At 44.9% G+C, this 288,358-nt stretch overlaps 2 protein-coding genes and 2 long non-coding RNA genes across 11 annotated transcripts; 2 read left to right on the top strand and 2 right to left on the bottom strand.

The window, feature by feature from the left end:
• Positions 1–40,878: 40,878 nt before the first annotated feature.
• Positions 40,879–43,705, top strand: LOC143773839 (uncharacterized). The gene is made up of 4 exons (XM_077261172.1): positions 40,879–40,990; positions 41,828–41,866; positions 42,547–42,654; positions 43,243–43,705. The coding sequence occupies exons 1-4, from the start codon at positions 40,904–40,906 to the stop codon at positions 43,345–43,347; spliced, it is 339 nt and encodes a 112-aa protein (XP_077117287.1). The 5' UTR covers positions 40,879–40,903; the 3' UTR covers positions 43,348–43,705.
• A 5,574-nt stretch (positions 43,706–49,279) lies between these two features.
• LOC143773838 (uncharacterized) lies at positions 49,280–78,397 on the bottom strand. The gene is made up of 3 exons (XR_013215391.1): positions 78,185–78,397; positions 50,210–50,339; positions 49,280–49,489 (listed from the first exon to the last, which is right to left on the bottom strand). It is a non-coding gene; the product is annotated as an uncharacterized LOC143773838 (long non-coding RNA).
• Positions 78,398–95,608: 17,211 nt separating this feature from the next.
• NSD1 (nuclear receptor binding SET domain protein 1) lies at positions 95,609–254,846 on the top strand. Of its 4 annotated transcripts, none has more exons than XM_077265941.1 (23): positions 95,609–95,692; positions 96,523–97,400; positions 112,094–112,217; positions 120,324–120,493; positions 128,158–130,258; positions 170,531–170,655; positions 171,455–171,668; positions 174,155–174,273; positions 179,916–179,973; positions 181,333–181,439; positions 198,708–198,848; positions 200,727–200,850; positions 201,234–201,434; positions 202,229–202,408; positions 202,564–202,720; positions 202,801–203,006; positions 203,088–203,200; positions 214,522–214,791; positions 215,223–215,339; positions 224,178–224,319; positions 227,870–227,976; positions 228,788–228,977; positions 248,762–254,846. In XM_077265941.1, exons 2-23 carry the CDS (start codon positions 96,540–96,542, stop codon positions 250,138–250,140), a joined length of 7,206 nt encoding a protein of 2,401 aa, XP_077122056.1. In that variant the 5' UTR covers positions 95,609–95,692; positions 96,523–96,539; the 3' UTR covers positions 250,141–254,846. The 4 variants fall into 4 exon arrangements, with proteins under 4 accessions (XP_077122056.1, XP_077122055.1, XP_077122058.1 ...); XM_077265940.1 differs by lacking the exon at positions 95,609–95,692 and adding an exon at positions 95,815–96,043; XM_077265943.1 differs by lacking the exon at positions 95,609–95,692 and adding an exon at positions 96,066–96,180.
• LOC143776501 (uncharacterized) lies at positions 128,541–183,488 on the bottom strand. Of its 5 annotated transcripts, none has more exons than XR_013215845.1 (8): positions 183,351–183,488; positions 181,756–182,255; positions 181,616–181,656; positions 180,349–180,379; positions 179,071–179,135; positions 163,583–163,773; positions 149,425–149,577; positions 128,541–128,668 (listed from the first exon to the last, which is right to left on the bottom strand). It is a non-coding gene; the product is annotated as an uncharacterized LOC143776501 (long non-coding RNA). The 5 variants fall into 5 exon arrangements; XR_013215847.1 differs by having other exon boundaries at positions 163,610–163,773; XR_013215846.1 differs by lacking the exon at positions 128,541–128,668 and adding an exon at positions 140,724–140,956.
• Positions 254,847–288,358: the final 33,512 nt, after the last annotated feature.

The raw sequence follows: 288,358 nt of genomic DNA, 5'->3' as shown, positions 1-288,358 counted from the left end.
AGCCTCAGTGGGCTCATATGTTGTGGCATGGTCGTGGTGGGTGACCTGTCAGGGTCTGGCTGCACTGTGTCAGAGTCCATAGTGCTCGTAGAGCGTGCAGCCATGCCAGAGTCCATAGTGCTCGTAGAGCGTGCAGCCATGCCAGAGTCCATAGCGCTTGTAAAGCGGAAGGCCATGCCAGGGTCCTGCTGCATCGTGGTGGTGGCGGTACGGAAGGCCATGCCTGGGTCCTGCTGCATCGTGGTGGTGGCGGTACGGAAGGCCATGCCTGGATCCTGCTGCATCGTGGTGGTGGAGGTACAGAAGTCCATGCCTGGGTCCTGCTGCATCGTGGTGGTGGCGGTACAGAAGGCCATGCCTGGGTCCTGCTGCATCGTGGTGGTGGCGGTACGGAAGACCATGCCTGGGTCCTGCCGCATCGTGGTGTCAGTGGAGGAGGTCCAAGCAGGAGCAGCGGTTGTCATGGTGGTGAGGGTGGGCTGTCCAACAGCACTCAGCATGGTGGTGGTGCTATACTGGTGTCCGGCAGTGCTAGGAATAGAGGTGGCATTGCAGTGGTATGCAGCAGAGGTTGGCATTGAGGTTAATCGTGACAGTGAAGGCACAGGTGGATATGCCACCACTGTCTGCTGAAAATACTGACTCTGCTGCATAGCCTGCACGTAAGCAGCATTGCAGGCCTGCATGACACTAAGCTGGAGATCAGGAGTAAGGTGTTCCGACATGCCCTGATCAATTTCGTTAAAAAAATTATGTGCTGGCCTCTGGAGGTCGGCTTTTACTTGGTCAAGGCTTTTGGTGACCTCCTGGATACGTGTATTCATGTGGCTAAGGGAAATATCCATTCGGTCACCCAAAGCCTTGAGTACTTCGTGAAAAACTGAGCTCAAGTGCAAAAACTCGGGCATGAGGGACCTGTCCGATGCCCTCTGCCGGGAGGAGCCCCCAAAAAAAGGGGCAGTGGCAGAGGACTGGGAAAGGGGAAGACCTGATGGACCAGCTTCCTCGTCTCCAGTTTGTGTGGCAGGCCCACTTGCTGCAGCGCTGCTGGATGGCTGGGACGGGTCCGTGGCTGTCTGATGAAGGACCGCTCCAGAACCTGGGCCAACAGTGGTGCTCCATGTGCTGTGAAAAAAGGAAAAAAATTAATACCAAAAATTAACCAGACACCAACTCCTGTGGAATAGAAACATACAGATTATGGCAATACAACTGTTATGATCCGGTGGTAGGATCACAAAACTGACCTGATAGGTAAACCTGAATTGTAGGACAAGCTCCGGGAATGTGGAAACTATACCGACCGCAATCCTGATCCTATCCACACACACTAAAGGCAGCCGTGGAGCGTTACCTAAAAACCTAGACGCCTCTTCACAGCCTAAGAAACTGGCTACCCCTAGAGAGAAAGCAAAGCCTCACTTGCCTCAGAGAAATAACCCCAAAGTTTAGACAGCCCCCCACAAATAATAACGGTGAGTTAAGGGGAAAATACAAATGTAGGAATGAAAAACAGGTTTAAGCAAATGAGGCCCGCTAACACTAAATAGTCAGAAGAAAGCAAGGGATCTGTGCGGTTGGTACAAAAACTATCCACGCAGAAAGTACAAGAACCCCCACACCGACTCACGATGTGAGGGGCGCACTCTGCACCCCAGAGCTACCAGCAAGCGAAAAATCACATATAAGCAAGCTGGACTGAACACATCATATACTGAGAAACATATTCCAGGAAACAATGAGCAAAAAGAACTAGCAAGACTTAGCTTCTCAGAAAGAGACAGGTCACCAGGGAGATCCAGGAGAGGTCAGAACCAGTACTGAATACAACGACAGCAGGCAACAAGTAAAGGTCCAGGTGGAGTTAAATAGGAACCAGCATAGCAGGAAATGAGGCAGCTGAGCCCAGCTCCAGACCCGCAGTATCGCTAAAGGCCACCAGAGGGAGCCCAGACGGAATTCACAACATACAACACAACCTAATGCACTGAAGAAATACTTACGTTCTCTGGGCAAGGACCGGTCTTAAAAATGCCAGAACGCGATGGTATTTGTACTTTCTGATCCTTGCTCCTGAACCATTGGGAACACGGCTCTCTTGACGCAGGTCCTTTTTGAAGCGGTCCTTCATCGAACGCCAACGTGTTTTGACTCTGGCCACTGTTGAAAAAACAAAACATAATAGTCAGACAATGGACTTTTGGCCGTGCTCACACAACTGTGTATAGGCACCGGATCGTCACATTGTCCAAGTGCTGTGGAACCCGGGTGTCCCACAACGGGACTCGCTCCTGGACCAGAGAGATGAGGAGGTCATTTTCTATGAGGTCTTCATCCTGTTCTGGAACCTAAAAGTTAAATAAAGACATTAATGTTGGATACATTAACATAAGGAAAAGAAAGAAACAGAGGTTGAGAAATGGCATGAATAAGGAAAGTCAAGATACAAAAGGATTCCAGAAGAAAAATGTAAAGAAATAGGAATGTAAAGAAAGGAAGATTCAAGAATACTACAGTGAGGATACAGTAAACAGTCAGCCTTGTATACACGTTGCCGCCTTGCCACCCGACCGTGACTCCGCTGCTCCTGCCCAGTCTCTGCCGCAGTAGAAGAAGTGCTCTAAAAAAATGAAAAACAAAAATTGTCATATGTGTAGATGTGACAGTGAATACTTACCAATCTGAGGAGGTGAGTACTCACTTCACTGACATGTTCTACTTCAGAAGGCCCAGGACGTTGCTCCTCATCAGAAGAAGACATTCTGATGCATGCAGAAAGAAAGAAATGGCAGAAATTAGGACATGTAGAGACAGAAAATAGAAAATAAAGGCATTGGCTAGGATATACTCACATTGTTCAGAGGCTTGTTTTCTCCAAGGTGCTGTGGTCTGTCTGCTCTGCTTGGCTGTCTGCTGAGTAGTGACCTGCAAATGTCCACTCCCTCCCTTTATCACCTTGTATGTGGGGGGTGGCTTATCAGTGTCTAGACATGTTTTTCTCTGGTGCAACGCATGCTTTCACGAACGCAAGCAAACGCATGTGCTGGTAAACGCAGGCGTTCACATAGACAGCAATGCGTTTTTTTGGCGCATTCCTTACGAAATCGACCGCATACGTTTCTAGGCGGCAAATTGACACCTCTAAAAATTACTACATGTAGCATTTCCGCGACAAACCGCAGACGACGAAACGATGCATGCATCATCAAACGCAGCAAAAAGCAACCGATCGCAGATGCATGCGTCCCTAATGTTAAATATAGGAATACACAACGCATACGGATATTTGCGTAAGAAACGCTGCGGACACAACCGCAAATGTGAAATCGGCCTTAGATGGTAACAAACTGCAAGCTTTCAAGACTACTCAGGTCTCTTAATCAGGCACACATGTGACTCTTCAGATTTTGTGTTAGGCTATGTGCACACTTTGCAGATTTTGCTGCGGATCCGCAGCGGATTTGACCGCTGCGGATCCGCGGCAGTTTCCATTGAGTTTACAGTACAATGTAAACCTATGGGAAACCAAAAACGCTGTGCACATGCTGCGGAAAAAAACGCGCAGAAACGCAGCGGATTACATTCTGCAGCATTTCACTTCTTTTCTGCGGATTTTCACCTGCTCCAATAGGAAAATGCAGATGAAAAACCGCATAGAATCCGCAGTAAAAACCGCGATAAATCCGCAGTAAAAACCGCAACAGGTTTTCACTGCGGATTTTGGAATTCCGCTGTGGAAAAATCCGCAGTGGAATCCGCAAAGTGTGCACATAGCCTTATTCTCAGCCTGATGAAGAGACCTAAGTAGCCTTGAAAGGTCATTATTTGTTACAATCTTTTCAGTTAGCCATTAAAAGGTATCAACCACTGAGGACTCTCAAATTATAATATTTTTCTATCTATTGGTTAACAGGACAAAGTTATATATTTTTCCTATATAATCATATAGGCCTACATGTTCCTTCTAGCTAATTCAATGATGTGATCATTACTGACATCCTTGATCTCTGAAGGCACCTCTATTCATATAACTCTTCAAACACTTACAGCTCTACTGACTACTGAGATTCTATATCAATTCAACATATTTGCTATTCACTATCATAAATGACCACTTATCAACTACCACGCTCCAAAGCACCTATTCCAATTAGCCTTTTTAGACTCCTATACTTACAAATGACACTTATGTGATTTATGTCTCCACTTCTTGAAGAGCTCCAGAATCTGCATCGCATTAACTGCAAAGTTACTTTGCTAGAGTTTGCCCAAGATGGCTTCTAGGCACAACACAGCTATTCAGCATATTATGGCTGACTATTGTCTTACAACTCCCCCTTTTAAACTAGGGCTTGGGGGCTACTCGGTACCGGGTTCAAGGGTCGTTATTAAAGGGGTGGTCATGGTGGCAGGGACCCGGGCTGTGGCCCTGGGCATCCAAATTAAAGGGAAGGTCTTAAAGGGGTTATTTAAATAAAGAGTGTTCGTGACGCCACCTGTGGTATTCGGTCAGGGACGACCAATGCTGCTTAAAGGAGTCCACTAGGGATGATGGTACTGCAGCAGGGATGGTATTGCAGCGCCCCAGAGTCCTGGTCGTTGCAGTACTGACGCTCCACCACTAAGGGGAGTGATGGTACGACTGATGGCACTTAAGGAGTTCACCTGACCAGGTATCACAGTCACACATTACACGTCACATTCTGGCCACCAGGGGGAGCAAAGGGTTCTATGTATTAGGCCACTCCTCACAATCTGGTAAAACTGGGGGCCGGATAGGAAGTTAGTCAGAAGCTGACTGGGTTGGAACCAGGCAACATCCTGTGGCAAGGGGTGTAGCAGGGGAAGATTCAGGGGGGTCTCTGTCAGGGGTGGGATCCTGACAGTAGCTTAGCGAACAGAACAGAACGTTACGGAGCCGCGCCTGCACTCGAATGCGGAGGCATCCTAAGAAAGGAAAAGAAGCGAGGTTTACTGTGGAGAAGTGAGAAACGAGATCGCAGCAAAAAGGAGATAAAGCCAGTAGGAGTCATACTGTAAGATCGAGGCAACATCCTACTGAGGCGCGTAGCCGGTGGCCGGAACGCCGAGGAAGTATTAGGCTCCAAGCAATATTTCAAACAGCGGCAGGACAGTTAATTTTAGGTTGGCTGTCTCACCTAAATCACCTAAGCAGACATAGGGGGCAATTGTGGGAGAGGGGCGACGCTAGGGTCCCGGAAGAACTCCAGGCCTACCCGTCATAGGGGTGCGTCCTATCCATATCACCTGGGGGACGGAGAAGAACATCAGAATAGATACGAGTTGTGAGAGAAGAACATCAGAAACAGACACAACAGTTGTGAGGACTATCCCGTGGTGCTCAGCAGGGAGGTACTACAACACACAGGCGCTAGAAGGTAGGCACTGATTTCCACCTGCAAAGGGAACTCTGGATGTGCCTTCGGACCGGCCGGTCTCAGCCAGCCCTGTTAGCAGTACTCTGGATTGAGGATCCTGAAGCCTTCAGTAAAGAGGTAAAGAGACTGCAACCCTGTTTCCTCGTTATTCATCGCGATCTGCACCACGCACCATCCTCTCATCTTTCATTGGACCCCCTTAGCAGGGTCTCTCCGCACTGACTGTTCAGGCAGAGGGCGGTGCACAGATTAGTACGTCATCGCGCCCTCTGACCTGAACAGTCAGAGCAAGAGGACGGGAAGACCGAGCGGCGCCCGGCGTGTGGAATGCGGACAGGTAACTATGACATACTTACCTGCTCCCGGCGTCCCTGGCTCCTTATCCCGGACAGCTGGTCTCCGGGTGCCGCAGCCTCTTCCTCTGTCAGCAGTCACCGTTACCACTGATTAGAGAAATGAATATGCGGCTCCACCCCTATGGGAGTGGAGTCCATATTCATAACTTTATTGAGCGGTCCCACGTGACCGCTGAACAGGGGAAGAGCTGCGGGCACCGAAGACCATGGGACGGGCAGGGGGAGCACCTGGAGCGCCGGGACTAGGTGAGTATGCGACAATTCTCTCTCCCCCTCACCCGCCGACCCCACCGCCGACCGTGACTCGAGTATAAGCCGAGAGGGGCACTTTCAGCCCAAAAGTTTGGGCTGAAAATCTCGGCTTATAATCGAGTATATACGGTAATAGTCTACTGTACTGTGGAAAGGGGAAAAATCCCTAAAAAAAGCACAAAAACATAATAAAATGACATTAAAGTATTAGTCCTAAATAATTAGTCCCATAAAATTTATGTCTTTTGATTCATGTCTTCTTGTTTTCTTCTTCTTTCTTCTATGGATTTTTGGGGTCTTCTCGCCCTCTCACATCAGATTAACACAGTATGGTGTGAAACACCATATCCCAATTTGTAAGTTGATTGTCACTTGAGTTGAATATGAAAATCTTCGGTTGGTGGAGTATCAATTCTTACCAGAAATCTCAATAACATATTTAAAAAGTTTTATCTCTTGGCTTATTAACTCAATGTATTCACAGAACTGTGGGGCCAATCACTTTTGACATTTGAAAGGCCTCATCACCAACAATAACAAATGGCATAGGCGGTCCTTCAGTTTTAGGAAGAGGTTGTGGCGGGGAAAATTAAAATCATTCCCATACAATTGTTGTCCCATGTCAGTGTTTTTGAAAGTCTGTGTCACTTCCTTGTCTAAGTGAGCCAACGTTAATGGTGACAAATCAACATTCAGCATTCGCAATTGCCATCAGAACAATGGAAAAGTATTTTTTATAACTGAAATACTCAGATCCACTTCCTGCAGGTTTCAGAATCCGAATATGTTTGCTGTCCACAGCCCCCACACAGTTAGGAAAATTACACACTTCATTGAATTTTGCTGCATTTTTCATCCAGAGTTCAGCTGTGGGTTGAGGGAGGAAGTTGGCATGCAGAACATCACAAAATGCACGGCAGGTGTCTCCAACAATCCCAGAAAGGGTGGACAGTCTAATTCGAAACTGAAAATGTAGAGATCTTAAAGGTCTCTACAGTAACCAGGAATCTGCGGAACAGACAAAGGAACAAATAAATCAGTACATGGCTTTTCTAACAATAATAGTAACGACAGGTGTTTGTTGTTCAAAATTACGTACCTTAGGCTGCCGTCACACTAGCAGTATTTGGCCAGTATTTTACATCAGTATTTGTAAGCCAAAACCAGGAGTGGGTGATAAATACAGAAGTTGTGCATATGTTTCTATTAAACATTTCCTCTAATTTTTCAACTCCTGGTTTTGGCTTACAAATACTGATGTAAAATACTGACCAAATACTGCTAGTGTGACAGCAGCCTTATGGTCACCAACAGAGGTTCGTCAGCAGGAATTGCTCTACGTAGTTGGGTGTCCTGCCTGCTGATCTATCCTCGGACACGTTGCAGCAAATCATCGAAGCTGTGTTGCGACATCCTGGTGTAGTCCAAAAACTTTGCCGGGTTTTCACAAAGCTCTGTGTACAATGAGTGGTAGGCTCCACGACTCTGTCAGAGTTCAACAATTGGGTGTTGACAAAAGCAACGACGACGTCTTCTCCATCTTTCTTTTCTCCTTTCTTCCTCACAAGGCACAGCAAAAGTGTGGCGCCCCAGGGTCCTGGTCGTCGCAGTAGCATTGCTTTCCTCACGGGGAGAGTGATATTACGCTTGATGGCAAGAAGGGATAACTGTTACCAGGCACCACAAACATGCAACACATTCACACTCCAGGCCACCAGGGGTAGCTTTTGATCCTACTTACTAGGTGACTCCCCATATATATAACTGGTAGTCTGTAGGGAAAGTCAGTGAGTTCTTGCCAGGAACCAGACTAGATCAGACTGAGGCAGCAGAGGGTTTACGGAGCTGTGTAGCCGCAGTGCAGCAGCTCCTGGAGAGAGAGATTAAGAAAGCCGAATACATTGCAGAGAGCGTGCAGGAGACCAAAACACAGGAGAAAATACCAGGGGGAGACCAGCCCCGAGCAGGCTGCCTTATTCTGAGGCGCAGAGACCGGTAGCCGGAACACCGAGGATCGTAAGGCTCTCCACGACTTACATCAGAGACCGGCAGGACAGCTGAACTCCAAGTTACCTGTCCGACCTAACACCTAGGAGGCACGGTGGCACCATTCTGAGGCCGGGGCGTGCTAAAGTCCCTATAAACAGCCTCAAGCCACCAGTCATATGGGTTATGTCCTATCCTATCCGGGGGACAGTGAGAGAGAGACAACATCTGTGAGGACCTTATGTGAAGCCCTAGGCAGTAAGGGACTACAACACCACGGCGCTAGAGGAAGGCTTTTGATTTCCACCTGGATAAGGGGACTCCTAACTTGCCTCCAAGCTGGCCGGACTCTGCCTGCCCTGTGATCTGGTGCCCTGGACTGTAGCTGCCTGAAGTCTTCAGTAAACAAGGCAAAGAGACTGCAAAACTGCGTCCTCGTTCTTTACTGCGCCATTCACCATCTTCCATCTACACACTGGGAGCCCTGGGGACATACTTCACCTGTGGGAAGTTATACCATCTAGCTGCCATAACATCACTCCAGAGGACCCCTTAAAGCAGTGTCGGTCCACACTGACCGAATACCACAAGTGGCGTCACGAACATAAACTTTATTCCCTTGAAAGGGAATAGAACTTTACTTCCCCTTTTACATGGGTGCCCAGGGCCAACTCCGGACCCGGTACCGAGTACCCCACGGCCCTGGCGGGCGACTCAAGAGCAAAAGCTAATTTCAAAGATAAATCCACATTCATACTGAAGCTCTCCCCGCTCTCCATCTTGCAGCAGCTTCCAGCATCCAAAGGAGTGAATTTCTGCTGTGCAGTGTCTCTATATATAGAAAACCCATAAGCCACGCCCATTGGGATATACCGTATGCATTTGCTTAAACAATGCAAATGCATGCAAAAACGCATACAAACGCATGCAATCGCAGCATTTTTTTTACGTCATGTGTAAGAGCATGCGCATAAAAAATGCTGCGTACACATGCGTTTGCATGTATTTTTGCATGTGTTTGTGCATGCAGACGATACGCTGTAGACACATACGCAAATGTGAACTTACCCTAAGCTCTATGATATTGGTTGGTATGGGAATAGCTTGAATAGCTTTAACCCTATCTTGCAAAGGTGTTTTCCTTCTGCTGAAATTAACAAACCCAGAAATGTAACCTCTGAATTTAATTGCACCTTGTCTAGGCTCATTTTGAGTTCTGCTTCATACAATGCTTGACACAGCCTTTGTGGACTCTCTCTCTCTGCTGGCACCTGCGCAGAAGAACAATGAAGCCAAAGCCCATAGAAGGGCGGAAAAGGTAAGTATAATCAAGCTATTGCAGGGTGCAGGATTCTGGGGCCACCATAAGGCGTCAGAGAGGGCACTGTGATGCTGATGGGAGGGGGGTGACATGCGAATGGACACCGGAGGCAGAGTTTTCTTCAAGGCACCGCAAGCCCAGAGCCTGAAAGAGCTAATTAACATACAGGATTAAAAGATGATTTCTCAACAAAACCACAGATATGGGCATGCAGGTATGACTATTTGAACAACTCTATCACCTGTATTCCTATATTCATAACTTAGAAATGTCCTAGGGGGGGGACAGATTCCCTTTAAGCAAAATTTAGATACATCTGTCTGTATGGAAGACACTTGCCATCTTGAGTCGACCAAAAGTGGTGTGGTTGCACTCCAGCCTCTTTCACTATTCTTGCCAGGCATCTGCCCTTCTTCTTTTAAAGCCTCTTTCTACCTTGACACAAAACGTTTCTCATATCCTTGTAGGTAACTTATGAGGAGGTTTCTTTTTAGTTGCACATATACTGTATTTTTATAGTCCTTAGATTTTGTAGAATTTTTTTGTATAAAGAGATTTCTCCTTGCGACTAGTTTCCATTGAGTAACTTCCATGTAACACCACGCTTTTTCCTTTCTAGTCTGTAGTTCTCATCTACAGAGTGCTCTGACGTTCTTAATATGCTGAATAGCCATGTTGGAGAAACTTAATATCTTGTAGTACAGTACATACATATAATATGGAGATATAATTCTGCATCATATAGTATAGAGATTAGGGTAATTACTAGTGATGAGCGAGAGTGCTCGGATAAGGTGTTATCCGAGCATGCTGGTGTGCTAATAGAGTATCTTTGACATGCTCGAATACTATCTTTGATTTGCCATGGCTGTATGTCTCGCAGTTATTCAACAGTCGCAACACAAGCAGGGATTGCCTAACAAACCAGCAATCCCTGCATGTGTTGTGGCTGTTGAACAGCAGCGAGACATGCAGCCGTAGGGACTCGAACATATTCTTCGAGCATGCCCAAGATACTGATAACACCTGAGCATGCTCGGATAACACCTTATCCGAGCACGCTCGCTCGTCACTAGTATTTACCTATTGTGACAAAACACTCCGGGATCGCCTTTGCTGGGGTCAAAGGTCACGTGGTTTGTGCATTGAACTCTGAGGCGACAGCAGGTTTCCAAGTTAACTGACCTCAGGTCAGGTTTATTAAAGTGAAAGCAAATACAGAAAACAAAACATAAAAATAAATCCTAGCCTGTCCGGCGCTAACTAAACAAATACGTTGCTATCTAACAACTGGGGGGGCTTCTCCCTCCCAGCTAACATTACACAGATCATGAGCAGAGCTCTCACTCACGTTTGTCTCACACAGACAGGCATTCTGTGTGCCCCAGGCTGACACCTGAAACCTCCAGCTGGTCAGCCTTTATTTCTGCACTTATTAACCCCTCGGTATCCTGAAGATACTGAGCAGCCTAATTCACATAGGACAAATACCTGGGCGAGATATACCTGCCCCCGACTACCAGACCGACATGACTCTTACATATCCTCCCCCCCTGCTCAGACCACTCAGGTCGAGCAAGAATACTCTCCAAACAGTGTACTCGGGACAGGGCATCAGCGTTCCCCATCTGCACCCCGGGGCGGTGCTCCACCGTGAAAGAGTAAGCCTGCAGGGCAAGGAACCACCGGGTTACCCGACTATTACGGTCCTTGTGGAGATGCATCCACTTGAGAGGGGCATGGTCCGTGACCAGCCTAAACTTCCTACCTGCCAGGTAATATTTGAGGGAGTCGAGAGCCCATTTGATGGCTAGGCACTCTTTTTCAATCACGGCATACCTCTGCTCATGCACATTCAGTTTCCGACTGAGGTAGAGGACCGGATGTTCGACTCCGTCCCTTACCTGGGAAAGTACAGCTCCGACACCAGTATCAGAAGCATCAGTTTGCACCACAAACTCGCTGCTGAAATCAGGAGTCACTAGTACGGGCTGAGAGCACAAAGCCCGTTTCAGACTGTGGAAGGCCTCTTCAGCCGCTGAGGACCATTTTACCATGACGGAATCCTTTCCTTTGGTAAGATCCGTCAAGGGGGTAGCCATGGCCGCAAAGTTGGGTATGAACCGGCGATAATAGCCGGCAATGCCCAGGAAAGCTTGAACTTGTTTCTTGTTCACTGGTTGCGGCCAGCCCTGAATTGCCTGTATTTTGTCGATCTGGGGTTTAACCACTCCTCTGCCAATCACGTAGCCCAAGTATCGGGCTTCTTCGAGGCCGATGTGACATTTCTTGGGATTCGCCGTTAAGCCTGCGTCTCTCAGGTCATCAATCACCGCCTGTACCTTCCAGAGGTGAGCTTCCCAGTCCACGCTGTAAATTATGATGTCGTCTAGGTAGGCAGAAGCGTACTGCCTGTGGGGCCTCAAGACTCGATCCATCAATCTCTGGAACGTTGCTGGGGCTCTGTGAAGTCCAAACGGCATGTAGATATACTGGAACAGCCCTTCCGGTGTAGCAAATGCCGTCTTCTCTCTGGCCGCCTCGGCCAGAGGGATCTGCTAGTACCCCTTTGTTAGGTCCAGGGTCGTAATGTATCGGGCTTTACCCAGCCGATCGATCAACTCATCGACCCGGGGTATAGGGTAGGCATCAAATTTAGAAACCGCATTCAGTTTCCTAAAGTCATTGCAAAACCGTATAGAGCCATCCGGCTTAGGTATCAACACAATTGGACTGGACCAGGCGCTGTGCGACTCTTCAATGACTCCTAAGTCCAACATTGCCTTCACCTCCCGGGAGACGGCTTCACGGCGTGCCTCCGGAATCCGGTATGGCTTCACATGAACTGTGACACCAGGCTCTGTGACAATCTCATGTTTCACTAGCCTAGTCTGGCCAGGTTTTTCCGAGAAAAACTGTTGGTTCTGTAACAAAAACTGCTTAACCTCAGATTTTTGTCGTTCAGAGAGAGTCTCGGCAATCTGCACCTCCGGTACGGTAGGTGAGCAAACCGGACGGGGCAGATCCGCTGTTAGGGCAGCGCGGTCTTTCCAGGGTTTTATCAGATTCACATGATAAATCTGTTCTGGCTTTCTCTTACCAGGCTGGTGCACTTTATAGTTCACTTCTCCAACTCGTTCCATGACCTCAAAGGGGCCCTGCCATTTCGCCAGAAATTTACTATCCACCGTAGGGATTAGGATCAACACCCTATCCCTGGGTGCAAACGTACGGACCTTGGCACCTCTATCATAACTTAGCCTCTGGGCTCCCTGGGCCTGTAACATATGTTCCCTAACAACGGGCATGACAGCAGCAATACGGTCCTGCATTTGCGTTACATGGTCTATCACCGTTTTAAAGGGAGTGACTTGACCTTCCCAGGTTTCTTTTGCGACGTCCAACAGTCCACGGGGACGACGGGCGTATAATAGCTCGAAAGGCGAGAACCCTGTGGAAGACTGGGGAACTTCCCTAATGGCAAATAGCAAATAGGGTAACAAGTAATCCCAGTTCTTCCCATCTTTGTCTATCGCCTTCCGGAGCATCTGTTTTAAGGTTTTATTGAACCGCTCAACCAACCCATCTGTTTGAGGGTGATAGACAGACGTACGCAACTGGTCTATTTGTAAGAGCCTGAAGAGCTCCTTCATCACCCTTGACATAAAGGGAGTCCCCTGGTCGGTGAGTATCTGTTTTGGAATTCCCACCCGACTAAACACTTGTACCAACTCTTTGGCGATCGTTTTGGTAGCAGTGTTACGCAAAGGGATGGCTTCTGGGTAACGAGTGGCATAGTCCATGATGACGAGGATATGTTGGTGCCCACGTGCGGACTGGGGAAGGGGCCCAACCAGATCCATCCCAATTCTCTCAAAAGGGACCCCAATGATAGGGAGGGGTACCAAAGGGCTACAGAACAGAGTTTTAGGCGCAGAGATTTGGCACTCTGGACAGGACTCACAATAGTTACGCACATCATTATGTATTCCGGGCCACACAAAACAATGCGATATCCTTTCTGTGGTTTTCTGTACCCCCAGATGTCCCCCCATTATATGTCCGTGGGCCAGGTCCAGTACCTTCCGCCGATAAGGTTTGGGTACCACTAACTGTTGCACAATATCTTCCCCTTTTTTCTCTACCTGGTAGAGTAAATCATTTTCAAGAACCATGTACGGGTACGCTAGCCTAGTGTCAGGTTCTACGGGTACCCCATCTATCATTTTTACATTTTTCCTAGCCGGAGTCAGGGTAGGATCTCTCATTTGCTCGCTGTGGAAGTCATCCAACTGGACTCCCAAATCGGGTAGGCAGGGTGCTGGATGGCTGTCTGCCTCCGCCTCTCGCTGAGTTTCCTCAGTTTCCTCAGTTTCCCCCGCCATAACTGAGAAGGGGAACTGAAGGTTAGATTCAATAACCTCCCCAGCAAAATCTTCCTGTGGGGTCCCGTCTAGGAACTCGGGACCTCCAGATGGCATGGGGGAAGGTTCACAGCTACCGTGAAGGAGCAACTGATTCTCCCATAACTGCCAGAAATGGGGAAAATCCCTACCCAGGATTATATCATGTAACAATGCGGGAACGAGTCCCACTTTGTGTTGCACAGACCCATAGGGAGTGGAAATCGGTATGACCGCTGTTAGGTACGAGCAGGTGTCACCATGCACACACGTTACAGAGAATTTGTCAGACGAACCAGACGGAAGTGCCACCAGACTAGCTTTCACCAGAGTCACCACACTTCCAGAGTCTAGTAACGCCACAACACTTTTCCCATCAACAGATAATTCACACAGGTGTTTTGCTATATCATTTTGGCCCGCATTCACATTCACCAGCCGTGTAACCAAAGACATGCGTTTCTTAGAGTCTATAACATCGCACTGCATGGGTTCAGTGGTAACAGGACAGTTCGCAGAAACATGGCCCTTCTCACGGCAACGGAAACACCTAACAGGCCCCCTACTGAGACCACCGTCCCATACTCTCGGTCTCGGAGTGCGAGCAGTCCCGGGTTCCTCCCCCACAGTTTTTGGCGATTTTCCTTCACCCGCAGTCGCTGGAATAGTCTTACCGGTTCCACGAGGAGAAGGCACAGACCGGGTGCTAGCGGTTTCGTCGGGAAGTCCTTCTGCCACGGAATAACGCTCGACCAACTCCACAAGTTGATCCGCTGTCGTGGGATTTCCTTGGCTTACCCACCTTTTCAGCGCTGGAGGTAGCACTCTCAGGTACTTGTCCAGGACAACCCGCTGGATTATTTCTGGGGTTGTCAGTACCTCGGGTTGCAGCCATTCAAGTAGATCAGGTCGAACATCTGAGACCGCAGCGGTTTATCAGGCTGGTATGTCCACTGGTGTACCCTCTGCGCACGGACAGCCGTCGTCACACCTAGCCGGGCCAGGATCTCAACTTTCAGCTTCTCAAGGTCCTGAGCGACTTAAGGGTCCAAATCATGGTAAGCTTTTTGGGTCTCGCCGGAGAGAAACGGAGCAATCAAATCGGCCCATCGTGCCTTCGGCCACTTCTCCCTCAGCGCCATCCGCTCAAACGTTGTCAGGTATGCTTCAACGTCATCTTCTGCAGTCAACTTTTGCCAGTACCGACTCACATGGATCCTTCTGGACTCTGCTTCCGGGTCTACTTCAGGCATGCTCACCAGGCGCTGCGCCACCTGTTGGAGAAGCTGTCGGTCTGCAACCGTCATGTCCAATAACTCCTTCAGCTGTGCGGCCATCAAGCGATTAGCTTCATGCTGTGCGGCAGTGGCCTGCTGCTGTACGGCAGTGGACTGTACTAGGGCTTTCACCACGTATTCCATACTGTCACCTGTGCCACGCGATGCCCGCGTTCTCCACCACAATGTGACAAAACACTCCGGGATCGCCTTTGCTGGGGTCAAAGGTCACGTGGTTTGTGCATTGAACTCTGAGGCGACAGCAGGTTTCCAAGTTAACTGACCTCAGGTCAGGTTTATTAAAGTGAAAGCAAATACAGAAAACAAAACATAAAAATAAATCCTAGCCTGTCCGGCGCTAACTAAACAAATACGTTGCTATCTAACAACTGGGGGGGCTTCTCCCTCCCAGCTAACATTACACAGATCATGAGCAGAGCTCTCACTCACGTTTGTCTCACACAGACAGGCATTCTGTGTGCCCCAGGCTGACACCTGAAACCTCCAGCTGGTCAGCCTTTATTCCTGCACTTATTAACCCCTCGGTATCCTGAAGATACTGAGCGGCCTAATTCACATAGGACAAATACCTGGGCGAGATATACCTGCCCCCGACTACCAGACCGACATGACTCTTACACTATGCACAGTGGAATCCCTATCTACCACAAAGATGATATGACAGGCAATGCATCCCTCACACAGATAATATGACACACCAGGAAGAAGCAAAGTGAAACGCACATCAGGGTGAGGACATGGTGCATTGAGTTTCTTTCATTAGCTAACAGGAACCATTTCTACTTTATGCGCCTTATATTATGAAACTACTTTTCTTAGACATTTACCGGCGCTGACCTTTTCTTTGAGGCACTTCTGTTTTAATATTTTTAACTATTCATATTTGCATTGAGCATTTATTTAATAAAAGTGCAGTATATATTGTTTTGGGAATTTGTATTCACTTGTTTGGTTCTGAGATTATGTGGTGCCCCTGAGGGTCCAGTCACCACAGAGTACTGCACCTCATTCAGAGGTGTGGTATTCCTCTCTTAGGTAAGGAAGGGGGCACTGCACAGAACCCTAACACCTACATCCAACACTAGACACTTCAGTCGGGGCACCTGGGCGTACCCTTAGGGAAAATGGCCTCATCCCAGTCTGGATAGGAAACGGTGTTGGAGGAGTGGGTGGGGTAGATAGAGTAGGGGAGGAGCTTAGTAAGCAAGAGTCAGGCAGATTGTGAGAGAAGTGGAGCTGAGCAGATGTGTGGGTCTGCAGCTCCTGACAGACAGTGAGTCTGCTGGGAGAAGGAGAGGAGAGCAGATGTGAGAGGAAGCAGAAAGATCAAGACAGACAGAAAGGAGCTCCCAGAGAGAGGGAGCTGAAGGAAAGTGAAACCACGGAAGGAAGAGAAGGAAGGGGTCTTAGAGGCACGGATAGTGAGAGATCCATCTGTGGGGCCCGTACCCACCGGCGTGGTCGGTGGAAGGATGAGGTCGCAGTCAGGGAACCGGCCCCATTCTAGTGGAGAAACTAAGGACTCAGCTAGATAACTGGAGGCCGTGGCTTTTGCAAGAAGCGCAGCTGGAGCGCCCCCAGACGCAGGGCCGCGGGGTACTCGGTACCGGGCTTCTCTGTCTCAGTTCTGGGGTTGTCACGGTGGCTAGACCCGATCCGTGACCCTGCTAAGGGGCGTCCAATGAAAGGTGTAGGTGATGGTGCGTGGTGCAATTCGCGGTGAATAACGAGGACACAGGGTTGCAGTCTCTTTACCTCTTTACTGAAGGCTTCAAGATCCTCAATCCAGAGTACGGTTAACAGGGCTGGCTGAGACCGGCCGGTCCGATGGCACTTCCAGAGTTCCCTTTGCAGGTGGAAATCTGTGCCTACCTTCTAGCGCCTGTGTGTTGTAGTACTTCCCTGCTGAGCACCACGGGATAGTCCTCACAACTGTTGTGTCTGCTTCTGATGTTCTTTCCCACAACTTATGTCTATTCTGATGTTCTTCTCCGTCACCCAGATGATATGGATAGGACGCACCCATATGACGGGTAGGCCTGGAGTTTTTCCGGGACCCTAGTGACGCCCCTCTCCCACAGTTGCCCCCTATGTCTGCTTAGGTGATTTAGGTGAGACAGCCAACCTATAATTAACTGTCCTGCCGTTGGTTTGAAGTAATGCTTGGAGCCCAATACTTCCTCGGCGTTCCGGCCACCGGCTACGCGCCTCAGTAGGATGTTGCCTCGATCTTACAGCACGACTCCTACTGGTGTTATCTCCTTTTTTGCTTCGATCTCGTTTCTCACTCTCCACAATAAACCTCGCTTCTTGTCCTTTCTTGAGATACCGCCGCGATGTAGTGCAGGGGCAGTTCCTTAACGTTCTTTCCTGTTCGCTAGGCCTCCGTCAGGATCCCACCCCTGACAGGGACCCCCCTGAATCTTCCCCTGCAACACCCTCTGCCACAGGATGTTGCCTGGTTTCAACCCAGTCAGCTTCTGTTCTTACTTTCTAACCCCCAGTTTTACCAGATTGTGAGGAGTGGCCTAATACATAGCGCCCTTTGCTCCCCCTGGAGGCCAGACTATGAAGTGCATTGGTGTCTGTGATACCTGGTCAAATGAACTCCTTCAGTGCCATCAGACGTACCATCACTCCCCTTAGCGGCGGAGCATCAGTACTGCAACGACCAGGACTCTGGGGCGCTGCACAGCCACATCTGCACACATTCTCTAAAAAGGCAGCCATATAGGATCCAGGGGGACTTAGAGCTTGCCGCCCGACAAGATCCATGGCTGCCAGCTTGGGACACTGTATGGCAGGCCCAGGGCAGGAGAGGCGAAGCCAGCGCAGAGACGGCCAGGAAAGGGGAAAGAACATATGAAAGAGGGTTCTGAACCCAAGTTGCTTGAGAGCTGGTTACACCACAAACCTGGAGGACACAGCACCCCGGCTGGGGTAACTAAGAACTGTGAGTAAAGCATTGGACACTGCACCTTGCCGTGTCCTCACACTTATTTACTGCGCCATCCACCATGCATTACAGCTACCACAACTGCCATCACCACCATCTACAACCTAAGTGCCCTGGGACTAAAGGTACCGTCACATTAGGCGACGCTGCAGCGATATCGACAACGATGCCGATCGCTGCAGCGTCGCTGTGTGGTCACTGGAGAGCTGTCACACAGACAGCTCTCCAGCGACCAACGATGCCGAAGTCCCTGGGTAACCAGGGTAAACATCGGGTTACTAAGCGCAGGGCCGCGCTTAGTAACCCGATGTTTACCCTGGTTACCAGTGTAAATGTAAAAAAAAAAAACACTACATACTTACATTGCCGTGTCTGTCGCGTCCCTCGCCTTCAGCTTCCCTACACAGTGTAAGCGCCGGCCCTAAAGCACAGCGGTGATGTCACCGCTGTGCTTTGCTTTAAGGCCGGCACTGACACATCCAGTGCAGGAAGCTCTGAGCAGCAGCGCGGACGCCGGGGGACGTGACAGACATCAGAGGGTGAGTATGTAGTGTTTTTTTTTTTACTTTACAATGGTAACCAGGGTAAATATCGGGTTACTAAGCGCGGCCCTGCGCTTAGTAACCCGATATTTACCCTGGTTACCATTGTAAAACATTGCTGGCATCGTTGCTTTTGCTGTCAAACACGACGATACACGCCGATCTGACGACCAAATAAAGTTCTGGAATTTCAGCAACGACCAGCGATATCACAGCGGGATCCAGATCGCTGCTGCGTGTCAAACACAACGAGATCGCTATTCAGGATGCTGCAACGTCACGGATCGTTGTCGTTCTCGTTGCAAAGTCGTTTAGTGTGAAGGTACCTTTAAGCTCTGCCTGTGGAGAGCCGTATCAACTCTGCTGCATCAACATCAGCCCCAACGGTCTCTTTAAGCAGCGTCAGCTAACACCTTTATTGCCGAATATCACAGGTGGCATCACGAACAATATTTTTCATAAACTTTATTCCCGTTTACTTCATCCCCTTTTATTTGATGCCCAGGGCCATGGACAGGGTCACTGCTGCCGTGACACGTTCCATTTAAGAACCAGCCCGGTACCGAGTACCCCACAGCCCTGGTGGGCGCTCCATCTATATCATCTTTCCTGATACATGTGGATATATATTATGGAGGAAGTGTTATCCACTACAGCATAGCTATTTTCTTAAGGATATTTTTGTGTGTATTGAACTATATGACCAGAGTATTGGGACACACCTATTTATCATTGAAGTCCCCTTGTCACAAGCATACAAAATCGAAAAAATCCAGCCTACAGTCCTCCTTTACAAACATTTGTGAAGATTTGGATTGTTCAATAGAGCTCACTGAATAGAGCTCACTGCATAGTGCTGCGATAACAAGTCAGTTTATGAAATGACTTCCGTCTTAAATATTCCACACTCAGCTGTGACTAGTATTATTGAATAGGAAATAATATGCTATACCAAGCAGTGACAAGAGATCAGCAAACCTTTCAAGGTTCGGTTCGGATTCAGCGAACGGACTAATGTTCACAATTCGTCTAAAGTATCCACACCTCATTAAATTCAATGGAAAGCAAAACCAAACAAATAGACAACACCTTCGGGGGGGGGGTAAAAAGCTGCCCAAAAAGCTCCAATCAGGGGAATACACCGTGAAAAGTGGCATCAATAGATCTACAGTAGAAATTTTATAATGTCGCAGCAGTCAGGCGTGAGACAGGCTCTGAGCCAGCAGTAGCAGCTTGGAATTGAAGTTTCATTGAGGACCTGGAGGTAAAGGCAGCTGTGTAAGCCTTCTTAGCTGGGAGACCTTATACCTCATGCAACACCTCCATTTTTTTTTCTTTTTACATTCCAGCCACACTCAGATGGCACAAATATCAGTTTCACACTTTACTTACATTTTTCTACCAATAATACTGTAACACAGGTAGTTGACTGGAAGAAAGTGCAGGCCTGCCTGTCTCGGAGCCCTACTTACACAGGCAACCCAGCAGATGGAGACCCAACTTGGAGTCTCCACATTTCAAAAAAATAATTGTCACACACCACTAAAGTGGCATAAAATTCCACATAGTAGAAATAATAGAACAGGCCTCTAACACACTTTCTAATACAGGCAACCCACCTGTTGGACACCCAACTTGGAGCCTCCACATTTAAAAAAAAATTAACATCAGCAGCAGTAGCAACAGCAGGCACAGAAGACATCACAAAGATGGCACAGACTGCAATAACGCAAGATCAATGCATGACACTAAAAACAACACCATCGCCTAGTCTGCCCAGTCTGTGACTGGGGTGCAAAAGTAATTGGAGATCCATGACTTGTTCATTTTGAAGAAAATTGGGCAATCTACACTTTCAGGGCACAGCCGGATGTGCTTATCCATCAGGACACCACCAGCCGCACTGAAGACATGTTCTGGGAAAACGCTGGCTGCCGGTCATGACAAAACCTCCAAGGCGTGACAGGCGTGCTCAGGCCACTCTTCCATATTTGAAGATCAAAATTAAAAAAGGTCCAACCCCCCCAATGGCATTGATATTGAGCTCCAGATATTCCTGCACCATCCACTCAAGTCGTTTATGATGTGTCAGACTTGTCCTCTCTTTTGTTGGTGCATGGTCAAAAAATTGTGTGAAACGTCTCACGGAAATTGCTTATGCCACTTACACTGCTGCTGCTGCAGCAAATGTTTTAGCGATGACGCTTTGACGTTCTCCGGTTTGGATGACTAGAACTAGGATGCACACTGTCTGCCTCACTGTTGTTTTGGGGAAAACCACTCTTAAGATTGTCTGCAAGCGTGTTTCGATGCTCCAACATGCGCGCATTTCTTTCCATGGGGGGAAGCTTCTGGCTAAATTTAATATTGTAGCGTGGAAGTGCAGCACCCCAGAGACCTGGTCGTTGTAGTAACATCGCTCCGCCGCTAAGGGGAGTGATGGTACGTCTGATGGCACTGAAGGAGTTCACCTGACCAGGTATCACAGACACCAATACACTTCATAGTCTGGCCTCCAGGGGGAGCTAAGGGCGCTATGTATTAGGCCACTCCTCACAATCTGGTAAAACTGGGGGTTAGATAGAAAGTTAGAGAGAAGCTGACTGGGTTGGAACCAGGCAACATCCTGTGGCAGAGGGTGTTGCAGGGGAAGATTCAGGGGGGTCCCTGTCAGAGGTGGGATCCTGACAGAGGCCTAGCGAACAGGAAAGAACGTTAAGAAACCGCGCCTGCACTACATCGCAGCGGTATCTCAAGAAAGGACAAGAAGCGAGGTTTATTGTGGAGAGTGAGAAACGAGATCAAAGCAAAAAGGAGATAACACCAGTAGGAGTCGTGCTGTAAGATCGAGGCAACATCCTATTGAGGCGCGTAGCCGGTGGCCAGAACGCCGAGGAAGTATTAGGCTCCAAGCAATACTTCAAACAGAGGCAGGACAGTTGATTTTAGGTTGGCTGTCTCACCAAAATCACCTAAGAAGACATAGGGGGCAACTGTGGGAGAGGGGCGACGCTAGGGTCCCGGAAGAACTCCAGGCCTTCCCGTCATATGGGTGCATCCTATCCATATCATCTGGGGGACGGAGAAGAACATCAGAATCAGTTGTGAGGGAACATCAGAAACAGACACAACAGTTGTGAGGACTATCCCGTGGTGCTCAGCAGGGAAGGACTACAACACACAAGCGCTAGTTGGTAGGCACCGATTTCCACCTGCAAAGGGAACTCTGGATGTGCCTTCGGACCGGCCGGACTCAGCCAGCCCGGTTAACAGTGCTCTGGATTGAGGATCCTGAAGCCTTCAGTAAAGAGGTAAAGAGACTGCAACCCTGTGTCCTCGTTATTCATCGCAACCTGCACCGCGCACCACCACTTACAACTTTCATTGGAATCCCCTTAGCAGGGTCACGGATCGGGTCTAGCCACCGTGACAACCCCAGAACTGAGACAGAGAGGCCCGGTGCCAAGTGCCCCGCGGCCCTGCGTCTGGGGGCGCTCCAAACTTGGCGTCACAAACAGGATCTACTTAAGCCTGAAGAAGCAGGTCATGTGTGCCTTGGAACTGTGATTTATTGTGCTTGAACTGTGACTTATTGCAAAGACTGTGTATTGCCGCCAAAAGTTCCCACCAAAAAAACGCCGCGATTACAGCGCCACGAGGAGCGCAGGAGAAGAAGAAGGGCGTGGAAGTGGGCGTGAACAAGCTGAAGAGCGCGAAAGACAATGGCCGCCCAGTCTAAATATTTCGGTCCCTTATGGACGTGTCCGTCAGCAGCCGAGATCCGCCTCCTGATCCTCAATGGTGGGCAGAGACAAAGAAAGCGAAACCGCCCACGAAGGAGAGAGCGGGAAAAGGACGAAGAAGAAGTCAGCCACGTGGAGGACGCCATGGCCAGCCACCCAGAGCCAGAGTGTGGGGTCGGAGCAGAGGCCTCCCCCAGCTTCCCGGAGGGGCACCGTAACCAGGCCTCCACCGCTGATGCTGATTTCCTGCAGGCCGGCATGGAAGAGCTCAGCGACCAACTCCTGCAGACGCCGCTGAGCACGGAGGCCGGGTGGAAGGAGACCTTCATCGGGAGCCTCACCAGATGTCTGTCGGCAGCCTCGTCTGGTCCGGAGCAGGAAAGAAGTTCCAGCGCTCCGAAGCCAGAAAGCAAGGTCCTGCTGGAAAGCGAGATGCTGCAAGCAGAGATGACAACGTCGCAGCACAAGGCCCCGCAGCCAGCGTTCCAGACCCCAGCGGAGACGGAGCAGACCAACACTGGAGGGACCGCATCTGAAGCAGGTATGAAGGACGACCCTGCCCTGACGACCGACATCACTCCAGTGACTGCTAGTGCCACAGCTGCTGACTCCGTTCCAGTGACTGATCTTGCAGCAGCCGCTACCTCTGCTGCAGCAGATGCCCATACTCAAGCTGCGCAGACCCCCATCGCTGCGCATGATTTAACCGTACATGAAAGACGGATTAACGGCATTTGACCAGCACTGGGTGTAACCCTGGACCTCACTTTTCCCAGGCCAAGAAGGGTTAAGTGCCAGGTGCAGCCCTGGAAGCTGTCCAACTAAACCTTGGAAACCTGAAACTGTAAATAGTTAACCGCTTGTTTTCCTGCTTTTTGTTGCTAACACCCGACCAGGGTTATTCTTAAAGGGATCCCTTTGTTTACCCGGGATGCCTATTGTTTTTTATTTTTGCTTTTATTTTCCTTTTTGCTCCTTGTTCACCCATGTTATAAAGACTACGGAATCATGGACGGTGAATGATTCACAAACTGTTTTGTAAATAGTTCGCACCTTATTAAAGGTGCCCCCTGTTATGACCCCAATGGCAGAGGGTCTCAAAAGTAAATACCAAGTCTGCAAACACAAAAAAACAGCTCATAGGGCAGTGGTAACTGGGCTGACCGTATATCTAATCCTAGCACCACAAATAGCAGCAGCCGGGGAACGTGCCTACGTTGGTTCTAGACGTCTCGCGCCAGCCAGAGAACTAACTAACCCTAGAAGGGAAAAGATAGACCTTTCTTGCCTCCAGAGAAAAGACCCCAAAAGTTGGATACAAGCCCCCAACAAATAATAACGGTGAGGTAAGAAGAAAAGACAAACGTAAGAATGAACTAGATATTTAGCAAAGAGAGGCCCACTGACTAATAGCAGAATATAGTAAGATGACTTATATGGTCAGCAAAAACCCTATCAAAATTTCTACGCTGGATATTCAAGAACCCCTGAACCGTCTAACGGCCCGGGGGGAGAATACCAGCCCCCTAGAGCTTCCAGCAAAATCAGGAATCACATTTAGTACAAGCTGGACAAAAAATAAGAGCAAAGCAAAAACCAAAAAACAAAGAAGCAGGACTTAGCTTAATTTTGCAAGTTCCAGGACCAGCAGACAGGAGCAAACAGAAAGGAACTGATTACAACAATGCCAGGCACCAGACTGAGAATTCAGGAAGTTTATATAGCAACACCCCTGGACTAACGACCCAGGTGGGTGCCAAACTGAGGAAAGACAATTCCAGAGTCATATCACTAGTGACCACAAGAGGGAGCCAAAAAAGTCTAATTCACAACAGTACCCCCCCTTTAAGGAGGGGTCACCGAACCCTCACCAAGACCACCAGGGCGATCAGGATGAGCAGCGTGAAAGGCACGAACTAAATCGGCCGCATGCACATCAGAGGCAACCACCCAGGAATTATCCTCCTGACCATAGCCCTTCCACTTGACCAGATACTGAAGCCTCCGCCTGGAGAGACGAGAATCCAAGATCTTCTCCACCACATACTCCAACTCGCCCTCAACCAAGACTGGAGCAGGAGGCTCAACAGAAGGAACCACAGGTACAACGTACCGCCGCAACAAAGACCTATGGAACACGTTGTGAATGGCAAACGACACCGGAAGATCCAAGCGAAAGGACACAGGATTAAGGATTTCCAATATCTTGTAAGGACCGATGAAGCGAGGCTTAAATTTAGGAGAGGAGACCTTCATAGGAACAAATTGAGAAGACAGCCATACCAAATCCCCAAAAACGAAGTCGGGGACCCACACCGCGGCGGCGGTTGGCAAAACGCTGAGCCTTCTCCTGTGACAACTTTAAGTTGTCCACCACATGATTCCAAATCTGCTGCAACCTATCCACCACGGAATCTACCCCAGGACAGTCAGAAGGCTCCAAATGTCCCGAGGAAAAACGAGGATGGAAACCAGAGTTGCAGAAAAATGGCGAAACCAAAGTAGCGGAACTAGCCCGATTATTAAGGGCAAACTCAGCCAACGGCAAGAAGGTCACCCAATCATCCTGATCAGCAGAAACAAAACACCTCAAATAAGCCTCCAGAGTCTGATTAGTTCGCTCCGATTGTCCATTAGTCTGAGGATGAAAGGCAGACGAAAACGACAAATCAATGCCCATCTTAGCACAAAAGGATCGCCAGAACCTGGAAACAAACTGGGATCCTCTGTCAGACACAATATTCTCAGGAATGCCGTGTAAACGAACCACATTCTGAAAGAACAAAGGAACCAGATCGGAAGAGGAAGGCAGCTTAGGCAAAGATACCAAATGGACCATCTTGGAAAAGCGATCACATACCACCCAGATGACAGACATGCCCTGAGACACCGGAAGATCTGAAATGAAATCCATGGAAATGTGTGTCCAAGGCCTCTTCGGGACAGGCAAGGGCAAGAGCAACCCGCTGGCACGAGAACAGCAAGGCTTAGCTCGAGCACAAGTCCCACAGGACTGCACAAAAGACCGCACATCCCGTGACAAGGAAGGCCACCAAAAGGACCTAGCCACCAAATCTCTGGTGCCAAAAATTCCCGGATGCCCTGCCAACACCGAGGAATGAACCTCGGAAATGACTCTGCTGGTCCACTTATCAGGAACAAACAGTCTGTCAGGTGGACAAGAGTCAGATCTACCAGCCTGAAATCTCTGCAACACACGTCGCAAATCTGGAGAAATGGCTGACAAAATAACTCCCTCTTTAAGAATACCAACTGGTTCTGCGACTCCAGGAGAGTCAGGCACAAAGCTCCTTGAAAGAGCATCAGCCTTCACATTCTTTGAACCTGGTAAATACGAGACCACAAAGTCAAAACGGGAGAAAAACAATGACCAACGGGCCTGTCTAGGATTCAGGCGTTTAGCAGACTCGAGATACATCAGATTTTTGTGATCAGTCGACTCAAGACCACCACACGATGCTTAGCACCCTCGAGCCAATGACGCCACTCCTCAAATGCCCACTTCATGGCCAACAACTCCCGATTGCCAACATCATAATTCCGCTCAGCAGGCGAAAACTTCCTAGAGAAAAAAGCACATGGTCTCATTACAGAGCAACCAGGGCCTCTCTGCGACAAAACGGCCCCTGCCCCAATCTCAGAAGCATCCACTTCAACCTGAAAGGGAAGTGAGACATCAGGCTGGCACAAAACAGGCGCCGAAGTAAACCGGCGCTTCAACTCTTGGAAAAGATAGACCTTTCTTGCCTCCAGAGAAAAGACCCCAAAAGTTGGATACAAGCCCCCAACAAATAATAACGGTGAGGTAAGAAGAAAAGACAAACGTAAGAATGAACTAGATATTTAGCAAAGAGAGGCCCACTGACTAATAGCAGAATATAGTAAGATGACTTATACGGTCAGCAAAAACCCTATCAAAATTTCTACGCTGGATATTCAAGAACCCCCGAACCGTCTAACGGCCCGGGGGGAGAATACCAGCCCCCTAGAGCTTCCAGCAAAATCAGGAATCACATTTAGTACAAGCTGGACAAAAAATAAGAGCAAAGCAAAAACCAAAAAACAAAGAAGCAGGACTTAGCTTAATTTTGCAAGATCCAGGACCAGCAGACAGGAGCAAACAGAAAGGAACTGATTACAACGATGCCAGGCACCAGACTGAGAATTCAGGAAGTTTATATAGCAACACCCCTGGACTAACGACCCAGGTGGGTGCCAAACTAAGGAAAGACAATCCCAGAGTCATATCACTAGTGACCACAAGAGGGAGCCAAAAAAGTCTAATTCACAACAGCCCCCTACTGGTTTTACAAGAAAAAGAACTCTTTGCGAAGAAACTGTTCCTGGAAACTGTACAGGAGTTCCTGCCTTACACAAACTTGCAGCTTGAGAAGTTGCGCTACCTCCAAGAGACTTGGTTCCCTCTTAAAGGGAACGTTCACCAATAGCACTTAAAGTATAATGTTGCATTAAGAGAAGTAGCAATAATGTTTACATGTAGAAGTAATATGTAGTTAGTTAGTTATAAGAAAATGTTTGATAATGTTGCTAGAGATTGAGGACAGGGAAGTGAATCCGTACGGGGTTAGATGGAGAGTCCTCCTAGGAGCCATAGAGAGATGGTTCAGTGTTCCTGTGCTAAGAAAAGAGGCAGTAGGCCTGGGCAGATAGACAGGCGGTCCTGCATAAGACAAATCAAGAAGAAAGTGTTGCACTTAGAAGAGAGAAGTGATAAAAGTTAATTTATATTTTAGGAGTTTTATAGTAAGCCTTTAGTGGATTCAGCTTATACGTCCTTAGAGGCAAAGTTAAATTATTGTTGAGAATTTGCACTAAGTAGAATACCCAGCTGGGTAAGAAAAGTTATTTATAAGATGTTATTTAACATATTTAACCATGTTCTGTTTGTAACGTTCAAGTGTCCTCACCTCCCATAAAGGGAAGCTCTGTTCAAATTTACTTGTTTCCGCATTTCAAAAATTGTATGTCTTTTTGCTGACATGTATTGTTGTTTTCTTCCCAGTCCAGGAGTACTGGATTTAACCGGGGGGGAGTGCAGCGCCCCAGAGACCTGGTCGTTGTAGTAACATTTCTCCGCCGCTAAGGGGAGTGATGGTACGTCTGATGGCACTGAAGGAGTTCACCTGACCAGGTATCACAGACACCAATACACTTCATAGTCTGGCCTCCAGGGGGAGCTAAGGGCGCTATGTATTAGGCCACTCCCCACAATCTGGTAAAACTGGGGGTTAGATAGAAAGTTAGAGAGAAGCTGACTGGGTTGGAACCAGGCAACATCCTGTGGCAGAGGGTGTTGCAGGGGAAGATTCAGGGGGGTCCCTGTCAGGGGTGGGATCCTGACAGAGGCCTAGCGAACAGGAAAGAACATTAAGGAACTGCGCCTGCACTACATCGCGGCGGTATCTCAAGAAAGGACAAGAAGCGAGGTTTATACTGGAGAGTGAGAAACGAGATCAAAGCAAAAAGGAGATAACACCAGTAGGAGTCGTGCTGTAAGATCGAGGCAACATCCTATTGAGGCGCGTAGCCGGTGGCCAGAACGCCGAGGAAGTATTAGGCTCCAAGCAATACTTCAAACAGAGGCAGGACAGTTGATTTTAGGTTGGCTGTCTCACCAAAATCACCTAAGAAGATGTAGGGGGCAACTGTGGGAGAGGTGCGATTCTAGGGTCCCGGAAGAACTCCAGGCCTTCCCGTCATACGGGTGCATCCTATCCATATCATCTGGGGGACGGAGAAGAACATCAGAATCAGTTGTGAGGGAACATCAGAAACAGACACAACAGTTGTGAGGACTATCCCGTGGTGCTCAGCAGGGAAGGACTACAACACACAAGCGCTAGTTGGTAGGCACCGATTTCCACCTGCAAAGGGAACTCTGGATGTGCCTTTGGACCGGCCGGACTCAGCCAGCCCAGTTAACAGTGCTCTGGATTGAGGATCCTGAAGCCTTCAGTAAAGAGGTAAAGAGACTGCAACCCTGTGTCCTCGTTATTCATCGCGACCTGCACCGCGCACCACCACTTACAACTTTCATTGGACGCCCCTTAGCAGGATCACGGACCGGGTCTAGCTACCGTGACAACCCCAGAACTGAGACAGAGAGGCCCGGTGCCGAGTGCCCCACGGCCCTGCGTCTGGGGGCACTCCAGATATAACAGAATGGCAACCCAGTAGTCAACACTATTTCTAACCCCAAAAATATGGGCATCATGTTGAAGATAGTGTAGCAAGAAGGCTCTCATATGTCGGGTGCTTCCATGAGATCCAAGTCTATGGTATGTTGGTGGTGGGGTAACACTCAAGGTTGCTTCCTACATCACCTCCCGCCAACCATTGACAATAGAGAGGGGATCATTATCCTCTTCATCTCCTGATTGTTGCCCATCCATCACCTCATCCTCATACTGGACATACTGCACTAGGGCTCATCACTGATGCCACAGTCGCTGCAACATGTGCAGAGTGGAATTCCACTGTGTTTGAACATCACCGGTAGGCTGAAAGACCTCTGTAGCTATGCAAGCCAATGACCTGCGTGGTGCGGAAGGGAGCACACAGAACGTGCTTTCTGCAGCAGGGCATCCAGGCTGGGATAGTGGTGGAAAAATTGCTGTACCACCAGGATGGGGAAATGAGTCATGCAAGGCACATGTGTGAGGTTGCCCCAGCGTAGGGCCGCCACCAGGATTGCACCATTATGGCACACAGCCTTCCTTGGCTCCAGATTCAATGGAGACAGCCATTGCTCTAATTAGGCCTGGATAGCTGTCCACAACTCTTGAGCTGTATGACTGCAAACTCCAAGGCATGTAAATTTGAACACTGCCTGATTGCGTTGAGCCATTGTAAGATGCTAGCAGGTGCGTAGAATGCAGTGACACACAGTAGGCAGAACAAGGGTTAACAGGTTCTTTAAGTATAAGTACAGTAATGGTACAAGCAGGAGGGTAAGGAATGTGATTGGAGGATAGTGGGAAAGTCAAATGCAATAGAATATAACATGTTAACTTATCAGTCTCTGTGCGCTGGAGGAAGGTGGCAGGAAGATCCCACGGCGGCGCCTCAGGCGGCGCGAGATGTCTCCGATCCGCTCCCGCAGATGAGCGATGTACTTTCTCCTTGTGACGATGAATACTCAGGGTTCTTCGGCACGCGATCTCCTGACCAGTGCACACAGTGAGGTGATGGTCAACTGCACAGAAGAGGAACCAGAAAGTTCAGGGAGCAAGGCCGCAGTAGGAGCACACAGTCCAGCGGACACAGCCACAGGCATGGGCTGGTCCTCAGCAGGCACCACAAGGATGGAACTAAGTGGTGCCTCCGCAGTGGTGAGAGGAGCGAAGGTCTGTACTTTATCCTGGTCACTACCGAGTGAGGAAGTCTCTCTGGGCTGAGGGTAGGAAGCATCGGCAGTCTGGTTAGCTGGGGGTATAGTGTTTTGTTAGGGATTCAAGGAATTGCGATGAATAAATAAATGCTCACACGAGAATTGAATAAACAAAAAATGAATTTACTTAATAAAAGATAATAAATAAACAGTCACTGAAAAGCAGTAAAATAACATTACATACATTACATCATTATGGTAGAAGTCAGTCAGGCTTGTCTCTCTGTCTCTGTATCTCTCATCTCTTTTTCATCAGTGTGTCTCTCCCTGTATGTCCCTGTGCTCTTTTTATATGTTAAACAACTGTACATTGAATCTTCTCTAAAGGCTTTGATGTCCTAAGGTATGTGAACTGGAGACTGAAACTGCCTCCAATTAGGATAAACCTCTCCTGGGAAAAGCCTAATCAGTTGACTCTCATCTTTGAATGCCAACAATCCTTTGTTAGTAGATAAGTGTAAATAACTAGTCATTAACTGACAACAAATAGCCAGTCATTTAACTGGTTCGTTTACATTCCTTTGTTAGGTGGGTCATCTGGTTGGACATTTAAACTTCAATGACCTTCTGCAAACTCCATACAGTAAGGATACACTGAATGTTATATAATAAACTGATTGAAACCATATCAATATCTCAATAATTAGTATTAATTATAATTAATTGGAGTGTTTGAAACTATTAAAAGTTTACTTATTACACATTTAGGCACAGCTAGAGGGCGTGGGTCTGTGAAGAGGGAGTTAACTGTCTTATTACTCACAAGCTCGGTCCCCGCCAAGTGTCCTGTCTTCCCACTCAAACTGCTATTTAAGTCCAACCTGCCACCATCAGTCAGGTGCCCTGTATTGCTCCTGTCAGTAATCTCTTCCCCCTGCAACACTGGTGACAGCCCCAACGGTTTCAGCCCAGATACGCAGGAGAGACCATCAACTTGGTTCTCCTCCCTACACCATGGCTGCACAGTACGGAGTGGGGGGATTCTATCTGCACTGTTGTAACGGATGTCGGGTTAAGGGAGAGGTTGAGGGCCCTGGTGGAAGCTCTAAAGGAGGGGGAGGAGCCAGAAGCAGTGGATGTATTGTTAGATAAAGAGGTTTGTCCCACAATCTTTAGAGATTTAAAGACCTGTGGTGCAGCCCCTTAACTGCCTGCCCCACAGCCACCAGCGTCACCCAGTCAGTGAGATGTAACGCCCCTGCCCATGTTTTCTCTTCCCGGTGTCTGTGGTGAAATGCACCATGGCAGACAGATTTTTTCAGGGAATGGGTGATGTTGTTGGCGACATGCTGGTGTAGCGTAAGCACAGCTTTCTGAGTGGGAAAAAATGTGGTCATGGTGGAAAGGTGAATAGGCTTGGTATTTGACATGTATGTGAATTAAGTGTTAATGTTAATGAAAGCTCAACTGAACAAACACTGTCTAGTCCTATCCAAAGACCACTGACAACATCTGTTACTGGACGGGTTACTTGACTCCCTTTCTTTAGCAGCCGCACAGTGGTACGCCTTGTAGATGAGGCTCAGAAAGAGCATGTGGAGCGCCAGCCAGGGCCTAGGGGTACTTGGTACCGGGTCCAGTACTTAAATGGGATGTCACAGTGGCTGTGACCCGGTCCGTGGCCCTGGTCGCCCAAGTAAATGGGACAGTTTTTAAAGGTATTGTAAAGTAATAAGAGTTTGTGACGCCAATTGTGGTTCTTGCTCAGAGGTGACCGACGCTGCTTAAAGGGGTCCTCTGGGGTGATGGTGCTGCAGCAAAGATGGTGTCGCTTCCCACAGGTGAAGCATGGTCCCCTGGGCTCCCAGTGTGGTTGGTAGGGATGGTGTGGTGCCAGAATAAACAGAGTACACAGGATTGCAGTCTATTTACCTGGTTTACTGGTTGTTGTCGGCCACAGTCCAGGGTACCAGCAACATGTGACAGTGGAGTCCAGGCAGCCTGAAAACGAGTAGAATCCCCTTTGCTAGGTCTGGTTTGGAGCCTTCCACTATGCGCTGATTTATAGTCCCTTGCTGCCTGCGGCTTTCTGGCAAGGTCCTCTTTTACTCTCTGTTCTGGGACCGTTCCTGCATGGTAGGCAACTTGAGCCGTTCCTGGGGGTCTCTATACACTGTGAATCCAGGCTCTAGATGTTGCTGTACCTCAGGTGGACAAGTCACTTAAAATTTCCTGTCCTCCGGTTCTGCCGTGGGACTTGTAGTTCCACACAGCTTCGGGCTCCGGATGCCCAGTTTCTGTGCTCTAGCTTAGAGGGAGCCCACTCGCAGCTCTCCTCTAGCTCCTGATTTCACCTGTGCTCCTTCACTGTTCCTTCTCTGCACCAGACTAACTCCTCCTCCAGACCAGAATGTATATATCTGGGGGAAGCTCCCCTGAATACGGGTTCAGAGCTCCCCCTTCTGACCTGGATTCAGAATGTGTTGAATGTACAGCTTACCTGCCAAAGGGACTCTCCTCGTTTCCAGTCATGGCATCACTCTTCCTGAGAGGAAGGCAATACCACTGTGGTACCTGAACTCCTGGGGTGACACACATGTGCTCCAGTAGATGGAAAGCACTGCATCAAGTGGCCGCTCTCCTCTTCCTCCACCTTAACATCACACACAGTACAATTGTAGAATTTGCAGGAACGCGGGATGTCACCACGGACAGGATACAGATCAAGAGTTAAAGTATTTATTAAACAGAGAATATACTCCATGCAGTGAGTGAGGGATTGTAAGGTAATGGAGGGGTAGTAATAGGACAAAGGATGGGAAAGGGAGTTTGGACAGGGTAGAACTGGGACAAACGAAAGTTCAGTAATAAATAGGTGAAACTTATCAGTCTGTAGCCTTCTTGGGTGCAGCTCTTCGGGGGTTCCAATGGTGGCACCAACAACAGCGGCACGTGATGCCTCAGTGAGGTCTGGAACAGGCGGGGATCCAATGGTGGCACCAACAACAGCGGCATGGGACATCTCGGCGAATTCTCTGAGAGGCAGGAAGATTTCCCGTGCTTAAACGTGTCTAGCACGGTACTGAGTTCAGTGTGAAGGACCGCCGGAATAGGACATAGCATCGCGGTGTACACAAGTCCTTGGCTACGGGGCTTTGGCCTAGCCACCTTCTCCTCGCTGTGCTGTGCGCGCATTACAATCTCTCTCTTCTAAGTTGAGTCACCTCCTGGCATGACGGGTGGCGGAACGCTGTCAGTCTGTTGTCCACCTCCAGTGGACCTATATGTAAGAGGTCTGTCAAGTATGCGGTCACTCTTGGGCAGCGCGTGTGCGGTACTCACCGTCTCATAGTGTATGGCACCTGGCTTAGCTCCGCACGGCTCCGCTCAGCACTCTCAGGTGGGGAAGCAGAGTACGCTCTTCTCTGCTCTGCTTGCTGCACTTACTTGGCACCAACTTCCCCTGCAGAGCGCGCTTTTCCTTCTTATACTCCTGTGGCTGCGTGCTCTTTCTAGGCTCTCCCCACCCCCTCCTGTTAGCAGGAAGCTCCATCTCTCTCCTCCTTTCCTCCTGCAGCAGGAGAAGGTCCACCTTTATCAGGCTTCCCCCCGGAAACAGAGGATTAAGCCTTTTTAGTTCCATACCCGGCATGCAGGTACCCGCGGTCCAGTCAACCTCCTTACACAATCCTCAGAGGTGGCACCCCAATCACCCTGCTTACCCCTGCGTCACCCTGCGTACAAATTTCCAAACACCCAACTGACAGAGTGGAACCGCAGACAGGCCATTCTGCAGAGCAGTTCACACATTCTATTCTATGGGCATCAGAGGTCTGCTCCAAAGAATCACAGAATCCAGAGGAGGAAAGCATCTGCTTTGATGCCCCAAATTTTTTCATGTTGGATCCGGGGCCGGACGAAGCAGGGTTCATGCAGAATCCAGAACCTCGTCACCAGATGTTAACCACCAAGGGTGGAGGTGATCCTGATGAGAATCAGATACCAAAGGCGCATGCGAACTGTACTGTGGTGTCAGGGAAGGAAGAGGAGGATGGTGACTTTCAGAGTGAGGAGTCTGAGAACAGAGAGGATGACAATGAGGTTGTAGATCCCACCTGCTGTCAACCCGGAGGTACGCAGCTGATTAGCTCAGCAGATGAGGTCTAAGAGGAGGAAGACAAGGTTACGTTGCAGCTTCCTACAAAGACACGAAGTGATGCAACCAAGACAAGCACTGCATCCTCAGCTCCAACTTTGGCTGTGGCCAGCACCGAGTATGCAGTTTGTAGGGGTGGAAAGGGTTGTCTAACCTCTAAGGATGACCTAACACAAGTTGTTTGTCAAATTCGCAAAAAAAAAACTCAGTAGAGGGGAAAATTGCAATAATTTGACAACTATATGCATGAACGTGGACATACACAATCAACATGCTTTTAGTGTGGGAATCTCACTGCGCTAAAATGCGGATTCGCGGGCCTCGGCAACCACCGGCCGTCCCATCAACTCCATCTGCTGCTGCTTCTTCCTCCTCCGTCACCATGCCAAGTCTTCTCAAACAGGTCTCCAGCCACAGAAACTACACTTGTTTACCCTATACAGTCGGGGTGAGTGAGATCCCATCAGCTATCAGCTATTATGGAAGTGGACATGACTGCTGCTTTTGTTTCACTTAGTACAACACATCTTTCTCAATCCACCATAACATTTCCATCTGCACCTCACTCACATTCCAGCAGTTTATCCTGTTCTCCGTACTCCACCCTCTCTCAGCACAGCAGCCAGACCTTGGCCCTGCAGTTGTGGTCACATCACAGAATGTTTCCTCCTACACGTGCCAAAGCTAAGAGCTTGAGCTCCACAATCTCACCGGAAATGCTGCCTTTCCATCCGGTGAACACAGATGGTTTCAGAAAGTTGATGGCAGTCGCAGTCCCCCAGAGCCAGTTGCCCAGTCATCATTACTTCTCTAAGAAAGCTGTGCCTATGCTACACCAGCATGTCGTTAACATCACCAGTTCCCTGAAAAAATCTTTGTCTGCCAGGGTGCATTTCACCTCTGATACCTGGGTGAGTAAATATTGGTAGGGGCGCTACATCTCACTGACTGGGCACTGGGTGACTCTGGTGGCTGTGGGGGCAAGCGGTCAAGGGGCTGCTCCACAAGTCTTGAAATCCCCAAACTTGCTGGACAAACCTCTTTATCTAATACTTCTTCCACTGCTTCTGACTCCTCCACCTCCTCTAGAGCCTCCACCAGTGACCTCAGCCTCTCCGTTAATCCGACACACGTTCCAACAATGAAAATGGAATCCCCCCACCTCCATACTGTGCAGCTATGGATCAGGCAGCGTTCAAATTATTATGCCTTGGGGATCACAGTCACATAGCTCAAGAGTTGTGGAGAACTATGCAGGCCGAGTTATAGCAATGGCTGTCTCCACTGAACCTGGAGCCAGAGAAGGCTGTGTGTGATAACGGTGCAAACCTGGTGGCGGCCCTACGCTGGGGCAACCTCACACATGTGCCTTGCATGGCTGACATCTGCAGCCAGGTGGTACAGCAATTTCTGCCACTATCCCGGCCTGGATGCCATGCTGCAGAAAGCATGGTCGATGTGTGCTCACTTCTGACCATTGCACCCCGCAGGTCATCGCCTTGCATAGGTACAGAGGCCTTTCAGTCCACCAGTTAACCATTTGATTTGCAATGTTCTGACACGGTGGACTTCCACTCTGCACATGTTGCAACGACTGTGGCAGCAGCGATGAGCCCTGGTGCAGTATGTCCGATTGCATAGCCTGAGCCAACGTAGTACGGAAATGGTGCAAATCACGCTTGCAGAGTCGACACAGATGAATGACCTATGCACCCTTATGCACAGTTTTGAAATGACTACTAAGATGGTCAGCGCTGGCGATGCCTTCATCAGCATCACTATTCCAGTCATCTGCATGCTGGAGCACACTTTGAATAGTCTACGTTTGGAGGTGGTGTTCTTAGAGGAAGAGGTGGAAGCAGAGGAGGACGCGGAAGGGATAACAAAATCTCAAATTTCCCGACTGTCATCGCACAGGTTGGTGCCATGGGAGGGTGGCTTTCAGCGATCGAGGGGTGCTCATGGTACCAGACAAACTGAATGAGGACAAGGAGGAAGAGGTAACAGGTGCGCAACAGACACGAGATGAAGAGGATAATGATCTGTTGTACGAGGTTGGTGGGAGGGGATGAAAGAAGCAAGCTTGAGAGTTACCCGCCACCAACACATCATGGACCAGTTAGTGAAGGTGCAGAAGCCAAAGAACAAATGGAGGAGGACGAGGTGACGGATGTGCAAAAGTCAGGAGAGGAAGCGGATAATGGTCCCCTCTCTGCTGTACATGGTTGGCGGGAGGGGATGAAGGAAGCAACCTTGAGTGTTACCCCGCCACCAACACATCATGGACTTGGACCTCATGGAAGCGTGCGACACATGAGCTCCTTCTTGCTGCACTATCTTCAACATGATGCAGCAGCAAAAAGGGAAAATACAATTCTGGGATGTATTAACAGAAGCATACAGTCAAGATCACGTGAAGTCATTATTGCCCTCTACTCCTCTTTGGTCAGACCTCATCTGCATTACCATGTCCAGTTTTGGGCACCACATTTTAAAAAAAGACATCAACAAACTGGAGCAAGTTCAGAGACGAGCGACCAGAATGGTGACCGGTCTGCAAACTATGTCCTATGAGGAACGTTACGGGATCTGGGAATGTTTAGCTGGCAAATAAGAAGACTGAGAAGAGATTTAATAGCTGTCTACAAATATCTCAAGGGCTGTCACATTGTAGAAGGATCATCTTTATTCTCATTTGCACAAGGAAAGACTAGAAGCAATGGGATGAAGCTGAATGGGAGGAGACACAGATTAGATATTAGAAAAAACTTTTTGACAGTTAGGGTGATCAATGAGTTGACCAGGCTGCCACGAGAGGTGGTGAGTTCTCCTTCCATGGAAGTTTTCAAAGAGAGGCTAGACAGACATCTGTCTGGGATGATTTAGTGAATCCTGCTTTGAGCAGGGGGTTGGACCAGATGACCCAGGAAGTAACCAACTCTACCATTCTATGATTCTATTGTTAGGATTAGAAATAGTGCTAACTTCTGGGTTGCCAATCTGTTAGATTCACGGTGCAAGAGTAAATTTAGCCAAAAGCTTCTTCCCCTGGAAAGGGATGCGTGCATGCTGGAGTATCGAAACACGCTTGTAGACAATCTTAAAAGTGGTTTCCCCCAAGACAGCAGTGAGCCACACAGAGTGCATCCCAGCTCTAGATGTCCAACTCCAGGAACGTCAAGGCGTCATCGCCAAAACATTTGCAACAGCAGCAGTGTAAGTGGTATAAGCAATTTCTGTGAGTCATTTTACACATTTTTTAGACCAGCCCGTGCACCAGCAAACAGAGTACAAGTCTGACACATTGTAAACAACTAGACAGGATGGTGCAGAAGTATCTTGAGCTCAATATCAATGCCAGAAGTGGGGGTTGGACCCTTTTGCATTTTGATCTTCAAAAGTTGAAGAGTGGCCTCTCATCACATGTCTTTGAGTTTCTGTCATGCCAGGCAGCCAGCGTTCTCTCAGAACATGTCCTCAGTGCTGCTGGTGGTGTCTGTCCCCAGAAAATGTAGACCACCTAACTTTCATCAAAATAAACAAGTCATGGATCTCCAATGACTTTTGCACCCCAGTGGCAGACTAGGCGATGGTGTAGTTTTTAGTGTCATGCATTGATCTCGCATTATTGCAGTCTGTACTATGTTTGTGGTGCCTTCTGTTCCTGCTACAGCTCCTGATGTTACAATATTTTTTGATTGTGGAGACTCCAAGTTGGGTCTCCATCTGGTGGGTTGCCCATATTAGAAGGTGTGTCAGAGGCATATTATACTGTGTCTATTTTGTGGAAATTGATGCCACTTTAGTGGTGTGTGACAATTATTTTTTGAAATGTGGAGACTCCAAGTTGGGTCTCCATCTGTTGGGTTGTCTGTGGTGGTAGGTATTGTCAGAGGCCTATCATAATATTTCTACTCTGTGAAAATTGATGCCACTTTAGTGGTATGCGACAATTATTTTTTGAAATGTGGAGACTCCAAGTTGGGTCTCCATCTGGTGTGTTGCCTGTGTAAATAGGGCTCCCAGACAGGTAGGACTGCCCTTACTTTCAGTCAACTACCTGTGTTACCTTCCTTACATTTTTCTACCAGTATTGCTGCATGAAACTGATGCTTGTGCCATCTGAGTGTGGCTGGAATTAAAAACAAAAATTAGAGGTGTTGCCTGAGGTATCAGGGCTTCCAGCAAACAAGGCTTACACTGCTCCCTTAACCACCATGACCTCATTGAAACTTCAATTCCGAGCTGTAAATGCTGGGCCAGACTCTGATACCTCATTCATGGCCCATGCCTGACTGCTGCGCCATTATAAAATTTCTACTGTGTGTCAATTGATGCCACTTTTCATTGTGTCTGCCCCTAATTTGAGCCCTTTAGACAGCTTTTTGCCCACGCCTCCCTCGAACGTGTTGTCTATATGTTTGGTTTTGCCTCCCATTGAATTTAATGAAGTTCAGATACGCAGCATGCAGCTTGTTGAAGCGTGGAACTTGTGAGATCACATGTACAATAATGGTGAAGAAAAAGGTTTTGTTCCAGCTTCTTTAAATGCAAATGTTTATTAGAAAAACTTTAAAACCATGGCAAAAAACAGGTTCACATGGTGAGGAATACAGTAAAGCGTTTCAAACTCTCAAGGCGTCCTTTCTCAAACTACACATGAAAAGGTCCTATACAACTTTTATACAAAATGTGACCAATAGAAAATCCGATTCCATATCACATGACTAACATCTAAATCATATTAAAATTACATATGCAAACAAGAATGCTAAGAAAATAAGAAAAATGAATAAAATCATGCAAATATTTATAAGTATTCAACACACAAATAAAAAGAAGTATTAATAATGAAACATGAGCTCCTTGCGACCATTCAATCCCGCAGTATGGCAACTTCCGAGGTAGAATATCCAGAAACCCTCTCTGGTCATAAGCAATCTCTTGATGTCTCCTCCCCTCGGTGGATTTATAATGCGTTCTATTCCAAAAATCTTGAACAAAGTGGGGCATCTTTGATGACAATTCATGCCTTAGATGCAAATAAAATAGCTCGATTAGAACTAGAAAGAGAAATGATATCACTTTTGTGCTCAGAAAATCTAACCTTTAAATTCCGAGTCATACAACCTTTATAAATTAGATTATATTCAGTCTGTTGATGGCTGGTAACAACAGCTCCCAGCATCTCTTTACCATTGTTAAGGATACACTGGGGATTGCAGGTTCATGTAATACAAGTGTATATGGGGATAATCTGACACTGCAAGTGATGGCTGTACTAAGCTAGGTACTGTATTCCTATACTGATGGTGGTTCTCTCGCTGCATTCATGTACTGGCCATGGTTCTGATCTTGTACATACAGTATGTAGTAATACATAACTTGCTTCATGGCTATGTTAAAACTAAACAATCCTCAAAACTTAGAGTTTTGAGATTATGAGGAGGATTTGGTGAGTTTCAGCTCAGTTTCTGATCCAAAAACTCAGTGTAAGTTGGGGTGTATTCAAATACTCAAATAGTCAAACCTTGGTTCTGGTGATAGATTAATATACTGACAGTGGCTCAGGTGATGTATTCATGTCAGCTGCCCTTTAAAAATGTATGCAGCTTTTGGAATTAGTTCTGTATGACAATATGGCCCTAGGACCGAAAAATGTTGTGCTCCTCTCATCTATATATTTAGCTCAATAAACTCATGTCTGTAAATACTTTATGATCCTAAATGTAATCATTTGAATGAATCAAGTATATTGGTTCACATTCCATTAAAGGGAACCTGTCACCTGAATTTGGCGGGACCAGTTTTGGGTCATATGGGCGGGGTTTTCGGGTGTTTGATTCACCCTTTCCTTACCCGCTGGCTGCATGCTGGCCGCAATATTGGATTGAAGTTCATTCTCTGTCCTCCGGAGTACACGTGTCACGGGGAGACTAGGTGAGCAAGAGCTAATAACCTGGGCCCCTGCAATTTCCCTCAGACTAGGGAAATCCTGACTGACCCTCTACCTAGAGTTTACACTGATGGTGTGCATGTCTAGGCCTCGACCCTCACCCTGTCTCCTGTTTCAACCCTAGGCTGACACCAACCGCCCACCACCCAGTGAAGAGGTAATACACCAATACCCACAGATAGCACAGAGCACAGACAAGGATAAAGGAAAATATACACCACGCCGCAGTCACTCAGGAATACACTATAAATGTGCAGGGCAAAATAAATACAAATATAGGAAGGAGTAAATAAGACTAAGGAAAATACACCACCAGCAACGAATCTCCAACAACCAGCTCTCCACTCCGGACCGAGATAACAACGCACAAGACAGAAGCTATAATCGGCGACGCCCAATGATCCGGAGAACTATTTAAAGGCCATGGGCATGGCCCAGCTTCCAATCCGAGGATCAGGTAAATTAACCCTGGAACAGCTGGACAAAACCTAGCCGATGCCAATGAGCAAATAGTGGTCAAAAGCAGAATTACCGCTGTCTGTCGAACGACCTGGTCTGAACAGCGTCCGACATGACAACACGCCTGCGCAAGGCAATATTGCCTTGTGCTGGCGTGTACTCCGGAGGACAGAGAATGAACTTCAATCCAATATTGCGGCCAGCATGCAGCCAGCGGGTAAGGAAAGGGTGAATCAAACACCCGAAAACCCCGCCCATATGACCCAAAACTGGTCCCGCCAAATTCAGGTGACAGGTTCCCTTTAAGATGAGATTCCATCCCAAAAAAATTCAGATTTTATTTTTAAATTTGGATTTTTTGTACTATATTTTTTCCTTTTGATATATATTTATCTATGTACGTGTCTGATGCAGTGCTCCATTCACACATTTATCTCCATTCCTAGAAGTTATTTTAGGTATATATTTCCCTTTGTATTTATGTATTCAGCATTCTGTTATCACACCTTCTGAAATGATCAGAAATCTGATATGCTGCTAAAAACCTCTGAATCTTTACGTAATAAGTCACATCCTTTTGAGGTTTGTTATTTGTATATAAACTCTGCCATTGATGGATTTAGCTTTATGCTAAGGAGTATCCTCTAACCATTTACTAACTGACCATGAATAACTTGATGAAGATTCTCAGCATTGCACTTATAATGTTTTATTTTAGTGCAGCGTGCCAACATGGAAAATACAACCATCTGCTGAATGCCATTCGCAACTTGACATCTACCAATCAAACGGTAAGAACTCGTACTATGGCTGTCATCAGCCCCACATTGGCATCTTTTCACCATTGACAGAGCAAATTCTTATATCCTTCCTTAATTCTGGCATTGAAATCCAAGGAAATACATAGGCTACATAACACTGAGCAATATCTTAGGGTTTCTACTATTGATTGTTATATTTACAATGGAATAGGATTTAGTGGTTAATGACTATATTTCCAATGGATTATTGGTGTATTAGAGATTGGTGCAATTACTGTTCATCACTTACCTGCTTTGCTAGTACTATAGATTGACCAAACTTCTCATGAATCATGTTTTTCCCTCCTAAACTGTACTGCAGCCACCTGTGAAAAGTTTGGCTACAGATAGGAAAATGATTTTTTTAACCACTTGAAGCCTGTACTATGCAGATGTTTTCCTGCTGATTCTCTGTGGCACTGCTTTCATGTCTGATTAGCTTAGGCACTTTGCAGTACCAATTGGAGGTATATATTTTTAAATAAAATACCTACTTATACCAATATGAAATTGGAGCTGTCTGTAATTCAGAAAGCCTATATATCTACAGTAACATTCGAACTGTAACATAATGGGTGGTTACACTAGCTGTATAGGTGCAATGTCCCTTTGTCCTTTTGTAAATATTGAAAATAATCAGTAATAATCAAATAGTTGAAAATTGACACCAATAATCTAACTTCTCATACATATCCTTATCTGTAATTCAGGCAGATGGTTACTAATTAGCCCAATCCCAGCTAAAATGAGTGCTTTCCAATTTCTGTGTATACCATAAAGCTTGCATGTATCAACATTGGTAACTAATCTATATCCCTTCTCTTACAGCTGAATTGTACATACGTACACACAGTTGATTTTACAAAGGTAATACATTTTCTAGTATATTGCATTTTACAAGATTATAGTCTTTTTAATGCATAACCTTATACAGATTTCAGAACAAAGGGGTTGTCCAGGATTGAATTATTGATGACCTATAATTAATGAATGTCATCAATATGTGATCGGTGGGATTCCAACACCTGTCCCTCAAACCAATAATCTGAAAAATTATTGTGTTCCGCCCCATACATTGATTAGCTCCAACTATTAGCTTCCAGCTGATCGGTGGGGGTCCCAAGTGATGGACCCCCACCAATCTGATAATATGACCTATCCTGTGGATGGTATGTTCCTTGAACTAGAGCTAAATTCATCAATGGCAGAGTCCTAGACAACCTCTTTAATAATTACTATTTATAGTAAATAAGTAGAAATAATAAAGATAATGCAATAACAAAAAGACATGGATAAATTGTTTACAATATAGAAGTAAAAGAAAACTTTCCAGATGTTTCACAAGTATTTTTTACTTTTAAATTACCGGTATATTGTTTTTTTAAACTGTATTTTTATTAAATATTTTAAAAAAATTAAAGTCATTGACAAGAATATAATCAGTTGTCTTTGCATTCAGATTCAAAGCAGTTCTTACGTATCGATCAGTGACTTTATTTATATTTTCTCTACATTGTGTTTAACCACATGATATGTGTTTCTTTCAGAATTGTTCAGCTGTTTCCTGCAGCGCTCTAAAATCACTGCACTTTTGTAACAGTACAAACAAGAACCTATTGATCCTTAAAAAATATCTGACCTGTTTTAAAAAAAATGTAAGTATGAATCTTTGAAAAGAAGTCACATTTCAGTGTAGTTTATTGTTGTTATTATTATTAGGATGAATTATATTTTTAAATTACTTCCAATATCAATTTTAGGGCACATCAAGACCATCATTTGTTTGGCAGTATGAACTGATATCACAGATCAGTCTATGGACTACATTTATTTCTCTAGGTCAAAATAATGCCAAATAATATAAATTCACAGTAATCAAAATACAAAGTGCACAAACAAAATGCATACATTTCAATACTGCTCCACAATGTACAGTATGTCCACTGTTTCTATTAAATGCTGGGTACACACATTTCTTGTTGTTGGACTGAAATAAAATTAAAAAAAATTACAAAAATATATAGCCAGTATCATACCATGACATATTCCGCTACTGCAATAGCATAAGAAATAATATTAAAAATAATAGGAATATCAATACTGGCCATGTCTGCCATCATGGAAAATTAATACAATTTTAATTTTCTAAAAATGTAAAATAAAAAAAGATCTCTTTTATGAATGGTATTCTATGTACATCACCAAAGAATTATTGTTAATATTCTCTTTTCATTTATTGGTAGGTGACATGTGATATCCATGAAGATGGACAAGAAGAAGATATATATTCTTTCCTAAAGTCTCTTTATGACTATTTTCGAAAACTAAACTTCAGCATGAAGCGTTAATAGTTTTTTTATCATGATAAATTCTACAGAGATTTTTATTTTTCAAAAGAAAAGATTTCTACATATTTATTGCTGAAGTTCGTGTCTAATTTAATTTATTTATCTTTTATTTGGAATAACATTACGTTTGCAACATAATTACGGTATTTCAAGGTCTATTTTTTTCACCTGGTACATTTTTAGATTGTAGATATTTCATGGTTGATGGGGCTAGCGTTCCAGTTTGTCACTGACAAAAATAGCAGAAAGAATATATAGAAAATTGTGTGCCTAAAAGCAAAAATAAAAAACATTAGCACTCTACCTTAATTTATTCATTCATATATTTCTAGCTGTGTTTATTTATAACCAAGCATATATAATTATGTAACACATTTTGCTTGTCATTATTGAGATCTGCGTGTATATCTATATACACATATATATATATATATATATATATATATATATATATATATATTTAGATCATTTTCTGTGTGTTATATATGTGTGTGTACGTGAATATATGTGTGTATATATATATATATATATATATATATATATATATATATATATATATATATATATATATATACACCGTATATGCAATCTGATCACAGCAAAGCAAAAATAACAAATAATTGCAATATATTTCAACCCTTAATATTTTTTATATAACATATAAAGACTTCTGACAGATGACTCTTTAACATGTAACTAAATTTGCAAGAAAGTCTTATTTTTATATACTGGTAGTTTAAGTTCACAAGATGTATTTTATTTGTTTTTGTATTTATAAACTTTATATTAGATGCATTTTTATAATGTCCTTTTAATTCAGAATTATTCTATACAGCCAATTATTATACTGTAATGTAATGGAACAATATCAAAATTATAAATAAAATGTAAACTGAATTTTAGCTAAGATAATGGTAGTGCTTACTTCAGTAGTTTATTGTCTGGATTTTGCATTTTTCTTCCTTAAGTGTCGCGGTATTTATAATATTTGGAATGTTTTCTTTTTAATTTTCAAGTGTGAAAAGATGCAAAATAGTCAATGGTAGTATCTTTTCAGTAAAATTTGTATTTGTGGCTCAAAATCTAAATTTTATGGTACCAAATAGTGATGGGCGAGCACTAAAATGCTTGGGCATTCGTTGCTCGGGTCCAGCAAATTGGAATACTCGGGTGCTCGACCCTAGAAACGAGCCCAATGTAAATCTATGGGAAAATCAAGCATTTTAGAAACTGCGGAAATCAAAGGGAACAGCGCTCAAATGACATGGGAACAGCATGGAGAAGACCCCTGGAAGCATTTCTGACTCCCAGGTCACAGTTGTGAATAATGTTGTCAGAGTCTTATGCCATTTTTACAGACTCACAATAAAAGAAAACCAAAATGGATTTTCCTGGGAAATATGTTAAGGAACATCCTTTCCAGGGTAATGACTTGTATATAAGGCAAAATAAATAACCAAAAACAAAAGTGCTCCTCCACACCTTGGGCTATGCTCACACATAGCGTTTTTGATGGCTTTTAACCAAGACAAATGCATTCACTGGGAAATGTCATTTTAACATTTTACAACCTTATCTGGACATGTGGGGTGTGACACATCATCAGACACATCCTTTTTCATTTATGAAGGAGGGACTCTGAAAGTCTAAAAGCCTATTTTTTTAGGGCCATCAGGTGGCATTTACTATTCTTAAAGGGCCAACAGTCACTATTCTTAGAGAGCCATCAGCCGGCAATGCTTTGTTGTTCCCATTATTAAACAGTGGGTCTCCTATACTGTTATTGAACTGGCAGTGAGTGGCAGGGCTGGCCAAAATTTGGACGCACCCAATACCCCTTTGAAGAGATATACAGGAGGGCCGCCTGAAAACAATGTTCCCATTATTAGGAAGTGGGTCTCCAATACTGTTTGCCTATGCAGTGAATGCCAGAGCTGCCAAAAATTTGGAGGAACTCCAAATGCCCCTTGGAAGAGTACAGGATGGCCTCCTGAAAACAATGTTCCCATTATTAGGAAGTGGGTCTCCCATAGCGTTTTCCTATGCAGTGAATACAAGGGCTGCCAAAAATTTGGAGGCACTCCAATGACCCTTTGAAGAGACGTACAAGAGGGCCTCATGAAAAAATGTTCCCATTATTAGGAAGTGGGTCTCCCATACTGTTTGCCTATGCAGTGATTACAAGGGCTGCCAAAAATTTGTAGGCACTCCAATGCCCCTTCGAAGAGACGAGGAGGAGGGCCTCATAAAAAATGTTCCCATTAGAAAGGAGCGGGTCTCCTATACTTGTAATGCCCATGAACTAAGTGTATGGGCTGACAAACATTTACCCTTGGGGGGTATACATGAATATACTGCATAACATTTTTTTATGGGCATCATAAACACCCTCTAAAAAAAATTATGTGGGTGTTGCATCACGGATCACAGTCACCCTGGTGATATGGTGGAGGGGGAGGAGGATGAGGAGAAGGAGGACAACAGCAAATAGCCAAAATCAGGAAGAGTATACCCATGTGTGGGTGAGAAGAGGTGCATGAGAATAGACCTCCCAAAAAAGGACACTGGGTTTGAGTTTATGTTGGGCTGCTATCATTTGGTGGTGCTGAGAAGTCTGGTCTCAATCCAGCCCTTGTTCATTTCTAAGAGTCAGCCTGTCAGCATTTTCAGTTACCAGGTGGATGCACTTATCAGTTATAATTCCACCAACGGCACTAAAAACCCGCTCTCACAAAACGCTGGTGGCAGGGCAGGCCAGGACCTCCAAGGCGTAGAGAGCCAGTTCATGCCACGTGTCCAGCTTGGATACCCAATAATTATAAGGCACTGAGGAATCACAGAGGACGTTGGTATGGTCAGCAAGGTACTCTCTCTCAGCATCTTCCCAAACTTTGCACTCCTTGTGAGAGTACCCCGCGCCTCAGGGCCTGTGCGCTGGGAGAGTCTGAGAAAACTCTCCCAGAACTTTGACAGTGTTCCCCTGCCTCTGCTGGATTGGAGTTGTCTCTCTTGCCTGTACTCCTTGGTTGTCCAGGGAACTGTGACCTCTGCCGCCAGAGTTTTCAGATGGGAATTTTTTTAATACTTCCGCAACAAAGGCCTTCTGGTACTGCCCCATTTAAGTAGACCTGTCTGTCTCAGGAATAAGAGATAGAAAGTTCTCCTTGTATCATGGGTCTAGAAGAGTCACCAACCAGTAATGACTGTCACCCAAAATTTTGAGAACGCGAGGGTCACGGGAAAGGCAGTGTAACATAAACTCTGTTATGCATGCCAGATTGCTAACAGGCAAGACTTCCGTGTCCTCACCAAGAGGAGGACTGACCATGCTCTCCTCCTCCCTGTCCTCAGGCCATCCACGCTGAACAGATGGTATGACAGTTGTGCAGGTAGCACCATCTATAACGCATGAAACTTCCTCCTTCTCCTTCTGTCACCCAATCCACGTTGGGATGAGATGAGGCTGGGCTGTGTGTAATCACCCTGTATGGTTTCTTGCTCCATCTCATTGTGCTCCGCCTGCAATGCATCCTCTTTGATTGTGAGCAGAGAGTGTTTCAGAACACAGAGAAGTGGAATGGTGAAGCAATTTATGGCGTCATCGCCATTCACCATGTTGATGGAGTCCTCAAAGTTTTGGAGGATAGTACATATGTCTGACATCCATGTCCACTCCTGAGGTCTTATGTGTGGAGTCTGAACTGAATACCGACGGCCTTGTTGATAGTCAACAACTGCCCTCTTTTGCTCACAAATCCTTCCCAACATCTGAAGTGTAGAGTTCCAACGTGTGGGGACATCACACACCAGTCAGTGAGCTGGAAGCTGCAAACGCTGCTGAAGCACGGCAAGGGCGGTGGAAGCTGTAGCTGACTTGCTAAAATGAGCACACAGGCAGCGTACTTTGACAAGCAGATCCGGTAGCTCCGGATAGGTTTTGAGAAACCACTGAACCACGAGGCTAAGCACATGTGCCAGGCATGGTATGTGTGTGAGCTCGCCTCACCTCAGAGCCGCCACCAGGTTTTGGCCATTTTCACACACGACCATGCCTGGCTGTAGGTTTAGCAGTGTCAGCCATAGATCTGCCTGCTCTTTCAGAGCTGTTCACAACTCTTCAGCATTGTGCGGTTTGTCACCTAAGCATATTAGCTTCAGCACAGCCTGTTGCCGCTTGGCTGAGGCAGTGCTGCAGTGCTTCCAGCTTGTGACTGATGTGGTCATTTCAGAGATGGAGGCTGAAGAGGAGGAGGATGAGGTGCAGGAACTCTACTAGACTGTGTACTGTCAGCGAGATGTACAATCCCTGCCCACAAGCAATTGTCCACATGTCCGTGGTTAGGTAGACTTTCCCAGTAACTGCATTGTTGAGGGCATGGCTACTGTTGTGGGACATGTGCTTGTGTAATGCGGGGACGGCACACCGAGAGAAATAGTGGCAGCTGGGGAGCGAGTACCAAGGGATGGCCGCCGTCATCAGGTTGTGGAAAGCTTCCGTCTCCATGAGCCTAAAAGGCAATATTTCGAGTGCAAGCAGTAGTGAAATGTGGGAATTTTGTAGTGTGGTCTGTGGGGCGTTGACTGCGTATTTGCACTTGCGTTTCAAGGACTGGGGTATGGACAACTGAACGCTGCGCAGGGACAAGGACGTAGACGTGCTTGTTGATGGTGCTAGTTGACTGTGGGCAACAACAGGTGCAGGGCAAGAGGCATCTTCGCATGCACATGGACAGGAGATTGGCTTGCATGCACAACAGCGAAATAAGCAGTGCTGTCACCCGCAGACACTGTTCTTGGACCCTGGGGTTCGGCCCACAAAGTCAGGTGCTTGCTACCATGTGCCTGATCATGCTGGTTGTGGTGGTCAGGCTGGAATGAGGCAGCAGCTCTGGCGGTTGGTGACGCGGCAGCTCCGGCTGTTGGTGACGCGGCAGCTCCGGCAGTTGGTGATGCGGCAGCTTTTGCTACCCCTGCTGATGCTGGCCTGGCAGGTGGTGCAAATGGCTTTTTTGGGGTTATCAGCAGAGTCTTTAAAAAACAACCAGACTCAGGAAGACCTAACAGTTGCACTGTCAACGTCCGTCGTGTTGGTGTTACGCCTCCCTCCCCCTGTGTGCTGCTGTCCTTGCTCTGCATGTCCACCTGCCAGGTTGGGTCAGTTACTATATCATCCACCACGTCGTCTTCCACTTTCGCACCCTGGTCCTTCTCCTGACTTTCTGGCAATTGTGTCTCATCATTGTCCACCTCTTGTGACACTTTCCCACCATCGCCTTCGTGTGACCGTGGCTGCTCAAATATTTGGGGATCGCTACATGCAATCTCTTCTTGCCCCGCTTCAGGTGGACTGAGCGAGAGGCTTGAATCTGTAAATGGAAAAGTGAACAGCTCTTCGGAGTGTCCAAGTGTGGGATCAGTTGTCTTCAGGCACTCGGCATGGTGGAAGTTTTGAGGGAGGATCTAAAGTGATCCTTCACGGTTGACTCAGTGATTTTCAAATTGATCTACAGAGCGTTGCCGGCAACTGAAAATGACCAGGCGGAGTCTCTGTCTCTGTTTGGGAGGATCGAGCAGATCTCTTGCCCCGGTTTATTGTGTATCACTTTTCATAATCATAGAAGTTATACGTCAAGCAATCAGCATAAGAACACGCTCACAGTTCTTAACCTATAAGAATGCAGGAACAGTCTGTACATCAAAGTCTCGTAGAACAATACACCCTCAGTCTCATGTCCTGTCCAGGTTGAAACAATCAAGGTCTAGTAACAGCTGTGAACTTTACCTAGTCGAAAAGAACAAAATGAAGCCTGCTTTCATTTTGATCTTAGTTTAACCCTTCACATTCCCCCCTAGATAAATTTTGTTAACTAATATGCAGCATCAGAGGTACTATCCCGATTATATTATAAGCTCGAGGGGTACGGTCTTCACATGACTGGTGCCGTGTTACCAGCCATGGCTGTTGCGGCACACCCGTCCCCCCTGTATAACAATTTTTGATAACGGTGGAGGAGGTCTTTTGAAGGTAGCCATGTGCTTGGCTTCAACATCTTCATTAGATAACTTTGTGAAATCGGTGTAGAGAAGAGCAGGGGTGGCAATGCTTTTGGTATCATCATTAGTTGTCCTAGTGCAGAATTTCCTAATACATACAGAAATACACCAAAGAACACGTTTTAGTATTACATACATGACAAGGATAACGGCAGCGATGTGTAACAAACTTTGCAAGATTCCAGCTATCCAGCCCCCAAATCCCTTAAACCAATTGGCTGGATTGAGAAAGGAGAAGGTGTCTGCCCACCAACTGTCCTTATTATGGTCATTGTGTTTATCATATTGATCTCTGAGTCTTTGAATGTTTTCTAACTTTAACTTTGACTTCATAGTGCTATTGTGATCTATATAATGACAGCAAGCGGGTCCAATAACCTGACACATACCACCCTGTGCTGCTGTTAAGTAATCCAGTACTACAGTATGTTGATTAGTGACTATGATAAGGTGGTTTTGGACAGCAACAACAGTATTAAGTATATTCAATATGTCCCAAATTTGATCATCTAGATAGTCTGTGGCCCTAACCAATTTATCCCACATTTATATAACCATAGGGTAAATGAAAATAGAACTGACAATTTTATTGGCTATACCCATCTGTGCTACTAATCTTTCATGATATTGTACAAACTTATTATTCAAGGATGTTGGGGAATTTAGGCTGTCCCATGCGGTTATCAATGTTTATATGGAAAATGCGAAAAACCAAAACATTATGTCCCCTTATTTGCTACTAGTCTGTTTGTCCAGCTTGCAGTGCGATGCGTGGATCCACGTCGGCCCTCCTTTCAGCTTTACTTACATAGGAGTGATAAGGAGGACCTGATAGGGACTGTCATACAAGGGTTCTAGTCCGTATTTTCTGACATGCCTTTTCACGACCACAAAATCACCAGGCTTCAAGTTATAACAAATATCGGTGTCTGCTGAATCTGGAAGGGAAGAAGAAACTAGAGCATGGGTGTTAGCAAGATTTTTACTAAGCTGAATAACATATTGAACAGCACGGTCAGTTTCTTCTGATAACTACTGAGGCTGGAAATTTTCAACTGGGGGCCTAGCACCAAACAATATCTCATATGGGAACAGGCCATGTTTTGCAATAGGGGTAGTACGAATGTGGTACAGTACAATGGGTTGGAGCTCTGGCCATGGAGCTGTAGTCTCCTGCATCATTTTGGTCAATTGTCCCTTCAGTGTACCGTTCAGCCTCTCATCTTTCCCACTAGATTGTGGATGGTACGGAGTATGGAGGGCTACAGTGGATCCAAGCATTGTCAGAACCTCCTGATACACATGAGAAGAAAAGGCCGGGCCTTGCTCACTTTCAACGAATTCTGGAACACCATATCTGCATATGACTTCCATCATCAGTTTCTTTGCTGTAGTTTTTGCAGTCATGTTGGTAACGGGGAATGCTTCCAGCCAACTGGAGAACATGTTGACAACCACCAGACAATATTCATACCTTCCAGACTTAGGCAACGTGATATGGTCCACCTGGAGCCTTTGGAAAGGATAGTCGGGCTTAGCAAGGTGCTTCGGGGTACACGTTGAAGTTGACCGGGATTTCAGGTCTGACAGATGTTACATGCACGTTTGAGTGCTGTCAGGACTGTAGAAATACCTGGAGCCCAGCAGAATTTTTGTACCAGGGCTAGGGCCTGGTTTTTTTCCTCGATGTATGGGTCCATGTGCCCACGCGTCAATAGCAGGGTACATCCGCTTAGGGAGACACAAAAGTTGGTCCTTTTTCCAGAGACCATTGTCCATACATGCTCCATCAGCCTTCCACTGCTTCAATTCTTCCTTTGGGGACATTCTCTGCATCGTCATTAAGCGGTCTCGCGGGGTCCGACAGAAAACCTCAGTCTGGCGCAGATCATCGGGTTCCTGTAGAGTCAGTGTTTCTTGTAACTGTTTACGCTGAAAGCATGTGGTCACCATAGGCTTTACCAACAGTCTTTAGACTGTTCCTAGGACCGTGCGCCTTAACTTTGATAATGGCCACCTGGGTAGGTAATTTGATTGAGTCCATAAGGGTTTTAACAGCTTCAGCATTCTTCACTGGAGTCCCGACGGTAGTAATAAACCCTCGATTGGCCCATAACAGTTGAGTATAGTCCGGGATGCCCAAGGCAGGGGCGGAAGCAATAAGCCGCTTTAATTCAGAGAAGTCACGATAAAGGTTTTCCACACAAACCGGTGATCTTTCCTTATAGTTCATTATACCGTCTTTCAAGGCATTGTAGAGAGGTTGCATTATACGGGATGCGTCCGGTATCCACTGATGACAATAGGTACATAGTCCAAGAAAATGCTGGAGTTCAGTCTCATCTTTCGGAAAAGGAATGGAGCTGACGGTTATTTTTCGTTCTTTTGTGAGGTGTCTGACACCCTGAAGGAGACAGTGACCCAAAAATGTCACTTGACCAAGGCAGAACTGAAGTCTCGAGGCCGAAACCCGACAGTTCAGATCTGCCAGATACTTGAGGAGGCTAACAGTGGCAGCAATGGCTTCCCGCTCTGTTCGTGCACACAACAAAAGATCATCCACATACTGAAGCAGCATGACATAGGGGTGATTTAACTGCCACGGTAAAAGACACTGGCCCATATTTTTTGCAAACTGATTGGGACTGTTTTGGGCCCCTTGTGGCATAACTGTCCATGTCAATTGTCATCCCTGATAAGTGAATGCAAACAGAAACTGGCAATCTGGGTGTAATGGAATGCTGAAGAAGGCATTGGCAAGGTCGATGACTGTGAACCAAGCAGCATCCTGAGGTATTTGGGACAAAAGAGTATGTGGATTAGGCACCACCAGAGTTTCCAGAACAGTAGCTGCATTAACTGCCCGTAGATCTTGTACCAGCTGGTACACAGGGGGTTGGCCGGGTGGGACTTTCTCAGTCTTTGTCATAGAAGTAGACAGCTTTCCTTTTTCAACGTAACGGTAACAAAAACAATCAGATCTCACTTCCTCTGTTGATCCTCAATTTGCTATATACAGTTAGGTCCATATATATTTGGACAGAGACAACATTTTTCTAATTTTGGTTATGGACATTACCACAATGAATTTTAAACAAAACAATTCAGATGCAGTTGAAGTTCAGACTTTCAGCTTTCATTTGAGGGTATCCACATTAAAATTGGATGAAGGGTTAAGGAGTTTCAGCTACTTAACATGTGCCACCCTGTTTTTAAAGGGACCAAAAGTAATTGGACAATTGACTCCAAGGCTATTTCATGGACAGGTGTGGGCAATCCCTTCATTATGTCATTCTTAATTAAGCAGATAAAAGGCCTGGAGCTGATTTGAGGTGTGGTGCTTGCATTTGGAAGGTTTTGCTGTGAAGTAAACATGCGGTCAAAGGAGCTCTCCATGCAGGTGAAGCAAACCATCCTTAAGCTGCGAAAACAGAAAAAACCCATCCGAGAAATTGCTACAATATTAGGAGTGGCAAAATCTACAGTTTGGTACATCCTGAGAAAGAAAGAAAGCACTGGTGAACTCAACAATGCAAAAAGACCTGGGCGCCCACGGAAGACAACAGTGGTGGATGATCGCAGAATAATCTCCATGGTGAAGAGAAACCCCTTCACAACAGCCAACCAAGTGACCAACACTCTCCAGGAGGTAGGCGCATCAATATCCAAATCTACCATAAAGAGAAGACTGCATGAAAGTAAATACAGAGGGTTCACTGCACGGTGCAAGCCACTCATAAGCATCAAGAATAAAAAGGCTAGACTGGACTTTGCTAAAAAACATCTAAAAAAGCCAGCACAGTTCTGGAATAACATTCTTTGGACAGATGAAACAAAGATCAACCTCTACCAGAATGATGGCAAGAGAAAAGTATGGCAAAGGCGTGGTACAGCTCATGATCCAAAGCATACCACATCATCTGTAAAACATAGTGGAGGCAGTGTGATGGCTTGGGCATGCATGGCTGCCAGTGGCACTGGGTCACTAGTGTTTATTGATGATGTGACACAGGACAGAAGCAGCCGAATGAATTCTGAGGTATTCAGAGACTTATTGTGTGCTCAGATCCAGCCAAATGCAGCCAAACTGATTGGTCGTCGTTTCATACTACAGATGGACAATGACCCAAAACATAAAGCCAAAGCAACCCAGGAGTTAATTAAAGCAAAGAAGTGGAATATTCTTGAATGGCCAAGTCAGTCACCTGATCTCAACCCAATTGAGCAGCATTTCACTTGTTAAAGACTAAACTTCAGACAGAAAGGCCCACAAACAAACAGCAACTGAAAACCACCGCAGTGAAGACCTGACAGAGCATCAAAAAGGAGCAAACACAGCATCTGGTGATGTCCATGAGTTCAAGACTTCAGGCAGTCATTGCCAACAAAGGGTTTTCAACCAAGTATTAAAAATGAACATTTCATTTAAAATTATTGAATCTGTCCAATTACTTTTGGTCCCTTTAAAAACAGGGTGGCACATGTTAAGTAGCTGAAACTCCTTAACCCTTCATCCAATTTTAATGTGGATACCCTCAAATGAAAGCTGAAAGTCTGAACTTCAACTGCATCTGAATTGTTTTGGTTAAAATTCATTGTGGTAATGTCTATAACAAAAATTAGAAAAATGTTGTCTCTGTCCAAATATATATGGACCTAACTGTATCAATCACTCAACTTTAAACAGGTGAGTCTATTACCAATCTTTCAATCACACTGATAACCAAACAATCACTTACAAGTTTCCTTCTAAAACTAGGCACCATATTTCACTTTCAACTTCCAACTTCAACTTACAATATTTCTTTCTACTTCAATATAGTACTGTTGCTTTAAACAAAGCACAGATCTCCCAGCGCGTGTTACACCAAGGACAGAATATACAGAGAATCTTGAGCGCAGCTACATGCCCCCTCCCATCCGAGACTTCAGCGGAGATAAGAATTCACAGCATTCCTCAACACAGAACGGAGAAAGTAATCGCGCAGCTGTTTGATTCACCCCTCCCATCAGGTATTTAGAAATTTCGCACAGAAATAGAATACAGCAGTTCTCAGACTTAATTAATTTCTACAAAACCTTCATCACACAAATTCTTTTTCTTCCACGGAAACTGATTCTCCTTTAGAGCTAAATATCCTTACTTTAGTTGTGCACAGTACTAGAGCGGCTGTATGGTCTGTTCCACCGGGTCTACCTGTTCCCCACTGGGACAACCCAAAAAACATGGTACTCAGTGAAAGGAGGAGGGTGTCTCAGACTAACCCTCCGGACACCTCTGGACATATATATATCTATATATTCCAGCGTAACGCATCCTACCCATCTTCGATCACTTGCCACGCACCTTGCCCATTTTAAATGGAGGACAATATTTTCCACGTTCACTACAAATGGCTGAATTTAGAGCAAACTTATATGTGATCCATGTGACGGACAAATCACAGTTTTAAATAGCTGGCCTGTAGGTAACTATTTTTACCAGCAAATTAGTGTCAATAACTTTGCTAACACACTGCAACAAAATTTAAATGGAGGCCAGAAATGGCAGAATTTTGAGTGCAACTATATGTGATCTGTGTGATGGACAAACCACAATTTTAAATAACTGGCCTGTAGGTAACTATTTTTACCAGCAAACTGGTGTTAATAACTTCGCTAACACACTGCAACAAAATTTAAATGGAGGCCAGAAATGGCAGAATTTTGAACGCAATTATTTGTGATCCAAGTCCTCCCTCCTTCTGTACCTGTTAGTGCCTTGTTTTTTGCTCATGTTTATTGTATTTGTCTATATTTTCCCCCTTTTCACATGTAAAGCGCCATGGAATAAATGGCGCTATAAAAATGTATAATAATAATAATCCATGTGACGGACAAACCACAGTTTTAAATAGATGGATTTTTAGCGCTGTAATATGGAAAGGATCTGGCTGTATTCTGCAATGCAAACAAGCAAATGGAGCTTTTTAAGCAAATAATCAGGATTAAGATCCCCAAAAAATTATTCCTGGCCCCTGATACCTGGGTCTATGTCTAGAAATATCTGTCAAAGCAGAAGCAGCAGACAGAACTGGAATGGACCCTCTTGCTATATGCACTGCAGTCTGCCACATACACTGCATGCCTGCCTAGCACTGACATCTATGCAGCTGGATTAGTCCTCAGAAGGACTGTTAGTTGAGATGGATAAGTGTCTATTGTGGTATACCTACACTAAGACACAAGCAAATCTCTCCCGAGCTCAGCAGCAACTCTCCCTACACTGCCTGATTCAGGAGTAGACTGTGATGGGCATGGTGGTGCCAGATCTGATATAGACCTGATGACGCTGTGCGGCCAGCCAATCACTGTAATACCACAACTACCCTGGCTGCGGCATTACAGTGTGTGGCAGACAATCCCTGCATGTTCATTGGTACTCTAAAGAGCGTCCAACATGCAGGACGGGGACCCGAGCTCCCGTTGAGCAACCACGGAAAAACTCGGCAAGCTCCAAGCATTTCGAGCAGTGAGATGCTCGGGCGAGTATCGAGTAGTGGAGAACATGCTCGCTCATCACTACTCAAAAGATATCTTACTTGGGCTCTGAAATGCAACTGTTCCTGAATTTGTCTCGCCTGCTCCTGAAATGTGGCTCGCCGACGGTCACCGGAAAGAAGACTGTGTTAAGTCCCCAGGGAGCCACCCCACCGCCTGTAATACCCGCCCCGCTAATGGTAATATGCTGCCCCTCCTGTGTCAATCACTGACTGCATTCACTCCTGCGCAGTAGTCACTGTGCTCTATTGAAGCCGCACAAAGTCTCGCAAGACCTCACAAATTTCGCAAAACTTAGGTTACTGCGGTCTCAATAGAGCACAGTGACCCGCACCACCAGGGCTGCCATCAGGGCATTACTGCCCTGACTGGCGTATGGGGCCTGATCAGCAGAGGAGGCCCACATCGGGCCACGTCTCTTCTGCTGATCGAGCCTCAGCGGCAGGCTTCTGCTCCGTGCAGTAACTGAATCTGCGTCCGAGATGCAGGTTCAGTTACTCTATTTCAGTGTGGGCCCAGGCCCGCATGGCAATAGTTAAAGCCGCCAGCCAATCGGAGGCTGGCAGCTGACGTCAGCGCGCACTTCACCGGCGTATGACGTTATTGTCATTCTCTGGCAAGTACGCGCTTGAGACGTCTGGAGGGATCATCATCGCCGCAGGAGCCCAGCAAGGTACGAAGAAAGTTGTTTTTTGTTTTTTTATTTATTTATTTAAAGCAATATGTTTCACTGGCAGGATGGAGACACATGGACCATGTGTCTCCATCCATGTGTCTCCATCCTGCCCGGGGCAGAATAGAGACACGGGTGCAGGATGGGAGACAAGGGGGCAGAATGGGAGACACAGGGGCAGGATGGGAGACACGGGGGCAGAATGGAGACAAGTGGCAGAATGGAGACACAGAGGCAGGATGGAGACACGGGGCTAGAATGGAGACACGGGGAAGAATGGAGACAAGGGGCAGGATTGGAGACACGGGTGAGAACGAAGACACGGAGGCAGGATGGGAGACACAGGGCAGGATGGGAGACATGGGGCAGGATTGTAGACATGGGGCAGAATGGAGACACGGGGGCAGAATGGAGATACGAAGGGCAGAATGAAGAAAAGGGGCAGAATGGAGACATGGCAGAATTGAGACAAGGGGGCAGAATGGAGACAAGGGGCAGAATGGAGACAAGGGGGCAGAATGGAGACAAGGAGCAGAATGGAGATAAGTGGACAGAATGGAGACAAGGGGCAGAATGGAGACACGGCGGCGGGATGGGAGAAACGGGCAGAATGGACACAGGGGGCAGGATTGGAGACACAGGGCAAGATGGAGACATGGTGCAGGATGAAGACAGATGGGGCAGGAATATGGGGCAGGATGGAGACAGATGGTGCAGGATCATGGGGCAGGATGGAGACAGATGGGGCATCATCATGGGGCAGGATGGAGACACATGGTGCAGGATCATGGGGCAGGATGGAGACAGATGGTGCAGAATCATGAGGCAGGATGGATACGATGGAGACAGATGGGGCAGGATCATGGGGCAGGATGGAGACAGATGGGGCAGGATCATGGGGCAGGATGGAGACAGATGGGGTAGGATCATGGGGCAGGATGGAGACACATGGTGCAGGATCATGGGGCAGGATGGATATAATGGAGACATATGGGGCAGGATCATGGGGTAGATGGGGCAGAATCATGAGACAGATGGGGCAGGATCATGGAACAGGTGGGGCAAGATCATCTGACAGATGGGGCAGGATGGGATATCACATGGAGGCAGGATGGGAGAACATATGGCTGGAGCAAGGAATGAGACACACGGGGGCCAGGATGGGGGATATTATTACTGCAGTGAAGTATTTATTTTATTTTTTGAGGATAGTGTTTTAAATGGGGGAGGCGGTCCTGTTACTGTGCAGACCAACACTGTCGCCTTTTTTTCTTCATCTGGTGTAGTTTAGAATTTGGGGGAAAAAAGTAATGTGTTCTGCAAGCGGAGCTCTAGATAACTGTGTTATTTCCTGCAGAGACAAGCCCTGGCTGGAAGAAGTAACGGTTGTCTGTGCTGGATGAAGATGAAAAGCAAAGATGAAGGACTTCACTTACAGATGTCACTGGTGACTCAGTGTGTTACCTGTACACTGACACTATACACTGTACTACAATGTGGCTCTCGACCAACTTTCATAGCAGAATGTGGCTCTCAAGGTAAGAAAGGTTGGGGACCCCTGCCCTATAGAAACGAAGACTCCAAATCTCCTACAGGTGTGGTTTTCCTTTTGCCCTAACAGCCCGTTGTGAAGGAATCTCAGTGACATTGTGTTCCTTGGAAGATCTATCAGCGCTTTACAAAGCCTTGAATTTACAGCCTCCCAAAATTGTCGACTGGGAGGCTCATTTGCCTTTGAGGTCAGCCCAGCTGGTCTGTAACCAAAAAAGAAGAAAGGATTGGAGGGGACATGGGTGATAAGGGCAATGGAGGAAGAGGGTTTCAGGTGAAGGATAGGTGAGGGATATTGTTGTTTTTTATTTTTATTTTATTAGAGGAGACGAGGGATTCAGTAGAATTAGACATTGGGTGAGTATAATTGTGTTTGTTATTTTTACACAAAAATGGAAAAGTGTGTTTTGTTTTGTTTTATTTCAAATAAAATACTTTATTCTGGATGTGTCTTTATTTACCATATAGCTATAGGATTAGTAATAAATAGGTGTCTTATAGCTGTCTCCATCACTAAGCCATGGGCTTGATGTCACCTGACAATACAAAGGTGACATCAACCCCACAAATATGAACCCCACTTGCCATCACTACAGGGCAAGTGGTGATGATTTTAAAACCGATCAGAATCAGTGTCTGCTGCTCTGTCATGGACATAATAACGTGGCAAACACTGGATGTTTGGCACCCCCATTTAAGTGAATGGGGTCCAGGTTTGGATCCGAGTACTATTCTGGTACCCGAAATTGAAGTTTTTGTAACTGCTCGTTCAAATCCGCTGGACCCGAATATCCAGGTGTAAGAGGGTGAACTGTGATAACATCAGGAGAGCATTAGGACCCTGCTGCTGCTGCATGTCTGAGCTGAGAGCAAAAGCCCAGGAAAGTGTGTGTGCTGGGGGGTGGGGCCTATTGTCTGTTTAGGATGCTGAGAGGTGATGCAGAGAGACTGCCATGTGAGACTCACTGTGAGGCAGCTGAAGAAGTGAGGAGTTTGGACTCTGTAAGCACTGTTTGCCGCCAGTGTGTTTGTGAGGGTGTTAACCATGAGAGCTGTGTGACTTTGGAGCTCTGTGGTATCCCTGCTGTGCTGAGCTGAAAAGCAACAGAAGACTCTTATTCTGTGCAGACCCAGGCAGGTTGCTTTCAGGGAAGTTGTGACTGACTGCTGGAGGAGAGACGGTATCCTGTACCATCCATATTGAGAGGGACCAACACAAGCCCCGTTGAAGTGCTATCCTGTACCATATCCTGAGGCTACAGAACTGTAAGTCCCCGGCGTGTGGGCTCGGCATTGGCCGACAAGACGCGGAGCCTTGTTTTGCAGTAGCTGTTTTGGCGCCGAAGATTTTTGGACTGGCTGCAGCCGATGCAAGCTATATGCCTGAGAAGAGACTCACCTCAGTTAACGGTACTGTAATAATAGATACCCGGGTAAGCTCAGATTAAGTGTTTAATAGCTTCTGTTATATCTATATGTATTGTTATTGTGGGTTTTCATCAATTTATACTCAGTGTGCCATCCCAGGGGGTCCCATAATACCACCTCATCTGATTTACACCTGTTTTCTTAGTACCTTGTTTGACCTTTTTGTTAGGTAAATTTCTTCTGAAAACCCCAGTGTAGTACACTTAAATGGGAACTTTGGGATTGGCACATTGATTTCAGCCCTGGCTGAATGATTGTAAATAATAGGGGAATCTCAGGCTGTTTCATACAATATTTAATTTCACTTCAACTCCTATTCCAGTAAAGGAAGTGTTGTTATTTCTGTCTCTGTCTCAGTTTGTAACTCACTGGATCTTATTCGGAACTCTGGTCATTAGACAGGTGTCATCCCATCTCTAATCCCAGGGCTCCTTCACTGTCCCTAGTGCTAGGGGCAACTGTTGTGAATCTGCTTTTGGGCTCCTTCTGGTGGTGGCTAGTGGTACTGGTGACTCGGGTGTGTTTTCTTTCTCAGTTCACCTGTTTTCATCAGTAGTGGGGAGTTCCTATTTATTCCTGCTCTTCAGTCATTGCCTTGCCGGCCATCAATGTAACCAGAGCCTTTCTGTTGCATGTTCCTGCTCCTAGACTACTGATCAGCTAAGTTGGACTCTTAGTCCTAAGTTTGTTTGCATTTTTTGTTCCAGTTTACAGTTATATCATTCTCTGTAGCTGGAAGCTCTTGTGGGCTGAAATTACCACTCCGGTGTCATGAGTTGACACATGAGTCTTAAAGTAATTTCAGGATGGTATTTTAAAAGGGTTTTCAGCTGACCGTGCAGTTCCCTTTTGTATCTTTCTACTATCTAGTAAGCGGACCTCGCTTTGCTGAACCTACCTTCATACTGCGTATGTCTTTTCCTCTGAACTCACCGTCAATATATGTGGGGGGCTTCTGTCTCCTTTTCGGGGGAATTTCCCTAGAGGTAAGCCAGGTCTGTTTTTTCCTCTACTAGGGTTAGTTAGTCCTCCGGCTGGCGAGAGACGTCTAGGGATAAAACTTAGGCACGCCCCCCGGCCACTATTAGTTGTGTGGTAGGTTTAGCTCACGGTCAGCTCGAGATTCCATCACCCAAGAGCTCGTCCGTTATTTATGTGTCCTGACGTTCCCCTGCCATTGGGAACCATGACAGTATGGCCGGCCAAGTGTTAAAACTGTTGGCAGAAGAAAGGAGAGAAAAAGAAGTCTGCACATTTTTTTTTTTTTTTTCCTTGGTGCTTGCTCTATAGTTGAATCAGTTGCATTTCAGCTCTAATTGCAGTCTTTGTCTCCCTCTCCTTCTAACCCTTGAATGGCTCTGATCTCACCTGCTTAAGATGGATCCTCAGAGTTTGGCTACAGGGTTGAATAATCTTGCCACAAAAGTTCAAGATTTACAGGATTTTGTTATACATGCTCCTATATCTGAACCTAGAATTCCTATACCAGAATTTTTCTCCGGAGATAGATCTCGTTTTTTGAATTTCAAATATAATTGTAAATTATTTTTTTCTCTGAGACCTCGCTCCGCTGGAGATCCCACACAGCAGGTTAAGATTGTAATTTCCTTGCTGCGAGGTAACCCTCAAGATTGGGCATTTGCATTGGCACCAGGGGATCCTGCGTTGCTCAATGTGGATGCGTTTTTTCTGGCTTTGGGGTTGCTTTATGAGGAACCTAATTTAGAGATTCAGGCTGAAAAAGCCTTGATGGCCCTGTCTCAAGGGCAAGATGAAGCTGAAATATACTGCCAAAAATTTCGTAAATGGTCTGTGCTTACTCAGTGGAATGAGTGCGCTTTGGCGGCGAATTTCAGAGAGGGTCTCTCTGATGCCATTAAGGATGTTATGGTGGGGTTCCCTGCGCCTACAGGTCTGAATGAGTCCATGACAATGGCTATTCAGATTGAGCGGCGTTTGCGGGAGCGTAAACCTGTGCACCATTTGGCGGTGTCTTCTGAGAAGGCGCCAGAGAATATGCAATGTGATAGAATTCTGTCCAGAAGCGAACGGCAGAATTTTAGGCGAAAAAATGGATTGTGCTTCTATTGTGGTGATTCAACTCATGTTATATCAGCATGCTCTAGACGCACAAAGAAGGTTGATAAGTCTGTTTCAATTGGCACTTTACAGTCTAAGTTTATTCTATCTGTGACCTTGATTTGTTCATTATCGTCAATTACCGCGGACGCCTATGTCGACTCTGGCGCCGCTTTGAGTCTTATGGATTGGTCCTTTGCCAGGCGCTGTGGGTTTAATCTAGAGCCTCTGGAAGTCCCTATACCTCTGAAGGGTATTGATTCTACGCCATTGGCTAGTAATAAACCACAATACTGGACACAAGTGACTATGCGTATGACTCCAGACCATCAGGAGGTGATTCGCTTCCTTGTGTTGTACAATCTACATGATGTTTTGGTGCTCGGATTGCCATGGTTACAATCTCATAATCCAGTCCTTGACTGGAAAGCAATGTCTGTGTTAAGCTGGGGATGTCAGGGGGCTCATGGGGACGTACCTTTGGTTTCCATTTCATCATCTATTCCCTCTGAGATTCCGGCATTTTTGTCTGATTATCGTGATGTTTTTGAGGAGCCTAAGCTTGGTTCACTCCCTCCTCACAGAGATTGCGATTGTACCATAGATCTGATTCCAGGCAGTAAATTTCCAAAGGGTCGTTTGTTTAATTTATCCGTACCTGAACATGTTGCTATGCGAGAGTATATTAAGGAGTCCCTGGAAAAGGGACATATTCGTCCTTCTTCATCTCCCTTAGGAGCCGGTTTTTTCTTTGTGTCTAAAAAAGATGGCTCTTTGAGGCCGTGTATTGATTATCGACTCTTGAATAAAATTACAGTCAAATATCAGTATCCTTTGCCACTGCTGACTGATTTGTTTGCTCGAATAAAGGGGGCTAAGTGGTTCTCTAAGATTGATCTTCGTGGGGCGTATAATTTGGTGCGAATTAAGCAGGGGGATGAGTGGAAAACCGCATTTAATACGCCCGAGGGCCATTTTGAGTATTTAGTAATGCCTTTTGGTCTTTCAAATGCCCCTTCAGTCTTTCAGTCCTTTATGCATAACGTTTTCCGTGAATATTTGGATAAATTTATGATTGTGTATCTGGATGATATTTTGATTTTTTCGGATGACTGGGACTCTCATGTCCAACAGGTCAGGAGGGTTTTTCAGGTTTTGCGGGCTAATTCCTTGTGTGTGAAGGGTTCTAAGTGTATTTTTGGGGTTCAAAAGATTTCTTTTTTGGGGTACATTTTTTCCCCTTCTTCCATTGAGATGGATCCTGTCAAGGTTCGGGCTATTTGTGATTGGACGCAGCCTACTTCTCTTAAGAGCCTTCAGAAATTCTTGGGCTTTGCTAATTTTTATCGTCGATTTATAACTGGTTTTTCGGATGTTGCTAAACCTTTGACTGATTTGACTAAAAAGGGTGCTGATGTTGCTGATTGGTCCCCTGCTGCTGTGGAGGCCTTTCGGGAGCTTAAGCGTCGCTTTTCTTCTGCCCCTGTGTTGCGTCAGCCTGATGTTGCTCTTCCTTTTCAGGTTGAGGTCGACGCTTCCGAGATCGGAGCTGGGGCGGTTTTGTCGCAGAAAAGTTCCGACTGCTCCGTGATGAGACCTTGTGCGTTCTTTTCTCGAAAATTTTCGCCCGCCGAGCGAAACTATGATATTGGTAATCGGGAGCTTTTGGCTATGAAGTGGGCTTTTGAGGAGTGGCGTCATTGGCTTGAGGGGGCTAGACATCAGGTGGTGGTATTGACCGATCACAAGAATCTGATTTATCTTGAGTCTGCCAAGCGCCTGAATCCTAGACAGGCGCGCTGGTCGTTGTTTTTCTCTCGGTTTAATTTTGTGGTCTCATACCTACCAGGTTCTAAAAATGTGAAGGCAGATGCCCTTTCTAGGAGTTTTGAGCCTGATTCCCCTGGTGATTCTGAACCTACAGGTATCCTTAAGGATGGGGTGATTTTATCTGCTGTTTCCCCAGACCTGCGACGGGCTTTGCAGGAGTTTCAGGCGGATAGACCTGATCGTTGCCCGCCTGGTAGACTGTTTGTTCCTGATGATTGGACCAGTAGAGTCATCTCGGAGGTTCATTCTTCTGCGTTGGCAGGTCATCCTGGAATCTTTGGTACTAGGGATTTGGTGGCTAGGTCCTTCTGGTGGCCTTCCCTGTCTCGAGACGTACGAGTTTTTGTGCAGTCTTGTGATGTTTGTGCTCGGGCCAAGCCTTGTTGTTCTCGGGCTAGCGGATTGTTGTTATCTTTGCCTATTCCGAAGAGGCCTTGGACTCACATCTCTATGGATTTTATTTCTGATCTCCCTGCTTCTCAGAAAATGTCTGTCATCTGGGTGGTGTGTGACCGTTTTTCAAAGATGGTTCATTTGGTACCTTTGCCTAAGTTGCCTTCCTCATCCGAATTGTTTCCTCTGTTTTTTCAAAATGTGGTTCGCTTGCATGGTATTCCGGAAAATATCGTTTCTGACAGGGGGACCCAGTTCGTGTCTAGATTTTGGCGGGCATTCTGTGCTAGGATGGGCATTGATTTGTCTTTTTCATCTGCGTTCCATCCTCAGACTAATGGCCAGACGGAGCGAACTAATCAGACCTTGGAGACTTATTTGAGGTGTTTTGTGTCTGCGGATCAGGATGACTGGGTTGCCTTTTTGCCGTTGGCAGAGTTTGCCCTCAATAATCGGGCTAGTTCTGCCACTTTGGTTTCTCCTTTCTTTTGCAATTCGGGGTTTCACCCTCGTTTTTCTTCCGGTCAGGTGGAGTCTTCGGATTGTCCTGGAGTGGATACTATGGTGGATAGGTTGCATCGGATTTGGGGACAGGTGGTGGACAATTTGAAGTTGTCCCAGGAGAAGACTCAGCATTTTGCCAACCGCCGTCGTCGTGTTGGTCCTCGTCTTCGTGTTGGGGACTTGGTGTGGTTGTCTTCCAGTTTTGTCCCTATGAGGGTTTCTTCTCCTAAGTTTAAGCCTCGGTTCATCGGTCCTTATAGGATTTTGGAGATTCTTAACCCTGTATCCTTTCGTTTAGACCTTCCGGCATCTTTCGCTATCCATAATGTCTTCCATCGGTCGTTGTTGCGGAGGTATGAGGTGCCGGTTGTTCCTTCTACCGATCCTCCTGCTCCTGTGCTGGTTGAGGGTGAATTGGAGTATGTTGTGGAGAAAATCTTGGACTCCCGTATTTCCAGACGGAGACTACAATATCTGGTTAAGTGGAAGGGTTATGGTCAAGAAGATAATTCTTGGGTAACTGCTTCTGATGTTCACGCCTCTGATTTGGTTCGTGCCTTTCATAGGGCTCATCCGGATCGTCCTGGTGGTTCTTGTGAGGGTTCGGTGCCCCCTCCTTGAGGGGGGGTACTGTTGTGAATCTGCTTTTGGGCTCCTTCTGGTGGTGGCTAGTGGTACTGGTGACTCGGGTGTGTTTTCTTTCTCAGTTCACCTGTTTTCATCAGTAGTGGGGAGTTCCTATTTATTCCTGCTCTTCAGTCATTGCCTTGCCGGCCATCAATGTAACCAGAGCCTTTCTGTTGCATGTTCCTGCTCCTAGACTACTGATCAGCTAAGTTGGACTCTTAGTCCTAAGTTTGTTTGCATTTTTTGTTCCAGTTTACAGTTATATCATTCTCTGTAGCTGGAAGCTCTTGTGGGCTGAAATTACCACTCCGGTGTCATGAGTTGACACATGAGTCTTAAAGTAATTTCAGGATGGTATTTTAAAAGGGTTTTCAGCTGACCGTGCAGTTCCCTTTTGTATCTTTCTACTATCTAGTAAGCGGACCTCGCTTTGCTGAACCTACCTTCATACTGCGTATGTCTTTTCCTCTGAACTCACCGTCAATATATGTGGGGGGCTTCTGTCTCCTTTTCGGGGGAATTTCCCTAGAGGTAAGCCAGGTCTGTTTTTTCCTCTACTAGGGTTAGTTAGTCCTCTGGCTGGCGAGAGACGTCTAGGGATAAAACTTAGGCACGCCCCCCGGCCACTATTAGTTGTGTGGTAGGTTTAGCTCACGGTCAGCTCGAGATTCCATCACCCAAGAGCTCGTCCGTTATTTATGTGTCCTGACGTTCACCTGCCATTGGGAACCATGACAGGCAACCTAGCTATCCTGCTATCTGGATTACTTATAATGCTGAAGGTGCTGCAGCCACAAAACTTACTTAGCTCATGAATCCCCCCCAAGTCTGTTTCCTTCCCCCACCCAGGGAAGAAGGTGTTACGCCCAACTGGCATATATGAATTTGTGGACCCACTGTGCCATAGGGCCGGTCCTACCCAGGAAGGGGCATAACTAAGCAGCTACCTGGGTATTCACTGGAGCTTCTAGTGGTGAGGTCAGGCTTGTGCGGCAGGTAGCTGCCAGGTACCACTCCTGGGCAGAACCTGGTACTGCAGCTGATGACCCCAGAGGTCAGGTATGCTGACAATGATTTAGGCTTAGTTCAGACACACAGGTTTAGGATACTGGATCAGGGTTTGGTGACTCATGGACCAGGGGAAAATGTTAATGCATTGGCCGCACTGGGACCAGGGGACTTTGGGCACAGGACTGGCCACACCAGGACCAGGAGGCAATGTTCAGGCTCTGGCAGCTCACAGCCCAGGGAATGAGGTTCAGGCACTGGCCACTCCAGAACCAGGGGATGAGGTTCTGGCACTGCCCACTCCGGGACCAGAGGACAATGCTCAGGAACTGGCTGTCTCTGGACCAGGAAACAAGGTTCAGGCACTGGTGGCTCCAGGACCAGGGGACAAGGTTCAGGCCCTGGCTTCTTCCAGAGCAGGTTCTGGCCATTCTGGGACCAGGGGACTTGGACTAGGTTCTGGCACTGGCCGCTCCTGGACCGGGGGACAAAGTTCAGGCACTGGCTGCTCCACGACCAGGGGACAAGGTTCAGGAACTGGCCACTTCGGGACCAGCGGTCTACGGATACAGGACTGCCCACACCGGGACCAGGGAATAAGGTTAGGGCTCTGGCCGCATCGGGTCCATGGGGCCTCACAACTCATTAGTAGTACACCTTACTAACTAATGATATACTACGTTGCTTGGTGATTCCCTAGGGGAGAGGGAGTCTTTTATACAAAATGCCTCTTAGCTATTGGCTGGGAGCCATCTTGCAGGTGTACTACTTATGCTAAATGTCTCTCAGCTACAAGCTAAGGGCATTTAGCAAAATGTGTGCTGCCCCTTGAAGAACGGGGATGCGAGGGCACGCTTGTACTAGGTGCACCGCTGGGACAGCGGCATGCTCACATGAATCAGGAGAACACTGTTGACCACACCGCGGGGATGGGGTGGAGAAGGGGACAGCTGAGAGCATCAAGCAGGTAAGCTTCCAGAAGCTCTCAACTAAACAGATGAATCCCTGCATTGCTAGAAGAAACCTGCATTGTTTCATATGAAGGTGAAGTGCTTCTAATCAGTTCAGGAGAAGACAACGCGGTCTTCTGGCCCCTCTCTGTCACGGTAAACCTGTGACAGGAATAATATACTGCAAATACAATCCTACAAAGAAGCTTTTTCAGAAATATAAATAAACGAGTACAATCACACATATGTGACAATATTTATTTTATTCAATAAGACATACAGGAAATCAAAATCAAACTAAAAATTAAGAGGAAGGAGGCTGATGTACAGCAATAACATGGTGTAAAAATAGATATCAAAAATAGCCACAAGGTGGCATGATAGGACCAGTAAATGGTATATTTAATGCATAAGCACATGGAATGTATAAAAAAATAATTCTACAAGTATTCATGTTTTAATTTAAAAAAATGAAAGTTTTTTATAGTTGTGCAAAATATGAAAAATAATGTAAAACATTTTAATAGTTTGAACTTTTATATACTTGGGGCAGCTGCTGAAATTTGCAATCAAAATCTAATGTACTCCTAGCTTGCATTAAGACTGCAGTATTATGTGGGCGGGATCTAATGTCACTCCTCTTTTCCCCTTGAAGGCCCCCTTCCAAGGGTCTGCAAAAGGGTAAGTGGGAATGAAGTTTAGGATCACAGTGCAGGGTCATAATATTGGTGACTGCAATGTGATACCGAGATGTGGACACTGACAGGACAGCTGGCAGTGCTGATTCTGGTAGTTGGCACTGCAATGCTCCCCAAGTCACCCATTATAAGATTAGATACACAGATTGTCACACATGATCGGGTTAAATACTCAAACTGAATCACACATGACAGAATTAGATACATGGCTCAGGGGACCACACCATGGGATTAGATATACAGCTCAGCAAACTGTATCACACATGATGGTCTAGATAGTTTGCTCTGTTCAGTCAGTGTAAAGCCTCATTCAGAATATCTGTAGTGCTGGAACACCTAAATGAGGCTTTGTACTGACATCTGGTCCCTTATATTATCGGTTTACACAGCCTCAATGTACTTAATAGCACAGTATATCTGTACTTATTCAGATACTGGCTCATGCAGCGTTATGTGAATACCCTACTTATTATATTGATGACTGAACATACAAGCACTTTTTAACATTTACCTTTCGTGTCTCCCCTGTTGTGAATTAGACTTTTTTGGCTCCCTCTTGTGGTCACTGGTGATTTGACTCTGGGATTGTCTTTCCTCAGTTTGGCACCCACCTGGGTCGTTAGTCCAGGGGGTTGCTATATAAGCTTCCTGGATTCTCAGTCCAGTGCCTGGCATCGTTGTTATCAGATCCTTTCTGTTTGCTCCTGTCTGCTGGTCTTGGTTCTTGCAAAATTAAGCTAAGTCCTGCTTCCTTGTTTTTTGGTTATTTGTATTGCTATTATTTTCTGTCCAGCTTGTACTAAATGTGATTCCTGATTTTGCTGGAAGCTCTAGGGGGCTGGTATTCTCCCCCCGGGCCGTTAGACGGTTCGGGGGTTCTTGAATATCCAGCGTGGAAATTTTGATAGGGTTTTTGCTGACCGTATAAGTCATCTTACTATATTCTGCTATTAGTCAGTGGGCCTCTCTTTGCTAAATATCTAGTTCATTCTTACGTTTGTCTTTTCTCCTTACCTCACCGTTATTATTTGTGGGGGGCTTGTATCCAACTTTTGGGGTCTTTTCTCTGGAGGCAAGAAAGGTCTATCTTTTCCCTTCTAGGGTTAGTTAGTTCTCCGGCTGGCGCGAGACGTCTAGAACCAACGTAGGCACGTTCCCCGGCTGCTGCTATTTGTGGTGCTAGGATTAGATATACGGTTAGCCCAGTTACCACTGCCCTATGAGCTGGTTTTTTATGTTTGCAGACTTGGTATGTACTTTTGAGACCCTCTGCCATTGGGGTCATAACAGTATGCCAGGCCTAAGTTGAATGTTTAATACATTGCAGAAGTGGGATAATAAGAAAGGAAATTCTGAGTTTTTTTTTTTTTTTCCTCTCTTTGTTCCTCCCCTTTACCTCTGAGTGGCTTGTGCTTGCTGCAGACATGAATGTCCAGACCTTGATTACAAGTGTGGATCAGCTTGCTGCTCGTGTGCAGGGCATACAAGATTTTGTTACCTGTAGTCCAATGTCTGAACCTAAAATACCTATTCCTGAACTGTTCTCTGGAGACCGATTCAAGTTTAGGAATTTCAGGAATAATTGTAAATTGTTTCTATCTCTGAGACCCCGTTCATCTGGAGACTCAGCTCAGCAAGTTAAAATTGTTATCTCTTTCTTACGGGGCGACCCTCAGGATTGGGCCTTCTCGCTAGCGCCAGGAGATCCGGCATTGGCAAATATTGATGCGTTTTTTCTGGCGCTCGGATTGCTTTACGAGGAACCCAATCTTGAAATTCAGGCAGAAAAAGCCTTGCTGGCTATTTCTCAGGGCCAGGATGAAGCTGAAGTGTATTGCCAAAAATTTCGGAAATGGTCCGTGCTTACTCAGTGGAATGAGTGTGCTCTGGCCACAAATTTCAGAAATGGCCTCTCTGAAGCCGTTAAGAATGTGATGGTGGGTTTCTCCATTCCTACAAGTCTGAATGATTCCATGGCGCTGGCTATTCAAATTGACCGGCGTTTGCGGGAGCGCAAAACTGCTAATCCTCTGGTGGTGTTGTCTGAACAAACACCTGATTTAATGCAATGTGATAGAATTCGGACTAGAAATGAACGGAAAAATCATAGACGTCAGAATGGGTTGTGTTTTTACTGTGGTGATTCTACACATGTTATATCAGCATGCTCTAAACGCCTAACAAGGGTTGTTAGCCCTGTCGCCATTGGTAATTTGCAACCTAAATTTATTTTGTCTGTGACTTTAATTTGCTCATTGTCTTCCTACCCTGTTATGGCGTTTGTGGATTCAGGTGCTGCCCTGAGTCTTATGGATCTGTCATTTGCCAAGCGCTGTGGTTTGGTCTTGAGCCTTTGGTAAATCCTATCCCTCTTAGAGGTATTGATGCTACGCCATTGGCGGAAAATAAACCGCAGTTTTGGACACAGGTAACCATGTGCATGACTCCTGAACATCGGGAGGTGATTCGTTTTCTTGTTCTGCATAAAATGCATGATTTGGTCGTTTTGGGTCTGCCATGGTTACAGACCCATAATCCAGTCTTGGATTGGAAGGCAATGTCTGTGTCTAGTTGGGGCTGTCAGGGAATTCATGGTGATTCCCCGCCGGTGTCTATTGCTTCCTCTACTCCTTCGGAAGTTCCTGAGTATTTGTCTGATTATCAGGAGGTATTCAGCGAGTCCAGGTCCAGTGCTCTGCCTCCTCATAGGGACTGTGACTGCGCCATAGATTTGATTCCAGGTAGTAAATTTCCTAAGGGAAGACTATTTAATCTGTCTGTACCTGAGCATACCACAATGCGTTCGTATATCAAGGAGTCTCTGGAGAAGGGGCATATCCGTCCATCCTCTTCCCCTCTTGGTGCGGGATTCTTTTTTGTGGCCAAGAAGGACGGATCTTTGAGCCCTTGTATTGACTATCGGCTTCTGAATAAAATCACTGTTAAATTTCAGTATCCTTTGCCTCTGTTGTCGGACTTGTTTGCCCGGATTAAAGGTGCCAAGTGGTTCACCAAGATAGATCTTCGTGGTACGCACAACCTTGTGCGCATTAAGCAGGGAGATGAATGGAAAACTGCATTTAATACGCCCGAAGGTCATTTTGAGTACTTGGTGATGCCTTTTGGGCTCTCTAATGCTCCTTCAGTGTTTCAGTCCTTTATGCATGATATTTTCCGGAAGTATCTGGATAAATTTATGATTGTTTATCTGGATGATATTCTGTTTTTTTCTGATGATTGGGACTCGCATGTAGAGCAGGTCAGGATGGTGTTTCAGGTTTTGCGTGAGCATGCTTTGTTTGTTAAGGGCTCAAAGTGTCTCTTTGGAGTACAGAAGGTTCCCTTTTTGGGGTTTATTTTTTCCCCTTCTGCGGTGGAGATGGACCCAGTCAAGGTCCGAGCTATTCATGATTGGACTCAGCCCACGTCAGTTAAAAGTCTTCAGAAGTTCTTGGGTTTTGCTAACTTCTACCGTCGTTTTATCGCTAATTTTTCTAGCGTTGTTAAACCTTTGACGGATATGACCAAGAAAGGTTCTGATGTTGCTAACTGGGCTCCTGCAGCCGTGGAAGCTTTCCAAGAGTTGAAGCGCCGGTTTACTTCGGCGCCTGTTTTGTGCCAGCCTGATGTCTCACTGCCCTTTCAGGTTGAAGTGGATGCTTCTGAGATTGGGGCAGGGGCCGTTTTGTCGCAGAGAGGCCCTGGTTGCTCTGTAATGAGACCATGTGCCTTTTTCTCTAGGAAGTTTTCGCCTGCTGAGCGGAATTATGATGTTGGCAATCGGGAGTTGTTGGCCATGAAGTGGGCATTTGAGGAGTGGCGTCATTGGCTCGAGGGTGCTAAGCATCGTGTGGTGGTCTTGACTGATCACAAAAATCTGATGTATCTCGAGTCTGCTAAACGCCTGAATCCTAGACAGGCCCGCTGGTCATTGTTTTTCTCCCGTTTTGACTTTGTGGTCTCATATTTACCAGGTTCAAAGAATGTGAAGGCTGATGCTCTTTCAAGGAGCTTTGTGCCTGACTCTCCTGGAGTCGTAGAACCAGTTGGTATTCTTAAAGAGGGAGTTATCTTGTCAGCCATTTCTCCGGATTTGCGACGTGTGTTGCAGAGATTTCAGGCTGGTAGACCTGACTCTTGTCCACCTGACAGACTGTTTGTTCCTGATAAGTGGACCAGCAGAGTCATTTCCGAGGTTCATTCCTCGGTGTTGGCAGGGCATCCGGGAATTTTTGGCACCAGAGATCTGGTGGCTAGGTCCTTTTGGTGGCCTTCCTTGTCACGGGATGTGCGGTCATTTGTGCAGTCCTGTGGGACTTGTGCTCGAGCTAAGCCTTGCTGTTCTCGTGCCAGCGGGTTGCTCTTGCCCTTGCCTGTCCCGAAGAGGCCTTGGACACACATTTCCATGGATTTCATTTCAGATCTTCCAGTGTCTCAGGGCATGTCTGTCATCTGGGTGGTATGTGATCGCTTTTCCAAGATGGTCCATTTGGTATCTTTGCCTAAGCTGCCTTCCTCTTCCGATCTGGTTCCTTTGTTCTTTCAGAATGTGGTTCGTTTACACGGCATTCCTGAGAATATTGTGTCTGACAGAGGATCCCAGTTTGTTTCCAGGTTCTGGCGATCCTTTTGTGCTAAGATGGGCATTGATTTGTCGTTTTCGTCTGCCTTTCATCCTCAGACTAATGGACAAACGGAGCGAACTAATCAGACTCTGGAGGCTTATTTGAGGTGTTTTGTTTCTGCAGATCAGGATGATTGGGTGACCTTCTTGCCGTTGGCTGAGTTTGCCCTTAATAATCGGGCTAGTTCCGCTACTTTGGTTTCGCCTTTTTTTTGCAACTCTGGTTTCCATCCCCGTTTTTCCTCGGGACATGTGGAGCCTTCTGACTGTCCTGGGTTAGATTCCGTGGTGGATAGGTTGCAGCAGATTTGGAATCATGTGGTGGACAACTTAAAGTTGTCACAGGAGAAGGCTCAGCGTTTTGCCAACCGCCGCCGCGGTGTGGGTCCCCGACTTCGTGTTGGGGATTTGGTATGGCTGTCTTCTCGATTTGTTCCTATGAAGGTCTCCTCTCCTAAATTTAAGCCTCGCTTCATCGGTCCTTACAAGATATTGGAAATCCTTAATCCTGTGTCCTTTCGCTTGGATCTTCCGGTGTCGTTTGCCATTCACAACGTGTTCCATAGGTCTTTGTTGCGGCGGTACGTTGTACCTGTGGTTCCTTCTGTTGAGCCTCCTGCTCCGGTGTTGGTTGAGGGCGAGTTGGAGTACATGGTGGAGAAGATCTTGGATTCTCGTCTCTCCAGGCGGAGGCTTCAGTATCTGGTCAAGTGGAAGGGCTATGGTCAGGAGGATAATTCCTTGGTGGTTGCCTCTGATGTGCATGCGGCCGACTTAGTTCGTGCCTTTCACGCTGCTCATCCTGATCGCCCTGGTGGTCCTGGTGAGGATTCGGTGACCCCTCCTTAAAGGGGGGTACTGTTGTGAATTAGACTTTTTTGGCTGCCTCTTGTGGTCACTGGTGATTTGACTCTGGGATTGTCTTTCCTCAGTTTGGCACCCACCTGGGTCGTTAGTCCAGGGGGTTGCTATATAAGCTTCCTGGATTCTCAGTCCAGTGCCTGGCATCGTTGTTATCAGATCCTTTCTGTTTGCTCCTGTCTGCTGGTCTTGGTTCTTGCAAAATTAAGCTAAGTCCTGCTTCCTTGTTTTTTGGTTATTTGTATTGTTATTATTTTCTGTCCAGCTTGTACTAAATGTGATTCCTGATTTTGCTGGAAGCTCTAGGGGGCTGGTATTCTCCCCCCGGGCCGTTAGACGGTTCGGGGGTTCTTGAATATCCAGCGTGGAAATTTTGATAGGGTTTTTGCTGACCGCATAAGTCATCTTACTATATTCTGCTATTAGTCAGTGGGCCTCTCTTTGCTAAATATCTAGTTCATTCTTACGTTTGTCTTTTCTCCTTACCTCACCGTTATTATTTGTGGGGGGCTTGTATCCAACTTTTGGGGTCTTTTCTCTGGAGGCAAGAAAGGTCTATCTTTTCCCTTCTAGGGTTAGTTAGTTCTCCGGCTGGCGCGAGACGTCTAGAACCAACGTAGGCACGTTCCCCGGCTGCTGCTATTTGTGGTGCTAGGATTAGATATACGGTTAGCCCAGTTACCACTGCCCTATGAGCTGGTTTTTTATGTTTGCAGACTTGGTATGTACTTTTGAGACCCTCTGCCATTGGGGTCATAACACTCCCCTATTTCCTCATAGATTGTAAGCTTGTGATCAGAGCCCTCACTCCTGGGGTTATCTGTTGAACACTAACTTTGAACATTGCAGCGGTGGAAACATGTCAGCAGCCTGTCATTGTACTAATAATTATACCTCAGCTGCTCTCACCATTGGAATAAGCCACCACCACAGGCCTGACTTCACTGCTCAGAGCAGACAGCGGCAGTAACTTCTTCCAAGGCCGGGGTCACAGTTGCGAGTGCAATGCAAAAAACTCGCGCGAGTCTCTCGCATCAATACCCGGCACTGCCGCCGGCACTCGGGATCGGAATGTGCGGCTCATGTATTTCTATGCAGCTGAACGAACTCGGTCCCGAGTGCCGGTGGCAGTGCCGGGTATTGATGCGAGTTTCTCACATTGCACTTGCAAGTGTGACCCTGGCCCAACAGTGAGAACCCCCTGTCCCAAACCTCCTGTCCCCGCTGCAGGAATTTGTAGATCAGGACACAGCTCCAGACCACAATGAGAAGTCGCTGGGCTCTCCCTACAGCTATGAACTGGACGGCCAAAAGGCAGCCACAGTATAGGAGATGCAGTCGGACACCAACCGCAGTCTCCTATACCAAGGAGCTGCCATATTTGCCATACTCAGACACTTACACACCAGTAAATAATAATGGCGGCCCCCAGCAGCTGCATTAAAAATGAATTACATTTTTTTTAAACAGTGCACTTTTTTCAATACTAAATGATTATGTTATCAGTAATTATTACTCTAAAAATGACAACACATTTCCTTTGCAGGGGTTGTCCAAAAACCTAAGTGAATTCAATATGACTCTCTATTTAATACAAAAAAAAAACTAAGCATATTTTTTATATACTTCAATAAAAAAAATCCCTACCCTTCCAGTTTTTTTTCTCTTAATTCTGGTGATTCTCCGTTTTCAGTCTCTCAGCATGCACTGGGACATCATTAGTGGCCTGATGCTCCCTGCCCACCAAGAAATGAATCTCCGTCATGGATGGCCCTGTCAGGGGCTGGGTTATTCTCTGCTGTACTGAGCCAGTGCCTGGTGTAAATACTGATGTACGCTCAGTATTCTGGCAATGCTCGCCAATGTGTTTCATTTTCTTTCAGTTACTTTCATTGCACACTGATGGTGTGCTCTGGTGGCTCTAAAGAGAAGTGACAAGCCAGCTAGAAAGTAGTGCCCAAATCTTGTCACTTCTCTTCAGAGGAGGCAAAGGAGAACACTGTCAGTGACGAGCCAGCATTATTAAATAGATATTCATAGTAAAAGAGATTGGCCACTACCCTACATGTCCCTTTCATGCAAACTAACTGCCATAGAAAAGCACTTTACTACCTTCTGTATCCTGAACTGCTCTTTTGGTCACATGATGACTGGCTCAGAGTCTCCTGGCTTCATGTGACATCAGGTCAAAATTGCCGGTGGTTCCTGGCTGGTGGCATGGGTGGGGCTCCATTCAGCAGAGCTCACAGTTTTCTTGTGCTCTCTCTGCAGACCCTGCCTCCCCTTGTAGCTGTATGCAGACAGCAGAGTGTATATACCTTGTGCAAGGTATATATACACTTGTCACAATCCACTTTTGGATTTGTGCCAGCTCTGGTTCCACTCAGTTTAAAACTTTCTTCCTTTTGGACTATTGGGGGGGGGGGGGGGGGGGGTGTTAATGTCAGTTTTTTCCCCGCTGGCAATCTGGTGTCACTGCAGCAGTCTTGCTGGGTCAGTTGATGCAGGTGGTGACCACTCCCACCATCCTTTAAAAGGTCACCTGATGCATCAGCTGACTGTTGGTGATACAGTTTCTTTCTGGAGACCAGCCTAGCAAGAGCAGCTCTCTGGTGTTAGCCAAGTTAGACACTCTTGTGTATTCCCTCTATCATATGAATACATTCATATCTCTCGCCTTGTCCAGTCTATCCATTACATCTATTCCATCCATCTAATCTCTCTCAATCGATGCCGACTACCAGCTCATCCGCTTATCTGTCAGTGAGGAGCAGGGGATAATCTTTATCAGTTCTGGTGCTTTATGAATTACTTCTATTCCCTTTAACAGTGTTCAATACAGGAGATCATGCTGATTTTGGGGGAGGAGTAGAAGAGGTTAAGATGGAGTTACAGGGGTTGTGCTCACTGCTGGCTTGCAGCCCACACAAGGAACTACTGGAGATGTAGGGAGAAGGAAGCAAAGGATTCTGAAGAGGAAGTGATGACTGTGACAGCAGAGGGGATGTCTGGGTGGAGCATCGGACTGGGGTGTCTGGGACCCACACGAGAAATTGACTCTAGGGGCCCACCCATAGGTTATATGCAAATATCTGTTATCCCCGTTATAGTGGTGCATCGACTGTAAAACACAGGAGGCTCTTGTACATCTACTGTGTGTCACCTTTAACTGGGATGTACAATTATGGTTGTTTTGTATTAAAGGGGTTCTTTTGGTTAAAACACACAGATCCATGGGCTCCACAGCATAGGTGATAACTTATTGAACGTTTGGGTCCGACCATTGGAAACCGCACAGATCGGAAGAATTGGGAAGTTTTATTCCTGACAGGACACTTTTATTGCCATATTAAAATGGAGCAGTGGATTGTTTTCACCAGATAACCCTTATAAGTGCATCTTTTTCCAAGTATTTAATCACTAATGGAAATTGAGAATCTTCTCCTAATATCAGAGAGAACAAATGATCGCCATACACAACACAATCCACTATGACTGGACCACATATTACCACCACTTAGTGACAGAATAATACCACATACAAGAGACAAATACTAGAACACTATGACTGGACTACATATTACCACCACATAGTGACAGAATAGTACTACATACTGTACAAGGGAGAAATACCACCACACCGTGACCAGACCACATAATACCAGCATATAGCAATCAAATAATTCCACATATAAGGGAGAAATACTGCCACACAAAGACCAGACCACATAGTGACTGAATAATACCACATACAGGGATAAATACTGCCACACCATGACCAGGCCACATATTACGACACTGTTATTACCACTTGTTACATTATACACAGGAGCTCTGTATATAGTATACACTCCCTGACAGAAGTTATGTCGCTTATCCATGTTATGTAAGTAAAAGCTATTCCTGATGACTTCATTAATAAATTGTATGAATCATTGTTGAACCACATGGATGCGGTCCTTCAAGCTCATGGAAGTCACACAAAATATTAAATAAGGCTCTAATAGTACCACAACTTCATTCACCAATGTTATGCAACATATATTTGTATTTTAAGTTAATTATTTGTTTGAATATCACATTACTTTCTGTGGGTGACAAAACTTTTGTCTTGCCAAAATCTGACCATTCTGTGTCCATTAACTGATCAATATTTCTGCATTGATGCCAATTTATTTTCTTAACCTAAACCACATTTCGGAGGGTTTCAGCTTTCAAAAGAATAATTTATACAACCAATGGATGAATTTAATGTCAGGTTATAAGCTTTTATTTACATAACATGGATAAGCGACATGACTTCTGTCAGGGAGTGTACAGTGTATAGTGTAATTGTACAGGTAAAACAGTGACTCACCAATGACAATATATACAGGAGCTATGTACATAGTGTCAGTGTAATGCAGTGATCACCGGTGACATTATACACAGGAGCTCTGTACATAGTGTCCGTGTACAGATAATACAGAGATCAACAGTGACATTATACACAGGAGCTCTGTATGTAGTATATAGTATAGTGTGCGTGTATATATGTAATACACAAACTCACCAGTGACATTACACACAGGAGCTCTGCATATAGTGTATAGTGTGCGTGTACATTTAATACACAGGAGCTCTGTATATAGTGTCAGTGTACAGATAATACAGTTATCACCGGTGACATTATACACAGGAGCGCTATATACAGTGTCAGTGTACAGGTAATACAGGGACTCACCAGTGACATTATACAAAAGATCTCTGTATATAGTGTCAGTATAGAGGTAATACAGGGACTTACCAGTGACATTATACACAGGAGCTCTGTATATAGTATATTATTATAGCACCATTTTTCCATGGCGCTTTACATGTGAGAAGGGGTATACATAATAAAAAACAAGTACAATAATCTTAATACAAGTCATGACTGGTACAGGAGGAGAGGGGACCCTGCCCGCGAGGGCTCACAATCTACAAGTATATAGTATATACTGTATAGTGTAAGTGTACAGGTAACACACTAACTTACCAGTGATTTCTCTATTTGAAGTCCTTCATCTTCGCTTTTCTTCTTCATCTGGTACAGACCACCATCACTTCTTCCAGGCAGGACTTGTCTCTGCAGAATATAACACACAATTATCAATAGCTGATCGTTTCTAGAGCACATACCCAAGTTAAACACTACGCCAGATGAGAAAAAAGGCGACATAGTGCCGCCCTGCACAGTAACAGGACCTCCCTTTTGTTTGGAAAACAGTAAATTATATTACAGCAGTAATGTTCTCTAATTGGCCCCTACAGCAATTATGTCCGTCAACTTGCCACCATAAACTAATAATGTATGTTCCTCATTCTGGCCTCCATACAGTAATTAAGGCCCTCAACCTGGCCCCTTTAATTAACACTGTCCCTCACAACTTGGGGCCCTATGTCCCTGGTGCTGGCCCCTATGTCCCTTGTGCAAGCCACTTATGTCCTTGGTGCTAGCTCTATATGTCCCTGGTGATGGTGTAAGGTTCTAGCAGGTACGCGGGATGCAGTGATGCGCAGGAGGCAGAAAAAGAGTTAGGCTGGTTTCACACTTGCGTTTTGATCTGCAGCGTTTTAGCGCTAAAAAACGCATGCGTTTTTTTCCTATACTTAACATTAAAAAACGCATGCGTTTTTTAGCGTGCGTTTTGACGCGTTTTCGGCAACGCATGCGTTTTTTGACGCGTGCGTTCATTTGCAGAAATGCAACATGTAGTAATTTCTAGCGGCGTTTTTTTGCCACAAAAAAACGCATGCGTTTATTCGCGGCAAAAAAATGCATTGCTGTCTATGTAAACGCATGCGTTTTTAAGCACATGCGTTTGCTTGCGTTAAAAACGCATGCGTTTTTACCGAAAAACACAAGAAAACACAAGAAAAATCAAGAAAACCCTAACCCTAAACACAAGAAAAAACAAGAAAACCCTAACCCTAAACACAAGAAAAAACAAGAAAACCCTAACCCTAAGGTTACTAGGGATCCTAACCCTAAACCTAACCCTAAGGTTAGGATCCCTAGTAACCCTAGGGATCCTAACCCTTAGGGTTAGGGTTAGGATCCCTAGGGTTAGGGTTAGGATCCCAAGGGTTATGGTTAGGGGTAGGGTTAGGATCCCTAGGGTTAGGGTTTGGATCCCTAGGGTTAGGGGTAGGGTTAGGATCCCTAGGGTTAGGGTTTGGATCCCTAGGGTTAGGGTTAGGGTTTGGATCCCTAGGGTTAGGGTTTGGATCCCTTTATCACCTTGATGGTGGGGGGTGGCTTATCAGTGACCTGGTGACCAGGACATTCTAATAAAAAGCTACCCCTAACCCTAGGGATCCTAACCCTATCCCTAACCCTAGCTAATTCTATTAATAGTGTGTTTTCTAGTTGATTTTGATGATTGGCAGCTGTCACACACTTCTCAGCATGTGTTTCAAAAACGCAAACGCGGGAAAAAACGCATGTAAACGCAGGAAAACACCGCGTTTTCCCGCGTTTTTTTTTGGCGCAAAAACGCATGCGTCTAAATAATGCAGCAGTTGCATGCGTTTACATGCGTTTTTTCACCACATGCGTTTTTTTTTAAAACGCTGCAGATCAAAACGCAAGTGTGAAACCAGCCTTAACGGGTTTTTTTCTGCAAAGTTGATACTCCACACAGGGAGAGAGATGTTAAAGTAATATGGATGAACAAAGAGTATACAATTAAATAGGAAAAACATAGATTCAAATAATGGGTTAACTTATCAGCCTGTGGTTCCCGGATGGAGGAGGCTGGAAAATCCCACGATGGCGCTGTAGATGATGGGAAAAATCTCTGAACTGATTCTAGAAAAAGGTGAAGCACTGTCTCTTTACGGCGGTGAAGTATCCTAGTCTTTCCACGTATAGTCTTGAGGTCCTGGAATGAGGAACTGTTCGGGTGACTGCCTGTGGTATTGCATAGGAGGAATGAAGTCCCGTGCACTGTTTGGGAAATACTGTGTCGTGCACTGGTGGCAGTCAGTGGTACAGTCCATTTTGTGCTACTAGAGTCGGAAGCCATAAAGGTATTGGTCTCTGCAGGTACACAGTCTCCATGTGCGGGGAATAAGGGAGTAAAACACGGCCCTGCTTGATGGTGTCGTACTGTGGAGAAGGAGTCAACCTTCTCCTGTCTCACACGCTGTCTTCCAGCCAAAGCCCGCGTCCTGGCACGCACCCTCCCTTTTATCTAAGGCCCGCCCTCTACAGTCAGGTGCAAAGGTCTCTTCCAGTCAGAAAATGCCTCCCCCGGCAATACTGATGACAGCCCCGACAGTTCCGACCCTGATAAGTAATAGATATCACTAGCCTGGTCTATCTCCCTACAATGGCTCTATGTTCCTAGTGCTGGCCCTTATGTCCCTGGTTCTGGCCCATATTCTTGGCCCCTATGCCCCTTGTGCTGGACCCTATGTCCCTTGTGCTGGACCCTATGTCCCTTGTCCTGGACCCATGTTCCTTGTCTTGGCCCCATGTCCCTTGTGCTGGCCCCGTGTTTCTGTTCCTGACTCCATGTCCCTGGTATCGGTCCCATGTCCCTGGTGCTGATTCCATATCCTTAGTCTTGGCCCTGCATCATGCCGCATCCACAGAAGGAAAAAAAAGATTCTTACCTGCCACAGATCCTGGCGCCTTCTCCCTTCAGATTTGGCACCTTCGTGTTAAAATAACCACCGACCTATCAGAGGCCAATGGCTGACATCAAGGTGCCCATCGCGGTCACTTTCATGCACCGCCAGCAACGGGCGCACTGACGTCAGCTGCCAGCCTCTGACAGATCGGCGGCCATGTTAACTATTGCAGTGTAGACTTCCTGCATTGCAATACATTTCAACTGAATGTGCATCCAAGGACGCACATTCAGTTGAAACCAACGGACACCCTCTACGTTCTGCTCAGGAGCCCATCAAGGACCTGGGTCCACCGGAGAATAGTCCAGTCTCTCGATGCTCCAGTCCGACCTTGACTGGGTACAGGAAACTTGGGAGAAAATGTATCTGGAGAACTTTAAGTGCATTATCCTTGAGCATTTAAGGCAAAACCATTAACAAAGTCAGGGTATTGGATAACCTCTGTGAATTTAGTTAGGTTTTGGACAACCCCATTAACCCCTTAATGACCTCGGATGTATAGGTATGTCCAAAGTCGTCTCCCTGCATTTGATCTGGGCTTCGGCACTGAGCTCACATCTTTTTCTGCACATGATAGCTGATCATTTAAAAAAATGTAAAAAATAAAAAAGTTCAAATCACCCTCCTTTTGCCCTATTCAAAATAAAACAATAATAATAATTTTATAAAAATACACATTTGGTATCGTTGCATTCAGAAATGTAAAGTCTATAAAAATATAAATTAAATTATTCCGATCGGTAAACGGCGTAATGGGAAAAAATTGCCAGAATTACATTTTTTTGGCCACCACAACATTGCAATAAAACAGGAGATCAAAAATTGTATCTACCCCAAAATTGTATCAATAAAAACATATGAGCTCAAGGCACAAAACATAAGCGATCAACCAGCCACAGATCGCAAAGAATGGAGACACTACAAGTCTCGGAAAATGACAACTTTTTTTTTTCAAATCTATACATCTTTGGTGCTTATACTGACCTGGAAAATCATATTGCTAGGTCAGTTTTAGCATTTAGTAACCATGGTAAATAAAAAAAAAAATAAAACAGTTTTTGAATTGCAATTTTATTTGCAATTTCATCTCACTTGGAATTATTTTCTCGTTTCCTGTACACTATTTGGTTGGCTCAATAGTGTAATTCAAAAGTACAACTCGTCCAGCAAAAACAAGCCGTCATACAGCTGTATTGATGGAAAATAAGGAAAAGTCATGGCTCTGGGAAGAAGGGGAGCAAAAAACGGAAATGCAAAAATGGAAAGTCACGAGGTGGTGAAAGGATTAATATACAGTGGGTAAGGAAACTATTCATACCCTTTTACATTTTTCACTTTTTGTTTCATTGCAGCCATTTGGTAAATTCAAAAAAGTTAATTTTTTTTCTCATTAATGTAACCTGCACCCCATCTTGATTGAGAAAAACAGAAATGTAGTAATTTTTGCAAACTTATTAAAAAAGAAAAAATGAAATATCACATGGTCATAAGTATTCAGACCGTTTGCTCAGTATTGAGAAGAAGCCATTGAGCTAGTACAGCCATGAGTCTTCTTGGGAATTATGCAACAAATTTTTCACACCTGGATTTGGGGATCCTCTGCCATTCTTCCTTGCAGATCCTCTCCATTTCTGTCAGGTTGGATGGTGAACGTTGGTGGACAGCCATTTTCATTTTTATCGTACAAAAGCGGCAAAACATAAAAAAATTATGTAAATGAAGTATCGCTGTAATCGTACTGACCCGAAGAATAAAACTGCTTTATCCATTTTACCAAACGTGGAACGGTATAAATGCCCCCTCCAAAAGAAATTCATGAATAGCTGGTTTTTGGTCATTCTGCCTCACAAAAATCGGAATAAAAAGCAATCAAAAAATGTCACATGCCCAAAAATGGTACCAATAAAAATGTCAACTCGTCCCGCAAAAAACAAGACCTCATATGACTCTGTGGACCAAAATATGGAAAAATTATAGGTCTCAAAATGTGGTAACGCAAAAAATATTTTTTGCAATAAAAAGCGTCTTTTAGTGTGTGACAGCTGCCATTCATAAAAATCCGCTAAAAAACCCGCTATAAAAGTAAATCAAACCCCCCTTCATCACCCCCTTAGTTAGGGAAACATTAAAAAAAATTTATTTATTTCCATTTTCCCATTAGGGCTAGGGTTAGGGTTAACGTTAGGGTTGAGGCTAGGGTTGGGGTTAGGGGTGGGGCTAGGGTTAGGGTTGGGGCTAGGGTTGGGGCTAGGGTTAGGGCTACAGTTAGGGTTAGGGCAACAGTTAGGGTTGGGGCTAAAGTTAGGGTTAGGGCTAAAGTTAGGGTTAGGGCTGAGGCTAAAGTTAGGGTTAGGGTTGAGGCTAAAGTTAAGGTTAGGGCTACAGTTAGGGTTGGGGCTAAAGTTAGGGTTAGGGTTGGGGCTAAAGTTAGAGTTAGGGCTAAAGTTAGGGTTAGGGTTGGGGCTAAAGTTAGGGTTGGGGCTAAAGTTAGGGTTTGGATTACATTTATCGTTGGGATTAGGGTTAGGGGTGTGTCAGGGTTAGGGGTGTGGTTAGGGTTATGGTTGGGATTAGGGTTAGGGGTGGGTTTGGGATAGGGTTTCAGTTAGAATTGGGGGTTTCCACTGTTTAGGCACTTCAGGGCTCTCGAAACGCGACATGGTGTCCGATCTCAATTCCAGCCAATTCTGCGTTGAAAAAGTAAAACGGTGCTCCTTCCCTTCTGAGCTCTCCCGTGCGCCAAAACAGGGGTTTACCCAAACATATGGGGTATCAGCATACTCAGGACAAATTGGACAACAACAATTGGGGTCCAATTTCTCTTGTTACCCTTGGGAAAATAAAAATTTGGGGGGCTAAAAAAAAATTTTGTGGGAAAAAAAATAATTTTTATTTTCACGACTCTGCGTTATAAACTATAGTGAAACACTTGGGGTTCAAAGTTCTCACAACACATCTATATAAGTTCCTTGGGGGGTCTAGTCTCTAACATGGGGTCACTTGTGGGGGATTTCTACTGTTTAGGTGCATCAGGGGCTCTGCAAATGCAATGTGATGCCTGCAGACCAATCGATCTAAGTCTGCATTCCAAATGGCGCTCCTTCCCTTCCGAGCTCTGCCATGCCCCCAAATGGTGGATCCCCCCACATATGGGGTATCAGCGTACTCAGGACAAATTGGACAACAACTTTTGGGGTCAAATTTCTCCTTTTACCCTTGGGAAAATACAAAACTGGGGGCTAAAAAATAATTTATGTGGAAAAAAAAAGACTTTTTACTTTCATGGCTCTGCGTTATAAACTGTAGTGAAACACTTGGGGGTTCAAAGCTGTCAAAACACATCTAGATAAGTTCCTTAGGGGGTCTACTTTCCAAAATGGTGTCACTTGTGGGGAGTTTCAATGTTTAGGCACATCAGGGGCTCTCCAAACGTGACATGGTGTCCCATCTCAATTCCAGTCAATTTTGCATTGAAAAGTCAAATGGCGCTCCTTCCCTTCCGAGCTCTGCCATGTACCCAAACATATGGGGTATCGGCGTACTCAGGACAAATGGCACAACAACTTTTGGAGTCCAATTTCTTCTCTTACCCTTGGGAAAATAAATTGGGGGCGAAGAAAACATATTTGTGAAAAAAATATGATTTTTTATTTTTAACGGCTCTGCAAACTTATGTGAAGCACTTGGTGGGTTAAAGTGCTCACCACACATATAGATAAGTTCCTTAGGGGGACTACTTTCCAAAATGGTGTCGCTTGTGGGGAGTTTCAATGTTTAGGCACATCAGGGGCTCTCCAAACGCAACATGGCGTCCCATCTCAATTCCAGTCAATTTTGCATTGAAAAGTCAAACGGCGCTCCTTCCCTTCCGAGCAAACCCCCACATATGGGGTATCTACGTACTCAGAACAAATTGTACAACAACATTTGGGGTCCATTTTCTCCTGTTACCCTTGGTAAAATAAAACAAATTGGAGCTGAAGTAAATTTTTTGCGAAAAAAAGTTAAATGTTCATTTTTTTTAAAACATTCCAAAAATTCCTGTAAAACATCTGAAGGGTTAATAAACTTGTTGAATGTGGTTTTGAGCACCTTGAGGGGTGCAGTTTTTAGAATGGCATCACATTTGGTTATTTTCTATCATATAGACCCCTCAAAATGACTTCAAATGTGATGTGGTCCCTAAAAAATATTGGTGTTGTAAAAATGAGAAATTGCTGGTCAACTTTTAACCCTTATAACTCCCTAACAAAAAAAAATTTTGGTTCCAAAATTGTGCTGATGTAAAGTAGACATGTGGGAAATGTTACTTATTAATTATTTTGTGTGACATATCTCTGTGATTTAAGGACATTCAAGTCAGAAAAAATAGTACATAGTAAATATAGGAAAACTGACTGAACAGCAATCTAGTCTGAACTGGTGCATAACCAAAAAAAGTCATATAGCAAATAGATCAATGGCTGCACTCAAAATTTACTGTGCTAGACTAGATTGCTGTTCAGTCAGTTTTCCTATATTTACTATGTACTATTTTTTCTGACTTGAACGCCCCACCCTTCACCATGCTGTGATTTTAATTACATCCAAACACAGTTGGTTCTGAGCTTCCTATAAAAGCAGGCTTTACCATGTTATTAGCCAGAGGTAAGTGTTCACACTAGGCAGTCAGCTCAGGTACCCATCCGTTCTGAGATTACCTTGACGTTTGGTGGATGGGCCCACAACTTTTGGCCAAATCTTGTGCTAAGAATCTCATGTGTTTTTTCATAAATTTCACCAGCCATTATGCTATTCACATTTCATGTATCGCACATTTCCTTGCTTTAGCACAGTAAATTTTGAGTGCAGCCATTGATCTATTTGCTATATGACTTTTTTTGGTTATGCACCAGTTCAGACTAGATTGCTGTTCAGTCAGTTTTCCTATATTTACTATGAAAATTATACATTCACACTGAAGGCATCAAACTATGAATTAACACATGTGGAATTATATGCTTAACTTATTTTCTAGGTACTTCAAAGTAGCCATCTTTTGCTTTGATGACTGCTGTGCACACTCTTGGCATTCTCTTGATGAGCTTCAAGAGGTAGTCACCGGGAATGGTCTTCCAACAATCTTGAAGGAGTTCCCAGAGATGCTTAGCACTTGTTAGGCCTTTTGCCTTCACTCTGCGGTCCAGCTCACCCCAAACCATCTCGATTGGGTCCAGGTCTGGTGACTGTGGAGGCCAGGTCATCTGGCGTAGCACCCCATCACTCTCCTTCTTGGTCAAATAGCCCTTACACAGCCTGGAGGTGTGTTTGGGGTCATTGTCCTGTTGAAAAATAAATGATGGTCCAACTAAACGCAAACCGGCTGGAATAGCGTGCCGATGCAAGATGCTGTTGTAGCCATGCTGGTTCAGTATGCCTTCAATTTTGAAAAAATCCCCAATAGTTTCACCAGCAAAGCACCCCCACACCATCACACCTCCTCCTCCATGCTTCACGGTGGGAACCAGGCATGTAGAGTCCATCCGTTCACCTTTTCTGTGTCACACAAAGACACGGTGGTTGGAACCAAAGATCTCAAATTTGGACTCATCAGACCAAAGCACAGATTTCCACTGGTCTAATGTCCATTCCTTGTGTTCTTTAGCCCAAACAAGTCTCTTCTGCTTGTTGCCTGTCCTTAGCAGTGGTTTCCTAGCAGCTATTTTACCATGAAGGCCTGCTGCACAAACTCGCCTCTTACCAGTTGTTGTAGAGATGTGTCTGCTGCTAGAACTCTGTGTGGCATTTACCTGGTCTCTAATCTGAGCTGCTGTTAACCTGCAATTTCTGAGGCTGGTGACTCAGATAAACTTATCCTTAGAAGCAGAGGTGACTCTTGGTCTTCCTTTCCTGGGGCGGTCCTCATGTGAGCCAGTTTCTTTGTAGCGCTTGATGTTTTTTGCCACTGCATTTGGGGACACTTTCAAAGTTTTCCCAATTTTTCGCACTCACTGACCATCATTTCTTAAAGTAATGATGGCCACTGGTTTTTCTTTACTTAGCTGCTTTTTTCTTGCCATAATACAAATTCTAACAGTCTATTCAGTAGGACTATCAGCTGTGTATCCACCACACTTCTGCACAACACAACTAATGGTCCCAACATCATTTATAAGGCAAGAAATCACACTTATTAAACTTGACAGGGCACACCTGTGAAGTGAAAACCATTCCCGGTGACTACCTCTTGAAGCTCATCAAGAGAATGCCAAGAGTGTGCAAAGCAGTCATCAAAGCAAAAGGTGGCTACTTTGAAGAACCTAGAATATAAGACATATTTTCAGCTGTTTCACACTTTTTTAAGTATATAATTCCACATGTGTTAATTCATAGTTTTGATGCCTTCAGTGTGAATGTACAATTTTCATAATCATGAAAATACAGAAAAAAAATTTAAATGAGGTGTGTCCAATCTTTTGGTCTGTACTCTATATAACTTATACAATTTCATTTTCTTGATTTTATTTTCGATATTCCATCTCTCAATGTTAAAATTAACCTACCCTTAAAATTATAGACTGTTCACGTCTTTGTTAGTGGGCAAACTTACAAAATCAGCAAGGGATGAAATACTTATTTCTCCCACTGTATAAAGCCCATCCATTTTACGCAGCATCAACGGTCATCATGGGAATGTAGTGTCAGGACTCTGAACATTTTTTACCTTTTGTGCATTAGTGCCTTTTTCCAAGATGGCGTCTTTGGTCTCATGTGCACTGTGTCTTCCTGCTATAAAACTCCACCCCAGCCTTCAGTCTGTGCTAGAGTATTCTGCCTTGCATCCAGCTCCTGACCTCTGATTACTCCCTGGCTATACACCTGCTCCTGTGAACCTGTGTGGTGATCCTGCTACTCAGCTCTGAGTTCCTGCTGCATACACAAGTTTCCAGTAATCCTCCTTCTTCTGCTGTTCGTGTTTACTTCCATCTGCATTTGCTGGACAAGTAAGCTGTTTCTGCTTTGCAATAACCTGAGACTATTAACCAGGCCTCCCTGGTTGAGCTAAGATATGATTTGAACTGCCTAATAAGAATATATCTATCTGTGCCTGGACTAAGACAAGGATTTATTCGTGTCAAGTATCCTCAAGAATAACTGTGCTTCATAGACTTTCAGCTTGATTGCTGAAGTTTCCTATAGACTGCTAAGCTGCGTTTATTATTTGCACCAAGTGTTGTGGACTTGAGTTTCTCTCTGCACCTGTTTGAATCACCGTGTGATAATATAGACTTTACCACTTATAAAACTGTGTCCTGTAGTTGTCTTGTTCCATGCAAAGAGTCTCCTGAGTTATCCCCTATAATTATTTCACGTAGTTTTACAGAGCACACCAATCAGGATTCTCCAGTTGTAGCATCAGGCAGTCATATGATCGCAAGTATTCGGTTTTAATACTTCCGACAACTTTCCGACTAGAGGTGTCCGGCCTCGCTCAATTTGCCTGTATTGGCTCACCTAGTTGGCACATGGATGCATGTATGGAAATTTCTTACTAACAGTTGCGCACCCACCTAGCCGTGGCATCGGAGAATCCTGACAGCTCAGAGGCGTAATCAGTGCCAGCAGGACACCCGAGTATAAGCGTTTACTCCTTTGAAACCCCTTCCCGGCCCTCTAGTCATTTTGTTTTGGGGTCAGCAGAGACCTCCGAGCATAATAAACATCATCTGATTCACGCATACACACGTGGTCAAAATTGTTGGTACCACTCGTTTAATGACAGAAAAACCCACAATGGTCACAAAAATAACTTGAAACTCATGAAATAGGCCTGGACAGAAATGATGGTACCCCTGAAAATAATGTGACAAATGGTCATGTTAAATCAAGGTGTGTCCACTAACTAGCATCACAGGTGTCTACAATCTTGGAATCAGTGAGTGGGCCTGTATATAGGGCTACAGATATTCACTGTGTTGTTTGGTGACATGGTGTATATCACACTCAACATGGACCAGAGGAAGCGAAGGAAAGTTGTCTCATTAGATTAGAAAGAAAATTATAGACAAACATGTTAAAGGTATAAGTTAGAAGACCATCTCCAAGCAGCTTGATGTTCCTATGACTACAGTTGCACATATTATTCAGAAATGTAAGATCCATGGGACTGTAGCCAACCTCCATGGATGTGGCTGCAGGAGGAAAATTGATGACAAATCAAAGAGACGGATAATACGAATGGTAACAAAAGAGCCCAGAAAAACTTCTAAACAGATTAAAGGTGAACTTCAAGCTGAAGGAATATCACTGTCAGATCTCACCCTCGATCGTTGTATGAGCCAAAGTGGACTTCATGGGAGACGAAAAAAGGAGGACACTATTGTTGAAAAAAATCATAAAAAGGTCAGACTGGAATTTGCCAAACTACATGTTGACAAGCCACAAAGCTTCTGGGAGAATGTCCTATGGACAGATGAGACAAAAATGGAACTTTTTGGCAAGGCACATCAGCTCCATGTTCACAGATGGAAAAATTAAGCATATCAAGAAAATAACAATGTCCTTACTGTGAAACATGGAGGAGGCTCTGTTATGTTCTGGGGCTGCTTTGCTGCATCTGGAACAGGGTGTCTAGAATCTGTGCAGGGTACAATGAAATCTCAAGACTATCAAGGGATTCTAGAGAGAAATGTGCAGCCCAGTGTCAGAAAGCATGATCTCAGTCGCAGGTCATGGGTCTTGCATCAGGATAATGACCCAAAACACACAGCTAAAAGCACCCAAGAATGGCTAAGAGGAAACCATTGGACTATTCTGAAGTGGCCTTCTATGAGCCCTGACCTAAATCCTATTGAGCATCTTTGGAAAGAGTTGAAACATGCCGTCTGGAAAAACAACCTTCAAACATGAGACAACTGGAGCAGTTTGCTCTTGAGGAGTGGGTCAAAATACCTGTTGAGAGGTGCAGAAGTCTCATTGATAGTTACAGGAAATGTTTGATTGCAGTGATTGCCTCAAAAGGTTGTGCAACAAAATATTAAGTTAAGAGTACCATTATTTCTGTCCAGGCCTATTTCATGAGTTTTATTATTTTAAAAAATTTCTGGAAGTATGGTTGAAAAGCAATGTCTGACTTTCATTTGTTCATTCTCATAGATCTTTTATTTATTATTACTTTTGTCACCTTCAAGTTATTTCTGTGACCATTGTGGGTTTTTCTGTCATTAAACGAGGGCTACCAAAAATTTTGACCACGTGCGTACTTTAGCCAGACCAAACCAAATTTGGGGAATGTGCCTATCTCTCCCAAAAACCTGCTTCTTTGACGCGCTCATCCACCAGTAAACCACCAATGGACAATTGTAACATCCCTACCGGCATCACTGCATGGCTTCCCATCTCCCATCTTACTCACCACTCCAGGCCAGGCTGTGAGTTCTGTCCTCTGCCGGCTCCATGCTCAGGGCCTCCTGTCCTTGCTTGCTGCACGCTTCCTGGCTGTATGCTTAGGGCAGCAGCCCTGGCACTTCCTGATTCTTATAGAGACTGTGTGCACTCTCCTAATATGTCCCCAGCCTATTGCTAGGAGGCATCAGGTACTTAAGGCATCTCCACCCACTGGGAGATGCCTGAGTAACGTACTTTCTCAGTGTCTTGCTTCTGAGTTGCCAGGTCCTGTCTCTGGCACCCTGGGGACTGCATACCCAGGCCCGTGTCTGTATTCCCGTGTCTCGTTTCTGCCACCCTGGGGGCTGTATACCCAGGCCTGAAACCTTGTCCTGTACTTGTTCCCGTATCTGTCCTTGTCTGAACTCTGCTCTGTACCTGTTTGTATCCTTGTTGGTTGCCTTCTCTCCTCAGCTGTGTGTATCCTAGTGTCTACTCCTTCTGCTGTCTGCGCAACCTACAGCTCTGCTCTGCTCCCCGCGTCCTGCGGCTCTGCATCCAGCGGCTGTGTTCTGCTCTCCGCGTCCTGAGGTTCTGCAATGCTTGCCACATCCTGCGGCTTTGCTCTGCTCCTGCTCCGCACCCTGTGTGTCTTTGTTCCTCCAGTCTGAACTGGTTCCTATCTGTTCCTTTTTCCTACTCGTACCTGCCTGTGTTCCTGCCCTACCCGTTACAGTCCCGACTCCTCCAGTCTGTTCCGTGCCCGCCTGCCAGAGTGCCAGCCATGCCTACCAGAGTGCCAGCCTTTCCCACCTGCCTGAGTGCCAACCATGCCCACCAGCCAGAGTGCCAGCCGTGCCTGCCTGAGAGCCAGCCGTGCCCGCCATACCCGCCTGTCTGCCAGCCATACCCGCCTGTCTGCCAGCCGTGCCCGCCTGAGTACCAGTCGTGCCCACCCATACTTGCCCGCACCTGACCCTTGTGTTCCGTTCCCCAGTGGGATCAGATGCTACAGCCAGACACCGTCCTGGCGTGGTACCTGGTAGCTACCTGCCGCACAAGTCTGACCTCACCACTAGAGGTTCCAGTGAACACCAAGGTAGCTGCTTAGTCACGCCCCTCCAGGGTAGTCCAGTTTGTGGCACAGTGGGGCCACAATCCTCACTCGTGCCACCCAGTCAGGGAGCGAGCATTACAACAATGCTTCAGCTGCTGAGAGGAGACCACCTTTGCACTGCAATGTGGCCACATATTGGGATCTGTGGCACCTCAGACACAAGGTATGGGCTCTGTGGCACCTCAGAAACAAGGTATGGGTTCTGTGGCACCACAGACACAAAGTATGGGATCTGTGGCACCTCAGACACAAGGTATGGGATCTGTGGCATCTCAGACACAGGTATGGGATCTGTGGCACCTTAGACACAAGGTATGGGATCTGTGGCACCTCAGACACAAGGTATGGGCTCTGTGGCACCTCAGACACGAGGTATGGGCTCTGTGGCACCTCACACAAGGTATGGGCTCTGTGGCACCTCAGACACTAGTTATGAGATCTGTGGCACCTCAGACACAAGGTATGGGATGTGTGGCACTTGACACAAGGTATCGGTTCAGTGGCACCTCAGACACTAGGTATGGGCTCTGTGGCACCTCAGACACAAGGTATGGGCTCTGTGGCATCTCAGGCATGGGGTATGGGCTCTGTGGCACCTCAGACACAAGGTATGGGCTCTGTGGCACCTCAGACACAAGGTATGAGATCTGTGGCACCTCAGACACAAGGTATGGGATGTGTGGCACTTGACACAAGGTATGGGTTCAGTGGCACCTCAGACACAAGGTATGGGCTCTGTGGCACCTCAGACACAAGGTATGGGATCTGTGGCACCTCAGACACAAGGTATGGGATTTGTGGCACCTCAGAAACAAGGTATGGGCTATGTGGCACCTCAGACACAAAGTATGGGCTCTGTGGCATCTCCGGCACAAGGTATGGGATCTGTGGAATTTCAGACACGAGGTATGGGCTCTGTGGCACCTTAGACACAAGGTATGGGATCTGTGGCACCTCAGACACAAGGTATGAGTTCTGTGGCACCTCAGACACGAGGTATGGGCTCTGTGATACCTCAGACAGGAGGTATGGGCTGTGTGGCACCTCAGACACAAGGTATGGGCTCTGTGGCACCTGATGCAAGGTATGGGATGTGTGGTACTTGACACAAGGTATGGGTTCAGTGGCACCTCAGACACTAGGTATGGGCTCTGTGGCACCTCAGACACAAGGTATGGGCTCTGTGGCACCTCAGACACAAGGTATGGGCTCTGTGGCACCTCAGACACAAGGTATGGGCTCTGTGGCACCTCAGGCACAAGGTATGGGCTCTGTGGCATCTCAGGCACGGGGTATGGGCTCTGTGGCACCTCAGACACAAGGTATGGGATCTGTGGCACCTCAGACACAAGGTATGAGTTCTGTGGCACCTCAGACACGAGGTATGGGCTCTGTGATACCTCAGACAGGAGGTATGGGCTGTGTGGCACCTCAGACACAAGGTATGGGCTCTGTGGCACCTGATACAAGGTATAGGATCTGTGGCATCTCAGACACAAGGTATGGGATCTGTGGCACCTCAGACACGGGGTATGGGCTCTGTGGCACCTCAGACACGGGGTATGGGCTCTGTGGCACCTCACACAAGGTATGGGCTCTGTGGCACCTCAGACACTAGGTATGGGCTCTGTGGCACCTCAGACACAAGGTATGAGTTCTGTGGCACCTCAGACACGAGGTATGGGCTCTGTGATACCTCAGACAGGAGGTATGGGCTGTGTGGCACCTCAGACACAAGGTATGGGCTCTGTGGCACCTGATGCAAGGTATGGGATCTGTGGCACCTCAGACACAAGGTATGGGCTCTGTGGCACCTGATACAAGGTATGGGCACTGTGACACCTCAGACACAAGGTATGGGCTCTGTGGCACTTGATACAAGGTATGGGCTCTGTGGCATCTCAGACACAAGGTATGGGCTCTGTGACACCTCAGACAGGAGGTATGGGCTGTGTGGCACCTCAAACACAAGGTATGGGCTCTGTGGCACCTGATACAAGGTATGGGCACTGTGACACCTCAGACACAAGGTATGGGCTCTGTGGCACTTGATACAAGGTATGGGCTCTGTGGCATCTCAGACACAAGGTATGGGCTCTGTGGCACCTCAGACAGGAGGTATGGGCTGTGTGGCACCTCAAACACAAGGTATGGGCTCTGTGGCATCTCAGACACAAGGTATGGGCTCGGTGACACCTCAGACAGGAGGTATGGGCTCTGTGGCATCTCAGACACAAGGTATGGGCTGTGTGGCACCTCAGACACAAGGTATGGGCTGTGTGGCACCTCAGACACAAGGTATGGGCTGTGTGGCACCTCAGACACAAGGTATGGGCTCTGTGGCATCTCAGACACAAGGTATGGGCTCTGTGGCACCTCAGACACGGGGTATGGGCTCTGTGGCACCTCACACAAGGTATGGGCTCTGTGGCACCTCAGACACTAGGTATGGGCTCTGTGGCACCTCAGACACAAGGTATGAGTTCTGTGGCACCTCAGACACGAGGTATGGGCTCTGTGATACCTCAGACAGGAGGTATGGGCTGTGTGGCACCTCAGACACAAGGTATGGGCTCTGTGGCACCTAATACAAGGTATAGGATCTGTGGCATCTCAGACACAAGGTATGGGATCTGTGGCACCTCAGACACAGGGTATGGGCTCTGTGGCACCTCAGACACGGGGTATGGGCTCTGTGGCACCTCACACAAGGTATGGGCTCTGTGGCACCTCAGACACTAGGTATGGGCTCTGTGGCACCTCAGACACAAGGTATGAGTTCTGTGGCACCTCAGACACGAGGTATGGGCTCTGTGATACCTCAGACAGGAGGTATGGGCTGTGTGGCACCTCAGACACAAGGTATGGGCTCTGTGGCACCTGATGCAAGGTATGGGATCTGTGGCACCTCAGACACAAGGTATGGGCTCTGTGGCACCTGATACAAGGTATGGGCTCTGTGGCATCTCAGACACAAGGTATGGGCTCTGTGACACCTCAGACAGGAGGTATGGGCTGTGTGGCACCTCAAACACAAGGTATGGGCTCTGTGGCACCTGATACAAGGTATGGGCACTGTGACACCTCAGACACAAGGTATGGGCTCTGTGGCACTTGATACAAGGTATGGGCTCTGTGGCATCTCAGACACAAGGTATGGGCTCTGTGGCACCTCAGACAGGAGGTATGGGCTGTGTGGCACCTCAAACACAAGGTATGGGCTCTGTGGCATCTCAGACACAAGGTATGGGCTCTGTGGCACCTGATACAAGGTATGGGCTCTGTGGCACCTCAGACACAAGGTATGGGCTCTGTGGCATCTCAGACACAAGGTATGGGCTCGGTGACACCTCAGACAGGAGGTATGGGCTCTGTGGCATATTAGACACAAGGTATGGGCTGTGTGGCACCTCAGACACAAGGTATGGGCTGTGTGGCACCTCAGACACAAGGTATGGGCTGTGTGGCACCTCAGACACAAGGTATGGGCTCTGTGGCATCTCAGACACAAGGTATGGGCTCTGTGGCACATGATACAAGGTATGGGCACTGTAACACTTCGGACACAAGGTATGGGCTCTGTGGCATCTCAGACACAAGGTATGGGCTCTGTGGCACCTCAGACAGGCGGTATGGGCTGTGTGTCACCTCAAACACAAGGTATGGGCTCTGTGGTATCTCAGACACAAGGTATGGGCTCTGTGGGACCTGATACAAGGTATGGGCACTGTAACACCTCAGACACAAGGTATGGGCTCTGAGGCATCTCAGACACAAGGTATGGGCTCTGTGGCACCTCAGACAGGAGGTATGGGCTGTGTGGCACCTCAAACACAAGGTATGGGCTCTGTGGCATCTCAGACACAAGGTATGGGATCTGTGGCATCTCAGACACAAGGTATGGGCTCTGTGGCACCTCAGACAGGAGGTATGGGCTGTGTGGCACCTCAAACACAAGGTATGGGCTCTGTGGCATCTCAGACACAAGGTATGGGCTCTGTTGCACCTGATACAAGGTATGGGCACTGTAACACCTCAGACACAAGGTATGGGCTCTGTGGCATCTCAGACACAAGGTATGGGCTGTGTGGCACCTCAAACACAATGTATGGGCTCTGTGGCACCTCAGACACAAGGGAAGCCTAATAACCCAGGGAGTTGCTACTTGTGCAGTTCTCCCATGTCAGCCCCAGCCAGGACCCGAGAGCTGTGCTCACAGAGGCCTAGTGCTGTACAAGGCACTGGCGACCTCTAGGTGGCTGCCTCCATGACAGGAAACTGCTCATGTTTATTAATTAGGCCATGCTCAGCTCAGAGGAATGGACGGCACTAGTCAGCCATGCACACAGTACTGCATGACAAGCCGGACATAATGGAGACAAGGTGTGAGAGTGGCGGCCACCAGTCAGCAATGCAGGAGAGGGGACAGGCCGCGCCCGGCCCGCCATTTTGATATTGTGTGAGCCCTTCCCAGAAGCTAACTACCCCTGCCCGTGTGTGTGCTGCCCCCAGTGCCAGGCGAGCAGTGTCACCCCTCCCCCACAGCAGTGCAGCCTCCCGACGACTACCTCGGCTGCCTCCTGACTGCAGCCTCCCCTCCCCCACGCAGGCTCCGTACGCCCTCCGTTCTGAGGCAAGAAAGCAGCCAGCAGTGGCCGCTGCGTGCAGTGCGGCCGGGGGAGGTAGTGCAGACGGCTGCGGGCCTAGCGCTATGTGATGAGGGGCAGGCGCACGGTAAGGCCGGGGGGCACACTTCTCCATCCTCCATTCCGGCAGCACACCGCAGAGGTGCAGGGCCACCGTGCAGACGCGTGCCGGTGCCGTGTGGCTGTGCTTGGCGCTGCCTGTGTACACCGTGCAGGACAAAGCCGGTACTCGGGCTTCTCCCGGCCGGCGCTCGTATGACCTGTGCTCACATGGCGGCGCAGCGTACCGTGCGGCCCCCTCCTTCCCGCTAGGCACAGGCTGTACCGTGCGGCCCCCTCCTTCCCGCTAGGCACAGGCTGGGCGCTCTCCGGCGGGCCAGCCACTGCTCATGTAGGCCTCTGCTGCTGAGGGTGGCTGCCATTTTGGCTAGAGGACGGGGTTGCACTTAGTGGGTATGTGCTCCGTGCAGTGTGGAGCTCGGGATGGGGCAGCCTTTGTATGTGAATGTCTAGCATCCTCCATTGTTTGGCTCCTGCCTGCTGCTCATGTGTCTTTTCTATGCCTAGGTTCATGTCTGCACAGGATGGATGAAGCCTGTGACCTAGGCAGGCTCAGCAGTGCTCCCGGCTACTACATTGATCCAGATGCCCCATATAAGAGGGGCCGAGACCCCGAGCCACGGAACGGCTGCAGCGTGCCACTGACTTCACCGCTGCAGAGCCATCCACCAGGTTATGGGCAGGATCCCTCGTCCCATTACATTCCTCTACGAAGGCTTCAAGACATTGCCTCCATGATGGATCTAGAAAGCATGAATGGATCTCACGATATGAAAAGACCAGAACCAACGTCTCAGCCGTACTTCTATAATAATAGTGAGCCAGCAATTGTACCCGCCAGACCTGATCCCAACCACTGCTATCCAGATGGACCGTTAAAGATCGTTAAATCGTTAAAAAACGGCATGCGCCCTCCTGATTCATATCACATGGAGCCCCGATATAGCCTGGAGCCTCTGAATTACAACCTAGATGGACATGAATTTGGCATGGCGTTGCCTGTGTATGGACAACAGCCTTCAGTGGTGGAAAATATTGGGGAAACTACTTCCAAAATTGGCACCCCTCCAGGTTTTGATACAGAGTTAGAGGATTTAGTTCCCTTAGATTGGGGGGATGAGCCTGAGAATCCAATGAATAGTAAAGATGGGGAGCAGAAAACCTCTTTTTTAGCTATGATTCAAGATCCCGAAATTCCAAATGGATCTCATGCCAGTCCAATGTCTGACAATCTGATATCTCCCGCTCAGCTTGATGGTGAACTCAGTTGCCAAGGTCCACGTGGTCAGATGTGTGCTGGAGATGAATCAGTTTCTCCAGATGAAGATCTAGAAGACTTTGAAGGAAACCATGAATTGTCTTCTGGGAACTTGGAATTACAAGATGTAAGCAAAATCTGGGATTTTGGGAGGGTTTTACAGGTTGTTGCTTGGCAGTGGAATCTCACATGTTCAAAGTGTTTCAGACTTTGCTGCGCGTCAAAGGGTGGTCTTCCCAATATGTGCCAGGGTCATGGAGACCTCCAAGGCGGCTGATCTTCAAAATAGGTAATCAATTTTATATTGTTGGTGGTCTGATTATTGACACTGCCTCAGTCAGCTATTTGTAGGGGTCACAGTGCTTTTCGAGTGATGCACCACCTTCATTGTTTACACTGTGCTGTACACCAGCTTTTGTTTTTAGTAGTAGCTTTGCTTGGTATAGCCTTGTGCCATTAAAATATCTGAGCCTGAGGTGCTCTACCAAGCATTACTGTTACTAAAAATGGGAAGCTGTGCTGTACAGAGCAGTGGAAACAATGGAGAGGACGTGTCGCTCTGCGGAGCACTGCACCGTACAAACGCTGATTACTGGGGGTCCCAATAGTCAGACCCCTATCAATTTAAAATCGATGACCCTGCCTAGCGTCTTATTGAAGCTCAGTATATATGTGGTGATTGTATGATCATGCATTGGCTGTCTGAGCTTGTGCTTATAGGAAACATTCATGGGGCAGATTGGTGGTAACATTTGCTGCATCTGAGTACATTTCTGGAGCATGCGCATGGATTTGAACAAATTTGCCATGTGTGATTATACCTTAAAGGTACGGCCAGAGGATGTGGCGGGCACATGGCCAATGCTCTGCCCACTCCCTGAGGATCAGCGGCTGCACAGTTGTGAAACTAAAGCGGTGTGGCAATGGGCCTGTGTGGCTGGCAGAGTTGCGGCTGCATATGAGCAGGTGCGCGTTCTGGCTGCCCCCTTATACATAACCTTTTGAAGAAGGCCTTGTCCGTGATTCGTGTAGATGTTCTGTTCTCGATTTTTCACTGATAGAGTAGCTGTAAGTCTGGTGCTATTCACGTGTTTTGTTTTTTTTGCGAACCATGTGTCCACAAGTGTTATGTAGAGGCATAATATAAATGAGACTAAAGGTACCGTCACACTAAGCGACGCTGCAGCGATAGCGACAGCAATGCCGATCGCTGCAGCGTCGCTGTGTGGTCGCTGGAGAGCTGTCACACAGACCGCTCTCCAGCGACCAGCGATGCCGAGGTCCCCGGGTAACCAGGGTAAACATCGGGTTGCTAAGCGCAGGGCCGCGCTTAGTAACCCGATGTTTACCCTGGTTACCAGCGTAAAAGTTAAAAAAACAAACAGTACATGCTCACCTGCGCGTCCCCCAGCCTCTGCATCCTGACGCTGACTGAGCTCCGGCCCTAACAGCACAGCGGTGACGTCACCGCTGTTGCTTTCACTTTCAGTTTAGGGCCGGCGCTTTAGTGTCAGGAAGCAGAGGCTGGGGGACGCGCAGGTGAGTATGTACTGTTTGTTTTTTTAACTTTTACGCTGGTAACCAGGGTAAACATCGGGTTACTAAGCGCGGCCCTGCGCTTAGTAACCCGATGTTTACCCTGGTTACCAGTGTAAAATATCGCTGGTATCGTCGCTTTTGCTGTCAAACACGGCGATACACGGCGACCTAGCGACCAAATAATGTGCAGACCTTCTAGCAGCGACCAGCAATTTCACAGCGGGATCCAGATCGCTGCTGCGTGTCAAATACAGCGATATCGCCATCCAGGTCGCTGCAACGTCACGGATTGCTGGCGATATCGCCTAGTGTGACGGTACCTTTACATACCTGTAACTGATTAATTCTGTAGAGAACTGCCACAACTGATGTGGACTAAATCTCTCCTGATTTCTAATATCTTTTGAAAAAGAAACCTATTCAGAAGTAGCATTGTTGTTGGGAAAAAAGCTATTCGCTTGCTGCAAAAATTGTGTGGATTGTCAAGTCTGCAGGTACCTTAGAATCTGCAGATACAATCATTTCTATGCAGAGGGTAAACCTATAACACATGCAAGTTTAGTTCCAGGTTACTTCGGATATATGGTGCCGATCAGTGCAGCGTGTGTCCGGCACTGGCTGTATGATGTCAGCCAGGTATAAACATACTCAGAATTGCTATGGTGTTTCAGAGAAAAGCATTCTTCATACCTTCCGGTGACTGAGCCATGCAGCATACTAGTCTGAAAGGCGGGTACCCTGTGGCTTCCACCCTCTAACGGCGACTGACTGGTCTCTACCTATACAAGCATGTAGGCAGCGATCCGTCAGTCACTATCAGCAGGCAGGGAGAAGCCACCAGGGACTCGCCTGTCCGACTAGTCTGTGCACAGATCGGTCCCCAGGGGCTATTAAGGCTACTTTCAGGCTATGTGCACACGTTCAGGAATTTTTGCATTTTTTTTTTCGTGTTTTTTCACTATAAAAGCGCAATAAAACCGTGAAATTACATTAAGCATCCTATTAATAGAATGCATTCTGCATTTTTTGTGCACATGCCGCGTTTTTTCCGCAGCGGAATCGCATTCCAGGAAAAAGGAGCATGTTCATTCTTTGTGCGGAATCGCGGGGATTCCGCACACATAGGAATGCATTGATCCGCTTACTCTCCGCATGTGGCTATGCCCACCATACGGGAAGTAAGCGGATCATGTGTGGTTTATACCCAGGGTGGAGGAGGAGTGATATTCTCACCTTCCAGTGACCCCGGCAATCTTCCCGCCCCTCGCATTGCTCCCGTTCCCAGTAATGCTTTGCGGCAATGACCTGTGATGACGTGCGGTCTCGCGTGATGCTACGTCATCTGGGGTCATTGCCGCTAGGCATTACTTGGAACGCAAGCAATGCGAGGAGCGGGAAGGCTGCCCGGGACGCCGGAAGGTGAGAATATCACGATTTTTTTAAAATTATTTTTAACATGAGATCTTTTTACTATTGATGCTGCATAGGCAGCATCAATAGTAAGGCTATGTGCACACGATGCAGATTTGGTGCAGAATTTTCTGCACAAAATCTGCACAAAATCTGCATCTTCTGGCAGAAAACGCACCTGCGTTTTTTATGCGTTTTTTTATGCGTTTTAGTGCGTTTTTTGCAGTGCAGTTTTGGTGCAGTTTTTTAGTGCGTTTTTTGTGCGTTTTTTATGCTGATTTGTCAGCTTAAAATAAAGCTAAATAAAGAGATTAAAAAAAAATAAAAAATTACGTGATGTCATTTCCTAGTCCAACCTCTTCTCAATCTCCATTTTGGAAAGCCATAACCACTTTCTGACAGGCCTTACCATGAGTGCTGGTAATGAAGAACACAGGGAAGAAAGTAGCCCACCGCATACTGAACAGCATGTTACTTCTGTGCGGATACGCAGGCCATAACGCCTCCAGATGATTGGGGTTTTACTGGAGTATCTGAACCAGCAAAGATTGCAGGTAAGGCTAGGTTCACATTAGCGTTGTGCGGCGCAGCGTCGGGCGCTGCAGTGGTGACGCATGCGTCATGCGCCCCTATATTTAACATGGGGGCACATGGACATGTGTTGCGTTGCGTTTTGTGACGCTTGCGTCTTTTTTGGCATTTTTTCGCATGCGTTTTGACGCGTTTTCGGCAACGCATGTGTTTTAGGACGCGTGCGTTCATTTGCAGTAATGCAACCTGTAGTAATTTCTAGCGGCGTTTTTTTGCCGCAAAAAAACGCATGTGTTTATTTGCGGCAAAAAAATGCATTGCTGTCTATGTAAACGCATGCGTTTTTAAGCACATGCGTTTGTTTGCGTTAAAAACACATGCGTTTTTATAGAAAAAAAAAACAGAAAACAAACTGAAAAGCCACCCACCACCATCAAGGTGATAAAGGGATCCTAACCCTACCCCTAACCTCACCCCTAACCGTTTAATGAACATTTTCTGACATAGTGCCACGTATTTCAGTCACGTTTAATGAATATTTTCTGAGTCATAGTGCCACGATATTTAAGTGCCACGTATTTAAGTGCCACGATATTTAAGTGCCACGATATTTAAGTGCCACGATATTTAAGTGCCACGATATTTAAGTGCCACGATATTTAAGTGCCACGATATTTAAGTGCCACGATATTTAAGTGCCACGATATTTAAGTGCCACGATATTTAAGTGCCACGATATTTAAGTGCCACGATATTTAAGTGCCACGATATTTAAGTGCCACGATATTTAAGTGCCACGATATTTAAGTGCCACGATATTTAAGTGCCACGATATTTAAGTGCCACGATATTTAAGTGCCACGATATTTAAGTGCCACGATATTTAAGTGCCACGATATTTAAGTGCCACGATATTTAAGTGCCACGATATTTAAGTGCCACGATATTTAAGTGCCACGATATTTAAGTGCCACGATATTTAAGTGCCACGATATTTAAGTGCCACGATATTTAAGTGCCACGATATTTAAGTGCCACGATATTTAAGTGCCACGATATTTAAGTGCCACGATATTTAAGTGCCACGATATTTAAGTGCCACGATATTTAAGTGCCACGATATTTAAGTGCCACGATATTTAAGTGCCACGATATTTAAGTGCCACGATATTTAAGTGCCACGATATTTAAGTGCCACGATATTTAAGTGCCACGATATTTAAGTGCCACGATATTTAAGTGCCACGATATTTAAGTGCCACGATATTTAAGTGCCACGATATTTAAGTGCCACGATATTTAAGTGCCACGATATTTAAGTGCCACGATATTTAAGTGCCACGATATTTAAGTGCCACGATATTTAAGTGCCACGATATTTAAGTGCCACGATATTTAAGTGCCACGATATTTAAGTGCCACGATATTTAAGTGCCACGATATTTAAGTGCCACGATATTTAAGTGCCACGATATTTAAGTGCCACGATATTTAAGTGCCACGATATTTAAGTGCCACGATATTTAAGTGCCACGATATTTAAGTGCCACGATATTTAAGTGCCACGATATTTAAGTGCCACGATATTTAAGTGCCACGATATTTAAGTGCCACGATATTTAAGTGCCACGATATTTAAGTGCCACGATATTTAAGTGCCACGATATTTAAGTGCCACGATATTTAAGTGCCACGATATTTAAGTGCCACGATATTTAAGTGCCACGATATTTAAGTGCCACGATATTTAAGTGCCACGATATTTAAGTGCCACGATATTTAAGTGCCACGATATTTAAGTGCCACGATATTTAAGTGCCACGTATTTAAGTGCCACGTATTTAAGTGCCACGATATTTCGGTGCCACGTATTTCAGTCACGTTTAGGATTAGGGTTGATATTCATAGCCTAGAGAGGGGCCATGGATATTGCCCCCCCTCCAGCTACAACTACCAGCCCGCAGCCGCCCCAGAAATGGCGCATCTCTAAGATGCGCCAAATCTGGCGCTTAGCCTCTCTCTTCCCACTCCCGTGTAGCGGTGGGATATGGGGTAATAAGGGGTTAATGTCACCGTGACATTGTAAGGTGACGTTAAACCCAGTTAATAATGGAGAGGTGTCTATAAGACGCCTATCCATTATTAACCCCTAAAAAAAATTGGCGTAGGCTCCCGCCCAATTTTCATGTCCAGAAAGGGAAAGCCAGCGACTGCAGGCTGCTAATTTGTAGCCAGGGAAGGGGTTAATCTTCCCAGGCTATGAATATCATCCCACAGCTGTCTGCGTGGCCTTACTGGCTATTAAAATAGGAGGACCCCAGAAAAAAAATGACATAGGGTCCCCCTATATTTTATAGCCAGAAAGGCTACGCAGACAGCTGCGGGATGATATTCATAGCCTAGAGAGGGGCCATGGATCTGTAAGACGCCTATCCATTATTAACCCCAAATTACTGAACACAAAAAAAAGAGACAGGAAAAAGTATTTTAATATTCTAAATTTTACCATACTTACAAATCCCTTGATGATCTGTAGTCTTTTCCGACGTAGTCCATTAATATCGAGTGTCCCACGACGATCTGCCATGGAGAACAGCCACACCAGGAGATGTGACTGCTCTCCATGGCTGCCAAAACACACTGACAGGAGCAAAAGCTCCTGCAGTGTGCCTGCGCATGCGCTCGAGTTTACCGGAGTTCAATGAACTCCGGGACTCTCGCTTTACGACACTGCTGAAAAATTTTACAGCAGTTCAATTGCCGTAAAGTGAGCTCCCGGAGTTCATTTAGCTCCAGGAAAAGAACGGGCAGCTCCGATACACTGCAGGAGCGATTAACTCCTGCAGTGTATCACCGGAGGACGTCGTGGGACAACCTATTAATGGATTACGACGGAAAAGTTTTTTTTTTGGGGGGGAGAAGAATGATCGAGGAAGGTGGCCTTCGGGGACGTATGTGGTGAGTATGTACTACATGTTATATGTGTGTTTGTGTTTTTAACCCATTGTAGTCAGTCGCCTGACGATGGGACAACTCTCCCATCATCACATTTCGATGGGAGCAGTAGTCCCACCCGACGAATGACTACAATGAGTCACTACTGACAGACTGACTGACAGACAGACACACACACACACACACACAGAGACACTATACATACCATTTCTACCATACGCCTCACATCGATCCCCATCCGACTGTACGACTCCATTTTCGCTACACTCCGCCCACTCACTTCCTCCTCTGACGTCACTTCCGTCTGCTGCGGTTTTGACACCCAAATCCGCATAAAATCTGCAGATGGTATATACATCTGCAGTTTTTATGCGGATTTGACCCACAGAATGGGAGTCAATGGGTGCAGAAACGCTGCAGTTCTGCACAAAAGAAGTGACATGCACTTCTTTGAAATCTGCAGCGTTTCTGCACGGATTTTTCTGCACCATGTGCACAGCTTTTTTTTTTTCACATTGATTTACATTGTTCTGTAAATCACAGTGCAGTTCTGCAGCGTTTCTGCTGCAGAAAAAAACGCTGCAGAACTGCACTAAATCTGCATGGTGTGCACATACCCTTAAAGCTGGTTTGTCAAACACTATGTTTGACAAGTGTGACCAACCTGTCAATCAGTTTTCCAAGTGATGCTACAGATCGCTTGGAAAACGCTAGCATTCTGCAAGCTAATTACGCTTGTAAAACACTAGTGTTTAGAGGGAAAATGCATGCCAATTCCACATGCGTATTTCCCGCGGCAGGGAGTTCCGGAATTGCCGTGGATTTTTCGTTTTTTTTTTCTGGAGCTTCACAATGCATTAAATAGCGTGAAATCTGCAAAAAATCCTTAAAATTAATGAACATGCTGCTTTTTTTTTTTTTTTTACTACGATGCGTTTTTTCTGGGAAAAAAACGCAACATGTGCACAAAAATTGCGGATTGCATTCTATTAATAGGATGCTTAATGGATGCGTTTTTTTTTCGCAGTTTTATCGCGTTTTTATAGCGAAACAACGCAAAAATTCTGGAAGGGGTGCACACAGCCTTAGGCTATGTGCACACGTTGCGGATTGGGGTGCAGAATTTTCTGCACAAAATCCACATCTGGCAGAAAACGCAGGTGCAGATTTGACGCGGTTTTTTTTATGCGGATTTTGTGCTTTTTGTTGCAGATTTGATGCGGATTTTGTGCGGATTTCATGCGTTTTTTTACCACTGTGGATATCTATAATGGAATGGTTCAGAAACGCTGCAGATCCGCACAAAAGTGACATGCTACTTCTTTTGATCCGCAGCGTTTTTAATGCGGAATTTTCTGCACCATTAGCACAGCATTTTTTTTTCTTTATTGATTTACATTGTACTGTAAATCACTTTGCGGATCTGCGGCGTTTCTGCGTGGAAAAAAAAAGCTGCGGATCCGCACTAAATCCGCATCGTGTGCACGTAGCCTTACAGTACCAGCTATGTCTGAGATTTCTGAAATGTCATGCACACAGCTTGTTTTTTTTTGTCATCAGTATTTTGTGCTTTACTGCGTTTTTTGGACATAAAGCATGTTGCTTCTTTCAGCGTTTATTCAGCGTTTTTCACCCATTGACTGGAAAAAATACTGCAAAAAAAAAAGCACCTGCGTTTTTGCCACAGCTTTTTTTCCTGCCAAGCACTCAGGTTTTGCTGCAGGAAAAAAACACAACAAAAACATCCAGTGTGAACTTAGCCTTAGTGTGTGTTCCTCTGAAATACCACAGCGTTTGAGCGTAAACATACCTTGCTGTGAAAACACAATTTATCGTTTTTCTCCCACTGACTTGAATGGGTGTTGAAAAAACGCAGCAAAAACGCAGGTATCATTATTTGCTGCTGAAAATTTGAGGACATTAGCATGCTTTTTTGACACAGCTTCTTTCCTGCCAAGATGATCAGGTTTTGCTACAGAAACCCCCCAGCAAAATCGCCCTGTGTGAACTTACCCTTGTAATGTACTTGCAGATTTGGTGCAGAATTTAATCTGCAGCATGTCAATTCTCTGGTTTTGCCTGTGTTTTTCACCATTGATCTCACTCAAATCGGGGCAAAAACACATCAAAAACATGCATTTTTGCAACTGCGTTTTCATGCCAAGAGGTGCAGGAATTTCTGCATCTATTTATTCAAAGTGTGCACATAGCCTAATAGACGACTATTTGCAGCAGTTATTTCTGTTGTAAAACCCAGAATGTTACAAGGAAAAACGCATTAAATATGCATGTTCCTGCTGCATTATTTTTTCATACATTTTTTTTTTACTTACACTTTTTTCCCCATATATTTGAATGGATCAAAGCGCTGAAAGAATTGACATGCTGCAGATTTGTGAAACCACTTTGAAGGCTCAAATCTGCAAGAAAAAAATAAGCAGCATGAGATTTCACATATCGAATTCACTTTGCTGGCACTGTAAAATGTTGCATTTGTCCACAGCAAAACGAGTGAAGGAGCCCTAACCCAGCTGCTCTTATCTTTTGGTATGACAGTCATAAAAATGAATAGGAGTAATGGAAACAAGTAGCAAAGCAAGCTACACTTTTGGCGCAACTCCCGAGTTACTTATTCCTTTCTATGAGATTTCCCAAACAGCATAGCGCAGCGCTGATTTCCTCTTATTTTGGTCAGAATTGTAAGTAAAACGCCAACAAATGAAAAAATGATTTGCACATATTTATTTGTTTGGTTCCCAAACCCATTTAAGGGGTTTGTTCATGATTAAAAAAATATAGCTCCATTCTTCCACACATAGTGCCACAATGGGCTAGGCAACTTTGTGGCCTCTCTACACCGAGCTGCAAAGCTACATCCAACATGTAGACTGTTGTATTATTTTCTGGAAAAAAACAGCCATGTTTTTCACATTTACAATAAACACTTTAAAGGGGTATTGCCACATTTGGAAGTATCCCCTATATAATTGGGGTAGGAGATAACTTCCCAATCACTACGGGTCTAACTGCTGTGGCCTGCACTGATCCCAAGGAACAGGGCTCTGAATAGCCTACAGTGAATCGTTAATAATGCGCGCTGCCACAACATTAATTTTTACTTGGGACCAATGGAGATAGCTAAGCGCAATGCTTGGCTGTTTTTTTGGCATTATTTAAGAATGTATAGAGCAGCAATGCATATTATCGACCACTGCTCCTCCACACTGGGCTCGAGCCCTCTGGGTCCATGGGGTTCCAGCAGTCAGACCCTTAGCCATCAGGAAGCTACTATCTTAAGGATAGGGTATAACTTCCAAAGTTGAGAATAGAGCTTTAAGGGCTTGTTCGCACGTGATTTGCTGTCCAAGTTTGGGAGGATGAAAAAATCTGCAGCATGTTGAGAGTTCAAAAATCTCCTTGTGCTGTGGCTAATTTCTGTGCCGCAGTGGACCTTTGCTGGAGAGTCTAAGGCTATGTGCACACGTTGCGGATTGGCTGCTGCGGGTTTGCAGCAGTTTTCCTTGCGGTTTACAGTACCATGTAAACCTATGGAAAACTATATCTCCAGTGCCCATGGTGCGGAAAATTCCGCACGGAAACGCTGCAGATTATTTTCCGCAGCATGTCCGTTCTTTGTGCTCCTCAATAGGAATCTGCAGGTTTAAAAACGCAGGTGAAATCCACACAAAAAATGCAGTAAATCTGCAGGTAAAACGCAGATTTTGCAAAAACTGAGCTGAAAAATCCGCATAGAAATCCGCAACGTGGGGGCATAGCCTTACATCTGCAGCCTGTCCATTCTTTTTGCAACTTTGGCTTTTTCCAATGCCGAGAGAGTTCTGCCATGGGGTGACTTTTCATCCATACAGTTATACACTGATTGTTATTTTTTGTAATGACATGTGAACATACCCTTAGGGTAAGTGCACACGTCGCAGAATTGCTGCGGAAATTTCCACGGAAATTCTGCAACTCCTGCCGCGGGTATATCGCATGCTGAATTGGCATGCATATTCCCGTTAAACACTAGCGTTTTACAAGCGTAATTAGACTGCAGAATGCTAATGTTCTCCAAGCGATCTGTAGCATCGCTTGGATAACTGACAGGTTGGTCACACTTGTCAAACATAGTATAGTGTTTGACAAGTGTGACCAACTTTTTACTATTGATGCTGCCTATGCAGCATCAATAGTAAAAGATCTAATGTTAAAAAAAATGGTTATTCTCACCTTCCGAAGGCCCCCGATCTCCTCAGCAATGCACGCGGCGGCTTCCGTTCCTATAGATGCTTTGTGTGCAGGACCTGCAATGACGTCACGTGACCGCGACGACATTGCAGGTCCTTCACACAAAGCATCCATGGGAACGGAAGCGGCCGCGTGCACCGCTGAGAGGCGGGAGGACTCTAGGGGCCATCAGAAGGTGAGTATATCACTTTTTTATTTTAATTCTTTTTTTTTTTTTTACCAATTATATGGTGGCCAGTCCGTGGAGGAAAGTCTCCTCTCCTCCACCCTGGGTACCAACGGCACATGATCCGCTTACTTCCCGCATGGTAGGCAGCTAGGCATAGCCCCATGCAGAAAGTAAGCGGATCAATGCATTCCTATGTGTGCAGAATCCACCGCGATTACGCAAATTAATGAACATGCTGCGTTTTTTTCTGGAATGCGTTTCCGCTCAGGAAAACATCGCAGCATGTGCACAAAAAATGCGGATTGCGTTCTATTAAATAGAATGCGTAATGTGAGCGTTTTTTTCGCGGTTTTATAGCGGTTTTATAGCGAAAAAAACGCGACGTGTGCACACAGCCTAAAATTCTTATTCCTATACTGACAAATGCGTGTATATAATGTAGTGGGGGGATTACCCTCAGCACATGTCTTATTCCACTTTAGTACCTGCAGTGATGGCGTAATGTGCCTGTAGCTACTGATCACTGGTCTGGGCATGAACCTATCATGGCTGCATTATTAAACCTGCAGTTTTGGTTGTCCATCTAAGTGTGTGCCATGTTCAGTATTTGCCACAGACTTTTCTGCTGCAAATACTGGGATGTTGGCAGGAAAAGCGCTGCGTGACATGCGTGCATATAGTTTTTTTTTGTTTGTTTTTTTTTCCCCGTCATTTAAATGGGTGAAAGAAATGACGTACTGCAGATCCGAATCTTCTTCAAATCTTCCAGAAAAAAATAAGCCGCTTGTACATGAGCTTTCACAAATCTCACTTACTGTACTTCTGTGTTGTGTTTTTTTTCTGTAAGTAAACCACGTGGAAAAACACAGCGTGTGCATGTAAACGCAGCACATGAATGTGGGAAATCCTTATGTAATGTGGATTTTGTTGTGGATTGGTTGCTGAAAATCTAAAGCAAATCGGTTACTTTTGTATTTGCCCTAAACGGTTTGCTGCACTGGTAGTTGTTAGGAATGTCCTGGGCAACATAACTTGCTAAAATCCAAGTAACTTACTACAGAAGTGGGTTGTGGTGGAGTATGTGTATTTCGGTACTACAGATTACATGCACAGAAGTGTTTTGGGGATCCCTCCTGTTTTTAATTATTCTGTAAGGTTTCGGTTCCCATTGTGTGTGGTTATTTCGCTATAGTCTTCCTATACAATTTAGGGAAGATGCGTTTTGCCATGTGCACACAGTGAGTATTTGACTTTATCTCAGTATTTGTACGCTAAACAAAGAGTGGGTAAAAAAATCCAGAAGTGGTGATGTGTTTCTATTATACTTTTCCTCTGATTGCTCCACTCCTGGTTTTGGCCAAATACTGAGGTAAAATACTGAATGTGTGCAAATGGCTTTATAGAGCAACTAGCTATTGAACCCGTTCTACACCCGGGTGGCGAGCATTTATATTGGTACTAGATTCTAACGCATCGGGTATTCTAGAATATGTATGTATATACTGTCCACGTAGTATTATATAGCAGCCATGTAGTATATAGTACTGGCCACGTAGTATATAGCAGCCATGTAGTATATAACACAGCCCACGCAGTATTTAGCAGTGTGGGCACCATATCCCTGTTAAAAAAAAAAAAAAAAAAGAATTAAAATAGAAAAGTTACATACTCACCTCCTGGGATCCAACGGCGCTGTGTCGATGCGCGCGCGGCTGCCGCCATCTTCCGTTCCCAGGATGCATTGCGAAATTACCCAGATGACTTAGCGGTCTCGCGAGACCGCTAAGTCTTCTGGGTAATTTCGCAATGCATCGCCGGGAACGGAAGATGGCGGCCGGCGTGAGCGGCTCGGCGGACTACGGAGGGTGACTATAGCAGGTTTTTTGTTTCTTTTTTTAAAATTTTGAACATTACATTTTTTACTATTGATGTTGCATAGGCAGCGTCAATAGTAAAAAGTTGGGGACACACAGGGTTAATAGCAGCGGTATTGGAGTGCGTTACCCGCGGCATAACGCGGTCCATTACCGCCGGCATTAACGCTGTGTGAGCGGTGACTAGAGGGGAGTATGCGGGCGCCGGGCACTGACTGCGGGGAGGAAGGAGCGGCCATTTTCTTCCGGACTGTGCGCGTCGCTGATTGGTCGCGGCAAAACAGCCACGACCAATCAGCGACTTGGATTTCCATGACAGACAGAGGCCGCGACCAATGAATATCCGGGACGGACAGACAGACAGACGGAAGTACCCCTTAGACAATTATATAGTAGATATGGTCTCCATCCTGGTATGTGCTGCTTCCATCCTGTGCCCTAATCTTGTCTTGTGCTGCTACCATCTTGCGCCCCCATCCTGCACCCTCATCCTGTTTTATGCGCCCCCACCCTGTCATGTGCTACACTCTTCCTGAGCCCTCATCTTGTCATGTGGTGCTCCCATCTTGTCATGTGGTGCTCCCATCTTGTCATGTGGTGCTCCCATCCTGCGCCCCCATCCTGTCATGTGCTGCTCCCATCCATATGCCCTGTACGCTGCTCCATAAAGGTTGATGACCTCATAAGATGCTCCATAGTATAATATTCCCTGTATGCTGCTCCATAAAGGTTGATGGCCCCCATAAGATGCTCCATAGTATAATATGCCCCGTATGCTGCTGCGATTTAAAAAAAAAAAAAAAAAATTACATACTCGCCTATCGTCGCTGGGTGCCGAGTGCTGGGGGCCTGAGCAGGCAGAGACACCGGCGCGCTATGGGGGTCAGGTGCCGAAGTCACCGCTGGCTAAGGCCCCCGACACTTGCTATATTCACCTGTCCCCGTTCGTGTCGCTCCGTCTTCCGGGTCCTCTGGCTGTGACTGTTCAGTCAGAGGGCTCGTATTTACCATGTCATCGCGCCCTCTGACCTGAATGTCACAGGCAGAGGACGCGGAAGACAGAGCGGCGCGCAGCGGTGAAACGGGGACTGGTGAATATAGCATACTCCCCATCCTGGCACGTCCCTGCTTCTCCGTGGAAGATCATGGTATGCGTTGAGTGCTTATGCACACCGCGATCTCCTGCTCTACGTCACTCTGTGGGGTTCAGACTGCAAAGGCGCTTGTGCAGTCTATAAAGGGGACGGACAGAGTGACGCTCCCAGCGTTAGATTATAGAGATGTAACAACCGGACACATCTGAACAATATGTGTATGTGACATTCATTAGGCAGTAAAAATAACCTGGCACTGTTCTTCTCCAGGTCTGTATGACTACATTGATACTACAGAGGTTTGTGTGCTGAGCTGGTGGTGTTAATACTGTTTTGGGGTACATACAATGGTTTCATTTACATTGTATTTTTGGGTTGTGGGAGTGCGACAACTGTAAAAACTGCGATTCTGGAGTTTCAATCTCTTTTCATTCCCATTTTTTTTTATACTGTGCTCTATTTTACTATAGTTTTTCTCTATGGTTTTATACTCTTTAGGCTATAGTCACACGGCTGTTTTTTTTTTTTTGTTTTTTTTCTTTCTCATTATTATGCTAATCACACTCTGAAATTTTCAATCGTCTCTATTCATTCTGTCCATGAAAATCGGACCACTCTGTCATCCGAGCATGGGGTCCGATTTTTAAAAGTGTTACACAGACCCATAAGCATGAATGGCGCAGGGCAATACGATAATCGGATGCAACTCGTTCATACTGCAATTTTTCTTCTCTCCTTGGACCGACTCGATCTGAGGACAAAATTGGAGGTGTGCACAGCCCCAAAGAATAACATGGGTATGAGTGCTATTCATTAAAACGACCGATCGCACTCATCTGATTTTTTTACAGTTGTGTGCACGAGACCTTACTGTGATTTCACATGTCGATTTTCACTGTCCTTGTTTAACCTGACCTAAGATTGCCTCTAGAGGAGGTTTTGGGCTTTGCTGGAGAACTTGTTTTTCATTTTAAATGCATTTTATTCCTTCTCTATCCAGAGACAACCAAGGGGAAAATTACCTGTCCACATTTTTGAAGAAGGGGCTGTTGTGTGGGCAAAATTGGGTCAACGCCCCTGGTGGCCATGCAGGATTTGTGCCGATCCTCAGCAGGATGTCAACGGTAAAGATTATTTATTGCCTTCATGGTTGTATACTTGTGTCCAAAACCTTTGTACCATTAGAAAGTTCCATTGTTTTGTATACTCATCATGTCTTCAACTTATCACACACATTGCATCACTTGATATGTGTCGGCGGGGTGATGGGTCTTCTTCTCAAGTCAGGCTTTTTTTTTGTGTGTGTATGTGTTGCAGAAAATCTGGTCCTTTTTTGATTAGTGACTTTCATCTCAACGTGGCTTTTTTTTCTTTTTTTTTTTTTTTTCTTCTTTTGTCTTTGACTATCTACTATCAATGTGGCATCCATTTTTCTCATTCATAAAACCAAAATGACTTTTTCCACGATTCTCCTTATCTGTAAAAACAAATTGTACTGAGGTGCAACATAGATGGCATAGATTTCTGGTTTCTCAAATTATTTTTTTTTACGGACCCATTGACTTGAAAGGGAGATTTATTTGGACACACCTTCTCATTTAAAGATTTTTCTGTATTTTCATGACTATGAAAATTGTACATTCACACTGAAGGCATCAAAACTATGAACTGGCACATGTGGAATTATATACTTGGCAAAAAAGTGTGAAACAACTGAAATTATATCTTATATTCTAGGTTCTTCAAAGTAGCCACTTTTTGCTTTGATGACTGCTTGGCACACTCTTGGCATTCTCTTGATGAGCTTCAAGAGCTAGTCACCGGTAATTGTTTTCAATTCACAGGTGTGCCCTGTCAGGTTTAATAAGTGGGATTTCTCGCCTTATAAATGGGGTTGGGACCATCAGTTGTGTTGTGCAGAAGTCTGGTGGATACACAGCAGATAGTCCTACTGAATAGACTGTTAGAATTTGTATTATGGCAAGAAAAAAGCAGCTAAGTAAAGAAAAACGAGTGGCCATCATTACTTTAAGAAATGAAGGTCAGTCAGTCCGAAAAATTGGGAAAACTTTGAAAGTGTCCCCAGTGCAGTGGCAAAAATCATCAAGCGCTACAAAGAAACTGGCTCACACGAGGACCGCCCCAGGAAAGGAAGACCAAGAGTCACCTCTGCTTCTGAGCAGGGCTGTGGAGTCGGAGTTAGTTTTGGTCGGAGTCGGTAGAAATGTACCGACTCCGAACTCCAGCTTTACAAAAAAAGTATTAATTTTTCATAATTGAACTTTCATATGAATTTTATAAATGTTACTCAAATATATATGTTCTATCAAACTATGAACAACAGTGATAAGCAGTTCTGCTGGAGATAGAGACATTTCTTACTTCTTGTGTGTCACTGTTCTCCACTGCCCTTATCTAATCTTATACTTGGTTAACCTCATGGTGCCCCAACCCCCCTACTTAGGGTACCGTCTCACAGTGGCACTTTTGTCGCTACAACGGTACGATCCGTGACGTTCCAGCGATATCCATACGATATCGCTGTGTCTGACACGCAGCAGCGATCAGGGACCCTGCTGAGAATCGTACGTCGTAGCAGATCGTTTGGAACTTTCTTTCGTCGCTGGATCTCCCGCTGTCATCGTTGGATCGGTGTGTGTGACACCGATCCAACGATGCGTTCGCTTGTAACCAGGGTAAACATCGGGTTACTAAGCGCAGGGCCGCGCTTAGTAACCCGATGTTTACCCTGGTTACCGTCGGTGACGTCACCGCTGTGATCTGCTTTCACTTTACGGCCGGGAGTCAGTGCGGGAAGCAGACGGCAAGGGACCTGACGGACACCAGAATGTGAGTATGTACTGTTTTTTTTTTTTTTTACATTTACGACGGTAACCAGGGTAAACATCGGGTTACTAAGTGCGGCCCTGCGCTTAGTAACCCGATGTTTACCCTGGTTACCCGGGGACCTCGGCATCGTTGGTCGCTGGAGAGCTGTCTGTGTGACAGCTCCCCAGCGATCACACAACGACTTACCAACGATCACGGCCAGGTCGTATCGCTGGTCGTGATCGTTGGTAAATCGTTTTGTGAGACGGTACCCTTACAATGTATGAAACTGAAAGTGAAAATGTGTTGCAAATTCTTAGTAGTAAAGCTCCTCCTTTTAGACTAGATGTTTACTAGGTTTGCGTCTTCCAAGTATCTCACAGCTGCTACTCAGAAGAGGAAGACTGTAAGAAGTATTATCCTTTCATCAAACTTTGCATCAGTTAACTGTGAGTACATGAGGAATAGCAGTATTACTGACCACTATATCAGTTGTACGACCTGGTAATTTGTACATTTGTTTTTAGGAAAAACAATTGTCATTTGGATTGTGAATGCAGAATTAAAAACCTGAGTGTCAAAGAAGCGTCACATTAAATCAGCTGTATTTGAACATTTCACCATCACTCAAGATAGAAACTATTATGTCTGTCAGTGTATGACAAATGATCCAGACGAAAACAAATGCTGTGAAGCCAAGATCAGTGCATATTCAGGCAAAGATAAAAATGCTCCTACCAGAGCTTCTAATCTAAAGAGACATTTACAGTGCTTTCATCCAGAAGTACTGAAAGCAGTGGATGAGAAAGACTGCATCCAAACCAATGAACCAGTGCCCAGCTCTCCCAGCCAAACAAAGGAGCAGAGAACTTTGCAGCCATCAGTTGCAAGATATTTTGTCAGTGACAAAGGTACTGTGACAATGACAGTAGATACAATTAAAAAACAGATCATAGAGCTTGTTGTAAAGGATAGTGTGCCTATTTCATTATTTTCACGACCAGCTTTTATGTGTCTGAATGGGGAAATGGCCCGCAAGCTTGGTGTTTCTCTGGAGAGAGAGAGTATTAGAAAATTAGTAATCGAAGAAGCTTTTAAACAAGAGGAAGAACTTAAACAAAACTCTCAAGGGACGCTTTCTGTTTCTTAAAATGGATGCCTGCACACGTCACAGAGTGAACTATTTTGCCATCAATGTCCGATTTATTTGTGACAAAAATGAAATAGTTACCAAGACATTGGCAGGAAAAGACACCAAAGCTCATCACACCAGTGAGTTTCTCCAGATCTTGGTGGAAAAGGTTCTGCAAGACTATGAACTTAAAGGGAACCCGTCACCCCCCCCCAGTCGTTTCAAACTAAAAGAGCCACCTTGTGCAGCAGTAATGCTGCATTCTGACAAGGTGGCTCTTTTAGTTCTGGGTGCTGTAACTACCGAAATAATCAGTTTTATTATTTGTCCGAAATACCTGCTCCTCAGTCAAGTGGGCCGGCATTTCCCCCCTGCTTCAGACAGCACACAGCTGTCACTCACATCTTCTTGGCGCCGCCTCCTCCTCACCGCTGTTTTCAAAAGTAACCGACGCCTGCGCTCTTATCCCCTGCCTGGTGCAGGCGCAGTGAGCGCTGGCCGTCTGTCCTCATATGCAGCCCAGCTGACTGCCTGCGCGGCCGCCCTGCTTGTAATTCCCAGCCCCGCAATGTGAATAAATCATAAGTCACTGCGGGGCTGGAAATCACAGGCAGGGCGGCCGCGCAGGCGCAGTCAGCTGGGCTGCATATGAGGACAGACGGCCAGCGCTCACTGCGCCTGCACCAGGCAGGGGATAAGCGCGCAGGCGCCGGCTACTTTTGAAAACAGCGGGGAGGAGGAGGCAGCGCCCGGCGCCAAGATGTGAGGGACAGCTGTGTGCTGTCTGAAGCAGGGGGGAAACGCCGGCCCACTTGACTGAGGAGCAGGTTTTTCGGACAAATAATAAAACTGATTATTTCGGTAGTTACAGAACCCAGAACTAAAAGAGCCACCTTGTCAGAATGCAGCATTACTGCTGCACAAGGTGGCTCTTTTAGTTTGAAACGACTGGGGGGGGGTGACAGGTTCCCTTTAAAAAAGAGCAAGTTCTTTCTGTCGTAACTGACAGTGCTTCAAATATGATAAGTACTATTAAGCTAATGAATGATAGTAATGATGGTGACCAGCAGCTAGAGGAATATTCTGGGTCCACAGACACAGAAATGTTTGAAATAGAGGAATACCGTATTGTAACTGAGGAGCAAACTGAAGTTGCTTCAGATGAACAGCAACATTGTAGTTTAGATGATCTTGTTGAAACTGTGTCAATACGTTCTTTCATCACATGTGCTGTGTTGTGCATACGCTACAGCTGGCTATAAGAGACAGTCTGCAAGAAGGACATGCTGCTGCACTGATTGGCAAGGTGAGAAAATTGGCTACTGTTGCCAGAACCCCTAAAGTTGACTCAATTTTGAAGACGTGCTGGAAAAGGGGCAATTATTGATCAAGCCACACAATGGGGCAGTACTTACTTAATGATTCGGCGCTTGGTTGAACTGAAAACCTTTCTTGTAGACATGGCTAACCCTCAACTGACGCTAAATGAAAGTCAGTGGAATCAGGTGACTGAGCTGGAAAAAGTGCTAGAGCACCCATTTACAGTGACTAAAAAATTACAAGCAGAGGACTTAACTCCAGGTATTTTCTTAAAGGAGTGGAAGTACCTGATGTTTCGCCTGTCCCAAAGAGGAGGGTTAATTGCAAGTGGCATTGCTACATCAATGAAACGGAGAGAGGAGCTACTATTACAAAATAACATTCTTTTGGCAGCTGTTTATTCCTCTGTATCCTGACATTGTCAGAGATGTTGCCCGAGTGGTTACTGCTTTGCCACCAACCCAAGTTAGTGTAGAGAGGTTGTTCTCTGCTCTCAAAATAATTAGATCAGATTTGAGGGCATCCATGAAGGAGGATCTGACAGAGGCAATACTTTTTCTGAGGACAAATTTATAGATTTCTTCTTATTAACTGCATAACAGTGTTTATTGCATATTTACTTACAAGAGTTTAGAAAAGTTTAGAAAAGTTATTTGCTGTATTCTAATTGTATTCTAATAAATATAGTTTTTGCTGTAAGTGGTCTGATTACTTATATGATGGGGAGAAACTGAATAAGCACGATGTTAATATTTTACAACAGTAAATTTATTGTTACGAATTGGCCATTTATGAAGGAGTCGGAGCCGGAGTCGGAACCTGATAAAATCCCGGAGTCGGAGTCGCAACTGTGGCTTACCGACTCCACAGCTCTGCTTCTGAGGATAAGTTGAATCGAGTCACCGGCCTCAGAAATCGCAGGTTAACAGCAGCTCAGATTAGAGACCAGGTCAATGTCACACAGAGTTGTAGCAGCAGACGCATCTCTACAACAGCTGTTAAGAGGAGACTTTGTGCAGCAGGCCTTCATGGTAAAATACCAGAAGAGACTTGTTTGGGCTAAAGAACACAAGGAATGGACATTAGACCAGTGGAAATCTGTACTTTGGTCTGATGAGTCCAAATTTGAGATCTTTGGTTCCAACCACCGTGTCTTTGTGCGACGCAGAAAAGGTGAACGGATGGACTCTACATGCCTGGTTCCCACCGTGAAGCATGGAGGAGGAGGTGTGATGGTGTGGGGGTGCTTTGCTGGTGACACTGTTGGGGATTTATTCAAAATTGAAGGCATACTGAACCAGCATGGCTACCACAGCATCTTGCAGCGGCATGCTATTCCATCTGGTTTGCGTTTAGTTGGACCATCATTTATTTTTCAACAGGACAATGACCCCAAACACACCTCTAGGCTGTGTAAGGGCTATTTGACCAAGAAGGAGAGTGATGGGGTGCTGCGCCAGATGACCTGGCCTCCAGTCACCAGACTTGAACCCAATCAAGATGGTTTGGGGTGAGCTGGACCGCAGAGTGAAGGCAAAAGGGCCAACAAGTGGTAAGCATCTCTGGGAACTCCTTCAAAATTGTTTGAAGACCATTCCTGGTGACTACCTCTTGAAGCTCATCAACAGAATGCCAAGAGTGTGCAAAGCAGTCATCAAAGCAAAAGGTGGCTACTTTGAAGAACCTAGAATATAAGACATTTCAGTTGTTTCACACTTTTTTGTTAAGTATATAATTCCACATGTGTTAATTTATAGTTTTGATGCCTTCAGTGTGAAATTACAATTTTCATAGTCATGAAAATACAGAAAAATCTTTAAATGAGAAGGTGTCCAAACTTTTGGTCTGTACTGTATATTATAATATTTTTATTTCTGCAAACTGATTGACATTGGACCTGTCTGTAATGTAAATCCATTTATACCTATATACTATAATGGTTTGTACTCTAAATGTAGGAGAGTTTTCCCATTACCAAAGTAAGTTGCTGCTCTCCTTTGCAAAATTGGCTCTATGCTCCCACTATCACGCTTTTCTATTTTGATTGCAAGCTCTTGTTCCCTTTACTGTTATCTGATTCATTTTAATAAGTTTAAGTAATGAAAATAATCATTTTAGCCTTTCCTTGGAAATATATGTTTGGTTGGATAGGTTTACAGTTGCAAACGGCACCAATCTGTTCTGCTGAAAGGAAAAAAAACAAAACAAAAAACGTACCATGTGTAAATTATTACCTGGCAGTTTCCTTGTAGACACTGTTCACATCTTCATTGGAGTGTACTCGATAATATAAAGGGAAGTTCAAGTGAGATACAGTCTATGAAACGGTGTGATATATTGCCCATACGGATAGTATTGGAGCGATTAGTACAGTGGGGGTATTGAAAACTACTCTGCAGTATCGTCCCTAAAAATGATGCCGGTTGTCGTTTAGTGCTGCCAATAACTGCCCGCTAAGTTGATCCCTTATATTTAAGGGGGTTTCGGGAGGGACATCAGCCAGTATATTGAATGTTGTGTTTGAGGGATAAGCTCAAAGGCCAATGCTTACATATGATGTGATGAGTTTGAGTGCCGATGTGTCATCGTGCTAGCGCAGATAGAGCTAGCAAGTGCTCTATCTGCGCTAGCAGTGACGGACCCGGAAACGCTGCAGCCCGCGTCCCAGGGTCCGTCACTCAATGACAGCACATCGCTAAGCAACGCCCATTGTGGGCGTGCGCTAGCAATGCGTCCGGCATTGGACTCAATGGCGGCGTTAACGGACTGCGTTACACCGCGTTATGCCGCGGTGTAACGGACGCCAGTAATGTAATGTGAACCCACGGCCGGCTGGCGCTGACACTGTGCAGGGAAGCGGACGCCGGGGGACGCGACAGACACCGGAATGTGAGTATGTAGTGTTTTTTTTTTTTTTTTTTACATTTACAATGGTAACCAGGGTAAATATCGGGTTACTAAGCGCGGCCCTGCGCTTAGTAACCCGATGTTTACCCTGGTTACCAGTGAAGACATCGCTGAATCAGCGTCACACACGCCGACTCAGCGATGTTAGCGGGTGATCCAGCGACGAAATAAGGTGCTGGCCTTCTAGCTCCGACCAACGATGTCACAGCAGGATCCTGATCGCTGCTGCGTGTCAAACACAACGATATCGCTATCCAGGACGCTGCAACGTCACGGATCGTTATCGTTGTTAAGTTGTTCAGTGTGAAGGTACCTTTAAGCTTCTTTTACATTTGCCTTGATTTTGTGGCCCCAATAGATTTCTATGGGGACGCAAAAATGGGCCACACAAATTTGTCGGAGCGCCGTACGCCGTAAGGCCGCGAGGGACGTATTTACGGCCATGAAAAAATATTGAGCCTGCTCGATATTTTTCATGGCTTACGGACACGACCCCCATTGAAAATCAGTGGGGCCACAAAAACGGAAGCTTGTGTTTGCGGTGCACCATCAAGAACGTATTTGCGGATCGCCTTTTTTTTTTTTTTCCCCCCACTATTCCAAACCAGAAAAACGGGCTGCAAAAATCACGGCTAGTGTGAAAGAAGCCTTAGATCCTCTTATGTATTGGGACCTAGGGAGAAAACCTTTAGTGGAGATGAGTGACAGCCAGTTTAGAATAATAGATTATTCCTGTCTGTAGGATTGGAATAAAAATGTGAACCCAGATACCCTCCATGTTTTTCTGTATAAATGTATCGAGCGATAAAATCTGGTGAGTTTTAGTATAGAGCTCATATTGTTAAGGTGGGAAAGAAATGCTGGAGTATCAGCTGGGTGTCCTTTTTATGAAGGTATCCTTTATGTAATAGACACTTTAGGCAACAGCGATGTCTGTCACTCCCTGTTGACATATAATGGGGATTTTTATTTTGGCAAGATTAATTTATGTAGTATTCTTTGAGTTACTTACACTTCCCCATGAATATTCTCTATTTTCCAGAAGCGGGCACTAAAAAGCCACCGTGGCAGTATTATGTTGAAACTTTGGGAGACCTAACTGAGAAGGTTTGGGTCCCTGCTAAGGCAGTTGTTTCTTTCAAAGGAATTTATCAGTTTGAACGATTACCAGACCCACGACATCCTCAAAAACTAAAGGAAGGGCCACTCAAGGTAAGAAATGTTCTTCCCACTAAGGAGCACATCAATCTGAGATCATCCAAAAACTGCCAATTTACATAAAATTCTTCTCTTGGAACTTTTTTCTTTTTTCTTGCCTGTTGACTCCCATTTAAACCCCATACTTATTTGACCCTTAATTATGTTCTTTTATGTATCTATAGAGTCCCCAATCTCCCAATGAAAAGTTTTTTTAGTGAGATGTCTTTGGCTCAGAGACAATGGTCTTAGTGTGTATTACGGTTAAAATTTCAATTCTGAGTAAAATAAGGTCTTACCCAGAACATATTAGTAAGCTAAATCTTTTATCAGTTTCTATGATACACTGTAGAAGACCCTGAAGAAGCTCCTATCCTCAAATGAACAGGCGATCTACAGCTTTTGGCAGCTACTTCTTGTTGGTTTATTTAGGGATTTTATCTGTATAAGTGATGTGCCTTTTTGTCTTTAAAGGATTTGTCCTGCACTGGTCATTTCCGCATCAGAGATTAGTACCAATGATATGATTCTACATACCTGCCGAGATGCATGCACATGGCCTATTCTTATGTACAAAACGTGTACCTGTCTTGTGTAGGTCGTAACATCAGCGGCACCGTTCACCTCTGCTGTGGAAGTGAGCGGCACTCAAAAACCCTTTTATAATTTTCCTCCTGTGGGCTTACATGGGAGAGTGGGGGGCGTTCGAATCAATTTCTAGCTTCCCATAGATTTCGTCTCAAGTTAACAATATGTTAAATGTATAAATAGTTCAAAATTATATTTTCCCTTCTAACACTACAAACCAGTATCTACCGAAAAAGAATAGATCAAGCTACTAATTGCAAATCAATGTCTTCAGTTACCGTATTTTTCAGACCATAAGGCGCACTTTTTTTTTACTCCAAATTTGGGAGTAACGTTTGGGGCGCGTCTTATGGTCCAAATGTAACGTGGGTAGGGGGCAGCAGCGGAGTGGGATCGCACTCGCAGGAGGCATGAAAATGTCGCTGTTAAAGCAATCCGGTTCTGGGGAAACCACGTGGTCCCGAGGCTTAAAGTGAAGGAATATTCATTAGTCGCTTCCCCGCCCACCTGTTGGCAGTGGATGGGGAGCAGCAAATGAATATTCCTTCACTTAAACAGCGGACCCACATGGTTTCTCCAGCACCGTTCGGACTCCGCAGCGGCTAGGGAGATCATGTGTCCAGTGGAGGAGGGGGCAGAAGCAGGGTGCCACAGGAGAGATCGCCGCATACCTGACAGCACAGCCCGGGATGTGCTAATGCTGAGTGCTCCTGTATAGGACCTGTGGTGAGGTCATGAAGGGGGCTGGCTGGAGCATCACATGACAGCACAGAGCCCTCCCTCTTCATTATGTCACCACAGGTCCTGCAGACAAGGCACTAGAATCTGCAAGCTTCTTATGACCTGTGGAGAGGTAATAAGAGTGAGGGCTCTGTACGGTCATAGCATGCTCCAGCTCTTCTTTACCTCCCCACAGCGTGGCTGGCTGGCTGCAGGACCTGCACAACCTGTACATGGAAGAACTAATTAAAAGGTTAGTCATTACAGCACATAAAAAAGTACTATGCCACTCCTGTGGTGAACTATAACTCCTAGCATGCCATAGGATCTGTAGGACATGCTGGGAGTTATAGTTCTCCCTTGGGATCTTAAAGCAGCACTCCAGTGTTATTTTTCAGTGCTGGAGTGGTGCTTAAATTATAATCCCTGTGCCCCCATTCTTATTCTCACCTTCCACCCTCTTCATATAGTACTTTACAGACACCACACTGGTCCCGCAGCAACATCTCCTACTCGTAGCTTCCAACATAACATACTATTATATAGAATAACACCACATATAATAGTATGTTACTTATGTTATTAAATATTTTACCACTTTTTTGCTTCAAATTTATTTTCCCCCTATTTTCCACCTCTAAAACCTGGCTGCGTCTTTTATAGTCCGAAAAATACGGTGATTTCTTTTGTCACAGATAAAACCTTACAGATTCACATTAAAAGTATGCCGTTTTCCTATCGGAATACATGGTATAAATTCAAAAAAGAACTTGTATGTAAATTTAGACCTATTAGTAATCATTCAATACCATGTGTATCCCAAGATAATGTCAATGAACGCTCGTCTCAGAGCAAAAACAGGACCATGTATTTCTTTTATGAAAAAAATAAATTAGCTATTACACTCAGAATGATTCCATAAAACTGTAAAGCGCTGCGTAATAGGTTAGCGCTATATAAAAAATAAAGATTATTATTATTATTATGTGCCCAAAAAAATAGTTGATCAATTACTGTATTTTTCGGACTATAAGATGCTCCGGACTATAAGGGTATGTGCACACGCTGCGGAAAACGCTGCGAATCCACAGCGTTTCTGCAGCTGCGGGTCCGCAGCAGTTTCCCATAAGTTTACAGTTCAATGTAAACCTATGGGAAACAAAAAACACTGTGCACATGCTGCGGGAAAAAACGCGCAGAAACGCAGCGGTTTACATTCCACAGCATGTCACTTCTTCTTTCTGCGGATTCCACAGCGGTTTTACAGCTGCCCCTATGGAAAACCGCAGTTGTAAAACCGCAGAAAAACTGCGGTAAATCCGCGATAAATCTGCAGCAAAAACGCAGCGTTTTTGCCCTGCAGATTTATCAAATCCGCTGCAGAAAAATCCGCAGTGGACAAGAATACGTGTGCACATAGCCTAAGACATTACTCAGGTTTTAGAGGTGGAAAATAGGGGAAAAAATATTTGAAGCAAAAAAAAGTGGTAAAATATTTAACAACATAAATAACATACTATTATATGTGGTGTTATTATATATAATAGTATGTTATTATGTTGAAAGCTGCGGGACCAGTGTGGTGTCTGTAAAATACTATAGGAAGATGCTGGAGGGTGAGTATAAGAATGGGGGCACAGGGCTTATATTTAAAGCACCACTCCAGCACTGAAAAATAACACTGGAGTGCTGCTTTAAGAACCCGTGGGAGAACTATAACTCCCCAGCCTGTCCTGCAGATCCTACGACATGCTGGGAGTTATAGTTCACCACAGGGGTGGCAGAGTGCTTTGATGTGTGTTGTAAAGACTAACCTTTTAATTGTGCCAGCCAGCCACTGTGGTGAGGTAAAAAGCTGGAGCATCCCATGACTGCACACAGTCCTCCCTCTTGTTGCCTCTCCACAGCACAGGTCATAAGAGGAAGCCAGCAGATTCTAGGGCGGTGTCTGAAGGACCTGTGATGACGTCAAGAAGAGGAAGGGCTCTGTGCTGCCATGTGATGCTCCAGCCCGCCCACTTCATGACATCACACAGGTCCTTATGCCTCAGCATCCAGCACAGCCCAGACAGGTATGCAGCGATCTTGTCTCCCCTGGCCCCTTGCTGCTGCCCCCTCCTCTACCGGACACAGATCTCCCCAGCTGCTGCAGGAATCCAGCACTGGGGAAACCATGTGTGTCCCTGTTTTAAGTTAATGAGTATTCATTTGCTGCTCACTGCTCAGCACTGACAGGTGGGCGGGGAAGCAGCTAATGAATATTCACTGCACTTTAATCATAGGGACCATGTGGTTTCCCCAGCATTGCAGCCAGGCAGTGGGGACATTTTTCTGCCTCCTGTGAGTGGGATCACAGTGGATCCCACTGGCTGCTGCCACCCCCTCCCCACATGTTACATCTGGACCATAAGACGCACCCACACATTCCTCCCAAATTTGGAGGGAAAAAAGTGCGTCTTATGGTCCGAAAAATACGGTAATTGTATATAACAAAGTGTTAGGGCTTCAGTTCATCCCATAATAAGCAATTCACCATAAAGCTTTACAAGAAGAAACCTAAAACATTATGGCTTTAGGAATGCGTTGATTGGAGAGTGGAAAAAAAAACACTTAAACGCTGATTCATTGTAGTGTTTTCACCAGAAATCTGGTTTAAAACACTGATAAGTTGTAAAACGGGGCGTAAAAATGTAGACTTTGGCCATGTTCACACAGTGCGTTTTTTACCGCGGAACCGCAGCGGTTTTGCCGCTGCGGTTCCGCAGCTGTTTTCCATGCAGGGTACAGTACACTGTACCCTATGGAAAACAGGACACACTGTGCACATGGTCCGGAAATTTAAAAAAAAAAGCCGTGCGGAATAGCTCCCGGAAAAAAGAAGGAGCATGTCAATTCTTCGTCCTGAACCGCAGCGGTTCTGCACCCATAGACCTCCATTGTGAGGTCAAAATCGCAGTAAAACACGCAGATCAAAAATATATCTGCGTGTTTTACTGCGGTTTGATGTGCAGAACCGCTGCTGCAGGAAGTGCGGGGGAGCGGGCGGAAGTGCGTGGGCGGAAGTCCGTGGGCGGCGTGTGTGGTCCCGACTGTGTCACGAAGAGACTGTCATCATGGAGTTATACCGTCGCATGGGGATCGATGTCGGGCGTCTGATTGATTTGGTAAGTCTGTGTGTCCGTCCCCATGCGACGATATGCCTCTATTGTGCTAAGTCGCCGTATCGGACTACTACTCCCATCCGGTATTTAGGATGGGAGAGTTGTCCCTGTGTCCGGCGACTTAGCACAATACTAAAGTTCACACCAAACACCTACACACAATACACATACATGACACACAGTACAGTACATACAACACATAACACAGAGTATATACTCACCCACAGCACACTGGTAGGCGAAGCCCTCGATCCTCAATGAAAAAATCCCAAAATAATAAAGCAAATCCATACTCCCTGTCCGCAGAATCCATAACCGAGTGTCCCACGCCGATCGGCTGCTCTCCGGCGATACACTGCCAGGAGCGAAGCTCCTAGCAGTGTATCGCGTACTGTCCCTGAGCTCAATGGCGCCGGCGTCTCGGTTAACGGCAGTACAGCTGCGTTGAACTTTCCCACGCAGCACTGCCGTTAAGCGAGAGAGCCGGGGTCAATGACCGCCGGTAAACTCGCTCGCGCATGCGCAGTGACACACCGACAGGAACTATGGCTCCTGTCAGTGTGTTGCTGCAGCCGTGGAGAGCAGACATATCTCTGGATGTGTCTGTTCTCCATGGAAGAGCTTCGTGGGACCCTCGATGGATTTCTGCGGACAGGGCCAGGGAGTATGAATTTGTTTTTTTATTTTGCGTCTTTTTCAGGTCGAGGGTCTTCAGGACGGATTGAGCGTACAATAAAATATGGTCAAAAAGTGTGTGTCTTTATTTCATTAAAATATTTTTTTTCTAGTGTTTGTGGGTTTTTTTTTAACCCTTTCATTGGATTAATAATGGATAGGCGTCTTATTGACGCCTCTCCATTATTAACCGGGCTTAATGCCACCTTACAATAGCAAGGTGGCATTAACCCCTCATTACCCCATATCCCACCGCTACACGGGAGTGGGAAGAGAGTGGCCAAGTGCCAGAATAGGCGCATCTTCCAGATGTGCCTTTTCTGGGGTGGCTGGGGGCAGATGTTTGTAGCCAGGGGGGGCCAATAACCATGGTCCCTCTTCTGGCTATTAATATCTGCCCTCAGTCACTGGCTTTACCATTCTGGCGGAGAAAATTGCGCGGGAGCCCACGCCAATTTTTTCCGCCATTTAACCCTTTAATAGGATTAATAATGGATAGGCGTCTTATTAACGCCTCTCCATTATTAACCGGGATTAATGCCACCTTACAATAGGAAAAATACGTGCAAATGAAAGACGTGGCACTTAAATACGGGATACGTGGCACTTAAATACGTGGCACGTGGCACTTGTACGTGATACGTGGCACTTAAATACGTGATACGTGGCACTTAAATACGTGATACGTGTCACTTATACGTGATACGTGGCACATGGCACTTATACGTGGTACTTAAATACGTGGCACTTAAATACGTGGCACTTAAATACGTGGTACTTAAATACGTGGCACGTGGCACTTAAATACGTGGCACGTGGCACTTATACGTGGCACTTAAATACGTGGCACGTGGCACTTAAATACGTGGCACTTAAATACGTGGCACGTGGCACTTAAATACGTGGCACGTGGCACTTAAATACGTGGCACGTGGCACTTAAATACGTGGCACTTAAATACGTGGCACGTGGCACTTAAATACGTGGCACGTGGCACTTAAATACGTGGCACGTGGCACTTAAATACGTGGCACTTAAATACGTGGCACGTGGCACTTAACTACGTGGCACGTGGCACTTAAATACGTGGCACGTGGCACTTAAATACGTGGCACGTGGCACTTATACGTGGCACTTAAATACGTGGTACTTAAATACGTGGCACTTAAATACGTGGCACGTGGCACTTAAATACGTGGCACGTGGCACTTATACGTGGCACTTAAATACGTGGCACGGGGCACTTAAATACGTGGCACGTGGCACTTAAATACGTGGCACGTGGCACTTATACGTGGCACTTAAATGGATGGAAGAAGAAAAGGGTTGGACAAGGAAATGACATCATTTTTTTTTTTTTTCCCTCCCCACTGCAGTAAACTTTATTTCTGTCAAACACAGACAATCTGCAGACAAAACTGCATCAAAAAACGCACTAAAAAACGCACCAAAAAACGCACCAAAAACGCACCAAAAACGCACCTGCGTTTTCTGCAGAGACCTGCAGTTTCAGTCAGGAAAAAAAAAGGATGGAAATCCTGAACGTGTGAACATAGCCTTTTGGTGCTTTCAGACTTAATTTTGCCTGACTCCGCCAAAATAGACTGAGCCAGAACGAGGGCCTGACCCCACAGCTTGTCTACTTCATGATTTGCTGTGGTGTTCCTTTCACCATAAATCTTGCTTTGGTCCCTTACTGGAGTAAGATTTGTGATGAGGTACACCCCACTTTTCATACGTTCCCCAGTCATTAACAGGCATGCACATTTAATGAATCAAGAGCATCTCACCCCCAGACACCCCCTCATAAAGACCGTTGACCATTGTTGTTCAAACCACTCTTTATGAATCGGGACCTTAAAGGCGTTGTCTGGCCTTAGGGTACAAGTCTGCAGTCATTCTATGTGACTACAGACCTGCGAATCCTAACAGCGCATGCACTACACAATGTGAGGATTCTCCAGTGCTGAAAGCAGGCAGACATGTGACCACAAATATGTGATTTGTATACTTTCAGCCACATTCCGACTAGACTCATCCAGTCTCTCTCAATGCACTTGCATTGAGCAAGGCCGCACCATCTATTCAGCATGTGACCACATTTATGCAAATCACAAACTTGCTGTTATGTGCCCGGCATTGGAGAATCCTCCCAGCGTGTACCCTGACGCTACCCCTTTCATTTTAAATGCCAACAATTGACTGGTCTTTTTAAGGGATAATGGAAGCAACAAGAATTGCAATGTCCAATGGTAAACCCCTTTACTTAAAAGGATTGTCCAGGCTTCTGATTAAAAAAAAAAAAAAAAAAAAAAAGTGCGCACGCTGTCATTAATCACTGTTGACTGCAAGTATGTGACTTGCATACTTTTCTAGTGTTATTTCGATTAAACGTGTGTGTTAACAGCACGCGGTCAAGTTTCAAGAGTCTGCAGTCAGTGCCTGCAGACTATTAGATCGGCAATCCCATTTAAAATCGACTAAATATGGATGTTTCTTTACACTTACATTTTTTCTTTATTTTTTTCTTTTAAGATTCCTTCGAAACTTCTAAAATTATGGCAGTCAAGTATTGCGCATGCCTTGGATTGTCTTTCCAAAACAGACTATGGAGAACTTGCACATCTTGGAAGTGATGATGACCAACAAGTGGATTGCATTGGGAAGGAGTTCAATGGCACAATGAATAGTGGACTAAATGGCTTTTTAAAATCCTCTCTGCATCACTCACTCCCACCACCTTGTGATAACGTAAACTCTGTTAATAAAAATGAAGGCGCTAGCCCTAAGCCTGTAAATAAGACTGCTGTCAAGACCAAACTGTTGTATGAAGAATCCGTTGTTAATTCTATAAAACCAATGTCTCCTGATCATTTGTATAGCAAAATCAATGATACAAAGTTTACAATGGCGCCCTACCAGAAAGACAATGCCAGGCAAGGATTTAAAGAGGCTTTCAGCCTTAACCAGGTTGATGGCTCCAGTGCAACTAGTTGTGACGTGACGTCCTGCATTTCCTCAAAGTTGTTTGAGTTGAGTGCTGGTCCTGTGGAGAAAGAAACATCATGCAATGACAATGTGTCCCTCCCAGAAGACACCTTTAAACCACAAACTGTTCTTGCCAGTCCTCATTCTAAGCACTACGTTCAATCAGAAGACAAATTGTGTGTAGGAATGAATAAAAACAAGAAACGTGTGAGGGAAGACCCTGTGTCTAGTCCTTTAAACTCAAACAAGAAGCCTGCCACATCTAAAGATTCGAAAGACTGTGACAAAGACGCTCAATTGTCTGGTAAAGAGTATTCTGCAATGACCAAACTGGACAGTCCAGATACACATATTAAAGCCTCTTCATCTTGTACTACACTTGCATCCTCATCAGATTCTTCCCCAAACTCTCCAAATCCGGTGTTGAGTAACAGTTTTACCAGTGAAGGTACCCATTTAACGAAAGATGAAAACATGCCTTTAACCGAAGATGGCAAATCATATTTAGATGAGAAACGCCAATCATCATATCCCAAACATGAAAATGTCAAGGTGGACTTAAAATCCATCTCTACATCTCCTAGTAAAATTGGGAATGTACCTACCGTCGGCATTGATTTACATGGACGATCTTGTGGTCGTTTACAGGCTGGGGAGGTGAAGAAGTTAATGTCTGGACTAAAAGAGCCATCCGGCAAGGTAATAATAAAAGAGGAAAATTGTGAAAGTTCAGACTCTAACATATCTCTGCAGAATAAAATACCTATGGAACCAGGTTATGAATACAGCACTCTGTTAATGATGATCAAAGATATGCATGATACCAAAGCAAAGGAGAGGCAGCTTATGACAGGACAGAAAACAGCTTCCTTGCATAGTCGTACAGACGTTTCTCCTGAAAACCAATCCTTAGTGGTATGTGACCAGTCAGTGACTGGAATAAAATCTGAATATAAGCTTAATGACAATGCCAGTTCTGATGTTGCTTGTTCTTCTGTGGTACCGTCCGGTGTACCACCTCTGCCTCTATCCACAGGCCATATGGAAGATTCTAGAAGCCCTAATTATAAAGTGCCATGCTCAAACAAAAGATTTATAAAACCATGCATCCTGCAGAAAAGAAGAACCCAGGCATCAGAAAACCTAACTGCTGGAAAATTAATGAACTTTAAGTCTGAAGACAAATTGTTTTCAGATCTTGCACAACACTCAGCGGCACCTGGTCGGACAGAGCTGGATTCTTCCTTCCATCGTAAGCCATCTCCTAAAAGAGACACACTACCGAAAGAAAGTGTAGGCGATTTTGTACAGTCGACTGTAGAAACCACTGATGCAATTCTAGAAAAGCCTCACCAAAGCCGTAAATCACTTTTATGTTGCAAGGAGCTGGGTGAACCAGACTCTGAGCTGAGTAATGAGTGCCTAGGATGGGATGAGTCTGATGAGTCTAACTATGTGGCACCAAAAAAGCGTTGGCAAAGGTTTAAGCAAGAAGAACAAACGGGTCCAAGCAGTAGGTCTTGTAGCCTTCCTATTGCCATTCACTGTATTAAAGAGGAGGCAGCACCTCAGCAGCAGGATTCTGATGCCATACCTTCAGCAACTGGGCTTTCTGATGATGCAGCTCAAGCAGAGTCACCAAAACAAGGTAATAAAACCTATTCTAGAACTTACCTGTGTATTATGTATTTGTGATTTTGCAGGCCACCTATAGGAGATATTCACACATTGTGTATTTTTGCCTCAAAGATCCACATAAAAATTCAGTTATTTTACATGTAAAAAATAATTTAAATGTTTCATCAGCAATTACATAGATTTTTTTTTTTTTAAAGCCCTATGCTGTATAATAAAACTATTGCCCCAATTTTGTGAACTTACGTTAATTCTTTTTTTCTTTTTCCTCCTTGGCTCACAGCTTAGAGGCAACAGTGCCATGTGGCACATTTGACAAAAATGCCCATATGTGGCCAAAGTACAGGGCACGCCCAAAAATCCTTACACATACTTTTATGGGCATATGCTTATATTAACACAATGAATAGCCCAAACCAGATACCAAATGCACAACGCTATACAACTACACCAAGACAATTGGGGCCAAGTGGCCTAAAACAATTGGTAGAGCCAAATGTTGCTTTGCAGCACTGGGATCCTGGGTTCAAATCCCAACAATAGCAACGTGTGCAAGGAACTTGTATGTTCTCCCCATGTTTGTGTGTATTTTTGTGGGGTACTTCAGTTTCCTCCCACACTCCAAAGATCTACTGATGATGAATTTAGATTGTGAGCACCTATGTAAGTGAGTAAAATAATATACTCCAACAGTGACTCAAATGATGGCTGGGAATAGTTGGAAAATCCCCAGTGGAATTAGACTAACCTTATGTGTTTCACATTCGCTTCTCCCAGGGGATGTGTGTAGTGGGTGGCAGAGATAATTTTTATATGGTTACTTGCCAATGAAGATGTGAAGTGATTCAAATCTGTGCATGCACCAACTGAATAGTGCACCAAAAATCAGTCTTCATCCAATGTAATCAGTCCTTGACCAGTCCTACACCACTGATAATGGGATGCGGGGGTGATTCATAGAGTAAGCTGGCTAGCTGAACCAACAAAATATAGATAACACCAAAGATGAGGCATTGTAAAAGGAGAAGAAATATTGTAACGTCTGGAACATCATTATTTACAATGTGGACATAAAGGTAATGTATGTAAAATAGGACCATAATCCATATGCAGTGCAAGGTGCCAAAAGCGTAGGGGTAGTGAATGAATAGAAGCAAAACCAGACACCCTATAAACAACCCCTTTCTGACAACGGACGTACTATCCCGTCGAGGTGGGGTGGGCCCGTATGACCACCGACGGGATAGTACGTCCAGCGCGATCGGCCGCGCTCTCGGGGGGAGCGCGGCCGGGTGTCAGCTGACTATCACAGCTGACATCCGGCACTATGTGCCAGGAGCGGTCACGGACCGCCCCCGGCACATTAACCCCCGGCACACCGCGATCAAACATGATCGCGGTGTGCCGGCGGTACAGGGAAGCATCGCGCAGGGAGGGGGCTCCCTGCGGGCTTCCCTGAGACCCCCGAAGCAACGTGATGTGATCGCGTTGCTCCGAGGGTCTCCTACCTCCTTCCTCGCTGCAGGTCTCGGATCCAAGATGGCCGCGGCATCCGGGTCCTGCAGGGAGGGAGGTGGCTTACCGAGTGCCTGCTCAGAGCAGGCGCTGATAAGCCTGCAGTGCTGTAAGTCAGATCGGTGATCTGACAGAGTGCTCTGCAAACTCAGATCACCGATCTGTGATGTCTTCCCCTGGGACAAAGTAAAAAAGTTAAAAAAAAAAATTTCCACATGTGTAAAAAAAAAAATAAAAATTTTTTTTTCTAAATAAAGAAATATATATATTATTCCCATAAATTTCTTTATCTAAATAAAAAAAAAACAACAATAAAAGTACACATATTTAGTATCGCCGCGTCCGTAACGACCCCTTCCTATAAAACTATATCACTAGTTAACCCCTTCAGTGAACACCGTAGGGGGAAAAAAAAAAACGAGGCAAAAAACAACGCTTTATTATCATACCGCCGAACAAAAAGTGGAATAACGCGATCAAAAAGACGGATATAAATAACCATGGTACCGCTGAAAACGTCATCTTGTCCCGCAAAAAACGAGCCGCCATACAGCGTCATCAAAGAAAAAATAAAAAAGTTATAGTCCTCAGAATAAAGCGATGCCAAAATAATTATTTATTCTATAAAATAGTTTTTATCGTATAAAAGCGCCAAAACATAAAAAAATGATATAAATGAGGTATCGCTGTAATCGTACTGACCCGAAGAATAAAACTACTTTATCAATTTTACCAAACGTGGAACGGTATAAACGCCTCCCCCAAAAGAAATTCATGAATAGCTGTTTTTTTGTCATTCTGCCTCACAAAAATCGGAATAAAAAGCGATCAAAAACTGTCACGTGTCCGAAAATGTTACCAATAAAAACGTCAACTCGTCCCGCAAAAAAACAAGACCTCACATGACTCTGGACCAAAATATGGAAAAATTATAGGTCTCAAAATGTGGAGACGCAAAAACTTTTTTGCTATAAAAAGCGTCTTTTAGTGTGTGACCGCTGCCAATCATAAAAGTCCGCTATAAAAAAATGCTATAAAAGTAAATCAAACCCCCCTTCATCACCCCCTTAGTTAGGGAAAAATAATAAAATTAAAAAAAATGTATTTATTTCCATTTTCCCATTAGGGTTAGGGCTAGGGTTAGGGTTGGGGCTAGGGTTGGAGCTAAAGTTAGGGTTAGGGTTGGGGCTAAAGATAGGGTTAGGGTTGGGGCTAAAGTTAGGGTTAGGGTTTGGATTACGGTACATTTACAGTTGGGATTAGGGTTGGGATTAGAGTTAGGGTGTGTCAAGGTTAGGGGTGTGGTTAGGGTTACCGTTGGGATTAGGGCTAGGGGTGTGTTTGGATTAGGGTTTCAGTTAGAATTGGGGAGTTTCCACTGTTTAGGCACATCGGGGGTGCTCCAAACGCGACATGGCGTCCGATCTCAATTCCAGCCAATTCTCATTGAAAAAGTAAACCAGTGCTCCTTCCCTTCTGAGCTCTCCCGTGCGCCCAAACAGGGGTTTACCCCAACATATGGGGCATCAGCGTACTCGGGACAAATTGGACAACAACTTTTGGGGTCCAAGTTCTCTTGTTACCCTTGGGAAAATATAAATTTGGGGGGCTAAAAATCATTTTTGTGGGAAAAAAAAGGATTTTTTATTTTCACGGTTCTGCGTTGTAAACTGTAGTGAAACACTTGGGAGTTCAAAGTTCTCACAACACATCTAGATAAGTTCCTTGGGAGGTCTAGTTTCCAATATGGGGTCACTTGTGGGGGGTTTCTACTGTTTGGGTACATCAGGGGCTCTGCAAATGCAACGTGACGCCTGCAAACCAATCCATCTAAGTCTGCATTCCAAATGGCGCTCCTTCCCTCCCGAGCTCTGCCATGCGCCCAAACAGTGGTTCCCCCCCCCCCACATATGGGGTATCCACGTACTCAGGACAAATTGGACAACAACTTTTGTGGTCCAATTTATCCTGTTACCCTTGTGAAAATACAAAACTGAGGGCTAAAAAATCATTTTTGCGAAAAAAAGAAAAAATAATTTTTATTTTCACGGCTCTGCGTTATAAACTGTAGTGAAACACTTGGGGGATCAAACCTCTCAAAACACATCTAGATAAGTTCCTTAGGGGGTCTACTTTCCAAAATGGTGTCACTTGTGGGGGGGTTTAATGTTTAGGCACATCAGGGGCTCTCCAAACGCGACATGGCATCCCATCTTAATTCCAGTCAATTTTGCATTGAAAAGTCAAATGGCACTCCTTCCCTTCCGAGCTCTGTTATGCGCCCAAACAGTGGTTTACCCCCACATATGGGGTATCGGCGTACTCAGGACAAATTGCACAACAACTTTTGGAGTCCAATTTCTTCTCTTACCCTTGGGAAAATAAAAAATTAAAGGCGAAAAGATAATTTTTGTGAAAAAATACGATTTTTTATTTTTACGGCTCTGCATTATAAACTTCTGTGAAGCACTTGGTGGGTCAAAGTGCTCACCACACATCTAGATGAGTTCCTTAGGCGGTTTAATTTCCAAAATGGTGTCACTTGTGGGGGGTTTCAATGTTTAGGCACATCAGGGGCTCTCCAAACGCAACATGGCGTTCCATCTCAATTCCAGTCAATTTTGCATTGAAAAGTCAAATGGTGCTCCTTCCCTTCCGAGCTCTGCGGTGTGCCCAAACAGTGGTTTACCCCCACATATGGGGTATCAGCGTACTCAGCACAAATTGTACAACAACTTTTGGGGGTCCATTTTCTCCTGTTACCCTTGGTAAAATAAAACAAATTGGAGCTGAAATAAATTTTGTGTAAAACTAAAAAAAGTTAAATGTTCGTTTTTATTTAAACATTCCAAAAATTCCTGTGAAACACCTAAAGGGTTAATAAACTTGTTGAATGTGGTTTTGAGCACCTTGAGGGGTGCAGTTTTTAGAATGGTGTCACACTTGGGTATTTTCTGTCATACAGACCCCTCAAAATGACTTCAAATGAGATGTGGTCCCTAAAAAAAAAAAAATGGTGTTGTAAAAATGAGAAATTGCTGGTCAACTTTTAACCCTTATAACTCCCTAACAAAAAAAAATTTTGGTTCCTAAATTGTGCTGATGTAAAGTAGACCTGTGGGAAATGTTACCTATTAAGTATTTTGTGTGACACATCTCTGTGATTTAAGGGCATAAAAATTCAAAGTTTGAAAATTGCGAAATTTTCAAAATTTTTGCCAAATTTCCATTTTTTTTTCACAAATAAACGCAAGTTATATTGAAGAAATTTTACCACTATCATGAAGTACAATGTCACGAGAAAACAGTGTCAGAATCGCCAAGATCCGTTGAAGCGTTCCAGAGTTATAACCTCATAAAGGGACAGTGGTTAGAATTGCAAAAATTGGCACGGTCATTAACGTGCAAACCACCCTTGGGGGTGAAGGGGTTAAAGCAAAGGGGCAAAACGTAGAACCTTCATAATCCAGTTGAGCTAGATTCTTCCTCCCAATTTCCGCCATGCTTGTCAAAACGGACCCGGTCAATGTTCTCAAAAGGCCAGCATCACAGCCATGAGCAATTTAGAAGCGTGCTTGTATAGGTTTTGATTGTGACGTGTCCATGGTATTAGACGCATTTCTTTTAATGTCCCTGATGTGCTTTAGGCCATGTTCACACGTTGCGTTTTGCAGTGTTTTTTTATGCAAATTTTCAATTGCCTTTCACAGTACCAAAGTCAATAAGATTTCCGAAATCTCATGCACAAACCTTGTTTTTTTTTTTTTCCTTACTGTTTTGTAAAAAGAGCTTGTTTTTTTTACAAAATGCAACTTGTCACTTTTCAGCGTTTTTTACCCACTGAAAGCAATAGTTCAGAAACGTATCAGGTTTTGCTACATTTATTCTGCCAAAACCTGATGAAGTTGAATCCATTTTATTTATTTTAATTTTGTATACACTAAACTTTATCAGCATGCACAAGAGACACATGTACCCTGACCAAAACGCAGGGTACATGTGGCGTAAAGTACTGTTTCCTCAGTGTGACAAGTAATATGTCGTGAAGTCCGAAACTCTTACAGTCCATTTCCCAGCATGAATGGGCACGCACGTTGCAAATTAGGACAAGTGGCACAGTTTCTGGGGTAAAAATTAGTGATGAGCGAACGTGCTCGCCACTAAGCGTTACTCGCCCGAGTATCGCTATGCTCGGCGTACTCGGTGAGCAGCGAGCATTTCCGGGATTATCCGACGGTAACTGCAGCCTCCACCCCGTGTTTATGGCAGACTTTAGAGACCCAATTACTGTGCAGGGATTGTATATATATATATACTGTGCAGGGATTGTCTGCCAGGCCATGAAACGCCGCAGCCATCTTTGTTGTGGTCGTGCAGTGATTATACAGCATCATCCCGAGTATAAGAGACCTGGCGCCGCCCTGCTCGCCGCATTCTGTTCCTGTTTCAGCGAGAGTAGGGAGAGCTGGTGCCGAAATAAGGCCAGAATCGTGGTTTTTAGAGGTAGTGTAGGTCCGCAACTGTTAAATCCACAACTCCTGAGAAACCAACAGTCCTTTTTAGGGCTAATTCGTGGGTCTTGATATTGCAGTGCTAGATAGGCAGAGCACAGAATATCCACATCCGTGCAAGGCCTGCAGGCACTGTATGTGCATCCATTGCTCCCACTGCATCCCTCCCAAAGCTCCATAACTGCCTGTTGCTGCTGCTTCTTTACTATATACCTAGTTGGATTTTTTTTTTTCAAAAAATTCACCCCAAAAAAACAAAAATATACAGTCTGTTCTATCAGACTGAGGCCTGTTGAAAAATCATAGTTTGTCAGGCATACGTAGCATAGTTGTGCGTGCTAGCCTTGTGCCACTCTTTTTTTGTGTTTTTAAATTTACCGAAAAAGGCCTCATATCTGCGTGCTCCAACTTTGGGCATTGTAGGCCAGTGGACCCCTTTTTTTGCTGCCTGATACTCTAATTCTATACAGCACTATTTAGCCTCCAAAATTATAAAAAGGCCACATTTGCCAGTGTGGTATTTCCGTGACAGCCCTCATATATCTGTGTGCTCCAAGTTTAGTCATTGTAGGCCAGTGGACCCCTTTTTTTGCTTTCTGATACTCGAATTCTATACAGCACTATTTAGCTTAAAAAAATATAAAAAGGCCACATATTTGCCAGTGTTATCGCTGTCAGATGTATTTGTGGCCTACAAAATGTGGAAATTCAGGCCTACATTCAGCTTTATTTGCTGTCTGTTACCCTAGTTCGGTACACTACACTGTATTTTAGTTTACAAAAATTAACAAATACAGGCCACATATCGAACAGTGTGGTATCTCGTTAAAAATACTTCTGTTTCAAGTTGTTATGGCTGCTTCAAGACTGTGTTAAATGCTCCAACTACTTCTACCACCATCATCATCTTCTGCCTAGAGGCAGTCACTGAAGTCTGAGGAGCAGAGTGTGAACGCTTTTACTTGTTGTACTCTGTGTCTGTATTACGAAGGTGTTTTCTCCCGCCAATAAAAGCTGTACTGCCAGAAAGCGAAGAGCCATGTTCACAGTGACCGCCAGAGAGCGAGGCGCCGTGCGCTCCATGACCGTGAGTACAGCGCACGTTCGCAGTAGAGACACAGTTCATGCTCCGTGTTCAGCTTTGCAAAACAATAATGAAAGGGCACAGAGGAATGACAGAGGACGTTGGTACGGTCAGCAAGGTACTCTCTCAGCATTTTCCAAAACAAAGCACTCCTTGTGAGAGTCCCCCACGCCTCAGGGCCAGAGCAATAGGAGGGTGTGAGAAAACTCTCCCCGAACTTTGTCAGTGTTCCACTGCCTCTGCTGGATTGGAGTTGTGATTCTCTCACCTGTACTCCTTGCTTTGCCAACGAACTCTGACCTCTTCTGCCAGCGTTTTCAGATGGGAATTTTTTTAATAATTCAGCAAGAAGGGCCCTATGGTCCTCCAACATTGTAGTACACCTGTCTGCCTCTGGAATAAGACAAATAAAGTTCTCCTTGTAGCGTGGGTCTGGAAGTGTCACCAATCAGTGTTCCTTGTCACCCAAAATTTTGAGAACGTGATGGTCACGGGAAAGGCAGTGGAACATAACCTCAGCGATGCGTGCAAGACTGCAAACAGTCAGTACTTCCGTGTCCTCACCAAGAGGACTACTGACCATGCTCTCCTCCTCCTCCTTATCCTCAGGCCTCCACAAGTTTCAGCAAACCTCAGTAATATCATTGTAAATACATTCCCCTGTAGTTATCCCCCCACCTCATTGTAGATTGTAAGTTGTCACGAGCAGGATGGTTTATTTGGGGTTTCATTATTGTTGTGATTGTTACTGAGTGTAGATTGTAAGCTGTCACGATCAGGGTTGTGTTTTTTTCTGTTTAATTACTGTATTATTGTTATCGTTAATACTTAGGACTGTTGTGTTTCAAACTGTAAATATGTTGACGCTATATAAATAACTATAAATATTTATATTAGAACACAGAGAATCAGGATGGAGATGTTAATTGTGGCGTCATTGCCACTCACCATCTTGGTGAATTCCTCTAAGTTTTGGAGAACGGTACATAGTTTGACATCCATGTCCACTCCTGAGATCTTGTGTGAAGTCAGAACTGCATACCAACAGCCTTGATGCTGGTGGTCAACAACTGCCCTCTACTGCTCACAAATCCTTTTCCAAATATGCAGTGTAGAGTTCCAATGCATGGGGAGGACATCACACACCAGTCGGTGAGCCCAAATCTGCAAGCGCTGCAGAAGCACTGCAAGGGCAGATGAAGCTCTAGCTGACTTTCTAAAATGGGTACGCAGAGCCTCGTACTTATCCTAGCAGATCTGGCATTTCCTTGTCGCTTTTCAGGAAACGTTTAACAATGAGTTTAAGCACATGGGGGGGGGGATGGCACGTGTGTGAGCTCGCCTCGACACAGAGCAGCCACCAGGTTCCAGCCATTGTCACACACAACCATGCCTGGCTGTAGGTTCAGTGGTGTCAGCCACAGATCGGCCTGCTCTTTCAGAGCTGTCCAGCGTCCACAACTCTTCATCATTGTACGGTTTGTCACCTAATCATATTAGCTTCAGCACAGCCTGTTGCCGCTTGATTGAGGCAGTGCTGCAGTGCATCAAGCTTGTGACTGATGTGTTACTTTCGGAGATGGAGGCCGAAGAGGATGCGAAGGAGGAGGAGGTGCAGGAGCTGTAGACTGTGGTGGCAACCCAGATTGAGGTAGGGCCAGCAATACTCTGCGTTGGGAGGACGTGCACCATCCCAAGGTTGGACTCTGTCCCGGTTTCCACTATGTTAACCCAGTGTGCCGTTGGTGAGATGTACCGTCCCTGACAACAAGCACTTTTCCACGTGTCTGTGGTTTGGTGGACTTTCTCAATAACCGCATTGTGGAGAGCATGGGTAATGTTGTTGGACACGTGCCTGTGTAATGCCGGGACGGCACACCGGTACAAATAGTCCCGCATGTTCGGGGCCTCAGGGTGATCCTCGACTCTGCCCTCTCTTTCAAGATATATATCCAAGCCCTTGCCTCCTCCTGCCCACTGCAACTCAAAAACATTTCCAGGACTCGCACATTCCAAGAAACTGCAAAAATGTTTGCGCACGCCCTCATGATCTCCCGCCTACACTATTGCAACCTTCTACTCTGGCCTCCCCTCTAGCACTCTTGCACCACTCCAATCTATCCTAAAGTCTGATGCCCGAGTAATCCAACTGTCCCTGTAATTCCCCAGCCTCTCCTCTCTGCCAGGCCCTTCAGTGCCTTCCAATTGCCCAGAAGCTACAGTTCAAAACCCTAACTATGACAGACAAAGCCTTCCACAACCTGTCTCCATACATCGGCAACATGGTCTCCAAATGTCTGACTGGATCATGGCTTCCTCTACGCTAACCCAGTGTGCCGTCAGCGAGATGTACCGTCCCTGTCCACATGCACTTGTCCAAGTGTCCGTGTTTAGGTGCACTCTCCCTGTAACAGCATTGTAGAGGGCCCGAGTAATGTTGTGGGACACGTGCTTGCTTGTGTAATGTCTTGACGGCAGACAGGTAAAAATTGTGGCTGCTGGGTAACGAGTACCTTATGATGGTCACCGGCATCAGGTTGCGGAGAGCTTACGTTTCCCGTGGGCCTAAAATGCACATTTCGAGCGCAAGCAGACGAGAAATGTGTGAATTTAGTATTGTGGCATTGGCTGCTTATTTCCCCTTGCGTTCCAAGGACTGGGGTATGGACAACTGAACGCTGCGCTGGGACAAGGACGTGGACGTTCTTGCTGATGGTGCTAGTTGAGTTTGTGTGCAACTGCAGATGCAGGGCGTGAGGCATCTTTGCATACACCATGGACAGGGGGTTGGCTTGCACGCACAACATCGGAAGAAGCAGTGGTATCACCCACAGACACTGTTCATGGAGCCTTGTGTGCAACCAACAAAGTCGGGTGCTTTGCTGCCATGTGCATGATCATGCTTGTGGTGGTTAGGATGGGAGTTTTGCTACCCCTGCTGATGCGGACATGGCCGTTGGTGCAAATGGCCTTTTGAGGGTTGTCGGCAGAGTCCTTAAAAAACAACCAGGGTGTTACGGGGACATTCTGTGTCTCCCTCTCCCACACCACCACCTCACCTCGACCCCGGTCTTTGATGTTCCCCAAGGCACAGTTCTAGGACCCCTACTCTTCTCCATCTACACCTTCGCCCTGGGACAGCTGATGTAATGGCACAGTTTGCAATATCATCAGTACACCGATGACATGCAGATCTACCTATCTGTACCTGACATTACCTCCTAACTGACCAAAATCACACATCTTGCCACTATTTTAGCCTTATTATGCTCCCTTTCAAAAAGTGGACATGGACAAAACAGAATACATCATCTTTCAACCATCTCACGCTAAATAGACATGAGAGCTGTGTATGCATCATTCGGTACCACTTTAGTAAGAGGTAAAGTTTGCACAAGAGAAAATGATTTTCCAGACATTCACGGCCTTTTTTGCACATTTTTTGCAGCTGTGATCTTCATTTTCTTGGTGTTGATGTGGTAAATTTCAGTCGTCATCAATACCATCGTCGTCCATATCTTGTAAAGAGGAGGAAATCTGGTGTTTCCCAGGGTTGTGGTTATCTACGTTTAGTGGCATTCCGTTAACAATGTTCGTTACACTAGAATAAATAATTTTCGACTGTGACATTTGTATATTATTGGTAATATGTATGGCTGAAGATGAAGAAGCTTGTGCCACGGGTGTGTTTATAGTTATGAACGGTGCATATATATATTTTTTTTTTTAAATCAAATAATAATTATTAAAGCATATGACACGCAGTAACACAGTCTGACACATTCTCCAGACAGGTACCACTAATACAAAACCTATTAATACATTTTCACTTTACGAAAACAGGACCCTTACCCCAATATTGAAAGAACATTTTCTGGGACAAAGGAAACTCAGTCCTAAGTGTCTCTTATGTTTTAATAACATCCCCATCAAGCAACTGAGACATGAGCCAAATGCCAATGCGCCTCCACTGACCAAACCCCCACAATCTCATGAGCTCTGCCAACCTAGGCTCAAACCAAATCGGCGTATATTCTGCTAATATCCTCCAATACTTAATTTTCTGCCAGACTTTCCCCATCATAGCTATTGTTGGGAATTGTTTGGGATTAATTCTGAATCTACCTGCTTCCAGACTGGCTAGCAATGGGCCTTTCCCTAACGCGTGTTCAATGATTATACACGCTGAAGCCCTCTGTTCTGGTTCTCCCCAACCTACCATATGCTGGCATTGAGATGCTATATAGTAAATCCATGGATTGGGGACCGCCAGACCACCCTCCTCCTTTGCTCTTTGCAGATGTTCCAATTTGATGGGCACCAGGCCACCCTTCCAAATTAAGGCCCTAATTAGAGTATTGATCCTATAAAATTTGCTCTGAGGCAGCAACACTGGAGCATTATGCAATATGTAGAGGAGCTGAGGCATAAGTATCATTTTGATCAAATTTACGCTTCCTGCAACCCACAGAAATAGCTTCTTCCAGGCCCCAATCTTCTGCTGGAACTTCCCAAGCAAAGGAGTCAGGTTGAGCCGCACATAGTCCTCTATTTTGCACGAAACCAACGATGCCCAGATATTTACACTCATGTACCACCCTTAAAGGGAAGGTACCGCATTTGTAGATCATTAATAAATCACTGTAATGTAGCATAACATGCTGCTATAACCAAGTTTTAAATGCATGTGAAACAGATTTCGTGTGTTATATGTGTTTAAAGAAGGAACTGGGGGCTGACATCTTGGTTTTGCAGCAGTAGCAGGGCACTAACAGTGTCATTTTACAGCACCCCATGGACATAGGAGATAATAGACCGGCGCTGACCCTATCTTTAACATTGGAGAGGTGTTAGCAGTGAGCTGGGCACGCCTCTGTGGGCTGCACAACTCACTGCTGTAGGTGTGACTAGCAGCCATTTTATTATAGCCCAGTGCTCTCTGCTGAGCTCCGCTTACTCTCTATCACAGGAGCTCCATTCACTCCATTAAGCTGCATTCCCAGCCTGCAGAGAGAGGTGACACCTGACACCTCTCTCAGCCATACAATGTATCTCTCCCCTCCCTCCACAATGCCTGGCCATTCACTGCAGACCTGGAGCTCCTTCTTATCTTACTGAGGGATGAGTCACAGACAGCTCTGCACAGACAATGCTGCTCCATACATAAACACCACATAAACTTAGGGTACCGTCACACATTGAAATTTTCATCGCTGCGACGGCACGATTCGTGACGTCGCAGCGTCGTATAAGCATCGCTCCAGCGTCGTAGACTGCGGTCACACGTTGCAATCACGGCGCTGGAGCGATGCCGAAGTCCCCGGGTAACCAGGGTAAACATCGGGTAACTAAGCGCAGGGCCGCGCTTAGTAACCCGATGTTTACCCTGGTTACCAGCGTAAACGTAAAAAAACAAACAGTACATACTCACCCGTCGGTGTCCTTCAGGTCCCTTGCCGTCTGCTTCCTGCTCTGAGTGCAGCCGTACAGTGAGAGCAGATCGCAGCACCGCTGCGCTCTGCTCTCACTTTCCGGCCGGCACTCAGAGCAGGAAGCAGACGGCAAGGGACCTGAAGGACACCGACGGGTGAGTATGTACGGTTTGTTTTTTTACGTTTACGCTTGTAACCAGGGTAAACATCGGGTTACTAAGCGCGGCCCTCGCTTAGTTACCCGATGTTTACCCTGGTTACAAGCGAAGACATCGCTGGATCGCTGTCACACACAACGATCCAGCGATGTCAGCGGGTGATCAAGCGACGAAAGAAAGTTCCAAACGATCTGCTACGACGTACGATTCTCAGCAGGGTGTCTGATCGCAGTAGCGTGTCAGACACTGCGATATCGTAACGATATCGCTAGAACATCACGAATCGTAACGTCGTAGCGATGGAAATTTCAATGTGTGACGGTACCCTTAGGGTACTGTCTCACATAACGATTTACCAACGATCACGACCTGCGATACGACCTGGCCGTGATCGTTGGTAAGTCGTTGTGTGGTCGCTGGGGAGCTGTCACACAGACCGCTCTCCAGCGACCAACGATGCCGAAGGCCCCGGGTAACCAGGGTAAACATCGGGTTACTAAGTGCAGGGCCGCGCTTAGTAACCCGATGTTTACCGTGGTTACCAGCGTAAAAGTAAAAAAAAAAAAAAACGTACATACTCACCATCTGATGTCCGTCAGGTCCCTTGCCGTCTGCTTCCCGCTCTGACTGAGTGCCGCCGTAAAGTGAAAGCAGATCACAGCGGCGACGTCACTGCTGTGATCTGCTCTCACTTTCCAGCCGGCAGACAGTCAGAGCGGGAAGCAGACGGCAAGGGACTTGACGGACATCAGATGGTGAGTATGTACAGTTTGTGTTTTTTTTTACTTTTACGCTGGTAACCACGGTAAACATCGGGTTACTAAGCGCGGCCCTGCGCTTAGTAACCCGATGTTTACCCTGGTTACAAGCAAACGCATCGCTGGATCGCTGTCACACACAACGATCCAGCGATGACAGTGGGAGATCCAGCGACGAAAGAAAGTTTCAAACGATCTGCTACGACGTACGATTCTCAGCAGGGTCCCTGATCGCAGTAGCGTGTCAGACACTGCGAGATCGTAACGATATCGCTAGAACGTCCCGAATCGTACCGTCGTAGCGATGAAAATGCCACTGTGTGACGGTACCCTAACTGTGCTTCTGATGCACTAACTGCTGGTGATAGCAGATCACAGGGCAGTCACACACAAAATGGCTCTGCCCTGTGATGCTGCTCTTCATTCTGCCCCAGGGATGTTAGACCACCCAAAAGGGGAGGGAAATGCTGATGTCAGCAGTTACTGCCCAGATTTTCCAGCTAACAGTAAAGCTGGTAAGTCTCACTATAGCTGCTTGAGGTCTAAAACGGAAAATGCTCCCCCTAGTGGTCAATATATATATTTGTAAGAAAATATATAATATTTTTCATATAGAAATGTTTGCAAACAGTGCAAACATTGCATTAATACATTTTATTTACTATTTTAAGCTTAATTTCACAAAAAAACAAACTACAAGAAAACTGGTGGCACCTTCCCTTTAAGGGAACCCCAGGATCTAGTGTCAGAGGAGCCGCCGCGTCCATGGGCAACAACACAGACATCCCAATTAATAGATAATCTGTAAGGAGCCCCAAATTTTTTAATGCTGTTCATAACAGCCCCCAAAGACTCCTGCGCCTCTTGCAAGAACAGTAACATGTCAAACGCGTACAGGGCAATCTTTTCTTCATAGTTTCCGTATCTAAATCCCTTTATGTCCCTATCCCTTCGTATCGCCGCCGCTAAAGGCTCAACAGCAATTGCAAACGAGAGGAGACAAGGGGCACCCCTGCCGCATTCCCCCTATATAAAGGGAAATCCCCCGACTAGAGACCATTTACCCGTATCCTGGCTCTTGGAGAGGCATATAACAATTGCACCCAGCTTCTAAATCTCCCACCAAAACCGAGCCTTCATAACCGTCCACAAATACCACCATTCCACACTATCAAAAGGCATAGCGGCGTCTAAAGACACCACAACCCTCTGACCCATATTGTCCGACTTTACCTGCATATTGAGAAACAATCGTCTAAGATTACATGCTGTAGAACTATTGGGCATAAAACCGGTTTGGTCCCGGTGTATTAGTGTCGTTATCACCTTGTTAAGACAATTGGCCAACATTTTGGGCAAGATTTTGATATCTGTGGTTAAAAATAATGAGATTGGGCAATAAGAAGTCGGATCCTTACCCTGTTTTGGCAACACTACAATTATTTCCTCACGCATGGACCGCGGCAACTCCCCCTCCACCAGACCAGCATCATACACCTCTAACAAAGCGGGAAGCAATACCTCCCCATGGATACCATCCACCCCTGGGGCGTTATCATTAGGCATAGAGGCCAGTGCGGCGTCAAGCTCCTCCAAATTAAACGGCTCTTCAAGAAGTCCCTGATGAACCTTAGAGAGTCTAGGAAGCTGAACCTCTGTCAGAAAACCATCCACCTCCTCCATCGTTGGTTGTTCCTGCGATTTAGAAAGATCCGAATAATACTCTGTCATCACCTCCAAAATTGCCCCGCAACCAGTATGCTCCGACCCCTCCTTTCCCTTCAAAGCAACTATATATGTGGACTCTGTATCGCCCGTGTTCTAGAAAGGAGATGACCCACCTTGTCCCCCTCCTCGTGCACTCCTCTTAAAACTTAATTTTTTACAAGCAGGGTCATTCCATATCAAGTGATCCACATATGAATATTTTTTTTACCTGACGTCTTTAGACTTTTTTTAATTTTTTTGTTTTTATGAAGTACAACTTTAGTTAAATACAAATTTAAGTTTTGAATTTTTTTCTTCATCAGTTAACCTCTTCCCGACCTGTGACGCAACGTAGGCGTCATGAAAGTCGGTGCCAATCCGACCTGTGACGCTTATGTGGCGTCATGGAGGGATCGCCCCCCTGCAGTTCGGGTGAAAGGGTTAACTCCAATTTCACCCGATCTGCAGGGACAAGGGGAGTGGTACTTCAGCCCCAAGCCCCCCCCCCCCCACCCCCCCGTGGCTACGATTGCTCTGATTGGCTGTTGAAAGTGAAACAGCCAATCAGAGCGATGTGTAATATTTCACCTATGGAAACTGGTGAAATATTACAATCCAGCCATGGCCGATGCTGCAATATCATCTGCCATGGCTGGAAACCCTGATCTGCCCCCACCGCCACCGATCGCCTCCCCAGTCCTCCGTCCTGTGCTCCGCTCTCCTCCGTCTGCCTGTCCACTCCCCCCGTGCTCCGATCCCACCCCCCGTGCTCCGATTTCTCCCCCCCCCCCCCCTCATACTTAACGAGCCTCCCGGTGTCCGTCCGTCTGCTCCATGGGCGCCGCCATCTTCCAAAATTCGTAGCAGTTTTCCATCAGGTTTACAGTACCATGTAAACCTATGGAAAACCAAATCCGCTGTGCCCATGGTGCGGAAAATACAGCGGATTCCGCAGCGTTTTACACCTGTTCCTCAATAGGAATCCGCAGGTGAAATCCGCACAAAAAACACTGGAAATCCGCGGTAAATCCACAGGTAAAACACAGTGCATTTTACCTGCGGATTTTTCAAAAATGGTGCGGAAATATCTCACACGAATCCGCAACGTGGGCACATAGCCTTAGGGTTAGGGTTGGAATTAGGGCTAGGGTTGGAAATAGGGTTAAGATTAGGCATGTGGTTAGGGGTTGTGGTTAGGGGTTGTGGTTAGGGGTTGTGGTTAGGGGTTGTGGTTAGGGTTAAGGGTTGGGATTAGGGTTAGGGGTGTGTCGGGGTTAGGGTTGTGGTTAGGGGTGTGTTGGGGTTCTGATTATGGTTATGGCTAGAGTCGGTATTAGGGTTAGGGGTGTGTTGGGGTTAGTGTTGGAGACACATCAGGGGTCTCCAAACGCAACATGGCGCCACCATTGAGTCCAGCCAATCTTGCGTTCAAAAAATCAAATGGTGCTCCCTCTCTTCCGAGCCCTGACGTGCGCCCAAACAGAGGTTCCCCCCCACATATGGGGTACCAGCATACTCGGGACAAACTGGACAACAACTTTTGGGGTCCAATTTCTCCAGTTACCCTTGTGAAAATAAAAAATAGCGGACTAAAAAAATCATTTTTGAGGAAAGAAAAATGATTTTTTATTTTCACGGCTCTGCGTTATAAACCTCTGTGAAGCACTTGGGGGTTGAAAGTGCTCACCACATATCTAGATAAGTTTCTTGGGGGGTCTAGTTTCCAAAATGGGGTCACTTGTGGGGGGTTTCTACTGTTTAGGCACATCAGGGGCTCTACAAACGTAACATGATGCCCGCAGACCATTCCATCAAAGTCTGCATTGCAAAATGTCACTACTTCCCTTCCGAGCCCCGACGTGTACCCAAACAGTGGTTCCCCCCCCCCCCCCCCCCCACATATGGGGTGTCAGCGTACTCCGGACAAACTGGACAACAACTTTTGGGGTCCAATTTCTCCAGTTGCCCTTGTCAAAATAAAAAGTAGCGGACTAAAAAATCATTTTTGAGGAAAGAAAAATTATCACTTGGGGGTTTAAAGTGGTCACGGCACATCTAGATTAGTTCCATGGGAGGTCTAGTTTCCAAAATGGGGTCACATGTGGGGGAGCTCCAATGTTTAGGCACACAGGGGCTCTCCAAACGCGACATGGTGTCCGCTAACGATTGGAGCTAATTTTTCATTCAAAAAGTCAAATGGTGCTCCTTCCCTTCCGAGCCCTGCCGTGTGCCCAAACAGTGGTTTACCCCCACATGTGAGGTATCTGTGTACTCAGGAGAAATTGCCCAACACATTTTAAGATCCATTTTATCCTTTTGCCCATGTGGAAATGAACAAATTGAGGCTAAAAGAAATTTTTTGTGGAAAAAAAAAAAGTACTTTTTCATTTTTACGGATCAATTTGTGAAGCACCTGGGGGTTCAAAGTGCTCACTATGCATCTAGATTAGTTCCATGGGAGGTCTAGTTTCCAAAATGGGGTCACTTGTGGGGGAGCTCCAATGTTTAGGCACACAGGGGCTCTCCAAACGCGACATGGTGTCCGCTAAAGATTGGAGCCAATTTTTCATTGAAAGTCAAATGGCGCTCCTTCCCTTCCAAGCCCTGTCGTGCGCCCAAACAGTGGTTCCCCCCCACATATGGGGTATCGGCGTACTCAGGACAAATTGTACAATAACTTTTGGGGTCCAGTTTCTCTTTTTACCCTTGGGAAAATAAAAAAATTGTTGCTAAAAGATCATTTTTGTGACTAAAAAGTTAAAGGGAACCTGTCACCACGTTTTTGGAAGATGGGATAAAAATAGCGTTAAATAGGGGCAGAGGTGGGCATTACATTAGTGTGTGTGTTATGCGTTTATTACCCACCTAAGTTGCCGAAATAACTTTGCAAAGTCTCCGTTTTCGCCTGTCAATCAGGCTGGTCAGGTCGCATGGGCGTGGTGTCTTCCCCCAGATTTGGCGTAGTTTTCCGTTGGTGGCGTAGTGGTGTGCGCATGCCCAAAGTCCGGAATCCTCTTCCAGGGGATTTAAAATAGCGCGGTGTTCGTTATTGCATTGGTGATCGGTGGGCGCGGCCATCTTCCTTTGGCCGCGCGTGCGCAGAAGCGGCGCTCTGCTGGCCGCGGCTTCAGGAAAATGGCCGCCGCGATATCCATCTGCGCACGCGCGGCATCCCGCGGCCATTTTCCTGAAGCCGCGGCCAGCAGAGCGCCGCTTCTGCGCACGCGCGGCCAAAGGAAGATGGCCGCGCCCACCGATCACCAATGCAATAACGAACACCGCGCTATTTTAAATCCCCTGGAAGAGGATTCCGGACTTTGGGCATGCGCACACCACTACGCCACCAACGGAAAACTACGCCAAATCTGGGTGAAGACACCACGCCCATGTGACCTGACCAGCCTGATTGACAGGCGAAAACGGAGACTTTGCAAAGTTATTTCGGCAACTTAGGTGGGTAATAAACGCATAACACACACACTAATGTAACGCCCACCTCTGCCCCTATTTAACGCTATTTTTATCCCATCTTCCAAAAACGTGGTGACAGGTTCCCTTTAATGTTCATTTTTTCCTTCCATGTTGCTTCTGCTGCTGTGAAGCACCTGAAGGGTTATTAAACTTCTTGAATGTGGTTTTGAGCACCTTGAGGGGTGCAGTTTTTAGAATGGTATAACTTTTGGCTATTTTCAGCCATATAGGTCCCTCAAACTGACTTCAAATGTGAGGTGGTCCCTAAAAAAAAAATGGTTTTGTAAATTTCGTTGTAAAAATGAGAAATCGCTGGTCAAATTTTAACCCTTATAACTTCCTAGCAAAAAAACAACAACTTGGTTTCCAAAATTGTGCTGATGTAAAGTAGACATGTGGGTAACGTTATTTATTAACTATTTTGTGTCACATAACTCTCTGGTTTAACAGAATAAAAATTTGAAAATTGCAAAATTTTCAAAATTTTTGCCAAATTTCCATTTTTTTCACAAATAAACGCAAAAATTATCGACCTAAATTTACCTCTAATGTGAAGCCCAATATGTCACGAAAAATCAATCTGGAGGCTAGGGCTGCTGGCCTGTCATCTGCTCTGCAGTCACTGTCTACCCCTGTTCATTCTCAGGCTGAGCCCTAACAAAGCTTTCTCCTCTGGCCTCTCCTGCTTCTAAGACTCTGTAACATAATAAAATGATACAGTAATATCTAACAATCATGGATTATTTGGTAAATATAGACCCCACACTTTTAGACCACAGGCTGAACAGATCTGAATTTGAGATTTTCGAATTGACACTGTAATACTCTTATTTTTCAAAATATGATCCCATCACGAGCCCAACTTGCATTTTGGTACAGATATTGCTAGAAGCATAGCAGGCACATATGCAGTTTTTGAAATTAAACTTTTTTTGGGGGGGAAATGCGTTTTAAAATTTTGCGTTTCTGTTCGCTTGGGTAAAATATTATCAAAGATACTCTTGTGACATATCTGGTGAAAAAGCCTGTACAGTTCTGAGTAGAATGGTGTTTATTTTGTTTCTCTATCTTTTTTTTTCTAGCCTGAGTTATGAGCAGAAATTACATTACAAGTGTAGGAGACACAATCCTTTACATTGGGCCTAGATTTTAATGAGGCCTTCAGCAATGTCTCCTCATTTTCCACCACTAGATCACCAGGGTTCACGTGTTCCATGCTGCTACAGAAAGTCAATTTTTGGGAAAGGGTGTCTATGATCCACATGAAAAAAATTAAAAAAATTAACCACCTATGAGCAAATGCTTGTCAGGCCAGGCACTCCATTACAAGTCTCTTAAGAGACCCACACCCCTACATTGGGCCTACTTCTTAACTCTGTCTCCTGCAATGTCCTTTAACTGCCACCAGGGTGAACGTGCTCAGTACTGTTATAGGCCGGTGAATTTTGGGCAAGAGGCCTGCGATGGCACTAGTCTATTTTTGAAATAGGTACCTCCATTGGGGAATTGTTTGGCTGCTCATGCACTGCATTACAAGTCTCAGAGACACACACTACTACATTGGGCCTACTTAACTCTTTCTCCTGCATTGTGTCCTTTACCTGCCACTAGATCACCAGGGTGAACGTGCTCTGTGCGGTGCATTTTGGGCAAGGGGGCTGTGATGGCACTATTTTAATTTGTAAAGAAAGGACCCCACATTGGGAAATTCTCCTCTACATTACATTGGGCCTACTTCTTAACTCTGTCTCCTGCAATGTCTTGTTTAACTGCCACTAGATCATCAGGGTGAACGTGCTTTGTACTGTTATAGGTCGGTGAAGTTTGGGCAAGGGACCTGCCGTGGCAATAGTATATTTTTAAAAAAGGTACCCCACATTGGTGGAAGCACATCCTTGTTGGCAAAGACTTCATAACATTTGTGTACCTTTAAAGAGCTCCCTTAAAAAGCTCCTTTTTTGTTGCCTGGTTGCTCACATTGGACACAATACACTTAATATAAATTTGATAAAACAATGCTGTTAGTTTGGCTCAGTAGTTCTTTAAAAATATAACTTTGTCCACTATATTAGTTTCTCTCCTTGAGAGCCTTAACTTTGGCTGCCTCAAATGTACAAATGGCGAATATACAAATGGCGATTTGTAACCAAGATTTAAATGCTGTATACCGAATGCATTCAGACAATCAAATAGCTGCATTTTTTGTAAAACATTTACAGATGTGACAGACAATGCTCATAGTGACACAATCTTGATAAATGTTTTATTCACTTCACAAACAGTTCTATGCCTCTATATGTTTGCTGTTTGTCATTGTAAAACCTGAAGGTTTATTGAAACTATGCCGGTGGTGGTTTGATCTAAATTCTAGTAGCTTTTATTTTCTAGGGGTTTATGGCCCCTCGTCTGATGACTCCATGATATCTGTTTCATCTAACCTTGAAAAGTGGCCACTTGAAGGTGTGGGTGAAACTAGAGTTACTACATAGTGTAAATCACTATATAAGACCAGAGAAACAAGACAGATGCCAAAACTGGGGCATCTATACATGTACAGTGTGCTGATATCTGCATAATTGGGGACGCCCATGCAGTGTAGGTAATCTCCCAGGGGTTCTCTGTCTTGGTGTTGCTTCTCTGATATTCCAGATTGATGTTCAAAAGCCACTTGGTGATCTAAGTATACTGTATGTAGTTAATCTTCATATATACATAATCACTATATTTATTTAATCCTTATATGTAGTAACATGTGTATGTTAACATATACAAAAGTGTACGCACTCACACTATTCAATCATACTATTCCTTGAATTTTGTAGTTTGCAATAAAATTGCGTTGTATTGCAAGTATTAGCCTTTTTTAAAGCCGTATCTGAGCCTTAGTGTTAAAAACATGGCAAAATTGCCAAATTCTCCTGTAAATAATTGTGCAAAGAGGGATCCATCATACCATTAAAAAATGAGTGGATTTTCATGGGCCCATCCAGTAGGTGGGTTCAAAGGTGTAATGGGGTGCATATGAGTGACTATGCAGAAGGGCAGGCCTTGCTGCCAATGTGTAAAACAAAGGAGTACGGAGTACAAAATGCATATTGTGAAGTGGATTTTCATGGGCCCATCCAGTATGTGGGTTCAAAGGCTTATTGGGGTGCATATGAATTGGTAGCAGGGCAGGCCATGATTTCAATTCAACACTTTTTCAGGAGTCCCCCCTGGGCATCTTATGACGGGTATTGTGGTGCGTCGTAATTCTTGGCAGCCCATCCACTCACAGCATAGGCTATAACAGCTTAGGAGACCCACTGTTTCATGATGGCTCTTTAAAGGGAACCTGTCACCCCCAACATCGAAGATGAGCTAAGCCTACCACCACCAGGGGCTTATCTACAGCATTCTGTAATGCTGTAGATAAGCCCCCGATGTATCCTGAAAGATGAGAAAAAGAGGTTAGATTATACTCACCCAGGGGCGGTCCCGCTGCAGTCCGGTCCGATGGGCGTCGCGGTCCGGACCAGGGCCTCCCATCTTCTTACGATGACGCCCTCTTCTTGTGTTTACGCTTCGGCGCTGGCGTACTTTGTCTGCCCTGTTGACAGAGCAAAGTACTGCAATACGCAGGCGTCGTGAAAGGTCAGAGAGGCCCAGCGCCTGTGCACTGCAGTACTTTGCTCTTCCCTCAACAGGAGCCGCAGCGTGAAGACAAGAAGAGTATGTCATCCTATGAAGATAGGAGGCTCCGGACCGCGACACCCATCGGACCACCCACCCAGGTGAGTATAATCTAACCTTTTTTTCTCATCTTTCAGGATATTTCGGGGGCTTATCTACAGCATTACAGAATGCTGTAGATAAGCCCCTGATGCTGGTGGGCTTAGCTCATCTTCGATTTTGGGGTGACAGATTCCCTTTAAGAAGATTAATGCTGCCTGATGCACCAGTAAAAATAGGCCCTGTGACTTTGAGTCCCTCCTTCATAAATGAAACAAGATGGGTCTGCTTATGTGTCACACACCACATGGCCAGCTAGGGTTGTTAAATGTTACAATGACATTTCCCAGTGAATGCATTTGTAGTGGTTGAAAGCAATGTTAAAGTTGAGAAACGCTGCATCTGAACTAAGCCTAAGTGGGGGAGGAAATTTTCGGTCTGGGGTTAAATATTTGGCCTTACAGGCAAATCATTAGCCTGCAAAGGATGTACCTTGACATATTTCCAAGCAAAACCCGTTTTGGTTTTGTTTTAATGTGTTTTTTTGTGGCACCAGGATAAATGGCGTGAATCTCGGGAAAAATGGCATGAATCTTGGAAAAAAATGATTTAAAGCTGTGAGCTAGGAGTCAGGAAAGCTTCCGGGGGTGATCCCCATGATGTTCCTGTGTCATTTGAGCAGTGTTTCCATCGTTTTCAGACGTTTTTAGACCTTAAAAGGACCCCTGGGGGGGATCGCGGTAAAAATACTCGGGTCTCCCGTAGACTTACATTAGGCTCGTTGTTCTGGCCGAGTACTGGAGTATTTCGATCTGCTCGACCCGAGCATTTTAGTGCTCACTCATCACTAGTAAAAATCCCATTTGGGTTCTGTCAGACCGAATGCGATTTTCAATTTCAGCCCCTCCATAGTAGCTATGAACAATTATGCTCTTTGGATCTATGCTCAATGTATACTTGGGTTCTCTAATCACAAGGTTGTTTGACATCTGAATTTGATGTTCACATTGTTATTTAGAAGATGCATAAACCTTATAATACATCTTCTGTTCCCTGCGAAATTACCAGAATATACTCTACTAGATGTTTCCAGCCAGCTAACGCTCGGCACGCTCATTGCTATTTAACCCCTTCGCGACATGCGCCGTACTAGTACTGCGCTGCCGGCACTGCATTAGTGCCAGCCGCAGTACTAGTACGGCGCCCCGATCACCGCGGTCTCGCGCTGAGCGCCGCGGTGATCGGGTGCGGGTGTCAGCTGTATATGACAGCTGACACCCCGCAGCAATGCCCACGATCGGCGCTGTCGCCGATCGCGGGCATTTAACCCCTCTGATGCCGCTGTCAATAGTGACAGCGGCATAGAGGGGGATCGCGCAGGGACGGGGGCTCCCTGCGCTCTCCCACCGGAGCAACGCGATGAGATCGCGCTGCTCCGGTGACCTGGAAGGAGTCCCCGGATCCAAGATGGCCGCGGGACTCCTTCCGGGTCATGAGATGACCCTGCTTGCCGGCGTCTGCTGAGAATTCCTCATAGCAGGCGCCGGCAAGCCTCTGCAATGTGCCTGTCACATCGGTGATCTGACAGAGTGCTGTGCACACTGTCAGATCACCGATCTGTGATGTCCCCCCCTGGGACAAAGTAAAAAAGTTTAAAAAAAATTTTTTCCACATGTGTAAAAAAAAAAATAAAAAAAAAATTCCTAAATAAAGAAAAAAAAAAAATATTCCCATAAATACATTTCTTTAAAAAAAATCACACAATAAAAGTACACATATTTAGTATCGCCGCGTCCGTAACGACCCCACCTATAAAACTATATCACTAGTTAACCCCTTCAGTGAACACCATAAAAAAAAAAACCGAGGCAAAAAACAACGCTTTATTCTCATACCGCCAAACAAAAAGTGGAATAACACGCGATCAAAAAGACGGATATAAATAACCATGGTACTGCTGAAAACGTCATCTTGTCCCGCAAAAAAAAGCCGCCATACAGCATCATCAGCAGAAAAATAAAAAAGTTATAGTCCTCAGAATAAAGCGATGCAAAAACAATAATTTTTTTTATATAAAATAGTTTTTATTGTGTAAAAGCGCCAAAACATAAAAAAATTACATAAATGAGGTATCGCTGTAATCGTACTGACCCGAAGAATAAAACTGCTTTATCCTTTTTACCAAACGCGGAACGGTATAAACGCCCCCCCTAAAAGAATTTCAGGAATTGCTGGTTTTTGTTCATTCCGCCTCCCAAAAATCGGAATAAAAAGCGATCAAAAAATGTCATGTACCCGAAAATGGTACCAATAAAAACGTCAACTCGTCCTGCAAAAAACAAGATCTCACATGACTCTGTGGACCAAAATGTGGTGATGCAAAAACTATTTTTTGCAATAAAAAGCGTCTTTTAGTGTGTGATGGCTGCCAACCATAAAAATCCGCCCAAAAAACGCTATAAAAGTAAATCAAATCCCCCTTCATCACCCCCTTAGTTAGGGAAAAATAATATTAAAAAAAATATATTTATTTCCATTTTCCCGTTAGGCTACTTTCACACTAGCGTCGGTACGGGGCCGTCGCGCTGCGTCGGCCTGACATACCGACGCATACTGTGCAAGCGACGCACAACGGGGGCAGCGGATGCTGTTTTTCCACGCATCCACTGCCCCATTGTGAGGTGCGGGGAGATGGGAGCGGAGTTCCAGCCGCGCATGCGCGGTCGGAAATGGTGGACCGTCGGCACAAAAAAAGTTACATGTAACGTTTTTTGCTGCCGGCGGTCCGCCACAACACGACGCAACCGTCGCACGACGCTTGCGACGTGTGTCAATACGTCGCTAATGTTAGTCTATGGGGAAAAAACGCATCCTGCAGATGACTTTGCAGGATGCGTTTTTTCGCCAAAACGACGCATTGCGACGTATGCAAAAAAACGCTAGTGTGAAAGTAGCGCTAGGATTAGGACTAGGGTTAGGGTTGGGGTTAGGGTTTCCCCTAACCCGGGTTTCAGTTAGAATTGGGGAGTTTTCACTGTTTAGGTACATCAGGGGCTCTCCAAACGTGACATGGCGTCCGATCCCAACGCGTTTTTTTGCGTTAAAAACGCATGCGTTTTTATAGGAAAAAACCAGAACACACACTGAAAAGTCACCCACCACCATCAAGGTGATAAAGGGATCCTAACCCTAACCCTACCCCTAAACTCACCCCTAACCGTTTAATGAACATTTTCTGACAGTCATAGTGCCACGTATTTCAGTGCCACGTATTTCAGTGCCACGTATTTCAGTGCCACGTATTTCAGTGCCACGTATTTCAGTGCCACGTATTTAAGTGCCACGATATTTAAGTGCCACGATATTTAAGTGCCACGATATTTAAGTGAAATACGTGGCACTGAAATATCATGGCATTTACGTGAAATACGTGGCACTTATATACGTGGCACTTATATACGTGGCACTTATATACGTGGCACTTATATACGTGGCACTTATATACGTGGCACTTATATACGTGGCACTTATATACGTGGCACTTATATACGTGGCACTTATATACGTGGCACTTATATACGTGGCCACTGAAATATTGTGGCACTTATATACGTATATACGTATATAAACGTATTTCAGTGCCACGTATTTCAGTGTCACGTATTTCAGTGCCACGTATTTCAGGTTAGGGGTAGGGTTAGGGTTTTTTGTTTTTTTCTTGTGTTCTTGTTTTTCTATAAAAACGCATGCGTCTAAAAAACGCATGCGTTTTACCGCGTTTACATGTGTGTTTACATTTACCGCAAGTGTGAAACCAGCCTTACCCTTGGGAAAATAAAAACATGGGGGCTAAAATATAATTTTCGTGGAAAAAAATATATTTTTTATTTTCGCGGCTCTGCGTTATAAACTGTAGTGAAGCACTTGGGGGTTCAAAGTTCTCACAACACATCTAGATAAGTTCCGTGGGGGGTCTAGTTTCCAATATGGGGTCACTTGTGGGGGGTTTCTACTGTTTAGGTACATCAGGGGCTCTGCAAATGCAACATGACACCTGCAGACCAATCCATCTAAGTCTGCATTTCAAACGGCGCTCCTTCCCTTCCGAGCTCTGCCGTGCGCCCAAACAGTGGTTCCCCTCAATGTATGGGGTATCAGCGTACTCAGGACAAATTGGACAATAACTTCTGTGGTCCAATTTCTCCTGTTACCCTTGGGGAAAAAAAAATTGCGGGCTGAAACATCATTTTGTGGAAAGAAAAAATGATTTTTTAATTTTCACAGCGCTACATTCTAAACTTTAGTGAAACAACTGGGCGGTTAAAAGTGCTCACCACACATCTAGATAAGTTCCTTAGGGGGTCTTCTTTCCAAAATGGTGTCACTTGTAGGGGTTTCCACTGTTTAGGCACGTCAGGGGCTCTCCAAACACGACATGGGTTCCGATCTCAATTCCAGCCAATTTTGCATTGAAAAGTCAAATGGCGCTCCTTCCCTTCTGAGCTCTGCCATGCGCCCAAACAGTGGTTTATCCCCATATATGAAGTATCAGTGTACTCAGGACAAATTGCACAACAACTTTTGGGGTCCAATTTATCCTGCTACCCTTTGGAAAATAAAAAATTTGGGGCAAAAAGATCATTTTTTTGTGAAAATTAATAATTTTTTTTTACGGCTCAACATTATAAACTTCTGTGAAGCACTTGGAGGTTCAAAGTGCTCACCACACATCTAGATTAGTTCCTTACAGGGTCTACTTTCCAAAATGGTGTCACTTGTGGGGGTTTCCACTGTTTAGGCACGTCAGGGGCTCTCCAAACACGACATGGGTTCCGATCTCAATTCCAGCCAATTTTGCATTGAAAAGTCAAATGGCGCTCCTTCCCTTCCGAGCTCTGCCATGTGCCCAATCAATGGTTTACCCCAACATGTGGGGTATCGGCGTACTCAGGACAAATTGTACAACAACTTTTTTGGTCCAATTTCTCCTGTTACCCTTGGTAAAATAAAACAAATTGGATCTGAAGTAAAAATTTTGTGAAAAAAAAGTTAAATGTTCAATTTTTTTTAAACATTCCAAAAATTCCTGTGAAGCACCTAAAAGGTTAATAAACTTTTTGAATGTGGTTTTGAGTACCTTGAGGGGTGCAGTTTTTAGAATGGTGTCACTTTTGGGCATTTTCTGTCATATAGACCCCTCAAAGTCACTTCAAGTGTGAGGTGGTCCGTAAAAAAAATGGTTTTGCAAATTTTGTTGCAAAAATGAGAAATCACTGGTCAACTTTTAACCCTTATAACTCCCTAACAAAAAAAAAATTATGTTTCCAACATTGTGCTGATGTAAAGCAGACATGTGGGAAATGTTGTTTATTAACTATGTTATGTGATATAACTCTCTAATTTAAGTTAAATTTAAAATTTAAATTGCTAAATTTTCATAATTTTCGACAAATTTCTGTTTTTTTCACAAATAAATGCAAGTCATATCGAAGAAGTTTTACTACTATCATAAAGTACAATATGTCACGAGAAAACAATCTCAGAATCACCAGGATCCGTTGAAGCGTTTCAGAGTTATGACCTCATAAAGTGACAGTGGTCAGAATTGTAAAAATTGGCCGTGTCTCTTAGGTGAAAACAGGCTTTGGGGTGAAGGGGTTAATTAACGCTGCTGGTGATTAAACTAAAGTAAATAATGACAACATTCAATAGCGCTTACGCAGGTGGTAAATTAACTTAAAATCAAGTTAACCCCTTCCCGACCTTTGACGCAGCGTATGCGTCATGAAAACCTGTGCCAATCCAACCTGTGACGCAGCATATGCGTCATGGTCGGATCGCGCTCCTGCAGGCCGGGTGAAAGGGTTAACTGTAATTTCACCCGACCTGCAGGGACAGGGGGAGTGGTACTTGAGCCCAGGGGGGGGGTGGCTTCGCCCTCCCGTGGCTACGATCGCTCTGATTGGCTTTTGAAAGTGACATTTCACTTTCAATCAGAGCGATAGTAATATTTCACCAATGAAAATTGGTGAAATATTACAATCCAGCCATGGCTGATGCTGCAATAGCATCAGCCATGGCTGGAGATCGCGATCTGCCCCCCTCCACCGCCACCGATCTTGTCCCCACGGTCCTCCGTCCTGTCATTGCTGTCCTCCGCTTTCCTCCGTCCTCCTGTCCGCTCCCCCCGCAGTCCGATCCTTCCCCCGCTGTCCGATTTTCCCCCCCCCCTCATACTTACCGACCTCCGGTGTCCCTCCCGTGTCCGTCCGTGTGCTCCATGGGCGCCGCCATCTTCCAAAATGGCGGGCGCATGCGTGGTGCGCCCGCCGAATCTGCCGGCCGGCAGATTTGTTACAGGTACATTTTGATCGCTGTGACAGGTTCTATCACAGCGATCAAAATAAAAAAATAATAAATAACCCCCCCCCTTTATCGCCCCCATAGGTAGGGACAATAATAAAATAAAGAAAAAAAAAAATATATATATATATATATATATATATATATATATATATATATATATATATATATATATATATATATATATATATATATATACATATATATACACACACTCACTGGCCACTTTATTAGGTACACCTGTCCAACTTCTTGTTAACACTTAATTTCTAATCAGCCAATCACATGGTGGCAACTCAGTGCATTTAGGCATGTAGACATGGTCAAGACAATCTCCTGCAGTTCAAACCGAGAATCAGTATGGGGAAGATATATATATATATATAATTTTTTTTTTTTTTTTTTACACTAGGGCTAGGGTTAGGGCTAGAATTGGGGTTAGAACTAGGGTTAGGGTTAGAATTAGGGTATGCGCACACGGTGCAGATTTGGCTGCGGATCCGCAGCGGATTGGCTGCTGCGGATTCGTAGCAGTTTTCCATTGGGTTTACAGTACCATGTAAACCTATGGCAAACTAAATCCGCTGTGCCCATGGTGCGAAAAATACTGCGCGGAAACGTTGTGCTGTATTTTCCACAGCATGTCAATTCTTTGTGCGGATTCCGCAGCGTTTTACACCTGTTCCTCAATAGGAATCCGCAGGTGAAATCCGCACAAAAAACACTGGAAATCCGCTGTAAATCCGCAGGTAAAACGCAGTGCCTTTTTCCTGTGGATTTTTCAAAAATGGTGCGTAAAAATCTCACACGAATCCGCAACGTGGGCACATAGCTTTAGGGTTAGGGTTGGAATTAGGGCTAGGGTTGGAAATAGGGTTAAGATTAGGCTGTGGTTAGGGTTAGGGGTTTGCTGGGGTTAGGGTTGGGATTAGGGTTAGGGGTGTGTTGGGGTTGTGGTTAGGGGTGTGTTGGGGTTAGGGTTGTGATTAGGGTTATGGCTAGAGTTGGGGATAGGGTTAGGGGTGTGATGGGGTTAGTGTTGGCGTTAGAATTGAGGGGTTTACACTGTTTAGGCACATCAGGGGTCTCCAAACGCAACATGGCGCCACCATTGATTCCAGTCAATCTTGTATTCAAAAAGTCAAATGGTGCTCCCTCCCTTCCGAGCACCGACATGTGCCCAAAATAGTGGTTTACCCCCACATATGGGGTACCAGCATGCTCAGGACAAACTGGGCAACAATTATTGGGGTCCAATTTCTCCTGTTACCCTTGTGAAAATAAAAAATTGCTTGCTAAAACATCAATTTTGAGGAAAGAAAAATGATTTTTTATTTTCACAGCTCTGCGTTGTAAACTTCTATGAAGCACTTGGGGGTTGAAAGTGCTCACCACATATCTAGATATGTTCCTTGGGGGGTCTAGTTTCCAAAATGGGGTCACTTGTGGGGGGGTTTCTACTGTTTAGGCACATCAGGGGCTCTGCAAACGCAACGTGATGCACGCAGACCATTACATCAAAGTCTGCATTTCAAAAGTCACTACTTCCCTTCCGAGCCCTGACGTGTGCCCAAATAGTGGTTTACCCCCACATATGGGGTATCAGCGTACTCAGGACAAACTGGGCAACAACTATTGGGGTCAAATTTCTCCTGTTACTTTGGTGAAAATAAAAAATTGCAGGCTAAAAAATAATTTTTGCGGAAAGAAAAATGATTTTTTATTTTCACGGCTCTGCGTTATAAACTTCTGTGTAGCACTTGGGGGTTTAAAGTGGTCACTGCACATCTAGATTAGTTCCATGGGAGGTCTAGTTTCCAAAATGGGGTCACAAGTGGGGGAGCTCCAATGTTTAGGCACACAGGGGCTCTCCAAACGCGACATGGTGTCCGCTAACCATTGGAGCTAATTTTTCATTCAAAAAGTCAAATGGCGCTCCTTCCCTTCCGAGCCCTGCCGTGTGCCCAAACAGTGGTTTACCCCCACGTGTGAGCTATCAGTGTACTCAGGAGAAATTGCCCAATAAATTTTAGGATCCATTTCATCCTGTTGCCCATGTAAAAATGAAAAAATTGAGGCGAAAATAAATTTTTTGTGAAAAAAAGTACTTTTACATTTTTACGGATCAATTTGTGAAGCACCTGGGGGTTCAAAGTGCTCACTATGCATCTAGGTAAGCTCCTTGGGAGGTCTAGTTTCCAAAATGGGGTCACTTGTGGGGGAGCTCCAATGTTTAGGCACACAGGGGCTCTCCAAACGCGACATGGTGTCCGCTAAAGATTGGAGCCAATTTTTCATTGAAAAAGTCAAATGGCGCTCCTTCCCTTCTGATCCCTGTCGTGCGCCCAAACAGTGGTTCCCCCCTACATATGGGGTATCAGCGTACTCAGGGCAAACTGTACAATAACTTTTGGGGTCCAGTTTCTCTTTTTACCCTTGGGAAAATAAAAAAATTGTTGCTAAAACATCATTTTTGTGACTAAAAAGTTAAATGTTCATTTTTTCCTTCCATGTTGCTTCTGCTGCTGTGAAGCACCTGAAGGGTTAATAAACTTCTTGAATGTGGTTTTGAGTACCTTGAGGGGTGCAGTTTTTAGAATGGTGTCACTTTTGGGTATTTTCAGCCATATAGACCCCTCAAACTGAGTTGAAATGTGAGGTGGTCCCTAAAAAAAATGGTTTTGTAAATTTCGTTGTAAAAATGAGAAATCGCTGGTCAAATTTTAACCCTTAACTTCCTAGCAAAAAAAAATTTTGTTTCCAAAATTGTGCTGGTGTAAAGTAGACATGTGGGTAATGTTATTTATTAACTATTTTATGTCACATAACTCTCTCGTTTAACAGAATAAATTTTCAAAATTTGAAAATTGCAAAATTTTCAAAATTTTAGCCAAATTTCCTTTTTTTCACAAATAAACGCAAAAATTATCGAACTAAATTTACCGCTAACGTGAAGCCCAATATGTCACGAAAAAACAGTCTCATAACCGCTAGGATCCGTTGAAGCGTTCCTGAGTTATTACCTCATAAAGGGACACTGGTCAGAATTTCAAAAAGCGGCCAGGTCATTAAGGTCAAAATAGGCTGGGTCATGAAGGGGTTAATAACAGTAGTGTGGTGATGTGTTGGGGGCGGGATTGTGTGGTGATGTGTTGGGGGCGGGCTTATGTGTGGTGATGTGGTGGGGGGGCGGGATTATGTGTGGTAATGGGGTGGGATTATATGTTGTGATGTGGTGGGGGGCGGGATTATGTGTTGTAATGTGGTGGGGTGCGGGATTATGTGTGGTAATGGGGTGGGGGGGGCGGTATTGTGTGGTGGGGGGCGGGATTATGTGTGGTAATGTGGTGAGGGGCGGGATTATGTATTGTAATGTGGTGGGGGCGGGATTGTGTTGTAATGTGGTGGGGTGCTGGATTATGTGTGGTGATGGGGTGGGGGGGCGGGATTATGTGTGGTGATGGGGTGGGGGGGCGGGATTATGTGGTGATGGACTGGGGGGGCGGGATTGTGTGTGGTGATGGGGTGGGGGGGGCGGGATTATGTGGTGGTGGGGTGGCGGGATTATGTGTGGTGGTGGGGTGGGGGCGGGATTGTGTGTGGTGATGGGGTGGGGGCGGGATTATGTGTGGTAATGTGGGGGGGGCGGGATTATGTGTGGTAATGTGGGGGGGGCGGGATTATGTGTTGGTGGGGGGGCGGTCTTTATGTGTAGTAATGAGGTGGGGGCTGGATGATGTGGTGGGCGGGATTGTGTGGTGGGCGGGCGGGATTATGTATGGTAATGTGGTGGGGGCGGGATTGTGTAGTAATGTGGTGGGGGGCGGGATTGTGTAGTAATGTGGTGGGGGGCGGGATTGTGTAGTAATGTGGTGGGGGGCGGGATTGTGTAGTAATGTGGTGGGCGGGATTATGTGGTAATGTGGTGGGGGTGGGATTGTGTGTAGTAATGTGGTGGGCGGGTGGGATTATGTGTGGTAATGTGGTGTGTATATATATCTATCCCAGACTAAGACCTTCGATATTGTGTACTGGGTTAGTAAAAGAAAAACGAAAACTACTACAAAGCCACTTCCATATCCGTCCCCTGGAGCTGTAGGGTGAAGGTTTCCTTAAAGATGACAAAGTTGTGCATAAGGACAATCTCCAGTAAGGTTATGAGGAATTGGGCCAACTCTGGGTCCACGACAGTCATGGGCAGAAAACTTTGACTTCCTCTACACCATCCGCATTTCTAATAGAGGTGTATATCGGACTTGGAAAAAACAAGCCACGTCATCCTTTTGTTTTCCTGACTGTATTGTCAGAGAGCTGCATTTTTGCAAAATGCAGCATGTCATTTCAGAGTTTTTGCGGCGGTTTTCACCCATTGAAGGAATCGGTAGTTTAAAAATAGCTGCAAAAACACATGTTTTAAGTTTTGGTGCCACAACCTGATGAAGTTGAATGATATATTTTTATTTTTTTATGCACTATACTTTTATCAGCATGCACAAAACAAATGTCCCCTGACAAAAACGCAGCAATAAAACAGCAAAAACTAAGCCAAAATTGGTTTGTACGACGCTTAAATGCAGCTTAAAGTTGACATAAAGAAAAATTAATGCAACATGTGAACATAGCTTACTCGTTCATACAAAGCATGTCAGCGTACCCCCTCATACATTCCCTTCTGATCTGTCCACACTGGTTCCTGAAGCAGATTTGGCATGCTCACTAGGGAGTCTAGATCGATCGTGGAAGTGCTAGGTTCCTAAACTTCACAGGCTTTGCCAGGTACCCCAGATTGTGAAAAAGCATCAACTGCAGGAGGATCCCCTAAAAAAAAAAAAAAAGGTTTTGTAAATTTTATTGTAAAAATGAGAAATCGCTGGTCAACTTTTAACCCTTATAACTTCCTAGCAAAAAAAAGAAATAATTTGTTTCCAAAATTGTGCTGATGTAAAGTAGACATGTGGGAAATGTTATTTATTAAAGGGCCACTGTCACCCCCCTCCAGCCATTATAAACTAAAAGAGCCACCTTGTGCAGCAGTAATGCTGCATTCTAACAAGGTGGCTCTTTTAGTTTTAGGTTCAAGTATACCCAAAATAAAGCGTTTTGATACTTAGCCACAATACCGGTCTCTAGCCAGGGAGGCGGGTCCTCACTCCCCAGCTTGAACCGCTACTCTGCCGTCACTCCAATCTTCAGGGGCTTTCGGCACCACCTCCTCAGCACTATTTACGTTTTAAAACCGGCGCCTGCGCTGTGTACTACTGTGCTGCGCAGTAAGCTCTGGCCGTCTGACGTCCCAGCCAGGCTTGCAGACTGCGCCTGTGCGGGCAGTGCGGCCACCCACCTTTGGAATCCCAGCCCCGCGCTGTGTTATGCATTATGCAGAGTGCGGGGCTGGGATTCACAAGCAGGGCGGCACAGGCGCAGTCTACAAGCCTGGCTGTGACGTCAGATGGCCAGAGCTCACTGCGCCTGCGCAGCACAGTAGTACACAGCGCAGGTGCCGGTTTTGAAGCGTAAACAGCGCTGAGGGGGCGACGACGAAAGCCCCTGAAGATTGGAGTGACGGCAGAGTAGTGGTTCAAGCTGGGGAGTGAGGACCCGCCTCCCTGGCTAGAGACCGGTATTGTGGCTAAGTATCAAAACTCTTTATTTTGGGTATACTTGAACCTAAAACTAAAAGAGCCACCTTGTTAGAATGCAGCATTACTGCTGCACAAGGTGGCTCTTTTAGTTTATAACGGCTGGAGGGGGTGACAGTGGCCCTTTAACTATTTTGTGTCACATAACTCTCTGGTTTAACAGAATAAAAATTTGAAAATTACGAAATTTTCAACATTTTTGCCAAATGTCCAGTTTTTTCACAAACGCAAACATTTACCTAAATTTACCACTAACATGAAGCCCAATATATCACGAAAAAACAATCTCCGGATCGCTAGGATCCATTGAAGCGTTCCTGAGTTATTACCTCCTAAAGGGACACAGGTCAGAATTGAAAAAAATTGCTAGGTCATTAAGGTCAAAATAGGATAGGTCATGATGGAGTTAAAGCTTCAGTGCATAAGGTGGCAGGGACCATGGGCGTGGGGAGCAGTGAATATTAATTTCTCTTTGGCAGATGGCACAGGTGTCAGCTGTAGCCACCAGCTCCTGCCTCCTGTGACCTGCTGCTGCCCCACCTCCACAGCTACAGTAGGTACATCCGAACTATCAGACGCACCCCCCCCCCCCCATTTTCCTCCAAATTTTGTGAAGAAAAGAGTGCGTATTCTAGTCCGAAAAATATGGTATGTACCAGAGTTGATGTGAATTTTGGTTTGTAATGTCATCCTTGCGGCATATATGATGTTGCCGCAGGCGGCTAATCATAAGAGCCATGGATTTGCATAAACGTAGTACCTTCTAATCCAAGTCAGATTCATTAGTGTTCTCTTTGCGGTCAGGGTCTGACATTTACAATTTGTGGTCCCCCCTTTTCAGTCTTCATTTCTGGGGTGTTGTAGCTTTTCTTTATCTGACTGATTTATCATGATAATGGTACCATCTACAGCAGACACCTTGGAGAGTCTTTACATTGTCTTGGACTCCTTGTATCACTTGAAGGACAAGGCGCAACTCTTCTATGTGATGGCTTACTCCACCCGAGCGCAGGGGGCGTCATGGGCTTTTCAACAAAAGGGCTCCGCTCTACAGGAGTGTAAAGCAGCCACTTGATAACACCTTTGCAAAATTTTACAGGGTGCATACATTTGCATCAGCTGATGGCGTAAGAAGCAGAGTTCTGCATATGATGGTTCAATAGACAGGCTATCTTGTCTGTTATTGTCCCATCCCTATGGGTTTGCTTTGAAGCATCTCACCCCCCAATGCCACAGATAAGAATTTGCTTATTGTTTCTAACTGTAAAAGTGTTTTGTCAAACCTTCCAATGGGGGACTCCGTACTGTTTCCATGTCTTTTTCATGTGCCTGTTTGTTGTGAATTAGACTTTTTTGGCTCCCTCTTGTGGTCACTAGTGATATGACTCTGGGATTGTCTTTCCTCAGTTTGGCACCCACCTGGGTCGTTAGTCCAGGGGTGTTGCTATATAAACTTCCTGGATCCTCAGTCCAGTGCCTGGCATCGTTGTAATCAGATCCTTTCTGTTTGCTCCTGTCTGCAGGTCTTGGTTCTTGCAAAATTAAGCTAAGTCCTGCTTCCTTGGTTATCTGTATTGCTCTTATTTTCTGTCCAGCTTGTACTAAATGTGATTCCTGATTTTGCTGGAAGCTCTAGGGGGCTGGTATTCTCCCCCCGGGCCGTTAGACGGTTCGGGGGTTCTTGAATATCCAGCGTGGAAATTTTGATAGGGTTTTTGCTGACCGTATAAGTCATCTTACTATATTCTGCTATTAGTCAGTGGGCCTCTCTTTGCTAAATATCTAGTTCATTCTTACGTTTGTCTTTTCTCCTTACCTCACCGTTATTATTTGTGGGGGGCTTGTATCCAACTTTTGGGGTCTTTTCTCTGGAGGCAAGAAAGGTCTATCTTTTCCCTTCTAGGGTTAGTTAGTTCTCCGGCTGGCGCGAGACGTCTAGAACCAACGTAGGCACGTTCCCCGGCTGCTGCTATTTGTGGTGCTAGGATTAGATATACGGTTAGTCCAGTTACCACTGCCCTATGAGCTGGTTTTTTATGTTTGCAGACTTGGTATGTACTTTTGAGACCCTCTGCCATTGGGGTCATAACACCTGTTCTCTTCGAGATTCCTTGTCCTTTGGGGTCTGACTCTGTTGGCATTAATTCCTTAAATCTTTTAGTGCTATTCCTTCTAGTCCTACTGCTATCAACTTACTGATTTGATTATTGCATGCTGAAGGGGTATAGTTTGTGGGAGGAGCAAATGCATAAGTTAGTGCCCCCCTCCTAGTAGAACCTGTGTACCCCAATGGATGTTATGAGAAAAGGCTTTTACAGGAAAGAACAAAAACCCAATTCTGTTAGTAAGTCCCACAAAATCATATCCACAACACATTAAAGTGGGTAACAACTTTATAGGGAATCTGTCTGTAGGATCAACCCTCCAATTTTCTAGGACCTAGTAGCTTTGAACAAAATTATACCAATGTCTTATTCCACAGAAACCCATGTTTTTTTTTTTGTATATACACAGGAGCTTAAATTTATGGGCTGAACACAAAGGCACATTATGAGTGAGACATGTAACATAGTTAGTAAGGCCAAAAAAGGACATTTGTCCATCTAGTTCAACCTATATTCCAGTGGAATAAATCCCCAGATCTACGTCCTTCTAAAGAACCTAATAACTGTCAGTACAATATTGTTACGCTCCAGGAAGACATCCAGGCCTCTCTTGAACCCCTCGACTGAGTTCGCCATCACCACCTCCTCAGGCAAGGAATTCCAGATTCTCACTGCCCTAACAGTAAAGATTCCTCTTCTATGTTGGTGGAAAAACCTTCTCTCCTCCAGGCGCAGAGAATGCCCCCTTGTGACAGTCACCTTCCTTGGTATAAACAGATCCTCTGAGAGATATCTGTATTATCCCCTTATATACTTACACATGGTTATTAGATCGTCCCTTAGGATTATTTAGTCTAGAAAAAAAGACGATTAATTTTGCTAATCTCTCTTGGTATTGTAGTTCCCCCATCCCCTTTATTAATTTTGTTGCCCTCCTTTGTACTCGATCTAGTTCTATTATATCCTTCCTGAGCACCTGTGCCCAAAACTACACAGTACTCCATGTGCGGTCTAACCAGGGATTTGTACAGAGGCAGTATAATGCTCTCATCATGTGTATCCAGACCTCTTTTAATGCATCCCATGATTCTTTTTGCCTTGTCAGCCACTGCCTGGCACTGGCTGCTCCAGGTAAGTTTATCATTAACTACCGTAGGATCCCCAAGGCCATCTCCATGTCAGATTTACCCAGTGGTTTCCCGCTCATTGTGTAATGACTGACACTTTGCTCTTACAAATACACCTCTATAGTGAGCTAAACGCTAATACAGTGCAGCAGAAGTGTTTTTCTCATTATAAAAACATTTGCAACTGCAGTCCTCTCTGTGCTTCAGCTTTCCTCTCACAGGCCGCTAGTGTGGAGGGAAGAGCTATTCAGTAGAGCTGACGGCACTGAGGGAAGACCACTGCAAAAGTGCTGTTTTTATTTGTAATGAGCCAAAGGTCAGCTCTGCTATAGTGTGTTAGATATAATCAGGCACAGCTCCGCAGCATAGATGACAGCATTATGAGAGGACGAGTGCTGTTGCAAATGTGTGTAATGAGACCAAGTGCGGAGCTGTAAGTGATTGAGAACAAAATGTCAGTCATTACATGTCTCACAAACCAACGCCACCTTTTATTTAAAATGAGCCCTAGAGGCAGATTCTCATGTAGCTCTGTTAAAAGTTAATGTTCATTTTTTTCCTTCCCCATTGCTTCAGTTCCTGTGAAGCACCTGAAGGGTTAATAAACTTATTGGATGTGGTTTTGAGCATCTTGAAGGGTGCAGTTTTTAGAATGGTATCTCTTTTGGTTCTTTTCTGTCATATAGACCCCTCAAAGTCACTTCAAATATGATGTGGTCCCTAAAAAGAAAATGGTTTTGTAAATTTTGTTGGAAAACTGAGAGATTGCTGGTTTACTTTTAACCCTTAACTACCTAACAAAGTATGTAAAAATAGTGCTGATGTAAAGTAGACATGTGGAACAGAAAGACAGAACATGATCAGGGCCGGATTTAAATTAAATTAAAAAGTGTGCCAGCAGTTTCAATGCTTTCTCTAGCTTCTGACATGATATACATGTCAGAGGAGAAAGAAATGATGCTAACCCCCCCCCCCCCACCCCCCGGTACCTCTGCGATCCCCTGGTCCCTCCTGTTTTGTCTCCATCCCAGCATCCTCTTTGTGGAATAAAAAATTGCCTCCACAGAGATCTGCCGGTACCTGGCAACAATAGGATATTTTTCGTAGTATTTATTTTTTTATCACTGTGATAGGATAGTAAATCAAACTCCCCTTTGGCTATGTGCACACGTTGCAGATTTGGGTGTAGAATTTTCTGCACAAAATCTGCATCTCCTGGCAGAAAACTCAGGTGCAGATTTGATGCGTTTTTTAAATGCGGATTTTGTGCGGATTTCATGCGGTTTTTACCCCTGCTGCTTTCTATAATGGAATGGGTGCAGAAATGCTTCAGATTCGCACAAAAGTGACATGCTCCTTTCAAATCTGCTGTGTTTTCTGTGCGGACTTTCCGGCACCGTTAGCACAGCATTTTTTTTCTATTGATTTACATTGTACTGTAAATCACTTTGCGGATCTGCAGCGTTTCTGCGCAGGAAAAACGCTGCGGTTCGGCAGTAAATAAGCAACGAGTGCACATAGCCTTTGTCACCTCTTGGTTAGATAAAAATTATTTAAAAAAGTATTCATTGGGTTTTTTTCAAAAGTACTAAATTAAAAAAACTATGACGGCTAGTGTTGAGCACAAGTGCTCGCTACTCAAGTTTGCATCAGGTGGTCAGGTATGCACAGAGTATTGCGGATCCCCGCATTTTTTTTTTTTTGGGGGGGGGGGCGGGCTGTCAGCCACGAAACATGTCACTCAAACACCCGTGATATTCGGTGCATACCCGAGCACCCAATGCAAGCTGTAATAGTGAGCGCTTGCACTGAACACTAATGACGACATGTTCAATATGACGACCTAATGCTATCAAATTCTGTGTTGTACCTGTTTGTTCCAAATGCTCACTATACCCCTGGATAAAATCCTTGAGGGGTGTGGTTTCCAAAATGGGGTCACTTGTGGGGGGTTTCCACTGTTTAGGCACATCAGGGGCTCTCCAAATGCGACATGGCGTCCGCTAATTATTCCAATAAATTTTACATTCAAAAAGTGAACTGGCGCTCCTTCCCAGCCCTGCCGTGCACCTAAACAGTAGATTTCTCCACAAATAAGGGAGCAGCGTATTCTGGAGAAACTGAACAACAATAGTTGGGGTCCATTTTCTGCTACCCTTGTAAAAATAAAAGTTTGGGTCTAAAGTAAATGTTTTGTGAAAATTAAACGTTCATTGTTTTCCTACCACATTGCTTCAGTTCCTGTGAAGCACCTGAAGGGATAATAAACTTCTTGAATCTGGTTTTGCGCACCTTGAGGGATGCAGTTTTTAGAATGGTGTCACTTCTAGGTAATTTTTTTTTTTATCCTATAGACCCCCTCAGTCACTTCAAATTACTTCTATCATGAAGTGCAATATGTCACGAAAAAACATTCTCAGAATCAGTGGGATCCGTTGAAGCGTTCCAGAGTTATTACGGCATAAAGTGACAGTGGTCAGAATTGTAGTTATTTTCCTGGTCATTAAGGTCGGAATTGGCTCAGTCATTAGGGGTTAAGGTCATAAAAATTAAGTTTGCAAACTGCAAAATGTTCTAAATTTTCACCAAATTTCCAATATTTTCACAAATAAATGCAAGTCATATAGAACAAGTGTTACTTAGTATGTAGTTCATATAGCTGGATGGTGACAGACCAGCAGTAATGTTTTGTCTGTGTCTTCAGGAGCAAATTGGGGTAAGAAACATAGAAAAAAATCGAAAAGGAGATCCCTTCATCATGCAGATGACCATTGGACAACCAGCACTCCAAAGAAACGGAACTGCAGGCGGACTGTCGCAACTTCTCTGGTAAACCTTTCAATAATTTTGCTTGTTGTCTGGAAGTGCTAGCATTGTTGGATAGTGTGTTTTTTTTTTTTTTTTTTAACTTATGTGAGCATCGCATAAGACTCCGCCGCTAAGTTCCCACGATGAGTACTTGGTACGTTTTTGATGTTGCTTATTTTCTCTGTACAAAAATAAACGCAACATGTAGTTCTAGCATAGTGGATGGGATTTATGTAAATTTCATGCCCACTTTGGAGCGCTGCTTGCATTGAATACCCTGCACACAGACACTGTAGGAGCCAAGAACACTGTGTCGGCGTGCTATCACACAGTAGTGGGGACACTATGCTGGTGATTGATAGGGTGAGCGCCCGCTTTGACACACTGCTATTGATTCCGGCAGTGTCAGTGTGATTTCATTGGTGCCACTCTGTTTAAATGCAGCCTTATGTCATTGACAGTGACATTAAAATTATTGGCAATTAGAGCTTAGATCTGGCTAAGTCAAGTCATAAATGCCGGCATCTAAAGTGTGTGGAGGGAGTTAAGTTTCTAAGGAGTTAAAGACTGATACAAAATGCGGAAATATGGATATGCTGCTTTATGAAGGAAGCCCCAAATATCAATGAGCCATTCACAAATTTCATTCACATTTATGCAATGTATGAACTCTATTTCCAAGACGAACCGTACTACAATGTTAATGCCACCATACCAGTTTTGTGTACAAAGCATATAATTTAAAAGATGACATGCTGGCTTAAGATGTGTGTATTAATTACGTCTTTTTTGTTCTATTTTTGCCTTTTGTAATTCTTAGAGTGAACTCCGAGAGAGAGGCCGCATAGGTCGCTCAGGTAATGAAACCAATGAACAGACCTTCCAGTCAACTTGTGAAACAGATGATCGCTCGGCTATGGAAACAAATTCTCCAAGCGTTTTCTGTGATGTTTCCTTCATTAAAACGGAGAATACCAGTATATTTCCTTCAGATGTCTCTGAGCAAGCTGCTGGCGGGGCAGTGTCAAAGCAAGGTGAGAGCATGTATGCAGCACTTGTGATGCGATGCTACCTCTATTCTTGGAAGTAATACCATAACCAGCCCTGCAGTATATAGTGTGTGTGTATATGTATGTCATATATAGAACCTGTCACCAAATGTTCCCAATGTAAAATACAGCCACCACCTTTAAGACCTTTTTTCACTGTATCCTAGTATGTCCCCAATCCTCTCTGCATAGCGCAAAAAATACTTATCCCCCTCATACCGTCCGGTCCGATGAGCATGGCTGGTGTTGCTTCGGCGCCTTCTCTTTCGTCACAAATCGTTCCTTGGTTCATGTGGATGATGGTTCCTATTTCAACCACAGTGTCCCCCAATTATGCTCCTTTGCTGGTGTATTCCGCTCTGTACTGCTGAGGTCAGAGCAAAGTACTGTAATGTGCATGTGCCAGGAGAGGCCAAAGAGCGCCCATGACCCATAGGTAAAGCCAGAGCATTACAGTACTTTGCTATGCCTTCAGCATGGCAGAGCAAATTACACCTGCCCAAGAGTGCGATTGGGAGACGCTATGGATGACGTAAGACTCCTCATCATCCACATGAAGCAAACAGGAGGTCGGCAATTGTGACGAGAGGAGGCGCCGAAGTAAAACCAACGATGTACACCAGATAATAGGGTTTTTTTGTGCTTTGTAGAGGGGATTTGGGACTTGCATACAGCTTAATCTCCCTGTGGCCACTTTTTTAGTCACATGGGCAGTACATCAGGCGACTGTAACCGCCACATTGACAGCCACAAGCTGTCCATATGCAAGGTGAATGATCTCGGCATGGTCACAAGTGACCGGTGACTAACCGCTCTCTAAACCAACCCTATCACTGCAAGTGCTGCAGGAATGGATACAGTTTTCTCCCTGTAGTAAGGCAGGAGTTTAACATGATTTTCCTGCAGATTAACCCTTTTTCTGCTGAGAACTAGCATTTCTAGACACAACAGGTTCTCCTTAACCCCATAACGACCGCCGATACACCTTTTAACGGCGGCAGTTAAGGGTACTTATTCGCTTTGAAACGGCGCTGAGAAATAAGGGTATAGCACTCCCCCAGCGCTCTGGTTTTTACTGACCCCAGCGTTGTGATGGCCGTCATTAACAGAATAACGACAACCGCAAAAAAAAAAAAAAAAAAAAAATTCAGATTTCCCATTAAATTTCTCTCTCTGGTGTGATCGCAGATCAGGGGAGAGAGAAACAAAAAACCCCACCACCACCGGTTGTCCCTGCATTCCTCCGTGAAGTCCCTCTGCCAGCGGCGCCTTCTTCCGGGAAGAAAATGGCGGGCTCATGCGCAGTGTTCCTGCTGAGATCCGCAGGCCGGCACCAGGCAACGATTGGAAATTTTTCCTATTGGTTCATTTTGATCACTATTATAGACCCTATCACAGTGATCAAAATAAAAAAATAGTAACCTCCTTGGATAGCTAAAAATAATAAAAAAAAATTTTTAAAAAAACTTCCATTTTTCAGTCGGGGTTGGGATTAGGGTTAGTGGTGTGTTGGGGTTAGGGATGGAGTTAGAATTGGTGGGGGATCGATCCACTGTTTAGGTACATCAGGGAGTCTCCAAACGCAACATGGCGCCACCATTGATTCCAGCCAATTTTGTGTTCAAAAAGTCAAACTGTGCTTCCTCCCTTCTGTGCCCTGCCATGCGCCCAAACAGTGGCTTTCCCCCACATACAGGGTATCGGCGTACTCGGGAGAAATTGCAGTAAATTTTTTGTGAAAAAAGTAAAATGTTCATTTTTTCCTTCCACATTGCTTTAGTTCTCGTGAAGCACCTGAAGGGTTAATAAACTTCTTGAATGTGGTTTTGCGCACCTTGAGGGGTGCAGTTTTTAGAATGGTGTCACTTTTGGGTATTATCTGTTATTTTGACACCCCACACTCACTTCAAATGTGAGGTGGGTCCCCCCAAAAAAAAGTTTTGTAAATTTTGTTGGAAAAATGAGAAGTCGCTGGTCAACTTTTAACCCTTATAACATCCTAACAAAATAGTTTCCAAAATTGTGCTGATGTAAAGTTGACGTGGGAAATGTTAGTTTATTAACTATTTCGTGTGACACCTCTCTCTGATTTAAGGGTACAAAAATTGAAAGTTGCAAAATTTTCAAAATTGTTGCCAAATTTCTGTTAGTTTTCATAAACGCAAGTCATATCAAAGAAATGTTACCACTAACATGAAGTACAATGTGTCACGAAAAAAGAATTTCAGATTAAGCGGGATACGTTGAAGCGTTCTAGAGCTATAACTTGATAAAGTGACAGTGGTCAGAATAGTAAAAATTGGCCTGTTATTAAGTACAAAATTGTCTGTCACAAAGGGGTTAAATTTAAAAACTGTGAAATCTTCCAGTTTTCACCCTAATCACTGAGCCTTTTAAGGTGTTGCCACACCATTCATTTTACAAATATAGGTGATACATTCAATTTAAGTATTTTTCTTTTAAAACTAAAGCACAGTGTGGAAGCCGACGCAAAAGCAAGCTTATTCCCCGAGTGTGTGAATTTGATGACTTGGATGAACAGCTTGGTCTTAAAGAGGAAGAGGAGGATGATGGTTACACGCATTCTAAGGTAGTCTGCTCCACTACAATTTTCTTCTTTTTTTTTTTTACATAAGGAAAGTTATAGTTGATGTGATTAGTTACAATAGCCTCTTACAACATTGGATGTATGGTCCAGCCAATGTGGGCTCAAACATTTTTAAGCCATCTTCTGCATCTTAACATCTGTTCTTGGCAATTAACACTTTCACAACATATGACTTACACGTTTATCATATATGTCGTGTCCCTGTCTTTGGTGTGGGCTCGCACGCTGAGCCTGCTTCTTTTCCAGCATATGATGGCGGATTTAGTTATGTGGACCAGAGCTGTTCATCTGTTACATCCTGCTGTAAGTCTCTGACAGTGGTACTTAACACGCCCCAGCAGGGGAACTCGATGTACCATGCTCCCATCGGTACATCTTTGACTTGATCTCCGGGCACCAATGGGTTGTCATGGTAGCTGGGGGTCTGCTGATGACCCCTGTGCCTGTTATTACAATTCACCTGTGAGTATAACCTGTAGCTGGCGTTCATAGATCATAACTTTCACTATACATTGCACTAGTAATCGGATGATCGCAGCTTCAAGTCCCATAAGGGAACTATTAAATAAAGTAAAAAGTGAGTATGATTTTAAAAATGAAGAAAAAAAAGTTCAAATCACCCACCTTTTGCCCTATTAAAAATATTTATTTTTTTTAAATACTCAATTGGTATCGGTTTTAAAAATACAAACAAAAAAAGTCAGATCAATCAAAATAGTTATCTGATCTGTTAATGGTGTAACGAAAAAATTAAACTCCACGATTGTTTTATTTTTTTTTTTTTCGCCGACTCAACAAATGCAATAAGAGGTCATTAATGCATCGTATCTACCCCCAAATGGTGTCCGTACAAACATCAGCTCAGGGCGCCAAAAATAAGCTCTCATAAAGCCTGTATCGCAAAAAATGAAAATGTAAAAAGAAAAATCAAAATATGTTTATTTTTTACAAATTTCCTCAAAAAATGTTTTGTCACTTAACCTCTTCCCGACCTGTGACACAGCTTATGCGTCATGAAAGTCGGTGCCAATCCAACCTGTGACGCATATGCTGTCACAGAATGATCGGATCCCTGCAAGTCGGGTGAAAGGGTTAACTAATTTCACCCGACCTACAGGGACAGGGAGTGGTACTCCAGCCCGGGGGGGTGGCTTCTCCCCCTTCCCCGTGGCTACGATTGCTCTGATTGGCTGTTGAAAGTGAAACAGCCAATCAGAGCAATTTGTAATATTTCACCTATGAAACGTGAAATATTACAATCCAGCCATGGCCGATGCTGCAATATCATCGGCCATGTCTGGAAACACTGATCTGCCCCTGCCACCGATCTCCTCCCCAGTCCTCCGTCCTGTCCTGTAATGTGCTCCGCTCCCCTGCGTCCTCCTGTCCGCTCCCCCCGTGCTCCGATCCCACTCTCCCATACTTACTGAGCTCCGGTGTCCGTTCGTCTTCTCCGTGGGCGCCACCATCTTCCAAAATGGGGGGGCATGCACAGTGCTCCCACCGAATCGGCCGGCAGATTCATTCCAAGTACATTTTGATCACTGTGATAGGTTTTATCACAGTGATCAAAATAAAAAAAATAGTAAATAAACCCCCCCCCTTTATCACCCCAAAGGTAGGGACAATAATAAAATAAAGAAAATATATTTACTTTTATTTTTCGGCTAGGGTTAGGTTTAGAATTAGGGTTAGAACTAGGGTTAGGGTTAGAACTAGGGTTAGAACTAGGGTTAGGGTTAGAATTAGGGTTAGAAATAAGGTTAGGGTTAGAACTAGGGTTAGGGTTAGAATTAGGGTTAGAACTAGGGATAGGGTTAGAACTAGGGTTAGAATTAGGGTTAGAGTTAGAATTAAGGTTAGAGTTGGAATTGGTTAGAAATAGGGTTAGGGTTAGAACTAGGGTTAGGGTTAGAATTAGGGTTAGGGTTAGAATTAGGGTTAGAACTTGGGTTAGGGTTAGAATTAGGGTTAGATTTAGGGTTAGGGTTAGATTTAGGGTTAGAATTAGGCTATGTGCACACGGTGCGGATTTGGCTGCGTGGTCATATAACCCTAATTCCAACCCTAACCCTAAGGCTATTTGCCCACGTTGCGGATTCGTGAGATTTTTCTGCACTATTTTTGAAAAATCCGCAGGTAAAAGGCATCGCGTTTTACATGCGGATTTCCAGTGTTTTTTGTGCGGATGTCGCCTGCAGATTCCTATTGAGGAACAGATGTAAAATGCTGCGGAATCCGCACACAGAATTGACATGCTGCGGAAAATGCAATGCAGCATTTCCGTGCGGTATTTTCCGCACAATGGGCAAAGCGGATTTGGTTTTCCATAGGTTTACATGGTACTGTAAACCTGATGGAAAACTGCTATGAATCTGCAGCGGCCAATCCGCTGCAGATCCGCACCCAAATCCGCACCGTGTGCACATAGCCTAATTCTAACCCTAGTTCTAACCCTAATTATAACCCTAACCCTAATTCCAACTCTAACCTTAATTACAACCCTAATTCCAACCCTAAGGCTAAGATTAGGCTTGTGGTTAGGGTTATGGTTAGGGTTGTGGTTAGGGTTGGGATTAGGGTTAGGGGTGTGTTGGGGTTAGGGTTGTCGTTAGGGTTGTGATTAAGGTTAGAGTTGGGATTAAGGTTAGGGGTGTTTTGGGGTTAGTGCTGGAGTTAGAATTGAGGGGTTTCCACTGTTTAGGCGCATCAGGGGTCTCAAAACGCAACATGGCGCCACCATTGATTCCAGCCAATCTTGCGTTCAAAAAGTCAAATGGTGCTCCCTCCCTTCTGAGCCCCGACGTGCGCCCAAACAGTGGTTTACTCAAACATATGGGGTATCAGCGTACTCAGGAAAAACTGCACAAAAGCTTTGGGGGTCTAATTTCTCCTGTTACCCTTGGGAAAATAAGAAAATGGGGGCTAAAAAATTATTTTTGTGGGAAAAAATTATTTTTTATTTTCACGGCTCTGCGTTATAAACTTCTGTGAAGCACTTGGGGGTTTAAAGTGGTCACCGCACATCTAGATTAGTTCCTTGGTAGGTCTAGTTTCCAAAATGGGGTCACTTGTGGGGGAGCTCCAATGTTTAGGCATACAGGGGCTCTCCAAACGCGACATGGTGTCCGCTAACGATTGGCGCTAATTTTTCATTCAAAAAGTCAAATGGTGCTCCTTCTCTTCCGAGCCCTGCAGTGTGCCCAAACAGTGGTTTACCCCCACATGTGAGGTATCTGTGTACTCAGGAGAAATTGCCCAATAAGTTTTAGGATCCATGTTATCCTGTTGCTCATGTGAAAATGAAAAAATTGAGGCTAAAATAAATTTTTTGTGAAAAGTACTTTTTCATTTTTACGGATCAATTTGTGAAGCACCTGGGGGTTTAAAGTGCTCACTATGCATCTAGATAAGTTCCTTGGGGGGTCTAGTTTCCAAAATGGGGTCACTTGTTGGGGAGCTCCAATGTTTAGGCATACAGGGGCTCTCCAAACGCGACATGGTGTCCGCTAAAAATTGGAGCCAATTTTTCATTGAAAAAGTCAAATGGCGCTCCTTCCCTTCCGAGCTATGTCGTGCGCCCAAACAGTGGTTCCCCCCCAAATATGGGGGTATCAGCGTACTCAGGACAAATTGTACAATAACTTTTGGGGTCCAGTTTCTCCTTTTACCCTTGGGGAAATAAAAAAATTGTTGCTAAAAGATCATTTTTGTGACTAAAAAGTTAAATGTTCGTTTTTTCCTTCCATGTTGCTTCTGCTGCTGTGAAGCACCTGAAGGGTTAATAAACTTCTTGAATGTGGTTTTGAGCACCTTGAGGGGTGCAGTTTTTAGAATGGTGTCACTTTTGGGTATTTTCAGCCATATAGACCCCTCAAACTGACTTCAAATGTGAGGTGGTCCCTAAAAAAAAATGGTTTTGTAAATTTCGTTGTAAAAATGAGAAATCGCTGGTCAAATTTTAACCCTTATAACTTCCTAGCAAAAAAAATTGTTTCCAAAATTGTGCTAATGTAAAGTAGACATGTGGGTAACGTTATTTATTAAGTATTTTGTGTCACACAACTCTCTGGTTTAACAGAATAAAAATTCAAAATTGGAAAATTGCAAAATTTTCTAAATTTTAGCCAAATTTCCAGTTTTTTTCACAAATGCAAAAATTATCGACCTAAATTTACCACTAACATGAAGCCCAATATGTAAAAAAAAAAACAGTCTCAGAACCGCTAGGATCCGTTGAAGCGTTCCTGAGTTATTACCTCATAAAGGGACACTGGTCAGAATTGCAAAAAACGGCCAGGTCATTAAGGTCAAAATAGGCTGGGTCATGAAGGGGTTAGAGAGGGATCATCCTTATTCTCATTTGCACATGGAAACATGAGAAACAATGGAATGAAACTGAAAGGGAAAGATACAGATTAGATATTAGAAAAACCTTTTTGACTGTGAAGGGTGATCAATGAGTGGAACAGGCTGCCACGAGAGGTAGTGAGTTCTCCTTCAATAGTTGTCTTCAAACACACGCTGGACAGATACCTGTCTGAGATGGTTTAGTGAATCCTGCATTGAATAGGGGGTTGAACACAATGACCCTGGAGGTCCCTTCCAACTCTAACATTCTGTCATTCTAAATGACAAAAACTATAAATGTTTGCTATCTGCAAACTCGTACTAACCTGAGGAATCATGCTGCCCAGTTAGTTTTATTGTATAGTGAACATTCTATATAAAATTTACAAAAAATTGTTGAATTGCTCTTTACTTGCAGTTTTAACTCACTTGGAATTCTCGTTTCTCAGTACGTTATGTGGTAGAATGAATGATGTTCAAAAGTACAACTCATCCTGCAAAAAAAAAAACAAGCGCTCATGTGTTGGAAAAATAAAAAAGTTATGGATCTTGGGAAGAAGGGGAGTGGAAAAAAAAAAGGAATATCCATGTCATGAAGGGGTTAATCTGTTAAATACCACTGTCAGTTTGTGTCAGAAGTGTTTACAGCGTGCCACCCGTGGGGTACACCATTCTAACCATCCCACCTCACCTGGAGATGTGCCAATGTTTTTCAATTACAGCTGGGGAGTGGAGGGGTCTACGGAAGACTAGAGATGAACAAATTTAATCGGGTCTCTGCCTACTCGGCAAGCTATAGCACTCTCCAAATAAGCTGCAGAGGGAACGCGGCTTCCTGGATCGCACCGGCCAATCAGCAGTTCGGCTCCGCAGCTGCATGTGTCGCGGACGTTTCACTGTAACAACACACAGGCCCTCAATGTATGTGTTGTGACTGTCACACAGCCGCGACACGTGCAGCTGCGGAGCTGAATAGCTGATCGGCTCCATGAATCCGGGTTCCCTCTGCAGCTTATTCGGTAAGCTCTATAGCTTGCCGAGTAAGCAGGGACCCGATCAAATTCGCTCATCTCTACGGAAGACCACCGTGCCTGTCATCACAGTTGCTCCTATGAAATCTAGCAACATCCAAGATAAAGACATAAACAGCAGCACGGTCTCTTGCGATGCATACTACAGGCCATTGTCCAGTCGTAGATTCAAGTTCCCTGAGAGACTGATACTGAAATTAAAAAATGCTTTTCTATTACTTTTTTATTTTTGTCTGCTTTTAGTCTTCAGCATCAGTCCCCCGGAAGAAAACCTCCCTGAAACGTATTAGGTACCGAGCAGGTATGATTTTGTGAGCTAAGCAAGTGTTTTCCATTTTCATCATTTTTATTGTTATACAAAAAGGTTTAGGGCCAGACGGAAATATTACATCTTTTCTGTGATAATCTTAAAATGTGTCGTATGTAAATGAACTGCTTGTGACCTGAGTAAGAGCACATCAGCGGTTGACAGTACCAGCTCTATATGTCAGTTGCGCACATCTTAACTTCTAAATGTGTAGAACAAAACTGGGAAACAAAGGATTTCATAACCTGATGAGGAGTAATGCTAAAATGAAAGCAGGGCATGGCAGGGAGATAGTTATTCTTCATCCCTATAGCCATTAACGTTTCTATATTTCCACATGTGCTAGTGCACGGTGATGCTCATCCGTACCATATCTGTCAAGAGTTTCAGTCTTTTTTTTCTGCAAAAGAAAAAAAAAAAAGGAACAAAACAGTGTGAATTTAACCTTCTATTTTTCATACTACAGTAAATATCCCCAGTGGCGGACACAGACTGGAGAGAGAGTCCCTGTGCAAGACCATTATATGGGCCCTTTACAGTACAATAGATCAGCATAATGCACGATTCCCATTGCATTAGAGGTAGAAACAATTGTGGTGTTCTACCATGATTGATGTGAATGACACAACATGCGCCATCCACTGCAAATCTCATGCCTGCCCGGTTGAAGTACAGGCCTGCTTTAATGCGCACGTGTCAGCTGTGGCAGAGCAAAGTGCTTAGGTGCTAGATTTACAGCACTGTGGATGATGTTGGAGGCGCCATCTACATCACTCACACAATTGAGGACCACGCCAATTAGACTACAGTTTTGAAGAACTCTAAATGTATTTTTTTTAATATTGCAGGGGAAGTTTGTATACAGATTTCTGGACTGTGGTACAAGAGTACTTAAAATGGTGGCTTTAGCTTAAATTTGGAAAATCTTCTGGAAGGTCCCTTTTTAAAAGGGTATTTGGATTTAGACAGTTTTTTAGAAATATAAAAAGTTTTTACATTTTCTCACTATATTTACTACACAAGTCCTTACAAGTGTGCACTCGTGACGTGACTAGTGACTTAGCTGACTAGAGCACGGGCCGGGAGAATGTATAACGCACACATACCCTCTGGTCTCGGGTCTTCGCTGGGGGGAATTTATAAGTCTGCAGTCACACAGCAATTGCAGTCTTATCTATTTGGACCAACAACTCCTTTTAAATGTGTGAGGATTATTAACCTGTGGGTTATGTGAGCCTTTGTCTTTGCTATGGATGCTGGGTTCTTCAGCATGGAAATAAAAGTCAATATATAGTTGTTCCAAATTTTATGTATATAAAATATGATACTGAACGTACACACTTCGTTTTTCAGCATCCAGCAGGCTATCTGAAAATCGGAAAAGACGAAAACGGCTAAGACTTGCTGGTAAATTTAGAAAGGGAAATGGCCTGATGCCTCGGGATTCTTCACACTCTGAGGTGAGCTATGGTTAAAATGGGTTGCTTTTTAATGTCAATTGTGTGTCCAACCCTTAAGGATGTAACCTAGTTTATTTCTCAAAGGGGTGATCCGAAATGAACATTACATTAGATATTTGGGATTAAAATTAATGATATAATGGCTATTCTAATATACTATATACAGTGCTGCTCACCATTATTGGCTCCCCTTCATTTTTTTCAGACTGTACAATATCTTCAGAAATAAATGGAAATGTACCATAGTTATATCCTCAAGATTTTTTGATTAGTGGTCCAAAGTAATACAACAATAAAACATTGTTTATCAACTTACATGTTGCAATTTCCTAGAAGAAACAGAGTAGACAGCATGTGCAGCAGTAAAGACTCCCCTAATTAATACTTGGTTGCACACCCTTCGGCATTGATGACAGCCTCCAAACATTTCTTGTAGCCATCAATAAGCTTCTTGCACTTATCAGCTGGTATTTTCTCCCACTCTTCCTTTGCAGTTTGTTCTTCAATGTTTGCAGGGTTCTTTTTCCCAATGGCAGATTGCAGCTCACCTCAAAGATTTTCCATGGCATTGACTATCATGACTCATTGATAGAAATTTTAAAAAAGTGCTTTTTTTTTTCTTTTTCAACCATTCCGGTTGTTTTGGGTTATTGTCTTCCACTGGGTAGGATATTTCGCTCTAAAATCTCTTGCTAACTCTCTGATTTCATGATTCCTGTGATACGGCCAAGGCCTCCAGTACCAGATGCAGTAAAGCAACCCCCGAGCATTATGTATCCTCCACCATGCTTTAACTGTTGATAGGGTGTTCTTTTCCTTATAGATAGAGATAAGTGAATATTTCAATATTTGGATTAGATTACAATTGCCATATTTGCCACGTTCGCCGACTGACTGGACAATTTTTCATTATTTTGCTCTTTTTTTTCCTCCCCTTTTTTATTTTATTTTTTTTTACAGCAAGATAGTGATATAAGTACCGTATATATTCGAGTTTAAGCCAACCCGAGTATAAGAAGAGGCACCTAATTTTGCCTCGGAAAACTGGGTAAGCTTATTGACTCGAGTTTATACTCGAGTATGCATTGTCCCCTCATCCCTGTCCTGCTCTGTGTGGCTCCCCCCGTTTTGTCCTCGTATGCATGGCCAGGTCCCCCCGTTCTCGTATGCATGGCTGGGCTGCCCCCGTCCTTGTTTGCATGGCTGGGCTCCCCCCGTCCTTGTATGAATGGCTGGGCTCCCCCCGTCCTTGTATGAGTGGCTGGGCTCCCCCCGTCCTTGTATGCATGGCTGGGCTCCCCCCGTCCTTGTATGCATGGCTGGGCTCCCCCCGTCCTTGTATGCATGGCTGGGCTCCCCCCGTCCTTGTATGCATGGCTGGGCTCCCCCCCGTCCTTGTATGCATGGCTGGGCTCCCCCCCGTCCTTGTATGCATGGCTGGGCTCCCCCCGTCCTTGTATGCATGGCTGGGCTTCCCCCGTCCTTGTATGCATGGCTGGGCTCCCCCCGTCCTTGTATGCATGGCTGGGCTCCCCCCGTCCTTGTATGCATGGCTTGGCTCCCCCCGTCCTTGTATGCATGGCTGGGCTCCCCCCCGTCCTTGTATGCATGGCTGGGCTCCCCCCGTCCTTGTATGCATGGCTGGGCTCCCCCCCGTCCTTGTATGCATGGCTGGGCTTCCCCCGTCCTTGTATGCATGGCTGGGCTTCCCCCGTCCTTGTATGCATGGCTGGGCTCCCCCCGTCCTTGTATGCATGGCTGGGCTCCCCCCGTCCTTGTATGCATGGCTGGGCTCCCCCCGTCCTTGTATGCATGGCTGGGCTCCCCCCGTCCTTGTATGCATGGCTGGGCTCCCCCCGTCCTTGTATGCATGGCTGGGCTCCCCCAGTCCTCCCCTATCATCATACTCACCCTCCTCGCGCAGTTGCTGCATGTCACTGCATCTCTGTTGTCCCGGCAGCTCTCCTCTCCTGTGCTGAGGTCACATGGTACCTCTCATTAAGGTAATGAATATGTGCACCACGCCTATGGGAGTGGAGACGCGTGCATGTTCATTACCTTAATGAGCTGTACCACGTGACCTCAGCACAGGAGAGGAGAGCTGCCAACGCTAGGACAATGGAGATGACAGGGACGTTCAGCGACGGAGCGAGGAGGGTGAGTATGATGTCACAGCCGCTGGCTCCTGCCGCTGCTCCCCTCCTTCTCCCCCGCTGGCTTTCTGGACAATGACTCATGTATAAGCCGAGGGGGGGGGGGGCAAAAAATGTGCTGAAAATCTCGGCTTATACACGAGTGTATACGGTACTTTCTTTTTGTGAGTTGGGTTGTACTTTTGAATGACACCATATAATTTATCATGAGATGTACTGAAAAATGGGAGAAAAAAAACTCCAGGTGCAGCGAAAACATTTTTTGGGGGGTGTTTTTACAGCAGTCATTATAAGGTAAAATGACTTTGGAAGATAATTCTGCAGGTTAGTAGTATTACAGCGATGCCAACACTTTTTAAGTGGTGAAGAAAAATTAAATTTTTTAAAAACATTTTCAATTTTCAGTTAGTTAGGCTTTGGGGGGACTTGATTTTTTGTGCCCTGAACTGACTTTTTTTTTATACCGTTTTCGGTTACATAGTGTTTTGATCACTTACTGCATTTTTTGCCAGCGGTGTTGCGGCAGCCAGTAAACTGCAATTCTGACATTTTAATTTTCTCATTACAGTGTTTACAAATTCTTTAATTCATATTTTGATCAGACTTTCATGGACTTGTTGAAGATACTACATGTTTATATATTTTACTAGATGGTGGCCCGATTCTAACGCATCAGGTATTCTAGAATATGTGTGTATGTATATAGCAGCCACATAGTATATAGCACAGGCCACGACATATTGTAGAATACCCGATGCGTTAATACAGGCCACGCAGTATATAACAGTGGCCATGCAGAATATAACACAGCCCAAACAGTATATAACATTTCCCATGTAGTATATAACACTGCCCACGTAGTATATAACATTGCCCACATAGTATATAGCAGCCACGCAGTATATAACACAGCCCACATAGTATATAACACTGCCCATGTAGTATATAGCAGCCATGTAGTATATAACGCAGCCCACGCAGTATATAACACAGCCCACATAGTATATAACACTGCCCATGTAGTATATAGCAGCCCATGTAGTATATAGCACAGCCCACGCAGTATATAACACAGCCCACATAGTATACAACACTGCCCACGTAGTATATAGCAGCCATGTAGTATATAACGCAGCCCACGCAGTATATAACACAGCCTACGCAGTATATAACACAGCCCACATAGTATACAACACTGCCCACGTATATAGCAGCAATGTAGATATAACGCAGCCCACGCAGTATATAACACAGCCCACGTAGTATTTAGCAGTGTGGGCACCATATCCCTGTTAAAAAAAATAAATAAATAAAAATAGTTATATACTCACCCTCCGTTTTCCAGCGAAGCTCTGTCGATGCGCGTGCGGCTGCCGCCAGCTTACTTTCCCAGGATGCATTGCGAAATTACCCAGATGACGTAGCGGTCTCGCGAGACTGCTAAGTCTTCTGGGTAATTTCGCAATGCATCTCTGGGAACGGAAGCTGGCTGCAGCCGCACGCGCCTCGGCGGACAATGGATGGTGAGAATAGCAGGTTTTTTGTTTTTTTATTTTTAACATTAGATCTTTTTACTATTGATGCTGCATAGGCAGCATCAATAGTAAAAAGTTGGTCACACAGGGTTCATAGCAGCGTTAACGGAGTGCGTTACCTGCGGCATAACGCGGTCCGTTAATGCGCTCATTAACCCTGTGTGAGCGCTGACTGGAGGGGAGTATGGAGCGGGCGCCGGGCACTGACTGGAGTAGGGAGGGACTAATTCTCGGCCTTACTGTGCCCGTCGCTGATTGGGCGCGGCAGCCAGGACAGGCAGCTGGCAAGACCAATCAGCGACGTGGGATTTCTGTGACGGAAGTTGCAGACAGAAAGACGGAAGTACCCCTTAGACAATTATATAGTAGATTTTCTATTCAATGGTGGGATAAAGGGAGTGAATAGAATATTTTTTATTTTATTTTCATAAATAGGCCGCATCCAGGGACTGACAGCGGCATTTAACAGGTTATTTAAAGGCCAGCATTCCTTGGTCTTAAAGGCACATATCCAGTATTGCATAGTCTTAAAGGCACAGAACCTGTATCCCCTGGTCTTAAAGGCTCATGACCAATATTCCCTTGCCTTAAAAGCCTATGACCAATCCGAAGCCGGTCACCCTAAATGAGCTCAGGAGCCCTCCACCGCCGATCCCAGCTTACCAGAGTACCTAATTCCCTGACTGGGCTTCGTCACTGCTGCAACCCATGGATTCTCTGACCAAGAGATGGAATCCCTCCGTGAACCCTCTCTGGCTCGGAGTGCTCGCAGGACCAATATAGATGGTCCCTTTCCTTCAAGCGAGCCGTCAGCTAGCAGGAGCTACAAGTTTTCTAGAAACGTACAGGTGTCTAGAAATGTACTCGCGCCTAGAAAACGGAAGTTTAATTTCCTGATCCCTCACCAATGATTTGCTGAGAACAAGTCTCTGAATATGGATCGGATATTGCCTTGGTTTTGGACTCACCAGAACTTCAGAAATTGATGGATGCGCCTATTTATATCATCAACCAATCTCTGTAGATTGACAAGGACTTCGATTCTACTCTAGATCACGCAGTGTCCCTCATTCGCCCGGACAGGGAGCGTCCGGATAAGCGATCCACTGGACAGAAGCCTCTTCAAGCGCGGTATCCTTTTTCAGCCAATATCCAAACACGTGGGATGTCCCCTCCACATCTACCCACCTAAGACGTGAGATGCCATGCCTGGTCTGATTCTTAAGGGCGACGGGTCCTTTTAAAAGGCACCGATCTCCCCACACCATTAATAGACGAGCACACGGAGTGTCGCCTCCATGTATCCTCTTCTACAGCCAGGCCTAATGCCGGACAACCAGCCCTGTTCACCTAGGGACCATAACTCTGTGGATGTACAGAGGCTCCCTTTTTGGCATCCGAACACCCCCTCTGCATCTCCACTATTTAGCAGATGATGCAAGAAGGCGGACGATCCCTCTCCACTTCCCTGATAAGAGGATGGTAGATCGAGTGTTCATCATTTTAACTCCACACCGTCAAAAGAGAACGGTAAGAGATGGCTTTTCCTGGCCACCTGCATGCAGCCTCGCATTCTGCCACTTGACATATTAACCGGGTAGAATCTCCTGTGGCATACTTACAAGTATCCCTGCCCGATGGGTCATCAATTAAAAATACAACGGACTGTCAGATAGCAAATCTGGTTCGTTCCGTCTTGCGGCCTCCAGTTCAGCGCTCTACCCTGCCTTAGCCGCCGCATGTGTTGCTAGAGCAATGGTCTCCTGGTCAGAGACCTTAACTATTTTGATTTCCAACAGTAACCTTTTCCCGAAGACGGTTCAGCTGGTCAATCAAATTTCTTGAGCGAGGAGACTAGCTGCTTCACGCCTCTCGGATGTGTCTACTTGCGCGGAGCTGTCAGCAGCAAATGCCATTACACTCAGGAGGACATTATAGCTCAGAGAATGGAAGCGTACTCTGCGTTCAAAAGGAATCTGACATCACTGCCTTACCAGAGTGAGAAGTTGGGAGTGTTCCCCATGCAGGAACAAGGGATCGCATGTTTCCTATAGAGCCAACCAGCAGTGGATCAGTTGTCCAGGAAGGTCTAGATCTAAGGTATCTTGGTTCCAAAAAGGGGACCGAAAAGTAAGACCGATCCTGAACCTCAAACTTCTACCAAGCTTGACAAGGTCCCCCTTCTTCGGATGGAGTTCCTCCGCTCCGCCATTACTTCAACGGAAAAAGGTGGAGTTTCTGGCATCCACCGCTGACATTCGGGATGCTTACCTTCACATTCCTATATTTTCCCCTCTTCAAAAATTCCTTCTCTTTCCCTTTCGAGAACAGCATTTTAAAATCACGACCTTGTCCTTAAGCCTTGCTACTGCACCCAGAGTGTTCGCAAGGGTTATGGCGGCTGTCATGTTCCTATTGCACCCTAGAGGCTTCATCGTCCTGCCCTATCTGGTTGACTTTCTAGCCACTCTTCCAGCCCTGCACTGTGCCCAGCGTCTGTCTCTTGCGATACCCTCTCTCTCCTGGGCTGGCAGCTAAACTTAGACAAGTTTTTCCTCATTTTCAGCCCATCAGATATCCTTTTTGGGGATGATCCTGGAATCTTCCAGAAGGTTGGTGATTCTCCCTTGAGACAAGGCCGTGGCCCTTCAACAGGGAGCTCGTGCACTTGTTCACTCATCCCCTAATTCCATTCGATTTGCTAGGAGGGTTCTGAGGAAAATGGTGACGACAATGGAAGCGGTTTCCTTCGCTCCTGTCATTTACTGCAGGTCAATCAGGCTTTCAGAGGGTAGCCTCTGAGCTCCTTCCTCATCCAGGGGAGATCCTTTCTCTCGGTTCAATGGTTATTAGTGACTACCAATACCAGTCCTCTTTTCCTGATCATTGTTCGGGGAATCCGAACTGTACGGCTAGTTCTACAGCAGGTCCACTGCCTTCTGGCGGGTCACCCCATCCGATTCAATCGGACTATCCCACGTCTGTGCCATACATCAATCATCTAGCAAGTACCCACAATCAGACATCATGGCCGAGGTACCTCACATTCTCTGTTGGGCCACGATCTATCATTCGGTGATCTCGGCACTACACATCTCAGGAGTAGAACTCTGGGCGGCAGACGCCGTCAGGGTCCCGCCTCATGTGAGTGGGAACTTCACCCGGAAGTCTTCCATCAGATCTGTCTTCTCTGGAGCACTCCAGATGTAGGTCAGATGGCGTACAGACTGAACGCCAATGTACTCTAGTTCATGGTTACTCCAGGACGGCGTCCTTCCGAAGGTTGGACACTTTATTTGGGCTACCTCACGGTAAGAGGACGGCTTCCTGACAGTTGCAGGAAGGGTTTAGCCGTTTCATCGGCCATGTTAGCTTGGTGGATTTGTTACACCATCCATTCCTTCTGTGTTAGATGTCAGCCCATCTCCCTGTCTATTGAGGTTTCTTGGTTTCTAGGCACCAGACGTCGACAAAGCACACCAGCAAGCTTGCGGGTTGGTCCAGTCCGCATGCATTCTTGAAGCATTATAATTCCCAGACTTCCACAGATGTGAGTCTGGGCATGCGGACTCTGCAGGCAGCGGTGTCGCACTTGTAAGTAGCGGTTACACAGGGCCTGATCTGATGTTGTCCCCACCCAGAGACTGCTTTGGGACGTCCCACGGTCTGTGTCCCCCAATGAGGCGAAGGAGAAATAGGGATTTTTGTGTACTCACTGTAAAATCCTTTTCTCCAAGCCATTCATTGGGGGACACCCATCCTATTATTAGCTTGTGCTTATTTTTATAATTTGACATGCTATACTCTCATTTATAATGTGACATGTTATACGCTCATATATTTTTTTTTTTAGTTCAAATAGGTTTTTATTAAGAATAACAAGATGATTGACATGTTACATTCGTATTTTCAATACAAAATATTTTCTCCCCCCCCCCCCTTTAAACAACTCCCTTTGATCCCAACACCCCCCACCCCAACCCAACAAGACAGCCCATCTTCCTTAACACCTCCATCAGTAAAACAAAAGGATAACTAATCCCCCAGCCCCTAATGTAAGCCACACTTTACAATGCCATTAATTAGGGATCGTAGTTCATTCAATTTGTATAATACCCCTATCCCTATCCCATGGCGATCCACGGAGACCACAGTTTATTGAACACTTCGATTTTCCCTTTCTTTTTGTAAAACCCCTTTTCGAGTGTCAGGCCTTGTTTCACATATTGTAGGAATTCTCCTCTTGACGGCGGTTCTTCCCTGATCCAATTTCGAGCTATTACCTTCCTAGCCATGTATAACAGTCTGGCAATAGCTAACTTTAGGTTACTATCTACTCCAATCTCATCCACGCATCCCAACAGGCACACAATTGGATCTCTTGGCACCACACATCCATACGCACCTTCCATACGACTCAAAACTACTAACCAAAATGCAGCCAGTCTCGGACACGTCCACATCATATGAAATATATCCGCATCCGTAGATTTACACCTTGGGCACTCGGAATTATCACGCAAACCTGCCTTATATAGTATTATCGGAGACCTATAGACCCTGTGTATTACATAGAGCTGTGACAGTCTATATGGTTCGCTCACTGACAGTCTTGGGACCCATTCTAGCACCGACTCCCAAGTCTCTTTATCCATTGGACCCAGATCCCTCTCCCATTTAGCTCTCGCCATTATCGGAAATCCCAACAGGAAAGTATGTAGCAGATCTTTATACAAAGTAGATATAACCCCCCCAGTAGACCCTTCATTACACACATACTCCAGTACTATATCTCTTTGAATTCTAATATCTCCGCTCCTATTCTGAGCTCTAAAAGCATGCAACATCCGCAAATACTGATACTCCCCCGCAGTCCCCAGACCAAACTCCGCCTGCAATTGGGAAAATGATTTTAACTCACCTCGCTCAAGTATCTGATACACGTACTGAATCCCTTTGACCTGCCATTCTGTCAGTATCCCCAGTGCCTCAAACTCCTGTAAGTTATTGTTATGCCATAGCGGAGAGAATCTCGTCAAGTCCGTGATCCTGCGTATATGTCTCAATCTACCCCACAACCTACGTATCAACAACAGTCGGGTATAATTTCCCCAGAGCTCCCAAGGATCCATCCTCCAAACATTGTACTACTGGCTTTCTTTTTGTCATCACTTCCATCAACCGCTGTACTGCTCCAAGAGACCCCTCAAGCGCCCATCCCTTTAGATGCTGACTCTGTGCTGCAAGAAAGTATATTTCAGGGTTAGGCAATGCTAGTCCCCCATCGTCCTTGGGTCGCTGAAGTGTCTCCAGTCTAATCCGCGGATATTGTCTCCCCCATATTAAATTCCTAAACAGAGAGTTGATCTGTCTAAATTTCCCGCGCGGTATCCACACTGGTGCATTATGCAAAATATACAGTATTTTCGGCATCAGAATCATTTTAATAAGATTCACCCTACCTACCACAGATAAATGCAGCTTAAGCCAAGCATCCACTTTTGCCTTCAGAATACCCAAGATTGGAGTCATATTCCTATGTATATAATCAGTAACAGGCATAGATACCCATATGCCAAGGTACTTGAATTGGCTCGTCACCTTCAGTCGCCCATCTTCCAGTGGCTCCCCCCCAACATCATCCACCTTAAACAAGATAGACTTAGGGTACTGTCACACAGTGCAATTTTGATCGCTACGACGGCACGATCCGTGACGTCTCAGCGATCGTATGATTATCGCTCCAGCGTCGTAGACTGCGGTCACACGTTGCAATCACGGCGCTGGAGCGATGCCGAAGTCCCCGGGTAACCAGGGTAAACATCGGGTTACTAAGCGCAGGTCCGCGCTTAGTAACCCGATGTTTACCCTGGTTACCAGCGTAAACGTAAAAAAAACAAACAGTACATACTCACATTCCGCTGTCTGTCCCCCGGCGTTCTGCTTCTCTCCACTGTGTAAGCACCATAGCTGGAAAGCACAGCGGTGACGTCAGACGTCACCGCCGTGCTCGCTTTCCGGCCGGCAGGCGCTCACAGTGCAGAGAAGCTGAGACGCCGGAGGACAGACACCGGAATGTGAGTATGTACTGTTTTTTTTTTTTACGTTTACGCTGGTAACCAGGGTAAACATCGGGTTACTAAGCGCGGCCCTGCGCTTAGTTATCCGATGTTTACCCTGGTTACAAGCGAACACATCGCTGGATCGCTGTCACACACAACGATCCAGCGATGTCAGCGGGTGATCAAGCGACGAAAGAAAGTTCCAAACGATCTGCTACGACGTACGATTCTCAGCAGGATCCCTGATCGCTGCTGCGTGTCAGACACTGCGATATCGTAACGATATCGCTAGAACGTCACGAATCGTACCGTCGTAGCGATCAAAATTGCACTGTGTGACAGTACCCTTACTCCAGTTTATCCTAAGTCCCGACAATGATCCGAAGCGTTCAATAATCCCAATGGCTCCCTCCAAGGACGCACCCGGGTCAGCCAAAAGCAAAAGAATGTCATCTGCATACAATGCCACCCTTTCTTCAATCCTCCCATATTTAAATCCAGTCATCTCATCAGACTGTCGAAGTTTAGCAGCCAGTGGCTCCACAGCCAGAGCAAACAAAAGAGGAGAGAGTGGACACCCCTGCCTAGTTCCTCTAGTTAGTTGTATGGTCCGTGATAACTCCCCGTTCACCCTGACCCTGGCCATCGGCATCGAGTACATCAGCCGAATCCAAGATATGAACTGCGGTCCAAACCCCATATTCCGCAACACCTGCCAAAGATACCCCCACTCCACGCTATCAAACGCCTTGTGGGCGTCTAAAGATGCAATAACTCTCTGGCCACAGTTATCGGATCTGAGCTGCAAATTCATAAATAGCCTTCGTAGATTAATCGCAGTGGACCTATCGGGCATAAAGCCAGACTGGTCTGAATGCACCAAGCCGAAATGACACTTGTCAACCTCATCGCCAATACCTTAGCCAGGAGTTTAACATCTATGGTGAGCAAGGAAATTGGCCGGTATGAATCCGGCAGTGTCAAGTCCTTCCCCTCCTTAGGAATCACCACTATTATGGCCTCTCGCATAGATGCCGGTAAACTTCCCCTATCCCTAGCCTCCTCCAGGACCGCCTTCAATCTAGGGATCAACACTTCCCCCAAGTTTTTATAAATTTCGGCAGGAAATCCATCTACACCAGGCGCCTTTCCATTAGTCATAGATTGCAATGCGCGACCCAACTCCTCCTCCGTAATGGGAGCCTCCAAGTCCTTTCTATCTATATCACTCAACCTTGGGAGCTCCAATTCCTCAAGGAACGCCACCGTCTCCTCCATTGACCCATCAACCCGAGAGGAATATAGGTCCGCATAAAAATCCGCGAAACTCTCCAAAATCTTTGAAGTCCCAGAGACAGTAATACCGCTCCCCGACACCAGAGAATGGACGAAGGAAGTACTTCTCTGGGCAGAAGCCACCAGCGACAGCAAATGACCCACAGATTCGCCCTCTTGGTAATAAGCCAGATTCATGAATTCCCTTTTCCTTTCGGCCTTACCCAGCAAAACTTCCTCCAGCTGACTCTGCGCTGCCTTTAACCTCCTCCCAGCTTCCAAAGATCCTGTTATTATCATCTCGTCTTCGGCTATCCTCAACCCATCAAGCGCCAATTTCTCTGCCTCTCTCGATTTCCGCTTACACCTGCTAATATCCCTAAACAGCAGCCCTCTCAAGTATGCTTTCATGGCTTCCCACACAGTAAGAGCGTCCGCACTACCCTCATTTATCTCAAAAAATTCCACCAACTCCTGCTTTATCTTTTCCAAATCTATATTATGTAGCCAATAAGGGTGAATTTTCCACTCCCTCCTGCTCCCGGCTCGTTTCCCCACCGGTCGAAACTCCACTTCAACTGGACTATGGTCTGAGAGAGCCCTAGGCAAATATCTCACATCCCCCACCATCGTGTCCATCAGACAGTTGCCCAGCGCCAAATCAATCCTAGACAAAGTACCATGAGCTGGCGAGTAACATGAATACCCCCTTTCCCCAGTATGTCTAACTCTCCATAAATCGATCATACCTACTTCCCGGACATAGGTCCCAAACGTAGTGACATGTCCCACCGTCCTATTCTGGGAGTTTTTATTTTTATCCCAAAAGTCATCACATATATTATTGAGATCGCCAATAATTAGAAGTGGTAATGGACCCCAACGCTCTACCCTCTCCAGCACCTCTCTTATCTTCTTACTTGAGTATGGAGGCGGAATATACATTGCCGCAATGCACATCAACACACCATTAATTTTACAGTTTACCACCACATACTGGCCATCCACATCCTCCTTTGCCGCCACTTCCTCATACTTCACCCCCGTAGGTATTAACACAGACACACCCCTAGAATAAGTAGAAAAAGTAGAATGGTACGCCCTCTGTATCCAGCGCCTATTCAATACATTCACCCTCTCCCGCACTAAATGTGTCTCCAGCAAACATATCATTGAAACCTTCTGTTTTCGAACATACTGTAACACTGCCGTCCGCCGTGTCTTATCCGCCAGACCTCTCACATTCCAACTCAATATTTTAGTACAATCCCCAATCATGTGGCTCATCATTTCTCATGGTATCCAATTTCCCAAGTTTAGGCTGTCCCAACCCTCCCTCCCCCCCTACCCCCACCCAACTGACCCCCCTAACCCTCCCAATATAGCTCATTCTTTCTCTCATCAAGAGCGGGGCTCCACTGCCCATTGCGAGCACTCTCACCTGCTTAACCCTCCCCTTTCGCGTCCCGCTGCCATAGCAATCATAATTTCCCCCCAACTTTTCACTTTAATATATCTAAACATTCAAACTTATATGAACATATATAAAAAAAAATACCAAACCAATTTACAGTACCCGGCCTAGCCCTCCTCCCTCATATTTAGTAGACGGTACTGTCCCCTCAGGCCAGTCAATTAACATGACCCAGCAAAACCCTCAGCAGTTGCTCAACTCTTTAACCAATGCTAACAAATGTAGAACCCTCTGCCAGCGATAGAGAAAACGATTCACAACCAGATATCGCCGAAATGTCAATCACCCATTCCCTTAAGCTTTTTCTCATTAGCATCAATCCACTGGGTAGCGTCCTCCGGTGTCAGGAAGAAGTGGGTCTTATTAAAAGCCACCAGTCTCAGCTTTGCGGGAAACATCACTGAATACTGCACTCCCAGCTCCCTTAGTCGTCGCTTGATTCCAGTAAACTTCATCCGTTGCTTCTGAACCGCAGCGGAATAGTCCGGATAAATGGCGATTTTTTTTTTTTTTTTTTTTTTTTTTTTTTGTCCTCCCGCCGTCAGATCCTCCAGTTCTCTAGCCTTTCTAAGGATAATGTCTCTATCTCTGTAGTTCAATATTTTGGCAAGCATGGTATGAGGGTACGCTCCTGCCCCAGGGGGCTGTGGTGGGACCCTATGAGCCCGTTCAACCGCAAAAACTTTTGTCAGCACTGTGCTCCCAATTTTTTCCAGCAGCCAGCTTTCAACAAATTCTGTGGGGTTTCTCCCCTCAGTCTTTTCAGGCAGCCCCACTATACGTATATTATTTCTTCTGGATCTATTTTCCAGATCCTCATTTTTGGCCGTGAGCTCGGCTATTGCTTGGGTGAACTTCTTCTCAGCTTTTTGTAATCTAACTATGTGATCTTCTGCCGTGCTCACCCTCTCCTCCACCACTCCTATACGTTTGTCCATCTTTTGTAGGGCTGCATTAATCTGTGCAGTGTCCCCTTTAACCTCCTGCATCTGCTGGGCCAGGGAATTCAGGGACTGCTGACATGAAGAGATCAGTGTGATAACATCTCTAAGGGTCGGCTCCTCTGCCTGTGATATGCCTTCAGATCCCCCACTAGCCCCCACCATGCTTTCTCTCTCCTTCCCCTTCTGTACCTCGTGCTGCTGCACCATGCCTGCTTCCTCCTCCTCCTTGTCAGCTCCAGCTCTGGGTCCTTGTTCTGCATCTGCAGCTTCCACCCTGGCATATTGCTGTAGCTTCGCCGCTACCTCCATGCGACGCTGACATGCTGCATTCTCCCTGTCAGCGTCTTCTCTGGCCTCAGCTCCATCTTGGCCGGCTCCTGCATCGCCCAGTCCTGCATCTTTCTGCCGCCTCCTGGTCATTGCTGCCAGCTCCGGTGCCTCCGTTCAGAACCGCAGTGCTCTCCGGACCTTCAGCCAGCCGGGCTCGATAAGTATACCCGAAAATCAGGGTTAAAACAGGATTTTAAGTCCTTCTGGCAGCGAGAGCACTCTTCCCTGCTTCCACTCACATGGCCAGCTAGGACACGCCCCATACGCTCATATATTATTGATCTCCTACTGCTTTTGCATCGAACTGGTTAGCTGAGAGCCAGCAGGAGGGTGTATACTGCGGGGGAGGAGCTAACTTTCATTGTATCACTTAGTGTCAGCCTCCTAGTGGCAGCAGCATACATCCACGGTCTGTGTCCCCCAATGAATGGCTCGGAGAAAAGGATTTTACGGTGAGTACACAAAAATCCCTATTTTACTGACCTGAGATATAAGTGAATAGCATCCCCATGCAGGTGACAATCCAGCAGCTGTCGGTTGTTTACTATAGCTGACAACTTGCTGCATCAGCCATGATCAGCATTGGCACCGTCCATATCTGTTTAACCCCTTAGATGCTGCTGTCAATGACTACGGCATCTAGATGGTTAAGAGTATGGTGGCTTCCTCATTAATCCCATCGGCACCCTGAGATCTTGATCGTGTGGTCCTGATGTTTGCCATGGCAGTTCATGGCCAAATAACGGCCTTCGCGTCTGCCGGCTATATTGACCAGTTCAAAAGTTACCATATTTAGGTGGTAAAAATATAAGGTTTTCATTCCTGTTATGCCACTTTGCATTAATTAATTCCTGAAAAGCACCTGAAGGGTTAATGAACTACATGAAAGCAATTTTGAAAAAGTTTAGGGGTGCAGTTTTGCAAAAATGGTATCACTTTTGGTGGTTTCCAATATATAGGACCCCCAAAGTTACTTCAAAACTGAACAGGTCCCAAAAAAATAAGTTTTGTAAATTTCCTTGAAAAAATAAATTACTGCTACATTTTTAAACCTTCTAAAATTCTAACAAAATAAAATACCATTTTACAAATGGTGCTGATGTAAAGAAGACATGAGGGAAATGTTATTTTTTTTAATGTTTTTCTGTGGTATGACTATCTGGATTAAAGGGATGATCATTAAAAGATTGAAAATTGCACATTCTTAAACATTTTTTGTCAAATTTCTGATATTTTTATAAATCAATGTAAATATATGTCAACCTAAATTTAGCATTAACATAAAATGTGTCACGAAAAAACAGTCTCCGAATCACTGGGATATGTTGAAAATTTCTAGATATTACTACATAAAGTGATACTTGGTCAGATTTTAAAAAATTGGCCCTGTCACCAAGGGGTTAATGCACTACCGGAAGAAATGTATACAAGTCAGATACTAGGGTACATTTCCTTTGTAACTATGCCACATTGGGTGAATTTGTCAGGCATGCTTACTTCTTGCCCCAGCTGAAGTTGTAAGTACTGTTGTAAAATGGAAACCTATTATGTTTTGAAAAACCACGATGGCTTATTTCATACTCTGCTCTGTACAGGCGAACTATGGATTATTTAAAAAAAAATGCTAAGTGCACCTTGCCAACATGCACTGTCTTTTACACCTCTTTGTACAGGATTTTGAAAGATGGTTTTATTCTAATATGTGTATAGGGGTCGATCTAATGACTACTATATGGATAAAGAGTACAGTAGGTGGCAAGGATCGTGGCACTTTGTTACCGTTAGCCATTTTTCCATAAGTGCTGTATGCTGCTCCATACACCTTTCTTAAAGGGAACCTGTCACCCCCAAAATCGATGGTGAGGTAAGCTCACCGTCATCAGGGGCTTATCTACAGCATTCTGTAATGCTGTAGATAAGCCCCCGATGTTACCTGAAAGAGGAGAAAAAGAGGTTATAATATACTCACCTGGGCGGTCCCGCTGCTGGTCCGCGGTCAAATGGACGTCTCAGGACCGCTTCGGCGCCTCCTATCTTCATTCCATGACGTCCTCTTCTGGTCTCCGCGGCTTCGGCGCAGGCGTACTTTGTCTGCCCTGTTGAGGGCAGAGCAAAGTACTGCAGTGCGCAGGCGCCGGGCCTCTCTGACCTTACCGGCGCCTGCGCACTGCAGTACTTTGCTCTGCCCTCAACAGGGCAGACAAAGTACGCCTGCGCCGGAGTAGCGGCGCGAAGACCAGAAGAGGACGTCATGGAATGAAGATGGGAGGCGCTGTACCAGACCTGAGACGCCCATCGCAGCGGGACCGCCCCTGGGTGAATATAATCTAACGTCTTTTTCTCCTCTTTCAGGTAACATCGGCGGCTTATCTACAGCATTACAGAATGCTGTAGATAAGCCCCTGATGACTTTGAGCTTACCTCACCATCGATTTTGGGGGTGACCGGTTCGCTTTAAGAGATTAGAGCTCATGCAATTATCATGCATCACCTTGAATGTCTGGAGGCATGCCGATGGGAATTGACAGTTGATGCGTGCTCAGTAGAAGAGGGACTAACCCAGCCCCTTAAATTGACGTAATTGATGATGTCCAGTTTAAAGACAGGAAAGATAAATATCTTGGTACCGTGTTAGCCAGTAGATAGAAAAATGTTTAGAATTGACAGTCCTCAGTGGTTGATACCTTTTAATGGCTAACTGAAAAGATGGTAACAAATTGCAAGCTTTCTAGACTACACAGGTCTCTTCATCAGGCATAGACTAATACAAATTCTGAAGAATCACATATTTATGCACAACATAGCACATAAAAAAAAAAGAAAAACCCATGGATCATGCCACCTGTCTTATCCATGGGTTTTTTTTTTTTTCTGTGCTATGTTGTGCATAAATATGTGATTCTTCAGAATTTGTAATAGTCTATGCCTGATGAAAAGACCTGAGTAGTCTCGAAAGCTTGCAATTTGTTACCATCTTTTCAGTTAGCCATTAAAAGGTATCAACCACTGAGGACTCTCAATTCTAAACATTTTTCAGTTTAAAGACAGTAACAGCAGTTGTGAGGAGTGACTGCAGCGCCAGTCCCATTTTAGGGCAGAAAAAGAATCGGGGGTGAATGACAGCTGCCCTCGCCCCCTGATGATGATCTGGTTGAGAAGCTTTTGCACATGCTGGAGGAGTCAAATGAAACGTTAATGAAAGTAGAGACAGAAAAATTGTAAGTTAAAGTACACAGGGAACAGCAAGGAATCTCTTAATGTACGTTAGAAACGTAGTTACTGGTTACATATTGAGTATTCTGTTCTCTATTAGCTTTCGGACCAGCCCTTTAGGCCTTGGCTGTTAAGTTGTAGTCAACTGTTCAGAAATCTTCTTTAGCAAAAAAAGTTCTTTTAAGTTCTAGCTTTAATGGGAAAGTACTTAATAAACCATTCTAGAATAGATAGCGAGATATATATCTCTATATTAAATATATTTTTGTCCCCATAATTTAGCGCGATCTGCTCGAGAATGATGCAGCCAGTCCAAGTGACACAGCTGAAGAAGGGCTAGAGCATGAACATGGACCTGCGTCAAAGAAGGCCCAGCTTGAGCGATGTGGTGGTGGAGCTGCCATGAAGGAGAATGTGTGTCAGGTATACGGCTATATTCATTTGACTCCTTATTTTTATTGGTAGTAGCAGTTTACATTTGAGCTAATTGCTATGCTACATTTGAAGCCTAAATATGTAGCTTTGCATTATAGTATTATACTTATTAGGCATTCAACGCCTTTCAGCATTCAAGTTTCTACTTTGTGAGTGGCTGGGAGATTACTGCAAAATAAAAAAAACAGTGTAGTTAAAAACCAAACTTAATAACAAAGCCACAAAAAGAGGACTAAAAATGAAAGAATTAATACAGCAGAAAAGGGGCTGCAGTGCTTACCTGTCCATGTCTCCGCACATGTGCACTATCAGGATGCATCAAACCCATGTAGTGAAGATGGCGGCAACACGGGTGCAAAATACTGATAAGACAACCACTCACAGCCTACCAATCCGTGGAGGGGTGATTGCTTAGTGTATGATTGTACAGTAGAGGCTTGTATAGGGCGCTGTTCACATACAGGTAATGTCTGATTCACAGCCTATTAGTGACGCCCATACTATTAGATCAGGCGGGCTGCCCAGCACTATGTAAATGCATCCCATGTGGACACCCCAGTATATAAGACCTAACGTGCTGGGCCTGGCTGCACCATGAAAAATAAAGTGCAAAAAATACATATAAATATGTGAGGTATTGGTCGATATTTTGGGTAGTTATGCAAGCTCGAAACCCGTGCCGAGTGTCCTCACACTTGCGAGTCCTAACACTAAACTTAATAGCAAAGCCACAAAAAGAGGACTGAAAATCCTCCCAAAAACTCAAGAATTAGTACAGCAGAAAAGGGGCAACAGTGCTTACATGCCCAGGTCTCCGAACAAATGCACTACAGGATGCAGCAAACCCATATAGCAAAGATGTGTGTTGCCGCCATCTTTACTACATGGGTCTGCTGCATCCTGTAGTGCATTTGTTCGGAGACCTGGGCAGGTATGCACTGCTGCCCCTTTTCTGCTGTATTAAGTAGATAAAAACCAGTTTGCATATCGATGTAAGTGTTGAAGTTGCTTATATGAGCTCTGTGGCCCCTTTAAACAGCTGATCGTCGAGATGCGAAAGTTGGGCATACACAAATTTAATATTGATGGTGTTTTAAGGAAGTCTTCAGTTTTAAAAGGCTGAATCCCTTTAAGTATACAACTGAATATCAAGCCTTTTTATTTTTCTATTAACTTTGTGTATGTATTTGGGGTGATTTTGATGAGTAAGTAATGAATTTCTTACACTTTTATCAAAATAAAAAAATAGCATCTAATTTTTTGGGCATGCGTACCATTTTTATTCTATTTTTATTTTATTTTTAGTAGGGTTGAGAAAATAAATTCTGCCACTAATCATTACACTGAGCTTCTGAATTGCAGTGTACTATGCCTATGAGTGGGAAAACTTGCAGCCTGTTGGGGCCCAAAGCAGAAGTGAGACCTTTGTCAGTCTCCAAGCTGCCATGACTATTCTCTGGTATGCAGGAATGAAACCACCCTCTCCCCTTACCACTTAGATGGCCACTGACTATTGACTGCCTTGTCATAAATGGCTGTGGTTGGAGTTCCCTTTAATTCTGGCTATTGTCACGTCGGCTAACACTCGGCATATTCCAATAGTATAATCTGGTTAATGTACTCAGTCTGAGCACTGATCTCCGTCTGATTTATACTGCTGCTGACTCTTCTCTAAACCCTGATCTTCGGAATGAAGGAGCAGCGGCACAGCTAGTTTTAGCGCTGCTCCCATGCAGCCCAGACACTTATTCTCTAGATCTGGGGTGTCATGATAGTAATTAGTGACGTAGTGTACGGCTGGAGAGCCTGTGTATGCCTCCTGTCTTATGCGGTGTTATCAGGGAAGGTCCCTTTTCTTTTCTACAGGTGTGCGAGAAGCCAGGAGAGCTGCTGCTGTGTGAGGCCCAGTGCTGCGGAGCATTTCACCTGCAGTGCCTTGGTCTGAGTGACATGCCTCGGGGAAAGTTCATCTGCAGTGAGTGTTCTTCAGGTAGGTGTCAAACGTAACAGATTGTAGTTTCAATAATTAAAAATATGAATAATCTTATTTGGAAGAAGTGTTCAATTAGCCTGTGGGTTGCCTTTCACAATCAGCATTGCAGTTTTGCAAGCAGCCTTTTCCAGACGTGTGAGTTTTTAGGCTGAGCTGTCAAACTGACTAACATCCCTAATCCTATACTCCGTGTAGAGTTATGCAGCTGTAACGGTCATTGTTTCAATGACAGCCTTTCTTAATTATGTGCTCAAGAACTTTTTTTTTCCTTTTTCCCAATCTATCTTATTGGGTTTTTTCTATTTGCTTCATCTTGTTTTCCTTTTAATATATCTGGAATTAAAATATATATATATTTTTGAAAATGTTTATCTTTTAAGGTGTCCATACCTGTTTTGTATGCAAGTCCTCGGATGAAGGGGTAAAACGCTGCTCACTTCCCCTGTGTGGAAAGTACTACCATGAAGATTGTGCTTTTAATTATCTACCTACCATTCAACTAAATCGAGGTTTTCGCTGTTCTTTACATATCTGCAACACTTGTCATGTCAACAATCCCAACAACCCATCTGCATCCAAAGGTGAGCTGTCTATGGTGGTGGAAATGAATGGGTAAGGCCCCCATCACATGTCTGTGTTTGCCGTATTTATTGTATCTGTTTTTTCACAAATGCACATGTACCCATTAGAATCTATGGTGCTGCAAACCGCATGGAGACATGTCCGTTTTTGTTTTTTTTTACCAAGAGCACGCATGACAAGGGCCAATACAAATCTATGGGTCTGTGAAACAAATACAATAGCTGGGTGTCATCTGTGTGCTGTACATATTTAACATTATTATATTATATTATTATAATATTTAACATCTAGAAGAAGTTTTCGCATCTATTTTTTTCTTAAGCTATAATGGAAAACAATGTATGGCACACTGACAGTTACCGTCTTTTTTCCGGTACCAGTATTATGCGGACATGAGAAGGGAGCCTATGTTAGATACCACGTATATTTCTCCTATAAAAAAAGTCAAGTTAGTTCCAAGACCCAAAGCAAAGTTGCTTGACTATCATATAACGAATTGATGCTTTTAATAATTAATACCTAAATCATTTTATTTTACTTGCCTATATAGCACTATTAATTTTACAACACAACACAAATTGGTTTCCATTGGGCTCATAATATAAATCGTTTATCAGTACATAAACAATAGGCAAACATACAAGCTCCTTGTAGATGTTCTCTTAATGCGATCTCTTTTCTATGATTCTTACTTGTAAAGTACTGATATTACCTTTTTATAATGTGTCTTGAGGGGCTAATTTTAGGAGCGATTACTGCATTGCTTAAATCTTTTTACTTTATTGGGGCACAGGTCGCTTGATGAGATGTGTTCGATGTCCAGTTGCCTATCATGCCAACGATTTCTGTATGGCAGCAGGAACAGTTGCCTTGGCTTCTAATAGTATTATTTGCCCAAGCCACTTTACTCCCCGTAGAGGCTGTAAGAACCACGAGCATGTTAATGTCAGCTGGTGCTTTGTGTGCTCTGAAGGTAAGTTTATCGGATTTTCCCATTCACAGCTGTCTCCACTAAGGTTACAGTAGTTTGTGTGTTTTTGTTCAGTTAGATGGCTTGGTGGTTAATTTGTGTCTTTGCATTATTTCATAGTATAGTGCAATATATTAAATATACTTTCTTTGTGTCAGGTGGAAGTCTTCTTTGTTGTGAGTCCTGTCCAGCTGCTTTTCACCGTGAATGTCTTAATATTGACATGCCAGAGGGTAGCTGGTTCTGCAATGACTGTAAAGCTGGCAAAAAGCCTCATTATAAGGAAATAGTATGGGTTAAAGTCGGGCGATACAGGTAATAGACTGCTTTCTACCTTCCACCTGTCCATCTTTCCTGATAATAGTTAAGAAAGCATTTTGTATACTTTTTTTCAGGTGGTGGCCTGCTGAGGTTTGTCATCCGAAGACCATTCCAACCAATATCCAGAAGATGAAACATGACATTGGAGAGTTTCCAGTCTTATTCTTTGGTTCTAAGGACTTCTTATGGACCCACCAGGCCAGAGTATTTCCTTACATGGAAGGAGATGCTCTTAACAAAGATAAGATGAGCAAGGGAGTGGATGCTGTATACAAGAAAGGTATAGTCAACCTTTTTTTTGTTGTTGCTTTTGAGAGCATTTTAGAACGATTTTGCATTTAGTCATATTACTTTCTTCTAGGACTGATGGAAGCTGCAGAAAGATTTGAAGAGTTAAGAGCACAGAAGGAAATAAGGCAATTGCAAGAAGAGAAGAAAAATGATAAAAAACCACCTCCTTATAAGCACATTAAAGTGAGTAGCTGAGTTTTATCCCATTAATTCCCTTTTCTTCCTTACACCCTTATCTGTCATGTCAACAACCCCCTCTTTACAACCTCCGACACATAGTTATGTCCAAGGTCGTCTCTCTGCATTTGATGCAGGCTCCGGTGCTGAGCCTGCATCTTTCCCATTTAACCTTAACAAAAAAACTCATACTGACCTGGAGAATCATAGTGGCAGGTCACTGTTAGCATTTAGTAAACATGGTAAATAAGAAAAAAAAAATTGTGGAATTGCAAAACAAAAGTGCAATTCCACAGCACTTGGAATTTTGTTCCTGTTTTCCAGTATACTATATGGTAAAATCAATGTCATTCAAAAGAACAACTCATCCCGCAAAAAAACAAGCCCTCTTATGGCTATAGTGACGGGAAAATATAAAAGTTATGGCTCTGGGAAGAAGAGGGGCAAAAACAACACGAAACTGTAAATCGCTAGGTGGTGAAGGGGTTAATCAATTCCTCAAGCTTAACATTTGTTCTAAGATTTTTGAAACTGTTATTCATACCTTTTGAATCCTCCCCTTATGAAGCCTGTAATGGTGAAATACAAGCAGATTGCAAAAAAAATGCGCTTGTTAGTTTATAATGGCTTTTACAAATTGCTAACCTACGTTGCTGCTTAATAAACTAAGTGGCTTTATTCTGTTTTGTATAAATGGGGTCATAACGTCCAGGGTTTTATGTAGCGCTATATGTACAACTCTGTGATAGCATGGGATCAGGCATGATGGCTGTTAGCATGTTATATCATAGCTGACACTCTTTGTAGATTAGCGGGCACTACTAGCATGAGCCTTTGAATGCGGCGAGGTGCCCACGCCTGCTGTTTAGTAAATCTGTTAGACCCTTCATTTACAAGTGATGGCAACTACACAGGTTTTTACCATTGTTTCCAAGTCTGCACCACTTTTCCTTTGAAATTGCTTTTAAATATCGAGGGGTTCAATGTTGGATGCTGAGTCTTTGCTTCCATCAAACTTCTGAGTGGACCCGTAACCAGGTAACCTTGATTACAACTCGGTGACGCACCCTAATAGTGGAGGAGAACCTCAGCAGATGACCGCGCTGTTACTGAAATTAATCTCTATATTAAGACCAACATTAATAGTACCGCCATATGGTCAGTGGTAGATACCAGTCATACGGAACATATAAGAGATTACAGCACAGTTATAGATGGTGACTTACAGCTGACGTTCTTTCTGATGGAATCATTCTCTTTTCCCGTCTTATCCATCTGGCCCAGAGCGACATGACAACTTCTTCCGGCCACGACTTGGCTGCAGAGATTACAACAAAGACACCTTTTCCAACCTGCCCAAACTCCTTGCCCTGCTAATATAGCAGCAGTGGCTCAGTTTTGGGATATGTGTCCCTATTCTTCACCTACCGTGTGGTGCTGTGTGCCTTCTAGATGGTAAAACAAACCACAAAAATATAGTAATGCCCTGTGCAAGTGCCCTAGAATGCAGTGCCCACATTTTGCCCCCTAGAAAGTAATAATGCCCTCTGTGTGTCCCCTTTGACAGTCAGGCTATGTGCACACGTTCAGGAATTCTTGCAGAAAATTCCTGAGGAAAACCTGAAATTTTCTGCAAGAAATCCGCATGCGTTTTTTGCGCGTTTTTACCGCGTTTTTGACGCGTTTTTGGTGCGTTTTTTTCTGGACATTTCCCAATGCATTTTAAGTGGGAAATCCGCAAAAAAACCGCAAAATTAATGAACATGCTGCGTTTTTTACCGCGATGCGTTTTTACCGCGGAAAAAAACGCATCATGTGTACAAAAAGTGCAGAATTCATTAAAAATGATAGGATGCATAATATAAGCAGATTATTTGCGGTTTTATAGCGTTTTTATAGGGAAAAAACGCGAATAATCTGCAACGTGTGAACACAGCCTCACAGTAATAAATAATAATCAATAATCTTTATTTTTATATAGCGCTAACATATTCCGCAGCGCTTTACAGGTTGCACACATTATCATCACTGTCCCCGTTGGGGCTCACAATCTAAATTCCCTATCAGTATGTCTTTGGAATGTGGGAGGAAACCGGAGTACCCGGAGGAAACCCACGCGAACACGGAGAGAACATACAAACTCTTTGCAGATGTTGTCCTTGGTGGGGTTTGAACCCAGGACTCCAGCGCTGCAAGGCTGCTGTGCTAACCACTGCGCCACTGTGCTGTAATCGGAGTTCCACTATAACAAAAAGTGCCCACTTTACATTTAATAATGTCCCGAGTCTGGGGGCGTGGATATGTAGTCCAAGAGAGAGGACGCACCTCAGGAGAGCTCCGGTCATCCTGAATTAAATTCTGCCATAAATCCCCTGACTTACCGGCTGCACCGGCTAAGAGGGTGCTCTTAAGACCCCTGGAGACCGGCGACCCCTGGAAGTGGCACTTTTGGAGCTCAGAGACGCCGGGAGGTGAAGTGACCTGAGCGGGCGGCAAGATCCCTGTGCTGCGGCGGCCATCTTGAGGCACGTGTCCCTGCGCTTGGGACGCGGCGCCGGCGGTTACCGGAGCCGGCGACATCCCCCCTGAAGGAGACGGACGCCGGAGCTGAGGCGGGAGCGCTGTGGAACGCCGAGACACAGGTGCTGGGTCTGGGGCGGTGAGCGGCGCCTGGGAGGACGGCAGCCATTACTACAGCGCGCTTTCCAGCAGTAAGGAGAGCGGCGCTACACAGCAGATCGCGGTATAACCCGGGAGGCGAACATACTGCTGAAATAATAAAAGGACAGTGCGGTGTGTGCCCTGGAAAATTGGGCCCTGCAACCCCTTTATCTGACAAGCTCCTGTTTGTACCATAAACTTTGGAGGGATTAACCCCTCCCTCCCTGCTGTGCTGCCTGTGGAGGCTGTGAGCTGCTCTGGGGCATAGTGCCTGGGTGAATCCTGAGCTGCTGCTTCTGTGAATACCTGACAATCCTCTTATCTGGCTGGTGATCTCCTTAGGATCTATCCCTGAATTTAACTTTGCCGGATTGGCTATTGGAGAATAGACCAGCTATAACTAGATGTGTGATCCATCTGAAGGGTCCTTCTGCTAACCACCATGCAACACTCCAAAGGAGCGGGGGCTGCTGAGAAATTAAAGAAATATGCCAGAGAAGACACTTCTGATAATGCACGCACTCTCAGAAATAATCCCACGCAGAACCAACGCAAAAGTCGTCCTTCTGACAGTAATGAGGAGGGAGAGCAGGGCGAACTGACTCTTAAACAAGCGTCTGAGCAACTGATGCAGGCCATATCCCTCACCAGATCTTCTCTTACTGAGAAAATAGAAGACAAACACACTGAAGTGGGTCGTTTGCGAAATGATATGCAAGCTATGAGAGGACGCATCTCGGAGGTTGAAACAAGAGTGTCTCAGATAGAAGACACCATCACTCCTATGGAAACTAAATTGTCAAAAGCCGCCGGGTCCGTGAATGCCTGGAAACAAAAAGCAGACGACCTGGAAAATAGGCTACGCCGAAACAACATTCAAATTATTGGCCTGCCGGAGCGCTCGGAGGGTCAACAGCCTGAGCAATTCCTGGAGGATTGGCTGAAAACCTCCCTAGGAGATGGATTCTATTCTCCTCAACATTTTCTGTGGAGAGGGCCCATAGAGTACCGACGAGGCCTCTTACCCCCCCCCCCCCCCCCCCCCGGAGCTCCGCCCCGGCCCTTCTTGGCACGCCTCCTTAACTGCAGAGATAGAGATGCGATACTCCGTTTGGCGAGGCAGAAGGGCCCTATTAAATTTAATAACGCTACTATATCAATTTTCCCGGATTTCTCCATGGAACTCCAGAAGCAGCCAGTTCGATTCGTGGAAGTTAAGAAGCGGCTCAGGGATAAAAACATCATTTATTCCATGCTTTACCCGGCTCGACTCCGCGTTGTCCATGAAGGCTCTTCCCTGTTTTTTACAGATCCGGCGGAGGTACCCGAATGGTTACGAACATACAAGGTGTCTCATGTGCCGGACTCCTGAACAAACATTCTTTCTTATCCAATGGCAGCACAAAATAGAGCTCTCCGTACAAGGTGTTGAGCTTACCAACAATACCGAACGCTGATTCCAGTGAGGGTATCCCCTTTTCTAATTGACTGTAGGAGTATAGGATTATACTCCTCTACTGTTCAAGTTATATTTTGTTTGGGTTCTTACACCAGTTTTGACTGTTTGATATGTTTGATAGTCGCCATTGATAATTCTGTGCTCTGCGTGGTGTTCCTGATCTCTACACAAGCTATGATGTATAATATTCCTTTTCTCAAGTGTAGCTATGGGGTCTGAGATTGTATGTATGACTTGGAATGTACGGGGTATTAAGACCCCCCGTAAAAAAATCAAGGTATTTTCACAGATTAAGCGGTATCATCCCCATGTTGTAGCACTTGTGGAGACACATCTGACAAGGGACACAGCTAAATGTACGCAAAAGCCGTGGGTGCAGTGGTCCCTTCACGCATTTCATACCAGCTATTCAAGAGGGGTCTCTCTGCTAATTCATAGAAGTGTTAGATGGGAGGCCAGGGAGGCAAGACGAGATCCCGAAGGTCGTTTTGTTTTTGTACACGCCTTTATTAACACGCGGGAATACGTGATACTGTGCATCTATAACTCACCCCCAGCTAATATATCGGTCCTCCGCATGGCAATGGGATTCTCCCTAAATTATCCTGATGCTAGTATTATTTGTATGGGAGATTTTAACTTAGTCATGGATAGTTCCTTAGATAAATTGAGACTGGATGACGGGATGTCTGGAGGCCCTACTATTCAATCTCCCTCTCAGTTGGCACTGTTTATGGGTGGTAGTGGATGGCTGGACCTATGGAGAGTACGTCACCCTGGGGTAAGGGATTACACTTGTCATTCGTCAACTAGACGGTCTCTATCTCGCATAGACTATATATTTGGGTCTAGTGACCTGGCATTACGAGTGGATAATATTGAGCATGGCAACAGGGGGATATCGGACCACAGTCCAGTCATTCTTAAACTTAAATATGGTCAGTCAAATAATACTATACCCTGGAAATTGAATCCCTTCTGGCTGAAATTAATAGATTCTAGCGATAGAACGGTGGATCAGCTGAACTGTTTTATCCTTACCCACCCAGACCCCTCAAATCTTAGTCTGTTTTGCGATACCCTAAAAGCATATCTAAGGGGATGTCTGTCTTCCACAATTTCCTATATTAAAAGGAAGACGGCAGGGGAGGACGACGAGATGGAGCGACGTTTGAAGGAATCCGAGACCGCCTATGTGGCCAACCAAACTAGTGGCAATAGGGTGGCATGGCTCACTTCCCAAAGGTTATATACCCAACATATAGACAAAAAATCCAAACGCAAGTTGTTTTTTACCCGTCAATCCTATTTCGAATTGGGGAACCAGGCCAGTAAACTATTGGCTTTTCTAGTACGCCAGCACAACACATCTAATACAGTATTACAGATCCGGGCACATGATGGTCCATTGGTATCCTCTACCGAGGAGATCCTACAGTGTTTCCACGATTACTATAAATCTTTATACAAGTCTAGTAGTGGTGTTGGTGTTCCTGAATGTGTAGACTATTTATCGGACATAGCGTTCCCCTCATTGAGTCCAGTTCAGCAAGCCTTTATGGAAGCTGAGTTTACTTTGGAGGAGGTGGAGCAAGCTATAATGGATATGGCCACCGGGAAGGCTCCTGGACCTGATGTCCTGATGCTCCTATTGAGCTGTATAAGAAATATCGAGCTCAACTGGCACCACTTTTATTGAAGGTACTTAGAAGTATATGGGAGGGAGAGACTATGCCCGAAACATTTTATGATGCAAACATTATTGTACTTAAAAAAGAAGGGAGGGATCCCCTGGAGTGTGGATCGTATCGCCCCATATCACTAGTAAGCGTAGATTACAAAATTTTCACTAAAATATTGGCCACTAGACTAAATACGCTCATATTAGACCTTATACACCCAGATCAAACTGGCTTTATGCCTGGGAAAAGTACTTCTATTAATATCAGGCGGGTCCAATCGGTGGTTCAGTATAGCTCTCTAGAGCCGGATAATAGTTGGGCGCTGGCATCGCTGGATACGGCCAAGGCATTCGACTCTCTCGAGTGGTCTTTCCTCTCCGCGTGTCTGCAGAAATATGGTTTTGGGGAGAAATTTATCAGGGGGGTAGACACGTTATATAAGAATCCCAAGGCGCGTGTAATTGTAAATAACTCCACTTCTGATTCTTTTACCTTACACAGGGGAACCCGTCAGGGATGTCCTCTGTCCCCCGCTCTCTTCGCCCTTGCGATAGAGGCTTTAGCAATACGCATAAGATCTTCCAAGGACATCAAGGGAATAAATATTGCGGATCGTGTGGATACCATTGGCCTCTATGCGGATGATATGATAATATTTATGGATAAAATAGAAGAAACTCTACCACAAGTGACAGCAACCATAGATAAATTTAGTAAATTCTCCGGCCTATATATAAACTGGGATAAGTCTGCCCTGATGCCTTTATCTCATACTTCGGTTCCCTGTCTCGGGGCTCTCACGTCGCTACCTGTGGTTTCCAACTTCAAATATCTGGGTATCCATATGTCTCAATATAGTCGGTTGGACCTACAACAAAACATTTACCCACTGTTGGATTTGGTCAAATCTAAATTTATAACCTGGAGTAGACTCCCCCTCTGTCGCAGGTCGCATTAATCTAATTAAAATGATACTGCTTCCCAAACTCAATTACTGCTTTCAACATGGTGCTGTACCAATACCCAAGTCATTTTTCGCAAAATTAAACTCCTTAATCACATCCTTTATATGGGGGAAGGCCAGGCCCAAACTTAAATTATCTATTTTACAGAGACCAAAAAAGGGGGGTGGGGCGGCTTTACCAGACCTTTATTTGTACTACCTTGCTGGGCAGGCTAAGGCGATAAGCAAGTGGATGCCTAATAGCTCCCTACCTAATTCCGAAAGTCATTTAATTCATTCTGCCCGGATTGATTGCCCACTGGGATTTTTGGAGATGGAGAAATTTGGTGCTTGTCGTCTGTTGCCTATGCTCCGACTAGCGAGATTGGTATGGAGACAAATAAAAAGAATTATTAAATTTGTGGATGTCATAGCTGAAATGCCACTGTGGAATAATGGTTATATACCAGAATTACTAAATCACCCATCCACTGATTTCTGGGTCTCTCATGGTGTTCTCTCGGTGAGCGATGTACACAACCAGGGGGTTTTTGTAACCTTTGAACAATTACAGAATAATTACAACATCCCTAGGTCTCAATTCTTCCGGTATTTACAACTAAGGTCAGCTTTCCAGTCGCACATACGAAATGTAGGTACGGGTCGGGCGATCTCTTCTTTGCCTTTGATAGGTATCCTCAAATCGCAGGGCCCTCAAGGACTTATTTCCTCTCTATATACATATCTACTATCCATGGGAGATAGGTCTGTCATCAATTCTGTCAAGGGGAAATGGGAGGAACTCCTTCCCGATGTACTGGGAGAGGAGTGGGAAGATATTCTTGAATCTTCAACTAAAGTTTCCCCTGCAATCAATAATAGGATGACCCAGTTATATATCATATATCAAGCCTATTTGACCCCGACACGACTCTTTAAAATGGGTCGCCTATACTCGTCGGATTGCTTACGGTGTCATGTGCCTGATGCAGATTTTATCCATATGATTTGGAGGTGCCCTGTAGTCCTCCATTACTGGAGAGAGGTAACGACATTATTAACGTCTTTATTGTTGATTCCTGTCCCGCTCGAACCATTGACCTGCTTGTTCGGGGTGTGGGATACGGAGACCTGGGATCATTATACTGGGGTCTTTCTCCGGGAGACGCTCTTTTTGGCAAGGAAGGTATTGGCGTTAAGATAAATGGGTGGTTACCCCCTGACCCTTAGAGTTTGGATTGATCTGGTGAACTCGATTATCCCATATGAAAAAACAATGTATCAAAATAGAGGTTGTCCAGGTAAATTTGAAAAGATATGGGGCAGATGGAATTCCTCTTATTGTACTCTATAGTCTGCACTGACTAGACATCTACATAGAAAGGTGGGCTTGTGGTTTTCGGGGGCATCGCTTATAGAGCAGGATCCAAATCTGTTTTTCTTTCGGCGACTAACTGTTAATGGTTAAAGTTGTTAAAGTTGTATAATAGGTATTTTCTTATAAGGAACTATTGATTTACCATGTACATTCCATCACCTTTGTAACTTCTAACATGAGGATGTTTTGCAACTATTTGTATTTTACGGTATAATTAATGATGATAATTGCAAATGTGTGCAATGTTTGTTTATTCTGAACTAATAAACGAATTTAAAAAAATAATGTCCCGAGTCCCCCCCCCCCCCCCCGTACAGCTCCCCTATACACAATATGATGCTCTTATACATATTACAATGCCCCTTCACAGTATAATACCACCATCACAGTAAACTAACCCCTTTGTAGCCGACAAACTGATGGCACCAACACTGTATGATGGCGCACTCGCTCTAATCCCCACACTGTATGATAGCCCCCTAGATAGCCTCCATATAGTATAATGCACCAGATGTTCGCCTCATATGCCGCTATATAGTATAATGTACTTCCTATAGGCCTCCACATAGTATAATGCACTCCCAATAGGCAGACTCTATATGGTATAATGCACCCCCATAAGCAGAGTCTATATGGTATCATGAATCCCCCATAGGCAGACTCTATATGAAATAATGCACCCGTCCATAGGCAGTCTCTATATGGTATCATGCACCCCCCCGTAAGCAAACTCTATATAGTATAATGCACCCACAGAAAATAAATACAATACGCTCCTCTCCTCGTTCAGCCGCATATCTCTGGACAATGGGTGCCGACTAGTAACGTCAACGCGACTCCTGTCAGTGTCTGCGTCGGTAACGTCAGACGCTGAGGGTGGGATGATGGAAGAGGGAGCGAGACGCTCCCACTCTCATCAATGCTGTCAATTGTATTGGCATGTAGCCAACAGTTGAACTTGAAATGGCGACTGGGTGGCAGAGCAGGAAGATCAAGTCTCCCTGCTCTGCTGCAGTGTGTTACTGTATGAGTTCGCTGTGCACGCCGATACAGTTACAGTAGCGTAGCTCCGGGTGGGCCCCACAGAGCTTGGAGCCCGGGGCGACGGCCCTCTCTGCCAACTCTCCAGTAGCTACACTACAGGTAATGACCATAAAATTGGCAGTAGCCTCATTGGGCGACACAGATCGTGGGTGTATGCTGCTGCCACTAGGTGATAAACACAGTTAGCTCCTCCTCTGCACTATACACCCTCCTGCTGGCTCTTAGCTAGCCAGTTCTTGCTTAGTGTCTGAAGGAGGCACACGGACGGGTCTGCTATTCAGACCCAATTCTCTTTATTATTTTATTTTTACCTTTTACATTTTTGTTTTTACTTTCTACAACGAAGGCGCGACGGATCCTTTCAAGGCTCCGATCTCCCCGAATCATCAACAGGCGAGCACGGAGAGTGTCACCTCTCCGTATCCTCACCTGCGACGTGCCACGCCTGAGCTGATTCTTAGGGGAGATGGGTCTCTTCAAGGGCACCGATCTCCCCACACCCTGCACGGTCGAGCACATGGAGTGTCGTGTCGTCTCCACGTACCCTCTTCCCTAGCCAGGCCTATTGCCGGACAACTGGCCCTGTCCACCCACTCCTGAACTCCGTGGATGTACAGCGGCCCCTCTCTTCAGCGTCCGAGCAGCCCCCACTGTCCCACCACTGTTAAAGCGGATGGTACAAGGAGGCAGACGGTTCCTCTCCATGTCCCTAACAAAAGGGATGGTGGATTGAGGTTTAGCCCTCTATCCCTGCACCGTCCACGCTGCAATACCTGACCTGCAGCAGAAAAGTAGAGTGCGCGCGCTTTGCTCGGCGCTGAAACCCAGTCATCCGCGGCGGCTCCATGCCGGGATGTGCATGGTGAGTGGATCCAGTCAGCGGTGGGCCTCTGCAGTGGAATATTCACATGCTGACAGGTAGCCTCAGCTTCCCTGTGACCCACCTCCCTGAGGTAGCGCTCCGGCTGGCTGCAACAATTTAGCCCCTGGTTTTGGCCGATGTGTAGGCCGCATCCCGGAAGCCCCGCCCGCACTATGGCGTGCTAAGGCGACTCCGCCCACCTCTTCTGGCACTTCTCACCTATCATGGGAACGCTCGCTTCTCTCGGCAACGCCCCTCTATTCTACCCCTGGTATTGCTCCCGCCGGCTGCAGAAATTTAGGCCCCGGCTTGGGCCTATTCATGGAAGTCCAATGGGTGTCGTGGTCCGGCACCTCCTATCTTCATACGATGACGTCCTCTTCTTGTCTTCCTGCCGCGGCTCTGGCGCAGGCGTACTTTATCTGCCCTGTTGAGGGCAAAGTACTGCAGTGCGCAGGCGCCGGGCCTCTCTGACCTTTCCCTGCGCACTGCAGTACTTTGCTCTGCCCTCAACAGGGCAGATAAAGTACGCCTGCGCAGGAAGAAAAGAGGACGTCATCGCATGAAGATGGGAGGACCCGGACTGCGACACCCATCGGACCCGAATCGGGACCACCCCGGGGTGAGTATAATCTAACTTGTTTTTCTTATCTTTCAGGGTACATCGGGGGGCTTATCTACACCATTCCAGAATGCTGTAGATAAGCCCCTGATGCCGGTGGCTGCAGCTCATACTTGAATTTTGGGGTGACAGATTCCCTTTAAAAAAAAAAAAAAATGGTTGCGTAGGTTTGGTTGTGAAAATGAAAACCTTACCCCTTATAACCAGCACAATTGTTTTAAACTTTTTTTTGGGGGGTTACGAAGAGAAGTAGCCATGTGGGAAATGTTATTTATTAACTATTTTGTGTGACATAACTGATTTAAGGGCTTAAAAATGTAAAAATTGAAAATTGCAAACATTTCACCAAATTTTCCATTCTTTCACAAATAAACACAAGTCATATTGAAGAAATTTTACCACTATCATGAACTACAATATGTCATGAAAAAACAGTCTCAGAATCCGTGGGATCCATTATACTTCCAGAGTTGTTATTAGATAAACTGACATTGGTCAGAATTGTAAAATTTGGACTGGTCGGGAAGGTGAAAACAGGCTCGGAGGTAAAAGGGTTAATATGGAAAATGTATGTATTGATATATTCATTAAGCATATAAAGCAAAGCCTGCATTAATTCAACCCATTTCTGTGCTGTAATTTGTGTATGGCATAACTATCGAACTTTTGTTGGCAGGTGAACAAACCCGTCGGGAAGGTTCAGATCTTAACTGCTGATTTGTCAGAAATTCCTCGCTGTAACTGCAAGGCCTCAGATGATAACCCTTGTGGTCAGGACTCTGAATGCATTAATCGTATGCTGCTGTATGAATGCCATCCTTCTGTGTGCCCAGCGGGTGAAAGCTGCCAGAATCAGGCTTTCTCTCTACGTGAATATCCTGAAGTGGAGATTTTCCGAACTCTGAGCCGAGGCTGGGGGCTACGTTGTAAGAGTGATATTAAAAAAGTGAGTTTCCCAAGTTTCCTTTCTCTACATTACTTATCACAGTTTGTTTGCAATCATTAAAGTAACCATCATTCCATTTTTTTTTCTTTATCAAATAGTAAAAGTGTATATAAGAAACTTTTTCATATCTTATCAGACAAATCCAGTTCTATGGAGAATTTGTTTGCCTCTAGCTCCTTCCTCCTGTTAATCTTTCCCTCCCTATTGAGTTGCAAAAGCACAAACTATCATCTCTTACCTCTGTAATGGAAAAATGTAAATCCATCTCCACTGAAGAAATTTGAGACTGAATGATGAGCTTATTCTCTTGATTTTATTTTTTACATGTACTATATTTTAGGAAATAAAAACGTTGTTACGCTTTAAATGTATAAAAGTTGTTGTTTCTTCCTGCTCGTCATCTTTTCTTTTATATTCTGTACTCCTTGTAGGGTGAATTTGTTAATGAGTATGTGGGAGAAATGATTGATGAAGAAGAGTGTCGTGCTCGTATTCGCTATGCACAGGAGCATGATATCGCAAACTTCTACATGCTTACTCTAGATAAGGTAATATGGATTTACTTATTCTTAAAACTGGTAAATCAATGTCTGTCTATTCTATTGTGAGCCAGTGTACTGATATCTGGAATATGATATTGAATGTTTAGGGAAATTCACATTTGTGTGTGGCTAGCATAAGGTCTAATTAAAGCCTAAGAACTGTCCTGTAACATGTTGAGCCAAATTGTAGTTATACCATAAGCCCTAACTACAAATGGAGCCCGCGTGTGTGGAGCAGGCTCAGGAGTTGGATCCACTCCACATTCAGCAGATGTCAACTGTTATGCAGCTGGCATTTTTTCCTAGCTGCCTCCGTTAGCTTTTCTAAAGCAGCAGCAATCAGGACTTTAAAAAAAAAAATAAAAAATGTGCTCAAGATCTAACAGGAATGTACACTGTTCAAAATAATAAAGGGAACACTAAAATCCCACATCCTAGATATCACTAAATGATATAATCCAGTTGTAAAGCTTTATTCATTACATGGTGGAATATGTTGAGAACAATAAAACCTAAAAATGATCAAAGTAAATCACAACTAATATCCCACGGAGGTTTGGAGTTCGAATGATGCTCAAAATCAAAGTGGAAAATGAAGTTACAGGCTGATCCAACTTCAGTGGAAATGCCTCAAGACAAGGAAATGATGCTCAGTAGTGTGTGTGGCCTCCACATGCCTGTATGACCTCCCTACAACGCCTGGGCATTATCCTGATGAGGCAGTGTATGAAATCCTGAGGGATCTCCTCCCAGACCTGGACTAAAGCATCCGCCAACTACTGGACAGTCTGGTGCAACGTGACGTTGGTGGATGGTGCGAGACATGATGTCCCAGATGTGTTCAGTCGGATTCAGGTCTGGGGAATGGGCAGGCCAGTCCATAGCTTCAATGCCTTCATCTTGCAGGAACTGCTGACACACTCCAGCCACATGAGGTCTGGCATTGTCCTGCATTAGGAGGAACCCAGGGCCAACCGCACCAGCATATGGTCTCACAAGGGGTCTGAGGATCTCATCTCGGTACCTAATGGCAGTCAGGCTACCTCTGGCGAGCACATGGAGGGCTGTTCGGCCCTCCAAAGAAATGCCATCCCATACCATTACTGACCCACTGCCAACCCGGTCATGCTGAAGGATGTTGCAGGCAGCAGATCGCTCTCCACGGCGTCTCCAGATTCTGTCACGTCTGTCACATGTGCTCAGTGCGAACCTGCTTTCATCTGTGAAGAGCACAGAGTGCCTGTGGCGAATTTGCCCATCCTGGTGTTCTGTTGCAAATGCCAAGCGTCCTGCATGGTGTTGGGCTGTGAGCACAACCCCTATCTGTGGACGTCGGGCACTCAGACCATCCTCATGGAGTTGTTTTCTAACAGTTTGTGCAGACACATGCACATTTGTGGCCTGCTGGAGGTCATTTTGCAGGGCTCTGGCAGTGCTCCTCCTGTTCCTCCTTGCACGAAGGCTGAGGTAGCGGTCCTGCTGCTGGGTTGTTGCCCTTCTACAGCCCCCTCCACGTCTCCTGGTGTACTGGCCTGTCTCCTGGTAGTGTCTCTGGACACTACGCTGACAGACATGGCAAACCTTCTTGAAACAGCTCGCATTGATGTGCCATCCTGGATGAGCTGCACTACCTGAGCCACTTGTGTGGTTGTAGAGTCCGTCTCATGCTACCACGAGTGTGAAAGCACAACCAACATTCAAAAGTGACCAAAACATCAGCCAGAAAACATTGGTACTGAGATGTGGTCTGTGGTCCCCCACCTGCAGAATCACTCCTTTTATTGAGTGTGTCTTGATAATTGCCAATAATTTCTAACTGTTGTCTATTCCATTTGCACAACAGCATGTGAAATTGATTGTTAAACAGTGTTGCTTCCTAAGTGGACAGTTTGATTTCACAGAAGTTTGATTTACTTGGAGTTATATTCTGTTTAAGTGTTCCCTTTATTTTTTTGAGCAGTGTACACGGTGTGCAGAATTATTAGGCAAGTTGTATTTTAGAGGATTATTTTTTATTATTGATCAACATCTATGTTCTCAATCAACCCAAAAGACTCCTAAATATCAAAGCTTAATATTTTTGGAAGTTGGAGTGTTTTTTTTTTTTTAGATTTGGCTATCTTAGGAGGATATCTGTTTGTGCAGGTAACTATTACTGTGCTGAATTATTAGGCAACTTAATAAAAAACAAATACATTCCCATCTCATTTGTTTATTTTTACCAGGTAAACCAATATCACTGCACAAAATTTAGAAATAAACATTTCTGACATGCAAAAACAAAACCAGAAAAAATTAGTGACCAATATAGCCACCTTTCTTTGACACTCAACAACCTTCCATCCATAGATTTCAGTTGCTTGATCTGTTTACAATCAACATTGAGTGCAGCGGCCAGCACTCTCCCAAACACTGTTCCGAGAGGTGTACTGTTTTCCCTCCCTGTAGATCTCACATTTTATGAGGGACCACAGGTTCTCTATGGGGTTCAGATCAGGTGAACAAGGGGGCCATGTCATTATTTTTTCTTCTTTGAGACCTTTACTGGCCAGCCACGCTGTGGAGTAGTTGGAGGCATGTGATGGAACATTGTCCTGCATGAAAATCATGTTTTTCTTGAACGCTACTGACTTCTTGTACCGCTGCTTGAAGAAGTTGTCTTCCCGAAACTGGCAGTAGGTCTGGGAGTTGAGCTTCACTCCATCCTCAACCCGAAAAGGTCCCACAAGTTCATCTTTGATACCAGCCCATACCAGTACCCCACCTCCACCTTGCTGGCGTCTGAATCGGAGTGGAGCTCTCTGCCGTTTACTTATCTAGCCTCTGGCCCATCAAGAGTCACTCTCATTTCATCAGTCCATAAAACCTTTGAAAAGTCAGTCTTAAGATATTTCTTGGCCGAGTCTTGACGTTTTATCTTGTGTTTCTTGTTCAAAGGTGGTCGTTTTTCAGCCTTCCTTACCTTGGCCATGTCCCTGAGTATCGCACACCTTGTGCTTTTTGTTACTCCAGTAACGTTGCAGCTCTGAATTATGGCAAAACTGGTGGCAAATGGCATCTTGGCAGCTTCACGCTTGATTTGCCTCAATTCATGAGCAGTTATTTTGCACCTTTTTTGCCCAACACACTTCTTGCGACCCTGTTGGCTATTTGCCAAACTTTTGAAGCGTGATCACCGAACAATCAAGCGTTTTATGGCACTTTCAAGACTGCTGCATCCCTCTGCAAGACATCTCACAATTTTGGACTTTTCAGAGCTCTTCAAATCTCTCTTCTGACCCATTTTGCCAAAGGAAAGGACGTTGCCTAATAATTAAGCGCACCTTTTATATAGGGTTTTGATGTCATTAGACACCACCCCTCCTCATTAGAGATACACATCACCTGATTTACTTAATTGGTAGTTGGCTCTCAAGCCTGAGCAGCTTGGGAGTAGGACAACATGTATAAAAAGTATCGTGATCCAAATACAACTTGCCTAATAATTCTGCACACAGTGTCCTTTCTAACAGAGGTAACTACCTAACTGTTGTATCCAGCGCCAGTCATTGACTGCTCCTGCCTGAGATTCTGCTGCTGCCTGTCACCATAGCAGTAGTTTCTTTTCCTGTTGACAAGGTGGGACTACTGCCGTCATCCTGATTGACAGCCGAATTCCTCCCAGTTAAACAGTGGAGAGCCGGCTGTCAGTGGGCAGTGACACCAGTAGTCCTGCCCTGTCAATAGAGAGAAACTGCCTGTCTGCTGATGTGACATCAGCGAAAGTCTGTGACAACTCTGTGCCGGTGGAGAACGGCGCCATGCGCAACAGGCAAGGTAGGTAGCAACTATATTCCTGGTAGTACTTGGATAAATTTATTTTTTTAAGTCTTGGATAGCCCCTTTAACCACTTGCCATAACAGACAGCAGCTTGTAAATGCTGTAATTGTGCAATTGTGGACCGACTCCCATTGGGTCCCCTTCGGAGTGATCATGGGGTGGCTATGGTTCACCTTGGCAGCTGGGGGCCTGGTGAGAACACCCCATTGGTTACCAACTTGGTACTTTTGTGAAACCCAGCCCACCCTATATATTGCAATACACACAGTAGTATTTCATTATATATAAAATGTGATCAAAGGGATCACTGGTCCAACTCCCGAAGTGACAATATCTATTTCTGATATTTTGATGCCCGGTGGACACTGTATTTTTATACACTGTTCTTTTGCACAGATTACCTTTTTATTTGATAATTTTATGGTTCAATAAATCCTAATCCATATGGTAGAAGTCCGAAAAAAAGTGAACCGCCAGGAGGACAGGTTTTTTCGGTCAATGACTCTCCAAAAAAATTCAATAAAAACTAAAAGCACTCAAAACATATGTACCTCAAGAGTATCGATAAAAACACAAGTTCACCATGTGAAAAGAAATATTACCCAGCTCCATTGATTCCTTCACAGCTTAATCTCATTTGGAATTTTTGGCCCATTTTTCAGTACATTTACCGCTTCACAACCTTTGACGCACCCATACGTCCTGGTTGGATAGGGGTTTCTGATCTTTGACGTATAGGTATGTCATGGCAATAGCGCATTCACAGGAACTGTGCTCACTGTGCTGCCGGTAGGTGGACTTATGTGACCCAAGAGAGACCCGGATGTCACTGCCAGGAGCGGCGCCCAGACTGCCCTCATCTGTTTAACCCACTAAATGCCGCAATCAATATTGATCACAGTATTTTAGGTTCTAGGAGATGGAGGGGGCTCAGTCTCCCGTCCAATGCACGACCTCACATCCTGATTGTTGTCATGGCAACCCAAGGTCATCTTGATGACCTCTGAGAGCCTGTTAGGCCATTCCAGGAGCATAGTTTTAACCCATGGGATTGCAATTAATTTTCCCAAGAGGCCACATGAGAAACCATGACCCTTGTGGAGGGCTGAACCAATGGGCTGAAATTAATACTACTCAATATTAAGTGATAACATTAATTATTTAATATTGTATCACTAAATAGTGAGCAGATTTAAGGCTACGTTCACATTTGCGGTGTTGGGCGTTGCGTCGGTGACGCAACGCATAGCGCATGCAAAACGCATTGTTTTGTGACGCATGCGTCCATTTTTGGCTTGATTTTCGGCGCAAAAAAATGCAACATGCAGCGTCCTCTGCGCCCTGACGCTTGCGCCAAAAATGACGCGTGCGTCACAAAACGCAAGACAACGCATGTCCATGCGCCCCCATGTTAAATATAGGGGCGCATGACGCATGCGTCGCCGAACCTGCGCCCGACACAACGCAAATGTGAACGTAGCCTAAGTACACTGATATCCCCCTATATACCATAAGAGTCTACACATAGCTTCCCTGTATACAGTACAATCACCAAGATAGCCTCCAATGTACATACAAACATCCCATACACATGGACAAAAAACTTGCCTCTCCTGTCTCCAGTGCACTGACTCTTCACAGAGCACAGCTGACACTATGGAATGACAATCGCATCAGCTGTGTCACGCTGATTGGTGGAAGGGGCCAGCGGATCCTCCACCAATTTATTCACGGCTGTCCGCATCCTGAAGTTGCAAATGGCAAGGCACTGTGCGGCCTGTAGGCCACTGTTTCAACTTTTCAGCTGTCTCTGTCCACTGGCCGGACTGGAACAGCCTGAGGGCTGGATGTGGCCCATGGCCGCACTTTGCTCAGGCCTGGTCTAAGAGGCTTCTATCGTAATACTGGCATTCTGGGGCATTTCAATGCATTATTCCAGTGATAAGAGTAATAAAACCTCAAGTCCCATAGAGAGACATAATGCAATAACAGGTGATCAAAACATTGTATCTACCCCAAAATGGTATCAATAAAAACATAAGCTTGGTGCGCAAAGAGTCCTCACCCAGCCCCAGATCCCGAAAAATACTATTTTGATCTCTGAAAATGGAAAATGGTGCTGCTTTTTTTTTATTATTATTATTTTTTTTTTTTATAGCATTTATACAAACTTTGGATTTTTTTTTTTTTTTTTTTTAACCACTGAAGTATCTGTGAACTTATAGTGACCTGGAGAATCCTAATAGGTCCGTTTTAGCATTTATTGAACATGGTAAAGAAAAAAAGGGGGCTCCTGTAGCGCGCGATTCCCTAGTTTTCCTCTGGGTATGTCCCAGTCGGCGCTGAAAATTTAGTCCAGGCTTCGGCTTATGCTAGGCCGCAACCCGGAAGCTCCACCTGTGTCACGCCTGTGGCTCCACCAACGCTCTTGGAGCTTCTCGCTCGGAGTGAGACTGCCCTTTCTGCTCCCGGCGGCCATTTTTTGCTTACTGGCCGCCTCGGTCTCACAGGGCCTTATCCCGGCAAACATACTATCACCCAGCCGGGTCAATAACACCGGGAGGACCAGTCTCACAGGGCCACAGGATTTGGGTAAGAGCTATGCTGCAACACCCATTGGCCTTTCTCTGCAGTATTCCACCTGTGATTAGCCACCACTCTCTCTATTGGGGTATTGAGTCAGGACATACTGGGGTACACCATGTCATTCTCCCAAGACATCCAAGAGGGCCACCAAAGCAATGTTTTTTACCTCATGTACCACCTGCTAGACCTCGTTGCCACGGGGACAGAGTACTCCTCTGTCAGGCCTGTGATTCCGAATGCGCTGAGGAGCCCTCCACCGCTACCAAACCCAGTGTACTTAGTCCCCCTGAGTGGGCTTCGTCACTGTCCAAGCCCATGGCTTCACTAGTTAAAGCAATTGAGTTCCTCCAAGACCCCCTCCTCGGGTCAGGGCATTCGTCTGCCTGTCTTAGAGGGTTCCTCCACCACACGGGAACCATCGGCCTGCAGTCAAAAGATACACTGGCATCTAGAAAATTGACCCATAGCATGTCTCCTGGGCCCTCTCATACCTCGGCATCCGTGAGCCCCGTTTCTCGCTCCCCCTCACCAGAGGTTCACAGCGACAAGGACGGGCACCTCGACTCACCGGATTATCAGGCGACGATGGATAGTCTCATAGAGGCTGTCAACCAGACTTTAAGGGTTGGCGAGGACTCTACCTCCACCCCAGATCACGCGGTGTCCTTCAAAAGGACCAAACGTCCTCATAGGGTGTTTGCCGATCACCCCGAGTTTCAGGACATACTTCGATGACATAGAGAGAGGCCGGACAAACGATTCTCAGGTCAAAAGCCTCTTGAGGCGAGATACCCGTTTTCACCGGATCTGCGTAAGCAGTGGGTGAAATCTCCGGTTGATCCACCTTTATCTCATCTGGTCTCCAAAACCCTTCTATCCTTACCAGATGGATCCTCGATTTAAAGATCCTACGGACCATCTGATAGAGAACCTTGCTTGTTTGGTTTTTGAAGCCTCAGGCTCAGCACTCTCCCTCTTTCACCGCGACATGGTTAGCTAAAGCAATGGTCTCCTGGACAGATGTTCTGAGCAGAGCCATACAGGGTAGTGATCTTCTCTCGGAGGCAGCAGATCTGGCCAATCAGATTGCTTTGGCCGGGGACTATTTGGTACACGCTTCTCTGGACGTGGCTAACAACGCTTGTGGCCTCAAATGCAGCCTCTATTAGGCGGGCACTGTGGCTCAGGGAATGGCGAGCTGACTCTGCGTCCAAAAAGTCCCTAACCTCTCTGCCTTACCAGATCGGTCATTTGTTCAGAGAGAAGCTGGATCAGCTTATCTCTGACGCCACAGGAGGGAAGAGTAAATTCCTCCCCCAGCAGAAAGCTAAGAGACCCTTTCGCCGCCCGCAAGAGTCTTGTTTCCGATCCTTTCACAGCAATCCCGGTTCGTACAGTACAGCCAACTCTTTTGGATCTGGGCGCTCCCCTCATGAGGACAGAGGTCCCCAGGTTTCGTATAAGGCCAACGAAGTCGTGGAAGAGCTGACCTAAGCAGTCCAGATAGGATCCAGGTCCCATAGATTTTCACCTAAATGACACGTGGCATTATCCGGTCAACACCAGCAGAGTAGTTAGCCGTCTACTCCGGTTTCGTCATGCCTGGCTCTGTCGTTCACGATGAATGGGTCAGGGACCTGGTGTCCTCCGGATACAAAATAGAATAACCCCCCCCCCTCCCCAGCATGGTTCTTCCCCTCTCGTTCTTCCAAAGCGAAAGCGCGGACACGGTCCTTTAACCAGGCCATCGATTCGTTTCATCTAGCTGGGTCATTATTCCAGTACCAGAAAAGGAGAGGTTTGAGTGGTTCTACTCAAAGCTATATGTGGTCCCGAAGAAGGATGGAACAGTGAGGTCCATCCTGGACCTAAAACTCCTAAACAAATTTGTCAAGGTCCGGCATTTCAGGATGAAGTCACTCTGCTCTGTGATCTCCTCGATGGAGAAGGAGGAGTTCCTGTTTTTTCCAGTACACAATATGGTAAATATTATGGTGTCATTCAAACTTAAAGCTCATCCTGCAAAAAACAAACCCTCACACAGCCATATTGGCAGAAAAATGTAAAAGGTATGACTCTGAGAAGGTGAGCAAAAAGCGGAAATGGAAATACCCCTGGTCTTCAAGGGGTAAAAGAAATGCTGTCATTTATTACTACTCATCCTGCATAAAAAAAAACTAATTTAGGCAACGTTAGAAGTTTGAAGAAAAAATGCATAAAATTAACACGAAATTAAATGATGTCACAGTGGGAGCCCCATGACAACAATTTTAAAGTGAATTAATGTGTTGTTGTTTTTTTTTTTCTTTTTTTTTTTGTTTTTTTTTACTTTTCACATCCATGACGTGACACAATGTTCATTTTATTACTGGGCAATCTCTCTCATCTGAAAAACTAGTTTCCTAATCCCTGAGCTCCTATCTCTATCTTCTTTATAGGATCGTGTGATTGATGCTGGACCAAAGGGAAATTTTGCACGCTTTATGAACCACTGCTGCCAGCCAAACTGCGAGACTCAGAAATGGACTGTGAACGGTGACACACGAGTGGGTCTTTTTGCCCTATTTGATATTAAATCTGGTAAGAAAAACAATTGTTATATTACAATCAGGGCTGTGGGGTTGGGAAGCCAAACCTCTGACTACTCAATTTCCCTGACTTACGATTGTGACTCCATAAGCGTGCCTCACTACTGAGCATGTACATAAAGTGCAGCACAGATTCATCTCAACTACAACTCCCCAGCACTGCCTCACTGCTGAGCATGTACGTAAACTGCAGCACCGATTCATCTCAACTACGACCCCACAGCCCTGCCTCACTACTGAGCATGTACATAAAGTGCAGCACAGATTCATCTCAACTACGACTACATGGCACTGGTCTCTACTGAGCATGTACATAAAGTGCAGCACAGATTCATCTCAACTACGACCCCACAGCCCCGCCTCACTACTGAGCATGTACATAAAGTGCAGCACAGATTCATCTGGACTACGACACCACAGCCGTGCCTCACTACTGAGCATTTACGTAAACTGCAGCACAGATTCATCTCCACTAAAAGCCCAGATCCTCAGATCAGGAACAGAACAGACATTTATAGGATATATTTCAGAACTTTCCCAAATTCTTATGAAAACCTTTACAGCATATCCTGCATTGTACTGCTGTACCCAATTTATTGTATATTTTAGCAGTTGCAGTTGGTCCATTTTATTCCACCTCCACCAAAGTGGACACTGACTCCACGATTCCGACTCCACAGCCCTGATTACAATTTACTCATTTTTCCTGTTCCTTTTGTGTTCAGCTTTACCCATAAAATATTATTAGTGATGAGCGAATATACCGTATTTTTCGGACTATAGGACGCACCGGACTATAAGGCGCACCCAGGTTTTAGAGGTGGAAAATAGGGGAAAAAAATATGTGGTAAAATATTTAATAACATAAATAACATACTATTATTTGTGGTGTTATTATATATAATAGTACGTTATTATGTTGGAAGCTGCGGGACCAGTGTGGTGTCTGTGAAGTACTATATGAAGACACTGGAGGGTGAGTATAAGAATGGGGGCACAGGGCTTATAGTGAAAGCACCACTCCAGCACTGCAAAATAACACTGGAGTGCTGCTTTAAAATCCCATGGGAGAACTATAACTCCCAGCATGTCCTGCAGATCCTATGACATGCTGGGGGTTATAGTTCACCAAAGGAGTGGCAGAGTGCTTTATTGTGTTTTGTAAAGACTAACCTCTTAATTGTGGGAGCCAGCCTGTGGTGAGGTAAAAGCTGGAGCATCCCATGGCTGCACACACAGAGCCCTCTCTCTTGTTGCCTTTCCACAGCGCACGCGCAGGACATAAGAGGAAGCTGCAGATTCTAGGTGGGAGTCTGAAGGACCTATGATGATGTCAGAAGAGGGAGGGCACTGAGCTGCCATGTGATGCTCCAGCCCGCCCACTTCTGACATCACACAGGTCCTCCTTGTGCACCACAGACAGCTCAGCGTCCAGCACAGGCAGGTATGCAACGATCTCCTGGCCCCTGCTGCTGCTGCCTCCTCCCCCGGACACACAGATTCTCCCCAGAATCAGTGCTGGGGAAACTGTGTGTCGCTGCTTAAGTGCAGTATTCATTTGCTGCTCACAGCTCAGCTGATCGGTGGGCGGGGAGCCGCTAATGAATATCCACTGCACTTAATCAGCGGGGCCATGTGGTTTCCCCAGCAGCTGATTCCGGCAGCGGGGACATCCTGAAGTGGGATATCATTGCGATCCCACTCGCTGCTGCCCCCCTCCCCACATGCTATATCCGTACTATAAGACGCACCCACACTTTCCTCCCAAATTTGGAGGGAAAAAAGTGCGTCTTATAGTCGGAAAAATACGGTACTCGTTACTCGAGATTTCTTGAGCATGCTCGGGGGTCCTCCGAGTATTTTTTAGTGCTCGGAGATTGTTTTCCTCACCTCAGCTGAATGATTTACATCTTTGTCAGCTTGATTACATGTGGGGATTCCCTAGCAACCAGGCAACCCCCACATGTACTTATGCTGGCTAACAGATGTAAATCATTCGGCTGCGGCAAGAAAAACTAAATTTCCGATCACTAAAAAATACTCTGAGGACCCCCGAGCATGCTCGAGAAATCTCGAGTAACGAGTATATTTGCTCCTCACTAATTATTATAGATGCTTGAGACCACAATATTAAAAATTTTGTGCATAATCATGTCTACAGTGATTTTTTTTTTTTATATATATATTGGCAGGTATTTAGTAAGAGATCCAGTAACATAGTTGGTAAATGCTGCTACTGAGTTTGAAAATGTTAGGCTACTTTCACACATCAGGTTTTTTGTTTCAGTCAGAATCCGGCTAATATTGGAAAAAACGGATCCGTTGCAAATAGAGAAAAAACTGATGCAACGTATCGGTTTTTCTGCCGGATCCGATTTTTATTTTTAACATGGAGTTTACAGTGACTTTCTGGATAAAAGGAGAGAGAGAGGATGCATGAGTTCAATGGAAAATGCTTGGAAAACCGGATTCATTGTTTCACATCTCCGTTTCACGCGGTTTTGGTCGGCTCCGTCACTGTTTGCTTTTTTCGCCGGACAAAAAAAACGTTCCTCTGGACATTTTCTCCCTCCGCCGGAAACGACTGTTTGGACGGGTCCGGAGGAAAACGGATGAAACGTCTGCCCATCAGGCGCAATCCAGCGCTAATGGATGCGGCTTAAAAAAAACAAAAACGGATCAGTTTTTTTCAAAACTTGCCGGATTGTGCCTGAAACAAAAAACCTGATGTGTGAAAGTAGCATGTTTAAAGAATCACTCCTTCAACATTTTTATCCTCTTAATATATAGCAATCATATTATATCGCACTTTGTACTTTAATTGCTCAATTTGCCTTTATGCTCAGTTAATTCTTTTCTCTGCTCTGTGTAGAAATAGGAAGTCTCTTGTCCCTGCATTTATTATTCCCCTCTTCCAACCCCTGACCCAGCTGCTCCCTCCTCCCCCCATCCCCCACCAGAGACTTTTGCAATGATGACTTGTGCAGAGAAAATTGACCTCTTGTTTCTACATAAAGCTTAGATGGATTCAGATGGTCAGTTTTTAATCATGTGATGTCATAGATCTAATGGAAAAGTAAATAATTATCTGGGTAGAAAGGCAAAATGAGCAATTGTAAATATACAGTGCTATATAATATGATGAGAGCACTATATTTAGGGGATATGATTTTTTTTTTATGGAAGGAGGGCTTCTTTTAAGGGAAACTGTCCTCTGATTCCTGCTGTTTTAACCAAATAGCTTGAATCAGAGTCTGGCTGGGTTATTATAGTTGTGTTCACGCTTTTCTGTGGCATTTCAGATAAAACCTACTTTGAAAAGCTGACCAGGGCTTGTGTCTCTGCAGACTGTGCAGCAGGTTTCAGAGTAACGCTTTCCCAGCTGCAAAAGCACCGACAGGCATGGTTCAGGCAGCGTGAATCACATGGCCAATTGTTGTTTTTTTTGTTTGTTTTTTTTTAATCAATAAAAAAATGTTCTTAATGTTAGTTGATTTGATAAACAGTACATCATGGTATTTGTGACCATTTAACATTTTCAGGAACAGAATTAACTTTCAATTACAACCTGGAATGTCTTGGAAATGGGAAGACTGTGTGTAAATGTGGTGCTCCAAATTGCAGCGGTTTCCTTGGTGTTAGGCCTAAGGTATGTCTTGTAAAATGAAAACTTAAGATATGTGCGCACTTTTTTCTCTAGTTGGTGCATACATTTGTATTACATTAGAGGTTGTCAACTTTCTTGTTGAATAAAAAGGTTTTACATTGTATTTTTTTCCTTGAAGCTTGTAATAAATTCAATACTTCCGTATTGAGGGGATGAATTCTATGAAGACCTGTCCTACTCCTAGGAGTACAAGCCCTTTGTAGCCCCATGACAAACCATTGGTGTCCCACTGGTGTTCTTGAACCAACAAAATTCTCTAACCCCTAAAATGGCGATCGCAGCACCGAAGCCTTGGTTCATCCATGCACACTGTTTTATGTCAATGTTCCCAGAATACAAGCGTAACCTTAATCACCAAAACAGAACAGAACTTGGACTGACCCCATACCTGTTGAAGGAGCTTTTCTGCTTCCAGTTGCTTCAAATATGACATTATTCCTTTTTGGACATGAATTGAATTTCTGTTCCTAAAATGCAACAGACAAATAACATTTATGAATGCAAGTGTGATCCTAGCCTAAGGGTTAAACTGAAGTGATCAGAGCTAGCTCTGATTACTGTAGTTGCTTAGTGAGATTGCACTGTGTCACACAGCCAGCAGCTACCTCTATGCAGCAAACTGCAGGCAACAGGACCTGACCTGTAAATACTGTACCTGGGAATCCCTTGTTGAGGATGTGTTAAGCTGTGTCACTATGATGTTAAACGCTCTGAATCTCACCAATTGTGTTGTCATTGTGTTATGTTTGATATAAAACATAAATGACTAATTTTCCTCTGATTTCACACCCAGAATCAGCCAACTGCTCCTGAAGATAAAACCAGGAGGAAGTATGTGAAGCGCAAGAAAACGGTGATGGTTAAAGAACATGAAGATGAGTGTTTCAGTTGTGGAGATGGAGGACAGCTTGTATCTTGCAAAAAACCAGGCTGCCCAAAAGTATACCATGCAGACTGCTTAAGTTTAACTCGTAGACCTGCAGGTAAATGGATATAATTTTGTAAGATCATTAAAATGTCTATTTTAGGTGGTGCATCTCTAAAGACATGGATAGACCTGTCCCTTTCACAGTCTTGGGCTCTCACGCTGAACTTAAAGGGGTTGTCCAAGATTGTGAATTAGTGTCTGCAGTTCTCCGTGTAACTGCAGAAATATGAATCTTCACAGCGTGTGCACTGCACTCTGTCAGGATTTTTCCAGTGTTGGCAATTTGCATAGATGCGGTCACGTGCCGACTAGACGTACAGAATCTCACTCAATTCACCTGTATTAGTGAGGCCACTCGGCGTTTATTTGGAGTGTGGCTGGAAGTATGCAGATCGCATGCTTGCAGTTACATGATCTCCCACTCTCTAAACCGGCACCGGAGAATCCTGACTGCATGGGATGAGCGCTATGAGGATTCAGAAGCCTGCAGTCTAATTTTTTTTTCCTACGACTACAAAAATTGGGCTTTCTTTAACCCCTTAACAACCGAATAAAAAAAAATATTATGTACTTCAAAATGGTACTAAAAAATCTGCAACTCGTCCAGCCAAAAAAAAAAAAAAACCCGTATACAGCTGTTTGCCAAAAAATACGTTACAGCTCTCAGAATATGGTCATGGAAAAAACTTTAAAAAAACAAACATTTTTACTGTGTTGATAGTAGTAAAACCTAAAAAAAAAATTCTGAATGTAGTATCGCTGTAATCGCACCGACCCAAAGAATAAATCTGCCTCATCACTTATACCGTGCAAAAATAAAAATAAGGACAATTCTTGTACTTCTTTTTGTTCATTCTACCCCAACAAAATTGTAATAAGGCTCGGCTCACATTTATCTTGCGCTGTCCACTGAGCACTTTGGGGTTTCTGTGTAAATTCCCCCAAACTGCGATTCAGACAAAACCCCTGATGGGACCGCTCCTTATGAGGCAGGTCTTTTTTCTGGCGGTGTCCCATCATTTTAGGCGTCTTTTTAGCGCTCAAGTGTGGATTACTACAGATCTGTTCACACCTCAAAAGATGGATACCACCAGAGAGGACGAAGTACATTCAATATCAACCAAACCAAAAAAGAAAAATTAAAGACACAATAGTGTCATTGTATATGTTGCTGGACCAGAAAGCGGACTCTGATAAACCTATACGAGACATAGAGTACAAAGTCCAAATATATAAAAAATGTCAGTTTTTATTACAAAAATATAAACAATAACTTATATTTAAAAGATTTAAAAGAAAAGCGATGGAAAAGTGGCGCGCAGTGTCAAAAAAAATTCCATTGCACAACTCCACAAATAGACATATCATATCAGGCATGGGATTAAAAATGTGAGAGTAACATACGCTCTTTATAATAATATGACATGTAACAGAGCAGACAATAAATATTAATCAACTGACGAAGGTCAAAAGACAGACCCATTTGTATAGAAAACAAGGAAATATCTACATAATCGCAAAATTACACCATAACATGTGGTGAGGAAAGAGACAAACTATTATTATTATTATTTATTTATTGTTATAGTGCCATTTATTCCATGGAGCTTTACATGTGAGGAGGGGTATACATAATAAAAACAAGTACAATAATCTTAAACAATACAAGTCATAACTGGTACAGGAGGAGTGAGGACCCTGCCTGCGAAGGCTCACAATCTACAAGGGATGGGTGAGAATACAGTAGGTGAGGATAGAGCTCGTCGTGCAGCGGTTTGGTTGATCGGTGGTTACTGCAGGTTGTAGGCTTGTCGGAAGAGGTGAGTCTTCAGGTTCTTTTTGAAGATTTCGATGGTAGGCGAGAGTCTGATGTGTTGTGGTAGAGGGTTCCAGAGTAGGGGTGATATGCGAGAGAAATCTTGTATGCGATTGTGGGAAGAGGAGATAAGAGGGGAGTAGAGAAGGAGATCTTGTGAGGATCGGAGGTTGCGTGTAGGTAAGTACCGGGAGACGAGGTCACAGATGTATGGAGGAGACAGGTTGTGGATGGCTTTGTATGTCATGGTTAAGGTTTTGTACTGGAGTCTTTGGGCAATGGGGAGCCAGTGGAGGGATTGACAGAGGGGAGAGGCCGGGGAATAGCGGGGGGACAGGTGGATTAGTCGGGCAGCAGAGTTTAGAATAGATTGGAGGGGTGCGAGAGTGTTCGAGGGGAGGCCACAGAGCAGGAGGTTGCAGTAGTCAAGGCGAGAGATGATGAGGGCATAGACTAGGGTTTTTGCAGATTCTTGGTTGAGGAATGAACGGATTCGTGAAATATTTTTGAGTTGAAGTCGGCAGGAAGTGGAAAGGGCTTGGATATGTGGTTTGAAGGAGAGATCAGCGTCAAGGATTACCCCGAGGCAGCAAGCTTGTGGGACTGGGGAGAGTGGGCAGCCATTTACTGTAATGGTTAGGTTTGTTGGGGGGGTCGCGTGAGATGGGGGAAAGATGATGAATTCTGTTTTGTCCATGTTAAGTTTCAGAAATCTAGCGGAGAAGAAGGATGAAATAGTGGACAGACATTGAGGGATTCTGGTTAGTAGGGAGGTGATATCTGGTCCAGAGATGTAGATCTGTGTGTCATCAGCATAGAGGTGATACTGAAAGCCATGAGATTCTATGAGCTGTCCCAGGCCAAAGGTGTAAATGGAGAAGAGCAGGGGCCCAAGGACTGAACCTTGCGGGACTCCGACAGATAGGGGGCGAGGTGAGGAGGTGGTGTGTGAGTGGGAGACGCTGAATGTCCGGTCTGTTAGGTATGATGAGATCCAGGATAGGGCCAAGTCTGTGATGCCAAGGGATGAGAGGGTCTGTAATAATAGGGAATGGTCCACTGTGTCAAAGGCAGCCGACAGGTCGAGGAGGAGGAGAACAGAGTAGTGTCGCTTGCTCTTGGCGGTTAGGAGGTCGTTGGTGACCTTAGTTAGGGCAGTTTCAGTGGAGTGGTGTGACCGGAAGCCAGATTGTAGGCGGTCAAAGAGGGAGCAAGAAGAGAGATGGGAGGACAGTTCAAGGTAGATGTGGTGTTCCAGTAGTTTGGAGGCATAAGGGAGAAGTGATATAGGGCGATAGCTAGATACAGAGGATGGGTCAAGAGAGGGCTTTTTGAGGATAGGTGTGATGGAGGCATGTTTAAAGCTTGAGGGGAAAACACCAGTTGTTAGTGATAGGTTGAAGAGATGGGTTAGGGTTGGGATGAAGACTGTGGTGAGGTTTGGGATGAGGTGGGATGGGAGTGGGTCAAGTGCACAGGTGGTGAGATGCGATCTTGAGAGTAGAGTGGAGAGTTGATCTTCTGTAATGGTGGAGAAGTTGATTTTGGAGGTGGAGGGCTGGGAAGTCGGGAGGAAGGGCTCTGGGGCTTGTTGACCAAAACTGTCTCTGATGCTATCAATCTTCTGCTTGAAAAATGAGGCAAAGTCTTCAGCTGAGATGAGTGGGGAGGGAGGAGGTGCTGGGGGACGGAGGAGAGAATTGAAAGTGTTGAATAACTGTTTAGGGTTGTGAGACAGGGAGGATATGAGAGATGAGAAGTAGGTTTGTTTAGCTGTGGCGAGTGTGGTCTTGAAAGTAGTGAGGGACTGTTTGAATGCGATGAAGTGGTCGTTGGAGTGGGATCTTTTCCATCTGCGCTCAGCAGCCCTGGAAGCTCGCCTCAGTTCTTTGGTCAGGCTGGTGTGCCAGGGCTGTCTGTTGATTTTGCAAGCTTTGGTATGTGTAAGTGGGGCAGCAGATTCCAAAGCTACAGCTATTGTGGTGTTATATAGAGCGGCAGCGTCATCCGCATTGTGTATGGAACTTATGTCTGTGAGAGGGAGGAGGGATTCGGAGAATGAATGTAGGTCAAGATGTTTAAGATTTCTGCGAGGGTGTGAAAGTTTGTGGGGTGGGGATTGTAGACATGGAGTGGAGAGAGATGAGAATGTGAGAAGTTTGTGGTCAGAGAGTGGAAGAGGTGAGTTAGAGAGGTTAGATAGGGAGCAGAGGCGGGTGAAGATGAGGTCCAGTGTGTGACCATCTTTGTGAGTGGCTGCAGAAGACCATTGAGTGAGGCCGAAGGAGGAAGCGAGAGATAGAAGTTTAGTGGCAGCTGAGAGGGAAGTGTCAATGGGGATGTTGAAATCGCCCATGATGATAGTGGGGATGTCCACGGAAAGGAAATGAAGTAGCCAGGTGGTGAAGTGGTCAAAGAAGGTGGTGGCTGGCCCTGGGGGGCGGTAAATGGCAGCCAGTTGGAGGTTGGAGGGGGAGTAGATGCGCACAGAGTGCACCTCAAAGGAAGGGAGGGTAACAGAGGGTGGCAGTGGGATTGGGGTGAAGGAGCAGTTATCTGACAGCAGAAAACCAACTCCTCCGCCATGCTTGCTGCTGGGGCGGGGTGTGTGAGAAAGGTGGAAGCCACCGTAAGAGAGTGCAGCAGGGGAGGCTGTGTCAGAAGGGGTGAGCCAGGTTTCGGTGATGGCGAGGAAGGAAAGTTTGGTAGTAACAAAGAGATCATGGATGTAGGAAAGCTTGTTACAGACAGAGCGAGCGTTCCACAGAGCTCCTGTTGGTGGGACTGGGGAAGTGGGGGCTGGGCGAATGGGTATAAGGTTAGAGAGGTTACGGAAGTTTGTGATGGAGCGTGGATGGGAGGTAGAAATGACTGTGGGAATATGGTGAGGAGGACCAGGATTTGGAGAGATATCACCAGCAGTGAGAAGGAGGAGAGATAGTGTTAGCAGGTGGGAGCAGGAGAGGGCATGAGGGGGCTGCCTGTGCTTTGAGACAGAGGATTGTATGTTAAGGAACAGTTCTGATGAGGAGGTGAGATGGATGGGGAGGATTGGAGAGGAGATGAACAGTTCCTTACTTGGTGTGGGGATTGGGGGAGGTAGCAGAAAGTGAAAGAATATAGGGGTGAAAGTGACAACAAACTGAAACATTGTTTGCAGTGCCTGGCCAGTTACCTTCAGTTCCCTTCAGGTTCAATTCAGGTTTTAATTCTAATGTAATCCACACTTTTAGGACACACTTCTAGGGATCACACTGCAGACTGAAGTCTATGCAGACTTTTGCTATGCAATATTTGTACAACTAAGTGCGTTCAGGTGTGAAGCAGAGAGGAGTGGTCTCTGCTCATCTTGGTCAGAGAATTAAGGGTGGACCAGATGCATACAATCAAGCCTAAGTAAACAAGGTCATAAATATCACAGGGTAAGTTGGGGTTAGCTGAAAGGCATACCATGAAATTGCTAGGAGCAGAGGAAAGTCTGTGTGCAAAGCTGGGTGATGTACTATGTGCACTTCACTTCACTAACCCCAAGATGTTCACATAATGGAATCAGACCATGGCTGGAATAGGTAACCAAAAAAAAGCATCTCACCCATTGTAACCTGTATGTGGTAGTGCAGGGGAGAACAGCCCCAACGCGCGTTTCGCGTGGGCTTCTTCGGGGAGGGGGGGGGGCGCGATACATGCCTGATACGTCTATTTGTGGAGTTGTGCAATGGAAATTTTTGACACTGTGCTCTTTTATATATTTGGACTTTGTACTCTGTCTTGTATAGTTCAGAGAAGACGAAGTGTCTATCTACCTCATGGTGGTGGTTCCATTGGGGGTTTTGTCTGAATCACATTTTTGTGGAATTTACACAAACAGCAACGTAAGTGCTCAGCATAGAATGCAAGAATGTGATCCAGCCTTATTCTTGAAGCCATCAAAAAAGTTTGTAGGGGGCGTGGCGATGTAGAGGAGCTGTGCGGACGTGTTTGGCTGGAGCTCCCATAATCCTGACACACATCGTGCCATATACTTGCCCGGGAGGGTCCCTGTGGATACCGCTGTGCTCCTCTGGGTGCCTGGGGGTCCCCGGCTTCTGAGGGGGCGCAAGGTGCGGCTCCGGTCGGGTGAGCTCCTGGAGCGCACAGACGGAGGGCAGAGTCGACAGGAGACGGCGGCCATCTTCCCTGCAGCGTGCACTGGAGGCAGACGGCGCGTAGTGAGCCCCGCGGCTCATGAGGGAGCTGGCTGCATTCCGGCACAGCTAATCAAGGTACGAGAGGGGGATTGCGCGGTGTGAGTCCTGAGAAACGGACCCCGTGCTCCCCCTCATTAATACCATAAAGCGCCGCATAGCGCCGGCTGGCTCTGGTGCCACTGAGACTCCCTCCCCCTGCCCTGCAGCCCTGACAGTGGGCACAGAATCTGCCACAACTTACTGACGGCTGGCCACTTTAATTACACCCTGCAGCTGCTGGGAAGTGGAGCCCACATTTACTAACTGTTTCTTGGATTTTCCCCTACTCTGAACTCATAGCGTGGGGTCTGCAATATAATACTGACTCAGCCGGGTGTTGCTGGGAGGACCTTACTGGCTGTGTGTGCACTGTGACATATTGATACATTAACCAGGCAGTGGCTATACCTTGCTGAAGGGATAATTTGACTCTACAGTATTAAACATGAACCGCTCCAAAAACTCAGGCGCAGCTGAAAAACTTAGAAAGTATGTACCGTTGGATCCTCCTGACAGTGTACGCTCAAAAAAGAATAATCCCTCACCTGTGAGCAGACCTGAAAATCAATCAAAAAACTATGCCTCTGATGATGAGGAAGGTGGAGATCAGGAGGACTTGATCCTGAAACAGGCATCTGAACAACTGATGCAAGCTATATCTCTGACCAGGACGTCATTAACTGGGAAGATAGAGGAGGTGCACTCTGAGGTGGGGCGCCTTCGACAAGACATGCAATCCATGAGGGGTCATATCACAGAGGTTGAATCACGGGTATCTCGCCTGGAAGACAATTATGTACCGGTGGAGGCTAAACTGACAAAAGTGGCCGGCTCTATAAATGCATGGAAGCAGAAGGCAGATGATCTTGAGAACAGACTACGACGGAACAATATCCGTATCATCGGCCTACCAGAGCGCTCAGAGGGTCAGCACCCCGAAAAATTCCTGGAGGGCTGGCTCAGACACTTTGGGGGATGAATTGGAAGTGCATCTGAACAGCAAGGTGGATTGCTGTTGAGGGGAGATAGAGAGAAAAAAAAAAAAAATCTATAAATCTTCAGCACAGCGAGTGTGAGCGAGCTGAGTGTGACCTGAGTGTAAGTGTGAACGGCGGTAAGTGTGTGACTTGTGATTCAGTGACTTTGGAATCAGGGAGTTTCCAAGGGAGGAATTGCTTCTGTTTTTTTTTTTTTTTTTTTTTTTGGGTTTAATTAATACTTTGTATTTATTTTTAATTAACGTTTCTGTGTGGTGCAATCCCCATTAGGAAATGTGCTCCAAAATTGTTAATGCCATCCAGTGTACATCTTGCCACATGTATGCAGTCCTTGACCAGCCGGTCGAGGGTGCATACTGCTGTGCGAGATGTGAGCACATTGTGCATTTGGAAACCCAGATACTGGATCTAAATGTGCAGCTGGCAACACTGAGATCCATAGACAATATGGAGAGGAGTCTTCTGCTCACAGAGCAGACGCTCAATGGGATAGATGAGGAGGGGGATGGTAGGATGGAGCTGCAGGACAGTGTGGCAGTTAGCTGGGTGACAGATAGAAGGCGGGGTAGAGGGAAGAGTGCCAGGGAGGCTAGTCCTGATCTGGCACACCCCAATAAGTTTGCTAAGTTGGCAGATGAGGGGGGTGCCAGTGAAGGGGTAGCACTGCTGCAGCCAGGCATGTCCTCTGAAAGCCGGAGGAGTGACTGCTCCAGTAAGGAGGGAAATAGGAGAGCAGGGCAGGCCAGACAGGTGCTGGTAGTGGGGGACTCAATTATTAGGGGAACAGATAGGGCAATCTGTCACAAAGACAGGGATCGTCGGACGGTGTGCTGCCTACCTGGCGCTCGAGTCCGACACATCGCTGATCGGGTGGACAGATTACTGGGAGGGGCTGGTGAGGACCCAGCGGTCATGGTGCACATTGGTACAAATGACAAAGTTAGAGGTAGGTGGAAGGTCCTTAAAGATGATTTCAGGGAATTAGGCTGCAAGCTGAAAGCAAGGACCTCCAACGTGGTATTTTCCGAAATACTGCCTGTACCACGTGCCACGCCAGAGAGGCAACGGGAGATTAGGGAGGTTAATAAGTGGCTCAAGAATTGGTGTAGGAAGGAGGGGTTTGGGTTCCTGCAGAACTGGGCCGACTTCTCAGTTGGCTACAGGCTCTACGCTAGGGACGGGCTGCACCTCAATGGGGAAGGTGCAGCTGTGCTGGGGGAGAAAATGGCTAGAAGGTTGGAGGAGTGTTTAAACTAGGGATTGGGGGGGGGGGGGGTATTCATTTTATAGGAGGGGAAGATAGTTCAGATAGAGACCTGGGCACAAATAAGGAAGTTGGGGGTGGCGGTGGCATGGGGGGTGGGGTTAGAACAGTTAGTAATTTAAGAAAGAATAGAGGTACAGAGAGTAACATCAAGTGCATGTATACTAATGCCAGAAGCCTCGCCAACAAAATGGATGAATTAGAACTAATGTTGTTGGAGCATAATTATGACATGGTGGGGATATCTGAAACATGGCTGGATGAGAGCCATGACTGGGCTGTTAACTTGCAGGGCTATAGCCTTTTCAGAAATGACCGTACAGATAAGCGAGGGGGTGGGGTGTGTCTGTTTGTAAAATCGACCTTAAAACCCATCCTGCGTGATAATATAGGTGAATCTAATGAAAATGTAGAGTCCCTGTGGGTGGAGATAAGGGGAGGGGGGAAAAAATAATAAATTACTGATAGGGGTTTGTTATAAATCTCCAAAACTAATGGAAGCAATGGAGAATATCCTCGTAAAGCAAATAGATGAAGCTGCGACTCAAGGAGAAGTCATTATTATGGGGGACGTCAACTATCCTGAAATAGATTGGGGAACAGAAACCTGCAGTTCCAGCAAAGGTAATCGGTTTTTGACAACTATGAGAGACAATTACCTTTCACAACTGGTTCAGGACCCAACAAGGAGGGGGGCACTGCTAGACCTAATATTAACCAACAGGCCAGACCGCATATCAAATATAAGGGTTGGGGGTCACTTGGGGAATAGTGATCACAAAATAATAAGTTTTCATGTAACCTTTAATAAGATGGGTAGAAGGGGGGTGACAAGGACACTAAACTTCAGGAGGGCAAATTTCCAACGGATGAGAGAGGATCTTGGTGCAATTAACTGGGACGATATCCTGAGACACAAAAATACACAAAGAAAATGGGAGACATTTATTAGCATCCTGGATAGGACCTGTGCACAGTATATACCGTATGGGAATAAACATACTAGAAATAGGAGGAAACCAATATGGCTAAATAGAGCTGTAAGGGGCGCAATAAGGGACAAAAAGAAAGCATTTAGAGAATTAAAGGAAGTAGGTAGTGAGGAGGCATTAAATAAATACAGAAAATTAAATACATTCTGTAAAAAGCAAATCAAGGCAGCAAAGATTGAGACAGAGAGACTCATTGCCAGAGAGAGTAAAAATAATCCCAAAATATTCTTTAACTATATAAACAGTAAGAAACTAAAAAATGACAGTGTTGGCCCCCTTAAAAATAGTCTGGGTGAAATGGTGGATGAGGATGAGGAAAAAGCCAATATGCTAAATGACTTTTTTTTCATCAGTATTTACAAAAGAAAATCCCATGGCAGCCAATATGACTAGTGATAATAATTCCCCATTAAATGTCACCTGCTTAACCCAGCAGGAAGTACAGCGGCGTCTAAAAATAACTAAAATTGACAAATCTCCGGGCCCGGATGGGATACACCCCCGAGTACTGCAGGAACTAAGTACAGTCATTGATAGACCATTATTTTTAATCTTTAAAGACTCCATAATAACAGGGTCTGTACCACAGGACTGGCGTATAGCAAATGTGGTGCCAATATTCAAAAAAGGGGCAAAAACTGAACTCGGTAATTATAGGCCAGTAAGTTTAACCTCTACTGTGGGTAAAATCCTGGAGGGCATTCTAAGGGATGCTATGCTGGAGTATCTGAAGAGGAATAACCTCATGACCCAGTATCAGCACGGGTTTACTAGGGACCGTTCATGTCAGACTAATTTGATCAGCTTCTATGAAGAGGTAAGTTCCGGACTGGACCAAGGGAACCCAGTGGACGTAGTATATATGGACTTTTCCAAAGCTTTTGATACGGTGCCACACAAAAGGTTGTTACATAAAATGAGAGTAATGGGGATAGGGGAAAATATGTGTAAGTGGGTTGAGAAGCTGGCTCAGGGATAGGAAACAAAGGGTGGTTATTAATGGAGCACACTCGGACTGGGTCACGGTTAGCAGTGGGGTACCACAGGGGTCAGTATTGGGCCCTCTTCTTTTTAACATATTTATTAATGACCTTGTAGGGGGCATTCAGAGTAGAATTTCAATATTTGCAGATGACACTAAACTCTGCAGGGTAATCAATACAGGGGAGGACAATTTTATATTACAGGATGATTTATGTAAACTAGAAGCTTGGGCTGATAAATGGCAAATGAGCTTTAATGGGGATAAATGTAAGGTCATGCACTTGGGTAGAAGTAATAAGATGTATAACTATGTGCTTAATTCTAAAACTCTGGGCAAAACCGTCAATGAAAAAGACCTGGGTGTATGGGTGGATGACAAACTCATAGTCAGTGGCCAGTGTCAGGCAGCTGCTACAAAGGCAAATAAAATAATGGGATGTATTAAAAGAGGCATAGATGCTCATGAGGAGAACATAATTTTACCTCTATACAAGTCACTAGTTCGACCACACTTAGAATACTGTGCACAGTTCTGGTCTCCGGTGTATAAGAAAGACATAGCTGAACTGGAGCGGGTGCAGAGAAGAGCGACCAAGGTTATTAGAGGACTGAGGGGTCTGCAATACCAAGATAGGTTATTACACTTGGGGCTATTTAGTTTGGAAAAACGAAGACTAAGGGGTGATCTTATGTTAATGTATAAATATATGAGGGGACAGTACAAAGACCTTTCTGATGATCTTTTTAATCATAGACCTGAGACAGGGACAAGGGGGCATCCTCTACGTCTGGAGGAAAGAAGGTTTAAGCATAATAACAGACGCGGATTCTTTACTGTAAGAGCAGTGAGACTATGGAACTCTCTGCCGTATGATGTTGTAATGAGTGATTCATTAATTAAATTTAAGAGGGGACTGGATACCTTTCTGGAAAAGTATAATGTTACAGGGTATATACACTAGATTCCTTGATAAGGCGTTGATCCAGGGAACTAGTCTGATTGCCGTATGTGGAGTCGGGAAGGAATTTTTTTCCCCATGGTGGAGTTACTCTTTGCCACATGGGTTTTTTTTGCCTTCCCCTGGATCAACATGTTAGGGCATGTTAGGTTAGGCTATGGGTTGAACTAGATGGACTTACAGTCTTCCTTCAACCTTAATAACTATGTAAAATATGTAATTCTCCACCACCTTCACCGTGGAAAGAGCCCACAGGGTACCAACAAAATCTCTCCCTCCGGGCGCCCCGCCAAGACCCTTCTTGGCGCGTCTTCTTAAATGCAGAGACAGACACACCGCCCTTCGCATGGCAAGACAAAAAAGTCCTATCAAGTATAACAACGCCACTGTCTCCATATTCCCAGATTTCTCCATGGAGCTGCAAAAACAACGGGCTCCGTTCATGGAGATAAAAAAACAGCTCAGGGAGAAAAACATCTTATACTCAATGCTCTACCCTGCGAGGCTCAGAGTTGTCTACCGAGGCTCTTCCTCCTTTTTTGCAACTCCGGCGGAAGCTGAGGAGTGGATGCGATCATGTGTGGGGGCGGGCGGGGGAGGAGAAAAATCCTAAATGGATTGCTATCTTCTGTCATATGATTGCTCAGAATTTGGAACTCCCTCTCCGGATTTTCTTATTGTTGAGGGGAGCTCCTTTTGCCAACGTCCAGGAAAACAACTTTACCGGACTCTGTATTCAGAGATGGTATCCCCTTTTTTGGACTGGGATAAGTGGAGCATGAATCTTTGCTTCTTTTTGAAGCATTTTTTGTTTTTCATTGTTTTGGTTTTGTTAGTGGTTACTTGTATAGAAATTACTGCCATGTTTTTCTACATTACCAGTGTGATAGAAGCTCGGCGTGACATTTTATATGATGTTAGGTTGACAAGATATGGCGTCTGATATTGTATGCATGACTTGGAATGTGAGAGGTCTTGGATCACCTCGCAAGAGAGTTAAAGTATTTTCTCAGATACGACGCTATCATCCCCATATAGTGGCTTTGGTTGAAACACACCTGACCAGGGACTCTGCTCGCTATGTGCAGAAGCCCTGGATACAGTGGTCTGTACATGCATTCCATACCAGCTACTCCAGAGGAGTCTCTTTGTTAATTCATAAAGATATTAGATGGGAGGTTAGAGAAGTCCGGAGAGATCCAGAGGGTCGTTTTGTGTTGGGGCACGCGATTATGAACTCGCATGACTATGTTATAATGTGTATATATAACTTTCCCCCGGCTAATTTGTCAGTCATCAAAAAAGCAGTAGCATTCGCCCTAAATTATCCAGATGCGTATATTATGTGCATGGGAGATTTTAATTTGATAATGGACGAGTGTTTGGATAGACTTCGGTTAGATGACAGGGTCGTGGGTGTAAGCCCTTCACCGTCTCGATTGTCAATATTTATGGAGGGTACTGGTTGAATAGATTTATGGAGAACGCATCACCCGGACGTAAAAGAGTTTACCTGTCATTCATCCGTTAAACGCACTTTATCCCGATTAGACTACATATTCGGCTCCAGTAACTTGGCGGTACGAGTGGGGGAGGTGAGACATGGGAACAGGGGTGTTTCAGATCATAGTCTGGTAATTCTTAAACTTAAGCTTGGTCAGAAAAAGAATATTATGACTTGGAAAACAAATCCATTTTGGCTTAAATTAATAGGTTAAGAAGACAGGACTATTGACCAACTGGACTGCTTCATAACATCCCACCCAATGCCGCAAAATATGAATATTTTTTGGGATGCTCTTAAAGCATACCTGAGAGGATGTTTATCCTCTACCATCTCGTATATTAAGCGCTTGACCTCAAGGGAAGAAGTAGACATGGAGAAACGACTGAGGGACTCGGAGGCGGCCTATATAGCTAACCAGACAAGTGAAAACAGAGCAGAGTGGCTACACTCGTACAGACTACATAGTCAATATACTGACATTAAATCTAAACGCAAACTATTCTTTACTAAACAGGCATACTTTGAACTGGGAAACCAGTCCAGTAAACTCTTAGCATTTATGGTGCGTCAGCACAATACGTCCAATACTATACTTAAAATCCGGAAACCGGACGACTCAATAGTAACCTCGACAGATGATATAGTCCAATGCTTGTATGATTTCTATAAAGAGTTATATAGCTCCAAAGGGGATTCTGATACTTTGGAAAGCCTAAACTATTTGTCTGACATAGAATTCCCGACATTGACTGCTACACAGCAAGCCTTTTTGGACGCAGACTTTACTCTTGACGAAATAAATAGGGCCATAACAGATATGGCTTCTGGTAGGGCACCTGGCCCGGATGGTTTCCCCATAGAGATGTATAGAAAATATCGAGATATTCTGGCACCAATCCTATTGAAAGTCTTTCAGGGGATTTGGGAGGGTGGTTCCTTGCCAGATTCCTATTATGAAGCAAATATTATAGTCTTAAAAAAAGAAGGGAAGGACCCCCTAGAATGTGGATCTTCTCGTCCGATTTCATTAGTTAATGTGGATTATTAGATTTTCACTAAAATTCTAGCTAACAGGTTAAATACGGTAATACTGGATATAATACACCCAGACCAGACGGGTTTTATGCCGGGTAAGAGTACTTCTATTAACATCAGGAGGATTCAATCAATAGCTCAATATAGTACGTTGGTACCTGGGAATAAATGGGCCATGGCCTTGCTGGACGCGGCTAAGGCATTTGATTCTCTTGAGTGGCCTTTCCTATCTGCATGTCTACGATATCGATTTGGTCCTAAATTCCAAAACTGGATTGCCGCATTATATCTGAAACCGAAAGCTCGGATAATTATTAACAACTCTATTTCTGAATCATTCTCCCTAAAAAGAGGGACTAGTCAGGGATGTCCTCTCTCTCTCCGGCCTTATTTGCCCTTGCGATAGAGGCACTAGCAATTCGTGTGAGGTTGACGTCATCTATTAGGGGTATCAAGATAGCAGATCGCACAGATACTATTGGTCTATATGCAGACGATATGGTGGTGTTTCTGGACGAGGTGGAGGAGACTCTACCACATGTAATTACCATTATAGAGAGATTTGGCAGACATTCGGGACTATATATTAATTGGGGTAAATCTGCCCTGATGCCTCTTTCTCGTGACTCAGTGGCACACCTTGATGTGTTATTCCCATTACCGGTTGTTTCTAGCTTTAAATACCTAGGAATAATTATATCAAAATGCAGCAGACTTGATCTACAGTTTAATATTCTACCGTTATTAGATTTTGTTAAACATAAATTCGCTATATGGAGTAAACTGCCTTTATCTGTCTCAGGTCGCATAAACTTGATAAAAATGATACTTCTCCCGAAGCTTAACTACTCCCTCCAACATAGTGCAGTACCGGTTCCTAAATCCTTTTTTTCAAACTTAAATTCATTAGCTACATCCTTTATCTGGGGGAAGGCCAGACCCAAACTTAAATTGTCTACTTTACACAGATCTAGGCAAATGGGAGGGGCGGCGTTGCCAGATTTTTTTTTTATGTTATTTAGCTGGACAGCTTAGAGCTCTGGGAAAGTGGATGCCTGGGGGATGTTTGCCGAATTCGGAGAGCCATCTAGCCAATGCTGCCAAGATTGACTGCCCATTGGGTTTCTTGGAAATGAACAAACCTTCTGCTCCTAGACTATCACCATTACTTAGGCTAGCGAGGCTAATTTGGCGGCAGGTGAAGAAGGTAATTCACTTTGATGGTATTGTAGCCGAAATGCCCTTATGGGATAATGAATACTTCCCGAGATTATTGAATCACCCGTCTGCTCAATTCTGGATATCACACGGTGTTTCGTCGCTTAATGATCTTTATGACCAGGGTACCCTGATGTCCTTTGAACAACTGCAACTTAGGTATGATATACCAAGGCCTCAATTCTTTTGCTATCTCCAACTTAGATCGGCGATTCAGTCGCATGTTCGTAGCGTGGAAGTGACACAAGCAATATCTTCCTTCCCATTGATAGGGATTTTTAAGTCACAGGGGCCCTGTGGCCTCATCTCTGCATTATATACTTATATGTTATCCGTAGGTGCTGATGCTGCTTTGCTGCCAGTCAAGGAAAGGTGGAAGGTCCTGGTGCCTGATCTTCAGGGCGAGGACTGGGAAATGGTCCTTGAGTCCCCAACCAAGGTGTCCCCCCTCAGCTAACAAAATGATACAGCTATATATATTACATCAATCATATTTAACCCCGCTGCGACTATTTAAAATTGGGTGGTCCCGGTCTTCGGAATGTCTCAGATGTCATGTGGGGGAGGCAGATTTCATACACATGATATGGGAATGTCCAATTATTCTTTCTTATTGGGAAGAGGTAACCTCGTTGTTGACCTCTCTTGTACATATTCCCGTCCCCCTGACTCCGTTAGTGTGTTTGTTCGGGGTATTAGAGGAGGAGACGTGGGACCACCATGTTCAAATTTTCTTAAGAGAGACACTTTTCCTGGCAAGAAAGTTAATCGCCTTGCGGCGTTGGATGGGTACCACACATCCATCTCTTAGGGCCTGGATAGAGCAGGTAAAATTAGTTGTGCTGTACCAACGTACTTTATATCAGAATAGAGGCTGTTTGGAGAAATTTAATAAAATCTGGGATTTGTGGAACTCATCGTAACTCACCATGTCATCACGTGGTTGAGGGCCTAGATTCAATATGACAAAGTTTGAGAAACTATATTATTCACGTTGAGCTTCAACGCTATTCTGTTAAGGTGGTGGAGAGGCTTTTGTTTTGGCAGTAAAATAGTTCTAGTTTTAGGATTTTTCAGTATACGAGGCATACTATATAATACCTTGAGTTTATATGATCCAATCGGTGTATTAAGATTTATGTCAATGAAACTATCATCAAAATGTAATTGCACTGACTTGGAAATTTGTGAACCGTGTATGTACACTTGATTTATGTGATTTAATAAAGAATTAAAAAAAATAAATAAATAGTTTGTACCCTAAAATGATACCAATAAACACTTGCAAAAATTAGAAATTGCTGGTCAACTTTTAACCCTTCTAACTTCCTACCAAAAAAAGTTTGAAAAATGATGCAGATGTAAAGTAGCTGTGTGGGAAATGTTGTTTATTGACTATTGTGTGTAACATAATTTTCTGATTTCAGGGCATAAGAATTAAAAGTTAAAAATTGTGAAATTTTTGAAACTTTCACCACATTTCTGATATTTTCACAAATAAATTCAAGTCATATCGAACAAATTTTACCACTACCATGAAGTTCAATATGTAACAAAAAAAAGTCTCAATCAGTGGGATCCGTTGAGGCGTTCCAGAGCTATAACCACATAAAGTGACAGTGGGCAGATTTCAACAATTTGTCCTGGTCAGGAAGGTCTAAATTGGCTCAGTCACTAAGGGATTAATCCGTGTTTTGGGTCCATTATTCATTCATTTTTATTCCTTGGTCTATATGACTAGCTCCATAGAACTAGAGCAACTTCATATACAATGAAACCACAAATTCCCCTATAAGATTAATACAGGACCAAGAAGAAATCCCAAGATATTTAAAGATAAAATAATAAATTGAATTAATCAATATTAAAAACTCACACCTAAAAAAGCAAGAAATGCCGTTTAGGGGACGCTGAGCAATAAAAGCCAGAAGGAAAAGAAAAGGATGTAATGTAAGGTATTTGGAGGATGGCTGCACAGGGTAAATACAGGTCCAGTGACTCCTTATATCAGATGAACCACCACAGTATTATTATTTATTATTATACCGCCATTTATTCCATGGCGCTTTATATGTGAGGAGGGGTATACATAATAAAAACTACAGTAATCTTAACAATACAAGTCACGACTGGTACAGAAGGAGAGAGGACCCTGCCCGCGAGGGCTCACAATCTAGTGTTTGTACAAACATCAATGCGTGTAATTAGACTACATCTAATCAATTCTTCACAAACTAACTATGCAGTCCCTTTGAATGCGGTAGAACAAGAGCTGACCATGTAGAGATGAGAATACTAAGGGTACCGTCTCACAGTGGCACTTTTGTCGCTACGACGATACGATCCGTGACGTTCCAGCGATATCCATACGATATCGCTGTGTGAGACACGCAGCAGCGATCAGGGACCCTGCTGAGAATCGTACGTCGTAGCAGATCGTTTGGAACTTTCTTTCGTCGCTGGATCTCCCGCTGTCATCGCTGGATCGGTGTGTGTGACACCGATCCAGCGATGTGTTCGCTTGTAACCAGGGTAAACATCGGGTTACTAAGCGCAGGGCCGCGCTTAGTAACCCGATGTTTACCCTGGTTACCATCGTAAATGTAAAAAAAAAAAAACGTCCTAGCCGTCTGCTTCCCGCACTGACTGACTGCCGGCCGGAAAGTAATAGCAGAGCACAGCGGTGACGTCACCGCTGTGCTCTGCTTTCACTTTACGGCCGGCACTCAGTCAGTGCGGGAAGCAGGCAGGGAGGGACCTGACGGACACCGGAATGTGAGTATGCATACCCGGGGACTTCGGCATCGTTGGTCGCTGGAGAGCTGTCTGTGTGACAGCTCCCCAGCGACCACACAACGACTTACCAACGATCACGGCCAGGTCGTATCGCTGGTCGTGATCGTTGGAAAATCGTTTTGTGTAAAGGTACCTTAAGAGACCAAACGGAGTCTTATCTGTGAATTATATGCCCAACGGTAAGGGTTACTAGGAAGGTGACTATGAAGATATATTTAAAATAGATAAAAAGGAAGCAAGCACATAAATTGTGCAAAGAGTTGACACGAAATAGCAAGCACTTTATATTTCCAACAAAAGTGTGTACATGTGTTAAAAAAACAAACAGAAAAAAAACAACCTGGTGCTGCAAAACATTTACCCCTACCATAAAATAAAATAAAATATGGCTGAAGAAACGTCTTGGTGTGCTCAGAAATGGTGACCTCATAAACCTTATAATTAAAGGGGTTGTCCGGTCCTAAGATGAAACATCTGCAGGTTTTGAAACCTCTCTGCACACGCTCTGTCATGTATGCAATATGCATACTCCCGGGTAGAACCAGTCTAGTGTATTCGGGCTCGCTCTATGCACTTGTATGGAGTGAGGCCATGCCCACTAAACTGGCTCTGCCCTTGAGTATGCAAATCGCCTTCCTGATTGCCATTCCCACTGTAGTGAACTGTGAATCCTCAGCTTTCATGCACACCCTGATTACAAGCAAACAGGTCACAGGTGAGGATGTTACATTTAGTAGCCAGTTAAAACTATTTGTGTTAACTTCTGTGCATGTTAGGCCTCTTTCACACTAGCGTCGTACACTGCACGTCGCTATGCGTCGTTTTGCAGAAAAAACGCATCCTACAAAATTGCTTGCAGGATGCGTTTTTTCTCCATAGACTTTTATTAGTGACGCAGTGCGACACATTGCCACACGTCGCAACCGTCGTGCGACGGTTGCGTCGGACCGTCGCCAACAAAAAACGTTGCATGTAACTCCGCCCCCGCCTCCCCGCACCTCACAATGGGGCAGCGGATGCGTTGAAAAACCGCTGCCCCCGTTGTGCGGCGCTTGCACAGTATGCGTCGGTGCGCTGCAACATCGCATTGCGACGTGCAGTGCACAACGCTAATGTGAAAGTAGCCTTATCAGGCCAAAATCACCAGGGTATATTAGCTTTTGATCAGGGTCATTTGGATGTTTTGTGTTGTCATTATGATTTAGGAAGAGAAAACACAGTAGTTTGACAATAAATTGCTTCACCCAACCACTAACCATGAGTGGAGAAAATGTTTTGGTGTTATCATTCATAATCTATGAAAAAAGGCCAAGAAAGCAAAAATTCTGACGGGGTATGTAAACTTTAGAGCACAACTGTAGTTGATTAGCTTTCCTGGATTACTGTGATAACTGCCCTCCACTTTACTATGGTTGCAGTCTGTTTCTTACTTGGTTGCATGTTATAGCAAATCCTAGAATATTCGAGAGACTGAATCTTGTGATTTTTTTTTTTTGTTTGCCCTGGGTTCTTCCAATTGATTGCACCTCGTTTTCAGGTTGAGCAGCAAAAACAATGCCCGTCCTAACATACTAGCAATGGATTTATGCATGTGTGATTTTTACTCTGCTACGAAGGAAAACGCCAAGGGTGAACAATAGAGAAGATTACTTTCCTATTAAAGAAATTCACTAAGTTTCAGATTGCAATCATCATTGGTCATTCATTTTCCGACTTCTTGATGTGTAGTTTAGATTCAGACTCTGTGGGTGTGCTCCTCCCAGTAACACATGCTGGATGTAAGGTGTGCACAGTGTGCTGCTGTCTTCACCGTATTGGCACAGCTTTATTCCTGGAAGGATTCCTCTCTACAGTTATTGATGGATCATTATTTCTACAGCTTGCGTGAGCTGCCCTTATACTCTGTCAGAGCAATGATGGTTTTGTAAACCCATTCCGAATAAGAAAATATTTGAGAAAAATTATTTTTTTTATGAATATCTACAAATGTTTTGACAAACCTTTGGGTAGTGTCTTAATATAAATTCTTCTGTTCTCATTGTAGGCAAGTGGGAATGTCCATGGCATCAGTGTGACGTCTGTAGCAAGGAGGCAGCTTCATTCTGTGAAATGTGTCCTAGTTCATTCTGCAAGCTGCACCGTGAGGGCATGCTCTTCATCTCCAAGCTAGACGGTCGTCTATCCTGTACTGAGCATGACCCATGTGGACCACACCCTTTGGAGCCAGGGGAAATTCGAGAAAGTGAATCATCCTCACCTGAAAATGTGTCTTCTGCGCTAGCTAAATCTAAAAAGGACACAGCCAAGGAGAAATCTTCAAGTGATGAGCATAATTCATCACTAACAAAAGTACTGATGGCCCCATCGGTGACTAGTACCTCAGAATCTGGAAATGTTTTGCTGACTCTTGAGGAAAATTCCCCACCTGCTCCTAATGTTTTGGTAGGCTCCTCTGAGAATACATCTCAGTCAGCTGGCAAATTACTCTTGACACCTGGTAACCAGAAACCACCAGTGGGTGGTAAGTTATTTCTTTCATCGTCTGCACAGAAACAGTTACCTACAGGGAAAGTACTCTTAGCCTCATTAGGGAAGAAATCATTATCTCCTGGTAAGGTTTTGTTAGCTTCTATAGGTAAAAAAAATCTATCTGCCGGGAAGGTACTATTGACTTCTGTTAGTAATAGCGCTAATTCATCAGTTAGTAGAGTGTTGCTATCTCCTACAGGGAAACAGCCCGTATCAACTGGGAAGGTTGTATTGACAACTGCTGGAAAATACCCAATCGATTCTGGAAAGGTCATCCTGACAACTGCTGCTGTAAAACGACAGACCGCTGAAGAAACACTTGCTGATGAAGACAAAGAATTGAAAGAGAAACTTGATTCTGTTAATACTTGCCTGGATGAAATAGAAACTGACAATGCTGTTCATCCTGTAAAGAGACCTCTGCCTAGTTCAGAAGACAAGCGTGAGTCTTCTTTACGGGGACGATTGACCCGAGGCACTACTGAACAAAAGCTTAATGACTTGCATAGAGTAAGCATTCTCCAAGATAAGCATCTAGAAAGTCCTAAAAGTCTGCAGTCGAAAAGATCACTCAAGCATACATGTGCAGATGAGCCAACCAGCCCTAAACTAACTTGTTCTATGCCAGCAGAAAAGGAGAAAACAATTGTTCAATCACCTTTGGATGAGTGTGCTGATTCAGTACAGAACCTAGACCCTGCAACAGACCACCAAACAGACAATGAGAAATCGTCCAACAATCCACCAGGAGAACTTTCAGTTGGCATTGTAGAAAACTCATCTCTTGGTGTAAAGCAGGAGCAGTCTGAAAACGTTGCTACTGATTGTCAGACGAAAACTGAATCTAGCCCTTGTCCAGGACCTTCTGTGTGTATAGAACCAGACAAGGAATGAATCCTAGAACTAATGCAATGGACAGATAGAAATAGACGGTTGTGACTGACTGAGAAATCCCACGCTCTGGCTGTCATGTATACAGGCAAACAAAACGGTTGCAGCGTGATCAATATGTAGACATTTGACAAGCAGGCTGCTGTATTTAGTTTTTGCTTTTTAATTGTTGGCTTCTTGCAGTTAGAGAATTCCCAATCATGTCACTGATGAGCGGCTTACGTCTTGTAATGCATCAGTGGGTTTTATGTCTAGTAAATAATCAGGTCAATCGCTTTTCTTTGAAAGAGGCTGTGTTCTGTAAGAGCAATAAGGCACTTCTATCAATGTGGCAAGTCTGCAGAAGTTATGGGCCTTAATGGCAGGGAATAGAAAGAGGTGCCTTATTACATTGAGTTGTATTTTTAACTGTTGATATCCAGAAACCTTTAAATGCCAATGGACCTCAGAAGGGTTATTTGTGTGTGCTTTGGGTTAAGAGTACCTGTTCTGGTCAAATTAAGATCTGTTACTGCATGTCTGAGGTTTCTTCCTATGACAGAGTACAGTGTGTGGCCACAAAACCTCAAGAATTGTCTTGCTCATGCCGAAATACAACTACCATTGTAGACTATAATGGCATGTGTTGTGGGATGTTACTGCAGTATTAATGTGAATCCTTCTATATAACTATTAAGATTTACATCTTCTAATGAACAGCCTTATTTCCAGTTTGATGGCAAGTCTAAGGAACATCATGGTAATAGTACAGCCCCACTTTCACAATGCTGCAAGAAGAGGTATATTGTTCAGTTGGTACTACTGCATTAATGTTTGTCTTAAAGATCCCAACAGAATGTTAGCAAAGGGTAACGTAGTAATAATAATGGTGGAGATTAAGGCACAATAGGAAGGTGATGTTTCTTATCCGATCTTGTATTGAAGGGAATCTGTTGGTAAGGTCAACCCTCCTAATCCTTCTACATGGACATGTAGGTCATAGAATGTTGAATGCAATATTATGTGATATCCCATGTCTTAATCCAGAGTAATACATGTATGTTGTATGTAAATGACTTGTTAAGACCTATGGGATGGACACAGATCTCCATGAGAATCGCCTCCTAGCTTAATTTAAATAAAAGGAGGCATTGCCAGTGTTAGACATGTCATAACTAAAGATAAACTTGGCACACACGAACGTGAATGCAGTGAAGATTTCATAAAGAGTACATACAGTAGACGTTTCAGTCAGTTTAGACCTTCATCAATGTACCTCACTTAAGTACTTATAGATTTTATGGGTCACATAGGGTTAAAAGTACCCCACTTGGAATAGAGAGACGATCTCTGATAAAGCCGGGTCTGGCGCAAACGGACAGGAGTGACGGCCGCAGTATCCACCGCTAGTCCAGTGTGACACACTGTTACAATCACAACAAGCACACTTGTAGTTGTCTTCTCACAGTGCTGTCAGCTCTGCTGTACTTCCCTCCCTCACACACTGCCTGCCAGTGAGATGACTGCTATTACAAATGACTGGAATGAGACAAATGTCACTTATGCTGCTGTGTGATTAAGAGAGTCAGTCAGGTCTCACACTCCTAATGCCCTTTTGATTAAAATAAGCTCTGGAGGCAGATTCTCTCAGAGATCTGCGTCCGGCTCTTAGATCTTCACTGCTCATTTGCATTTAACAAATAAGTGGATTTCTCTGGAATAAGACCTCAGATTGCAGATAGCACTATCCTTTTATTCAGCTTCCTATGACCTACGTTCCCATATAGACAGCTTAGCAGGGTTGAGCCTACTGACCGATTCCCTTTAAATCACCATCTTGAACTCATTATATTACTTATGAAACCCGAATTGTAGTAATTGTTCAGACCTGTTTTAATTGAATGCGGTTTGTGTATAGGCATATTTTACGAAGTGGACAGGAGATTCTTATACATGTAGTAGAAATAATGTGAATTGTTGAGAAATGCTATTTAAGCTACAAAGATGGCAGACGATATGGCAGCTGGATTTCACTTTTAGTCACTGACCAACAGTGGTCATTTCAGTCCCATGCACACCACACTAAACCTTCTCTGCACATGAAACTTACACCTGCCTCCATTGAATCTGAGCAATCTCACTGTGGGGATTTTGGTGCTATGGGCAGCTGTGCATAATGTGTTACTGTATGTTTTTTTTTTTTTGAGGAGTTTTTTTTTTTTTTTATAAATATGCATAACTTTAGTTGTAAACCTTGGTGTTGGTGTCTTTACCAGTGCCTCTATGACATGAATATTCACTTTTACATTTCTGTTTTCCTCCAGTCCTGTGAACATTTGTAAATTTTCTTTCAATGGTTTGGTTTAGTGTGCCGAATTTTTTTTTTTTTTTTTTTTTTAATAAACGAGACCATTCTGATTTTAAACCATTGTAAATGTATGGATGTTGTATAATTATGGTGGGGGGTTTTGTACTTTCTTTTTAATTATTTTCTGATATCTATGGTTGTAGACAAAACAAAATCCTTTTTTTTTTTTTTTCTTCACCCCTCCGTTAACCATCCCAGCCAGTGCCACAGCAAAGCTCCAAGATGAACTGTAACCAATGGCTGAAGATCCCAAGGCATAAAGTGTTGACACTCTTGAAATTGTACCAGAAAATGTAGTATTTCTCCCAGAAAATTATTGCATATGCATATGTTTATTTCCTTCTGTGTGTATTGGAACACCACCAAAAAAAGGCAAATTCGATAGAATTTCTCACAGAGCCCCCAAAATGGGCCGGACAGAATTGTTGTCACCCTCAACTTAATATTTGGATAGACACCCTTTGGAGTAAAAAACTGCAATCAGTCGCTTCCTATAACCACCAACAAGCTTCTTTCACGTCTCAACCTGAATTTTGCACAACTCTCCTTTTGCAAACTGCTCCAGGTTTCTCATATTTGAAGGGTACCTTTTCCCACAGGAATTTGAAGATCTCTCCACAGGTGTTTAATGGGATTTAGATACAAACTCATTGCTTGTCACTTGAACGCTCTAGTTCTTTGTTTCCATCCATTTTTGGGTGCTTATTAAAGTGTATGGAATGATTATCCTGCTGAAAGACCCATGACCTAGGATTTAAACCTAGCTTTCTGACACTGGGCACTACATTGCAACCCAGAATTCTTTGGTAATCTTAAGTTTTCATGATGCCTTGCACACCGTTAAAACATTCAGTGCCAGAGGCAGCAAAACAACCCCAAAACATCTTTGAACCTCCACCATATTTGAGTGAAGGTACTTTTCTTCGTAGACCTCATTCCATTATTGATAAACAGTAAGATGATGTGCTTTACTAAAAGGTCTATCTTGGTCTCCTCTGTCCGCAAGACACCGTCCAGAAGGATTTTGGCTTACATACGCACATTTTAGCACACTTCAATCAAGCTTTTTATATCTGTGTCAGCAGTGGGGTGCTCCTGGGTCTCCTGCTATAGCGTTTCATTTTATTCAAATGTCGACGGCTAATTTGCACTGACACTGATGCCCCCTGAGTTTGCAGAACAGCTTGAATTTCTTTGGAATTTGGTTGGGGCTGCTTATCCACCATCTAGACTATTCTGCATGGCAACCATTCATCAAATTTTATCTGCCATCCAGGAAGAGTAGCTACAGTGCCATGGGTTGTATGCTTCTTGATTTATGTTGCGCACCATGGACAAAGAAACATCAACATCTGTAGATGTGACCTTGCGATGCAAAGATTCAGTCAACTTCCCCCTTTTTATGGTTTCAGGTGTGATTTTCATACTGCCCACATCTGTTACTTGCCAAATGTGAGTTTGAACGAGCATCACATGCTTGAAACTTGCTTACCCACAATTTTGGAATGGTGTCAACAATTTTGACCAGCCCATTTTTGAGTTTTGTGTGACATTATGTCCAGTTTGCCTTTTTTCTGTTTTATTGTGTTGTTCCAATACACACAAAGGAAACCAACGTGTATAGCAAAACATATGTCATTGCAATAATTTCCGGGAGAAGTGCAAATACTTTCAGCCATGACTGTATATGCAATTAATTTTCAGCTTGGGCTGTGAATATTTAAGGAGTATAACAATCTTTCTCCAAATCCAACTATATTCCCCTGGGCACAGACCCAGTTATCAGATCATGGCAACAGAAAAGGAATGGGGCAGTCCTGTAGTACAATAAGCACATTGAGGGAGAGGTGTAAACAATCTGTGGGGTTACATTGTTTTAGAATGGCGAGAGTAGCAGGTTGTTTTATTTGTCGTAAAGGCAAATTATAATCCATCCAGAAACGGACCATTCCGTCTAATCACTTCATTGAATATTCCACTGTCTTTGTTTTGACCTACTGTCACAAAAAATAATTTTAGGATGAACGCGAATAGTTGTAGACTGTGGGATAAGCCTACTAAAATGCCATGTTTCAGACTTTCCAAACACTGGTGCTACCCAACTGTATAATGGAGAAGAAATCCACAAGAAAACTTTTCTTCATCTTTCGGCCTGTATGTTAGCTGAACGATCGAATAGATGTGGGGCAGAACTCGTATCACATGGTGAGAGTGGCACATAAGACATGAGGCTTTTTTGCTTTTGTTTGGGACTGCTTTTCTCCACTAGTGGAAGGTGGCTGTGCACCTTCTATGAATATGTACTGTAATTCTCTGTATATAGAAGGAAACATGATACTGTAAAGTTTAAGTCTACACCTGACTCCTGTCTTATTGTCTGTTTTATTTGCTTGGTTAGGAACTTGGATGAACAGATTTTCTCATCTACACTAGGATCCATGCCAAATAAATCAGAATATCTGTTTCTCAAAACAATAGTCTTTGCATTGATAATTTTCCATTTATTCAACAATTATTGGAATACTGAGGGAGGCTCTATATAAGGCCGGTGTCACACGTTACATTTTTAAGCGTTTTTTTTTATATACAAATTTTAGCTGTGTTTTTACAGTGCCAGCAAAGTCTTAGATTTCACAAATCTCATGTACACAGCTTGTTTTTTTTTTTTTTTGTCCGCAGTATTTTGTGCAAAACCTGAGATTTTGCAGAATGGAACATATGACACTTTTTAGCTTTTTTCACCCATTGAAAGCAATGGGTGATGAAAAAAACAACAGATAGAATGCAGGTATCCGTTTTTGCTCTTTTTTTTTTTTTTGTGCAAAAACCTGAAGTAGAATCGGATTTTTCTTTCCACTAAACTTTATCAGCATGCGCAAGAGACAAATGTACCCTGACAAAAAAAAAACATAACAACTAAGCAAAACCGGCTTTTTGAGGCAAATTTCTTACTGCCAAGAGAGCAGGTTTTGCCTTAGGAAAAAAAAAAAAGTGTGAACATAGCCTTAAGGTACCTTCACACTGAGCGACTTTACAACGAGAACGACAGCGATCCGTGACGTTGCAGCGTCCTGGATAGCGATCTCGTTGTGTTTGACAGGCAGCAGCGAACTGGATCCTGCTGTGACATCGCTGGTCGGAGCTAGAAGTCCAGAACTTTATTTGGTCGTCAGATCGGTGTGTATCGTTGTTTGACAGCAAAAGCAACGATGCCAGCAATGTTTTACAATAGTAACCAGGGTAAATATCGGGTTACTAAGTGCAGGGCCGCGCTTAGTAACCCGATATTTACCCTGGTTACCATTGTAAAAGTAAAAAAAAAAAAACACTACATACTCACCCTCTGATGTCTGTCACGTCCCCCGGCGTCCACAGGGTTAAACTGCTTTCGGCAGGAGCACTGCTAAATGCACGCGCTGCTGCCGAGCTTCCCTGCACTGACTGTCAGTGCCGGCCGTAAAGCAGAGCACAGCGGTGACGTCACCGCTGTTACTGCCGGGTGCCGGCGCTGACACAGTCAGTGCAGGAAGCTCTCGGCAGCAGCCCGTGCATTTAGCAGTGCTCCTGCCGAAAGCAGTTTAACCCTGTGGACGCCGGGGGACGTGACAGACATCAGAAGGTGAGTATGTAGTGTTTTTATTTTACTTTTACAATGGTAACCAGGGTAAATATCGGGTTACTAAGCGCGGCCCTGCACTTAGTAACCCGATGTTTACCCTGGTTACCCAGGTGCTACAGGGGGACTTCGGCATCGTTGAAGACAGTTTCAACGATGCCGAAGTTGTTCCCCTGATCGTTGGTCGCTGGAGAGAGCTGTCTGTGTGACAGCTCCCCAGCGACCTAAACAGCGACGCTGCAGCGATCGGCTCGTTGTCTATATTGCTGCAGCGTCGCTGAGTGTGACGGTACCTTTAGTCTTTTTTGCTGAAATGCCGTCAAGAAATAAGGATTATCTTCAAACTAAAACTTCGATACATATGACAGACTAGGATTGCTTGTGTTTAACCCCTTCACGACCTATTGCATATATGTGTATGTATATATAATGTATGTGTCATAGGTTGTGTCCTTGGTGGCTGACTGCCTGGGTGTGCAGGAGACCCCTGTAGTTGTCATTGCCCACTGGCCGGTGTTCTTAGCAGAGGAATTAAACTGAACAGTAAACTATGTAACGAGAAACATCAGAATTACGGGCGTTTTTTGTCACATCAATGTTTACAATAACAGGTGATCAAAACATGATATCCACCCCAAAATAGTATCAATCAAAAGATTAGCTCGGCGCTTAAAAAATTAGCCCTCACCCTGCCCCAGATTCTGAAAAATGGAGACACTACGGGTCTCTGAAAATGGCGCTTTTTTTTTTTTTTTTGCAAACATTAGATTTTTTTTCACCACTTAAATAAGAACCTATACATGTTTGGTGTCTGTGAACTCGTAATAACCTGGAGAATCATAAAGGCAGGTCAGTTTTATCATTTGGTAAATGTGGTAAAAAAAAAAAAACACAATTGTGCAATTTAACCACACTTTGAATATTTTTCCCATTTTTCAGTACATTATATGGTAAAATCAATGTTGTCATTCAAAAGTACAACTCGTCCTGCAAAAAGCAAGCCCTCACATGGCTGTATAAAACTAAAGATAAAAAAAAAAGCTATGGCTCTGTGAAGGGGAGGAAAAAAAAAAAAACTCCAAAACTGAAAACCCAAGGTGGTAAAGGGGCGAAAGCAGTCAATATATGTACATAGCTTCTATAGAGTGAAGCCTGTTCTGATACATCAGTGTTTTCTGCACACGTGAGAGGGTGGTTCTATCTGTAGAGGAAATCAGTCACTGCTGAAATGCGGAACATCGCTAGTGACTCGCACTATGAGTAATGTATCTTGTTAGAATACATGATTGCTGATCATGGCAATATTGAGCAGAACCAAACAATTCAGTGCCAGGCTTGGTTCACATTTGTGGTTAAGTCCACAGCGTCTGGTCCGCAAACGCATTGTGAAACGCATGATAACGCTGCGTTTTTTATACGCATCAACTTACACATGATGGATAAAAAACGCAACTTTGCATGTTTTCGCGTTTTTTATGCTCATGTGTTTTGATAGGAAAACATTTTTCAAGAAGAATTTCCTTGACACAAGCCATGCCAAATGGGCGTGGCTCATGGGATTTCTGTATATAAACCCTTGTACAGATGAAATCCTCAATTTTGCTCCTGCATCCTGTGTCAAGATGGATCTTCACATGGAGCGTTTCTATCGGAATCTGGATTTGGATGTCAACTAGTTTCCTTTGCATTTGCTTGTGAGCAAGAACGGAAAAGAGAAGTCTGCGTCGGCGCTTTAGGCAGCACCCGATTCTTGAACTCTGACAGAGCCGTGGGGCCTACCACTCCTTATTCAGTGAGCTCTGTGAAAACCCAGAGAAATATTTTGAGTACACGAGGATGTCTCGAGAGCTTTATGGATTTGCTTGTTCATGTACATGGAGCCATCAGCAGGCAGGACACCCAGCTCCGTAGAGGGATTCCTGCTGAGCAACGTCTGCTAGTGACACTAAGGCACGTAATATTTAAACATTAACACCTGTCATAAGTATTACTGTTCTGCAATGTACTTAATATTTTTCCCTTTTTTTGTTTTGCTTATACTGTCCTATATATTATTATTATAAAAGCCATGTTCTTTCTATTTTCTTTTTTCTTTCTCTGTTTTGCAAAACCCCAGTCATTAAAAATTATTGTTCTGATTTTATATTTTTTTCTTTCTCTGTTCGGCAGATTCCTAGCTACCAGAGAGAGCTTATCGCTCTATTTCCAGTTCCGGATCTGATTTTCCACACACTCTGGGATTATGGCAGACACCTGCCGGGCTTTGTGGGATGTTCTCCATGTGGAATTTATCCCCCTACCCACCGCGGAAATCTGGCAGCAAACTGCAGACCAATTTTTTGACGTTTGTAATTTCCCCAACTGTTTGTGAGCAGTGGATGGAAAACGTATCAGGATTACCAAACCGGCTGGAACTGGATACGAGTACTTTAATTATAAATAACACAGGATTACTTACCGGTAATACTCTTTTATAGAGCCACGACAGCACCCACTTGAGAGAGGGGATCCACCCCTAGGAACAGGAAACCCTATGGAGAGAATAAAAGGGGCGGTCCCCCTCGCTCCCACATTTGGGTTACAGAGAATGAGCGGAACCGCCCACCAGCATTAGTAGGCAATCCAATATCATTATTTATCTTTAGTTAACTTAAGTATAGCTAACTACAAGAACCATTCACCCTTATCAGTGCTCTTATGAAAAAATACCTATTGGGGAGGGAAGTGAAGGGGTGCTGTCGTGGCTCTGTAAAAGAGTATTACCGGTAAGTAATCCGGTGTTTTCTCTTCGCCACGACAGCACCCACTTGAGAGACTTACAGAGATAGTCATTTGGGAGGGATCACCGTGTTAAGAACTGATCTACCGAAAGATAAGCCAGATGAGGAAGACAAGTCCAATCTATAGTGAGTATAAAAGGTAGTAGGAGAAGACCAAGTTGCAGCCTTACATATCAGTTCTATTGGAACCTCCGCTCTCTCAGCCCAGGATGAAGCCATCGCCCGGGTAGAGTGTGCAAACTGTTTCAGGCGGGTTCTCCCCTTTTGATCAATAGGCCAGGCAAATTGTGTCCAGAATCCAATAGGATAACGTGTTCTTCTTGACACTAGAACCTTTCTTATCGTCCTGGAAGGAAACAGCCCTGCTCTTCCTCCAGGGGCTAGTTCTGTCTAGGTAAGCTATTATAGCCCTTCTTACATCTAGTGTATGGTATCTTTCCTCTTCCTGATTTGCGGGGTTACTATAGAAGGAAGGAAGATTTCGTGGGATCTGTGGAGTTTGGTCCCTACTTTAGGTAAGTAAGAAGGGTCTGTTTTAACACAATTCTATCCTGGAATATTGACAGAAAGGGAGGGTCTACCGATAATGCCTGAATGTCACCTTCTCTTCTGGCTGATACTAAAGCAACAACAAGAGCTGTCTTAAGAGAGACGCATTTTATGTGGGTCGAGTGTAGTGGCTCGAATGGGTCCCCTGTTAGGGCCTCTAGAACCATATTAAGATCCCACGGTGGTGTATGGGGGGATTTGGATTGGTTTTGGTTCTGCCCTTTGGCATGCTGAAATAAATCGTGCTACCCACCCGTCTCCGGCAATATTGTGGCTATATAGGGCTCCTAGAGCAGAAACCTGTACCTTCAACGTGCTGACTGATAAGCCTAAGTCACGCCCTCTCTGGAGAAATTCAAAATAAGCGGAAATGGGAATTTCTTTTGACAGCTGCTGGGTAGAAGGTAAGACATTTTTGCCATACTCTTACATATATAGTTGTTGTAGATCTTTCTACTTAGTAGAAGGGTATCAATCAACTTTTCTTAAAAGCCTCTTAGTTTTAATAGCTGCCTCTCAAATTCCAGGCTGTCAACCGTAGGCCCTTCACATGAGGGTGGTTGAAGGGACCCTGGGAGAGAAGGCCCTGAGCCTCTGGATGGATCCTAGATTCACATAGCTCTGAGGCAGGAAAACCATGGTCTCTTGGGCCAAAAAGGTGCTATTAGGATTATGTTCACTTTGTCCTCTTAGGCTAGGTTCAGATTGCGTTAGGGCAATCCGTTTAGCGATAAGCACTAGCGGATTGCGCTAACGCAATGTCTTTTTAGGGGTCGCGTTAAACGTCCCCGCTAGCGCAGATCCCCGATCTGCCAGAGCGGGGAACGGACCTCGGGCGCGCCGCAGACGCTGCAAGCAGCGTCCGAGGCACGCCACAAAAGAACGGCACATTGCTAGCGCGTGCCGAAAATGGCACGCGCTAGCAATGCGCTTTAACATTGCTGGCAATGGGAGCGCTAATGGACGCGTTGCACGGCGTTAATTGCGCCGTGCAACGCTGTCCGTTAGCGCTCACATTAAAACGCAATGAGAACATAGCCTTATCTTCCTGATTACAGTCGAAAGGAGTATTAATAGAGGAAATGCATATGCTTGCCGGAATGTCCACGGAACTTGGAGAGCATCGAGGATATTGGGGTTGTCGGACAGGAATAATGAAGCAAACTTTTTGACTTGTCTGTCTATCTCGGGAGTACCCCATTTCTTAGTTATCATTGTGAAGATACGACGACTGAGTACCCACTCTCCTTGATGGAGAGTGTGACGGCTGAGGAAATCTGCCTTTGAATTGTCCACTCCTCTGACATGCAGTGCTGATAAAGATGGAAGATAAGTCTCGCCAATCGATAGGATGTTGTCTGTTATAGACATGAGAGCTCCTGATCTCGTTCCTCCTTGATGATTTATGTATGCGACAGATGTCATGTTGTCTGATAGTATTCCTGTGTGAGTTCCGTGTAACTGCAAAAGGAATTTACATATGGCATGATAGACTGCTTTTAGTTCCCTTTCATTAGATGAATCGTTTGACTCACTAATAGACCATTGCCCTTGAACTATCTGGTCTTCTAGATGTGCCCCCCAACCAGAAGGACTGGAGTCAGTAAAAATTGTTTTTGAAGGTTTAATTACCCAGGTGACCCCACCTACAAGGTGATTTGGCTCTAACCACCAGGACAGGGTCTCTATTACATTTAATGGAAGGTATAGATGGCTACCTAAATGGCCTTGTAATTTCCCTTCTTCCTGTAATATTGTATACTGCAACCATCTAGTATGGAATTGAGCCCATGGAACCACCGGAATGCATGATGTAAAGGAACCTAGAAGGGACATACCTTCTCTGAGGGAGATTACAAGGTTATTAATTACTGATTGTACTTTATTTTTTATTGTTAACTGTTTGGATTCTGGAAGGAAACACCTCTGAAATTCAGAGTCTAAGATAAGACCCAAGAATGTTTGACGGATCTGGATTTTTCCCAGTTAATCAACCATCCCATTTCCTGTAGGGATGAGATCGTATTAGATAAGCGCTGTTCTCATTGTGAAGGGGAGTTTCCCACCACCAGAAGGTCATCTAAGTATGGAACTATGAGGGTATATTTTTTAATCTTAAGAATGACATCACTTCTAACATTAATTTGGTAAAGACTCTGGGAGCTATCGACAGTCGTAGGGCATTGCTGTATATTGAAAATGACGTATTCGCCCCTTCATCATGATTGCCACACGCAGATACTGCTGATGTTCGATATAAATTGGTAGATGGTAATACGCATCTTTTAAGTCAAGGACTGCCATGAAGCACCCAGGGAACAGAAGTTTTACAGTGGATCTGATCGACTCCATCTTGAAGGTTTGGTTCGCTAAAAAGATATTCAATTTTTTAAGATTTATTATAGTTCTATATGACCCATCTGGTTTTGGAATCAAAAATAAAGGGGAGTAAAAACCCTTTCCCCTCTGATGAAGCGGGACTTCCACTAATATCTTTTTGGATAGGAGATTTATTATTTCATGCTCCAAAAATTGTTGTTGAGATTGAGACTTTAAAGAAGTCAACAGGAATGAGTCCAGAGTGACTCGGGCAAATCTTAATTTTAGGCCTGAAGTTATGAGGCTAGTTGCCCAAGAGTTGGAGGTTACTACACGCCATTGTGTGGAGAAAAAAGACAATCTACCACCCACTGGTAGATCTGTCCTAACGTGGTTTGTCTTCCATTTTAAATGGGCGTTTTCCGAAAAAAGAACCTTTCTCTTTGGTATCTTTATTGGCCCAACAGTCCTAGTTTCTATTAAAACGGGCTTCCGGAATGCCCTCCTATAAGATGGAAACTAGTTATTAGGGAACCCCTTTTTCCTTTCACCCGCTTTGGTCAGGATTTCATCTAGTTTTGTACCAAACAGGTACTGACCCTGGCATGGAAGGCCACATAATTTGATTTTGTTTGGGCGTCTCCTTTCCAACCTTTTAGCCAAAGGGCCTGACGTGCCGCGTTGGTTAGGCCTGCTGATTTGGCTGCTAACCGGATAGTCAGCAGATGAGTCCGCCAAAAATGCCGTAGCGCCTCTGATTAGGGGTTAAGAGATCAACTTATCTCTGGAGTGGCCACCTTTTAGACCTTCCTCTAGGTCATTAAGTAAGACTAACATGGACCTTGCCGTACATGTAGCTGATATAGCCGGTTTGAATGCCCCTGTACATGATTCCCATGCCCGCTTTAACAGTCAGCTTTGTAATCCAGTGGGTCTTGTAAGGAACCAGAATCCTCTACTGGAAGTAAGAATTTCTTGGACGTGGATGCTACTGCTGCGTCTACCTTTGGGGCTTTAGCCCAAGTATAGACATGTCCTCGTCCTTAAAGGGATAACGCCTCTTTGATGATGAAGGCAACCTTCTTTGCCCTTGGCTCTCCCATTCTTTAACTAAATTTTTGATTGCTGTTATTACGGGAAAGGTAGGTCTTTTCCTTTCTGACAATCCTGCGAACATTATATCCTGTGGTGTTTTGGGGTCTTTGGTGTCCTTAATACCCATGGTGTCACATACAGATTTAACAAGATTATTAATGCTTTCTGTTGGAAAGCACGTAATGTTCACCTTCCGAGGAAATATATTCCTGGGAAATATCCGTATCTTCGTTATCAGTAGAACAGTCTGATTTTGGTGAATTATACTTGCTTTTACTTTCAGGAATACTTTCTGAACTACGTAAGGCCCGTAATCCATCCCTGATCATCTGTCTGATGTCATCTGATCTTACTGAGGATCCCTCACGTAAGGTGTTTTCAATACAAATATAACACATTCTCTTTGTATGATTATCCGGGAGGGACTGGGTACATAAGGCACACTGTGCTTTGATTTTTCGGATCTTTTTGCCTAGGGTGCATAGAGAAAAGAGGGGCAACAATCAGCTTAATAGGGTGGGATACACACTCACCCCAGTGAAGCTGTCGATCAAGGTACCGGCTGGAGAGGAGGAGATGGAGGCACAGGCTGAGAGGAGGATCGGTCGGATTTTTTCTCTTTAGTGCTTTTTGTGGAGGATCTGCTTTGCTTGGATCGTCCGCTGCTTGTGCTGCTGCGAGGTACATTGGCTGTCTTCTAACGAAGGCACCGCTGAGTCCTGAGGAGAAGCCATGCTTGGACACCGGGGGATCAGCGCCGGCGTCCTTTAACACTGGAGGCCGCCATCTTCTTCCTGTTGTACCCGGAAGTCTTCACTTCCGGGTCGCGGCCATCTTGCGTGTACCTGCGCAATGCCCAGTGTCATCTCTCTCCTCCACTCACCCCGGAAGCTTTTGCTTCACTTCCGGGGGAGCAAATACCGGGCTCCACACTCGCACGTACCGCCGAGAGCGGCGTCGCGCTTACCCAGGTGCGTTTTTTGCCCGCCGCAGGTCCGCTGAAGCGTCCTCTTCCTCCGTGAGCCAGGCGACACCCCCGATCCTGGCCTCACAGTGCCTGCCAGCAGAGGGGGGAAGTTGACATGAGGACCCCCGACGCTGCTTCCAGCACTGGAGCCCCTGCCGTCCTTTAAGGTAAACCGCACAAGCGGCGTCCAGGCCAGGTATCCTCTTCTCCACGGGTTCCCTTATCAACAGGAAACCAACTGAGGGAGCTAGGGGGACCGGCCCTTTTATTCTCTCCATAGGGTTTCCTGTTGCTAGGGGAGGATCCCCTCTCTCAAGTGGGTGCTGTCGTGGTGAAGAGATAAAATATTTTTCCATAGTGCTCATGGCGATTGCAGCTGCGCACTGTAGGTTTGTCGCCGTAGACATTGGATCTTTTGGCCGTGGTAATGACTCCCAGACATTTAAAAACTCGGACATGGGCCAACGGTTGTATGGGAATCATTTTAATTTCCCCCTGCCATAACTTTTTCCCAACACTCAAGGCCCGCCAATGCCATTTGTTGTGGTTGAGGATGAGGCCTTTCAGATGTATGGAAACCTCCTGAGACCATACTCCAGTCGGGACTTGAACCACAGAAAAAGGATTTTTAATTAGACTGACCAAGGGCACGAAGAACTGTTGAGTGTACCTTTGGGATTCTTGTCTCAAAATGGCACATTTTACGGACAGCCATTAATCTGAAAATTGAGACAGTTGATGAGGTGGTCAAGGCGTGTGTGGTTCTGCACAACTATAATGGCTAAAGAGCGACCCAACATTGAACTTGATGAACTTGTTTGTAACCCATTGCCAGGTTACCATCATAACCCTCTCAGGACAACAGTTGAAGTTGCCCAAATGAGGGATACATTTGCATCCTACTTTGTTTCTGAGAGTGGACGTCTGTCCTGGCAAGATGACATGGTTTAGTGTTCTTGTAATGTTGTGCAATGGTATGTACCTGTAATTATTAAAATGTACTTTAATGTTTGCTGACAATAAAACACCTCTAGTTTAAACATCTGTTCCAAGTGCCCTCTATAATAGAATAATTTTTTTAAACGTTTAATAAGGTGATCACCGGTTCACAACAACACTTTTTATAAAATCCTCTCTCTGTATCATGGAGATTGCATGAGACAGGGATTGGATTATAACCAAATTGGGTTATGTAATCCATGCTTTACACTACACCTTTTCTCTCTGAAGTCAGTGCTATGGTAGGTGACATTGGATTAGCTCCATCGTCTCTTCAGTCTGCATTTCTATAGTTCTATATATTAATGCAGACTGAAGAGATGATGGAGGTAATCCACCTAAATCTTTACTCACCTGCCCATGTCAGAACTAGTGCACTCAGGATACTGAAATCTCTGAGCATTGTTGACCCCCTGACCTTTTTTGCTGTATTAATATATATTTTTGGAGGATTTTCAGTCCTCTTTGTGTTTTTGCTACCTAATAGCTTCATTACACACAAGAAGCAAAGCTGCTGTGTAAAGCAAATAAAAGAGGAGCAGTAGATTGTGTCATGGAGCTATGAGGTGGCAAAAACACAGTGTGTGTGTATGTGGCGACATGTGTTGACGGCGCACGGTGTGTGTTGCCGGGGACGAAAGAGACAAAGATCAACCAGTGATTTGGGGAAAACAACACAAATTTATTTCCCAAAAAAAAATTCACTTTTATGAACCGATGAGGGGGAAATGTTATGGACCTGGGGGGTGTGGAGCTGGGAGGATTGGCTACTGGTGGATGATGAAAGGGTTCCAGGGGAAGGGCTAACTAAATTTGTGGGGTCTGGGAGGTCAAGGATGGAAGTAGACACATTAGGAGTGGAAGCATGGGACAGGAGAGACACATTGGAAGGGAGAGAAAAACTGGACAACACAGACACATTGGGAGGTGAGGGTGGAGGTAGTACACTTCTGCTGCCTTTAGTCCTTTTTGCTTTCTGTCCAGTTTTATGTGACATCCTCCTTTTTTTGTCTCCTTGGGAGTGGTGGGGTCAGCAGGGCGTGTATAAACTCGACCCGGCCTGGTGGTGGCGGTGGACAGCCGTGCAGGTACTTATGGCGGCCTACTGGTGGTGGCAGTGGTCAGCCGTGCAGGAGCAGGACTCTGCATGGTGGTAGAGTGGATTGCAGCAGCACTCGGCACGGTGGTGGCGGTGTAGTGGTGTGCAGCAGGACTGGGCATGATTGTGGCCATATTGTGGTATGCAGCAAAAATCTCTATTGATGTGAAGTGTGTAATTGGTGGCACAGGTGGAAATACCACCTGTGCTTGGTGGAAGTACCGAGTCTGCTGCATAGCCGTAACTTATGCAGCGTTGCAGGCCTGCATCACATTGAGTTGGAGTTCAGGCATAAGGTGTTCCAACATGCCTTGCTCTGTTGTTAAAATAATGGTGTGCTGGTCTCTGGAGGTTGGCTTCCAGACTGTTAAGGAGTTGGTTAACATCCTGGAAAAGTGTGTTAATATGGGTCAGACCACTTTCCAGAGAAACCCAGAAATAACCTATAAAGTTTTTTGATAGCCAAGATAAAATACTATATTTATTTATAGTGCTCTAAAAAACATGAGACAACCACAACCAACTATACTCAAAAAATAACACACAACCGTGCACTCTAGATAACCCCTGCATCTGATAATCCTGTATCAATTTCTACCTATCAGTGGAGGTTGGCACCCTACACAATAATACGAGACTGGCGCCCCCACTCATCATCGGCTGGCCCTATATCTCCTCGAATGAGCCCTAATTATAGTGTCTCATATAGGCCAGCATCTATACATGACAGGAGAATATAGACAGAGTTAAACCTTTGATATTGGCTTTAGTTTAAGCAGGGTGCAGTACACGGACAAAAACAATGGTGCAGTACACGGACAAAAACAATGGTGCAAAACAAAAAAGTGCATGTGAAAAACTATATGTAACATAACTCTCGCTATCCCTTGCTGATAGTCATCTGCCTAACTGTGGGGGTTGGCACCCTACTTGTCAGCGGATATGGCGCCCCCACTCAGCGGCGGCTGACCCTAATTGACCCTATTGATATTTAGATGTCAACTTAGTAAATTAAATGGATAATGACCATATCAAGATACTCATAGGGCAATATGAAGAACGGCAATATTCAGTTTTGGTCAACAAGCAAAAATTGCATACATATGCAAGGCATGAAAGCAGAGAGTAAGGAACATGATACTTATCAAATGATGTTGATTAATACGCCTCAAGGCATGTTGACCAGAACTGAATATTGCCGTTCTTCATATTGCCCTATGAGTATGCCAACCCCCACAGTTAGGCAGATGAATATCAGCAAGGGATAGCGAGAGTTATGGTACATATAGTTTTTCACATGCACTTTTTTGTTTTGCACCATTGCTTTTGTCCGTGTACTGCACCCTGCTTAAACTAAAGCCAATATTAAAGGTTTAACTCTATATTTTCCTATAGATGCTGGCCTATATGAGACACTATAATTAGGGCTCATTCGAGGAGATATAGGGCCAGCCGACGGTGAGTGGGGGCGCCAGTCTCGTATTATTGTGTAGGGTGCCAACCTCCACTGACAGGTAGAAATTGATACAGGATTATCAGATGCAGGGGTTATCTAGAGTGCACGGTTGTGTGTTATTTTTTGTGTATAATTGGTTGTGGTTGTCTCATGGTTTTTAGAGTAATATAAATAAATATAGTATTTTATCTTGGCTATCAAAAAACTTTATAGGTTATTTCTGGATTTCTCTATACAGATTTTGTCTGACCTTAAGGGTGTTTATCAGCTTATGTGTAGTTCATCAGACCACTTTCCAGTCTATCTCCCAGCTCCTTCAAGCCATTCTGGAAGACCAAGCTCAAGTGAATAAACTCGGGCGTGAGTGACCTGTCCGAGGCCTTCTGCCTCTGGCGGGAAGAGCCAAAAAAAAAGGCAGAGGACTGGGACAGGGGAACACCTGAAAGACCAGCTGCCTGTTCTCCATCCTGTGACGCCGGCCCACTTGCTGCTTTGCTGGTGGATGGCTGGGACTAGTCTTTGACTGTTTGATGAGGGACCGCTCCAGAGGATGATCCAGGTTCGAGGGTGCTGCTACAGGTTCTGGAAAAGAAAAGTAAAACATTACTACCAAAAAATAACAATTGTAAAAGTTCCAACTCCTGTGGAATGCAAAAATTCAGATTAGTGAATACAACACAATGGAATACAACACAAAAATACTTACGTTCTCTGAGCAAGGACAGGCCTCAGGAAAGCCAGCAGCCAGTGGTACTTGTATTTCCCTATCCGTGCTGCAGCACCACTGCGAACTTGGATCTCCTGTCTCAGGTCCTTGTTGAAGAGATCCTTCATCGAATGCCAACGGGTTTTGACTTTGATCACTGTGAATAGGGGAAAAAAAATTGTTAGACAATGCACTTTAGGCCAGGATCACACAACCGTGTGTGATGCGAGAAACTCGCAGGAGTTTATCGCATCACACACGGTTGTGTGATCCCGGCCTTCAGGTTCACTGCCTTATCAGACCACACTGCAATACTTACGAAAAGCCTTTCTGATACATGATGTGGCGTCCCAGTCATCCATCAGCGCTTGGGCCACCTCATTCCACAGCTGCCGAATCACCACAGCGTCAAAGTGCTGCTGCTCCCACAACGGAACTCGCTCCTGCACCAGGGTGATGAGGTGGTTACGAATAAAATACTCCTCCCATTGTAGGACCTAGAAATGAAAAAAAGACAATGTTGAAAAGATAAAACACTAGGGCAGAGACACACTGCCTTATGCCTCGTGCGAGAATCGCATTGTAAAACTCAAACTGGCTGTCGGCTCTCCTGACCTGAACTTGACAGCTGAATAGTAATCCATCATGCTGTCATGCTAGGGGCAGGTGAGGTGCCGGCCAGTCCGTGCAATGCGATTATCGCACGAGAAATACGGCAGTGTGTCTGCCCTTAAAACAAAAACGGTCAAAAAAAAGGTCAAGCATCCCAAAAATAGGCAAGAATAAATAAAAAGGCAAGAGAACTAACAGTCAAGAATACTTACACACCGTCTTGCCACTGGAGGTTGGGCCTGAGTCTGCTGCTCCTGCTCATCTGCACTGAAGGGTTCTGTAAAAATAAATATTTTGCCACACGTGTAATAGTGGCAGTGAATAATTGCCAATCAGCAGTAAATGTACTCACTTCAGTCTCCTGTCCACTGTGTGAGCTCTGATCTTCAGTGGAGGACATGATGAGGAATGCTGCAAGAGAGACAGAAATGATTACAGAATGCAGGGAGAAAAACAGGCAGACATATAGCTTGTATACTTACATTTTGTAGGAGTTTTCCAAACTTGATGCTGCAATGCTTGTATCGCTTCGTGTCTTGAGTACTGGACTTCCACTGCCCACACCTACTTTTATAAGGTTTGTTTAGGTGGTGGCTTAAAACAAGTTCCTAAACATGTTTACTCAGAGAAACGCATGCGTACGCAAGCGAACACAAGTCCTTGCCAACGCATGCGTTCCCATAGACTGTAATGCGTTTATTTGACGCACTCCTTCCGCAAGCGTCCGCATGCGTATGGAGACGGAATTTTGCCGCCACAAAAATTCTAACATGGTGCGTCAGCCGCACACTGCCAAAATACGCATGCATAAGCTAACGCATGCAAATGCATGCACCTGCGTCTGCAATGTAAAAGATAGGAAATCAAGACGCATGTGGATGTATGCGTCCAAAACGCTGCGGACACAACCGCAAATGTGAAACCAAACTTAGACAATCCTCCACTACCATTGTCTTACCGCTGCTATTTAATGAACAACGGTGACTTGAAAGCATCCCTCTTTGCCCCTCATGAGTTATAACCGCTTGTTATCTACTGCACTGTTGGCGTACCTAGGAGTGATAGGTGTATAGCGGTAGAACACTAAATTGCACTTGGCCCAATGTTAACCCCGCCTCTAAGCCCACACAATTGGAGCGTAATGCTATTGGGGTTACCCAGGAAAACCATGGGTGCAGGCTGCTGACTGAGGCTGATGTGAACACTCTCCCATGTGGTAGAGAGAGATAGCGACCTCCTATATTATATTATGAAGCTGCCACACTCTAGTTGAGACCCACAGCCAGTCCATGCATTACGGCATACCTCCCAACCATCCCATATCCAGTGGGACTGTCCCGATTTTGACAGTCAGCCCCGCGATCCCGGGTGGGACATTAGTTGTCCCGCACTGGTTTGGAGGTGTGTATATCACCCGGTCAGCTCCCTGAGCCCCTGCACCCGCAGAGCAGCATATTGGCTGCTCTGTGGGCAAAGGACCTGTGCTGAAGTCACAGGATGGTAGGAGTCAGGGGGTCACATGATCGGGAGCACCTCCGTGTACAGGACTGCTGGTTGTCATGGCGCTGGAGGAAGGTAAGCGTATGTGTGAGGTCAGGAGGTGTTTACAGTGTGGATGTAGCATAGCCGTGTGTGTACGAGGTGTATGGAGCAGAGCAGCGTGTGAAACGTGTATGGAGTGGAGTCGTGTGTGTAAGAGGTGTACGGAGCACAGCCACGTGTGTACGAGGTGTATGGAGCAGAGTCATGTGTGTAAGACGTGTACGGAGTGGAGCCACGTGTACGAGGTGTGCGGAGCAGAGCCATGTGTGTACAAGGTATACGGAGTGGAGCAGCGTGTGCAATGTGTATGGAGCGGAGCCATGTGTGTATGAGGTTTATGGAGCAGAGCCGTGTGTGTACGAGATTTATGGAGAGGAGCCGTGTGTGCAAGGTGTATGGAGCGGAGTCGTGTGAGTACGAGGTGTATGGAGCGGAGTCGCATGTGTACGGAGCGGATGCTGGCTGTGTCGGATCGGAGCAGATATTGCTCCTCGCTCTGACACTGGCACAGGAGACACGGAGGTCTTTATCAGTGGCGTATCACAGCTGCAGCAACGTGAGCAGTCAGCGGCGCAGCTGGTTGACACCATTCAGCGCCGTGGGAGTGGAAGCTGCCGGCTGCTGCGAGGGAGCGTGGTGAAAGGTGTGTGTGTAGTGATGGAGAAGGCAATGATGGGGGTGGGGTAACCATGTGTGGCCATTATACTGCACCCAGCATTGTGTGGGGCCATTATACTGTATGGAGCATCGTGAGGGGCTATTATACTGTACTCAGCATTATGTGTGGCCATTATACTGTACCCAGCATCGTGTGGGGCCATTATACTGTACAAAGCATCATGTGGGGCCATTATACTGTATGGACCATCACGTGGGGCAAGTATTCTGTACGCAGCATCATGTGGGGCCATTATACAGTATGGGGCACTGTGTGGCCATTATACAGTATGGGGCACTGTGTGGCCATTATACAGTATGGGGCACTGTGTGGCCATTATACAGTATGGAGCATCATGTGGAGCTATTATACAGTAAGGAGCATCATGTGTGGTCATTATACAGTACGCAGCATCATGTGTGGCCATTATACAGTACGAAGCATCATGTGGGGCTATTATGCAGTATGGAGCATAATGTGGCCAATGGCCATTATACAGTATGGTGCATCATGTGGCCATTATACAGTATGGAGCATCATGTGGCCATTATACAGTATGGTGCATCATGTGGCCATTATACAGTATGGAGCATCATGTGTGGCCATTATACAGTATGGAGCATCATGTGTGGCCATTATACAGTATGGAGCACTGTGTGGCCATTATGCAGTATGGAGAACTGTGGCCAATATACAGTATGGAGCATCATGTGGAGCCAATATACAGTATGGAGCATCATGTGTGGCCATTATACAGTATGGGGCACTGTGTGGCCAATATACAGTATGGAGCATCATGTGTGGCCATTATACAGAACGCAGCATCATGTGTGGCCATTATACAGTACGAAGCATCATGTGGGGCTATTATACAGTATGGAGCATAATGTAGCCAATGGCCATTATACAGTATGGAGCGACATGTGTGGCCATTATACAGTATGGAGCATCATGTGGCCATTATACAGTCTGGAGCATCATGTGGCCTTATACAGTATGGAGTATCATGTGTGGCCATTATACAGTATGGAGCATCTTGTGTGGCCATTATACAGTATGCAGCATTATGTGGGCCCATTATACTGTATGGAGCATCACGTGGGGCCAGTACACTGTACGCAGCATCATTTGGGGCCATTATACATTATGGAGCGTCATGTGTGGCCATTATACAGTATGGAGCGTCATGTGTGGCCATTATACAGTATGGAGCGTCATATGTGGCCATTATACAGTATGAAGCGTCATGTGTGGCCATATTTTTTTTTTTTTTTATAATTATTGTTTACGAAACATTGTGATCAGAAGTGCTAAATGGGTGTGGTTGGGGCATGACTAGTTGTGAAATGGGTGTGGTCAGAGGTGTAGCCTAAAATTTGCCGCTACGCGCGCCTTTGACTTTGTCCCTCTTTCCCTTCCTCAAAAGTTGGGAGGTATGCATTACGGTCCGATCTTGGACCAATTTTTGCGGACATTTGAATGCGCTCTTGGACTGATAGGAGGAATGCAGGGTCAGATACGGACACAAACTTCAATGGCTTACATCTTTTTACACTTTACTCTGGAGGTACTGGTCTGTTCTCGTTTTCTGTTGTATATTCTTGGAGGTGGTGACCAGCTGTATAACTGCCTGAGCATTCTACCCATCAGCCTAGGGGCTCACTCAAATCACTGTATTTTCAGGCCCAAGTGCAGTCTGTGAAAAAAAAAATGGACAGCATTTGGACCAAGGTTATTTCAGTGAGGCACTGACCAAATCAGTGTAAAAACATTGCATTATGCACTAGTTTCTCCATAAATCATATGAAACTCACTCAGTCACGTATATCGGTGTGTTAAAAAAAAAAAAATCAGATGCCATAGGGAGCCACAGTCCAGCATCTGATTTTTGTGGATACATTGCAGTACTGTAACATGGGAAAACTAAAGTTGTCCTGGAAATGATTAATAGCTGCTACTGGAAAAATAAACTGATTGCATACGGACTGCACACTGGATGAAACTGATTTTTTATTATTATTTTTTTTTTAATATATGATTGTGAACATTTCCGAAGACCGATTTTGATTTGTGTAGGATTCTGCCTGCTGTTTACATCTGTAGGCTTTTAGCCTTGGAGAGCATATTTGATTAATATTAGGTACTATGAGGTCCCTTTGTCATGATTGGAGGGCTCGCATGATGTGGCTAATTTGTGCATGAATTGCCTTCATTTTATAAGCATCTTCTATATGGCAATAATGCAGGTCAAATTTCATACATTCAGTGTATACTTACATCTGGCATATAGAGTGCTGCAATAGTCTTTGATTTACAGTGCAGTCATCGTAGCTTGCACCTCTTCATGCTTGCATTATTCGTTTTTTTTGGAGATGCTGATCAGTTTTTGTTATATTTATTCTTTGGAGGCCAACCATTTCCAGTGTTCTGGATATTCAGGACAAGTGACGTATTTTTCGGACTATAAGACGCACTTTTCCCAAAAAAATTTAGGCAGAAAATGGGGGGTGCGTCTTTATAGTGCGAATGCAGGCTTACCCAGGGGGTTGTGGCGATGCTGCGGCGGTGGGCAGTGCAGAGTGCACCTGAGCAGGATCCCTTCTTCAGGATGCCGGCGGCAGAAATCTTCAGAGATCTTCCTGAAGCTGTGGGAGGCCACGCGTACACAGATTGAAATCTCGGCGGCACTCGGCTTCAGGAAAATGGCAGAGATCTCAATCTGCGCATGCGCGGCCTCTGGCGGCCATTTTCCTGAAGACTCCAGTGGCCCATGACTTCAGGAACATGGCCGCAGGGAAACCGGTGATGCACTCGGCTCTGCTCACCATGGACACCAGGCTGTGGCGTCTCCACATTTCTGCCACTGGCATCCTGAAGAAGGGACCCTGCTCCAGCTCTGCCTCACCGCCGACACCGAACCCACAGCATCGTACCTTGGGACTGCAGCATTGCCCCACTTCTGCTGCCGACGGCTTTCTGAGGAAGAGACCAAGTCTTCTGTGACCCCTGCTGTACCACCACCGGCCCTCAGATAAGATACCTTAAATTTGGACAATAAGACGGACCACCATCTTATAAAAATCTTTTTTTTTTCTGCTATTTTCCACCCCAAAATTTAGGGTGCGTCTTATGGTCCGGTGCATCTTATAATCCGAAAAGTACGGTACTTGCAAGTCCTAATCCAGCCCTCTATTTAGACTGGACCACAGGGCTAAGAAGTCAACTTTCACTTAATTATCCTTTTCTTTGATTTGGCCACAGCGGTCAGTGCCTTTGCTTGGGTCATCTCTTCCTTGGACAACAAGTTTATAAAGTCTTCCTCCAGAAATGACTTTGGTGTGGTGTCTCTGGGTCACATTAAAGACCCACGGGTGACAATTTTATAGTTTTTTGTTTTTTTTTATTTAATTCTCCACTTCTACATGCATACTCTGGACAGCAATGGTAGCTGTCATGGAATCGGATGCCTTTACCCAATTCTCAATTCCTCTCCAGATCTTCATTCTTTTCAAGTTGAAAATGGATACCTCCTTTGATGTCGTCATCATGCCCCTTTGAGTCTCCAGGGTCATTACTATTTGCTAATCCACTGGCTAATTTTGACCCCGGCCAAAAGAGGAGTGTTTGTTCTCCACAACTCGAGGCCATTGCAATCCTTGAGAGGTTCTCGTGTCCGACATTTAGGAGCCCTGCAATTTTTCACACCCTCACTGGCAGAAGATCTTGCAGGGATTACCCTATAAGTCCATACTGGCCATGCCATAGCATATGTCAATCATCAGGATAGCACCAGATAGAAACTAATTGAATTTCTTATGATTGAAACTGCTAGACTTCTTGGACTCCTTGTCATTCCAGTCGACTTACATAAGAGGTTGACAACTTCCAGGTAATCAAACTTGCTGTAAGGTATTTCAGAAAGATAATACCAAGGGTTGCTGACTCTTGATGGTAACTATATCCTGTCAGAAACATTAGCCAGATGCAAGGTACATAATGTGAAGGGACGGGGTCACTATTAATGGTAACTTCTCAAATTCATTCTTGTACATAATTTTATGTGCTATATTCTTAGTTTGTTTCAAATTGAAAATTGGAGCGCATTGACAGCCATATAAATTGGACTGACATCAGGCTAGTCACGCTTGCGTTGGGAGATCCACCGACCAGTCTGTGGAATGCATTCCGATCTTGGCCCAATTTATAAGGCTGTTTGACTGCACCCTTGATGATGTAAAAGTTGTACTCTGAAGTGTAGTCTCTCCATTTTTACATCTTTTGCCAGCTCTGCAAGTTTTGGGATACCCCATGAGTTGAACTTTCAGACTTCTGTGCGCGCCGAAGACTGAATGCTGCAAAGGCACTTCCGGTTGCAGAGGGATGACGCTCCGGCCTCAAGTAGAACACACAGAATTAAAAAAAAAAAAAAAGGCGCAAAATCCTAATTAAAGGGGAACTGCCTTTTGATGATTCAGATGGAATACAGGTGAGATAATACTATTTATTCCAGAGGGGAACTGAGGTTGGCAGTACATCTAGACTGCCAACCATGGAAGGACAAACCAATGGCCGTTCTGATACCCCTGCTGAACCCCCGGTACAAGCGAGTTATCTGGGCGTATTTTCTCACACACACCGATACATCCACCATCTGTAGTGTATTACATTATATGATAATTTTTCCTTATTGGACAAAGAATACTGAAAAATAAAAAAGTTATGGCTCTGGGAAGAAGGGGAGCAAAAAAACAAAAATGCCCAAACGAAAATACCTCCAGTCATACCTTTCACCATGAAACGGTGGAATTTCAATAAGTGTCTTTCTACCTCATAAAGGGTAGCTGTGTTTTCTGCCATAATGAAGAAATTGTCCTACCTTGCTTTTTGTTCTTCATCTCAACCCATTAAGTGTCTATTCCTCAAGGTGGATATTGTGCAAGCAATCGGCCTGTATCTGTCAATCTTCCTTCAGGTACTCAGACTTTCTGTATGTCCTCCCAGCCAGACGACGCAAGAGATTGCTGACCTTTATGGCAACCATATCTCGGATTTACTTAGCCGTAAGTATAGATTCACTTTTCTGGATTGCTGCAGTTTACCTGTTTGGTGCTTCCTGGTCATTGCATTTTCAGATGCGACAGACTGCTTCTTGGTCTACACCCTATGGCTATGTGCACACGCTGCGGAAAGGTATGAAGATTTTTCCGCACTGATTTAGGTAAATCTGCAGGAAAACCGCCGTTTTTTTCTCCGTGGTTTTTGTGCAAATTCCTATTGAGGAGCAGGTGTAAACCGCTGCGGAATCCGCACAAAAAATTGACATGCTGCGGAATATAAACCCGCTGCGTTTCCGCGTGTTTTTTTCCACAACATGTGCACTGCGGATTTTGATTTCCATAGGTTTACATGGTACTGTAAACTCATGGAAAACTGCTGTGAATTCACAGCGGCCAATCCGCTGCGGATCCGCAGCAAAATCCGCAGCGTGTGCACATATCCTTTGATGAATCTGATGACTAGCGGACTTCCTGTTTTCTTCTCACTTCTGGGCTTGTTTAAGGCTAAGTTCACACTGGTCATTTTTTTTCTGCATTTTTTAATGCGTTTTTTTTTATGCTAATTTTCAGCTACATTTTACAGTACCCACTATGTCTATGAGACTTCAGAAATGTCATGCGCACAGCTTTTTTTTTTTTTGTCCACCAGTATTTTGTGCTTTGCTTGTTTTTTGGACATAGAGCATGTTACTTCTTTCAGCATTTTTCAACCATTGAATTGAATGAGAAAAAACGCACCAAAACCTGCGTTTTTGCCCCAGCTTCTTTCCTGCCAAGCACTCCGGTTTTGCTGCTGAAAAAAAAAGAACCGCCCAGTGTGATTTTTGGCCTTAGGATATCACATAATTGTCCAATGAAACCAACTAGAAAAAGTGATTTTTGTCCTCCTTTTAAGATCTGCATCAAAATCTTTAGTAGAGGACACAGATCTCCCCATTCTTGTGGTGTTGCCTTTCTTTCTTTGTGTTTCTCCATTACACTGTGTGCAGAATTATTAGGCAAGTTGTATTTTGATCACGATACTTTTTATACATGTTGTCCTACTCCAAGCTGTTCAGGCTTGAGAGCCAACTACCAATTAAGTAAATCAGGTGATTTGCATCTCTGTAATGAGGAGGGGTGGTGTCTAATAACATCTAAACCCTAGATAAGGTGTGCATAATTATTAGGCAACTTCCTTTCCTTTGGCAAAATGGGTCAGAAGAGAGTTTTGACGGGCTCTGAAAAGTCCAAAATTGTGAGATGTCTTGCAGAGGGATGCAGCAGTCTTGAAATTGCCAAACTTTTGAAGTGTGATCACCGAACAATCAAGTGTTTCATGGCAAATAGCCAACAGGGTCGCAAGAAGAGTGTTGGGCAAAAAAGGCGCAAAATAAATGCCCATGAATTGAGGAAAATCAAGCGTGAAGCTGCCAAGATGCCATTTGCCACCAGTTTTGCCATATTTCAGAGCTGCAACGTTACTGAAGTAACAAAAAGCACAAGGTGTGCGATTCTCAGGGACATGACCAAGTTAAGGGAGGATGAAAAACGACCAACTTTGAACAAGAAACATAAGATATTTCTTGGCCCAGTCTTGACGTTTTATCTTAAGACTGACTTTTCAAAGGTTTTATGGACTGATGAAGAGAGTGACTCTTGATGGGCCAGAGGCTAGATCAGTAAAGGGCAGAGAGCTCCACTCCGACTCAGACGCCAGCAAGGTTGAGGTGGGGTACTGGTATGGGCTGGTATCAAAGATGAACTTGTGGGACCTTTTCGGGTTGAGGATGGAGTGAAGCTCAACTCCCAGACCTACTGCCAGTTTCTGGAAGACAACTTCTTCAAGCAGTGGTACAGGAAGACATCGGTATCGTTCAAGAATAACATGATTTTCATGCAGGACAATGCTCCATCACATGCCTCCAACCAGAGGCATAGCTAGGGTTTTAGCTTGGGGGGGGGCGAAAAATCTGAGTGGGCCCCTAACCAGGTACCCCTGACTACAGCTATGTGGTGCACCCTAATTGTGAGCATAGATGAACATCAGCAGATGACCGCACTCTGACTGAAAAAACATCTATAGACAAAAACGAACACTGATATTACTATATGGAGACCATATAGTGGTAGATACCAGTCTTGCAGACCATATAAAAGATCACTGGACAGTTTTAGATGGTGACTTACAGCTGATGGTCTTTCTTATGGAGTTGTTCACTTTTCCCATCTTTTCCATCTCGCCCAGAGCAACGTAAGAACTTCTCCAGCCAGGACTTGTCTGCAGAGATTACAACAAAGACACATCATACGTCTCACATTTCCAGCACCGTCCATATCTATTCCCAACCTGCACAAGCTAATCATTCTGCTGATACCGCAATACACGGAGCTGCTGCTGCTGTATGTGTCCCTATTACTGCACCTGCTGTGTAGTACAATAATGGTGCCGCCCCACATAATAATGCCACCCCTGAGCCCCTTACATAGTAATAATGACTCCTTTGTGCTCTCTAGATAATAAAATTCACCCCTAGAAAACACTAATGCCCTGTGCTAGTGCCCTCCACATTTTGTCCCTAAAAAGTAATAATACCACATATGAAATTTTGATGGTCTCAGTGCTCTGAGTGCCCCAATAACAATAATGTTTAAGTGCCCACTTAACATTTAATAATGTCACCTAAGTAGCCTTCATGTACAGCTTGACTATACACAGTATGGTGGGCCCACAGCTTTCCTATACACAGTATAATGCCCCTACAGCTCCCCTATACACAATATGATGATTCCACAGCTTCCCTATGCACAGTATGATGTCCCCACTGTTCCCCTATACACAGTATAATGAGCACACAGCTCCCCTCTACACAGTATGATTCCACAGCTTCCCTGTACACAGTATGATGTCCCCACTGTTCCCCTATACACAGTATGATGAGCCCACAGCTTTTCTATACACAGTATAATGCCCCCACAGCTACCCTATAGACAATATTATGATCCCACAGCTTCCCTATACACAGTATAATGCCCCCACAGCTCCCCTATACAAAACACAGCATAATAGTTAATAGTGTTCTGACACCATGCGTCGCCTGCACTGAGAGTCATGATGCCAGGAGGAAATTAACTTCATTCCTCACTGCAGCCTAGGGAGCGGCGCCGATACTGTTTCAGTCACAGCAGCTGTAACTGCGCCTCTTAGGGTATGTGCACACGTTGCGGTTAACTTTGCGGTCTTTTCCGTTTGGATTCTGCAAAATCCGCAGGTAAAAACACCCTGCGTTTTACCTGCGGATTCCCAGCGGATTTACTGCGGATTTTGTGCAAATTTCGCCTGTGTTTTTACACCTGCGGAATTGATATGCTGCGAAAAATACAACGCAGCATTTCCGCGCTGTATTTTCCGCAGCATGTGCACTGCGGATTTTGTCTTCCATAGGTTTACATGGTACTGTATATAGGAAAAAACTCCGGCACACTCTAAATAATGAATTTCAAGATTTCAAAGTTTATTTTCCATTATAATAAGAAAAATAGGGTTTCAGAAATAAATGCATAAATCTTCAGTACACTTGATTTGGACACATATAATTCTTTTCTCAACGTTTCGGCTAGAAAAACGCCTTTTTCAAGAGATTAAATGTCCTTCTGGAATATATATATATATATATATATAAAAAAGAATAATTACATAAACAAAATAAAACAAATACAAAGAAATGTCCTATCACAGGATACAAAGCAGAACAGGGGTGAACATTTTCCTCATGTGCCCCTGCTTTATTTAAGGGGTCGAACCATAATAATGTCATTGGACAAATTGCAGATTTTAGGAGGCTTATAATATGAAAAATAGGTAAATACTTTTAAGTCATTTAGGGGAATGACGGTGACCTCCGGATACACATCAAACCAAGGGAAAAATAAAGGTAATCAAAATATATATGCACACATATGTATACCAAATGTAAAACATCCTCAATCAGTATGATCAGTATGCTTAAAGAAACAAACTGTCTATTCACTGCACCACAAAGTGTAAAAAAAAAGATAAGGGTCATACTTATGGGTATGAAGAGCCTGGTAGGGAAACCCACTGTTGAAATAAATGAACAAAGAAAGATTCACTGCGTATCAGCGCAGATATAAAAGTCAGTTATGTGCATGGCACGCTCCGGTGCTGTTAATGCGGCTGAAATAAATACCTTAAGCAGAAATGTCTCACTGGGACACGGTGTCCGTAACGGAGGACCGGGGAGCCGAGACCGTTATGTGGAAGGCACATGTAAAGGACGGCGTGCTGGCGGCTATTTACCTGCTGTGAGTGAGAGTGATTCCGGAAGAAAGTAAGGCACGTGACCGGAAGTGAGGTAAAGCCGAAGAAAGCCGGAAAATGCCGAAGTAGTGCGCGTGCGCCGTGACTCCAAAGCCGAGTACTACGTTCCGCTCGTGAACTGTAGGGAAAAAAGGGAGGAAACTGTTATAAAGACCATATTACAAACAGAATGGTACGTGCGGTGATTGCTACATCATACTAGGTGCGGTGACTGTATTCATAAGGATTCGTTAGTAAAAGTACATAAAAAAAGGAGAAATTTCATAAGAAGGACTTCAACAGCGATATATTTAAATTGGGTATATATGACAAAAGGGGCCTTAATTAGAACCCATCGAGAAGAGTCAAGACCAGATACAAATAAAAATAGAACATAAGTCAGACCCACATACAGAGATCTATGGCACAATAAGATCAATGAGGCAATTAGTAGGAAACCTCATATTCTCTGTTTAAGCCGAACGGAGATAGAGTTTGCAACGTGTGAATCCAAAAGGATTCACGCTCCTTGAGTTTCTTTATTCTGTCACCCCCCCGTCTGGACAATGGTATGTGATCAATTATTTGATATTTCAACTGCGCTATGGTGTGGTTATTTTCTGAAAAATGAGCTGGAATTGGCAAGAGGGTCCTCCCACAGCGAATAGTAGATTTGTGTTTGGAAATGCGGTCTCGGATATGCTGGGTGGTCTCTCCAACATATCGGAGACCGCAGGGGCACTTAATCAAATATACTACAAACGAGGAATTGCATGTGAAGTGCCCTTTAATAGGGAACCGTTTCCCAGACCGTGGGTGAGTGAAGGAATCACCTTTGAGTATATTGGAACACTGGTGACAGCTTAAGCATGGAAAGGTACCATTCCGTGGGGAGGAGAAAACTCTCTGTGTGAATCCTCTGTTGGTCGAGCCCACATCTGCCCTAACTAGATGGTCCTTAATGTTGGAGCAACGTTTACTACACATGATTGGTTGTGTGTTAAACTCCTGTACACGTGGGTAAGCATTTTTTAGAATATCCCAATGTTGGAGAATGCATTTGTTGATGAGATGATTCAAAGGATGAAACGTGCTAACAAAAGCCAGTCGGGATGTTTTAGGTTGTGGTTCCAACCGGGTGATGTTTCTCTTGGGAATTAGGACATGGTCAGGATAACCCCTATTTCTGAATTTGTTGTTCATTTCCTGGTGTCTGAGTGCACCGGTCACAGGATTTGAGACAATCCTTTCTACCCGATCATGCTGGGATTTGGGGAGGGCTCTCTTGACATGGTGAGGGTGACAGCTCTCGTACCTCAAAAGGCTATTCCTATCGGTAGGTTTGATAAACAAATCTGTCTCGAGTAAACGATCTTTCGTAATAGTGACTCTGGTGTCTAAAAAATTCATTGTACAGAAATCGTAGGATAATGAAAAGGTTAAGCCTGGTAGGCGGGAGTTCAAGTCTCTATGGAAGACCAAAAGAGAGTCTACGTCCCCATTCCAAATGACTGTTCTGCAGAAAGGACTGAGTTTCTGTCCGGTCCCACGGTTCAACTCTTTTCAGTTGGACCAAGAACTATATAGTTTTTTTTAGAAATGTTTGTCTAAAAGCCCATTTCTCCACAGAATCAGCCATTTCCTCTGGTTCACATGACTCTACTGGTCCCAAATTTACTTTAAATGCCTTAAATTTACGACTACGTAGTTCCTTTCAACCACCACATCTTTATCACCCCGTGGAAACTTATATAGAATTTGTCAGAAATGACATTAGGAAAGTGTTGACATCCATAGAAAGGGGCGATTACCAAGTAAAACATAACCTCACCATAGAAGAAAATCAGGCTCTGACATCTCTTAAAGAGAATAAAAATATTATAATAAAACCAGCCGACAAGGGGGGTTCAATAGTGGTACTGGATCGAGGTTATTATATGGACGAAATTAGAACACAGCTAAATGATGTAGACACATATTTACCTATAGATCATAATCCCACCTTCGACATAGGTAGAGAAATTAAGGATTTAGTGTCTCACTACACTACTTTGGGGACGATAGATAAAAAACTGGGAGAATTCTTAATTAAACAACATCCGGTGATACCGGTGTTTTACACCCTCCCCAAGATCCATAAACACCCCTCGAAGCCCCCAGGACGACCCATCGTGGCATCCACTGAATCACTTCTATCCCCACTAGCTATTACACTAGATAAGATTCTATCCCCCTTGGTACCTAAAATTAAATCCTATCTTAAGGATACAACAGAGTTTCTGACTTCTTTAAAAGACATAGGTGCATTACCAACCAATTGCATTTTAGTGACTATGGACGTCAATAGTCTATACACCAGCATCCGTCATTCAGATGGAATTGATTCAGTCATGTCCTTTTTGACCCGCCATACAGATTTCACCGATCTACAACAAAAATTTTGTAAAGATTGTCTTACCCTAGTACTTACTCGCAATTTTTTTATGTTCGAAGACCAGTTCTTCATTCAAAAGAGGGGGACTGCCATGGGAAGTAACATGGCACCCCCCTACGCAAATATTTTTATGGATCAATTTGAATTATCACATGTCTATACCCACTCCAATTTTGTCTCTAACGCCACTTATTGGCGACGTTATATAGATGACGTTTTTCTTATTTGGAATGGGGACGTAGACTCTCTTTTGGTCTTCCATAGAGACTTGAACTCCCGCCTACCAGGCTTAACCTTTTCATTATCCTACGATTTCTGTACAATGAATTTTTTAGACACCAGAGTCACTATTACGAAAGATCGTTTACTCGAGACAGATTTGTTTATCAAACCTACCGATAGGAATAGCCTTTTGAGGTACGAGAGCTGTCACCCTCACCATGTCAAGAGAGCCCTCCCCAAATCCCAGCATGATCGGGTAGAAAGGATTGTCTCAAATCCTGTGACCGGTGCACTCAGACACCAGGAAATGAACAACAAATTCAGAAATAGGGGTTATCCCGACCATGTCCTAATTCCCAAGAGAAACATCACCCGGTTGGAACCACAACCTAAAACATCCCGACTGGCTTTTGTTAGCACGTTTCATCCTTTGAATCATCTCATCAACAAATGCATTCTCCAACATTGGGATATTCTAAAAAATGCTTACCCACGTGTACAGGAGTTTAACACACAACCAATCATGTGTAGTAAACGTTGCTCCAACATTAAGGACCATCTAGTTAGGGCAGATGTGGGCTCGACCAACAGAGGATTCACACAGAGAGTTTTCTCCTCCCCACGGAATGGTACCTTTCCATGCTTAAGCTGTCACCAGTGTTCCAATATACTCAAAGGTGATTCCTTCACTCACCCACGGTCTGGGAAACAGTTCCCTATTAAAGGGCACTTCACATGCAATTCCTCGTTTGTAGTATATTTGATTAAGTGCCCCTGCGGTCTCGGATATGTTGGAGAGACCACCCAGCATATCCGAGACCGCATTTCCAAACACAAATCTACTATTCGCTGTGGGAGGACCCTCTTGCCAATTCCAGCTCATTTTTCACAAAATAACCACACCATAGCGCAGTTGAAATATTAAATAATTGATCACATACCATTGTCCAGACTGGGGGGTGACAGAATAAAGAAACTCAAGGAGCGTGAATCCTTTTGGATTCACACGTTGCAAACTCTATCTCCGTTCGGCTTAAACAGAGAATATGAGGTTTCCTACTAATTGCCTCATTGATCTTATTGTGCCATAGATCTCTGTATGTGGGTCTGACTTATGTTCTATTTTTATTTGTATCTGGTCTTGACTCTTCTCGATGGGTTCTAATTAAGGCCCCTTTTGTCATATATACCCAATTTAAATATATCGCTGTTGAAGTCCTTCTTATGAAATTTCTCCTTTTTTTATGTACTTTTACTAACGAATCCTTATGAATACAGTCACCGCACCTAGTATGATGTAGCAATCACCGCACGTACCATTCTGTTTGTAATATGGTCTTTATAACAGTTTCCTCCCTTTTTTCCCTACAGTTCACGAGCGGAACGTAGTACTCGGCTTTGGAGTCACGGCGCACGCGCACTACTTCGGCATTTTCCGGCTTTCTTCGGCTTTACCTCACTTCCGGTCACGTGCCTTACTTTCTTCCGGAATCACTCTCACTCACAGCAGGTAAATAGCCGCCAGCACGCCGTCCTTTACATGTGCCTTCCACATAACGGTCTCGGCTCCCCGGTCCTCCGTTACGGACACCGTGTCCCAGTGAGACATTTCTGCTTAAGGTATTTATTTCAGCCGCATTAACAGCACCGGAGCGTGCCATGCACATAACTGACTTTTATATCTGCGCTGATACGCAGTGAATCTTTCTTTGTTCATTTATTTCAACAGTGGGTTTCCCTACCAGGCTCTTCATACCCATAAGTATGACCCTTATCTTTTTTTTACACTTTGTGGTGCAGTGAATAGACAGTTTGTTTCTTTAAGCATACTGATCATACTGATTGAGGATGTTTTACATTTGGTATACATATGTGTGCATATATATTTTGATTACCTTTATTTTTCCCTTGGTTTGATGTGTATCCGGAGGTCACCGTCATTCCCCTAAATGACTTAAAAGTATTTACCTATTTTTCATATTATAAGCCTCCTAAAATCTGCAATTTGTCCAATGACATTATTATGGTTCGACCCCTTAAATAAAGCAGGGGCACATGAGGAAAATGTTCACCCCTGTTCTGCTTTGTATCCTGTGATAGGACATTTCTTTGTATTTGTTTTATTTTGTTTATGTAATCTTGTATGTAATTATTCTTTTTTTATATATATATATATATATTCCAGAAGGACATTTAATCTCTTGAAAAAGGCGTTTTTCTAGCCGAAACGTTGAGAAAAGAATTATATGTGTCCAAATCAAGTGTACTGAAGATTTATGCATTTATTTCTGAAACCCTATTTTTCTTATTATAATGGAAAATAAACTTTGAAATCTTGAAATTCATTATTTAGAGTGTGCCGGAGTTTTTTCCTATATATTCCTATTTTTCTCCTGAGCACCTTGAATCATTACAGTGAGCACCTTCCTCATCGTGGTATTTTACATGGTACTGTAAACCTGATGGAAATCCGCTGCGGATCCACAACGTGTGCACATAGCCTAAGGCTATGTGCACAAGTAGGAAGGGTCCCTTGGGGTTCTCCCGCAGCGGATTTGATAAATCTGCAGGGCAAAACCGCTGCGGTTATCCCTGCAGATTTATCGCTGTTTGTCTTGCGGTTTCCGCTGCGGGATTACTCCTACTATTGGACGCTGCATATGCAGCATCAATAGTAATGTTAAAAATAATAAAAAATGGTTATATACTCACCCTCTGACGTCCCGATCTCCTCGGCACTGCACGCGGCGGTCCAGTTCCAAAGATGCTGTGCGAGGACCTTCGTGACGTCACGGTCATGTGACCACGACGTCATCGCAGGCCCTGCTCGAACAGCAACCCTGTGACCGGACGGCCGCGTGCAGCGGTGATAGGTGAGTATATCATTATTTTTTATTTTAATTCTTTTTTTTTTTTTACACAAATATGGTTCCCAGGGCCTGGAGGAGAGTCTCCTCTCCTCCACCCCGGGTACCATCTGCACATGATCCGCTTACTTCCTGCATGGTGGGCATAGCCCCATGCGGGAAGTAAGCGGATCAATGTATTCCTATCTGTGCAGAATCGCTGCGATTCTGCACAAAGAAGTGACATGCTGCGGATTGTAAACCGCTGTGTTCCTGTGTGTTTTTTTCCGCAGCATGTGCACAGCGTTTTCGGTTTCCCATAGGTTTACATTGAACTGTAAACTCATGGGAAACTGCTGCGGATCCGCAGCTGCAGAAATGTTGCGGATCCGCAGCAAAATGCGCACTGTGTGCCTTAAAGCGCCACTCCAGCGGTGAAATAACAAAAAATGCTGCAGTAATGCTTTAAATGTGATGCAGCTCATGCCTTACCCAGATTGAGAACATAGTTGTTGATCAATAATAAAAATAATCCTCTAAAATACAACTTGCCTAATAATTCTGCACACCGTGTAGTCTGGATATCTGACATCTGTTCATTTAGGCTGCTTCTGACCCTGGGATACAAACTGTTTTAAGTGAACGGTCTCATTGAGATGTTCAGTTTTGGGGGATGGTGCGGTTTCTTTTGAATGAACAATAGACTAATTTTCGACGATGTCCTGGATCATTTTTACATCAGTCACTGTTCAGCATTTGCCATCCAAGTTTCATAAACCTTTCTCATATGCAAAAACATTCAGTGAACTATTGAACCAGTCAGCCTCATTTATTTGGCTGATTACGCGCCAAGAATAGGAAACTTGTATTTGATTTCATTAGCAGAGTCAGAGTAGAATGAAGAGCGTATATCTATTTCATGTAGAGGAACACCTGCTCTGACCCTGAGGAAGCATTGGAATTGTGAAACAGCTGTAGGTTCTATGTTCTGGCTTTGCTGATGGAATAAAATACAAGTTTCCTTCTATGTGTGGGAGAATGTCGTCGCTCTTCTATTCTTTTATTAAAATACATTATGGATCATTAGAGTGCCGCTTAGCACCATGGATGATTAGGGGGTGAGTCTATAAATGTGTGTCACCTGGGACCTGCAGTTCTACAGAGCAATACCAGCCCGATTTTTTTTTCTATTATATGTGGTCCTATGCCCCTATATCAGCAAGCATGTTCAGGAAAAGAGCACTATTGAAGACGTGAACTACACTGTAGGGAACAAGGAGACTGACCCTGCTGTGATAGTAAGCTTTTATTAAAGCTATCAGGCGATCAAAAACCTGTGTATGGCAGGTTTATAACTTCTAATTACATTCAGATCCCCATTCATTATTGCATTTGAGCCTGTTTTTTGCACAAAATTTATAAACTGTGTTGCCATTTTAAAGTTTGGCACAAAAAACTGCAACTAATACTACAAGGCAAAAAAAACCCCTGAAAATGGTGCACGTGGGCCTTACAGTGCAGAATAAGTAAGGATAATGGTGTGTAGACTTCTTTTGAATAGTTTCCCAGATGCCAAGCTGCTATTTCAGGTGACTGATTTCACAGGCTGATATTTGGTATTGTTACAGCTAGTTATGTACATGGCAGAATCTCGTTGGACTGGCTTGTCCGTGTATGACTAATGATGTCACACGGGGTTTATGGAGTTGCAGCCCACAGGAATAGATATACGTGTGATTGTCTCATGTAGTTGTTTTCTCTACTCTCCAATGATCGGTTGGTACTGCTGAGGTTGAAGCACTCTGTGTGAATGGTGTGCAGTGTGAGCGTGTTATTATACTCGCCTACCACCACTCTTTCTGGGATTCAGTACCGCTCTGCTCCTCCTCTCGGTGACCTCACCACTCTGCGTGACCTGGATGCGGCTGTTACAGTGTAAGCTTATGCAGCGCCAGAGGCATTCTAGGCTTACATTGTAAGAGGCTTTCAGCTCACGCATAGTGACATCACTGAGACGAGGAACAGAATGGTGCAGGATTCCAGAGGAGGTGGAGGTAGGCGAGTATATCACTCATACATCAGCGGTCCCCAAGCTTCCTTACCTTTTTAGAGCTACATTCATTCTGAGAGATGATGGCAAGTCACACCCAGTGCATCCCCACCCCACCGTAGTGACACACAAAGCCCCCTTCCAAACAGAAAGCATTTTGTGCTACCCTCCCTAGTGGATAGTATACTTACATCCAGGTTTCCACTTTACCCCCTCTGTATCATCACATCAAGCATAGTTTCCAAACTACTGCATCCAGCTGAAGCACCCCTTTAATTGGAAGTATCCTCCTGTCTCAGCCTACCATATTTATCCCCTCCCCTTCTTCTCAACCAGTATATGGCACGTCCAGATCTGCTATTCCGTGCAGTGCAACTCACAAGTGTCACCACCTGGAGATCTGCTCTCGATAGCTGTCTGCTAGACTTGGTGGTACTGCACCCAGCTGGCGGACAGCCGCAAGCCACACATCATGGCCCTTTAAACCAGTTGGTGGACCCCTGACCTACACATAATCATAATTTTATTTATTTAGTGTCAACATATTCCGCAGCGCTTTACAATTAC

Source organism: Ranitomeya variabilis, chromosome 5 (genome assembly GCF_051348905.1).
Source record: "Ranitomeya variabilis isolate aRanVar5 chromosome 5, aRanVar5.hap1, whole genome shotgun sequence".
NCBI lineage: Eukaryota > Metazoa > Chordata > Amphibia > Anura > Dendrobatidae > Ranitomeya > Ranitomeya variabilis.
This window is presented reverse-complemented; position numbering and strand designations above follow the sequence as displayed.

What these genes read in the sequence shown, in the direction of transcription:
- NSD1 (XM_077265941.1), top strand. Translation starts at nt 96,540, where the DNA reads ATGGATGAAGCCTGTGACCTAGGCAGGCTCAGCAGTGCTCCCGGCTAC. An exon ending in TGAAGGAGAATGTGTGTCAG is followed by an intron (nt 198,849 to 200,726) that starts GTATACGGCTAT and finishes TCTTTTCTACAG; the next exon opens with GTGTGCGAGAAGCCAGGAGA. An exon ending in CCTATTTGATATTAAATCTG is followed by an intron (nt 224,320 to 227,869) that starts GTAAGAAAAACA and finishes TAACATTTTCAG; the next exon opens with GAACAGAATTAACTTTCAAT.
- LOC143773839 (XM_077261172.1), top strand. Translation starts at nt 40,904, where the DNA reads ATGTTTTATTTTAGTGCAGCGTGCCAACATGGAAAATACAACCATCTG. An exon ending in TGACATCTACCAATCAAACG is followed by an intron (nt 40,991 to 41,827) that starts GTAAGAACTCGT and finishes CTTCTCTTACAG; the next exon opens with CTGAATTGTACATACGTACA. An exon ending in ACACAGTTGATTTTACAAAG is followed by an intron (nt 41,867 to 42,546) that starts GTAATACATTTT and finishes TGTTTCTTTCAG; the next exon opens with AATTGTTCAGCTGTTTCCTG.